The sequence below is a fragment of the Mobula birostris genome, chromosome 11 (assembly GCF_030028105.1).
Source record: "Mobula birostris isolate sMobBir1 chromosome 11, sMobBir1.hap1, whole genome shotgun sequence".
Taxonomy (NCBI): domain Eukaryota; kingdom Metazoa; phylum Chordata; class Chondrichthyes; order Myliobatiformes; family Myliobatidae; genus Mobula; species Mobula birostris.
The window spans coordinates 60517874-60781097 of record NC_092380.1 but is presented as its reverse complement, the minus strand read 5'-3'; the positions used below and the strand labels follow the sequence as shown (position 1 = coordinate 60781097).

General features: G+C 40.6%; 2 protein-coding genes, 1 long non-coding RNA gene and 1 other non-coding gene across 8 annotated transcripts; 1 reads left to right on the top strand and 3 right to left on the bottom strand.

Moving 5' to 3' along the window:
- Nucleotides 1-47785: 47785 nt before the first annotated feature.
- On the bottom strand, nucleotides 47786-169970 carry nap1l4b (nucleosome assembly protein 1-like 4b). 4 transcript variants are annotated; one of them, XM_072272302.1, is made up of 16 exons: nucleotides 169867-169942; nucleotides 167307-167480; nucleotides 142399-142438; nucleotides 137710-137777; nucleotides 132645-132744; nucleotides 126160-126301; nucleotides 122210-122296; nucleotides 116235-116366; nucleotides 105719-105790; nucleotides 92464-92603; nucleotides 89654-89799; nucleotides 76674-76699; nucleotides 75256-75375; nucleotides 70161-70196; nucleotides 68638-68694; nucleotides 47786-48747 (listed from the first exon to the last, which is right to left on the bottom strand). In XM_072272302.1, the coding sequence occupies exons 3-16, from the start codon at nucleotides 142416-142418 to the stop codon at nucleotides 48709-48711; spliced, it is 1185 nt and encodes a 394-aa protein (XP_072128403.1). In that variant the 5' UTR covers nucleotides 142419-142438; nucleotides 167307-167480; nucleotides 169867-169942; the 3' UTR covers nucleotides 47786-48708. The 4 variants fall into 4 exon arrangements, with proteins under 4 accessions (XP_072128403.1, XP_072128402.1, XP_072128401.1 ...); XM_072272301.1 differs by lacking the exon at nucleotides 167307-167480 and adding an exon at nucleotides 156931-157078 and having other exon boundaries at nucleotides 169867-169940; XM_072272300.1 differs by lacking the exon at nucleotides 167307-167480 and having other exon boundaries at nucleotides 169867-169970.
- Nucleotides 91904-92033, bottom strand: LOC140205641 (small nucleolar RNA SNORA54). The gene has a single exon (XR_011887909.1). It is a non-coding gene; the product is annotated as a small nucleolar RNA SNORA54 (small nucleolar RNA).
- LOC140205109 (uncharacterized) lies at nucleotides 161470-200139 on the top strand. Its single transcript, XR_011887758.1, has 3 exons — nucleotides 161470-161589; nucleotides 188992-189138; nucleotides 199698-200139. It is a non-coding gene; the product is annotated as an uncharacterized lncRNA (long non-coding RNA).
- Nucleotides 187794-259687, bottom strand: cars1 (cysteinyl-tRNA synthetase 1). 2 transcript variants are annotated; one of them, XM_072272297.1, is made up of 23 exons: nucleotides 259587-259683; nucleotides 246301-246531; nucleotides 241838-241929; nucleotides 239578-239666; nucleotides 238805-238901; nucleotides 233098-233196; nucleotides 231765-231914; nucleotides 229938-230078; nucleotides 226592-226680; nucleotides 224993-225114; nucleotides 222758-222870; nucleotides 219239-219367; nucleotides 214896-215025; nucleotides 214445-214548; nucleotides 210273-210370; nucleotides 208057-208246; nucleotides 206962-207030; nucleotides 202146-202227; nucleotides 199744-199824; nucleotides 196633-196700; nucleotides 195405-195464; nucleotides 189169-189252; nucleotides 187794-188075 (listed from the first exon to the last, which is right to left on the bottom strand). In XM_072272297.1, exons 1-23 carry the CDS (start codon nucleotides 259600-259602, stop codon nucleotides 187941-187943), a joined length of 2469 nt encoding a protein of 822 aa, XP_072128398.1. In that variant the 5' UTR covers nucleotides 259603-259683; the 3' UTR covers nucleotides 187794-187940. The 2 variants fall into 2 exon arrangements, with proteins under 2 accessions (XP_072128398.1, XP_072128400.1); XM_072272299.1 differs by lacking the exon at nucleotides 246301-246531 and having other exon boundaries at nucleotides 259587-259687.
- Nucleotides 259688-263224: the final 3537 nt, after the last annotated feature.

Genomic DNA, 263224 nt, shown 5'->3' with positions numbered 1-263224 from the left:
CTCCATAACTAGTAACTGAGAAACATGAAATATGGATTTTGTTCCAAATGGGATAGTTTTAGTTTACAGACTCACTACGGATAGTGGTTCCGTGGTGAATTAGTAAAATGTAAGTGCCTGGAGTTACTGCTTCACCAGATTGGAGTAAGGTTAAAGAGGTCGACCACAGTCCCCTCGCTGACACGCGGTCGGTGCTAAGGGAACATTACGCTAATGCGGCCAGACTGGGTACATCGTCTACCGTTTAAAATCATGGTGTTTCCAGACGGTACTGTGTAAGACCTATCGTTTGGCAAGCAAAGGGATTTGAATGAGTTTGAGAGGAGATTGCTGAATGGCAACGATTGCTGTGGAAAAGAACAACATCATACACGGAATAAAAATAAATAGTGGGAATAATATACAAGTTTACAAAACATGAGAAATGAGATCTCTGAGTATTAAAGTCAGCTCCGAGAGACCATCAGCAGAGATAATCAGACCTTCAGATATGTCCCAGAGGAAGAATATGGAGGATCCAGAGTTAAATGGTACAAACTCCAAAACAAAGTCTTTTTGTGCTTGTACCTGGGATATTATATCCAGATCTTGTTGGCCTGAACATAATATTCAGATTTATTGTGTAAGAGAGAAAGGGGAAGCCAAACTGAGAGAGACAGGGAATAGTACAAGACACAGGCCCTTACACCAACGATGCCTATAGCAACCACCATACATACCTATATGATCTATATTCCCAATTCCCTGCTGTTCACATATCTGTCCAAATGCCAAAGTATTGCCCTGGTACCAGCTTCCACCACCTCCCCTGGCTGCATGTTCCAGGCACCTACTATTCCATGCAAACAAAACCTGCTACACAAATCTTAAAACTCTCCCCTCACATGTTAAACCTATCTCCCTAAGTACTTGGTGTTCCCTATCTACACTTTCACACAACCTCCATTGCTCAGGAGAAAATAATCCAAGTTTGTCCAGACACTCCCTTCTCTGTAATCCAAACAACATTCTGGTGAGCCTCTGTAAAGCCTCCATGCAGCAACCAGAACTGCCCAACATGCATTGGATGTGGTTTACCAACATTTAATACAGCTGCAACATGATTTCTGGACTTTTATTCTCAGCACTCTAAATGAAGAAGGTACACCTTCTTTATCATCCTTTCTAATTTCAGGGAGCTATGGACTTGCACCCCAAGGTCCCCCGTGTTTCTAAACGTCTTCCATTATTTTATACTTTCCTCTTCTCACAGTGCAACACCTCACATTTGTCAGGATTAAATTTCTCTGTCTACATTTATAACTGGTCTATATCCTGCTGAAACTTTTGGCAACCTCTCAATATCTGTAGCTCCATCATTTTTTGTGTTGTCTGCAAACTTACTCATGGGTGTACCTACATTTTTGTCCATATCGCAAACAACAGTATGAGACATGAGCCTCTGCATCCAGTGTATCATTCTTTGCAATTTCCACCATCTTCAACAGGATCCAATCACTAATCTTTACCTCACCCAACTCTGTGCTTCCTGCAGGGATTGCTCTATCTATGATACATTTTTTTTCGGTTGACCCTCCCCACCGATCTCCCTCTCGGCACTTATCCCTGCAAGTTGAAGAAGTGCTACAACTGCCCATACGTCTCCATTCAGGGTTGCAAACAGTCCTTCCAGGTGAGGCAACACTTCACCCGCTAGCCTGTCGGGTTCATCTATTGTATCTGGCGCTCCCGTTGCAGCCTAGATTGGTTGTCCTCTCTGTCAAGCACTTTCATTCTGTCTGCAACAAGCAATTATTTTAATTCCACTGCCCATTCCTATAATGACATGTTGGCCCATGGCCTCCTCTACTGCCAATGTAAGGCCACTCTCAGGTTGGAGGAGTAACAAGTCATATTCCATCTGGGTGTTTTCCAAAGTGACAGCATGAACACTGATTTCTCTAACTTCCATTAATTTCACCCTCCTTTCCGCCTCTCTTTTCCAAGACTTACCCAACAATGGTTGCTTCCTTTCTTTTCAAATCTTTTTATTGTTACATTATACAAAAGAAATAACACGAGTACAGTACATTGAAGTAACAACACTTACAATGTCTCAAAAAAGACATCATCTTAAAGATTGAAAAAAAATTGTGATAACAAAAAAACCTACTAAGCAGAAAAAGTGAGATAAAAAGAGAACCCATTAGGTGTACAATCCCAGAGCCATGCGTCATACAAAACCTTCTAAAAGTAAACATCGAACCACCAGCAAGAAAAGAAAATATACCAAAAAATTCACAATTAGATCGTGGAAAAAAATCTGTCAATTAGCTCAAATGATAATAACAAGCAAATGAGCCCCAACTTTTCTCAAAATCAAATAAAGGTTCAAAGGTTCGACTTCTAATTTTCTCCAAACTAAGACATAGCATCACTTGAGAGAACCATTGTGTCAAAGCGGGAGCTGATGTATCCTTCCACTTCAACAAAATGGCCCTCCTAGCTATCAATGTAACAAATGCAATTACATGTTGGTCAGACACAGAAATACAATGGTTGCTTCCAATCTACTCTCACCAACTCCTACCTCATGTTATTGAAATTAGTCTTTCCGCTGAGGTCCTTCTGTATCCTCATCCGCAATGATCTGGAAACTTAGTTATATATCACTCTTCCCTAAATGTTCTCCGATGGAAAAATAGTTCACCTCTCCAGGCTCATTTTCGAATACGATGTCTAATATGACTCCTTTCCTGATCAGATTATAGAACATAGAAAACATAGAAAATAGGTGCAGGAGTAGGCCATTCGGCCCTTCGAGCCTGCACCGCCATTTATTATGATCATGGCTGATCATCCAACTCAGAACCCTGTACCAGACTTCCCTCCATACCCCCTGACCCCCGTAACCACAAGGGCCATATCTAACTCCCTCTTAAATATAGCCAATGAACTGGCCTCAACTGTTTCCTGTGGCAGAGAATTCCACAGATTCACCACTCTCTGTGTGAAGAAGTTTTTCCTAATCTCGGTCCTAAAAGGCTTCCCCTCTATCCTCAAACTGTGACCCCTCGTTCTGGACTTCCCCAACATCGGGAACAATCTTCCTGCATCTAGCCTGTCCAATCCCTTTAGGATCTTATACGTTTCAATCAGATCCCCCCTCAATCTTCTAAATTCCAACGAGTACAAGCCCAGTTCATCCAGTCTTTCTTCATATGAAAGTCCTGCCATCCCAGGAATCAATCTGGTGAACCTTCTTTGTACTCCCTCTATGGCAAGGATGTCTTTCCTCAGATTAGGGGACCAAAACTACACACAATACTCCAGGTGTGGTCTCACCAAGGCCTTGTACAACTGCAGTAGTACCTCCCTGCTCCTGTACTCGAATCCTCTTGATATAAATGCCAGCATACCATTCGCCTTTTTCACCGCCTGCTGTACCTGCATGCCCACTTTCAATGACTGGTGTATAATGACACCCAGGTCTCGTTGCACCTCCCCTTTTCCTAATCGGCCACCATTCAGATAATAATCTGTTTTCCTATTTTTGCCACCAAAGTGGATAACTTCACATTTATCCACATTAAATTGCATCTGCCATGAATTTGCCCACTCACCCAACCTATCCAAGTCACCCTGCATCCTCTTAGCATCCTCCTCACAGCTAACACTGCCACCCAGCTTTGTGTCATCCGCAAACTTGGAGATGCTGCATTTAATTCCCTCATCCAAGTCATTAATATATATTGTAAACAACTGGGGTCCCAGCACTGAGCCTTGCGGTACCCCACTAGTCACCACCTGCCATTCTGAAAAGGTCCCGTTTATTCCCACTCTTTGCTTCCTGTCTGCTAACCAACTCTCCACCCACACCAATACCTTACCCCCAATACCGTGTGCTTTAAGTTTGCACACTAATCTCCTGTGTGGGACCTTGTCAAAAGCCTTCTGAAAATCCAAATATACCACATCCACTGGTTCTCCCCTATCCACTCTACTAGTTACATCCTCAAAAAATTCGATGAGATTCGTCAGACATGATTTTCCTTTCACAAATCCATGCTGACTTTGTCTGATCATTTCACCGCTTTCCAAATGTGCTGTTATCACATCCTTGATAACTGACTCCAGCAGTTTCCCCACCACCAACGTTAGGCTAACCGGTCTATAATTCCCTGGTTTCTCTCTCCCTCCTTTTTTAAAAAGTGGAGTTACATTAGCCACCCTCCAATCCTCAGGAACTAGTCCAGAATCTAACGAGTTTTGAAAAATTATCACTAATGCATCTACATAGAGTGTCAAGAAACCCTCTTGGATATATCTAACAAATTCTGCACCATCTAAATCTCTGGAACTAGGAAGTTTCCAGTCAATACTACGGAATCTTAAAGGCACCTCTACAACTAATCTGTTGCTTTTATGTCCTCCCATGGAGGACATGCCTCAAAAAGGCAGCATCCATCATTAAGTACCCTCATCTCTCAGAATATGCCCTCTTCTCATTGCTGCCACTAAAGAGGAGGTACAGGAGCCTGAAGACACACTCAACATTTTAGGAGCAGCTTCTTCCCCTCTGCCATCAGATTTCTGAATGGACAATGAAGCCATGAACCCTATCTCAGAAATTTTCCCTCTCTTTTTGCACTACTTGTTGTATTTAATTTTCAATGTTATATATACTTCTTTTGTAAATTATAGATTCTTTGTGTGTATTGCAAACTGGAGGGGTGGAGATATGTCTCTACAAAAGGAGGTGTAAGGTGCTCCTTCCTTCCACTAGCCTGCAGGTCACCCTTGGGCAACATGTGGCACCTCCTCAGGCCCCAATCAGGGTCAGGTGAAGCCATGGGAGCAGGTGGTGGGTGGTCGTATAAGCAGCTGGTGCATATCACAGGTTCTGGTTATGCGACCACTGATGCCAGGCAGACAATCTCTGAAGTGTATTGATAATAGCTGGGGTCACCTGCCTTTTAAAGACACTGCCCAGAAGAAGGCAATAGCAAACCACTTCTGTAGAAAAATTTGCCAAAAACAATCATGGTCATAGAAAGGCCATGATCACCTACATCAAAAGCCACAGAACATGATGATGATCTCAATGTACTGCTGCCATATACCCGCCACAATGGTCTGTGCGTACCGGCTGTGTGGTGATAAAGGCACAACAGCACCTTTTTCACCACAGACGGTTGAAGAATTTTGGTGTGAGCCCCCAAATCCTAAGAACTTTCTACAATTGAGAGCATCCTGACTGGCTACATTACTGCTTGGGATGGGAACTGTACTTTCCCCAATTGCAGGACTCTGCAGAGAGTGGTGCAAACAGTCCAGCACATCTGCAGATGTAAACTTCCCACTATTGAGGACATTTACAAAGACAGGTGTGTAAAAAGGACCCGAAGGATCATTGGGGACCCGAGTCACCCCAACCACAAACTGTTCCAGCTGCTACCATCTGGGAAGCGGTACCGCAGCATAAAAGTCAAGACCAACAGGCTCCAGGACAGCTTCCTCCACCAGGCCATCAAACTGATTAATTCATGCTGATGCAACTGTATTTCTAAGTTATATTGACTGTCCAGTTCTACATACTATTCATTATAAATTACTATAAATTGCACATTGCACATTTAGACAGAGATGTAACATAAAGATTTTTATTCCTCATGTATGTGAAGGATGTAAGTAATAAAGGAAATTCAATTCAATTCACAAAACAACAAATTTCATGTCATATGCCAGTGATATGAAACCTTGATTCTTGTTCTGGTTCCATAACTCGGCGACATTTCTTCATCACCCATTGGTTATTGAGAGGCCTTTAGTATAATCCACTTCTCTTGTTCCTGAGTCCTACCCATATTACTCACTCAATGAGCTGTCCAGGAAGTCCTCTCTGAGCTGCTGTGACATTCTCCATGACCTATAGTGCAGCTCCACCACCTCTTTTACATCCCTTTCTGTTGCATCTGAAACAACCTGTTCTCTGGTTGAAGAAATTATGGTGGGCCATTCTAGAAAAGCTTTATTAAAGATTCAGAACAGGATAGATAAATTGAAACAAAAACAAAAATTGCTGGAAGCACTCAACAGATCAGGCAACATTTGAGGAAAATGAAACAGAATTAACAACTCAAACATCTGCAGTGTTTCTGATTCTTGACAGAGAATCTTACTCTGTTGGAGATTACCACAGCTCTTAATCACAGCAAACAGACTCAAGCTTAGAACAAAAAGCAACACACTTAATAGAGAGCCTGATGATATGTAAATATTTGTGAAAAGCAGATATATAACTAATAATTTCTTATAACCTTTAACAGGCATAAAGTGCCTCCTTTGTTTGTAAATGCTGCTTGCTGTTGAATCAGAAAAGAACAAGGAACAAATTTTAAAATATTTTTGTTACAGGCCCCTATATCAGAACATCCAGCATGCATATATTTTCTGGTTATATGTTACTTATACACTGTCATATAATGGGTATTAAAACTTAGAGTGTAAAGTAATCTCTGACTCCCCAACTGATATAGCTAATGCCTTAATTCTTCTCCTTTATAAATGTCCTATAAGATCTGAAATAACTTTCAATGCAAAAATAAAAATTGGGGGTTATTGCAGTTGGGTTCCTACTTAGGCATTTTCACAGGCTGAAGAACTTAAAGCCGTCTGAACTCTCCCAACTCAAAGTGCATTGAGTTTTGATTCCCTTTAGGTACAAAATATACTGGGTGATTAAATACAGTTTCAATAGATACAATGCATAGTTTACTTAAATATTTTGGGTGTGGATAAATTGTTCCAGGCAATTACACACTTACAATGGAAGCACATTTTAACTGAGAAGAACAACTCTGATTATTCAGAAACCTTTACTGAGACTAGATATTTCACTCTGATATTTGGAAAGCTTCAGAGGACATGAAAGCTTAGACATCTTCTTTAATCAGAATTTTGTGAAGTGTTGCTCACTGGATACACAAATAATACAGGTATTAATGAAAAATTAATTGAACAAATGATTTTGTGGTACTGTGGCTAGTTTGGAACCTCTCATGATCTCATTCCAGGGTTGGAGACCCAGTGCCCCTTTAGCTATAATATCTGTCTGTCTGTGTTATAATGGTGCTAAGTTCAGGAAGTTTTATTTCCTCATGCATGAAACTTAATCTGTTGTTACTCAGTGTCTAAAACATTTCTCCAAAGTATCCTCCCTCTGTGAGGACACTTCAGAAAGTACCTGATAATTTCACAACCAATTGCTGCTTGTAGGTTACATTTGAAAATAGTTCGAAGGCTGGTTCTTGCTTGTATTAGAGGTAATTAGACTTTACTATACTATGGCTCCCTGCTTTCTAGTAGTCACGTTGGGTTAATTACATTCATGTTTGGCCAATGAAGTTTTAAGAGCTATTTTGGATGGGTCCTGTTAAAGAAGTTGGGTTTGGAATGAATTGGTGCCTGTTTGACACATGCAGGAAGATTGCAAGAGCAACACTACTGAAGGCTAACCTGTATCTCCAACATATAGCACTTGTGAACATGGAATAAACTACCTCTTTAAAGAGTTTCTGTCCTGTTCCATAGGTTAATTCCCAGCTCATAATCCAGGATTTTGACCCAGCTACAATGATGATAGCGGTTAAGGGTTTGTTAAGGGTTAGCTGCTTAGCTTTGCCAATTTGAATGTGGTAGACAGAGTGGACTCAGAGTGAAGGATGGGTTGCCTTGTCCAGAATGGTGTTGAGTTTCTTGAGCATTGTAGAGGCTAGACCCAGATAGCTTTGTGCATTGTAAACAGTGGAAAGGCTTTGGGAAGTTGGGTGAGTAACTAGTCTCTGGTCTGCTTTTATTATTTACGTTGCTGGTCCAGTGAAGTTTCTAGTCAATGGTGACATTATGGATATTGATGGTGGGAGAAGGAGCAATGCTAATGTTACTGAATCTCAGAAGGTGCTTAGTCATGGAGTCATAGAAAACTACCGCACAGAAACAGGCCCTTCAGCCCATCTAGTCTATGCTAAAACCTTTTAATCTGCCTACACCCATTGACCTGCACCAGGACCATAGCCCTCCATATCCCTGCCATTCATGCACCTACCCAAACTCCTGTTAAACATTGAAATCAAGCTTGCATGCACCATTTGCGCTGGCAGCTTGTTCCACACGCTCAAGTTTCCCCTCATGTTCCCCTTAAACTTTTCACCTTTCACCCTTAACCTATGATCTCTAGTAGTCCCACCCAAAATCAGTGGAAAAAGCCTGCTTGCATTTGCCCAAATTATATCCCTCATAATTTTGTATACCTTTATCAAATCTCCTCTCAATTTTCTACATTCCAAGGCATAAAGTCCTAACTTATTCCATCTTTCCATATAACTCAGGTCCTCCAGACCCAGCAATATCCTCTGTACTCTTTCAACCTTATTTACATCTTTCCTGGAGGTAGAAGACCAAAACCTGACAGAATACCCCGAATTAAGCCTCACCAATATCTTATACAACTTCAACATAACATCCCATCTCCTGTATTCAATATTTTGATTTACGAAGGCCTATGTTCCAAAAGCTGTCTTTACGACCCTATCTACCTGTGACACCACTTTCAAAGAAATATGGACCTGTTTTCCCAGATCCCTTTGTTCTACTGCGCTCCTCTGTTCCCTACTGTGTAGACAGTGGAACTGGAACTGTGTAAGACCTACCCTGGTTGGTGCTACCAAAGTGCAACACCTTGTACTTGTCTGCATTGAATTCCATCTGCCATTTTCCAACCTATTTTTCCCACTGGTTCAGATCCCGCTGCAAATCATGATTTGTCTTCCTCACTGTCCACTACACTCCCAATTTTGGTGTCATCTGCAAATTTGCTGATCCATTTAACCACATTAGCATCTGGATCATTGATATAGATGACAAACAGCTAAGGACCCAGCACCAATCCAAGCGGCACTCTTCTAGTCACAGGCCTTCAGTCAGAGTGGCAACCATTTACTACCGCTCTCTGGCTTCTCTCACAGAGCCAATGTCTAATCCAATTTACTACCTCATCTTGAATGCTGAGCAACTGAACCTTCTTGACCAACCTCCCATAGGGAACCTTGTCAAGTGCCCTGGTAAAGTCCATGTAGACAACATCCACTGCCTTGCCTTCATCAACTTTCCTGGTAACTTCCTTGGAAAACTCTATAGGGTTGGTTACACATGACCTTCCAGGCATGAAGCTATGCTGACTATCCTTAGTCAGTCCATGTCTATCCAAATACTTATAAATCTGAGGTCCCTTAGAATATCTTCCAATTACTTCCCCACTGCTGACGTCAGGCTCACTGGCCTATAATTCTCTGGTTTATTTTTAGAGCCTTTTTTAAACAGTGGAACAGCATTGGCTATCTTCCAATCCTCTGGTACTTCACCTGTCGCCAAGGATGATTTAGCACCTAACTCTCTGAACTCATTTTGCAGAACCTCATCACATCACCTACCCATGTCATTGGTACCTACATGGGCTACGACTTCTGGCTGTTCACCCTCCCACAAGAACGCTGAGGACTCGACCTGAGATGTGCCAGACCCTGACACCCGGGAAGCACACACCTTCCGGGAATCTTGTTCTCATCCAGAGAACCTCATTTCCGTTCCACTAACTAACAAATCCCCTATCACCAAAGTTCGCCTCATTTCCTCTCTTCCCTCTGTGTCACAGTGCCAGAGCTCTGACCCCTGTGACTTCCCTCTGCTAGGTCATTTCCTACCCTCCCCACCCCCCCAGTGGTATACCTGTTGCTGAGGGTTCGGTCAGAGGGAGGCTCTGCACTGGCTCTTACTGGAGACAGTCATTTCCTATACTTGTACCTACTGTATAAAATCATTTGTACTGGAAAGATCACATGAATTGTTTTCAATTGTATAATAGTTCAGAGGAAATTCTTCATTACTACTTATGGAACTGAGTACTAATCTGTTTTTTTTCAACTATCCTAAGATATCACAGGCAGGGTATGATATGGATATATATTATGACATACCCTGAATTATATTTGTCTGGGACAGGGTGGCTGGGTCAGGAAATCTTTACCTATCTGTCAATGTTCATATATTATATTTATTATATCTTACACTTCATATTTTAAATATATTGAGTGCATCTGACAGACTGAGTGTCTGCCGTGGTCTTGACCCGTGTGAGGAATCACCACCCGGGAGAGTGAATCAGAGGATCCCTATGATAGTGGAACTCAGAGGCAGTTTTGCGATATATCAGGAGAGGAAAGGCTGGGCTGGGGAGAAACATGCATTTAGGTATAAAGCAGTTAAAATAAAATCTGTTGCGCGGAGGGAGGTGATCAGAGCATCGAGAGTCAGGAATGATGTGGGAAGGATGATGTGTACACAGTCTGTGAATGTTTCCCTGCCGGGTTCTGCAATCTGTGTGCAAGCTGCGGCACTCCGGAAATAGCAACGAGTAGGAGGAGGAGGCATTGCCTAACTTGTGACTGAATATCTCCAGACCTCCCCACTGCCCCCCCCAAATAATAAAGATAAAGAATATTTCCCACCCACTCACTCAGTTTCTGCCAAACAACTTAAAGAGCGGAGAAAAAAGCATCTGATGGGAAAGTGAGACCAACTGCACCTCTCCCAGCTGCCTGTCTGGCCTCCTGCAGTTTATCAGTGATTGGAGTACACAACAACACTGCTAAAATCTGTAGGAGCCAGATTAACAGACAGACAGATCAGGTCCGCCATTGCATTTGCACCCAAATGTTCCTAATATGCTCTCACGAAGAAGCAATCCTGCCCCCCGCGCCCCCCCCCCGATGTTACCAATGTGTGGTCAGCTCTCCAATTTTCATGGTTTTGACCAATGAAAGGTTGGGACATGAGAAGGTTGAATGGCCTCACTCAGGACTCAACCCGCAGACACACAGGCATGCTAATCCAAACAGAAAACCCACTGGTGAGCCATTGGGATCATCCCCAAAACCTCGTCTAAATAAATGTCTGATTTAAATGAGCAGGAATTTCAGTGGTCAGGAGTTGGTAATGATTGGGTCTCATTGCACAATATAATTTCTTCAATGATTAGATCACCGCAGCAACATACTTTCCATTTGAAGTTCTGAACGAAAGCTCGGAAAGGGTTAGTAAAGGCATTGACCAAACCTTCCTGCAATTCTTTCAAATTGGAGGTTGCAATCTGTAATCCGGCAAAAGGAGATAAGGGTGCAGAAGAAAATAGAAGTCTGTTGGATTGCGGTGAATTTAGCAGCCTGTGTTTTGGAGTGAAATTTACAGAGAACTTGTTGGAATTTGAGCTTTTCAGTGGTCATTGCAATACGAACTGGAAGTGGATGATTGGTCAGTATAACTGATGGAATCCCAAGGGTAAATGAAGGCCATTTGGCCTCCTTAGCGTGCAGTAAATTCCCAGCATTGATGCATATGGCTGAGATAATTATACAAGGAATTAAATGCTGATGCTGATGGGAAAGCTGGAAAGAAACTAGTTCAGACAGCAAATGTGTGATGAAGAGTATTCTTTTGAGATCCATATTGTGTCGCTTCTATTGTTTGCATCATTTGTGTTTTTTCTCTTTCTCTGCTTATTAGAGGTTTGTCTTTTTTTCAGTTGGGTTCTTTCGGGCTTCTTGCTTTGCGGCTGCCTGTAAGCAGACAAATCTCAAGGTTGTATAATTCATACACTCTTTGATAATAAATGTACTTTGAATCTCGAAGAAGCCAATAGCAAAATGGCTGATTCGAATGGCCAAATGTTGTGCAACACGGAGACAATCTTCTGAGTGAGCAAACTGACTCATCATGCCAAAAAAGTGAATGGAAGAATTTGCATATAATTTAATACTTTCCAAGTCTTCAGAATATCCAGTGTTACTTTTCAACCAATCGTCACTTTCCTTTTGTAACAAAGATGCCACCTATATCAAAGGTCTATAAACAGTAAAAAAAACGGTCACGCAATCTATTTGTGCTGGTATTGAGAAGGAAACATAACACAAGAAAACAGTGACATTTTTCTTTCCAAGTCTGTAGTTTTATAGAGATAAAATATAGTTATATGTATCAACGTCGATTTATTCATAAACAAAAGAAAATCTGCAGATGCTGGAAATCCAAGCGACATGTACACAAAATACTGGAGGAACTCAGCAGGCCAAGCAGCGTCTATGGAGAAGGGTACAGTCGATGCTTTGGGCCGAGATCCTTCAGCAGAAATGGAGGAAAAGAGATGAGGAGTAGATTTAAAAGGTGGGGGGAGGGGAGGGAGATTCACATGGCGTCGACTGTACTCTTTTCCTCCAGCATTTTGTGTGTGTTGCTTCTATTTATTCATGACTGGTTGTGAAGCAAACGAGAGTTGTTACAACAGTTGCAGATTTTGGTGAGACTGAACACAGAAAAAAGGAAGGTCTAGAAATTCTGTTTCCTTGAGAAACCAATTGTTATCTCAGTCCAAGATTTTCCACGATGATCTTGAAGTCAAAAATTTGTTTCTTCAATGTGTATGAAGTGTCCATACCTGGAGACAGACAGAGGTGCGAAATGACGCTCAGTAGGGTGAAATGAACAGTGAGGTGGCACTTCTGGGGAGTGAATTTCCTGGAGAGTATTGCAGAACCTGGTCTTCATCTGGAATGCAAGGCCCATGACGATCAGTTGGTATTGGTTTATTATTCGCACAGGTACTGTGACATGTTAGTTTTGCAAGCTGTCCATATACGTCACCATACATGTGCGGTGGCATATGGGTACTTTGATAAGAAATTTGCATGGATAGCTTGAGATTCTGTTTCTTTTGGGCATTCTCGGTAATTACAAAGAAACACAATAGAACCAGTGAAAAACTGCACACAATAAAGACGGACCAACAACCAATGTGCAAAAGACAACACATTGTTCACCTACAAAACAGTACAATGAATAAATAAATAAATGATATTGAGAACATGAGTTGTAGAGCCCTTGAAAGTGCGCTCATTGGTTATGGAATCAGTTCAGTGAGTGAGGTTATCCAGTCTGGTGGTTCAGGAGCCTGATGGTTGAGGGCTAATAACTGTTTGTGAACCTTGTGGTGTGGGACCTAAGGCTCCTGTACTCCTTTCTGATGGCAGCAGTGAGAAAGGAGCAGGGCCTGGATGGTGCGGGTCCTTGACAACAGATGCTTCTTTCCTGCGACAGCGCTCCTTGTAGCTGTGTTCAATGGTGGGGAGAGCTTTACCTGTGGCCCCTGTGTCCACTAGGCTCTCTTTCTCTTTCCCTCACTTTATCTCACTGGTATCCGAGATCTGGCCCACCACGGTGATGTCAGTTGTAAGGACTAGTTGCTGGCTGGTGCCATTTTAAGTTATTATAAACTTGTTTCTTACTGAAGATTTCCCTTTGGTACCCCAACATCCATTCATAGAAACATAGAAAATAGGTGCAGGAGTAGGCCATTCGGCCCTTCAAGCCTGCACCGCCATTCAGTATGATCATGGCTGATCTTCCAACTCAGAACCCTGTACCAGCCTTCCTTCCATACCCCCTGATCCCTTTAGCCACAAGGGCCATATCTAACTCCCTCTTAAATACAGCCAATGAACTGGCCTCAACTGTTTCCTGTGGCAGAGAATTCCACAGATTCACCTCCCACTGTGTGAAGAAGTTTTTCCTAAGCTCAGTCCTAAAAGGCTTCCCCTTTATCCTCAAACTGTGACCCCTCGTTCTGGACTTCCCCAACATCGGGAACAATCTTCCTGCATCTAGCCTGTCAATCCCTTTTATACATTTTATACATTTCAATAAGATCTCTCCCTCAATCTTCTAAATTCCAACGAGTATAAGCCTAGTTGATCCAGTCTTTCATCATATGAAAGTCCTGCCAGCCCAGGAATCAATCTGGTGAACCTCCTTTGTACTCCCTCTATGGCAAAGATGTCTTTCCTCAGATTAGGGGACCGAAACTGCACGCAATACTCCAGCTGTGGTCTCACCAAGGCTTTGTACAACTGCAGTAGTACCTCCCCGCTCCTGTACTCGAATCCTCTTGCTATAAATGCCAGCATAGCATTCGCCTTTTTCACTGCCTGCTGTACCTGGATGCCCACTTTCAATGACTGGTGTATAATGACACCCAGGTCTCGTTGCACCTCCCCTTTTCCTAATCGGCCACCATTCAGATAATAATCTGTTTTCCTGTTTTTGCCACCAAAGTGGATAACCTTACATTTATCCACATTAAATTGCATCTGCCATGAATTTGGCCACTCACCTAACCTATCCAAGTCACCCTGCATCCTCTTAGCATCCTCCTCACAGCTAACCCTGCCGCCCAGCTTCGTGTCATCCACAAACTTGGAGATGCTGCATTTAATTCCCTCATCCAAGTCATTAATATATATTGTAAACAACTGGGGTCCCAGCACTGAGCCTTGCAGTACCCCACTAGTCACTGCCTGCCATTCTGAAAAGGTCCCATTTATTCCCACTCTTTGCTTCCTGTCTGCCAACTAATTCTCTATCCACATCAATACCTTACCCCCAGTACTGTGTGTTTTAAGTTTGCACACTAATCTCCTGTGTGGGATCTTGTCAAAAGCCTTTTGAAAATCCAAATTTACCACATCCACTGGTTCTCCCCTATCCACTCTACTACTTACATTCTCAAAAAATTCTATGAGATTCGTCAGACATGATTTTCCCTTCACAAATCCATGCTGACTTTGTCGGATGATTTCACTGCTTTCCAAATGTGCTGTTATCATATCTTTGATAACTGACTCTAGCATTTTCCCCACCACCGATGTTAGGCTAACTGGTCTATAATTCCCTGGTTTCTCTCTCCCTCCTTTTTTAAAAAGTGGGGTTACATTAGCCACCCTCCAATCCTCAGGAACTAATCCAGAATCTAAAGAGTTTTGAAAAATTATAACTAATGCATCCACTATTTCTTGGGCTACTTCCTTAAGCACTCTGGGATGCAGACCATCTGGCCCTGGGCATTTATCTGCCTTTAATCCCTTCAATTTACCTAACACCACTTCCCTACTGACATGTATTTCCCTCAGTTCCTCCATCTCACTAGACCCTCTGTCCCCTACTATTTCTGGAAGATTATTTATGTCCTCCTTCGTGAAGACAGAACCAAAGTAATTATTCAATTGGTCTGCCATGTCTTTGCTCCCCATAATCAATTCACCTGTTTCTGTCTGTAGGGGACCTACATTTGTCTTAATGAATCTTTTTCTTTTCACAAGCTTTTACAGTCAGTTTTTATGTTCCCTGCCAGTTTTCTCTCATAATCTTTTTTCCCTTTCCTAATTAAGCCCTTTGTCCTCCTCTGCTGGACTGTGAATTCCTCCCAGTCCTCAGGTGAGCCACTTTTTCTGGCTAATTTGTATGCTTCTTCTTTGGAATTGATACTATCCCTAATTTCCCTTGTCAGCCATGGGTGCACTACCTTTCCTGATGTATTCTTTTGCCAAACTGGGATGAACAATTGTTGTAGTTCATCCAAGCAATCTTTAAATGCTTCCCAATGTATATCCACTGTCAACCCTTTAAGTGTCATTTGCCAGTCTATCTTAGCTAATTCACGTCTCATACCTTCAAAGTTACCCTTCTTTAAGTTCAGAACCTTTGTTTCTGAATTAACTATGTCACTCTCCATCTTAATGAAGAATTCCACCATATTATGGTCTCTCTTACCCAAGGGGCCTCTCACAAGATTGCTAATTAACCCTTCCTCATTGCTCAAAAGCCAGTCTAGAATAGCCTGCTGTCTAGTTGGTTCCTCGACATGTTGGTTCAAAAAACCATCCCGCATACATTCCAAGAAATCCTCTTCCTCAGCACCCTTACCAATTTGGTTCACCCAATCTATATGTAGATTGAAGTCACCCATTATAACTGCTGTTCCTTTATTGCACACATTTCTAATTTCCTGTTTAATACCATCCCCAACCCCACTACTACTGTTAGGTGGCCTGTACACAACTCCCACCAGCGTTTTCTGCCCCTTAATGTTATGCAGCTCTACCCATATCGATTCCACATCCTGCCAGCTAATGTCCTTCCTTTCTATTGTGTTAATCTCCTCTCTAACCAGCAATGCTACCCACCTCCTTTTCTTTCATGTCTATCCCTCCAGAATATTGAATATCCCTGAACGTTGAGCTCCCATCCTTTGTCCAGTTTGCTGGACCAAGTACCGGCATTTCAGAGTGGTTGATCACTTTCCTTGGAAGAGGACTATGTGGGTTCATCTTATCTGTACCCCTGTGAGGTCACCTCTCATTCTTGTACGCTCCAGTTTGCTCCCATTCCAGTTGTGATTACCTCCCCCTTGAATCCCCAAAAACTGAGACTCTCCTGTGCCCCGTCCTCCACCCTTGCTCCACATCCTGAGCCAGCAGACATCTGGTGGCAGAGTGAGGAGGGAAACAGACGTCGCAGGCATTGAAGTGCAAGGCCCATTCTATTGCATACAATGGCCCTGTATCATTTGCACCAGGGTAAAGCAGTGGTGTGTCCTTGCACTGCACATCTACCCTGCCAAGCACCAAAACAATTCTGACTAGTTATTTAAAAACCCAGGTGCTAGAGATGAATACATAAAGGTCCTGGTTATACTAATATTATTATTAATAATAATAATAATAATCCACTTGGAGTGGGCACGTGGCCAAGTGGTTAAGGCATTAGACTAGCTACCTGAAAGACATGAGTTCGAGCCCCAGCCGAGGGAACATGTTGTGTCCTTGAGCAAGGCACTTAATCACACATTGGTCCGTGACGACACTGGTGCCAAGCTGTATGGATCCTCATGCCCTTCCCTTGGACAACATTGGTGTCGTGGAGAGGGGAGACTTGCAGCTTGGGCAACTGCCGGTCTTCCATACAACCTTGCCCAGGCCTGCGCCCTAGAGAGTGAAGACCTTCTAGGCGCAGATCCATGGTCTCGCAAGACTAACGGATGCCTTTAATAATCCACTTATCACCAAGACCACTCAAGAGTTAAGAGAAGAAAGACACACATGAAATGGTCACTTGAAGTAAGCACATTCATAATGTATGTATATCATCGAGTAACAGAACTAGAGACTGACACGGCAGCATACAGGGGCAAACTTCAACAGGAGTTTATCACAGAACATCCCTTCATGGAAGTGAATGTGCATTGAATAGCAGATCAATGGAGAGTGATAGTAAAAAATAACATGTTAAACCAAATAAAACATGATGTTGTACAAGAGCTAGAAAGAAACCAACCTAACGACCACAACAATGTTACACAAGAAAATAATGAAGATGAACACTCCCTCTCACCCTGAAAGGATATGATCAATCTAACTAAAACATTGTAGAATTTATAGATACACTAAAACAAAAGCTTGGTGCATACAAAGCCAGACTAAATAGATACATGAAATGTACCAGACAAAGAAAACAGAATTATCAGTTCAGAAAATGAAAATGGTTTATACAAGACATTGAAGCTAAATCTGAGGCAGCAAAATATCACCAACCCTAGCACAGAATTACCAACAAACTCAGGGATAATAAACTTTTGATCTAATATCTGGTCAGACAAGGTGACACACTATCAAGAAGCAATCTGGATTAAGGAAGAAAAAGAATGCACCACACAATTGAAAAAATGCAAACACCTGAAGTTACAACGGATATGGCTATGAAAAAATCCCACAACTGGGAAAGTACCGGCAGTGATAGTATTCATAATTATTGGTATAAAAATGCACATGCCTTCATCCATACCTAGTAGTATAAATCAACTATTTCCTTAAAAATCATGAAGAGTGCCTGAATTTGACAGAAGGTAAAAATATCTCTTACCTAAAGGAGAAATCACAAATGACCCATCAAAATTTCGTCCTATTGCTTACTTACAAACCATATATAAACTTGTAACATCGTGCATCTTGCAGCTAATCACCAATCACTCAGATAACCACAATATACATACAGACGAGCAGAAAGGATATTGTAAGGGAATGAGAGGATGTAAAGAACAACTGATAATGGATTCTGTAATTCAAAACCAAGCCCAGCAGAGAAGCAGAAATCTTTTGTGTTGTTATATTGACTACCAAAATGCACTGATTCTGTCCCACACTCATGGTTGATAGAAGTTCTTAATACACGATATATAAACTAAAGCCAATACTTTTGAAGTTCCTACATCAGATGAAGCATTGGTGTACTATAACCACCGTACCTATCAACAACCTCTACTATCAAAATCTATTTACTTATTGAGATACAGAGTGGAATAGATCCTTACAGCTCTTCAAGCCACGCCACCCAGCAATGCCCCGATTTAGTCCTAGCCAAATCATGAGACAATTTACAATGACCAACTAACCTGCCTGAACCTCAGGTTTTACCAGTTTGAGCTGAGAGAAAAATAAAAATACAACAATAATAATAATAAATGTTAATTAACTGGAATCTAGACTGATCATGGAGTAATAAATCATGTCATTTCAGAGTGGTTGATCACTTTCCTTGGAAGAGGACTATGTGGGTTCATCTTACCTGTACCCCTGTGAGGTCACCTCTCATTCTCGTATGCTCCAGTGTATCAAGTCCCAGCTTGCTCAGCTTCTCTCCACAGCTCAGCCCCTCGGGTCCTGGCAACATCCCGATAAATCTGCAATCCATCTTTCCAAATGCATGTACATCTTAACCCTCAGGATATCCTCAAATAACTTACAAACCACAAATGTTAGGCCTACTGGTCTATAGTTCCCAGGTTTTTCTTTGCAGCCCTTCTTAAATAAAGGTGCTACATTAGCCACCCTCTAGTCTTCCTGCACTTCACCGTTGCTAATATGATGCATTTACCTCTGTCAAGTGTCCTGCAATTTCTCCTCTAACTTCCCACAGTGTTCTTAGAAATGCCAATCAAGCCCTGGAGGTCTATTTACCTTTGTATATTCTAGGACGTCCAGCACCTCCTCTTTTGTAACATGGACTATCCTCACAACATCTCATTAGCTCTCTCAAGTTTCTATGTCTTCCTACCTTTCTCTATGGTAAAAACAGAGAGAAATGTTCATTAAGGACCTTGCTCATCTTCTATAGCTCCACAAAAAGAAGTCCACTACGGTTTTGAGAGGGCCTTTTCTCTCCTTAGTTGTTCTTTTTCCCTTAATATACATACAGTCTCTCTGGATTCTCCTTACTAGAGATCCTTTGGAAAAATTCTTTACAATGAAGGGAGATTGAAAAGGGAATTCCATGCCGCAAACTGAAGTTGAAGCTAAATTTAGAAAGAGTTGGATAATTGCCTCAGTACTTTGAGGAAAATGAAGTCTTAAATAGAATGGTTGATAAGACCAAATTGACATGGAGGGAAACACCAGCCCACAGTTAACCAAAAAGATTGCACAATTTGTCTTCCATTTTCTTTCCCGGGACAGACTAATGCCACACTCTATACTGGCAGCTGTCTGAATACAAACCCATGTAAAAGGTTTTGTGCTGGAGTTCAAGCCAGATAAGTGGGAAGTGGTTCATTTCAATAGGTCAAATTTGAAGACAGAATATAATATGAACGGTAAGGCTCTTGGCTGTGTGGAAGATCAGCGAAAGCTTGGTGTCTGTGTCCACAGGACATTCAAAGCTGCAGCGCAGGTTGGCAGTGTTGTTAAGAAGGCGTATGCTGTGATGGTCTTCATCAACCATGGGACTGAGTTCAAGAGCTATGAGATAAAGTTACAGCTATATAAGACCTTAGTTAGACCCCACTTGGAGTACTGCGTTCATTTCTGGTCACTTCACTACAGGAAGGATGTGGATACTATAGGGAGAGTACAGAGGAGATTTACAAGGACGTTGCCTGGATTGGAGAATGTACCTTATGAGAATAGGTTGAGTGTACTTGGCCTTTTCTCCTTGGAGCAATAGAGGATGGGGTGACCTGATAGAGGTGTATAAGATGATGAGAGGTATTGATCATGTGGATAGCCAGAGGTTTCTTCCCAGGGCTGAAACATTTCAGGGGGCATAGTTTTAAGGTGCTTGGAAGTAGGTACAAGGGAGATGTCAGAGGTAGGTTTTTCACACAGAGTGGTGGGTGTGTGGAATGCACTGCCAGTGAAGGTGGTACAGGCGATACAACAGGGTCTTTCAAGAGACTCTTGGATAGGTACATGGAGCTTAGTAAAATAGAGGGCAATGTGGTAGGGAAATTCTAGGCAGTTTCTAGAGTGGGTTACATGTTTGGCACAACATTGTGGCTGAGGAGCTGGTAATGTGCTGTAGATTTCTATGTACCAGATCAAATAAGAAAACTACTCACATTAAAACATTAAAAAAAGACACAAAACAGTTGTGAGTATTTCTAGCAGTATCCGTTTTTGATTCAGATTTCTAGCATCTTCATTTCCCACTCTCATGCCTTTAGCATTCATTGTCAGGACATTCCATAGCACTTCATCAGCAGTAAATCGCAGATAAAACATGATTAATACTACAACGCCCTGGTTATAGGAGTAGACGTATTTTAAAGTTCCTTTCTTTCCTCATTGCTTCCTGTCTTGAAAGATCTGGATAGAGAGGATGTAGAAATGATGGTTCCATTTGCAGGAGAGTCCAGGACCTGAGGGCATAGCCTCAGAATGAAGGGATGACTCTTAAAACCAAGATAAGAAGGAATTTCTTCAGCCGGAGGGTGATGAATCTGTAAAATTCATTGCCATAGAGGGCTGTGAAGGCCAAGTCATTGGATGTATTTAAGGCAGAGATTGATAGGTTTTTGATTATGGTTGAAGTATTATGGGGAGAAGGCAGAGTAACAAACAGCCATGGTTGAATAATAGAGTAGATCCGATGGGCCAAATGGCCTAATTCTGTTCCTATTTGTTATGGTCTTCTAAATTCCAGGGATGTGACCATAGTCTGTCCAAACTCTCCTCTTAGGGCAATGCATCCACTCCTGGTATTACTCTATAAGGTTGTACTAAGTTCAGCCCTTTGAATCCACCTCACCATTCATCGACTCTGAACTTCCTCCATAGTGCCGTTTTCAGCTCAGTCCCTGTACTCCCTTTACTCCCTGTACTCCCTTGTTCAGTGGGGACACAAGAGACCAGAGGGAAATGGACAGTTAGCGCTTCGAGTCAGGGCTGTCCACAGAAGCTGCCTGACCCACCGAATTCCTCCAGCAATTTGTTGTTTTTTGTTGCCCCCTTGATTTGGTGTATGTCTTGAAACCTTGAAATGAATATAATATCTGACATCCACAACCATCTAGGGAAGAAATCTGGGTCCCACCCAGATTTGTGCCCTGTAAGGCTTGGGGAGCCTCTGTGCCTAACAACCAGCCAGTATGTGTCTGAATGCCTCAGGGAGAGGAGTTAACGTCTTTGAATGTGGAAAGCCCTTCAACATAGTAATATATTGGGGCTCACTGTCCAGTTGTGATGAAAAGTACTATCGAGATGGGTGACAAAAAGGGTGATTAAGTGAGGTACAGTTGCCATAGAGCCCAAACTGTGTGCAAGGCATGAATCTTCCACAGAAGAAAAGGTGTATAAGAAAAGTAAAATAGTAAAAGGAAGCAAAATTACTCATACGGATATAAGCTTGTCGGCTCCTGATTAATCATAACAGCAGTGGTTGTATAGTGGGTGTGTGCAGCATTTTACTGCGCAATGAGACCAACATCATAACCTGCAATAGATAATTCCAACCACAAACACTTTCAACCCTCTACAATTAAAATTACAATTGGTTGGTGATTAATTGAGTCATTTGGGAGTGGGACCTGGAGTCACAGCCTTTGTTTAATTAAGAATGGTCAGGTAATCCATCCCAATGGAACTGGTCAGAGATGTCCCAGCATGAATTAACAGCTAATAGAAACACATTATGAGAGCAGTAACAAATACTCAAGGCTTGAAGTTAGCTGAACTGTTAAACATTGCCACTGCCACTTCCAAAACCGATCTATGTCCATCTGTTGGCCTCGCATCTATCTGCTCCCATATCCATTTTCCTCTCCTGCTTGTGTCCATTTGTTCTCACATCAGATGTTCACTTTGACTGTTCTGAATTTCCTGACCTTGGGGAACCCAAGCCATTTTTCTCTGTCTGGCAGTCAAGCCAATACTGACCACCAGTCTATCACTGTCCGAACTATGCTGCTTGGAAGTTTAAATTGAATTGGAAACTGCTGGAAATCCTTGAAGATCTGCTGCTGAAGAAGTCTTTGACCTGAAATGTTAACTGTTTTCCTTTCCACAGATGCTGCCGGACCTGCTAAACACTTCCTTCCAACATTTTCAGTTTCTTTTCTAGAGTATGATCATACACAAGGAGTAATCTTTGCCTTCAAAATCACATTAATTCGCAATTGAATCGAAGGATTTGATGGAGCTAATATTGAGAATAATACAGAATTAACCATTCAGATGACATTTTTTGCCAGAATTTTCCCATAAGTAAGTTATTTAAAGCCTTTTGGCTGATAAATTCCAGTGACTCCTACTGGCTGGGCTGACCAGTTGATCATAAGTGTGGTGGTGTGGTACAGAACTGGTGTAGGTATGTGTTGATCACTGACTGTGGCTCCAATAGACCCTGCTTATCTTGTTTTCCATGGTTAGTGGTCGGGAGCTTGGGAGCTGCCTGTCTGCTGGCTAGCTGCAGGTGTCTGCCTGTTGGCCACACATTCAGTAACAGACTGAACTCTTGTCTGCTGGTGAGTCGAGTGCCCATGTGGCAGGTGGCTCTCCATCTGGGCCAGGTCCCTGCTCCAACTCCATCCTTTAGCTTCAACCCCCGATGTCTAAAGAGGAGCTGTAAGCTCATCTTGAATAATTGCTCATCGAATACGCTGACTTTTAAATCTAAAAGTTGATGCTGCTGCATTGTTAATAAATGTGTTGATAGTGGCATAAGACCATAAGACAAAGGAGCAGAAGTCGGCCATTCGGCCCATCGAGTCTCCTCCGCAATTTTATCATGAGCTGATCCATTCTCCCATTTAGTCCGACTCCCCCGATTTCCCACCAAAACCTTTGATGCTCTGGCTACTCAGATACCTATCAATCTCCGCCTTAAATACACCCAATGACTTGGCCTCTACTGCCACCAGTGGCAACAAATTCTATAGATTCACCATCCTCTGGCTAAAGAAATTTCTTCGCATTTCTGTTCTGAATGGGCGCCCTTCAATCCTTAAGTCATGCCCTCTCGTACTACACTCCTCCATCATGGGAAACAACTTTGTCACATCCACTCTGTCCATGCCTTTCAACATTCGAAATGTTTCTATGAGGTCTCCCCTCATTCTTCTAAACTCCAAGGAATACAGTCCAAGAGCGGACAAACGTTCCTCATATGTTAACCCTCTCATTCCCGGAATCATTCTAGTGAATCTTCTCCGTACCCTCTCCAACGTCAGCACATCCTTTCTTAAATAAGGAGACCAAAACTGCCCACAGTACTCCAAGTGATGTCTCACCAGCGCCTTATAGTACCTCAACATCACATCCCTGCTCCTATACTCTATTCCTCTAGAAATGAATGCCAACATTGCATTCGCCTTCTTCACCACCGACTCAACCTGGAGATTAACCTTAAGGGTATCCTGTATGAGGACTCCCAAGTCCCGTTGCATCTCCGAACTTTGAATTCTCTCCCCATTTAAATAATAGTCTGCCCATTTATTTCTTCTGCTAAAATGCATAACCATACACTTTCCAACATTGTATTTCTTTTGCCACTTCTTTGCCCATTCTTCCAATCTATCCAAGTCTCTGTGCAGACTCTCCGTTTCCTCAGCACTGCCGGCCCCTCCACCTATCTTTGTGTTGTCAGCAAACTTAGCCACAAAGCCATCTATTCCATAATCCAAATCTTTGATGTACAATGTAAAAAGAAGTAGTCCCAACATGGACTCCTGTGGAACACCACTGGTAAACGACAGCCAACCAGAATAGGATTCCTTTATTCCCACTCTCTGTTTCCTGCCAATCAGCCAATGCTCTATCCACGTATGTAACTTTCCCGTAATTCCATGGGCTCTTATCTTGTTAAGTGGCCTCATGTGTGGCACCTTGTCAAAGGCCTTCTGAAAATCCAAATATACAACATCCACTGCATCTCCCTTGTCTAGTCTACTTGTAATTTCCTCAAAAAATTGTAATAGGTTTGTCAGGCAGGATTTTCCTTTAAGGAATCCATGCTGAGTTCTGCCTATCTTGTCATATGCCTCCAGGTACTCTGTAACTTCATCCTTGACATTCGACTCCAACAACTTCCCAACCACCAATGTCAAGCTAACAGGTCTATAATTTCCTTTTTGCTTCCTTGCCCCCTTCTTAAATAGCGGAGTGACATTTGTAATCTTCCAGTCCTCCAGAACCATGCCAGAATCTATCAACTTTTGAAAGGTCATCGCTAATGCCTCCGCAATCTCCACAGCTACTTCCTTCAGAACACGAGGGTGCATTCCATCTGGTCCGGGAGATTTATTTACCTTTAGACTATTCAGCTCCCTGAGTACTTTCTCTGTCATAATTGTGACTGCGCACACTTCTCTTCCCTGCCACCCTTGAGTGTCCGGTATACTGCTGATATCTTCCTCAGTGAAGACTGATGCAAAATACTTGTTCAGTTCCTCCACCATCTCCTTCCCTCCCATTACAATTTCTCCAGCATCATTTTCTATCGGTCCTATATCTACTCTCACCTGTCTTTTACTCTTCATATACTTGAAAAAGCTTTTAGTATCCTCTTTGATATTATTTGTTAGCTTCCTTTCATAGTTAATCTTTTCCCTCTTAATGACCTTGGTTTCCTTTTGTAAGGTTTTAAAGAATTCCCAATCCTCTGTCTTCCCACTAATTTTTGCTTCCTTGTATGCCCTCTCCTTTGCTTTAACTTTGGCTTTGACTTCTCTTGTCAACCACGGTTGCTTCCTTTTTCCATTCGAAAATTTCTTCTTTTTTGGAATATACCTGTCTTGCACCTTCCTCACTTCTCGCATAAACTCCAGCCACTGCTGCTCTGCTGTCTTTCCCGCCAGTGTCCCTTTCCAGTCAACTTTGGCCAGTTCCTCTCTCATACCACTGTAATTTCCTTTTCTCCACTGAAATACCGACACATCAGATTTCGGCTTCTCTTTTTCTAATTTCACAGTGAACTCAATCATGTTATGATCACTGTCTCCTAAGGGTTCCTTCACCTCAATCTCTAATCACCTCCGGTTCATTACACAATACTCAATCCAGTACAGCCGATCCCCTAGTGGGCTCAACAACAAGCTGTTCTAAAAAGCCATCTTGCAGACATTCTACAAATTCTCTCTCTTGAGATCCAGTGCCGACCTCATTTTCCCAATCCATTCATATGTTAAAATCCCCCACAATTATCATAACACTGCCCTTTTAACAAGCCTTTTCTATTTCCTGTTGTAATTTGTAGCCCACATCCCTGCAGCTGTTTGGAGGACTATAAATAACTGCCATCGGGGTCCTTTTACCCCTGCGATTTCTTAGATCAACCCATAAAGATTCTGCACCTTCCGATCCTATATCACCTCTTTCTAATGATTTGATATCATTTCTTACCAATAAAGCCACGCCTCCCCCTCTGCCTACTTTCCTATCCTTCCAATACACTGTGTATCCTTGGACGTTCAGCTCCCAGAGACATGCATCCTTTAGCCAGGTCTCAGTGATGGCCACAATATCATACCTGCCAATCTGTAGCTGTACAACAAGATCATCCACTTTATTCCTTATGCTGCGTGCATTTAAGTACAACACCTTAAGACCAGTATTTAGTACTTTTCGCTTTGATTTCACTGCAACTCATCCCAATGGCTACAAATTTGCCCCATCACCTGCCTGTCTTTCCTGACGTCTTTACTGCTCACTATCTTAGATTTATTTCTGTTTTCCCCTTCCTCCGCTCTATCATTCTGGTTCTCATCCCCCTGCCAAATTAGTTTAAACCCTCCCTAACAGCTCTATTAAACCCTCCCGCCAGGATATTTGTCCCCTTCGGGTTCAGGTGTAACCTGTCCTTTTTGAACAGGTCATACTTCCCCCAGAAAAGATTCCAATTATCCAACAATCTGAAGCCTTGCCCCCTGCACCAGTCTCTCAGCCACACATTCATCTGCCTGATCCTACTATTCTTGCCCTCACTAGCATGTGGCACAGGTAGCTATCCCGAGATTACTACCCTGGAGGTCCTGCTTCTCAGCTTCCTTCCTAACTCCCGGAAATCTCTCTTCAGGACCTCCTCCCTTGTCCTATCTATGTCATTGGTACCAACATGTACCAAGACAACTGGCTGCTCGCCCTCCCCCTTCAGAATATTCTGAATGTACCCAAAAGTGCATAAACTTCTCACTGAATTTAGCCAAAAGATCTTTGTATTATTAGAAAATTCTGGAAATTTGCTACTCTACCTCAGTTAGTAACTTTAACGATGAGTTAAGCTGATGTAATTATGTCTCTGTATATGGGCAATACACACCCATGACAGTCATACATTTTATCTGCCCTCAGATTTCATGGTCAGACTTGGCTGTCCTCCCTTTGACGGCGGCAGGAAGATTAACTTTCTGAATGCTAATCAAGCTACTAAATTGTTGGTGAGGTCACATTTGGAGTACAGTACTGTATACAGATTTTTCATCCTGTTATAGGAAAGGTGTGGTTAAACTGGAAAGTGTAAAGAAAATATTTAGGAGGTTGTTGTCAGAGAGCTTGAGTTACAAGGGTGAAACTGGCCGGGAAAGGTTTTTTTCCCTGGAAGGTAGGAGAGTGAGGGGTGACCTGATAGAAACATTTGAGAGGCATAGATCAGGTGTGTGGTAACAGTCTTTTCCCCAGGGTAGGGGAGTCCAAAACTAAAGAGGGAAATGGTTTACAAAGGGCCTGAGGGGCAACTTTCTTCACAGAGAGGCTGGTGTGTATACGGAATGAGTTGCCAAAGGGAGTGGTTGAGGCTGGTACAATAGTTTCATTTAAGAAACGCTTGGACAACTACATGGAGGGGTGTGGCTTAGAGGGAAGTGGGCCAAACACAGGAAATTGGGTCAAACTGGGTGGGCACTGTGGTCGGCATAGACTAGATGGGCTGAAGGACCTGTGGCCCTGATATATTCCTCTATGACGCTATCACTGTAGTGGTCTATGACTCTCGTCTTTGACAATCCAAAGAATATAAAGGAGTAAAGCAGAAAATAATCACAAACAAGAGAAAATCTGCAGTCGCTGGAAATCCGAGCAACACACACACGCAAAATGCTGAAGGAACTCAGCAGGCCATGCGGCATTTTGTGAGTTTAAGCAGAAAATAATAACCAGGTCAGGCAGCTCCTATAGAGACTGAAGTGTTTAGCATTCTTTCCTTCTCCACAGAAATTGCCTGACCTGTTGGGTACTTGTTGTGGTGTATTAATATTGTAAAAATATTAGATGAAAGGCTGAACATTTCCAAGTGACACTTCAACTCTTTGCGAGCTCACAGCATGTAAGGCGTCTGTACAAGTTAAATGCTGCAGGTTTGTTAAACGTTTGCTAATAGCAGTGGAATTCTTCCTGGCTTCAGGCACAGTGACAAGTCAAAAGATCCAATATGTGTGTGTCTTGCTATGCTTGTGGATTGAACCCCTATTTATTCTGTTCTCGATAAATAGGGACTTCACCTAGATCGAGGCATCACGATCAATTGGAGCCTGGGACAGACCCAAGGCGATCTCACAAGTCAGAATTCAGTTCCCCTGACCACAGTGACAATCAAGTCCCCGATGGCAGCAACAATTAAGTAGAGACCAAGGCATCTACCATGCTTTACTTTTTTGGAGTGTAAAGGGAATGCCTTCTGTTCGGCAAAGTTTGTCTCATTTATTGTTTGTACTGATCACAGTGCATTGAGGTAGAATAAGGTAAAGCTATAACAAAGCATAATAAAGTGTAGAAGCTACTGGAAAAAGTGCAGCACAGGTAAACAGTAAAGTGCAAGGTAGATTGTGAGGTCAGAAGTCCATCTTATCATACAAGTGGTCCATTCATAGTCTGATAATAGTGGGATAGAAACTGTCTTCAAGTCTGGTGGAATGTGCTTTCAGGTTTTTGTATCTTTTGCGCCTGAGGGGAGAGGGGAAGAGAGAGAATACCTGAGATGGGTTGGGTCTTTGATTATGCTGGCTGCCTTACTGATGCAGGAAGGAGTCCATGGGTGCTTGTGGTTATGTGCTGAGCAGCGCCGACAACTTTCTTCAGTTTTGTGTGGTCACATCCGGAGCAGCTAACTTAATCAGGCAGAATGCATAACAGCATCAATAAAAACTGGAACGAGTCGACAGGGACATGCAGGAAGCAGACTCTTCCACCTCAGACAAGTAGCATAGCCCTCTTTTGCTGCCTCTTTATCCATCATCGCAACCACTGCTTGGGAAGTTTGGTTGAGATACACAGCCAGAAACTGAAAAGGTCTTGCCATACCCATATTGTAGGTTAATTTTATTTATTAGTGACTAATTGGTTTCTGAGAGTCTAATTCCTGAAAGGATCTAGTTTATGGTTCAAGAGTCGAGTGCACAAACACCTATCGTCTCTGGGAGGGAAGTCACATGCTTCTTCATAAGCTATCATGAAGGGGACCAGGCTGGCAATGCTTGGTTGTTGGTAGGTAGGGTTAATACCTGACTTTCAAGAGCACTTGTGAGTTATGTTCCGGCTGGACTTAGTCCTTAAACTGCTGGAGAACAGTGTGGAATAAACAGGTGCTGTTTTCTCCCAGTAGGGATTAGTTTTTAGTTCCAAGTGCTCCTGCCACATTCTGTCACCCTGCAACCTTATCCTTCAATCTCTTTGAATTACGGAGGACAGCATGTGTATAAATGTCTATCTCCAGCAGACTTCATCATGATCATGACTCCAGTATTTCTACTATTTTTTAATGTCTCTTAATTGTGCCTATGATTTTTTTTGTGTTCTATCACTGAGCAGCAGTGAACCATCTGACTGGCCTGTCAGAGTTCTCTTTGAGAACTAGTTGACTTGATCAGCATTTCTCATCTGGCTATTGTTCACGATTGCACTTAATAAAAGAAATATTAAATTTATTTCTTTTTCATAGCTTGTGCAACTCATATAGTGCAGTGACAGAATTTCAAGAACTGATCTCCTTTTATTTTGCAGATGACAACCTTGTTTCTGTAAGCCTACCTATATCTATCCTTCCACCAATAATAAGTTCTCAGAACCAGCTGTAGGATTTTCTCTGGACTGTTTTCAATTTTGGTAAATAAAATACAGGTAAGGATGGTGGAGAGGTAGACATTGTTGGAGGAGGTTGGTCTGCAGAGTTATTATTCCCCAAAGAACATGGTAAATGGATCATTCATTAGAACCAACTCTAGTGTCAACCTATGTCTAACCAGTGTGAGAGTTATGGCCATCTCTTTCTCCACACCCTAGGGGACTAATATCATGATTTCCTCGTCTTCTCTTCAAATTAGGGCGAATGGACCTTTTTATTCACCAGAATGTTAGCATAGGCCAGGTAATTTAAAGTCCTTTTGCATAAATATGCATTCCTATTACAGTCCCATTCAACTCAACTACCTCAATTCTCTATTATCAGCTGCTATAGAAGAGTACTGCACAGGAACAGGCCATTCGGCCCACAACATTGTGCTGAACCAGCTAAAAATCAGATCAAAAACACCCAAACAGTTATCCCTCCTACCTACAAATGGAAATTCAACTGTGTTGTGGGATTTGAAGAATCAACAGACAAAGGCTGATGCTGTCATTACAGGAATTGAATGCAATTGGACAGGACAACAAATGGGCAATATGCTCTTCCAGTAACAGGCAAGAGAAAGTGGCTCTCTTGATAAGTTGCAATCAAAGCCATTGGGTAAGGTGCTCTTTCATTTCTCTCGCAGTTTAGGTTATTCAGGCTACCAAGTCCTCGCCTACATCTGGAACAATCCCATTTCCCCCACTTAATTTTATTAGCACTCCACTGATCGCCCCACCTGCCTCTTGCACTCGGAATAAATCAGTGGCCAATTAATCTTTGGGATGTGGGAGGAAATGGGAGCATTTGAGGAAAACCCAAGTAGTTATGGGAAGAACGTGCAAACCCCAGATGGACGTCACAGAAGGTTGGGATTAGACCTGGACAGCCATACTAAGTGCAGTGTAACATTGCTGAACCATCTGCAGCTCAACATCAGTAAAACAAAGGAGATTAGATTAGATTATGAGAACACTCAGTCCTCTTTTATTGTCATTTAGAAATGCACACATGCATTAAGAAATGATACAATGTTTCTCCGGAGTGATATCACAGAAAACAGGACAGACCAAAGACTAACACTGACAAAACCACATAATTATAATGTATAGTTACAACAGTGCAAAGCAATACCATAATTTGATAAAGAACAGACCATGGGCACAGTAAAAAAAAGTCTCAAAGTCCCGAGTCGATTGACTCCCGAGTTCCCGATAGCAGGCAGCAAAAGGGAAAAACTCCCTGCCATAAACCTCCAGGCACTGTCAACTTGCCAATACCTTGGAAGCAGCCGACCCCAGCCAACACTGAGTCCATCCGTTCGAAAACTTTGAGCTTCCGACCAGCCTCTCTGATACAGCCTCCCGAGCACCATCCTCTGCCGAGCGCCTTCGACCTCTCCCGGCCGCTGAAACACACAAAGCCAAGGATTTCGGGGCCTTCAGCTCCGGAGATTCCGGTTACCACACAGTAGCAGCGGCAGCAAAGTGGGCATTTCAGAAGTTTTCCAGATGTTCTGCTGTGTTCTCACGTCTGTCTCCATCAAATCAGAATTGTTCACGGTCCCCTACTTGACAGATAACAGATATTCATCACCGAAGTGGCTGCGCACGCTGCCGTCGCGCTGCCATCTTCTCTCCCCTCCCGGGAGGATGGTGATGGACTTTAGGAAGACTAAGCCTGCGCTTCTCCCTGTTACTATTGATGGTGAGGATGTGGATGTGGTGAGGATCTACAGGTCCCTAGGGGATGCACCTGGATGACAGACTTGAGTGGAGCACCAACACAGAGGCTGTGTACAAGGACCAGAGTCACCTCTACATCCTGAGGAGACTGAGGTTCTTTGGAGTTTGCAGGCCTCTGGCATTTCCGGACAATGTTCCTCACCCTCTGCATGCCACCTTGGCTGAACAGAGGAACACTTTCAGTAATAGACTAAGACTCCAAAGAGCATTATATGAGGTCATTCTCTCTCTTGGCCATTAGGCTCTATAATGAGCTAGCCTATAGCCAGGGAAGTGATGACCTCCTCCTGTTAGACCATTTGAGTAATTTGTTTTTTATTCTTTCTTACTTCTCTTTTAATATTTGTATATCTAGGAACTTGTATTTCTACTATGACACTGTAATTTCCTCTGAGATTAATAAAGTATCTATTTCTTCTTGACTCAGTCCTCTTAAACACATCTGTAAACCTCTGATAACTCACCCTGCTGAATATTTGCAGGTAGTAATAGGCAATGGACATAAGACCACAAGACCTAGGAGCAGAATTAGGCCAGCTGGCCCATCAGGTCTGCTCTACCATCCAATCATAGCTGATTGTTTCTTTTCCTTCCTCAGCCCCACTCCCCAGCCTTCTCCCCCTGACCTTCTATTCTACGTCCAACCAAGAACCAGTCAAGCTCTACCTTAAATACACCCAACGACTTGGCCTCCACAGATGCCACAAAATCACCACCCTCTGGTTAAAGAAATTTCTCCTCATCTCTGTTTTAAATGGACACCCCTCTATCCTGAGGCTGTGCCCTCTTGTCCTAGACTCCCACACCATGGGAAATGTCCTTTCCATATCTACTCTGCCTAGGCCTTTCAACATTCAAAAGGTTTGCATGAAATCCCCCGTCATCCTTCTAAATTCCAGTGAGTACAGATCCAGAGCCATCAAAGGTTACTTGTATGATAAACTTTTTATTTCTGGAATCATCCTTGTGAACCTCCTCTGAATCCTTTCCAATGCCAGCACATCTTTTCTTAGATGAGGAGCCCATAACTGTTCACAATACTCAAGGTGAGGTCTCACCAGTGCCTTATAAAGCCTCAGCGTCACATCCCTGCTCTTATATTCTAGACCTCTTAAAATTAATGCTGACATTGCATTTGGTTTCCTCACCACCAACTCTACCTTATAGTTAACCTTTAGGGTGTTTCTGCACAAGAACTCCCAAGTACCTTTGCATCTCAGATTTTTGGATTGTCTCTCCATTTAGAAAATAGTCTACACATTTATTTCTACTACCAAAGTGCATGACCATGCATTTGCAAACATTGTATTTCATTTGCCACTCTCTTGTCCCTTCTCCTAATCTCTCTAAGTCCTTCTGCAGCCAACCTGTTTCCTCAACACTTCCTGCCCCTCCACCTTCCTCCTGATGGCAGCAGCCATAAGACCATCTGACATAGGAGCAGAATTAAGCCATTCAGCCCATCGAGTCTGCTCCACCATTCCATCAAGGTCAATCCTGGATCCCACTCATCCCCTCACACCTGCCTTCTCACCATATCCTTTGATGCCCCGACCAATCAGGAAACTATCAAATTCTGCCTTAAATTTACACACGGACCTGGCCTCCACAGCAGTCTGTGGCAGAGCATACCACAAGTTAACTACTCTCTGGCTAAAAAAATTCCTCCTTACCTCTGTTCTAAAAGATCACCCCTCAATTTTGAGGCTGTGTCCTCTAGTTCTGAATACTCCCACCATAGAAAATATCCTCTCCACATTCACCTTATCTAGTCATTTAGCAGATTTCAATGAGATCACCCCAATATTCTTCTAAATTGCAGTGAGTACAGGCTCAGGCTGCCAAACGCTCCTCATATCTTAACCCCTTCATTCCCAGAATCATCTCATGAACCTGCTCAGGACTCTCTCCAATGACAACATATCCTTTTGGAGCTATGGACCCCAAATCTGTTGACAATACTCCAAGTGCGGCCTGAGTAGTGTCTGTTAAAACTTCAGCATTATCTCCTTGCTTTTATATTCTATTCCCCTTGAAATAAATGTCAACATTACATTTACCACAGACTCAACCTGTAAATTAACCTTCCGGGAGTCCTGTGTGAGGACTCCTAAGTCCCTCTGCACCTCTAATGTTTGAAACTTCTCCCTATTTAGATAATAGTCTGCACTGTTGGCTTTTACCAAAAATGCATTATCATACATTTCCCAACACTGTATTCCATCTGACACTTTTTTGCCCATTCTTCCAATTTGTCCAGGTCCTAATACAACCACATTTCTTCCTCAGCACTACCTACCCCTCTACCTAACTTCGTATCATCCACAAACTTTGCCACAAAGCCAACAATTCCATTATTAAATCATTGACAAACTTTGTGAAAAGCAGTGGTTGCGATACTGACCCCTGAGGAACACCACTAGTTACTGGCAGCCAACCAGAAAAGGCCCCCTTTTTTCCCATTCGCTGCCATCAGCCTGTCAGCCATTCCTCTATCCATGCCAGTGTCTTTCCTGTAATGCTAAAGGATTTTATCTTGTTAAGCAGCCTCATGTGTGGCATTTCATCAAATGCCTTCTGAAAATCCAAGTGAGCGACATCCACTGCCTCTCCTTTGTGCACCCTGCTTGTTACTTCCTTGAAGAACTCCAACAGATTTGTCAGGGAAGATTTCCCTTTACTGAAACCAGGCTGACTTTGACTTATTTTATCATTAGGCTCCAAGTACCCTAAAACCTCATCCTTAATAATAGACTCCAATATTTTCCTAACTGAGGTTAGGCTAACTGGCCTCTAATTTCCTTCCTTTTGCTTTCGTCCCTTCTTAAAGAGTGGAATCTTCCAATCCTCCAGGATCGTGACTGATGAATCCGTTATCTCTTCAGCAACCTCTCTCAGGACTCTGGGATGTAGTCCATCTGGTCCAGGTGACTTATCCACCTTAAGGTCTTTGAGTTTGCCTAGCACTTTGTCTTTTTTAATAGCAATGACACTCAGTCCTGCTCCCTGACGCTCACAGACCTCTGGCACAGTGAAGACTGATGCAAAGTACCTATTACGTTAATCTGTTATTTCTTTGTCCCTCATTACTACATCACCAGCATCATTTCCTAGTGGTCCAATATCAACTCTCGCCTTCCTTTTACCCTTTATATAACTGAAAAAACTTTTAGTATCCTGCTTTATATTATTGGCTAGTTTTCCCTCATATTTCATCTTTTCCCTTCTTACAGCTTTTTAGTTGCCTTTTGTTGGACTTTAAAAGTTTCCCAGTCCTACTTCCCATTCACTTTTGTTACCTTATATGTACTTTCCTTGGCTTTTATGGTAGTCCTTAACTTCCCTTGTCAGCCATGGTTGTCTAGCCCTGCCATTTGAGAACAACTTCTTCTGTGGGAAATATCTATCCTGTGCCTTGTGAATTATTCCCAGAAACGTCAGCCATCTCTGCTCTGCCTTGATCCTCACCAATATCCTCCTCCAACCCACTCGGACAAGCTCCTCTCTCATGCCTCTTCAATTCCCTTTATTCCATTGCGATACTAATGCATATGACTTATGCTTCTCCCTCTCAAATTGCGGTATGAATTAAATTGTATCATGATCACTGCCTCCTAAGGGTTTCTTTACATTAAGTTCCCTAATAAGATCTGGGTTATTACACAACACCCAGTCTAAGAGTTTTGCTGAACACCTACAGATTGTTTGCAGATTGTTTTGCTGAACACCTACGCGCTGTCCGCCAGAGAAAGCAGGATCTCCCAGTGGCCACACATTTTAATTCCACATCCCATTTCCATTCCGACATGTCTATCCACGGCCTCCTCTACTGTAAAGATGAGGCCACACTCAGGTTGGAGGAACAACACCTTATATTCCGTCTGGGTAGCCTCCAACCTGATGGCATGAACATTGACTTCTCTAACTTCCGCTAATGCCCCACCTCCCCCTCGTACCCCATCCGTTATTTATTTATATACACACATTCTTTCTCTCACTCTCCTTTTTCTCCCTCTGTCCCTCTGACTCTACCCCTTGCCCATCCTCTGGGTTTTTCCCCCCCTCCCCCTTTTCCTTCTCCCTGGGCCTCCTGTCCCATGATCCTCTCATATCCCTTTTGCCAATCAACTGTCCAGCTCTTGCCTCCATCCCTCCCCCTCCTGTCTTCTCCTATCATTTTGGATCTCCCCTCCCCCTTTCAAATCTCTTACTAGCTCTTCCTTCAATTAGTCCTGACGAAGGGTCTTGGCCCAAAACGTCGGCTGTACCTCTTCCTCGAGATGCTGCCTGGCCTGCTGCGTTCACCAGCAACTTTGATGTGTGTTACCCAGTCTAAGATAGCCTTTTCCTGAGTAGGCTCAAGCACCAGCTACTCTAAAAAGCCATCTCGTAGGCATTCAACAAATTCCCTCTCTTGTGATCCAACACCAAGCTGTTTTTTCCAATTCCCTTGTATATTGAAGTCTCCCATTACAATTGTGTCAATACCCTTATTACATGCCCTTTCCAGCTCCCTTTGCAATCTCATTGAAGAGAGGAGAGCATTTTCTGGGTGGTGGGGGTTCCTGAGGATGGATGCTGCTTTCCTGCAACAACGTTTCATGTAGATGTGCTTAAGGGCAGGGAGGGCTTTACCTGTGATGAACCAGGCTGCATCCACTACCTTTAGTAGTATTTTCCATTGAAGGCCATTGGTGTTTCCATACCAGTCTCTGATGCTGCCAGTCAATATACTCTCCACTACATATCTATAGGGGTTTGTCAAAGTTTTAGGTGGCGTGCTGAATTTTCGCAAATTCCTCAGGAAGTAGAGCCGCTGCTGTGCTTTCTTCGTAATTACACTTACATGCTGGGCACAGAACAGGTCCTCCGAAATAATAACACCGAGGAATTTAAAGTTGCTGACCCTTTCCACGTCTGGTTCTCTAATGAGGACTAGCCCATGAACCTCTGGTTTCCTTCTCCTGTAATCAATAATCAGCTCTTTGGTCTTGGTGACATTGCGTAGGAGGTTGTTGTTGTGGCACCACTTAGCCAGATTTTCAATCTCCCTCCTGTACACTGATTCATCAGTATGCTTGACTCAGCCTATGGCAATGGTGTCGTCAGCAATCGGAAATATGGCATTGGAACTGTGCTTAGCTGCACAGTCATAAATGTAAAGTGAGTAGAGCAGGTGGCTAAACATACAGCTGGTCTTGTACCTGTGCTGGTGAAGATCGTGGAGGAGATGATGCTGCCAATCTGAACTGACTAAGGTCAGAAAGTGAGGAAACTGAGGATCCAGTTGGACAGGAGGGGAGGTACTGAGGCTAAGGATTGGAGCATATTAATTAGTTTTGAGGGGATGATGGTATTGAATGCTGAGCTGTAGTCAATAAAAAGTATCCTGATGTGTGTACCTTTGCTGTCCAGATGTTCCAGGGTCGAGTGAAGAGCCAGTAAGGTGGTGTCCGCTGTGGACCTGTTGATCCGGGAGGCCACTGGAATGGATCTAGGTCACCTCTCAGGCAGGAGTTGATATGTTTCATCACCAACCTCTCAAAGCACTTCATCACTATGATGCAAGTGCTACTGGACAATAGTCATTGAGGCAGGTCAACATGTTCTTCTTAGGCACTTGTATACTTGAAGCAGGTGGGTACCTCAGACTGCCGAAGTGAGAGGTTAAAGATATCAGTGAATACTCCAATCAGTTGATCAGCACAGGTCTTAAGTACTGCTGTGGATACTCTGTCTGGGTCTGATGCTTTCCGTGGGTCCACCCTCTTGAAGGCTACTCACATGTTGGCCTCAGAGACTGAAATCATAGGATCATCAAGGGATCTGGGAGTTGGTGAAGGTTCCCCCATGTTTTGACGGTCAGATGGCAGAAAAGGCATTGGACTGAGCTGGAAGCAAAGCACTGCTCTTGCCTATGTTGTTAGATTTAACTTTATAAGAGATGATAGTGTTCAAGCCCTGTGACAACTGTCGAGCATCCTTTGTTGAATCAAGTTTAGTCCGGAATTGGCACTTCACTCATGAGATAGCTTTCCAGAGATCGAATCAGGACCCCTTGTAACTTTTTTGGTTACCAGACCTGAATGCCTCTGATCTGGCTCTCAGCAGATTGTGGATCTCATGGTTCATCCAGGGCTTCTAGTTGGGGAAGACTCTGAATTATTTTATGGGGACACACTTGTCTACAACTGTTTTTTAATGAAGTCCGTGCCAGAGAGTGGTGTTTGTCAGATTGGAGGCCGGTGACTAGTGGTGTGCCTCAGGGATCTGTACTAGGTCCAATGTTATTTGTCATATACATTAATGATTTGGATGATGGGGTGGTAAATTGGATAAGTAGGTATGCAGATGATACTAAGATAGGTGGAGTTAAGGATAATGAAGTAGGTTTTCAAAGCTTGCAGAGAGATTTAGGCCAGTTAGAAGAGTGGGCTGAAAGATGGCAGATAGAGTTTAATGCTGATAAATGTGAGGTGCTACACTTTGGTAGGACTAATCAAAATAGGGCATACATGGTAAATGGTAGGGCATTGAAGAATGCAGCAGAACAGAGGGATCTAGGAATAATGATGCACAGTTCCCTGAAGGTGGAATCTCATGTGGATAGGGTGGTGAAGAAAGCTTTTGGAATGCTGGCCTTTATAAATCAGAGCATTGAGTATAGGAGTTGGGATGTAATTTTGAAATTGAACAAGGCATTGGTGAGGCCAAATTTGGAGTATTGTGTACAGTTTTGGTTACCGAATTATAGGAAAGATGTCAACAAAATAGAGAGAGTACAGAAAAGATTTACTAGAATGTTACCTGGGTTTCATCCCTAAGTTAGAGAAAGGTTGAACAAGTTGGGTCTTTATTCTTTGGAGCGTAGATGGTTGAGGGGAGACTTGATAGAGAATTTAAAATTATGAGGAGATAGATAGAGTTGACGTGGATAGGCTTTTTCCATTGAGAATGGGGGAGATTCAAACAAGAGGACATCAGCTGAGAGTTAAAGGGCAAAAGTTTAGGGGTAACATGAGGGAGAACTTCTTTACTCAGAGAGTGGTAGCTGTTTGGAACAAACTTCCAGCAGAAGTGGTTGAGGCAGGTTAGATGTTGTCGTTTAAAGTTAAATTGGACAGCTATATGGACAGGAAAGGAATGGAGGATTATGGGCTGAGTGCAAGTCGCTGGGACTAGTTGAGAGTAAGAGTTCGGCATGGACTAGAAGGGCCGAGATGGCCTGTTTCCGTGCTGTAACTGTTAAATATAGTTATATAACTGTTAGAGTAATTTTTAGGTTTAGGTCATTCACACTTAGCAGATGGCTTTGGCCTCCAGTCTTCTGTAACAATGCATTTCCTAAAAGCTGTGAATATCAGAATCCGAGTCCATTTGTAACAATGCATTTCCCAAAAACTGTGAATACCAGCCCAGATCTGCTGGCGTCTGTTGGATGAATGTAATCAGGTAAACACAAGGAATTCTGCAGATGCTGGAAATTCAAGCAACACACATCAAAGTTGCTGGTGAACGCAGCAGGTCAGGCAGCATCTCTAGGAAGAGGTACAGTCGAAGTTTCAGGCCGAGACCCTTCGTCAGGACTAACTGAAGAAAGAGCTAGTAAGAGATCCCCTCCCCCTCCCACTTTTAAATCTCTTACTAGCTCTTTCTTCAGTTAGTCCTGATGAAGGATCTCGGCCTGAAATGTCGACTGTACCTCTTCCTAGAGATGCTGCCTGACCTGCTGCGTTCACCAGCAACTTTGATGTGTGTTGAATGTAATCAGGTGTTAAGTTTTGTATGTAGCTTCAAAGGAAAGCGTCGTCTATACTTGTAAAATTGTCCTTTGTGTTTAGTAAATAAATATCGAGCCCATGTTGGGCAGCAGACCTTCCACCGAAAGCATCTTCTTCCGTATGATGCCTGCTGAACCTTGTTTTGTCGAATAAAGAAACTGCTTTGTATCTACCAGTAACGCTCTCTCTCTCTGCTGATTTCATACACGCTACAACAACAACCATATTGTATTCATTCAGATCCACAGATGAGTCCTTGAACATGGCCCAGTCCACTGATTTCTGCAATCCTGAATCTGTTTCTCTGCCTGCCCTGACCACCTCATTGTCGTCCTGATCCCTGGATCAAGGCTGTAAAGAAAGGGTAGATGCTAGAATAGAAGGATGGGGGGAGGGGAAGGAGGACTAGCTAGAAGGTGATAGATGAAGCTAAGTGGGAAGGGGAAAAGGCTGGAGAAGAAGGAACCTGATAGGAGAGGAGAGTGGACCATGGTAGAAAGGAAGAAGGAGGGGCATCAGGGAGAGGTGATAGACAGCTGAGGAGAAGCAGTAAGAGGCCAGAGTGGGAAATAGAAGAGGGAAGGAGGAGGAAAATATATTATTGGAAGGGGAAATCAATGTCCATGCCATTAGGGTGGAGATTACCTAGACAGAGTATGTGTGTTGCTCCTCTACCCTGAGAGTGGTTACATATTGGTCATGATGAGGCCACTCTCAGGGTAGAGGAGCAACACCACCCTCCAGCAAGAGAAATTCCTCCTCATCTCTGTTAAACATGGATACCCTGCTACTCTGAGCTTCGGCCCTTTGGTCCTAGACTCGCTTTTTCAACACTTTTATTCCTTCAACCAAAGTGCATGAACGTACACTACCCTACACTATATTCCATCTGCTACTTCTTTCCCCATTTTCCTAATCTGTCTAAGACCTTCTGCAGACTTCCTGCTTCCTCAACAATACCTGCCCCTCCACCTATCTTCATATCATCTACAAAGCCATCAATTCCAAGCTCCAAATCATCGACATATAATGTGAAAAGAAGCGGTCCCAATACCAACCATTGCTGAACACCACTAGTCACCAGTAGCCAAACAGAAAAGGTCCCCTTTATTCTGACTCTTTGTCTCTTGCCAGTCAGCCAATCTTCTTATCCATGCTTATATCTTCCCTGTAATGCCATGGGCTCTTGTTAAGCAGCCTCATGTGCAGCACCTTGTCAAAGCCCGTCTGAAAATCCAAATAAACATTCACTGACTCTCTTTTGTCTATCCTGCCTGTTATTTCCTCAAAGAATTCGAACAGATTTGTCAGGCAAGATTTCCCCTGAAGGAAACCATGTTGACTTTGGCTTATTTTATCAACTACTCTGAAATCTCATACTTAATAATGGACTCCAACATCTTCCCAAGCATTGAAGCTAGGCTAACTGGTCTACAATTTCCTTTTTGTCTGCATCCCTCCCTTTTTAAAGAGTGGAGTGACATCTGCAATTTCCTAGTCCTCCAGAACCATTCCATCATCTAGTGATTGTTGAAAGATCCCTATTAATGCCAACACAATCTCTTCAGCTACTTTTCAGAACCCTGGGGTGTAATCCATTTGGTCCAGGTGACTTTTCAACTTCCCAAGCACCTTCTCCTTAGTAATAGCAATGACAATTACTTCTGCTCCCTGATACTTGCATCTCTGGCATTTTTTTAGTGTCTTCCACAGTGAAGACTGATGCAAAATACTTATCAAGTTCGTCTGCCAATTCTTTGTCCCCCAATATCACCTCCTCAATGGCCTGTTATCCACTCTCGTCTCTTTTACTCTTTATATAGCTGAAAAAACCTGGTATCCTCTTATATTATTGGCTAGCTTACCTTCACATTTCATCTTTTCTTTCTTTGTGGCTTTTATGATTGTCCCCTGTTGGTTTTTTAAAACTTCCCAATCCTCTACTTTCCCGCTCATTTTTGCTATATTATACCCCCTTGTTTTGCTTTTATGCTGTCCTTACTTTGTTTGTCAGCCACGATTGCCTCATCCTCCCTTTAAAATACTTTTTCATCTATGGGCTGTATCTATTCTGTGCCTTCCAATCTGCTCCTAGAAACTCCAGTAATTGCTTTTCTTCCATCATCTCTGCTAGTGTTCCCTCCCAATCAAATTTCGCTAGCTCCTCTCTCATACCTCTGAAACTACCTTTATTCCACTGTAGTACTGATACATCTGACTTCAGCTTCTCCCTCTAAAACTGCAGAGTGAATTCTATCATATTATCATCACTGCCTCCTCATGGTTCTGTTACCTTAAGCTCCCTGATCAAATCTAGTTGATTACACTATACTCAATGCAGAATTACCATTTCCCAAGTGGTCTCATCCACAAGTTGCTTAAAAAGTTATCTTGTAACCATTCTAAAATTCCCTCTTTGGATCCAGCACTGACCTGATTTTACCAATCCACCTGCATATTGAGATCTCCCAAGACGATCATAACATGACATGTCTTTTCTATCTCCCTTTGTAATTTGTACCCCGCATCCTGGCTATGTTCAAAGGCCTGTAATTAACTCCCATCAGAGTACCTTTCAGTTTCTTAACTCTACCCACAAGGATTCTACATCTTCTGATCCATGTCACTTCTTTCTATGGATTTGATTTCATTTCTTACCAACAGGGCCACCCCATCCCCTCTACCTACTTGCCTGTCCTTTTGATGCAATGGATATCATTGGAGGTTAAGCTCTCAGCTATGCTCTTCCAGCCATGACTCAGTGATGCCCACGTCAAACCTACACACTCTAACTGCCCTATAAGATTATCTACCTTATTCGGGATACTGCATATAATGCCTTCAGTCCTATTTTCATCACCCTTTTCAATTTTGTGCCCACGTTACAATTCAACTGATCCTACTGACTGCAATTTTGCTGCATCATCGCCTGTTCTTCCTGACTACACACTGCATCTGCTTGTATACCAACTGCCCATCACTTTGGTTCCCAGTCCCTTGCGAAATTACTTTAAAACCCCAACAGCTATAGCAAACTTACCCTCAAGAATATTGGTGCCCCTTGGGTTCCAGCATACCCCTTTTTGTACAGCTCATAACTTCCCCAGAAGAGATCCCAGTGATCCAGAAATCGGAAACCTTACACCAATTCCTCAGCTGTGCATTCGTCTACCAAATCATGCTATTCTTACACTCAATGGCATGTAGCACAGGCAGCAATCCAGTGATTACTACCCTTGAGTTCCTGTTTTTCAGCTTTCTACCTAACTCGCTATACACTACTCTCTCTTCAGGACTGGATCTCTTTTCCTACCTGTGTCATTGGTACCAATATGAGCTATGTTTTCCAGCTGTCCATGCTTCCCTGTCAGAATGTTGTAGCTGAAGAAGGCATTGATGAGATTGCACTTTGAATATTGTGTACAGTTTTGGTTGCGCTGTTATGAGGCTTACATCATTAAACTAGAAAATATGCAGAGAATATTCATGAGGAAGCTGGCAGGACTCAAGGGATCGAGTAATAAGGAGAGGTTGGGCGTGTTGGAACTTTATTCCTTGGAACACAAGGGACTGAGGGGTAATCATATAGAGGTGTATAAAATCATGAAGGTTATAGACAGGATGAACATATATATTATTTATTCCCAGGGAAGAGGAACTAAAATCAAGAGGACATACTGTAGGTTTCAGGGAGGATTTAAAAGGAACCTGAGGGGCAACTTCTTCACACAGAGGATGGTGTGCATATGGGATAACTGCCAAAGACAGTGGTTGAGGCATAACACAAGAGATTCTGCAGATGCTGTAAATACAGAGCAACACATACAAGATGCTGGAGGAAACTGACATCCACGAAAACAAATAGACAGTCAATGTTTTGGGCTGAGACCCTTCATCAGGACTGGAAAGGAAGGGGGAAGATGCCAGAATAAAAATATGGGGGAAAGGAAGGACAAGCTAGGTGGTGATATGTGAAGCCAGTTGAGTGGGAAGGGTAAAGGACTGGAGACAGTCAGTAGAACATTGATAAGATAATTTGACTAAGTACAGGAATAGGAAGAGTTCAGAGGGATATGGGCCAAAGGGCTTGTTTTCACGCTGTAATACTCTGACTTGGAACGTGAACCTGAATGAGTTGTTACATTTTTTTTTTAGAACAAAATGCTCCCCACCAGGTGTCACATGGAACTAAACTAGCTTCTACCGAGTCACCTTAGTTAGAATATTTGAGCTATCAAATAAATTAGTAATATAAAAAAATCTTCCTTTCACTGTTAAATTTCTCATGCTCAGATTTGTTGCATCTAAGACAGATCCTCGCTGATGTCCAATGCCCAAACTTTTCCCAGTGGTTGCTTGATGTTGATCTGATGGTCAGTTTTACTATCACTCCTGCCAAGTTAATATAATATTGATTAGGAATTGTACATACACTCTCTTTCCAACTATCAGCCCCAGTTTTACACAGGCAGTTAATTTGCAGACTGTCAGCAGAGAGCTGCAGGATGATTTTTTTTAAGCATCAGTCACAGGAATTTTTTCAACAAGTACTCTGTAGTGTTTTGTCTGTTTATGCAAGTTCATTAAGGATCACTGTAGTTCATTATTATACAAAACTCTTGCACATTCCTTTGGTATTGAGTAATGTGTGGGCTTGAAGAAATGTTCCATATTTATGAATGCCTGACCTCAGAAGGAACCTTCTTTGACGTTTGAGATGCATTGTTTCATTGGTTGATTTGTTACCATGTAATTGAGCAAGTATTCTTATAAATTTCATAAATGTTTTTGATAAGGGCTGGCCAACTACATCAGGTTGCAGAGAACACTGTACAGCTTTTTACAAATATGCATGCTGGACCACTAAGGTCCACAGGTGTTTGTAACACAGAATATGGTACTTCCTCCGACTAGCTGCAACAATCCTTTGCTTTTACATTTAATGTTTCATGTCTATGTGCAAAAAATAAACTTGAGTCTCTCAGGTAGTTGACAAGATAACACTTACTACACAAGTTTCTGATTACCTTAGAAAACTGACTGCCTTCAGTTTCATTTCTGGTGTGGACAGTGTTCACACAGCAGGCTGATAACATAGTGACCGCAACAAGGCTGGCATGGAAGTAATATATCAGAATGCAACTTGTAAGCACAGGTGATTCAGCAGATACTGGAAATGAAGAGTAAAACACAGAAAATGCTGGAGGAACTCAGCATGTCAGACAGCATCAATGGAAATGAATAAACAACGTTTCGGGCTGAGACCCTTCTTCAGGATTGTAAAGGAAGGGGAAGACGCCGGGGGAAAAAAAAGGTTAGGGAGAGGGGAATGAGAACCAGTTAGAAGATGATAAGTAAAGTCAGGAGTGTGGGAAAGGTAAAAGACTGGAGAAGAGCAACACTCACAACACACTGGAAGAACTCAGCAGGTTGGGCAGCATCCGTGGAAACGATCAGTCAACGTTTCGGGCTGGAACCCTTCATCAGGACTGTAGAGGGAAGGGGCAGAGGCCCTATAAAGAAGGTGGGGGGAGGGTGGGAAGGAGAAGGCTGGTAGGTTCCAGGTGAAAAACCAGTAAGGGGAAAGATTAAGGGGTGGGTGGGGGGGAGCAGGGAGGTGATAGGCAGGAAAGGTGAAGAAGGAATAGGGGAAAACACAATGGGTAAGTAGAAGGAGGTGGCACCATGAGGGAGGAGATAGGCAGCTGGGGGAGGGGGCAGAGTGACATAGGATTAGAGGAAGGGAATTACCAGAAGTTGGAGAATTCTATGTTCATACCAAGGGGCTGGAGACTACCTAGATGGTATATGAGGTGTTGCTCCTCCAACCTGAGTTTAGCCTCATCATGGCAGTAGAGGAGGCCATGTATGGACATATCTGAATGGGAGTGGGAAGCAGAGTTGAAGTGGGTGGCTACTGGGAGATCCTGTCTGTTGTGGCGGACGAAGCGGAGGTGCTCAACTGGAGAAGAGAATTGGAGGGAGAAACAAACAATCAAACTTAAGTACTTGGGATCCTCGGTGGGCGGGCCCAAACTGAGAGGCCTGAAAACAGCTGGAAGGCATATGAAACAAGATGGTGGTGAAGACCAAGTTCCCAGGGATACGTGGCTGATAGAGTCTGGCTGAGTACATGGTCGAAGAGTTGGAGGGCAGCAGAGATCACAAGGGGGTAGCAGTAAGAGGAAGTCTCAATGAACTCCCATCAAAGAGAAGATTTAAATTTCTTCAGAGTAGGCATCTTTGGAAAAGACTTTGCAGTGGAGCAGCAAATCATAAACACTAGAGATTCGATCGTGATGGTGTTCCTATGTTACTAACATTGATCTTTACCAGTGTTGGAAATGCTAGTCAATTAACTTTAGCCTCTGTACAATTTGTCAAATTAACAAGCACCTATCCTACATAGGGTCAAATAAAATCTGTAAGTAATGATTGCAATTGACAATCAGCAACTACGTGAACCGTGTGGATGGGAGGGGATTGAATGAGTTTGGACATGAACCTTTGAGACTTGTCCCATCAACTACACTTGTGGGCTGATATTCAGCTTCGTCCCAGTTGTTATCAAGGTGCTGATAGGAACATCTTGTGTGGCCAATTGCCATTCTATATTTTATGGATAAAACATACCAAGGCAACTTTCCAGCCAATCACGACTGCATAACCCGGCTAAAGGAGCCCCTTGGCTGTTGGGCAGTCACTTGACAATTTCTTCTAATTTGTTGTCTGGCCCTGATATGGTTGCAGAGCTCTGTGCAATCAAGTCTTTTGGATCAACTTTGTTGGTAGCCCATTTTAAACTATCACATGCAAATATCATTTCAGTTTTTTCACTGGCTGATAGTATTGTGAACAATAAAATGGACATGAAGTCAGGTGGTGGCATATTTACTGCTACACATCAAAACTGAGACACAGTTATGCCATGTCACACCATGGACCCAGTGAACTGGTTCATCCTCCAAGGAAATTTTTCCATCTTCTAGACCATTTCACCTGTACGGGTCTTACTTTCAATTAGTCTCATTCTCACCAAGTATGTCCAATCTTGCTACTTGTCATCCTCAAAACTGCCTCACAGATTGTTCTTTCTTAAACAAAGATCAAACATCAGCCTGGTTGAAATTTTGATATTATTGTTTTTCCTCCTGATAACTGCTGGGACATTAGCCATGACTACCTTTGCTTTAGTTCATTCCTCTGACAGTGAAATTGAATGTAGTCTCCCCACCCAGTCAGTGAACCAGGAAAATAATTTTCGGCTCAACTTCACAAATATCACTCACTCTTCCTCTTTTAACTGTATCAGTTTGATTGTGAGAATGTGGCAAATGTATATGGGGCAAAAAAATTGTACAGTGAATCCATTATCTCCAACACGCTGGGGGCCCATTCTTTTGGGCATGGGCTTTTGAGTGTGCATGTTTTTTTTTAAATCTCAGCAGGCCAGGTTCATAGCTCCCACTCTGCAAGTTGCCCAGTGAGTACTGTTGCCAATGTGACTCAGTAAAAACAATTAATCGTGCTACTCCATTGTAGTTCTTGTTCTGTACATATAAAGCACTTTGCATAGCCTCCATGCCAATTCTGGAGCTAGACCAACATCTTCTACAGGTTAAAGAGTCTCCAGAATCTACAAACTACTAATTCAACACAATGCAATAACCAGGATGCACACACTCATTTGACGCTTTGAAAGAACAGTTTGCTCATGACAGTCTCGTCCTTTCTTAAATTACACCATCACCACCACACAACACTCAATAGTTGAAACAGGAGTACAACCTATACTTTTGATTTCCAACTATCACTAATTCAACTCACTCCTTGGTAACTGGTCCTGTAAACTATCAGAACACAGTTCAACATAACCAAGGAGCAACTTATCTTTCAATCCAAAGATTTCCAATTCTGCTTTTCCCATTTTCACCTCTAAACCTATTGCTTGTTCTTTCCTCTTTTGCCCTTTCCCTTCTCCTAGTTTTCTATGCAAGTTAAAAATTTTCCCCAATTAAGACACAGATACTGAACCAAAACATGAAATCTCACACTAGTATGAGAGAACCTATGGTGAAAAATAATGGTCAAAACCAGGGCACCATACTTTCTCAAAAGCAAATGAGGATGGGCATTAAATGCTGATCTCTGTGAGACAAGCATACTCCACAATCAAAAGAATGCCAGTGGAACTGAGTATTTTTAACCTGTTATGCTTTTATACTGGTGCCCTGTGTTCCCAGGAACAAAAGCTCAAATGGAATCAGAGCTTAAAAGAGAGGGAACCTGGCATAAACCCTCTACTCTCTCTGGCAAGGTCATTGTAACTACTGAGAAATCTTTAGGATGGGGTAGGCTGTGCAGTCAAACAAGGAAAGTGGAAGACAGCAGTTTTCACACCCAGCATCTCAGTGCTAAGGGACAAACCGCCAGACTGGGTGAGCCCAAGTATGCCCTCTCAGTCAGTGAACTACAAGCTATTCATTAGCTCTGCCAGCTTATTACAAGGCAGGGATCTCAGCAAAATGGTGATTAAAAAAATATATATATGGAGGGGGATTGGGGTTACATATTTGTGAATGCTCAGACCAAGAATTCTATAACAAATCAGTACTGTTTAATTGGATTCCAATTCATTAAGAAATTCTAAAGAAGTCCTGACGAATGGTTTCAGCCTGAAATGTTAACTGTTTATGCATTTCCATAGATGCAGCTCAACCTGCTGAGTTCCTCCAGCATATTCTGTGTTGCTCGGGATTTCCAGCAGCTGAAGAATTTCTTATGTTCATCCTTTAGAAATATGAAGTGTTCATGATATTTGGATAGTAATTTCAGTAGTCAGATTCACCAGAGGCTAAGAGAATTTTTTTTAGTGTGTACTTAGAATATCACATTCTAGCTCATTCTGAATCTATATGAAAGTAAATTTTCAACATCCCAAAACTTGCTGAAGAGAATTAAACAGAACCAGCATTGTTTAATGTTGCACAACTTTATTAGAATACTCCGGCTATTCTGTACAAATTGAAAACCGCATATTAAGGTACATTACAACTGTTTGAACAAGGTAAGGCTGGAGCACTCTATGCCTGGACATAGTGCTGTGCACTTGACACAAAAATAAAAATAGATCTGTGTTAAAGATTTTACTTCCACAGGAAAACTGACGATTCTCATTATCATCCTAAATGTGCATCTTTTTAGAAGATGAAGTGGATGCAACTGGAACTAGTATGCCCAGGAAATGGATTTATTTCCCCCCACATGCTGGTTAGTAGTTTCTGTATAACAGTAATAAATAAGTCTGTGATAACAACATTTCAGCACAGCCTTCATGTATATATAGTTTTGTATACCATTACCTCATTTTGGACTAAAACAGCAATGGTGATCATAGCACTGTTGGATTGGGTAGGAAACTAAGCTTTTGTAATGTATTTAAATATAAATATTAATAGATAGAATGCTAAAACTCTATGTAACTGCTCAAATATTGGGCAGCACAGTAAAGATGCACTTCAGAACTTCATGAAAATCACCACTGAGTCACTCAGCAATACTGCCCCTAGTTGCAAGTGACAAGCGTGTAACACTCACTACATTTCAAAATACCAGTGTTTATTAGAGCTGTAGAGTGCATGCTTGCTTTACCTTACAGTCGTGAACCCTTCAGCATTTTTGAAGTAGAATTTTGTATTATTTCCACTGTAAAAGTAAGCACAAAGTAGGAAAAAAACTTAAGTTAAAGAGCAACCCATGCATTTTAAAATAGTGTTTAGCTTATAAGATTGTGCTGCAGTAGGGAGGGGTTGCCTCAACTGCACAAGAGTATTTTAGATACACTTTATCACATGGCGTCAGTCTCCAGGCAGTGGTGTTTCCTTGGTACCACACTCCTATTGCTGCTTGCATTCAGCAGGCTGGTTGGGTTCTTTCTGGAAAAGAAGACAGTACTTCTGATCAGTGGGAGTTCTTACAGGTGTACCATCAGCAACACTTGCATGCATTCTAGCCAATGTCTGGACAGTAATACCACCACTGGAATTGAGGAAGAATTAATGGAAGTAGCTGAGATAATACTAATCATTTGGACTTTAACTTCCTGAAACTTCATTGATGCTAAGTGGAGCAGAGAAAAGAGGGAGGAAAGCATACAATTACTGGAGCTCCTATTACTCACAATGCTTTAAAACAGTTCAGTGAACACAAAACTAAACTTTGGAAGTTTGATTTACTGAACAATGGAATATCCTCAATAATTTCAGATATGACAGAAATGCAAAGTACTTAATTTCCAATATCACTAAATTTTACTTGCTTGTAAAAATAATAATAATGGGAAAAAGATGATTTAAAGGTTTTCAATATTTTTTGGAACAGCAACAGTCGTACTAAGAACTTGTCAGAGTAAGTTCCATTCTTCATCTCTTCTTCCCCACGCTCTTTTCTGAATGGAAAACCAGGATCTACAAAAGTACTTATCCAGCAACATTGGTCTAAAATGACTTTCAAATGTAAACCACAACAGAATGTGACCAGGAGGAACTGTAGCAATTAATGACAATTAAGTAATACTTATAATGAGACATGAGGCCACACTGCTATCCCAATATTCCTCACACCCCCAAAACCCATCCACCAGATGTCCATCAACTGAACTCCCCATCATTAATCTATCAGGAGCAACTGACAGTGGCTAATTAACCTATATACATATATATTTTTGGGTTGAGATGAGGATAGAAAGAACACCCAGAGGAAATCCAGGTGGACACAGAACATGCAGACAACTCAGCTTGAACACGGGTCCCCAAGTTGAGGCAGTAGCACAAACTTCCGTACCTCACTGTTTTCACATGGCTGTATATCCCACTCCCAGCTAACAAATATCTTTTACCTTCAACAAATGTAAAAAAAACAAAGTAATGACATGAGGTGCTTGTTATAGAATATGTACATGAGAAACAGAAAATATTTTAATGTAACTAAAATGTTAGAGGCAAGACAGAGAATACCCATAAAAGAAATTAAAGATGAGAACTTTAAATTGTACATGAAGGGACTGGATGCCCATCTGACATGAATGCTGGAATAATGTAGATCAGAATGGAAAAGAATATAATAAACTTTTGTGGATGAGTTGATGACAAATCTAAGGTAGGTTAGAGAAAACAAACCTATTGTAGAAGACAAGACTGCAGATATTGGAGTCTGGAACAAAACTGCAGTGGAATTGGAATGAGATTAATTTTGTGATAACAAACCAGATTGACACAGATTGGGCAAGAGAGTAATTTGGAGGTTGGGATGCATGGAACTTAAGTTACAAGCATCAAATAGGAATGAAAGCTATTGAGATGTTTTGACTTTGATCAGATAGATGAAACAAAACCAAGCACATCAGCCTCAAGATAAAGGATAGGGAGTAATATATTGCAGTCATGTTATAATACTGCAGAGATTTAAAGACACTGATGTGCAACTTTGATAACACAAGAACTATAACCATTCTTGTGAATCTTCTCTAGACCCTCTCCAACGCCAGCACATTGTTTCATAGATAAACCGCTCACAATACTCCAAACGTTAGACCGTAAGACATCAAAGCAAAATATGGCCATTTGGCCTATTCAGTTTCCTTTGCCATTCCCCATGACTGATTTATTATCCCTCTCAACCCCATTCCTTTGCCTTCCCCCCATAACCTTTGACTCCCTGACTAATCAAGAACCTATCAACCTCTGCTTTAAATTTACCCAATGACTTGGCCCCCACAGCCACATATGGAAATGAATTTCAGATTCAAAACCTTCTGACTGAAGGAATTCCTCCTCACATCTGTTCCAAATGGACGTACCTCTATTCTGAGGCTTTTGTCTGACTACTGCCTTATAAAGACACAGCATTAGATTCTTGGTTTTATATTCCAGCCCTCTCGACAGGAATGCTACGATTGCATTTGCTTTCCTTAATATCAACTTAATCTGCAAGTTAACCTTTATTGAAGCCTGCATGAGGTGCCCCAAATCCCTTTGCACCTATGATTTCTGAATTTTCTCCCTATATACATAGAAAATAGTCTACGCCATTATTCCTTCTACCAAAGTAAATGACTGTACACTTCCCTACATTATATTCCATCTGCCACTTGTTTGTCTATTCTCCTACTCTGTACAAGTCCTTCCTCACCCCTTCCTCAACGTTACCCGCCCCTCTACTTATCTTTGTATCGGCTGCAAATTTGGCCATAAAGCCATCAATTCTGGCAGCCAAATTGTTGACGTATAACGTGAAAAAAAAGCCGTTCCAACACAAGCCCCGGAACACCAATCAAAAGAGGCATATTTATTTCCACTCTGCCTCCTGCAAGTCAGCCAACCTTCTATCCTTACTAGTATCTTTCCTGTAATACAATAGTCTCTAATTCTATTTAGCAGCCTTATGTGTGGCACCTTGTCAAAGGCCTTCTGAAAATCTAAGTAAACAACATCCACTGACTCCCCTTTGTCTATCCTGCCTGTAATTTCCTCAATGAATTTCAACAGATTTGTCAGGCAAGATTTCCCCTTAAGGAAACTTCAGCCTATTTTATCATCTTCATTTTATAATGAATCAGAACCAAAGCACTCTAAAGTTGGGAATTCCACAGAACAACCACCCTCAAAAAATAGCTCATATCAATCTTAAATGAGACTCTTCTAGGTCACCCCTCATTTTTCTGAATTCCAGTGAATACAGTCTCAGAGCCATCAAGCCCTCTTCATGTGACAAGGTCTACCAAATGTCAAGATTTCAAACATTATGAGAAGTACTCACAAATTCTAGATCACCGGCCTAAATTGCTCAACTTTCCTCAAAAATCCTTTCATTCCAATCAATCTAGAAATCCAATCTATCCAGTACAATTAAAACACTGCTAGTATGATCTCAGGTTTTGAACAATAGCCAAGAGATGAGGAGCAAGAGAAATGGTGACTCACACAGGTCTGCGAGTGTGCTTTAAAAACAGTGCTTTGTGAGAGTTGCGGCGTTTGAACATTGGCCAGAGATCAGAATTCATTAGCTAGGGCAAATAAGAATAAGGCAGGGCAAGTGGAGCGCCCTTCACTGGAGTGAACAGTGGGCACATGAGGCTTTAGCTCTATGAGGCTTCAGTGAGAAAAGGCAAAAAGCTCTATGTAGACTTTCAGTTTATTTATTGTTTCTTTCTTTATAATTGCATGGTTAGAGCAGTAGGGATGCCAGGCAGGATAGTTAAATGTTTATTTATTGAGATACAGCACGGAACAGGCCCTTCTGGCCCTTCAAGCCATGCATCCAGCAACCCCCCAATTTAATGCCAGTCTATTGACAATTTACTATGACCAATTAACCCACCAACTGGCACGTCTTTGGGGGAGGAAACTGGAGCACCTGTAGAAAACCCATGCAGTCATGGGGAGAATGTACAAACTCCTTGCAGGCAGTGGTAGAAACTGAACCTGGGTTGCCTGTACATAATATGCTGTGCTAACCACTACACCACTGTGCTTGCAGGATGGGGGATGGCAGGGAGACCAGTGACTGATGACTTCTTCACCTGCAATAAGTGCATCCAGTTGCAGTTTCTAACGCTCTGTGTTATGTAGTTGGAGCTGGAAATGAATGAACTTCAGATTGTTCGGGAGGCTGAAGGAGGTGATAGACAGGACATACAGAGAGGTAGTTGCAACCAAGCTGCAAGACACAGAAAACTGGGTGACAGTCAGGAGGTGAAAGGGGGTTAAGCAACCAGTGCAGAATATCACTGTGGCCACCCCCTCAACAACAGGTATACCACTTTGGATACTGTTGGGGAGAGGGGTGGGGGAAGAGATGACCTAGCAGAGGATAGGGGGGAGAAGAGGCAAGCTGTGGTGATAGAGGATTTATGAGTTAGGGGAACAGAAAGGAGGTTCTGTGGACAAGAACCAGATTCCCAGATGGTACGTTGCCCCCCGGGTGCCAGGGTCCAGGACATCTTGGATCGAGTCCTCAGCATTATTACATGAGAGGGTAGGCAGCCAGAGGTCGTGGTCCATAGAGGTACCAATTACATAGGAAGGAAGAGGGACGATGTTCGGCAAAGTGAGTTCAAGGAGTTAGGTGTTAAGTTAAAGGATAGGACCTCCAAGGTTGTGATCTCAGGATTGCTACCCATGTCACGTACTAGTGAGGACTTCAAGATTTTTTGGATCATTGGGCTCTCTCCCAGGGAAGGTAGGACCTCTACAGAAGGGATAGTATACACCTGAACTGGAGGGGGACAAATATTAAAATTGCAGAGGGATGGGAGCCCGAGTGCCAGAAAAAATATTGGAGTGGTTGTGAAGAAAGATGTTAAGTCTACACACAAAGTCATGAATCAAAAAGTTGAACATGGGGGGGGGGGGGGGGGGACTAATGTTCTGAGCTGCACATACAAACTTTGTACTTCAATGCAAGGAGAATTGCAGGAAAGGCAGATGAGTTAAGGGCATGGATCAACATGTGGAATTATGACAATGTACCTATTCGTGAGACTTGGTTGCAGGAAGGACAGGACTAACAGTTCAATGTTCAGGGTTCTGCTGTTTCAGACATGATAAAGCGGAAGGGATTAAAGGGGAAGTGTTGGTATGAGTCAAGGCAAATGTCATAGCAGTTCTCAGTAAGGACAGATTGGAGAGCTCGTCTAGTGAGGCTTTATGGGGTAGAACTGAGGAATACGATCACATTAATGGAATTTTATTATAGACCGCCCAACAATCCACCGGATTCAGAGGAGCGAATTTGTAGAAATTGCAGACTGTTGCAAGAAACATTATGTTGTGACAGTAGGTGATTTTAATTTTCCATATATTGGCTGGGACTCCATACTGTAAAAGGGCTGGATAGGACAGTATGCTTCGGAAAGTTTCCCTGATCATTATGTAGAGGTCCCAAATGAAAGAGTGTGATAGTAGATCTCCAATTAGGGAATAAGACTGGGCAGATGACATAAGTTTGTGTAGGGGAACAGTTTGCTTCTAGTGGTAATGCCATTAGTTTCAAGGTAATCATGGAAAAGGATGTCTGGTCCTTAGGTACTTGAGAAAGAAATCAGGAGGGCTTAAAAAAAAGCATGAGGCTGCTCTAGCAGACAATGTGAAGGAGAATCCTAAGGGCTTCTACAGATATGATAAGAGCAAAAGGATAGCAAGGGACAGCAGTGGTCCTCTGGAAAATCAAAATGGGAATCTATGTGGAGCCAAATGAGATGGGGGAGATCTTAATTTGAGTTTTTGCATCCGTATTTACTCAAGATGTACACAATCTACAGAGTGAGGCAAAGCAGCTTTGAGGTCATGGACCCTATCCAGATTACAGAGGAGGTGGTGTTTACTATCTTGAGGCAAATTAGGGTGGACAAACCCCCAGGCCCTTGAACCCTATAGGAAGTAAGTGCAGAAATTGCAAGGGCCCTAGCAGAGATATTTAAATCATCCTCAGCAATAGGTGAGGTATTGGAGGATAGCTAAATTTGTTCCGCTGTTTAAGAATGGCTCTGAGAATAAGCCAGAAAATTATAGGCCGATTATCCTGGCATTAGTAGCGGGAGTTATTAGAAGGTATTCTAAGGGACCAGATATATGAGTATTTGGATAGAAAGGAACTGATTCATGATAGTCAGCTTGGCTTTGTGTATGGTAGCTCCTGTCTAACCAATCTGATAAGAGTTTTTCGAGAAAGCTACCAGTGAAGTTGATGAAGGAAAGGCAATGGATATTGTCAATGTAGACTTCAGTAAAGAATTTGACAAGTCCCAGATGGGAGGATGGTCGCTTGGCTTTCAAGATGAGGTAGTAAATTGGATTAGACATTACCTTTGTGGGAGAAGCTAGAGAGTGGTAGTAGACGGTTGCCTCTCTGACTGGAGGCATGTGACTAGTGATGTGCTGCAGGAATTGTTGCTGGGTCCATTGTTGTTTTTCATCTATATCAATGATCTAGATGATAAATATGGTTAACTAGATCAACAAGTTTGCGGTTGACACCAAGATTGGGGGTATAGTGGACAGCAAGGAAGACTATCAAAGCTTGCAGTGGGATCTGAACCAGATGGAATTTAATGCAGACAAGTGTAAGGTGTTGCATATTGGGAGGACCAGGGTCTTACAGAGATAGTGGTAGGTCACCGAGGAGTGTGGCAGAACGAAGGTGTTTGGCAATAGAGGTCTATAATTCATTAAAAGTTGTGTTACAGGTAGAAAGGGTCGTAAAGAAAGTTTTAGGCACATTGACTTTTGTAGATCAACGTACTGAGTACAGTAGTTGGGATGCGTAGTTGTAGCAAGGTTTATTATTGTCCAATTTGCCTTACTAATTGCTTACTGTGTATGCAGGACAAATTATACTTGTGGAAAAGGATACTCAAGACCTCTCTGAATACCAGTCACTTATCTCACATTTAAATATTTTGCTTTTGTTTTTAAAGGTCCCCAAAGTAGTTAACTTCATTTCTACACATTATACTACATCAACCCATTTTAACCTGTTTAAATCTACTTAGGTATTTATTTCTCATACTCGCATCAGCAAAACTTGATTCAATATTACAAGTTCCTTTAAGTGAGACAGCAAGTAGGAATTGCCAGAGAAATCAATGTAGGGGGTCTTGGCTATTAACACTGACATCCAAATGACTGGTTTACTTTTGTCATTTAAAACATCCATGTTGTTTTATTAACCTCAATACAATGAACCCTTAATTTTCATCACAACCTTCATTATAGAAGGTCATAAAAAGCCTGTGGAAATCAAAATACACATCTACTGATTTGCCTGTATCCACTCCATTACATGCATCACAAAGAACCAAATTTATCAAACAGTTCAGTAAATCCCCATAATCTGACACTCTTGGGACTTTGCTGCTGCATGCGAAAATTTGTGGAACTACTGAATATCACCTAACATACCGATTTCAGAAAAACAAAAAAAAATTGAAAGGGAGCAGGAAATTGAACAGCTTGTTCAACTAACAAACAAACACAAAAGCATTCTCAAAGGTGGTGATAAATCAGCATATAGGAGGGAGATTAAAAATCTAGTTGAATTGTGCTATAACAAAAACTTCTCACTCAACATCAGTAAAGCCTATTATTGACTACAGGAGGAAGTCATCGGAGGTCTATGAGCCAGTTCTCTTTAGGGCACCAGCAGTGGAGCCAGTCAGTAACCTAAAATTTCTCGGCATTATCATTTCAGAGACCAGCACAGCCATGCCTCTACTTTATTAAAGTTTGTGTAGATCCCGCATTTCATCTAAAATTTTGACAAGTTTCTATAGATGTAGGGTGAAAAGTATCCTGACTGGTTGTATGATGGCCTGGTACAGAAACATCAATTTCCAAGAAAGAAAAAGTCTAAAAATATGGTGGATATAGCCCATCCATCACAGGCAAATCCTCCCCATCAATGAGCACATTTACAGGAATGATGGGTACTGAACGACTAAAGAATATGCTCAATGTGTTGAAGGAAAAGGAAACCAACGTGAGCATTTCTTTCAAACTAAGCATCTTCAGAATGACAGCATGATACTTAGCATGAGTAGGTGGGTGGGAACTGAAGCTAGAAAGCATGCATCAAGGATCATTTAGTCAGCACTTTATTAGAAATGAAATCAAATATGTGGAAGGGAGGTGAAAGGAACAAAGTAAAAATGTCAAAGAGAAACACAGAAAGGATACACTTTATAAATTGGAACATTGGAGGCAAGCTTAGGTTGAAGGATTAGGTAATGGTAGAAACCTGTAGAATAAACGATTGATCTTTTCAGCAAGACTCTTGGCCTACTCGTATCTCCCAGGTGAAATAAAGAATAAAAACAGTCAGCTGTTCCCTTGTCATACCTTCCTTAAACTTGAAGATACCTTTCCATTCAAAGATAACTGTACAACTATGGGCAGTTTTGGCAGAGAGTAGCAGACCAATGCTCAATTTGGTGTAGTAAGATTAAGTATTGTACATAGCTGTCTCATAAGCACACTTCAGCACTTGTGCTGTCTTGGACTACAGGGAACTCGATATGCATTTGACAGAACAGTGCGCGTCATGGATGATTCCGTAAACCTGCATCACTTTAAAGCCTAAAGCTGACAGTTTTAAGACAATGAATAGAGTCATCTTCATTAAGAGATAAATATTAAACTTTTAATGTTCTGCAGTAATCATTTCATCTGTTGAAGGAATGGTGAAAACACATGGCTTGCATACCACACTCTTGATTGATCTATTCAGTTTACACTCACAATGCCAACAGCCTGCTCTCTCATCTGGTCACACACCACACTTGCCTGCTCTCAGTTGGCTTGCGAGAAGTTCCCAGAACAACCCCAACTGTAACAGAGCAGCCTGTGACAGAGGAAGCATGAGAAAATGTAGAACCTGCAATGGCAGACCCAAGGTAGTTCTCAATTTCTTCCCCAAACCAAGTTTCAGGTCACGTTTCAAGAAATGCCTTTAAAAAGAGTTGTGCCAAAATTGCTCTAGAAGTATTCGATGGATCCCAATTATGAATTACAACTCAGAGGGCAAAACTTTATTCAATACCAGAAATCCTGACAGGGTAATCAGAATAAGTTTTGTGGAGCTTATTTACATTGTTTGCAAGACCTACATGATAGCATGTTTCAAGACAAATTCCCATGTGCCAGGCTTCCTTTGTACTGCTTCCACACTGAATCCCAAAGAAACAAATGTTGGATACCACAAGTTCAATCTCACTAAAAGACAGAATGTCTTAACATTGATCTCACTCCTTTAGCATTCACTTGGAAGGCGAAGGCATGAAATCTTGTGGTAATTTATACCTGATACCTAATAGCTGAGTTCTAATATTCTGAAGGGATATTAAACAGAATTCCATATTGCCCGCCTGCCCTGGAACCCACAATACAACTGGTGTTCACAAAATGGTGAAAATGAAAGCAAACCATATTAATTACAAACCAATTCATTTGGCACTTGTGTAATACTATATCTGGGAAATAGGTGTGTACAGTAGCAGCACTACTGCGTATCAAATTTGAATTTCAAATCTCACTATGGCAAGTTTAAAAAAGAACAGTTGCTTACATGCAGAAAGATTGGAGTACTGTTGTAAAATACCTAACGGACACAACAGTGTATTTCACAGAAGCTTTTTAATTTTTTCTGGTTTAATTTCGACCTAACAGATTCCATATTATCATCTCTAGGAAGAGGTACAGTCGACGTTTCAGGCCGAGACCCTTTGTCCTGACGAAGGGTCTTGGCCTGAAACGTCGACTGTACCTCTTCCTAGAGATGCTGTCTGGCAGCAACTTTGATGTGTGTTGCTTGAATTTCCAGCATCTGCAGAATTCCTCGCGTTGAGATTCCATATTACGACTGATTTGATGCCTTGGACAAGCAACTATGTTGTAGAAAATCAAGGAGTAATGACTAAGTTATCAGATAAAGAAAAAACTGCAAAACCTTTCTAGCACTTGCAGTTTGGTGGTCAAATTAGATCACTCAATCTAATATCAACCAACCAATCTATTAGCCAAAAATACTAAACTCACAACACACATAGGTACGTCTCATTTCATTAGCAACACAGCTAAACAGAAGGGGATGAACAGCATTAAACGTTCAAGTCAGAATGCTTTTAAGATATCTCAGAAGCTTCTGCAACTGGTGAAGACCCTTGGTCAAGGGCAGAAGAAACAACCTGCTAGTTACCACATGTAACATCTCAAGATTGCCGAATCAGTACTGTGCAAGTCTTAGGCATCCTAGATTTTTATGTAAATTTAGCTTTAGATGTTTATTTTTTGTCTTCTGTATTATGTTAGTAAAATAGAGCAAATTTTAGATTTCCATTCATTTTCCAGAAGTTAAATGTTAAGAGAAGTTTTTGTACTTTGTTAAAGAAAGTAACATATTAAGTTACTTTCAAATAAAAACTTGATTACCTTGTGGGTTTACAGCCCAGTGCACGATTAAACAAAGATAAAAACTTGATGCTAATGATCAATGGCATAATAATTTGAAAGAACTAAACTGATTAACTGAAGCAGAAATGGGTGTAGAAGAAATCAACCTGGGCGAAGGACAACTAAACTAAAAGGTGAGGGTGTGGCAGATGTGATAATTTAATCTTCAAATCATCAATTCTTTCAGCATATTAAGAGTGAGCACAGCAACAAGATACAAGGTGTTCATTCTGCATCAGCAAGGTCTCTCCAAAGCAGAAACTTCATGGTATACAGGAGTTTCAAGATCTGCTGTTCAAACTCTTCTAAGAAGCACCAAGAAACAGGCAAGCTTGAAGACCAGAAATGCAGTGGTTGGCCAAAGAAACTGAGAGCAACAGACAAGAGATATATCAAACTGATGTCCCTTCAAAATCAGAAGTCGTCCAGTATTGCAATTAGCTCCAAGCTCTCAGAAACCACTGGAACCCAAGTACACTCCTCTGCAGTCGAAAGTCCTCCTGTCAGATGTGGTCTTTATGAAAAAGTTACTGCCAAATAGGTTCCTTTGAAGTGGAAGCAAAGCCATAGACTTGCCTATGCACAAACACAAGGACTGGGGTGCTGAACATGCAGCAAGTGCTCGGGATTGATGAGACAAAATTTGAAATTTTTGGTTCAAACAGAAGGAAGGTTGTCCGTGGAAGAGCTGGAGAGCTCTACATGGATGAATGCCTGCAGCCAACAGTGAAGCATGGCGGAGGCTCCATGCAGTTTTGAGACTGCACTTCCACAAATGGAGTAATGCCTGCAGCCAACAGTGAAGCATGGCGGAGGCTCCATGCAGTTTTGAGACTGCACTTCCACAAATGGAGTTGGTGATCTGGAATCACCAACTTCATTGGAATAATGGAATCCTCTATGCTGAGAAGTATAAGCAGATTCTCATCCAACATGCATTATCATTAAGGAGGCATCTGATCAGTCCCAACTTCATTCTGCAGCAGGACAATGATCCCAAACACACAGTCAAGGTCATATAGTACTATCTTCAGTGAAAAGAACAACAAATTCTACAACAGATGGTATGGGCAAATGTACATGCATAAATGAGCTTGAGGAACAACATTAGAAATAACAAACCATACATATTACTGCACAAAAGTCTTAAAATAAATGAATGTGAACAATATATGGTAAACTGACCACAGGTAGTCAAGGATGATGGCAGCAAAGAATACTACATTTTCAATAATATACTTAAATACTAGACCACAATACAAGGCTGAAGTACTAAGTAATTTCATATGTCTTAATGAAGTGCACTAAACAGGTATTCCCATTGTATTAACTTACTGGAGTCCCTGAAGATTCCAGGGTCTAACCAGCCTGGTTTAAAAAAAGCCGAATGTTAAATGGCTGCGTGAACTGGATTGATAGTTCCCAACATCATTTGTAATGCTGAATATCTGTACACAGAGGGGTAGTAACCCTAAGTTGCAGGAGGCAGGTACCTGGGACACTGCACTGGCTGCCAATATCTCCTTCCCTCTCCTGACAGAGTATCCATGTGGCTGTTCCCCTCAATAATGAGCATTCCACTTTGTATACTGTTGAGGGGAGGGGGAGGAGGAACTTCTACTAGGGGGAAGTCAGTAGTGACCAGGTTTCTGGCATCGAATCTGGCTCTGTGGCTCAGAAGGGGAGGAGGAAGAAGAGGAGTGCAGTAGTGACAAGAGATTCCATAGTTAGAGGAGCAGACAGGAGATTCTGTAGACCTGAAAGAGACACGTACATGATATGTTACCTCCCATGTGGCCAGGGTCAGGGATGTCTCAGATTGGGTCCACAGCATTCTAAAGGGGTAGGGTGATCAGTCAGAAATCACAATACATATCGGTACCAATGACACAGAGAGGAAAAGCGGTCTTGAGGAGAAAATATAGAGAGTTGGGTAGAAAGCTGAAAAGAACAATCTCTGGGTAGTAATCTGTGGATTGCAGCCTATACTATGTGCCAGTGAGGGTAAGAATAGGATGATCTGGAAGCTGAATGCATGGCTGAGGAATCTGTACCGGGGAGAGGGTTTCAGACTTCAGGTTTCAAAAGGACAGACTACAACTGAATCCAAGGGGTCTGATATCCCTGTGGGCACATTTGCTAAAGATGTTGGGGAGGGTTTAAACTAATTTGGCAGGGGGATGGGAACCAGAGTGTCAAGGCTGAGGATGGGGCAGCTAGTGTACAAGCAGATGCAGTGTGTAATAAGACTGTGAGGAAGGATAGATAGATGATGGGCAAAATTGCAGTCAGTTGGACGAGTTGAAGAGTAACATCAAGTTTAACTGTCATTCAACCATACATGAATAAAGTCAAACAAAACAGCACACATAAAATATCAGAGGAAACATGGGGTCAAAATCGAAAAGGGTAATGAAAATAGAACTGAAGGTGTTATATTTGAATGCACGCAGTAATCGAAATAATGTAGATGGTCTTGTAGCACAATTACAGATTGCAGGTATGATTATCTTGTGCATCACTGAGTAGTGGCTGAAAGGACAAGCAGATAGGTAGAGGGACAAGGTAGTTCTGTTGGTAAAAAAAAAAAATTACATCAAATCCTTAGAAAGTGGTGACATAGGATTGGAAGACGTAGAATCCATGTGGGTAGAGTTAAGAAACTGCAAGGGTAGAAATACCATGATGGAAGTTACATATAGGTCTTCTAACTGTAACTAGGACAGGGGATACAAATTACAACAGAGATAGAAAAGGCATGAAAAAAGGGTAATGTTTCAAAAGTCATGGGAGATTTCAATATGCAGGTAGACTGGGAAAATCAGCTAAGTGCTGAATCCCGAGAAAGGATATTTGTAGAATGCCTACGAGATGGCTTTTTAGAGCAGCTTGTATTGAGCACATTAGGGAAAAGACAATTCTGGACTGGATGTTGTGTAATAAACTAGATTTGATTAGGAAACTTAAGATAAAGGAATCCTTAGGAGGCAATGATCATAATCTGATAGAATCTCACCCTGCAGTTTGAGAAGTAGAAACTAAAGTCAGATGTATTAGTATTACAGTTTAGTAAAGGGAATTACAGAGGCATGAGAGAGGAGCTAGCTAAAATTAATTGGAAGGGGACACTAGCAAGACAGAACAGTTTCTGGGGCCAATTTGGCAGGTGCAGGATAGTTACATCCTTAAGACAATAATGTATTCAAAAGGGAAGGCATATAATATAGCAAAAAATAATGGGAAGTTTGAGGATTGGGAAGATGTTTGAGAATTGAGAAGCTTTTAAAAATCACCAGAAGGCAACTAAAAAGGCCGTAAGGAGAGAGAAGATAAAATATGAAGGTAAGTAAGCCAATAATATAAAAGAGGATACCAAAATTTTTTTCCCCAGATATATAAAGAGTAAAAGAGAGGCAAGAGTGGATATCGGACTTCTGTAAATGGGGGACAGAGAAATAGCAGATGAACTTAATAAGTCTGTGGAAGACACCAGCAGTATGCCAGAGATTCAAGTGTCGGGGCCAGAAGTGAGTGCAGTTTCTATTACTGAGGAGAAGGGTGCTTGGAAAGCTCAAATGTCTGCAGGTAGATAAGTCAAATAGACCAGATGAATTACATTGCAGGGTTCTAAAAGAGGTATCTGAAGAGATTGTGCAAGCTTTAGTGATGATCTTTCAAGAATCACTAGATTCTGGTTTCAGAGGACTCCACTCTTTAAGGGAGGGAGGCAAGAAATAAGTTATAGGCCAGTTAGCCTGACTTCAGACGTTGGAGTCCCTTATTAAGGACAAGTTTTTGGGCTACTCAGAGGAACATGATAAAAATAGGCCAAAGTAAGCACGGCTTCCTTAAGAGGAAATCTTGCCTGACAAAACTGTTGGAATTATTTGAGGGAATAACAGACAGGATACACAAAGGTGAGTCAGTGGATGTCGTTTACTTAGATTTTCAGAAGCTTTTCACATGTTGCACATGAGGCTGTTTAACAAGGTAAGAGTCCATGTTATTATAGAAAAGACAGCTGCATGGATAGAAGACTGGCTGAGTGGCAGGAGGCAAAGGGTGGGAATATGGAGGCCTTTTCTAGTTAGCTGCTGGTGACTAGTGATGTTTGACAGCAGTTGATGCTGGGAATGCTTCTTTTCACATTATGTGTTAATGATTTAGATGATGGGATTGATGGCTTTATGGCCAAGTTTATGGACGATACAAAGATAGGTGGAGGGGCAGGTAGTGATAAAGAAGCAGGGTGTCTGCAGAAGGACTTAGAAAAATGGGCAAAGTAGCAGAAGAAATATAGTGTATGGAAGTGGATGATCACGTACTTTGGTAGAAAGGAAAAGGTGTAGTCTTTTTTTCTAAATGGGGAGAAAAAATTAAAAAAAAATCAGAGGTCAAAGGGACTTAGGAGTCCTCATGCAAGATTCCCTAAAGGCTAACTTGTAAGCAAGGAATTCAGTGGTAAGGAAGGCAAATGCAATGTTAGCACTCATTTTACAAGGAATAGAATATAAGAGCAAGGATGTAACGCTGAGGCTTTATAAGTCCTCAATGGTGTTTAGAAGAATGGGGGGGGTGGGGGGACTCAGTGAAACCTATCGAATATTGAAAGGCTTAGAGTGGATGTGGAAAGGACATTTCCTATAGTGAGCAAGAGGGTACAGCCCCAGAGTAGAGGGATTCCCATTTAGAACAGAGATAAGGAGGAATTTCTTTAGACAGAGGGGAATTCACTCCTACAGACATCTGTGGAGGCCAAGCTAGTCAGTATATTTAATATCGATAGGTTCTTCGTTAGTCAGGGCATCAAAGATTACAGGCAGAAAGCAGGAGAATTGCAGACATGATGAAATGGCAGAGCAGACTTGTTGGGCTGAATGGCCCAATTCTGCTCCTATGTCTTATGGTCTTATTACCAATATTAAGAACTGGTGTCAAACTACTGCAGTGCTTTGTTGCATCAGCATCTATGATGACAAAAATGCTGCTTAAAGATTAAATGTACTTCAGGTCTTCAGACTGGACCAAGATGATTTTTAAATATTTCTGTTTTAGAAAGGCCATTTAAAACATTTGAATACCAATCACCGGTGATTTTAAAGCCTTTCTCCAATTTATTTAAGCATCTTCAAGCATTAAAATTCAGTTTACAATGTCAGTTTAAACACCAAAATGTTTAACTTAAAACTAATTACACTTTTAGATATATACTTTTAATATGAAAGGGATAATTTCCACAAAACAAACCAGAAGATGAAATTATATGAAACAATTACAGAGCTAACTCAAAACAGCCTTAAATTATTGTTGAGACAAACATTAAAATAGTAAAAGAATTCCAAACTGGATCAGCCTTAATGAGTTCAACTGTGATTAAAGATACAGAGCAAATGTTAAGCAAATGGTGATCAGAGAAATAAGGCAGAAAATTCCCTTACCTAGGAACGTACAATTGTTTTACTGAGACATGAATTACACCTAAGCAGGGGAAAATTCAGAACAAAATAAGTCAGTATCAATCAGGGCTAGGTAAACTCTAAAAGGTTTTCAAACCTACCAGATACTGAGCCCAAACAGCATAGCAACACAGAAGATATGTTAGGGAGAGTCAGCAATTACTGAGACTTGGTCAGATTGGATACCAATATTCATAATCCAAGTCTACACAATTACACTTACTTGTATTAAAAATACATAAAAGTAAATGACTGTTTGGAACAGAGGCACATTTTGCTAGTCACCTAAACTTTGCTCTAAATGTATTTAAAATATGTTTCAGTCTTTGCTCAATAATGCAGAGGTAAAATTCTTGAACACAGTGTATTTTATTAAAACATGCCCATAATCACTTATGATTTCAATTTAAAGGTACAATAGCCCCAGTCCCTTATCCAATCTGACAGAAAATACAGACCAGTTTCTACATACCAAAACAATGGCAACGTGGCGATTAAAAACTGAGCCATTTCTTCTCACAATACCATAAATACTTAAAAAATTTAAGTTGTATACATTACTGTTTTCCATGATTTCTTAATCTGTACAACAATCCAGTGAATTTACAAATAGAAAATAACTTGTTAAAATAATTCAATTGTTCAGTATTAATGTGAATTTTATTCAAAACATTTAAGATAAAACTAGCGATGAATGGTAAATCGCATTTCTATTTGTACTGTTTCAATAAGGAAAAGGTAGCTATGCAACTCCACATATCAAACAAGGCGAAAAAAGTTCTAGTAGAATTGCTTACACAATTGTAACTACTCTAACTGGGCTGCAAGTTCAATGAAGCATAGAAAAACAGGATAAATGTACCGGCACTTTATTCATTTCTACTGCACATTAGCATAGCCACCTCAAATATCTGCCTTGTAATAACTATTTAAATGTAGTTGTTTATCCTCTTTCAAAAAGTCTATTAAAAAGGTGTTAGATATACACCACTGTAACTGTAGATAGACCAAAATGTAATATAGCCAAACCACAAATTGTGAGGAACACAGCACGTTATGCAGAGTATACCGCCTATGGAAATGTATTCTGTGCACCACAGTTTCTGAGGAGACGTTGGATTGCGTAGTGGGAGAGTGTTCAACGGGGGCTGTTAGGAAATTCTGCACACCACAGTTCTTAAGGAGATGTTGGATGTACATAATTAGGCATTTAGCAAGGGCCAATAAAAAAGTTAGGTTAAGTGGAGTGGCTATTGAAGGGGTGAGCTAATGGGTCCTTAAGGTTGTTATAGCCGGAGGGGGTGGGGAGGGGGGTGGGTAAGGTCCCACTACCTACTAAATGCTCCCAATGGCTTGCATCTCCAATAGCCTCTGACAGAAGAAGGGGGCAAAAGCAGGTTACAAGCACCTTAAGCCAGTCAATTTGGACAGATGGGGGCTCGTCAGCCAAGGTTGGCAGCTTATCTAGGAGAAGGAAAACTCTGATTTCAAATCTACACTGCCTTGTGGCTATACCACTCACAGGGAAGGCTTCGAAAGTAAGTGCCTGAGGAAAATTCCGGAGCCGGAGCCACTAAGGCAGTTTTACTGTGACTTTACCCGTGACGCCACTGGTGCCAAACTGTATTGGTCTCTGCCATTCCTTTGCATTCAACAGCTGTAGGGAGGGGGTGAGCCTAATACATGGGCAACACTTTGCTCTCCTATCTTACTGTTATGGCTTGTGTGTCACAGACAGCTAGGACACAGTTTCTATGGTTGACCCTGACCAATGGAGGGCCTCATGATTCTATATTAAATAAGAAGATTCCCACATTTTCTGAGATAAAAGAGTTAGCACTAGAAAATCTGCAAGCAGATAAATCATTCGCTTCAGATGTGCATCCTAGATAGTGAGAAAATTAAAGATAGTTATTACAGAGGCATTAAGAACAGAGTTGATCATTTTAAACATATTATTAGTTTAATATCAATGGCCTGACTGCTGCACAAAACCTTGATGCCAAATATGGAATCCAATTCTGAGAACTACAATTTGGAAAGGGTATAAAGATTTGTATGAAAGGATGCAGCTGAGGAAATACAAGTGTTTAGATGTGCCTTTTTGTAATGTTTCTTTTGATTCTTTGGTAAATTATCTCAGATCTAGGGCCTATACTTAATGACGCCTTAAGTCACTGGAAAACTGTCTATTCTATCTGAAGTGATTTAACCAACTCATGAATTCTTCAGTTTTCTTTGCTGCTGGAACTGAAAACTATTAGTGCCCTAGGCAAGATTACAAATATCATTGTGCCATTTTACTTAGGGAAGACTAAAGCAACTTCAAAAGAACTGAAAAATAAAATTCCAAACAAGTTTAAAAGTCTAAATTGCTCATCGAAAGGATGATATTTAACTGGGTTCCCTTTTAGCATCTTTAAACAATGAAATTCGAACTTAACTGAAACATCTGGAGCATGCACTGCACTATTTTTATCTAATAGAAGTTACTTAGTTGTTTGATTAATAGTGGTTTGATGGATTAAGTCTTGTATTAGTGGAATCAGTGAAAATGTCATAATTGAAACATAAAAGATGGACTGAAGATTCCAAATCAAAAGTTGAAAAAGCTGGGTTAAAGTAATCAAATCATAACAAAGTTACCCAGCTGCTGATAGTTCTTCAATCCCAATGGTTAAAATATACTCACCCCCTCAAAAAACTGCATTGCAGTTTGTCATTTTAAAACAGTTCAGGTTCAGTCTGGGGTATCAGGGACAGGAAGGTGAAACTCCTTTCCAACTGCAGAAATGAACACTGAATAGTTGATTTGAAAGACAAGTTCAGCAGGACTTGTACTGAAGGAGCAGGGTTGCAAAAATAAAACAGGACTGTTCTTACTAAACACAAGGTTTGCCCTAAAGTATTGACTGCCCAGAAAAGAATAAGAATCTCAATTTTGAGGTCAATGTTTCATCATTAATGGTTTGATCTGATTTTTGTAAAGATCAGAGTTTTATGCGGAATAAACCTGTTAAGGTTTAAAAAAAAATGAGAACAGCATTTAAAGCTCCTGAAACTTTCTGAACAATGTTCCACAGTCACTGCAATTAATGACCACAATAGCATTGGGGAAGTGAAGCAACAGGTTATTCAGGGTTTGGTTAAGGTTGTTTTATATGAAGTTCCCTCGGAAGCTCAAGGCAACAAAACGGAAACTATAAAAGGATAACGATTTAACTCATATCAGTATGTGCTGTTATTTACCTGTATGGCTTTTTGTTATTTAGAAATATACATACTACACCAGTACACAAGAACAAGCCAGCACAAAAACAATCAAAGGTCTACAGTGGTCTAAATAATGAATTATGGTGACATTAATATCAACATCTAACTGATTTCATTCACAAGCTGACAATGAGCTCTACGTACACCAGTAAAGCATTCTAATAACGTTAGAGAAAATCTTTTCATTTGATGTATGGTAACCTGAACTTTAAAGCATTGGAATTAAAAACAAAAAAATCTCAAACTTGCAAAGTGTGAAATTAATTTCAATAAATGCAACTTCCAAAATCATTTAAATTAATCAAACAACTTAAAATTAAAATCTCCCAGATTTACCACTGAGCCTAGCTTTCACCAAACTTTAGTCCAATTCGAAAGAATCTTAATGGAATCAGTGTAATTAGGCGATCAGCAAAAAGTAGTAACACAAAATGTTGATATGATTCCATTTGCCTTAGAATAATGACCAGTGATGGAAGTGAAAGGTAGTTTTCTAGGTAAAGGTCAACATCCCCACCACCCCCCCACAGCCAAAATTTATACATATACAAATTTAGAATAGTTTCAATATTATATAAACTAGATAAACCGAAGACCAACTGACCAAATCTATTGTTTTAATCAATTGATCTTCAGTTTATTGACATTATATAAACTAAATAATGTATTTTCAAGACAGTCTCCTTCTCATTTTTGCCAAATCTTGAATTTAATAAGGAAAGATGTGATATCTATTATTGCATTACTGACAACTCCGAAACATAATTAGAAGGATATCCAAAGCAGCACACGTGAATGAATGTTTTTGAGCAACTCTGAAATTCAATGGTTTGAGGAAAATTTTATGACTTAACGTACTAGAAATTTAAGCATTTTAAAATGTCGGAATACATGCCCAAGAGAAAGTAGATAAAAGCAAAATTGAATGCTAACATAACAATATGCTAATAGCAACAGGTGAATTGAAATCCTTTAGCTGTGTAACCTGCAACATTGCCAACATTCTCTGTTTAGTTTCAGATTTTCACCCCCTAGTGTTGTTTAAATTAAAACCAAGATGATCACACTTTTAATCTGAAGCTTAAAAACTCACTTTAGGATCTATCTCAGCATCATCATCTTCATCTCCATCTTCTTCTTCATCATCATCCTATTAAAAAGAATGCTTCAGATTATTAAAAATATACATGACATTAAACAGATCTTGATATCACAAATTGAAGTGAATAAAACAAATTCTTAAGGGATCATCATAGCATTGTAACAAAAAAATCATAAATTATGACAGCTTCCAACCCCCCCACCCATACCCCACAATTTAAGGCATGGCTTTATCAGAATTTTCACCTACTCAGAAGGAAAATTGCCATTATTGATGTCTTTTCATGCAAAAAATGTACATTACACATCATGACTCTCCCACTAAAAAAAAATTGCCATTTCAACATATGAAGGCAATCCAATTATCAATACAGTAATTTAAATGATTGAGATTTTAAATGTTGCATAAAGGTAATAAAGTCTTTCAAAATAGCAATGAAGTGCAGACTCCTGAATACCTAAATACTTAACTATTCAAGTGTCTGCACCTTATTGCCATCTTAACCCTGAAATATTTAATTTTCTGTACTTCCAGTCTTAATCTCAAATTCCTCACATTATACTGTGTACCATTCTGTTGGGAATCACTTAAGCAATCTATATCCCTCTACACCCTCTTCAGGTCATAAAAATTTCCCACCCAGTTTAGTATCTCCTGAAAATTTTAAAATATGACACCCAATTTGCAAATAAATTTTTAGAAATTATCAACTGAAACACAAACAATGATCCTTATAGAACTCAACTAGTCATTCTGAGAATGATGCTTTCCCTCACTGTCAGTGCACGATTTTTGCACATAATTTGGTCCAGTTCTTTCAGCCCAAATAGTGCACAATAATCTCATGCATTGCATTTAATCAAATGCCTTCAAGATATCAGTATATTAAACCTGCTGGATCAGGCCCTGGTTTTCCAGTCTCATCACAAAAGAGGTAGAATGTTTTGTACAAGTTTGGCACAATATGAAAATAATAATTATATCTTCGGGCTTGGATTGGTTTTAATGGGCCATGACTAGCTTTGGTGTTTATTCCTGGATTTCCCTCATCTAATTTTGATTGCATTATCAAATAACGATCTATCAAATGCTATGTTCCTTTCATAAAACTGTCTGGACTCTGCTGTCACAATTTTAGTTTCATCAAGATCAGTAACACAATGCGAGGCAGCAAATATTTTAAGTGCAAAGTTATACAGTGTCTGACACCACTGGCTTACTTAGGAGAATCAATTAGGCCCATTCACACCAACTTGAAGTAAAGAAAGCATTATCTGTATTGTTTCTAATGAAATAAAATTAAAGGAAACATGCAATTTTTATAAATGAATCAGATCATTTAAGGTAATCTAATTTAAGAAAACACTTCAAATTAAGGAAATCAAGGCAATTCAAATTCTTACTTTCCAGAGGAAGGATTCAAAGAACAAAAATAATGAAGATTAAAGGAAGTTTTAAAATTCAAAGGTTGATATATTGGCCAAAGAATCTAAACTTTTTGTCTAATTACTTACCTCCTCTTCGCCTTCTTCTCCCTCCTCAACTTCATACTGGGGAAGGAAAAAAAACACGTTGCCTATGAAATCCTTTAAGTTTATTAAAAGGTCTTGTGCTTTCAGAGATATCATTTTAAAACTTAACAATAAATCTTCAATAATAACAAAAGAAATTCTGGAAAAAGAATGTGAACCGTGCTTCACATGCTCTATAGCTGCTCATTGGGATCCTCAACATTGAGAAACTAAATTTTTCTAGGCATTAGCATTAACTCTGCATAACTTGCTTCCAAAGAATTTTGCATTAAATCAAAGGGCTTATTTGATTTGACACTACAGAATTCTGGATGCATCTTCATTCAGCTTCTTTGTTAAAATCAGAGTCCAGAAACTGAGCTCAGTCATACAGGAACTCCACAACTTAAGTATCGGAAATGTGCCTCTTTAATCCTGCACCAATTAGATATGATTCAGGCTGGAATCCCTATTAACTGGGGGTCCAAACACTTAAGATTAGGGAGAAAAATGAGTTTTCTTTTTGATCAACTCATGACAATGCTTTATTAAAAAATATAGAAAAAATTTAGTTTACTGGGCAATTTACAACTCTCTATGCAATTAGCTCATTAGCAATCACTGCAACAGTTGCAAGAAGTGAGCATAAATTAAACCCAACATCATCTAGTACTGTAAAATTGACCCTGACAATTTACAATGAATGTGTTAAATGCATTGCTAGTAAATGCCCCTGTATTTTCAAAAATCAAACTCAGAAGAACTAGTATCAGGGTACAATTCAGTGACAATAAGGAGATTCTTCCTTAACATTTCATCAAAAAATTTGTGTTAGGGGAATTATTTTCATGATAAAAAATTAAATTTCCTTTTGGATGGAAGAATTATAACTGCATGTACAATTAACCTAACAAAATAATCCACTGTTTTGGATTGATGACTTAGAAACATGTTAACAGCAACAAAAAGTGTGCCAGATACTAATAAGACCAACAACACCATTCAAAGTGTAAACTTCCAGTTAAAAGTCTCACAAATATATTGCTTTACTAGTGCAAGAAATAATAAATTGACATCAAACTGTACTCAACTAATACAAACAGCCCACAAAGGAAAATAATTCAACCTAGCAGCTGCAATATAGGTAGGATCAAATTACAAATGTCCTTTAACAGGTGGCAAAGTGACAGAATTATAATTTTGTCCTAAGCAATTATTATTTGCATTTAAAACCAACAGTCAAGTTTGACAAGAACAGGATAATCATTTGTCAAATACTGGTCAAAAAGATCTCAATATCCTTGGATGAATTAGTGTAACTAGAGCTCTAAGGAACTATCAAAGCTCTTCTGCTTTATACTCTCCTTGTTCACCACCTCCAAGCATTGGTTCCTATAGATCTGATATTGTTACCAAGCATTTATACCATAAAAAAGCATTTAGTATTTTACAAGTAATCTGTCCTCACAACCTGCTGCCAATAGTGGCACATATTGCAGCATCATATTCTCTGGATTTTTAATACAAAACTCACACTCATCCATGTTCAAGCTATCTGAAAATTAACCATAAATGTTGGTGCTTTTTCTTTCTCTTGAAATACTTGGCTTTGTGTTGTGTTAAAAACATTTGAAGAGCACTGCATCCAAGATAATCCAAGATAACAAAATTTCTTATTAAAGTATACTTTTTGCGAAAATTAAGTCTGTCCATTTAAATAACAAAGTGAATTAAAAAAGAGCATGTGTAAATGGCAGAGTTCTGGTTCACCAAACCTACTTAATGAGTTTCAAAACCTGAAATTTGGCAGATCCATTTATCTGTCAACTGTTTTCCCAAATGAACATTTTTTTTTACGAGTGTCCAGTCTGCAAAAAGCAAAAAGATCTGTCCAATTTGATTCCAGATCTGTTGCAAGCTTTTGATTTAAATGTGACCCACCACATAAAAGAACATCTGGCCAATTTCACTGCAGAACCTAAAATCACATTTTGTTTCAATGCCCATGCAAATATTAATTATGGCAATACAGTGGATTCAGGTTAATTGGGACACATAAGGACCAGTACATTTTGGCCCAATTAGCCAAAGTTTCATGGAAATAGTTAAAAATGTATAAAAAAGAAACTGCAATTTAATAACAATTTAAATTAAATGCAGAACAAATTAGCTCACTACCAATGTTATTGCAGTATCATAAAACTGTGCATTAGTTCCTAATTATTATCGGAGGAGTGTACACCGCCATATTCTTTTGATCAACTGTTAATGAACAAAATCAGCAAAGACATCTAGTGCAGATAATGGACTGCCTTCTTATAATGCTTTAGACAACTGCATCCTCCAAACATTCAAGACTATTTTTAATACCTTCAAATTCTTTGTAGCTCCTAATGTTGAAGTACTGAAATAGTTTCTTTTTCACTCCTGGCAGTTCTGGCACCTCCAAACCTGAATACTTGAAACCGCAGTGCGCAAAACAGTTCTGAGTTGTCTTGCTGCTTATTTCTTGTGCATATCAGTGACAAGATTCACTGCTTTTTGAACACAAACACAACTGTGCCATTTAAAAACTGTTTGGTGTAAGCACGGTGTAGTGTCTAATGGTTACGCAAATGCACACGACTGTCACTAGATGGAAACTTTTCAGCAGTCTCCTGTCCCAATTAAGCAGCACAGTGTTCCAAATAAGCAGCTGACCTGATTTAGGAAGGCTAAGCCTGCACTGCTACTACTGATGTTGAGGACGTGGATGTGGTGAGGACCTACAAGTACCTGGGGATGCACTTGGATGTCAGGCTTGAGTGAAGCACTAACACAGAGGCTGTGTACAGGAAGGGCCAGAGTCGCCTCTACTTCCTGAGGAGACTGAGGTTTTTTTGGAGTATGCAGACCTCTCCTTCATATGTTCTACCAGTCAGTTGTCGTCAGTACAATCTTCTATGCAGTGGTATGCTGGGGCAATGGGATCAACATGGGTGATAGCAACAGGGTCAATAACCTAATTAGAAAGGCTCCTTTGGAATCAATAAAGTATGTCTAATAATCATTGGCTCAATTTACCAAAATCCACTGTATTATATTAAAGTATTCTTCTACATTGTTATCTCATTCTGTTGCCCTTTCAACTCCTTGCTTATTGACCTTGGCCTTAAGAAATTCGAAGATACTGCTACCCCAAGAAAAGTCAGTAGGGCAAAATATTTTCAATCAGTAATGTCAACAGAGAAAACATCTTTTCCACATTCAGCCCAAGATCTTGTATGTTCCAGTCAAGTTGCCTCTTTCATCAATATTCTGATTATCACCCATGCATTACCAATGTTCCATCACAAGATAATCCACGTGTTCCAGATATCATTCTATTGAACTTCTACAAACTTATTCTTCAGGAAACCAATACCGTATATAGTACTCCAGATGTGATCTCACCAAAGCCTTAACTGAAGCATAACATCCTTATTTTTTGTATTCAACTTCCCTCACAATGATTTCCTTATTTTTAACTGTACCTGCCTATTCGCCTTTTGTGATTAAAACACCCTGATCCCTCAAAATTTCAACAGCTCTGCAGTGTTTTATTTTTCCTGCTAACGACCATTTCATATTTCTGCACACTGAACTCCAATTGCCAGATCTCTGCCCACTTCACAACTGACACATTTTCTGTGTTAAAATTAGCAAACTGTTTCAGTGCCTTCATTCATGTTTATCTACTAGAAACTGTATACAGTTGAGGCCCCAGTATTAGTCCAGGATGAATCTTCTGCCTATATTTTTTAAGTGTTTCCCTATGCACCTTCCAAATATGCATGCTGTGCACTGAAAAAGGTAGATCAGGATCAGAGCACCAAATTCTGTGGATTTCCATTTAGCATTCTGACTACATTTCACCAACCTTTAAGGCATTGTTATTTGTTTTGGCAATGCTTTTTCATGTCAAATTTTATCAAAGGCATTTTTGGAAACAAGTGGAATATTCAGAACAGCACAGGAGGTACAGCTGAAAAAGCCCTTGCCCCACAGCTTCAGTGCTCGGGCTTGACTCTGATCTTCAGTGATGCCTATGGCGAATTTGCACACAATAATAAGGGCCACTTGCATTTCTTCTGACTATTTGAGATTCTTTTCACATCCCAAAGATGTGTAGGTTGGTAGTTAATTGGCCATCAAAGTACCAAGAGTGTGTTAGTGTGAGGTAGAATCTGGGGGAGTTGATGGCAGTAAGAGGAGAAATAAAATGTATTAGTGTAAATATAGTCATTACAAAAGGGCTTGTTTTCATACTGTACAACTCTAACATCCAACTTCATATTCTAAGTATTGAGGCAGTTTGTCAGATAGTTTTTTCTAATTCAAATCCACCGTGGTTCATTTAGATTCTTAAGAGATTTTCACGTCTTCCCTTTATAACCATCACATTATTTTAATGAGGGCTTACCTTTGATCAGTCTGCAAATACATGGATAACATATGACCTCATTTGTAACATGAAGAACTTAGCTAGCTTCCAGTCTAGCTCCCATGTTCAGTTTATTCATACTGACTAAATAATTTGTTTAATGTTCTGAAATAGACACCAGTTGCTCCAACTGATTAATTTTCTTCAGCCCTAAAGGTTACTGAGGAACTGAATCTTTGCATTGGTTTATCACTAATGGTTGCAAATTTATCATGAACACTTCAAATATTAGAACAAAGAACGCAGAAAACCACAGCACAATACAGGCCCCTCGGCCGACAATGCTGTGCCGAACATGTACTTACTTTAGAAATTACCAAGGGCTACCCATAGCCCTCTATTTTTCCAAGCTCCACGTACCTATCCAAAAGTCTCTTAAAAGACCCTATTGTATCCACAGAACTCTAAAGTTATATGTTGGTACAATTAAAGAACTTCCAATAATAATGTCTTAACAAATACAAATGTTTGTACATCTATATTGTTGATTTAAAATACCACGAATACTTTAAAAATCTCAATGACATAGTTTGTATGCAACCTTAGCTTCACCTCAGTGGAACTCAAGGCTAAATTATTTTGATCATTTCATATTTTAAAAATTCTTTAATGATTACATGTCAGAAATAAACTCACATCTTCATCATCATCTATGGCTTCGCCAGTGAAATACAGAACGGCTCTAGGTACTATTCTCTCACGGAAAAAGTGCCCAATTTCAAAATCTGTGGCTAAGTTAAATTCTGAATCTTCATCCTGGGGCGGAAAAAAAATAAAACTCAGTTAGCAATTACCCTTAGTTAGCATGCCATGCAATATAGAGTAGATGATCTATCTGCACCAATATTAATATTAGGATTCAAGTAAGCTCTCGACTTGATGGTAAAAATCACAAGGGATATCAGTATGCAGGCTGAGCTACAACTGATAATCCACAAATGGGAATATCAGTCTATTCAATTAGTTTCACCAAATGGCTAGAATTCATTAATCATATTAACAGTAGAAATAGTTATTTGCACAGAAACTCCCATTACTACTCAGGTAATGAAATAAAATTTAACACTAAATATGTCAGTTCCATTAAAAGTAATGTAACACATTGGATTGTTAATAAATATTTAAAAACACAAGTTAATTCTTAAGATGTTGGAAAAGATTTGTAGCTCGGGTTGAGGATGTTGTTGTTGAATGGCTTGCCAAGCTGGCTTGTTAGCTTGCATACGTTTCGTTACCCAACTAGACAACGTCATCAGTGCAACTTCGAATTAAATGTTGATGATCTACATTATTCATCTTTTGTGTGTCCTGTGATGTGTGTGAGAGAGAGAGCGCGAGAGAGAGAGAGAGAGTGAGAGAGAGCAAGAGCGAGAGAGAGCGAGAGCGTGTGTGTGTGTGTACACGTACGTGCCATTTCTATTGTTTACCCATTATGTAATCCTCAATTGGTTAGTTAATTGGTTATTGATTTTAACTAACCAACTGAGGATTACATAATCAGTAACCAATGGAAATGGCACATATAGACACAGACAAATCACAGGACACATAAAAGATGAACAAAGTAGATCACTAACATTTCATTTGAAGTTGCACTGATGATGTTGCCCAGCTGGATAATGAAACATCTGCAAGCGAATAAGCCAGCTCAGCAAGCCACTCAACAACAATTCAATCCTCCTTATGGTGTTTAGTCGGTAGCACTATTACAAGACTCCAAAAGATTGTAAGAAACATTAACTATATAATGTTCATTATTCCATTTTATTAACATGTCAATAGCATTGATTGTTATTTAAGGACAAGAAATAAGTGCATTATTTTTATTTTAGTTTTTTTTCCAAGATCTGAGTATCAATCACAAGCTTAGCATTTGTTGCCCATCCTGAGCTGTTCCTTTAGAAAGAGGTGACAAAACCTATCAGAATCTTTCAGAGTCAACCACTGAAGTCTACAAAAGGAATAATGAATAGGCTGGCATAATATCTTAAGAATTCAAATGAGGATCTATGTACCAATTCTCCTCTTCTCATGAACCCCATAACAACACTTACCATTTCTGCCTCACCATGTCCGGAAACTGAAATGTCAAAGATTAAAATAAAATTAGTTTGTTGTTTGAAAAGCAGAATTTTTTTTGGGGGGGGGGGGGCAAGGAAGAGATGTCCGAAGCAATAATAAAAAAATAAAAATGACAGTAGTGATATTGTCCTGATAAGATCTAAAGATCAGGTAGGAATTGTATTCAAAGACTTTTAGCATGTTTACAACACACTCAGTTCCCTCATCTCCTTTAACCGCAAGCCCCCATCCCAAAAACACCATGCAAATCATGTAGTCCGCTGCACGGTTGCAAATGTAAAACCATTTAATTCAAGACAAAAATATTCAATGTACTGAAGTGATTCCAGCACACAACTGCCAAAATATTACACAGCTTGGACACGGATATCACTGTCTACACTAACCAATTAGGTCTTTAAAAATAACATGGAGAAAGTTTAAAAAAAATACAAAATTTGTGCTGAATACATTAACATGTTCATGTCTACCCAAGTGAAAGAAAAGGGTGAGCCCAACAGTTACAACTATTCAAAACTGCCAGTATGCAAATAATCGGGATCAATAAAGTATGACTATGTCTATGACTATTATTAATACCATTTCAAATCCACTGCTAGATGCAACTCTGCCTGGCAGTCTGGATGGAGCATGTATATTCCCATTTTTTAAAAATTCCATTTTCCTTATTTATTTCTATCATTTAGTTAATGCATGACAATTTTAAACAGAATACAGTAGATTTCAGTTAATTGGGCCATTGGTTAATCAGGACAGCCGCCTATTTGAGACAACTTTTAATGAACAAAAACAAATCGAGACAAAAGCTGGAATTCCCTTAGTTTATTTGGGATACTATGTTGCTTAATTGCGATAGGAGACCGCTGCCAAACCGTTTTAACAGTAGCATCAGATGCATGCATTTGTGTTTAAAAAGCAATGATTTTTGTCACTGACAGTTGACGAGAAGTAAGCAGCAAGACTTACTGTGGTTTCACGCATTCAGGCTGGGAGTGAAAATGAAATAATTTCATTACTTCAGCTAGTTAGGAACTATGAGGAACTTGAAGGTATCGACAATCTTAAACGTTACAATGAAACTGAAGATTTGGAGAATATAATCATTGAAAGCATTGTTTGAAAACAGTCCATTATCTGCAGTAGGTGTCTGCACTAATTTTATTTACAATCATTCAATAGATCAGCAGCGTATTCTGGATTAATTTCTCCATTAATCTATATGCTACTAAAACTCTCATGCTCTGTCTGTCTGTTTGTGACCTCCAAGTAGTGCGAATGGTGCATTACAGCGTCACTTTTTTTTGGCTAAATCGAATTAAAATGCGCTAACTTACAAAATGCAGGCAAAGTTCCGGGTTATAGATTTGTATAAAATTGCTCATTTGCAAAAATCAACAGGCTCCCTTTTAACCCGACAGCCGATCCGCCATCATGGAAATCGGGACGCGACAGCCCCGGCGCATGCGCACAGCCAGCCTCAGCAGCGACACCTACCGGAGCAAAAGGGCAGGGCAGCTCTATTTCATGGGGTCACATTCTGCTAATCACCATCAGCATGTGCAGGATTGGGACAAATCTAACTGCCACCCATCAATAAGAGATAATTAAATTTTATTGTAATGATGTACTTCGAGACACCCATAAAACCCTTTGCTGCAGCCAAAGGACAGTAGTGACTATATCACATCCATTTAGGAGGGCACCAACCACATCATCAAGAATAATCAGCATCCTTTGGTATTACTGCTTCGTATCTATCCAGCATTAGGGTAAAAAAAATGGTCAGCCTAATTATGCCGCGTGGAGAGGGAAGGGGGACATTATGGTCAAGAGATGATACCAAACGTCGTCGAGAAGCAGCAAGGAGAGGGAGAGAACAAGAATCGGATGAGGCCAGGGCCACATGACTCCAGGATCAAAGAGTCAGGACAAAAAAGATGAGAGAAGAAGAGACAGTGAAGGAGAGGCATGCACGTCTCCAGGGTCAGAGACAAACAACAAACAGCAGAAGAGATGAAAAGACGGGGGATGAAAGGACTGCACATCTCCAGATTGACAAAGAGAGGCACAAGGGTGGCAGATAAACCAGAAATGATGCCATCAAAAGTGTCCTTCGTTAAACGAGGAGCTATATTTGCTTTGCTATGCGTCGTTCTTCTTTAATAAACTGAGGTTTTCTACTTCAGTTTCCAAAGCAAAGCGATACCAATAGCATTCAGGAATATAACGTTCATTCTGGCCACATCAGATTGCATTACCCTTCTCTCAAAGGGTGCCCCAACGGGTCACCCCATAGTCTAGTAACTATTAGGAACTAATACAGTTTTATTGTACTATAGTAGTTTTAGCAGTGTTCTTTTTTGTTCTGTATTTAAATAATTTATAAATCTGTTAAACAGTAGTTCGTTGTTTCTATACCTTTAACCTCAGCTATTTGGGGCAACCACTTAAAAGCATCATGGAAGTGTAGTGGCTAACGCAACACTATTACGGCTCAGGGCATCAGAGTTCTGAGATCAATTCCGACATCATCTGTAAGGAATCTGTACCCCTCCCCATGGAATGTGTGGGTTTTCTCCAGGTCCTCCGGTTTCTTCCCAGAATCCAAAGACGTATGAGTTAATGGGATAATTGGTCATTGTAAATTGTCCTGTGTTTAGGCTAGGGTTAAATTGAGGGTTGCTGGGAGGCGCAGCTCGAAGGGCTGGAAGGGCCTATTCCATGCTGTACTAAATAAAGTAAATAAAAAATGTGCACCCGATGTGACCCAATTAACTGGAATCCATTGTATTTTAATCTCATTGCCTACACATACATTAGACACTTAGTCTAAGCTTGAAAGTTGTGGCAAAAATCTTTAATGCAAATAGGGAACAGAGGACTATGACATAATGGCTCAGTTGCAGTGAGGATTAGTATTCAAACTGAAGATGTTACCTTTAAATTAAATGTTCACTTCATTCTTATGATGAAATACATCATGACTGTTTAGGATCTTAACTAAGCTTTGAATCTGTGAGCACATTTAATTTTTGATGCTTCAAAGTTAAGCTTATAGGCGATGAGCTTTTGCAATGGAGCTTTTAATAATGTTGGCAAGATCCTTCTTTTAGAAGCAATAGTGAAACTGATTCATTCAATTTGCACGGGCATATTCTTTGATCAGAATCGGTTCCTTAATGAATTACCCTAGCACTGAAACATGCTCAGTTGTCTGTTCCATCTAAATAGTCATGGTTATCACCAAGTCAATTAGTAGTAAAGCACTGATACTTCCTGTTGTAATAAGAGGTATGTTAAAAACCCCTGATACCTATTTCTCATATGCACTTTGAGATGATTAAATTCCTTTCTATCAGTTCAAAGGAAGGCTTGGCTGATCAAATTCCACATACCTCAAATTACTCTCCTTGTTGCTAGGAGAATGCCTTATTCATTCTTAAACTCTCAACATTCCTTCATGGGCGTGAAAGCTAACAAGACTCTAGGAAACGTGTTATTAAGAGGAGGGCTAATTGACATGTAAACTGGCAAGATTATATTTTTTGGGGACTAAAAGTTTTGTGAAGGTTGCCTTTAATACTTAAAATATTACATTGTATGGAGATTGAATACCCAGAATTATTGTACAGTCAAACAGATTTTATTTCCTCAATCTGAATGCATCCATCGTTTTAAATTAGTGTAAAATAAGAACATTCCTTTGCTCTAATTAACAAAATGAAGAAGTCACAAATAAGAGAAAATCTGCAGATGCTGGAGATCCGAGCAACACACACAAAACGCTGCAGGAACTCAGCAGGCCAAGCAGCACCTATGGAAAATCCATGAAGAATTCAGTTGTTTGCACATAACCACTTTATCAATAATGCTACTGGTTCTTGAAAAGTTTCCATTTTTGCTCATAGAGCTTTGCAATATTGCTTTCAGATTAATGTTTTAATTAAAAAAATTATAGGGAAACACCTGATGGTGAGTGTATCAATAAGGCAACAGATCAACAAATAAAAAACAAGCAACATTCCATCAGACTTCTCTCTATCTCATTCAGTCATCAGTTCTTGGTCTGGAAATAACTAAACCCTATTGCTTCACTTAAGATGTATCACATTTTATCAAGTGCCAAAGCTACATTGAGTTACCATTTCAGTAGATGTTAAATTAATAGCTGTAATGATAAGAATTAAGGTGAGGTCATCTTTAAAATTTGTGTCTTTAAAAATAGCTTAGAATTTTGTAGGTGTAGATAGGTGCCTTATTTAAATACCTTCCAAAAGGAACTTACTGTAGATTACGCTGGGTTAAAAAAATTACATAGGATTTCACGTCAGGTTAACTAGTTCATTGCTGGTCCAAGGAAAAACGTTTTTCCCCTCCCCTCCAAAATATATTTGAATTAATTGAGTTGAACATATATGAAAAAATACACTTGGTTTTGGCTGCCATTCATTTTAACTGTACTTTGAAAATTGGTATATTAAATCATAAAGGAAGTCCTCTTGCAAACAGAAATATTCCATTTAAACTGAATTAAAGTTCAAAGTACAATTAATATCAAAGTATGTATATTATATATAACATTGAGTTTCGCCTCCTTACAGGCAGCTACAAAACAAAGAAACCCAAGTGTTCTGCAAGTTCTCCAAATCCATTTTACAGTACTGCATTAGTTCAGACAATCTACCTTTGAAAATTTATCGTTAGGTAACTATTTAATAGATCAGTGGGAGAACACACGGGCAAATGGGGTTTTCCCACTAATGAGTCACTGCAGACAAATCCAGAAAATGCACATTTTAGAATCCAACAAAATATGCCATATTGCCCTGTACCCGGCATTTCATTTGCTTTTAAAGAGACCTTACAGGGAATGTCCTTTTAACAGTCAATTCCTAATCAAGGAATCAACTGCTAGTATTAGTAAACAGAAAAGAGCTTTTCTGGAGAGAAACTGTGTCTCAATATTAATTACTCCAAGTGAAGGATGAAATTTTTCAGTGGAAAGCACCTTCTACGTATTTTTTAAGTGACACAGTGTAGTGTAGGCCCTTCCAGCTGCGCCACCCTAGCAATCCACAACCCCGAATTATTTTTTTTAAACTGAACCTAATTGCAGGACAATTTACAATGACCAGTTAACCGAATTGGATGTGGGAGGAAACCAGAGCAACCATGTACAGAGGACACTAGAATTGGACTCCAAAACACCTTGAGCTATAATAGCATCGCACTAACGGCTACACTACTGTGGCGCCCTCTGTGAGAAGTTACACATATCATATTGTTAACAGAATTTCAGATGGTGACAAAAAGGCATACAGGAGCAAAATAGATCAGCAACAACCTCACAGTCAACGCAAGACCAAAGAACTGATTGGGGACTTCAGAAAGGGTAAGATGAGGGAATACACCTCCCCCCCCCAATCGAGGGATCAGAAATGTAAAGGGTGAGTAATTTCAAGTTCCCAGGTGTTAACACCTCTGAGGATCATATTGAGGCAGCTGCAAAGAAGGCACAACAGCAGCTATATTTTATTAGGAGTTTGAGGGTACTTGAAATGTCACCAAAGAAACTTGCAAACTTCTACAGATGTACTGTGAAGACCATTCTAACTGGTTGCATCACCATCTGGGATGGGGGTGTGGGGGTCACTGCACAGGATCAAAATAAGCTGCAGAAGGCTGTGACCTCAGTCAGCTCCATCACAGGCACTAGACGCCCCGGCATCCAGGACATCTTCAAAGAGTGATGCCTCAAAAAGGCATCCATCATTCAGGAGCCCCATCACCAAGGACATGGCCTCATCTCATTGCTACCATGGGGAGGAGATACAGGAGCCTGAAGGCACACATTCAATGATTCAGGAATAGCTACTTCTCCTCTGCCATCAGATGTCTGAATGGATATTGAACAAATAAACACTACCTCACTACCTTTTCCTCTCTTTTTTTACTACTTGCTTAACTCTAAGTAAAAAAAAAATAAAAACACATCTTATTGTAATTTAACAGTTTTTATTATGCAATGCAATGTACTGCTGCCACATAACAATGAATTTCATGAAGTTCTCAGGGAATGTACGGCAGAAATGTGGCAAATGTTCAGGGGATATTTGCATGGCGTTCTGCATAGGTACGGTCCAATGAGACAGGGAAAGGATGGTAGAGTACAGGAACTGTGGTGTACAAAGGCTGTTGAAAACCTAATCAAGAAGAAAAGCTTACGAAAGGTTAAGAAAAAACTAGGTAATGATAGAGATCTAGAAAATTGTACGGCTAGCAGAAAGTTTAAGAATGAAATTAGGAGAGCCAGAAGGGGCCATGAGAAGGCCTTGGCAAGGAGGATTAAGGAAAACCCCAAGGCATTCTACAAGTGCGTGAAGAGCAAGAGGATAAGGCGTGAGAGAATTGGGCCAATCAAGTGTGATAGTGGAAAAGTGTGTATGGAACCAGGAGATAGCAGAGATACTTAATGAATATTTTGCTTCAGTATTCACTACGGAAATGTATCTTGGCAATTGTAGGGATGACTTACAGCGGGTTGAAAAGATTGAGCATATAGATATTATGAGGATGCGCTGGAGCTTTAGGAAAATATCAAGTTGCACAAGTCTGCAGGAAATGATTAGATGTACACCAGGCTACTATGGGAGGCAAGGGAGGAGATTGCTGAGCCTCTGGCAATGATCTTTGCACCATCAAAGGGCACAGGAGAGGTTCTGGAGGATCGTAGATGTTGTTCCCTTATTCAAGAAAGTGAGTAGAGATAGCCCAGGAAATTAGAGATCAGTGAGTCTTACTTCAGTGGTTGGTAAATTGATGGAAAAGATCCTGAGAGGCAGGATTTATGAACATTGGGAGAGGCAATAATACCATTAGGAATAGTCAGCATAGCTTTGTCAAGGGCAGGTCGTGCCTTACCAGCCTGATTGAATTTTTTGAGGATGCAACTAAACACATTGATAAAGGCAGAGCAGTAGACATAGTGTATATGGATTTCAGCAAGGCATTTGACAAGATACCCCATGCAAGGCTTATTGAGAAAGTAAGGAGGCATGGGATCCAAGGGAACATTGCTTTGTGGATCCACAATTGGCTTGCCTACAGAAGGCAAACAGTGGTTGTAGATGGGTCATATTCTGCATGGAGGTCCGTGTGCCTCAGGGATCTGTTCTGGGACCCCTTCTCTTCGTGATTTTTATTAATGACTTGGATGAGAAAGTGGAGAGATGGGTTAGTAAATTTGCTGATGACACAAAGATTGGGGGTGTTGTGGATAGTGTGGAGGGCTGTCAGAGGTTACAGCGGGACATTGATTAGATGCAAAAAAAATGGGCTGAGGAGTGGCAAATGGAGTTCAACCCAGATAGGTGTGAGGTGGTTCACTTTGGTCGGTCAAATATAATGGCAGAATATAGTATTAATGGTAAGACTCTTGGCAGTGTGGAGGATCAGAGGGATCTTCAGGTCCGAGTCCATAGCACACTCAAAGCTGCTGCACAGGTTGACTCTGGTTAAGAAGGCATACGGTGCATTGGCCTTCATCAACTGTGGGATTGAGTTCAAGAGCCAAGGGACCTTTTCAGAATGGCAGGCGGTGACTAGTGGGGTACCGCAAGGCTCAGTGCTGGGACCCCAGTTGTTTACAATATATATTAATGACTTGGATGAGGGAATTAAATGCAGCATCTCCAAGTTTGCGGATGACACAAAGCTGGGTGGCAGTGTTAGCTGTGAGGAGGATGCTAAGAGGATGCAGGGTGACTTGGATAGGTTGGGTGAGTGGGCAAATTCATGGCAGATGCAATTTAATGTGGATAAATGTGAAGTTATCCACTTTGGTGGCAAAAACAGGAAAACAGATTATTATCTGAATGGTGGCCGATTAGGAAAAGGGGAGGTGCAACGAGACCTGGGTGTCATTATACACCAGTCATTGAAAGTGGGCATGCAGGTACAGCAGGCGGTGAAAAAGGCGAATGGTATGCTGGCATTTATAGCGAAAGGATTCGAGTACAGGAGCAGGGAGGTACTACTGCAGTTGTACAAGGCCTTGGTGAGACCACACCTGGAGTACTGTGTGCAGTTTTGGTCCCCTAATCTGAGGAAAGACATCCTTGCCATAGAGGGAGTACAAAGAAGGTTCACCAGATTGATTCCTGGGATGGCAGGACTTTCATATGAAGAAAGACTGGATGAACTGGGCTTGTACTCGTTGGAATTTAGAAGATTGAGGGGGGATCTGATTGAAACGTATAAGATCCTAAAGGGATTGGACAGGCTAGATGCAGGAAGATTGTTCCCGATGTTGGGGAAGTCCAGAACGAGGGGTCACAGTTTGAGGATAGAGGGGAAGCCTTTTAGGACCGAGATTAGGAAAAACTTCTTCACACAGAGAGTGGTGAATCTGTGGAATTCTCTGCCACAGGAAACAGTTGAGGTCAGTTCATTGGCTATATTTAAGAGGGAGTTAGATATGGCCCTTGTGGCTACGGGGGTCAGGGGGTATGGAGGGAAGGCTGGGGCGGGGTTCTGAGTTGGATGATCAGCCATGATCATAATAAATGGCGGTGCAGGCTCGAAGGGCCGAATGGCCTACTCCTGCACCTATTTTCTATGTTTCTATAATGTTACAGCTATATAGGACCCTGGTCAGACCTCACAACAGGAAGGATGTGGAAACTAAAGAAAGGGTGCAGAGGAGATTTACAAAGATGTTGCCTGGATCGGGGAGCCTGCCTTATGAGAATAGGTTGAGTGAACTCAGCTTTTTCTCCTTGGAGCAGGTACAGAGGAGATGTCATGGGTAAGTTTGTTTTTTTTTAAAAGCAGAGAGTGATGAGTGTGTGGAATGGGCTGCCGGCGACGATGGTGGAGCTGGATATGATAGGGTCTTTTAAGAGACTCCTGGATGGGTACAAGGAGCTTAGAAAAAGAGAGGGCTATGGATAGCCTTAGGTAATTTCTAAGTAGGTACATGTTTGGCACAGCATTGTGGGCCTAAGGGCCTGTACTGTGCTGTAGGTTTTCTATGTTTCTATTTGATAATAAACCTGATTCTGAGTCATTAGCTTAATTTCATACTTATAAGGCTACCAACGTTAGGAGCAATGTTGAATGAGAGACCTCGACTTCTGATGCTCACGCACCATAAACAGTTAAGATTTCAGGTCTAGGACATTTTGTACACTCATTCCATCCAAAACCACTCCCTATGACAACCTATCTCAAACTGCTTCCCCATAGCTCATTTCGACATCCAAGTGTGAGGGGCTCATGGATTTCTTTTTGTCCCAAAAATTTTGACCAGTTAGTCGTCTCCACTCAATGTTGTTATTTCTTCATTTATTTCATCCACATTTAACCCCCAACTACAATCACCGCGAATCATAATTGATCCAGAATGCATTGTTTAAATATTAATGACTGCCATTCTAATTTCTCCTTTCCACCTTTCATTCATTTTTCTTATTCAACATTTTGTAGTTAAGTTTTAATACATGTCATTGGAACCAGTGTTCATCACTTGAATATCTTTGTCCAGGATATGACCTATGAGAACCTGACTACATCAGTAATGCCCTCCATAACAAAGACTAGATACTTGTGCTATCTGTCCTCTCCTCTCCCATCCCCAACCAAAATCTCTCGGAGCTGCTTCGGCTTCTGCTTACCTCATACAGAAAGCACATCTGTTTTGGTAGCTTCTTTCCCTGACCCAGTGCATTTCTTATCCACAGTAATTTTTGGCTTTATTCCTTGCCCATGCCATTCTTGCATTTATCATTCATGTGCTGGGAACAATTATTGCACATATGCTGTGACTTGTCACTCTACTTGCATTTTATAGACTTATAAAGTACTACATAATGCAAAAAATAATCTTTTTGATGGATAAATATGCATAAGGCAAACAGTTGCACTTAAGTGACAAATCTCTTTTCCTTTTTTCTCCATAAAGATTTCAACTGTGAAATTGAACTCCATTTATAAATCAATTCAGAATCAGAATTTGCTGTCTTTTATAAACTTCTTTTAAAAAATAAAAACAATTTGCCTTCTCAACCAAGTCATAGGTGAAAATTTGCAGAGGATCAGACAACTGAAGAAATACTTGCATCAATGACCGTCAGGCTACTGGACACATAGTGTGACCCAATTCATACCAGTCACAAGACAGCTTAACTGTCAAACTGAATGAAATAACAATGTTGACAGGTCATGACTATCTGACATAAGATATAAAAGCAGAATTAGGCCATTCAGCCCAGAGTGTCTGCACCGCCACAGCTGATTTATTATCCCTCTCAACCCTATTCTCCAGCTTTCTTCCTGTAACCTTTGACATACTTACTAATCAAAAACCTATCAACATCAACTTTAAATATATCCAATTACTTGACCTCTGCAGCTGTCTGTGGCAATGAATTCCATAGATTCACGCCTTCTGCAGTCATCCCCCCTCTCCCGGAACTTTCGGGAGTCTCCCGCATATTAATGGTGGCTCCCTGATGCCCGCAAATTATATACAGTATCACGGAAATCAACTTTTCTGAGAGCGCGAGAGCAACCACGAGAGAGAGCACACGGGCGAGCGAGGGAGAAACCAAGAGCGTGCGAGCGAGGGAGAGCGCGAGAGCAAGAGAGAGAGAGAACGCCATTGTAGAGTGTTCCAAAAAAAAATGTACGTCACTGCAGACTAAAGTGCACTCCTGCCAATAGGGGCCAAAATAATGACAGTGTTGCTCGCTGCACTGTTTGCAACAATGACTTTTCTATTGCCCATGGTGGGTTAAGACGGTAAAAGACATGTTGAGGTGAGTTTAACAGGTGTCATTCGTTCATTAGCATAGCTAACGTTACTTAAACTAGCTGGCCAGTTGCTAAGGAGCTGCTCTATTGCAGACATTCCACCTCTCCCAGAAGTCTCCCGCAAATTGATGGTGCTACCTCCCTGAAATGAGTTTTTACAGGGTGGGATGTCTGCTTCTGGATAAAGAAATTCCTTGTTTTGTTCTAAAGGGCATCCTTTATTGAGCTGTACTCTCTAGGTCTAGACTCCCCAAGTATAGGAAATATCTTCTTCACATTTACTCTATTTAGGCCTTCGAATATTCGATAGTTTCAATGAGATTCCCCCCACATTCTTCTAAAATCCAAATGAGTACAGGCCCCAAGCCATCAAATATACATCATACTTTAACTATTTCATTCCTGGAATCATTCTCATGAACCTCCTCTGGACCCTCTTCAATGCCTGCATAACTGCTCACAATACTCCAAGTGTGACTGGCCACAGCTTTATAAAGCTTCAGGCATTACATCCTTGCTTTTAGATTCTAATCCTCTAATTGTATTTGCCTTTCTTATCACTGACTCAACTAGCAAGTTAACCTTTAGGAAAACCTGCCAAGGATTCCCAAGACCCGTGCACCCCTGATATTTGAATTTGCTTCCCACTTAGAAATCAGTCCACGCCTTTATCCCTTCTACCAAAGTCAATCACTGTACATTTCCCTACACTATATTCAATGTGCCACTTCTTTGCCCATTCTCCTAATCTAAATTTTTTTGTACTCACTGTTTCCTTAATACTATCTGCCCCTCCACTTACCTTTGTATCATCTGCAAACTTGGCCACAAAGCCTTCAATTCCATTATCCAAATCACTGACATATAATGTGAAAAGAAGTGGTCCCAACACTGACTCCTGAGAAACACCACTAGTCACCAACAGCCAGCCAGAGAGGACCCTTTTATCCCCACTCTTTGCTACTTGCCAGTCAGCCAATTTTCTATCCATGCTAGTATCTTTCCTGTAATACCATGGGCTTTTGACAATCCAAATAAACAATATCCACTGACTCTTTGTCTATCCTGCTATTTCCGCAAAGAATTTCAACAGATTTGTCAGGAAAGATTTCTCCTTTCAGAAACCATGCTGACTCTGGCTTATTTTATCATGTGCCTCCAAGTACCCCAAACACCTCATCCCCAATAATGGACTCCATCTTAATCAATTATTAAAGTCAGGCTAACTGGCCTATAATTTTCTGACTTTTCCCTCCCTCTCTTTTTAAAGAGTGAAGTGACATTTGCAATTTTCCAGTCTTCTGGAACCTTTGCAGAATCTAGTGGTTTTTGAAAGATGTCAACTTCAACTGCTATTTTTCCAACAACCCCAAATAAAACAGATTTCTTAATTTCCAATTCTGTATACTGCATTATGTATAACGGTAATTTATCCAATTTAATTTCCCATCATCAAAACTTTCCAAGGATTTCCAAGGGCATCAAATGTAACTGCTTAAAAGAGGTTTAACTGAATACCAAAGTAAATCTACATTGCTATGCTGCGGATTCAATACTGAATCCATACCTTCAAGCAGGTCACCCACTTGTGATATTGCCTCTCTCCCTATTACCGCAGCCTGATATGCAGGCAATATCCTAAAGCTCTGCATTTTACAACTGTTACATTCCTAAGATAGTTATTTTCTAACTGTCCTCATTTCAGAACTATTTTTATGTCTGTCTCTCCAGAAATCTATCAGCCAGATGACAGTGCCTACAGTGTACCTCCAAAGCAATCCCTGCCTCATCCTATTTGAGACAATTTTCTCTGCTCTACCCAACACTTCGCCATCATCTCAGCAACTTAAAACTAGTTTTTACTCTTTCCTAGTTGAAGTGAAATAACTCTAGTTTCTCCTTCCATAAATGCTCTCTGGCCTGCTGAATATTTCCAGCACTTAATTTTGATTTCAGATTTCCAGTATTTGTAGTTTTTTTTGATTTTCATTTACTGCAAAAATGTTTTTGTTTTGTTACTGGTGCACTTGCACATGCAGGAACTGTTTTGGTTCTATTTAAATTTAAAAACTTGACTTTCTCTGTTTCTACTCAGGTTTTAGGAGTGGTATTTTGCCTTAGAATAGTCACAAAAACTCACCTTTTACTGGATTAAAGAAGTTGAAGAAAGAATCATTGGGTACTTGTTTGGTGATGGTTCGGACGGTCCCTCTCCCTTTATGCTTCTGTTTCTTTTTAATAGTTTTCACAGTTATATTCCTTCCTTTCTTCCAGTCAATAGTACATCTGTTAAAGAAGCTAATGATTAGCCTTATTGTACACTAAAGCAGAATTACCAGCAACACAACTTAGCATTAGTGCATCACCGGATACCTTATTCAAATTTAGCTATTATTCACTATTTTAACATTTGAAATCAATGTATTGATGGCATATAATAAAATATAGAATTAATTTGTATAGACCTTTGCCAAACAGATTTGATCCTGTCTTCATGATTATAGTAATTCAATAGATAATGTAATTGAAAGGAATTTAGTCTTTATATTGTGACAATACAATATAAATACACAATCTTGCATTAAAAATAGAATCATAGAGCACAAGATAAAAAAAAAATCGCTACAAGACCAGACCTGCAGAGATTTATTTACCTTGCAGGGTTTGCTCAGTAGTGCCAAGTACACTTAGCAAATGCAACATTATTTTCCCATATTCCCATTTTTGTTTTATTCCAAATGGCTCAGATTAATTCCAACTTAAAGCATTATGATTATAATATGCTCAAAGGTAATGGTTGCTAAAAAGTATCCTTAAATTTGAGCTCCTGATCTTGAGTTCAAGAAACAGTGAAAAATTGATGTTAAGAAAGAGATATGCCGGAATTTTTGGAAAACATTAGGATAGTAAGTCTCCAGGGACAGACAGGATATACCCCATGATACTACAGGAAGCGAGGGAAGAGACTGTGTGAAGGATCTTTGCATTCTCACTGGCCACAGGAGTTAATACCAGATGATTGAAGGCTGGCAAACGTTATACCTTTGTTCAAGAAAGGTAGTAGGGATAACCCTGGGAAATATAAACCAGTGAGTCTTACTTTAGTAGTGGGCAATTATTGTAGAAGATTCTTCAGAGACAGTTTACAAGTATTTGGAGACGCATAGTCTGATTAGGGATAGTCAGCATGTCTTTGTGAGCGGCAGGTCATGTTTCATGAGCCTGACTGAATTCTTTGAGGATGTGACAAAGCACACTGATGAACGTAGAGTAGTGGATGAGGTGAATATGGATTTTAGTAAGGCGCTTGATAAGGTTCCCCAAGGTTGGCTGATTTAGAAAGTCAGTAGGCACAGGATCCAGGGAAACGTTGCTGAGTGGATACAGAACTGGCATGCTGATAGGAGGCAGAAAGTGGTAGCATATGGAGCATATTCTGCTTGGAGGTCACTGACCAGTGGTGTTCCGTAGGGATCTGTTCTGAAACCCCTGCTCTTTGTGATTTTTGTAAATGACTTGGATGATGAAGTGGAAGGATGGATTACTAAATTTGCGGATGATGGATTACTAAATTTGCGGATGACATAACAGTTGGTGGAGTTGTGGATAGTGTGAAGGACTGTTGTAGGTTGCAGCAGGACATTGATAAGATGCAGAGATAGGCTAAGGCGTTCAAACAGGAAAAGCATGAAATTTGGAAGGTTGAACTTGAAAGCAGAATACAATGCTAATGACAGGATACTTGGCAGTGTGGAGGAACAGAGTAATCTTGGGGTCCACATCCATAGGTCCCTCAAAGTTGCCACTTAAGTTGGTAGGGCTGATAAGGCAGCATATGGTGTGTTGGCCTTCATTAGTCAGGGGATTAAGTTCAAGAGCCTTGAGTTAATTGTTGCAGCTCTATAAAACCCTGGCTTGACCACACTTGGACTATTGTGTTCAGTTCTTGTCACATTATGGGAACGATATGGAAACTTTAGAGAGGGTGCAGAGATTTACCAGGATGCTGCCTGGATTAGGGATCACGTCATCAAGCTGAGCGAGTTAGGGCATTTCCTTTTGGAGAAGAGGAGGATGAGGAATGTATTGACAGACATATACAAGATTAAGAGATATAGATGAGTGAATAGCCAGAGATTTTTCCCCAGGGTGGAAATGGCTGATACAAGGGGACACAATTTTAAGGTGATCTGAGGAAAATATAAGGGGGAGGGGTGTCTGAGGCGGTGGTGGTGGTGGTGGGACATTTAAGAAACACTTAGATAGGCACATGGATGATTGAAAGAAACAGAGGGCTATGTACGATGGAAGGGTTAGAGTGATCCTAGAATAGGTTAAAAGGTTGGCACAACATTTTGGGCTGAAAGGCCTGTAATATACTATAATGTGTTTGTGTTCCCAACTCTGAAGAGGTTAGAAGTAGCATAAACATCCAACCTACATAGTGCCAGGATTAATCTAGCACTGGAATGGAACCTGATACACGACAAGAGACAAGTAACAGGTTACGAACAGTGCAAGGCCAAGAAATTACTTGGAAAAGTACATATGAGGATATAAAGATGTTATATTGCACATTACTACTGCAGTAGTACTGATTTCATATTGAGGCTATAAATATATTAACATTTAAACAGCATTGAAATATTTTCTATCCAACTAGTACAGGAAAGAAGATACTTGTTAATTAACTGGCCAGTTCCTTGGAGAATACCAGAGTACAAGCTTAAGCAAACTGATTGAATAAAAAAACAGAAATTGGTTAGATTTTGCCATTTTGATTACAGCTATAGGAAGATGAAGTAGAAATTCACAGCTTGCTCTAGGATTGATTTTTAAAAATTATTCTACTATATGGACTGTATTTCAAGTTAGTCATAGTAAATTACTGTCCAATGTCAAATTTGAAGTGGTGATAAAATGTCAAGTCAATAATGACTTTTCACTCACCCTACAAAGTCAACTATCTCTGGGCCTTCAAAGGAGAAAGGATCAGTCTCATCAGGTTCCGACCTCATCTTATAGGTTTTGGTTAATACTGAATTTGTGAAGTAATCGTTTGGTTCAAAGTGAAATTCTAGCGTAAAACTCTGTGGGAGAAATGAAAACAAAAATTATCTTAAAAAGCAAAATTTTTCACTCCCATTTTCATCCTTCATTGACCCAGTGTACTTAAAACATTAAATAGGTGACCTTTTTACTAAGTTAAAGGAATTTTAAAAAATGCTGATCACGTGGAAATATGACACCCATTTCCTTTGCTGATATGTATTCACTAACTAGAGATCCACCACAACTTGACTTTTAATTGAAATTGTGAAATACTCAAATTTGAAGTCAGCCATACTGGTCTCAGTTGATAATTTACTAAGTCAAAACCTAAATGTTCTCTTCTACAATTTTTACCCAATGTCAGTTTATGCTAATTTCACAACACATGCTAGTGATAATAAACCTGATTCTGGTAACACTGAGATGTCAAAGGCTATATTAACACCAATGAAAAGAACAATCAAAAAATGTAAGTTTACTGCAGCCTTTATATGAATATTTGATACTTCAAACTTGGGCCATTAATACCTCCCTAGTAATAGCAATTACAGTCACTTCTGCTCCCTGACACTCCTGCATTTTTGGCACACTGCTAGAGTTTTCCCACAGTGAAGACTAATGCAAAATACTTAAGTTCATCTGCCATTTCCTTGTCCTCAATTACTACCTTCCCAGCGTCACTTTCCAGTAGTCCAACATCTACTCGTATCTCTCTTTTACTCTATATAATTGAAAACACTTTGGTACATTCTTTTGTATTATTAGCTAGTTTACCTTCCTTTTAATCTTCTCTCCTTTTGGCTTTTTAAAGTTGCCTTAAGTTGGCTTTTAAAAGCTTCCCAATCCTCGAATTTCCCACTAATCTTGGCTTTATCATACTGCTTCTCTTATCTTGACTCTGACTTCCCTATCAGCCACGGGTGACTCCCTTTAGAATACTTCTTCATCTTTGGGATGCATCTATACCGCACCTTCCAAACCTCACCCACACACTCCAGCCATCATTTCTGCTAGTATCCCCTTCTAATCACCTCTGACCACCTCCTCTCTCATGCCTCTGTAATTCCCTTTACTCTAATGTAATGCTGATGCACCTGACTTTAGCTTCCACTCTAACTGCAGGGTGAATTCTATCATGTTATGATAACTGCCTCCTAAAGATTACTTTACCTTAAGCATCCTAATCAAATCTGGATCATTACACAACACTCCAATCCAGAATTGCCTTTTCCCTAGTAGGTTCAACCACAAGCTGCTCTAAAAAGCCATCTTGCAGGTATTCTACAAGTTCTCTCTTGGGATCCAGTACCACCCTGATATTCCAAACCCATCTGTATATTGAAATCCCCCATGACTATCGTAATATTGCTCTTTTATCATGCTTCTATCTCCCATTGTAATTTATACCCCACATGCAGTCTATTGTTTGGAGGCCTGTATATACAGTAACTCCCAGAGTCTTTTTAATCTTGCAGTTTCTTCACTCTAACTACAAGGATTCTACCCCTCCAACCTGATGTCACCCTTTTTTTTTAAGGATTTGATTTCATTTTTTACCACAGAGCCACACTACCACCTCTGCCTACCAGTCTCTCTTTCTGAAACAAAGTGTATCCTTGGATGTTAAGCTCCCAATAATGATCTTCTTTCAGCCATGGCTCAGTGATGCCATACCCACCAGCCTCTAATTGTGCAACTAGATCAACTACCTTATTCCATGCATTCAAATATAACACCATTCCTGTATTTATCACTCTTTTTCCATTTTGCTCCCATAATATCCTTCAAATCATCCCAGCCTGCAAATCTGCCCTATCAGCTGCCCGTCCTTCCTCACAGTGCTACTGCACACTGCACCTACTTATATACCAACTGCACAATCCTCAGCCCTATTACTCTGGTTCCCAGTTCCTCCCAATTAATTTAAATCCTTTGCAATCCCTCTGGCAAACCTGCCCACAAAAGGATATCAGTCCCTCTTGGGTTTAACTGTAGCCCATTCTTTTTGTACAGGTCTATACTTTCCCCAGAAGAGAACCGCATGATCAGAAATCTGAAATCCTCCCCTCTGTACCAGTTCCTCAGTCACTCATTCATCTGTCCTCTCATCCTTTTTCTGTCCTGACTAGCATGTGGCACTGGGAGTAAATCCAAAGATTACTACCTTGGAGGTCCAGTTCTTCAGCCTCTTCCCTAACTCCCTATACTCATTGTGCAGGACTTCTTCCTTTCTACCTATGTAGTTGGTGCCTCCGTGTGCCACGACCCCTGGCTGATCACAATCCCTTGAAAATATTCTGCAGCTGCTCTGAGATGTCCCTGATCCTAACACCTGGGAGGCAGCACATCATCCTGGCTTCTTCTCTCATCCTCCTAACTACTGTCTGTCCCCCTAACTAGCAAGTATCCTATTACTAATCACTCTACCTGATGTTACCCTTCCCTGCTGAGCTCTAATAGGTCATCTCTCCCAGCAGTATCCAAAGAGGTATATTTGCTGTGAGGGGAATGGCCACAGTGGAATCCTGCACTAAATGCCTACTTCGCTTAGTTCTCCTGGTGGTCACCCATCTACCATCCGAAGCCTACTCTCTGGGTGTGACCACCTCAGTAAAAGTCTCATCTATGAGCTTTTCGGCCACCCGGATGGTCCTGAGTGATTCAGCTCCTGTTCGCTGACTTTGTCAGTTGACAGCTGAAGTTGGGTGTACTTCCTGTAGATGCCATCAGGGAGACTTTTAGGTAGCGTGAAACCCCACATCTCACAGGAGCCTTAACTACCACCCTACCTACACTTCTTTTAACTTTGGTTCTGAGTTATTAAGGTTAAGTTTTACAATTAGTGGAATAATTCCAAATGACTCAGTATCCTTAGCCTGCACCTATTCTCACAGATGCTTGACTGCTCCAACAGTGGCCCGTTCCGCTTACACCTCGCTATTTTTTATTGGGCCTTGTTAAGTTACTAATAGCCCAAGCAATCTCCCAATCGGCAGACAAATCCCGACAGGCCCTGGCTGTTTTTTTAAAACCTGGCCCATTAAGTATCTCCAACTCAGTTTGCAATCTCCAGCTCAGCAGACAGTCCATACCAACAACAGCTCACATGAATTTTATAGTTGGCTAATGTTCAGGTATATTGGTCAATATCAGCTTTATTCTCCCTAAGTGCCATGAGACAAATAACATCCATGAGTCAAATGAACAAGGGCCACATTTTAAAACCTCAACTAAAAAGCAACATTGCCACCTGTGTATCATTCATCATATAGAATAGTAAACTCAGATTAAGAGTTCAAAAGTAAATCCATAATATTTGGATGTAGAAATGACAGTATCATCTCAGATACACTGGCAGTAATGCCACCATAGCAAATAATAATTTTGTTAAACCCCTGTAACACAGATATAATGGGGCAAAGAAACCTGTTCTGTACAAACCTTTTGCAAGTCTGATAAGAATGCATCTCAAAAGAGCTGGAAGTTTGCTGGTGTTATTGGCATTAGTTTAAAATAGCTAGATGGGATATGGGAAGCTGAGTGTGGATTTGGAAAAGAGAAAAGCAGAGCCTAAAACCTAAGTTAGTAAAGTAATAAACAGTTTAGAAGTCTGCAAATATTGGGTGAAAGATTAAAATGCTTATTTACTGAATATGACTGAATGCAAGGAGTAGTGAAAAAAGCACTCAAGCAGAGGGCACAATGAACAAAATATATCTTTATAGTATTAACTGAAACAGAGTTGAAAGGGACAGGAATACAGCATTCTAGTTATAGGGTTTTCATATAGAGCAAGGGGTTTAAAAAAAAGGCACTATTTTGTTTGTTTAAAATAATCATTGACATATGTTAATTTATTACTTTGCAACAGCAGTACAGTGCAATAGATGAAATGAGGTAGTATTCATGGACTGTTCAGACATCTGATACAAGAAAGGAAGAAGTTTTTTTTTAAAAAAGTGTTGAGGGTGGGTGTTCAATGGTAGTAACGTGAAGAGAGCATGTCCTTGGTGGAAAGGGTCTGTAACAATAGATGCAGCTTTTTTGAGACACTGCCTCAATGGTGGAGAGGGTTGTGCCCACGATGGAAAGTCTAAAACCCTCTGCAGCCTCTTGCAATCCTGTGCTTTGGAGGCTCCATACCAGCCTGTGATCCAACTAGACAGAATGCTCTCCACTGTACACCTACAGCTTTGGTGACATACCAAATCTTCTTAAACTTCGAAGTAGAAGAGCTGCTGGTGTGCCTTCGATGTGAATGCATCAACATTTTGGCAAACATGTTGCTAAAGAAACAGTCACAGCTGTGAGAATGGTTGATACATTAGTATGATCAAAAGAAGGTGAATTGAAGAACAAAAGAAGTCGGGGGAGGGGAGAAATCACACAGCTAGGAGTATACTACAGATCACTAAGAGGGAAACTGAAGAGAAATTGTGAACAGAAATTTTTTGGTAGAAAAGCAGCAATAGTGGGAGAATTTCAATACACACTTACTTCCATTTTTTTCCTTGCAACATCAGAATAAGCCATTCAGTCCTTGAGTGCATGCTGGCTTTCTCTCAACCCCAACTACTCCCCACCTAACTGGGTGCATAAAGGGCAATACAAGAAACAGATGCTATGAAAGATAGGTCTGGGTAGTTGTTAACATTGGTTTTCACAGAGATGGGAGGAAAACAATGCTGACGTAGTTAAGGCTAAAAGAACTTGAGCTACTGGATGAGATATATATGGTAGAAAAGGAAGAATTGGTGGATTTAATATGCTTGAAAGTCAACTGCAGGCTCAGATGAAACATTTCAGGTTGTGAACATGAGGAAATTTAACTGGGCCTTTGATATTCATTTCCAATCCTCTACAATAGTAGAAGAATATTGAAGAATTGGTAATGTTGTACCATTGTTTACAGCAAAAAGGATTAATTAACCTGTTAAATTCAGAGGTGGAAAAAAATACTACAATCAATTCTGAGGAAAAGTGAAAAAACAGGTTGTGTCGAATCAATGATCTCAGTTTCTGGAGACAAACTGGCAAGAGACATCTTTTATAAACCTACCAATTTCCACGGCCACCTTGATTATACCTGCCTCTTCCCACCAATTCTCCTGTAAAAAATGCTATTCCCCTTTCTTAGTTCCTTTGTCTCTGCTGCATCTGTTTCCAGGATGAGGTTTTCCTTTTCAGGACATCAGAGATGTCTTTCTCCTTCAAAAAAGGATTTTCCTTCCTCCACTATTGATGCTGCCCTCACCCACATCTCCTCCATCTTCTCACCACATTGACAGTGATAGAATTCCTCTTGTTCTTACCTATCACCCCATGAGCCTCTGCATCCAAAGCACCACTCTGCAACTTCTGCCACCTCCAAACGGATCCTATTACCAAACATACCTTCAGAACCCCCCCCCCCCAACAACTCTCTACTTTCTGCAGGAATCCCTCCACAATTCCCTTGTCCATTCGTCCCTCCCCCCAGTCTCCTTCCCGGCACTCATCCCTGCAAGCTGTTAAAGTGCTACACCTGATCATTCACCTCCTTCCTCAACTCCATTCAGGGCCCCAAACAGTCCTTCCAGGTGAGGAACACTTCACCCGTGAATCTGCTGGGATCATTAATTGTATCCAGTGCTCCTGATACATTGGTAAGACCCACTGCAAATTGGGAGACTGCTTCATCGAGCACCTCCGTTCTATCCAACAAAAGTGGAACTTTCTGGTGACCAAACATTTTTAATTCTGATTGGCATTCCAATTCCGACATACCAGTCCATGGCCTCATCTTGTGCCACGATGAGGCCACCCTCAGGGTGGAGGAGCAACACCTTGTAGTTTGTCTGGGTAGCCTCCAACCTGACGGTATGAATATTGATCTCTCCCTTCTGGTATATAAAAAAAAAGTTTCCCTTCCCCTCCCCTCTTCTATTCCCTACTCTGGCCTCTTACCGCACCTATCACCTCCCTCTTTTTCTGATATGCTCCGTCCTCCTCTCCTATCAAATTCCTTCCTCTGCAGTCCTTCACAGTTCCCACCTGCCTGGCTTCACCCATCACCTTCTAGCAATCCTCCTTCGCCTCTCCCCCACCTTTTTGATTCTGTCGTCTTCCCCCTTCCTTTCCAGTCCTGAAGAAGGGTCACTGCATGAAACATTGAATGTTCATTTCCATGGATGCTGCCCTACCTGCCATGCTCTTCTGGCATTTTGTGTGTTACAGTGGCAGGCAAATGAAGTGATTTAGTAGGTGTATAAAATCACAAGAAATCTAGGTAGCATAAAGGAGCTATTGCCAGGCCAAAAACCAGAGAAGGCAACTGTTTAGGTTAAGGGGCAAGAGGATCAAGAGGAAAGCCAAGGAAGATTCTTTTTCATCAAAAGGATATTCGGAATCTGTAAAGCCAGGGAACAAATGGTGGTAAATGGAATTAGTATAGGCCAAGGACTCTTGACTCTTAAATGTACAGAACAAGATGATGTCATACAGACATTACAAAAAAAGTTATGTGATTGATAGCAAGAAGGAATACTACTTAGAAGGCAACACCAAGACTGGTCAGTTAGGCAGAAAAACAGCAAATCAAACTCAATCCTCAGAATTGAGAGGTAATGTGCTTGAAAAAGTGGACAAGACATGGATATTCAGTAACTGGAAGGACACAGATGTGCAGGAAGAGGCAGTTGTGTACATATCAGGAAGGACAGAATGATAAGGTACGAAACATGCAAGACTTTCTTTTACTGAGGTACAGAATACAAGAGCAGCAAGATTGTTAGAAAAGTATACATAGTACTAGTTAGGTACCAGTTTAACCACTGCAGATTGTTCAGACTACCAAACAGCAAAGACATGATAGGAAAGATTTACAAGGATGTTACCTGCATTGGAAAATTATAGCTAAGAGGAAAGTTCAGATAAGCTGAATTGTTCCCTGGAACAGAGACATGTACATAAACTAAGACATGATGTTCAAATATAGAACAGCTCAGTCTTTTAAAGATAGAGGCAGAGTATGCCTTATGATTAACTCATCATGATGTACAGATGTTCCTGTCTCACTCCTGCTCACCTGACCTAACACACCTAGTGGTCAAATGTCATCCATTTTAATCTGCCAAGGGAGCTTTCCGCCATAATCATAGTAGCAATGTACCTTCCACCTCAGGCAGGCACTGGAGGAGCTGAGCACCATGATCAGTAGTCATGAAACAGTGCACCGGATGCCTTCCCTACCATTTTGGGGGATTTCAACCAGGCCAGCTTGAAGAAGTATCTGAAAAACCACCATTAACATCTCACTAATGGAACCAGAGGAGCCAACAGATTTGACTACTCCTCTACCACCATCAAGAACATGCCATCCCATGACATACTTTGGAAAGTCCAATCACCTGGCTGCACTTTTACTCATGGCATAAATGGCACAGAATAAAGATTGAATGAAGCACCAGTGGTGAGGACCAAGAAGGTATGGCCAAGGAAGGCGGAAGAGCATTTACAGGACTACTTTGAGTCCATGGACAGGATGACAATCAGTATTCATCTTCGAATCTGAATGAATACACCATAGTTGTCACTGACTTCATCAACACCTGTATGGATGAATGTGTGATTTTAAGAACATACTGGACATAAGCAAACTAAAAGCTGTGGATGAACCAGGAGATTCATAGTTTGCTGAGGGCTGTGGCGATGACCGGTGATGCAGGGTCCAGGTACAACCTACAGAAGGCTACTTGAAGAGCAAAAGAACTATTCCGATTGAAGCTAGAGACAAAATCGGGTGCACCATCTACTCTGGCAGGGTTTGCAGATCATTACTTCCTACAAGGAAGGACTTAACATCATGAAGGGCTGTGATGCTTTACTCCCAGATGAGCTCAATACCTTTTATGCACACTTTGAATAAAAACTGCACCGGTGCAAATCCTTGCAGCACCTGGTGTCTCTAATCTCCATCTCAGAGGCCAACATCAGAACATCTTTCAAGAGGGAGAATCCTCACAAGGCATCAGGCCCTGATAGGGCATTGAAACCCTGTGCCAACCAGTGAGATGTTCAAGCATCTTCAATCTCTCACTGCTGCAGTTGGAGATTCTGACTTGCATCAAAAGGGCGATATTCATAACAGTGCCCAAGAGGAGCTGGGTGAGCTGCCTCAACAACTACTGCCCAGTTGCACTCATATCTACTGTGATGAAGTGCTTTGAGAGGTTGGTCATGGTCAGAATGAACTCCTGCTGAAGGACCCTGGACACGCCGCAGTTTGGTCTTCAGTGGATGTAATCTCTCTGGCTCTCCACTCAGCCTTGGATCACCTGGACAACAGCATACCTACTGCTGAATTTGGAAACTCTTACCACATTTCAAAAGAATCCTGAAGTGAACATAGAGATGTTCTGATGCAAGACAGTGTATCAAAAAGCTTGAGAACACACAGCAGCAAGTTCAAGGACAACTTATAATCTGCTGTTAAGATTCTTTAATGAACCTTGTATAATGATCTCTCAGTCTACTTCATCATGGTCCTTGCACTCATCTATCTGCAAGTTTTTCTTAGTAGCTGCAAGACTATATTCTGCACCCAGATATTGTTTTCTTTTTGTACTTTAGAATGATCTATCTGGGTAATATTCTGAATTTTTCCACTATAAATGTGACAGTAACAAAACCAATTATCAATGGAGCTGCCATATAAACAGAGACGGAAGTTGCATTGGTCTAACCAACCCTGTGAGGACATGATGACCTGCTTCTTCTGTGTTGTAAATTTCTTTAATTACACTGCACAATTAAAGGCTTAAGTTTACAAGATTCAATTAGCAGTTTCTTATCCTGAAGGGTCTGGAAACCCCTCATAGGTTCTCCAGGGATTGAGACTCTCTGAAACCTGTGTAACAATTAACATTCCTATTTGACCTCAAACAAGCAAATTAATTCCTCGCAATGATTTAAATTATGCTCATTGGAGAACATGCACAGCCTTTCATGAAGTGTACTGTAATGCCACCTAGAGGATTTTTATGAAAATTCTAACCTTAGATTGAGATGATTTGAGCATGCAAGAAAAAGAAACAATGTGATGCAGATGACAGGGAATACGGAGAATGAGAGAAATAGTGGAGAGGGTATCGATGGGGTGAAAGGGGAGATGACAAGGCCAATGAGGTATATTTGAAGGACAGAAAAATACAAAGGCTTGCAGAAAAATGTGGCATGTAGTGAAGTGGGGAAGGGTCAGAATGACCTTAGAGAGGGAAGCAGAGTGCACAGATGTACAAAATACAACATGTCACACAGGTTCAGACAAATGAAATGTTGATTCATGATGAGGAATATGTAATGTTATGCTAGTTTCATGATTATGTATTATGATTTGCAATATTACCTTATGAAGAGTTCCATTACAAATTACTATCAATGGAAATATCTTAACACTTTCTTTAAAAATTTCTAAATAGATTTGTCCTTTTTATTGTTGTTCAGAGCTAGCTGACTTACAAATAGTAAAAGAACAGTTAAATGCCTTTGTATACAGACTGCAGCCTTGAAATTAAATTTTGAGAGTGTGCTTAACGAAAAAGAAAAGCACAACCTTGTTATAAATATAGTAATAACTGAAAAACTAATGTGAACTGGGTCACCAAGTAATATGAACTTTGGCTCCAGTCAAAGCAGGCTAGAACAATGCCACAATAGCAATGTGGGAATACATTAATCATTCACTTCTCATAACTGATAATTGGTTCCAATCAGCAATGTTTGTGAGCTAATTGGGAGGGTTCCATTCTAATACAAGTCATTGAAAACTTGAATCAAATCAATTCATTACAGACTGAACTTTTCTAGAATCCATTTTATGGCAGTCCCCAAGGTTTTGCTTATCTGCTTGGTCACTACAGACCCAGATGAGCTATCATGCGGACAGCAGAGTTCTTTCTTGCTAAGTCCATCAAAAATCTCAAAGCAATGGCTTTCACTATAGCGGCAGTGATAGAACAGAAGTTGAAGCCAAGCAGCAGACAGCCCTCATCCCCAAATATGTATCCATAATTTCAGTGATATTTTTGGAATATGCTTAATACAGTAAATTGACAAAGAATCAAGATGATGTTGGAACTCCAAAGACATCAGGTACTGACCTTGACCAAAAAAACAAAGAGAAAATCTGCAGATGCGGGAAATTCAAGCCACACACTAAGTGCTGGAGGAACTCAGCAGGCCAGGAAGCACCTATGGAAAAGAGTACAGTCGATGTTTTGGTCTGAAACATCCACTGTACATTTATCCACAGATGTTGCCTGGCCTGTTGAGTACCGACCATGACCAAGATTCTTTCTCAGTCAACCATGACTTGGGTTTTTTGGGGAAGACCAAGTGAAATCTCACTGAATAAAGGTTAGTGAATCCCATAGTGTTGTCAGATCTGCAAATCCATTCAACTCACACTCACTGCTAAAAGGAAGAGAGAAAATCAGTTACCTTCCTAATGCCACAGTGAATAGTCAACTGCAGGACATCATGCAGTTTAGCCATGGCCGCCTGGAATGATCCAAAGGCCAAGAATTTCATGTGTGACAGCAACCTTAAGCTCAACATGCAAATTATGGTTTGCAGCCTGGGGATCCACTCACAGAAGATCACGTTTTCTAACAATGGACATTTTTTTAAGCTAACAGAAAACGACCCTCGACAGGTTGAGATAACAGTGTTTTTGTAGCCTCACAGGTGAATGCAAAAATTTCTATACTCCCTCCAAAGATCTCATTCTGTTTGTAATTCTTCCAGAAAAGCCAGAAGCACAACAGAAAAAGATATTTTACAAAGAGTGCAACCGTTCAAATGCCAGTATAATTTAATGCAGTTTCTTAGTGATCATTTTGAATGCTTTTCAAATAGCACCTTATGAAGATTACAGAAATTAGAAAAAGACACAGAAATAGTACTTAAAACAGGTAGCAGAAGAGTTATCAGTATTACCAAAACAACCTTCAAGAGCACCTAAGAACTGAGAATATTGAGAGAAATGTCAGCTGGCAAAACTTTAAAACTGCATTGTAGGAGGAAAAGCATTACTGCATGTTTAATTTCAAAATGACATCATCCTTTCTGGAAGAATTTCCAACAAGAACTGGATGAATTTCTGGAGTGACACACATCCAATCAGAAATTATTACAAGTTCAAGATTAATTATTGTTTAACCATACCTGAATACAGCCACATGAAACAGTGTTCTTCCAGGGCCAAAGAGCAAATCACAATACCAAGTCACATGCAGTAAAGGGCACATATAGCAGATATAAGGAAGCAGCAAACGTAGAGGCACACACAACAAAATATAGCCCAAGTCCCTAAGTGACATGACCCGTAGATTGACTGGGCATGAATGTTGTTGGCAAAAACAAACCCTCAGCAGTCCGCAGACAAATATATGCAATCCAGCTTGTCTTCCACCAAGTGAATACAGGAAGGCAATACTGACAGAAGAGGCCTACCCCTAATTCAGCATGGACGTCTTGCCACATCTCCCCTCCTGGTGGCTCCAACAGGCGACACCAAGGCACGAGGCCACACCCTAGCTACAACTGATGCCACCCAGCTCCCTGCCGTCACTCTCACCAATAAACCTGTGAACCAGACTTCTAGTATTCTATGTTACCAATAACCAAAAGGGTCTTGCAATCACAAGAAAAATACCCAAGGCCTATTGCCTTCACAGACAGACTCCAATGTCTTTCTGCAGCAGGCAACAACACAGTCCCCACCAAGACCAGCTCTTCTGCTGATAAGCAACTCACTGATAGGATAGGCCTGCAGTACTTGAAGTGTTTAATGTCCTGCAGGGTTTTGTGATTGTAAAATAGACATTTAAAAAAAATATCAAAAATACCTTTTGTTAGCCCTGGAGAGGCCACTGCACCCGAGTGCGCTGCCATCTTACATTTTTACCACCATTCCATCTGGAAATTATTTATTCACAGTGCCAAATTAGATACTACTTGTTTAAATTTCTACACTACTGTCTGTAAAAGCCAAGGGTGAAGATGAACATAATTTCATCACAATATGGTTCACCCACTTAAATTGTGAAAAGTCATTTTATATTTTGTGGAATTACATGTGAAAACAATGGTGTGTGCAAGGGACCTTCCAGGAACAAAGATACCTATTAGTGCCAGAATCTGCAAAAAAAAATAAAAATCAGCCCCGTTTGTAAAAAATTATCCAATTTAGGGTTAACCCGTAAAGAAATATACAGTAGAGGTTATTCAGCACATCATACATATGGCAGATTCTTGAAAAAAATGCATTATTAAATAGAGATTTCTCCATATTGCATCCTCAACTATTTTGTCCCTTTCCCACCTGTGTTACATACAGGCTTTTAAATCTGGAAGTCTATTGAAAAATTCAAGCATTATTTTAAAGTTACCATGATAACAGCACTAATAATGCTTTTGTCAATTTTAAAACTCTTAAATCCCTAGTTATCTATTGGTCATTAGTTTTACTTTGAAGATGAGACAAAAATTATGCCTAATATTCAACATTTAATTTGTAAAACTGGAGAATACAGTCAGATCATGCTATATTTTTGAAATTTGACAACTGACAATATTGGCTTTAATAGAGGCAGCAAAAGGACAAGTAGACAAGATATAATCAATTGAAATATTTCACTCAAACCCAAGTTAACACCTAATTTTACACATTTTGTTTTGGTTAGACATTTCCACTGCAGAAACAACTAATAAATAGGTGTATTTGTAGAAGTGCTTTACAAGACCAATAAACCACAAAGAATGCTCCACCACCCTCATATGAAAAACCAGAGTAAAAAGTCCCACTTTACTTTTAGCGAACCAAGCATCACACATTATCCTGCTCTTGCACCCTTCTCCCTGCTTTGTTCTTCCATATCTAACAAAGCCTAGACTATCACTTTAGTCAACAACCATGAAATTACTGAACTTCACACCAAGTTAAACTGCACTGCATATTGAGAAGCCAAGTTTCCAATCTAAAATGGCACTTTAAAGTAATTAACAATCCAAAATTCCTGCATTTGTGTAAATTGGATTATGAGCAGGTCCAAGTCCAAATTAGTTTTAATATCCAAAAACCTTATATCAGCATTAAACAAACATTACTCACCATTGGCTCATTTGGCTCTGAGAACTTCACTCGGACGTCCTCCAAGTGTTTCAAGATTGGCTCATCGTGCTCCTGGTGAGAACACATTTAAATGCACTCAGATGCTGACAAGTTACACACTCGGTCCCTATAAAACAACATTTTACACGCCAGACTCCCTTCTATCTTGTTTACTGCTATGCAGCTGCATAGCAAATGATCAATATCATTATTAGTTCCTTGAGCCTCCCCCACCCAATTACAAATACAAAGATTATGGAAAATTAAATTGCTGAATGGTTAGCTGTTCCACAAGGGTCAATGCTTGTACACAAATTGGATCTGATCATAAGCGTAGTTAGTTGAAAATTTGCAGGTGACCCCAAATGAGTGATGTAACTAACCAAGATACAAGATATCAAAATACAGGAAACCATATCAAATGTATGAAATTAAATTTCAATCTAGCATTAAATTTCAATTGGCATATTGAACAGGCTATGTTCACTTTAGAAATGACTATATGGGATTCAGCAAAGAGATAGTTACACAAATCAGAAAACTGACACAAGATCATAGGCAATTAAAGACCAAAAAACACAAGAAGACCCCTTTAAATCAGAATAGGAATTCAGGAGAAATCTCTTTTTGAGCAATATCACAAAAAAGGATTAGAATTGAAGGATTTCATTTAAGAGAATGCTTGTTGACATATCAATGGGATTACATGAAGTCATTAGGCGCAATATGGAGCAATTATCTAGGGGTGTTACATGAAGCAAAAGCTGTAAAGATCAAATGGACGAGCAAGATTATACTGACGCTTACATTTCATAGGTTAACACAAGTCTCAGAATGCACCAAGACATGCAAAATATTTCACAAAAATTAACAGTATGTACTTCAAAGCTGGAAAATACACTATGCTTCACATACCATGCCACCCTGCCATGGATTCCTGATATAGAAAACAGCTGAAAAGCCAGATCAGAATCATCATTTTGTCAGATAGACCAGCTAATATAAGAGATTGAAGATAAATGATGCACTTAGTGACAGGATAGCAATACTGACAGGAGACTCAATAATGAGCTGGCCCGACAGAAACTTTGTAGCCACAGAAGAGATGCCAGGATGGTTTATTACCTCCTGAGTGTCAGGGTTAAGGATACTTGAGGGGCTGAGAAAAGTAGAGGGGAGGGTGAACAGTCAGTACATGTTGTTAAACAAGGGATGAGGTTCTGTAGAACAGCGGTCCCCAACCACCGGGCTGCGAACTGGTACCGGGCCACAAAGCATGTGCTACCGGGCCGCGAGGAAACGATATGAGTCAGCTACACCTTTCCTCATTCCCTGTCACGCACTGTTGAACTTGAACATAGGGTTGCCAACTGTCCTGTATTTGCCGGGACATCCCGTATTTCCCCTGGGAAGGTAGAGTGTTCCTTTGAAACCTTTTGTGCCGAAATGGCGGGAAACGAAGAAGTAATTACCATTAATTTATATGGGGAAAAATTTTGAGCGTTCCCAAACCCAAAAATAACCTAACAAATCATACCAAATAACACATAAAACTGAAAATAAATAACACTAACATATAGTAACAAAGTTGGCAACCCTAACTGTAAAAGACATATTGAGGTGAGTTTAACCCTACTTGAACACCGCCCCCCCCCCGCCCCTCAGTTGGCCGGTCCGCGGTGCAAAAAAGGTTGGGGACCCCTGCTGTAGAATGAGCATAGAGAATTAGCAAAGTTAAAAAAAAAAGTAGCGATATCCAAATTATTCCTGGCGCCAAATGCTAGCAAGGTCAGAAACATGGCTGAAAAGAGGGCATACAGGATACAGATGTCACAGGTATGACAAAAGGTACAAAGGGGAGGGAAGGTGAACCTTTTTGCTAAGGAAGGATGTAACAGCAGTATTTAGGGGTGACATTTTTTGGGGGATTGCTGAGTGCGGCCATATAGAATTTAGGAGGGTCATTCTGGTGGCGCTGTGTTATAAATCATAATAGTCAGCAGGAACATAATAGAACAGTAGGATCAGGTGTGTAGAAGATAGTTGTAAGAATAATAGGGCTGTATTAAAATTTAATATTTTAAAATTCCCCAGTATTAACTGGGTCATCCAGCCTTCAGGGCTTGGATGGGATGGAATTTGCGAAAATGTGCCCAGGACCTCTCCAAATCAATATATAGAAGGCCCAACTCAAGAGCAATAACTCCTCTTACGGAATGAGGCAAGCTAAGTCACTGAAGTGGCAGCCAGTGAGCACTTCCGTTCCAGTGGCCATAATTCTAGCTTTAAGATAATGATGGAAAAGTACAGGACTAGCCCTATCCTGCAAAAGGATAAACTGGAGTAAAGCCAGTTTTGGGGGAGTAGACAGGATCTAGTAGTGTGAAATTGGGTGAGCCTGTTTGAAAAGAAAAGAATGAATGGGAAGTGTGAGGCTTTTAAGAGTGCGATAGCAACTGGTCAGAGCAGTATGTTTCTGTTAAGGTGAAGGGTAAACATAGCAAGTTTTGGGAATCATGGGAGATGAGAGACAATGAGGTTCTGGTGAAGAAAAATAAAACAAACATTCAGGGTTTGGGTACAAGTGAATCCCTTGATAACTATAAAAAGTTTAAGTACGCTCAAGAGGGAAATCAGAGGGCAAAGAGAAGCAATAAAATGGATTTAACATGCAAGGTTAAGGAAAATTCCAAGAAGATCAACAGCTATATTAAAAGGCTAAGGAGAGAACAAATCCCAGAGGAGATCAGCAGGGTTACCCATGTCTTAGTCACAAAGATGGACGAGACTTGTTTCCCTTATCACATATGCAAGCATAGAGGAGAAATATTCATCAAGGGCAACAAGTGGATATGTTTTGGAGGGCATTGATAATACCAAGGAAGAGGTACTGGGAGGCTTATAGTGCATTAAAGTGAATGAATTCAAGGCACTAAAAGGGTGGATTCTTGGACTTTGCGTGAGGCTAAAGACGAAATTGCAGAGGCCCTTTCAGAGATATTTGCTTCACCAAATACTGGTGAAGCTTCCAAATACTGGAAAGATGGCTCATGTTCTACTGTCTACGAAGGGTAGCAAGGACAAGCCATGGTACCATGACCCGGTTAGCCTGACATCAGTGGTGCGGAAGCTACTGGAGGGAAATTTGAGGGACAGGATCCCAGTGAATCAAAGAAGAACTAGTTATAATGGCGCTAGAAAGTTTGAAAACTCTAGAGTTACCTCTATTTCTTGTTCTGGATGCTGTTGAGGGGGTGACCTGACAGGGGACGCCCACGGTGACCGGGTCTCTGGCACTGAGCCTGGCGCTGTTGTGCAGGAGAGAAGGAGGGAGAAGAGAAATGTGGTAGCCGTAGGGGATTCTATAGTCAGGGGAACGGACAAGAGATTCTGTGAGCCTGATAGAGATACCTGCATGGTGTGTTGCCTCCCAGGTGCCAGGGTACGGGATGTCTCGGATTAGGTCCTGGATATTCTGAAGGGGGAGGGTGAGCAGCCAGTTGTCTTGGTACATGTTGGTACCAATGACATAGATAGGACAAAGGAGGAGGTCCTGAAGAGAGATCTTCAGGAGTTAGGAAGAAAGCTGAGAAGCAGGACCTCCAGGGTAGTAATCTCGGGATTGTTACCTGTGCCACGTGCTAGCGAGGGCAGGAATAGTAGGATCAGGCAGATGAATGCGTGGCTGAGAGACTGGTGCAGGGGGCAGGGCTTCAGATTCTTGGATCATTGGGATCTCTTCTGGGGGAAGTATGACGTGTTCAAAAAGGACAGGCTACACCTGAACCCGAAGGGGACCAATATCCTGGTGGGAAAGTTTAATAGAGCTGTTAGGGAGGGTTTAAACTAATTTGGCAGGGGGATGGGAACCAGAATGACAGAGGGGAGGAAGGGAAAAACAGAAATAAATCTAAGATAGTGAGCAGTAAAGATGTCAGGAAAGACAGGCAGGTGATGGGGCAAATTTGTAGCCATTGGAATGAGTTGCAGTGCAATAAAGTTGCAGTGAAATCAAAGCGAAAAGTATCAAATACTGGTCTTAAGGTGTTATACTTAAATGCCCGCAGCATAAGGAATAAGGTGGATGATCTTGTCGTACAGATACAGATTGGCAGGTATGATATTGTGGCCATCACTGAGACCTGGCTAAAGGATGCATGTCTCTGGGAGCTGAACGTCCAAGGATACATGGTGTATTGGAAGGATAGGAAAGTAGGCAGAGGGGGAGGCGTGGCTTTATTGGTAAGAAATGATATTAAATCATTAGAAAGAGATGATATAGGATCGGAAGGTGCAGAATCTTTATGGGTTGAGCTAAGAAATAGCAGGGGTAAAAGGACCCTGATGGCAGTTATTTATAGGCCTCCAAACAGCTGCAGGGATGTGGACTACAAATTACAACTGGAAATAGAAAAGGATTGTCAGAAGGGCAGTGTTATGACAATTGTGGGGGATTTTAACATGCGAGTGGATTGGGAAAATCAGGTCGGCACTGGATCTCAAGAGAGAGAATTTGTAGAATGTCTGCGAGATGGGCTTTTTAGAACAGCTTGTTGTTAAGCCCACTAGGGGATCGGCTGTACTGGACTGGGTATTGTGTAATGAACCGGAGGTGATTAGAGAGATTGAGGTGAAGGAACCCTTAGGAGGCAGTGATCATAATATGATTGAGTTCACTGTGAAATTTGAAAAAGAGAAGCCGAAATCTGATGTGTCGGTATTTCAGTGGAGTAAAGGAAATTACAGTGGCATGAGAGAGGAACTGGCCAAAGTTGACTGGAAAGGAACACTGGCGGGAAATACAGCAGAGCAGCAGTGGCTGGAGTTTATGCGAGAAGTGAGGAAGGTGCAAGACAGGTATATTCCAAAAAAGAAGAAATTTTCGAGTGGAAAAAGGATGCAACCGTGGTTGACAAGAGAAGTCAAAGCCAAAGTTAAAGCAAAGGAGAGGGCATACAAGGAAGCAAAAATTAGTGGGAAGACAGAGGATTGGGAAGTTTTTAAAACCTTACAAAAGGAAACCAAGAAAGCCATTAAGAGGGAAAAGATTAACTATGAAAGGAAGCTAGCAAATAATATCAAAGAGGATACTAAAAGCTTTTTCAAGTATATGAAGAGTAAAAGACAGGTGAGAGTAGATATAGGACCGATAGAAAGTGATGCTAGAGAAATTGTGATGGGAGAAAAGGAGATGGCAGAGGAACTGAACGAGTATTTTGCATCAGTCTTCACTGAGGAAGACATCAGCAGTATACCGGACACTCAAGGGTGGCAGGGAAGAGAATTGTGCGCAGTCACAATTACGACAGAGAAAGTATTTAGGGAGCTGAATAGTCTAAAGGTAGATAAATCTCCTGGACCAGATGGAATTCACCCGCATGTTCTGAAGGAAGTAGCTGTGGAGATTGCGGAGGCATTAGCGATAATCTTTCAAAAGTCAATAGATTCTGGCATGGTTCCGGAGGACTGGAAGATTGCAAATGTCACTCCGCTATTTAAGAAGGAGGCAAGGAAGCAAAAAGGAAATTATAGACTTGTTAGCTTGACATTGGTGGTTGGGAAGTTGTTGGGAGTCGATTGTCAAGGATGAGGTTACAGAGTACCTGGAGGCATATGACAAGATAGGCAGAACTCAGCATGGATTCCTTAAAGGAAAATCCTGCCTGACAAACCTACTACAATTTTTTGAGGAAATTACCAGTAGGCTAGACAAGGGAGATGCAGTGGATGTTGTATATTTGGATTTTCAGAAGGCTTTTGACAAGGTGCCACACATGAGGCTACTTAACAAGATAAGAGCCCATGGAATTACGGGAAAGTTACATACGTGGATAGAGCGTTGGCTGATTGGCAGGAAACAGAGAGTGGGAATAAAGGGATCCTATTCTGGCTGGTTGCACTTTACCAGTGGTGTTCCACAGGGGTTCGTGTTGGGGCCACTTCTATTTACATTCTACATCAACGATTTGGATTATGGAATAGATGGCTTTGTGACTAAGTTTGCTGACGATACGAAGATAGGTGGAGGGGCCGGTAGTGCTGAGGAAACGGAGTGTCTGCAGAGAGACTTGGATAGATTGGAAGAATGGGCAGAGAAGTGGCAAATGAAGTGCAATGTTGGAAAGTGTATGGTTATGTACTTTGGCAGAAAAAATAAACAGGCAGACTATTATTTAAATGGGGAAAGAATTCAAAGTTCGGAGATGCAACGGGACTTGGGAGTCCTTATACAGGATACACTTAAAGTTAACTTCCAGGTTGAGTCAGTAGTGAAGAAGGCGAATGCAATGTTGGCATTCATTTCTGGAGGAATAGAGTATAGGAGCAGGGATGTGATGTTGAGGCTCTATAAGGTGCTGGTGAGACCTCATTTGGAGTACTGTGGGCAGTTTTGGTCTCCTTATTTAAGAAAGGATGTGCTGACGTTGGAGAGGGTACAGAGAAGATTCACTAGAATGATTCCGGGAATGAGAGGGTTAACATATGAGGAACATTTGTCTGCTCTTGGACTGTATTTCTTGGAGTTTAGAAGAATGAGGGGAGACCTCATAGAAACATTTCGAATGTTGAAAGGCATGGACAGAGTGGATGTGGCAAAGTTGTTTCCCATGATGGGAGGAGTCTAGTAAGTACGAGAGGGCATGACTTAAGGATTGAAGGGCGCCCATTCAGAACAGAAATGCGAAGAAATTTTTTTAGTCAGAGTGTGGTGAATCTATGGAATTTGTTGCCAAGGGCAGCAGTGGAGGCCAAGTCATTGGGTGTATTTAAGGCAGAGATTGATAGGTATCTGAGTAGCCAGGGCATCAAAGCTTATTGTGAGAAGGTGGGGGAGTGGGACTAAACGGGAGAATGGATCAGCTCATGATAAAATGGCGAAGCAGACTCGATGGGCCAAATGGCCGACTTCTGCTCCTTTGTCTTATGGTCTTATAATATGACCTAAAATGTGATCAGATCTTCACACAAATCCTAAAACTAGATGAAGAGAACCCAATTAAATAACTAATATAAAAAAAATATTATATTTGTTCATTTACAAACAAGAGAAAATCTGCAGATGCTGGAAATCCCAGCAACACACACAAAATGCTGGAGGAACTCAGCAGGCCAGGCAGCATCTATGGAAGAGTACAGTCAATGTCCAGCTGTTCAAATGAATTCCTAAATTGGCTGATACTTCTCTTCTAGTTAAGCACCTGCACGGGGTCTCTTCTTTGTATGTTATATTTTAAATGGCTTCTTTGTTATATTAATCTTTTAAACTGCTGTGTATGTGGATTAAAATGGCTTCTATGTTATGTTAAATGCTGAGAAAATCTCTAGCTAGAATTTTGCTTGGGTTGATACAGATAGCAGGGTGCTATTAGCCAATGGGTGTTCATGTTATTATTTCTTGGGGTGATAATGCTGTCTCATATGACTGGGAACGAAGGTTTTTGGCGGGGAGTCGGACGAGAGACAGGGAGGACGACAGACGTGCGGGAAGGCTCCGGTCGGTCACTCTGGGTGGTCCCGAGCCGTGAGCCAACAGGACGCGGGTGGTCCCGAAGAACTTCCTGAGCTCTGACTGTGCACGAAGAACTTGAACTTTGATAAGTCTGGTGCCTTTTTTTTTCCCCATTCCTTCATCGAACTTATATTAATTTCACAGACTTAGTAATATCTATAAAGTGTACTTGGTAAAACGTACTGTGTGTGCTGGCTGATGATTGATGGTTGAGATTGATTTGGGTGGCAGTGGTACAGCAACCGACCCAACTGGAGGCGTCCAGGCGGGCCCTGAGCAGGACTTCCCCTAGATACATACGAGCCAATATAGCGGAGTTTTACACACCTCTTAAAAGTAACTTTTGCAAGTTCATATGAGATCCACATAATATATTTGGATCGACCCTGTCAATTCGATCATCTGCTCAACATTGTCAGGGATGAGTGATCATTCAAATGAACCATTTGAGAAAAATAGATGTGGTAAGATGTAATATTGCATGTAATATAGTAGGTGATAAATCAGCAATAGAGTAGTTTAAAATGTTTAAAGGATCTATGTATTATCCTAAAAACTAAATCATCTTCTAGAACAGTTCAACTGAGTTTAACAGGTGACGTCAAAAGCTAACAATGAAACACAAGACTTGATAATGTTGCGAAACAAACTTCTTAACCTAGGCAAAAATTCTAGATTGGGATGTAATTCTGGATGTAATGACCCAGATTTGATTAGGGAGCTAAGGTAAAGGAATCCTTAGGAGACAGTGATCATAATACGAAAGAATCCACCCTGCAGTTTGAGCGGGAGAAGATAAAAGTCAAATATCATTATTACAGCAGAATAAAGGGAATTACAGAAGCTGGAGAGAGGAGCTCAACAAAGTTGATTGGAAGAGGACACTAGCAGGGACGATGGCAGAACAGCAATAGCTGGAATTTCTGGGAGCAATTCAGAAGATGCAGGAAAGATACATCCCAAAGATGAAGAAGTTTTCTAGAGGATGAGGCAACTGCAGCTGACAAGGCGACATAAAAGCAAAAGAGAAGACTTATAATACAGCAAAAATTAATGGGAAGGTAGATGATTGGGAAGCTTTTAAAAACCTAACAAAAGGCAACTAAAAAATCCAAAGAGAGAAAACATGAAATATGAAGGTAAACTAGCTATAAATATATAGAAAGGTTTTGTGATGTACAAAGAGTAAAAGCGCCACAATTGGATATTGGACCACTGGAAAATGACATTGCGGAGGTAGCAATGGGGGACAAAGAAATGGCAGAGAAACTTACTAAGTATTTTGCATCAGTCTTCACTGTGACGACACTAGCAGTATGCCGGAAATGCGAAAGTGTTAGGGGGCAGAAGTGAATGTCTTTGCTATAACTAAGAAGGTGCAGGGAAGCTGAAAAGTCTGAAGGTAGATAACTCATCTGGACCAGAGGGTCTACATGAGTGTTCTGAAAGAGGTAACTTATGAGATTGTAGAGGCTTTAATTATGATCTTTCAAGAATCACTAGATTCTGGAATGGTTACAGAATGAACTAGAAATTTGCAAATGACACTCCACTCTGGCTTTCTTAAGGGGAAATCTTGCTTGACAAATCTGTTGAATTCTTTGAAGAAGTAACATGCAGGATAGTCAAAGGATACTCAGTGGATGTTGTTTATTTGGACTTTCAGAGGCCTTTGACAAGGTGCCACACATAAGGCTGCTTAACAAGATAAAGGAAAGATACAAGCATGAATAGAAAATTGGCTGACTGGCAGGAGGTAAAGAGTGGGAATAAAGGGGGCCTCTTCTTATTGGCTGCCAGTGACAAGTGGTGTTTCACAGGTCAGTGTTGGGACTGCTTCTTTTCACATCACACGTCAATTATTTGAATGAAGGAATTAACGGTTTGTGGCCAACATGGATGATACAAAGATAGGTGGAGGAGCAAGTAGTGTTGAGGAAGTAGGGAGTCTGCAGAAAGAATTGGACAGATTGGGAGAATGGGCAAAGAAGTGGCAGATGGAATATAGTTTAGGGAAGTACATGGTTAATACAGGTCGACCTTCACTAATCCGATTACCTGTAATCTGGTTCCTTCGATAATCCAGCACCTATAATGCTGAATGTGATCCTTCTGTAATTCGGCATTTTCACTAATCTGGCACTCCTCAGGTCCCAATGGTGCCAGATCAGTGAAGGTCGACCTGTATTTTGGTAGAAGGAATAAATGTGTAGACTATTTTCTAGAAGGGGAGAAAACTCAAAAAGCAGAGGGGCAAAGGCACTTGGGAGAACTCGTGCAGGATTCCATAAAGGTTGACTTGCAGATTGAGTCAGTGGTAAGGAAGGCAATGCAATGTTAGCATTCATTTTGAGAGAACTAGAATACAAGAATAAGGATGCAATATGGCTTTACAAGACTTTGGTCAGACTGCATTTGAAGGATTGTGAGCGGTTTTAGGTCCCTTAGGTAAGAAACAATGTGCTGGATTTGAAGAGGGCTCAGAAGTGGTTCACAAAAATGATCCCAGGAATGAAAGGGTAAACATACGAGCAGTGTGATAGCTCTGGGCCTGTACTTGCTGGAGTTTAGATCTCATTGAAACCTATCGAATTATGAAAGACCCAGATAGAGTGGGTTTAGAGATGATTTTCCTAGTGTCAGAATGTAGGACTAGAGTACACAGCCTTAGAATAGAGGGACATCCATTTACAACAGAAATGAGGAAAAATTTCTTTAGCCAGAGGGTAGTGAATCTATAGAATTCACTGCCACAGGCAGCTGCCAAGTTATTGGGTATATTTAAGATGGAGGTTGATAGGTTCTAGATTAATTAGGACGTCAAAGGTTACAGGGAGATGACAGGAGAATGGGGTTGAAAGGGATAATAAATCAACCATGATGGAATGGCGGAGCAGACCTGAATGGCCTAATTCTGCTCCTATGTCTTATGGTCAAAAATATAGCAACAACAGAATTGAGAGAGATTTATATTCAAAGTGATAATTATGTCGTTCGCTCCCTCACCTCAACAATTTCACTTATCATATCTACATTCCTGAATATCGTGACCCAGAAATCAGGGATTCCTTTGGGATTTTCGTCTTGTTCTGATTCTTCTTTCTTCTCTTCTATTGCTGCTTTCTTTTTCAATTCTTCCTATTAAGACAAAAGCCAAAACAGAAGTATTAATCAATGCACTGTAAAGCTCAGAAAGCAAATTTGGCCACAAGTTCTTTACACTTGACCACAAAAATGCAAACCAACAAAAAGTGCTTTGTTCCATTATTCTAATTCAAAATGTCAAATCCACTTTCCTTAACATGGATTTTTTTCAGTCCATTTGCTGGAGACTGCCCGGTTAATTATGTTAACTACTTAGCTTTTCAGTTCTGGGGGCCAAATGTACATTTAGAAACATGTCTCCACAGACTTAAAACTCCTAGAAATATTAAGTCCATGAGATTCCAGTCAGTATCTGCTGATGACACTAAATCACATTTAAAGCAAAACTAGCAGTAAACATAACCAGTGAAAGCCACTGAATAGCTGACATGAGAAATTAAAGATACTTAGCAATGAGACACACTAATTTGAAGTTGGGCTCAAATGTAATTTATTTCTCTGTGAAGAAAATCTTCCTTTGTGCTGCTTCAAAGACAGGCAAACTGCAAAGGTGGATGTTGAAGAAAGTACTTATTTCAGACTGCAGTGCACATAGAACATAAAACAGTACAGGATCTTTGGCCCTCAATTACTATGCCAGTTAAATAAACTTATTCCTTGACCAATCTAATTCTTCCCTCTTAAACAGCCAATAACCCTCTGTTTTTCTTACTTTCTTGTATATATAATCTCAGCGTTTCTTAAATGCTCTAATTGCATCAGCCTCTACAAACATCTCTGGTAGTCCATTATAGGCATGTACTACTATGGAAAAAAAACACTTCCCTTTGACACCTCCCTTAAACTTCCCTCCATTGGCTGCCCACTCTACCTATGTCTCTCATCAAGTTATTTCTCGACGTCCTTTGCTTCAAAGGCAAAAACCCTAAACTGTTCAACTTTTTCTCATAAACCATATAATCTAATCCAGGCAGCATCTTGGTAAATCTACTCTGCACCCTCTAAAGCTCCCACATCCTTCCTATAATTAGGCAACCAGAATTGAACACTATTTCAAGAGTGGTTTAACCAGAGTTTTATAAAGTCAAACATTACTCTATGGCTCTTGAACTCAATGAAGGCTAAAACACCACACGCCCTCTTGATAGCTATCAACTAACACAGTAGTTGATAGGATGGTTAAGGTAGCTAAGTGAATGTCAGGAGAGGGAAGAGGAATAGACTTGTCAGAGCAGGGCACTCCTGCGGCTGTCCCCCTCAATGACAAATACCAGATTCCAGTTAATTGGGCACATTTTGGCCCAATTCAGCAGCTGCTCCAATTAGCTGGTTTCATGGAAAGTTAAAAAAGTATAAAAAGACAAAATGTCGCTCAACTCAGTAACAATTTATATATCTAAATGAAATACAGAAAAATTTGGAACATTACCAATACCTCTACAGTGCTATAACTGTGTTCCTAATATTAACTGATATATAATCTCAGGATATAATGGAGGAATTCATCTGCCATGTTCTTTTGATCGACTGTAAATGAAAAAAATCAGCATAGACACTAGTGCAGATAATGGACTGTCCTCATACAACTCTTCCAACGATTGCATCCTCCAAATCTTCATTTTCATTGTAACATTCAAGATGATTATCGATGCCTCACAATTCCTAACTTGAAGTAGTGAAATGTTTCATTTTCACTCCTGGCCATTTCTGGCATTGCCAAGCCTGAATGCTTGAAACTTTGGTGAGCAAAACAGTTCCAAGTTGTTTTACTGATTATTTCTCACCAGCTATCAGTGACAAAAAAAGACCACAGTTTTTTGAACACGAACACCCATAACTCACACTATTTAAAAACTGACTGTTTGAAGCACGGTATAGTGTCTAATGGCCACACAAGTGTACACGACCTGTGCTAGTTTGAAACTGATCGGCAACAGTCTCCCGTCCCAAACTAACGGCAGTCCTGATTAACCGATGGCCTAATTAACCGGAATCCACTGTAGTTAAAAGGTATATAAAAAAAGACACACTATCATTTAACTGAACAATAAATTATGTATTTAAATAAAATACAGAATAAATTAGAACTCTATTAATATTAGTGCAGTACTATAAAACTGTATTAGTTCCTAATAGTTATCAATGGAGGAATTCATTCAGTGTATGCTACCATATATTCGTTTGATGGACTGTAAATGAACAAAATCAGCGCAGACATCTAGTGCAGATAATGGCTGCTTCCATACAATGCTTTTGATGATTGCATCCTCTAAACCTTCACTTTCATTTTAACATTCAAGATAAGTATCAATACCTTCAAATTCTTCATAGTTCCTAACCTGTTGTGAAATCGCTTCATTTTCACTCCCGGCTTTCTAGCACATCCAAGCCTGAATGCTTGGAACTGCAGAGTAAAACACTTCTGAACTGCCTTGCCAACTTATTTCTCGCCCACTATCAGTGACAAGAATCACTGCTTTTTGAACACAAACACACACAACTGAAGCTATTTAAGCACTGTTCGCTCGAAGCATGGTGTAGTATCCAAGGGCCACATGACATGATGCAACTGATGCTAGTTAGAAACTGTTCAGCAAGTCTCCCGTCCCAATTAAGTAGCATAGTATCCCAAACAAATGACTGCCCCCGTTTAAACAATGACTCAATTAATTGGAATCCATTGTGTATCAGTGTGAATACTGCTCAGGGAGGGAGGAGGAAGGAACAACTTATCCAGGGAAAGCTGCAATGGCCAGGTACCTGCCACTGAGGCTGGTTCTGCGGCTCAGAAAGGAAGAGAGGGGAGAAGGGCAGAGTGATAGTGATAGCAGATCCTTTGGTTTGGAACAAATAGGTGATTCTGAAAACAAGAATGCAACTCCCAAATGGTATGTTGCCTCCAGGTGTCAGGGTTAAAGATGTCTCGGATCGAATACACAGCATTCTTAAGGGAGAGGGTGAGCAGCCATTGGTACATATGGAGTTAAGGAGTAGTTAAGAAGTTAGTTAGGAAGCTAAAAAGCAGCACCACAGTGGTAGCAATGTCTAGATTGCTGCCTGTGCTATGCACCTTTGGGGGTAAGAACAGGATGATATGGCAGATAAATGCGTGGCTGAAGAGTTGGTGCAAGTGGCAAGGTTTCAGATTTGTGGATGATTGGGTTTTCTCCTGGGTAAGTTATGCCTTTAGAAAAGGGACAGGTCATACCTTCCCTGAAAAGGAGCAATGTCCTTGCAGGCAGGTTTGCTGTAGCTATTCGGGAAGGTTCAACTAGGCGGTTGGGGGATGGGAACCTGAGTGTTAGGTCAGGTGATGGAGCAGTTGGTATTCAGGTAGATGTAAATGTGGTGAGAGACTGTGAGGTAAGAAAGGCACTGGATAGGGCATAAATGCAGTCATTAGCATGGGTTAAAATGTATTTACTCTAAAGCAAGAGGTACCTGGGTGATGAACTTGGAGCATACATTAGTAATGGAGCTGTGGCCATTACAGAGACTTTGCTTGATGTTCTGAAACTTAGCCACTTCAAAAGGGGTAGGTAGGGAGGGAGGTAAGGTAGTGACATTGCCAATCAGGAATAATTTCACAGCTGCAGAAAGGAAAGATGTTGTGGATGGATTGTCTACTGAGTGAGTGTGGGTGGAAATCAAAATCAGAAAGGCAGCAATCACTCTACTGGAATATTCTAAGGACCTCCCCCCCCCCCCCCCCCATAACAACACTGAGGAACAGACTGAATTGACTTTATTTCAAGTGTGATTTTATTAATTAAAACTGAATTGAATTTGACTTTATTTCTTACATCCTTCACATATATGAGTAAAAATCTTTACATCTCCGTCTAAATGTGCAATCATAGTAATTTATAATAAATAGAATAGTCAATGTAACATAGAAATACATTCAAATCAGCGTGAGCTAATCAGTCTGATGGCCTGGTGGAAGCAGCTGTCCCAGAGCCTGTTGGTCCTAATGCTGCGGTACCGTTTCCAGATGATAGCAGCTGGAATAGATTGTGACTGGGGTGACTCTGGGCCCTACTGATCCTTCGGGTCCTTTTTACACACCTGTCTTTGTAAATGTCCTGAATCATCGGAAGTTCACAACTATATGTGTGCTGGGCTGTCCGCACCACTCTCTGCAGAATCCTGCGATTAAGGGAGGTACAGTTCCCATATCAGGCAGCGATGCAGCCAGTCAGGATGCTCTCAATTGTGCCCCTGTAGAAAGTTCTTAGGATTTGGGGGCCCCATATCAAACTTCCTCAAGGTGAAAGAGATGCTGTTGTGCCTTTTTCACCACACTGCTGGTGTGTACAGACCATGTGAGGTCCTCGGTGATGTGGATACTGAGGAATTTAAAGCTGTTTACCCTCTCAACCCCAGATCCATTGATGTCAATAGGAGTTAGGCTGTCTCCATTCCTCATGTAATCCACAACCAGCTCCTTTGTTTTTGCAACATTGAGGGAGAGGTTGTTTTCTTGACACCGCTGGGTCAGAGAGATGACTTCTTCCCCGTAGGCCACCTCGTTATTGTTTGAGATTAGGCCAATCAATGTAGTATTGCCAGCAAATTTAATTAGCAGATTAGAGCTGTGGGTGGGAACACACACATGGGTATACAGGAAGTAAAGGAGGGGACTTAGTACACAGCCCTGAGGGGCTCCTGTATTGAGGGTCACAGGGGTGGAGGTGAGGGAGCCCACTCTTACCACCTGCTGGCGATCTAACAGGAAGTCCAGGATCCAGCTGCACAAGGCAGGGTCAAGGCCAAGGTGTCTGAGCTTCCTGTCGAGCCTGGATGGAATTAGTGTTGAATGCTGAACTGTAGTCCAAGAACAGCATTCTCACAGAAGCATCCCTCTTCTCCAGATGTGCAAGGACAGTATGTAGGAGGCAAATTTGGAAAAATATTGTTTGCAACTCCTTAGTGCAAAAGGCTTAGATGGGTGGAATTTATTAGGTGTGCCCTGAAAGGATTCCTGACTCAAAGTGCTGAGAGGCCGACTAGAGGAGACGCCATACTGAACTTGGTCAGGTGACAGATCTCTCAGTGGGTGAGCACTTCAGAGACCCCCCAACCTTTAGCATAGCCATGGTCAAGTATCAGAGCAGGCAATAAGAGAAATTACTTCGTTGGAGGAAGGCTAATTACAATCGTATAAGGCAAGAACTTGGGAGCATAACTTGTGACCTAATGTTCAGGAAGCCTAAATTGAACAGGGTTCGAGAGTTATAAGGTAGCCAGGAAGATTTGATGAGAGTATTCTGACACTGTCTGTATGGGATGGAAAACAGAGTTCGTGGGTTAGAGATGGCAAAGTCAGGGTAGGAAGTTCTGGAAGGTTTGGTGTGGGACTGAGGGGTAGTCATGGGACAGATGGGGTAACAGTGCAACAGAAGAGAGAGACAAAAGGTTAGGGTATGTGATAGTGGTGCATCAGCTTTGCCTTGGCTCCAACCGCTCCACAATTCACACACTCAAACTTCCAGCAGACTCAACCACTTGGCTCTTTTAAAAAAAATCAATGAAAAATTCTCCAGGTAACATTGAATCTTGTTTTTTTGATAGTGAAAACCTACAGTATTTATGTAATGTGTACTATTTGCAGTGAGCAGTTTTTAAACTTGTGGACAATGAAAAGATGTTGGTATACTAAAAAATGCATTTTCATAAAATTATAATTCCCAAATAAATGGAGAACAACTTATACATAGGCATATTTTATACATCATATTTTGCAATCTACATTTTGACAAGAAATTCTACTTTCAGAAAGGTCACAGGTTTGATCAGATTTATAATCTATATTGATCTAAATTGGAGAAATTCCACCTCCCACTCCCTCTCTCCCCCACAAAAGTGCAACTTACTGCTAATTCTTCCTCTTCTTCCTTGTCGCTATGCCATTCACATTCTGCATCTGTGGGCTCTACGTTGCCTGACGTTATGTCTCGTCTCTGGAAGAGGGAAAACAACTAAGCAACAAACGGGTTGCCACACTGATAATTAGCAGTAATATTCCACATCATTGAACACAAAGAATGAAGCTATATTGTTGGTGTGCTGCATTCTTGCTAAAATACGTAACATATAACCCATCATTTTAAGGCTTACTAATGAAGTAGCAACTTCATCATGCACAGGATGAATGGGTCTTTAACCTTCCATGTTGAGCATGAAGCTCGTTATGTCAAACTTTGATTTTTCTCATTCTGTGAATTCAACCTTGGTCAGGATAATATTATTTAAGCAGTCACACACTGAGAGGGTCGAGAGCAGAACCAGCTGGATTGTTCTTCCACAGCGATTTGCCAGCCTCTTCCAGGCTGTAAACATTGTGATTCTGCAGACACGAAGGTGCTGGTATCACAATAGCTCTCGTCTCACCAATAGCAGAGAAATTTAAGAGAGCAACTTGCAAGGCCATTGTGAAATAAGTCAAGAACAAATTGCTCTAGTGTATCCATCCAAACTATGTTGAATTACAAAGGATCACAGAGAATGAACAAATTTGGAAGCAAGAGACAGACGTGGCAATGAAGTTCAGCTAATCTGTGCCTTTTTTTTATAGCTCCTATCAAACAAGTGGCTTCTGCCAGCCGGAGGAAAAGATAAAAAGCTCAGAAACCACTGAATAAAATTCACTCAAGTCACAGACCGTACAGCAACATTGTGAAACTGCCTCCATTACAAAGGCAGCAGTACTCAAACGGCAGTTGATCACCTTCTCTAAGACAAATAGAGATCAACATTAAATACTGACCCTGTCAGTGATACCAAATTCTCGTGTAAATAAATTGCTAACAAGATTAGTTGTATAGTGTCAATCATAGGACTATTAAGACCAGTTTGAAGACTCCAGGAGGAAAGAAAACAGCACCTCAAACCAATAATTGGGTAAGTGATTGAATGTTTAAAAAAATTAAAAGGTAAAAAGTTCAAAAGACAAAGATACCAGAGGAATAAGGGAACAGACAGGAGGTGAGATTCAGTGAAAAGTTGACAATATTCAGTGAGGTGTTAGGTACAAGTGGTCAGTGAAATGACTCAATGAGTTATAAATGGAAGTGGTAAAAGAAGGTTTAAATGCTGAGCAACTGAAAATAAGGCAGATGGAGATGCTCAAACAGAAGTCTTGGATGTGCATGAGGCAGGGAAAGATGATGATTTATTTGACTTTCTATGAGGAGCCCAGCTGCAGAATTTAGTCTTGTATGAGGAAATATTGGATTCCAGACCTGGACAAATCTCATTCCAAATCAGAAATAGAAATGAATTACCTAAGAATTGGTCAGTGGAGACCTATAAGAAAATGGAGATAGAATAATTGATTTGCCTTGTTTTGGTAATTATATTTTAAAATTATAAAATTTATTTTTAATTGATTTATTATATTTTGTAAAATGTCTCTGAAGGCTAGTCATGTGAAACCTATCAAAATTATTTATAACTTCTAAGTTTGTACTCAGCTTTCCCCGTAGTCAAGACCATTTCAGAAGTAGGACCCGATTGCTACACCACAGAAGGCCATGTTGCTGTCCATTCGATGATATTGAATTTCAAAATAAAGAGGGAGAAAGATCAGCCACCTGTATCTAGACAGGCAAGTGTATGAGTACTGAAGGACTGTAGTACAGCATTTCTGGACAAATAAATTATACCAGATATCTAACTATGCACATGTAGGTTGGTTATGACAAAAAGGTTCCTAGGATTGAATTCAACCCCCCACGTTTCAATTAAAGCATCTGAAATGATAGATAACAGTTAGTGTCAGAGACTAACGATCAATCTTGACCTCCAGTGTTATGCCGTGAATTTTCCTCATTTTCCTTTATGACTGCGTGGGCTTCCTTCAGTGTTAGAAATTCCTCCCAATTCCTAAAATGCGTACTGTGCAGAAGTCTTAGGCACCCTAGACTTTTGATATAAATTTTGTTTCAGATGTTTATTTTTTGTCTTAGTGTCTCAGTAGAAAAGAACAAACTTCAGAGAAATTTTTCTATTTTGTTAAAGAAAATAACATATTAAGTAATAGACCACTTTTCAGTATATTGCCCAGTGTACAATTAAAACAAAGATAACAAACAAGATGCCAATGATCAATAACATATTAAGCTGAATGAACTAAAATGATTAATCGAAACAGAAACGGGTGTAGAAGGTATCAAACTGAACGAAGGACAGCCAAACTAAAAGGTGAGGGTGTAACAGATATGACAGTTTAATCTTAAAATCATCAATTCTTATACCATGGCAAGAGTGAGTATAGCAACAAGACACAATGCATCAGCAAGGTCTCTTCCAAGCAGAAATTTCACGGCAGACAGGAGTTTCAAGCTCTTCTAAAGAATCACAAAGAAACGGGCAAGGTTGAGGACCAGAAACGCAGTGGTCAGCCATGGAAACTGAGTACAGCAGACGAGTTTAAGATAGCATTACTAAAGACGTGTGACAACTTACTGCTGATTCAAATGGCAAGAAATGCGACTAAAATATTAATAACACCTTTTCTGAAGTAAATTGTGGTCAACTATCAACACAAACAATGAAAAAGCAAGCGGAGGCGAAGCTGATCTGTAGGATGAGCCACGACAGTGTATTGCAAAGCCAAAACACAACATGTTCAAGATGCAGATGTAGTTCGTATCGCTGTTGCTGTTGGAGTACATGATTTGGAGTCATTGATGAAGAAGAGTTTGGATTCCCATCCACCTAACCCAGGTGTGAGCTTGGATCACTCCGAGCACTGAGCTGATCTGGTGAGATTGAGAACGGCTTCAGGCTGTGCTGCCCAAGGGTATCACTGCACCGGAATCCAGGTCCGAAAGTGCAGCTCTAGCGTGGACAATTTAAACACTGGCCCAGATAGACTGGAAGGCTTGAATGTTGGGACTAGAGGTGAAAGTGGGGCTGATTTTGCTTGCTCCCCCGTGATGTTCAATTCTCTAAGGTACACTGTTGTGCAGTTTTATAAGAAAATGGGCTGGTAGGTTGTTCCAAGCACCTTGGAGAACTTGTCACAGTTCTTCTGCAGACTTTGGCCTAGGAGAATTGATATAGTTTTAAAGGCATGATTTGATTATTTTTTTCCTGTTTACTGATCTTTTTGTAATTTTTTGATATTTAGAAACTTTTTATTTCATTATTTTAGAAAGCATCTTCACTTCAGAGTTTTTTTTCATATGTGCCTAAGAATTTTAGATGATCATAGGACTGAACTGACCCCAATTCAATGAAAGCATCTGAATGATAGGTAATAGTAGACCGTCGCCTCACAGCTCCAGTGGCTGACGATCAGTCTTGACCTCCAGTGTTGTGCTGTGAACTTTGCACATTTTCCTTATGACTGTGTGGGTTTTCGTTGCTGTTGTAAATTCCTCCCACTTCCTCAAAATGCAAGAATAAAAGGGGTTGAAGTTTAAAGTGGGCTCTCGATGGTTGGTGCTGAGCTGGGCGGGTCGAAGTGCACATTTCCACAGTTAATAACCATGAATCTGTAACTCAATAAAGCAACCTCAGAAGAGACTGTTCATCTGTGTTCATATCTGAGGAATTATTTTAAACATTCCAGGCTTTAAAATCATATTCAAAATAATACTCTTATCTCAATGTCAGACAAGGTAACTATTCAAGCTGCAATATTCCTCACATAATAAGCAAAATTGGGCATTTTAATACAATAATTTAGAGCATTTCAGCAAAAGGAAGTTAATAATTCTACCAAATGCCAACTTTTTGGACTGAACAAATTACACTTATTAGGTTAAGCATTGCTTTCATACAAATATACACAAGACATTTTTAAAAATACTCTTACCTTTTCAAAGTATGGCTGGTAAAGAGCTGCATATTTCCGCTCCAGTTCATGAATTTCCTCATAAAATTTGGCTTCTATGTGGGCACATTTAACCTGGAGCCGCTTCAAGGCGTTTATTCTTCTCTTTACAGCTTTAGGTAAACTGCAAATAATCAATTATTAATTTAAGAAACAAAGAAAACACAAAGAGTAACTTATAAGCTACTCTCTTTGCCTGAGCTTTTTTAAAGAAAAGAAAATCTATGATAAAGATAAATCCATACTCTCCTTGCTTGAAATTTTTCATAGTTTTTCAGTCTGAGGCTGGACCAAACGTTAACAACCAGGCTCTGTGCAGCAGAAGACATAACACTACTGCACAAACAGGCCAGAATAAGTCTAACCACAAAGAAGTTGTAAACATGATAGCGAGCCAGGTCACAATCCTAATTTTATTAGTGTCAAGCCATTATAGCCCCTGAAGGTTGCTATTTGACCTGGACATTCCAGAACTTAATCAAACAATTAAAAACATTCATTAAAAAACGAAAACAACTATTTTTTCTGTAGCCTTTCCTTTCCACTGAATTGTATGGACTTGCTCTGGCTAGCTCTGACTTGACACAGATTCAACATACAGAAATAAACTACCAACATTTGTCAGCCCTACTCACCCACGACTCCCCCAGCTACCCAGAATCTTAATTCAATTCTTTCATAGTTCTGTGTTTAATGACTGCAATTGAAGTTGATGACAGTAAGCAATATGACATAATCCTTAAATGTCTATAAATACTTAAAATTTTTCCTTGGAAATAAATTCTACTTTCACTTTTGTGTAGAATGATCCTATTGCTGGAAGATCAGCACCCTAAAAAGCATTTGCAATTGATCTAATGTTAATGAAGAACAAATGTTCAGGGCTCAATTCTCAGCAATCAACATGTATAGTTCTGCATGATCGACCATAAGCTACAAGGTCCTCCTACAGCAGCTTTCAGTTCTCAACTAATGAGTATCAAAGGATATGGGCCATAGTCTATCATGTTGTCAAAGTACTGAAAGGAACTTAGTGGATAAAGAAGCATATTATCTACTTTATAGTCTTCACACTTTAAAGTTCAGATTGGCAACAACATCTCCTCCACAATCTCCATCAGCACAGGTGCACTACAAGGCTGTGTGCTTAACCCCGTGCTCTACTCACTTTATACTTACTGAGGCTTAACGCAACTCCAATGTCATATTTGTTTGCTGATGACACCACTGTTGATGGTCAAATTAAAGGTGGCGACGAATCAGAATATAGGAGGAAGACTGAAAATCTGGCTGAGTGGAGCCACAGCAACATTAGCAAGACCAAGGAGGAAATCTGAGGTCCTTGAGCTAGTCCTCATGGGGGCATTAGAGGTGGAGAGGGTCAGCAACTTTAAACTACTTGGTGTTATCATTCCAGAAAATCTGCCCTGGGCATAGCACACAAGTGCAATTACGGTAAAAGCATGGCAGTGCCTCTATTTCCTTAGAAGCTTGCAAGATTTGGCAGGTCACCTAAATTTTTGACAAACTTCAATAGATGTGTGGTGAAGAATATATTGACTGGTTGCATCACAGCCTGATATGGAAACACCAATACCTTTGAATAAAAAAGCCTACAAACAAGTAGTGGATATGGCCCACCATCACAGTAAATGCTGCCATCTGGAAGGTGGCACAGGAGCCTCAGGACCAAAATCACCAGGTTCAGGAACAGTTATTACCTCTCAACCAACCAGGCTCTTGGAACCAGAGGGATAACTTCATTCGCCCCATCACTGAAACGTTTCTACAACCTATGGACTCACTTTCAAGGACTCCATCTCACTTTCAATATTTATTGCTTATTTATTATTTGTTTTTCTTTTTGTATTTGCAGTTTGTTGTCTATTGCACATTGGTTGTTTATCATTGGGTGTGATTGTTCATTGATTCTAATTTTTCTCTTGTATCTACTGTGAATGACTGCAAGAAAATGAATCTCAGATTGTACAAGATGACGTATGTAGTACTTTCCAAAAGACATAGGCACATATATAGAGCCAGCATGCCTAAGGTTTGTGCAAGAGTACAATTTTTGTCAACGGGGAGCGGAGAGCGAGTTTGTAAATCTGGCAGGAGTTAAGGATGTTGAGAATGGCAAGCGTGGAGTGCCGTGAGAGAGATGTGGGACAGGTGGCAGAGAAGGAGTTCTGGGGTAGGAAATGGCACGTGTGCAGACACACTCAGCCCTGAGACACCAGGCAAAGTCATCTGATTCCACACAACTAGTTTACTAATCATTACAGAATGTGTCTCTGGTGCTTCCCCCTCCCTTCCCCTTTCCCCAACCACCACTCTCCTCTCCTTGCCCCCTTCCCACTCTCACTGCATAACAGACACACATATCAGAATCAGTTTATTATTGCTCACATATGTCATTAATTTTTTTTTCATGGCAGCAGTACAGTGCCATACATAAAATTACTACAGGACCGTGCAAAAGTCTCAAGTACCCGAACTATATACATGTGCCTAAGGCTTTTGCACAGTACTATATATATTTTGATAAGAAATCTATTTTGAATTTATAGAATACCTTGGATTATGTGTCTATGGATTACTGTGTTTATTTAAAAGAACCTGCCGTAACCAGCTTGCAATAAATAGACTAGGAATTTCTAAGATTCTTCTACCTGTTGAATGAACAAAAAGAACCTGAACAGCTTACTTGGCCTGATGATATCAGCAATCAACAATACCAATTTTCTCTCTACCCCAATCATCACGACCTCACAATGACTTACTCTCTTCTCTGTAGAGTAATGTACAAGTGAACATGTCATCTTTCCACCAGGATAAGCTACAGATGAGATTTCAATCAACAATTTTGCTGCATTGATATACCGCTAGATACATTCCTGAAGTATTAGAATAATTCCTCTTCTACATTTTAAAAAGGTGTAGATTTCATATCAAGTACATTATGGTTAGAAGGCCAAAAATTGTAGTAAACCAATTATTAACAATAACTAGTTTTCTCCTTTTTCTGAGTGAGTCATGCTGGTATACATTTTGATGAAACATTCCAGTGAGAAAGAAAAATTGTAAGGAGTGGAGGACATGCCACAAATGGTTATTTACAAGAGTCAAAAGTTATAAGGCAAAAAGCAGAACATGGGTGACAGTTCAGGAGTTGGAAAGAATGCAAAAAATGAATACAAAGTTTGTAAGGAAGAAAAATTAGTGTAGATATTGAAGTTCTCAAAGTGAAAAACAAATAGTAAGCATCTATAGATATTTTAAAAAGTAACTAAAAATGAGATTGGATCCTTTCAATAACTGAGTAATTAAAATCAACAGTGTGACAAGAATACACATAGATTAAGATGTAGCTGGCCTGGGCTGGCACCAGTGGAATCAGCAGTTGGTCTGCCATCTGTCATCAGGAGAGAGAGGGGGATAAGGAAAACAATGGAGCAGCATTTGGAGATGTTAATGAAGGGACGGGAGAGAGTAATGGAAGGAGAGCTGTCAAGATCGGCTCCCCCTTTGAACCCTGAACTGTTTGAAGTGATGGACAGGCGATACCCCAGCAGGGGGATAAAAAGGGACAGGTTCGCTAAGGCAGGACACACACGACACCCGAGGTAACAAGACCCTGGAAGCGGTGTGTCTCTCATAAGTCGGTGGGAAGTACCAGGTCATAAACGCACAGGGTGGAAAGGCACGATCGGCGGGAACCTGCTGTGTGTCCACCCTTGCCTGGATGCCAGGTTCACCGCAGGGAAACGATCATATTTGGAAACGGAGGGGACACGGTCGGTGACCTTAGATGACATCACAAAGGACTCGTCCGGAAGCTGACTGCGAACGTCTGTGTGGGAGCTTTGAACATTCATTCATTTTGCTCTCTCTCTCCTTCCCCCCACTGTCCATCTCCCACGGCAGCGATTACTGCGAACTGAACTGAACTAAATTGAACTGAACTTTGCGTCACTTTGAAACTGGTCTTTAACCCCTAGACAACGATAGAGCTTGATTGATCCTGTTATCTTAATTCTGCATACATGTGTGTTTATCATTGCTGAACTGTTGCATTTATTATCCTTTTGATTAGAGTACTGTGTTGCTTGTTTCTTTAATAAAACTTTCTTAGTTCTAGTAATCCAGACTCCAACTGAGTGATCCATTTCTGCTGGTTTGGCAACCCAGTTACGGGGTACGTAACAACAGAAAAACAGATGAATTAAACAAGCTACTTTGCCTCCACAATAAAGAATGTAAGTGACACTATGTTTGTGTGTGTGTGTGTGTGTATATATATATATATATATATATATATATATTAAAAAAAAGTTAATTCTAGAATTGGAAGAGGAGGAATTATACCATTGTACATGAAATACAAGATTAATATACAAATAATTGGGAAATCTAACAAAGTGATTGTTTCTTCCCCTCTGCCATCTGATTCCTAAATGGACATTGAACCCTTGGATGCCACCTCACTTTTTTTAATATACAGTATTTGTTTTTTTTTGCATGTTTTAAAATCTATTCAATATACATATACTGCAATTGATTTGTTTATTTTATTTATTTATTTTATTTTTCCTCTTCTATATTATGCATTGCATTGAACTGCTGCTGCTAAGTTAACAAATTTCACGTCACATGCCGGTGATAATAAACCTGACATCAGACCCAGGCAATGAACAAACGATGATGAGGAAGCAGTGTGCACGTGGCAAAATCTGCAAGAACGATTGCGGCTTGAAGATCTAACAAGCGAGGATGAAGTGTTTGGCGGGAGCAGGAGCAGCACAACGTGCAGGTGTCCAACCTGGTGAGACAAAGGAGGGGCCAGGCCCAGAGTCGCCCCATAGTGCCCGGAACCTCCAAGTGTTGCAAACTAATCCCTCTAACATGAAGTCTAACAGGAGGCGGATCAAATGGCCTGCAGCTAACATGACTTCACTGTGGAAGCAGCTTGATAAAGATGTTAACCAAATTCTGGAGGCAACAGCAAGCCATGATAACAATTATTATTCATAGCCCATTCTTTAGTTAGAGCCTTCAGCATTTTGGGCATCGAGGGAGAGAGGAAGAGGAGAGCCATCCGCAGTACCACCGATGTGGCAGAGAGGGCCTCAAGATGGTTGTGGTTCAAAAGAGGGGAGCCATGGAGTCATAAGTAGCTAGCCATCTGGACACAAGCTGGGGTCTGATTAGCCCTGGCTGGGTCACCTGGAGGAGGTTGTATGATGTTGAAAGACCCGAAACACCCGATGATTCCAGGAACATCACTGAAGATGTGTCCAGAAGCATCAATAGATGTATGTACACAGCATTCTGATTCATCGCCGGAGGAAATGAATATAAAAAAGGGTTAGATTTAAGTTGGACATGGCAATGACAAGACTATATCCAGAGTACTGTATACAGTACCAGTTCTCTCATTTAAGAAAGGATTTAATGAATTGAAAACAGTTTGGCAACTGTTTTCTACCGGACAGCTACTTGGAATGAGCAGGTTGTCTTATGAACAGAGGCTGGACAGGCTAGTTAAATTCAAATAACCACCTCAATTTAAAAGAAAGGTGTCCAAACCGAAATGCGAAATGTGAGAAGTCTTGAATAGGTGAATATGGAGAGAATGTTTTCAATTGTGGTAGAATCCAGAATTAGGCTACTATTTAAAAAGAACAAAGCAACATTTCTTTGAGGCAGAGGTATTTTCCCCCTCCTAGCAGGTATGAGTGCCTCAAAGTGTATTGAAAGAGACTTTGAATAATTTAAGGCAGAGATCAATAGATTCTTAGTAAGGATGTGAAATATTAACAGGGAAGGCAAGACTGCTGAGTTGAGGTTTGAAGATCAGTCACAATCTCAATGAACAGCAAAGCAATTTTGTGGAACCAATTAACTTACTGTTGCTCCTAATATATTTACAAACTTTACCTGAACCATGCGAACTTATTGTTGGGAAGATGGGAATTCAGTGGGTGAGCATCAAGAAGGTCTATCAATCCACAGATAAGGATTTCAGCAGCTGAGGGAGATGATGTTAATGGCAGAAACACCACACGGGGTAAAAAAAAACAACCAATCTGCCTCATCCTAGTAAATGGGGGTGTGGTGGGAGGGGAAAGAGGTGAAAATCTGTGACAGTTACTCTCTATTACTTCAATTCTGGTTCTTGCTCAGGCAGTCTGACAATCCAGCTTGTGCAGAGAGATAGAGCTTTTTCTTTCATTATATTTGTGGAAGCTTCCTGAACAGCTATTACTCTTAGGCTGTAACAGGACCACTCCAAAAAAAGATGAAGGACAAACTAGTATCAAAAACCACCCATATGAAATCCCCGAAGGTAACAATTAAAAATCAAAAGGCAACAAAGCACCATGATTGCATTATGGTGTTGCAAATAATTGATGCACTGCTTCTGGAAATTAATGCCCAAACCAACTTGTAAACATTCTACTCACGTTTCAATGTAGCTTGATGGAGTGTGTGAAATACTGTCAAGTTTTTCCTGCAAAGCTGCTAATACCTGTGGATTCGGCATGACCTGAGCTGTCAATTTTGCTGTAAAGGAGGGAATAATTGTGAACACACATTCCATCAGCACAGTCAACATATGACCAAAAAAAACATTAATTCCTATTTCATTATTCACTCCCAAACTTGAGGGTAAACATCAGTAGAGATCTCATATATTCAATATCACCATTTCTCTCATCTTAAAATCACATGGTCTACTTTCAAATGCAATGACATTTCAGGCAATGGCTCAATGCAATCAGAAGATAGCTTTGAGCCTACATGTAATTTAAATTACAAAAGTAGTTATTAAAAGATGACCAATTATAGTGGACATGGCATGTGGCTACAGAACTTGGCAGTTGCTGGAGGCCACCGTGATCCACTGCAATCTTATTTGCAGTTCAGAGAAGTTCAGCTTCATTGATGAGCTGGAATCAGCGCTCTGGAAACTGCAAAGTGCGTAAGAGAGCATTCTTTGCATATTTTCAAATATACAGTCATCCTCTAAAAGCTATACAATACAAACAGGAGCACAGATATACAATTTTGCTATTGTGTCCAAGTTCGGAAAGAAATACTGCTTCCTTTGTGCCAGGGGTTAAGCATATCTCTTTAGAAGCTTGAAGGACAACTGAGGCAAAAATCTTGAGAGTAACAGAGCACTAAAATAGGCTCTTCAGCCTAATCCATCTATGCCAATCAATGTGCCTGTCTCATCTAGACTCACTTGCTTGTATTTGGCCTACATGCCTCTAAACCTTTTCTTTCCGTTTATATGTCCAATGTCTTTTATGTAAGTGCACCCACCTCTACCACTTATACTGGCAGCTTCTTTCACATATCCACCATACTTCACAAAAAAAAACTTGCCTTTTATATCTATTCCTTTTGTATCTTTCCCTTCTAGTCTCCTTGAAATCTTTCTCCTCTTACTTTAACCTATAGTTGCTAGCTTCAGACTGTCCTATTCAGGGAAACAGGCATGCCTATTTAGTTCAGCTGGTTTTAAATGCTGCACTGTGGACCAAAACAAATGGGTGTAATCTGATGGCCACTACAAGGATGTCATTGCAAGGGAACTGACATTTTATAATTTGGAAGCATAAGAGGAATTGGAGGGAGGAACTGGTGGTTGCTTGTGAGGAATGGCATTGGATCAAAAGCTTAACGTGTAGAAACAATTTGGGTACAGATTGGGCTGGTGGGAGACTACAAAGACCTTTGACATCAAGAAATAACAGGACATTTACGAAAGATACAGCAATAGTTGCAAATTAGTTTAATTTTTGCAGAGATCGGGCAAATTGGAGAGTACATTGACTGGCTGCATCACAGCCTGGCATGGAAACCCCAATGCTCTTGAATGGAAAATTATACAAAAAGTCGTGGATACAGCCCATTCCATCATGGGTAAAACCCTCCCCAACCATTGAGCACATCTACATGAAACACTGTTGCATGAAGGCAGCATCTATCATCAGAGATTTCTGCCAGAGGACACACTCTCTTCCTGCCGCTACCATCAAGAAAAAGGTACAAGAGCCCCAGGACTCCTATCACCAGACTCAGGAACAGTTATTGTCCCCCAAGCATCAGGCTCTTGAACCGGGGCGATAACATCACCCAATTTCACCTGTCCCCTCACTGAAATGCTCCTCCAACCAATGGACTTACTTTTAAGGACTCCATCTCATGTTCTCAATATTTATTGTTTGCTTGCTTATTTATGATTTCTTTTTATATTTGCACTGTTTGTTGTCTTTTGCACTCTGGTTGAACACCTAGCTAGGCAATCTTTCATTGATTCTGTTATGGTTAATATTCTGTAGATTTATTCAGTATGCCAAAAAAAAAAGAATCTCAGGGTTTTATATGGTGAAATATATGTACTTTCATAATAAAATTTACTTTGAACTTTGAAATCATACTAGCCAGAGGGAATATTCAAGGGAACAGGTTATTTTAGATCTAGTAATGGGTAATGAGAAGGAATTAATTAATAAATTTGTAGTAATGGATCCTTTGGGAAAGAGCAATTATAACATGACAGGCTTTCATATGTTGCAGATAGAAATATAGGTCTCAACTGATTATATTAAATCATGTAAATTATATAGGTGAAAAAGCTAGTGACCAGATCCAAAAAAAAGATTGAAAGACAAGGCTATTAACAAATGATGGCAGATATGCAAAAAAATATTTTAACTTGCAAAGGCAGATAGTTTTTCGCACTGGAATAGAAGGATGTCCTGTGGCTAACAAAAGAAAATTAGGGAGAGAAACAAATTGAAAAAGTTGTGGTTCATGGTCAGCATGGACTTGGTAAATTGAAGTATTTTCATGACGTTAAAAGGAAATAAAATTACTTTAGATTTTCACGATGTGTGGTACGACAACTTTAAAAAAAAATGACCAAAGGATGTTAAAACAAAAGGAAGAAGAGGAACCTTGAGATTAAACCAAAAACTAACAAGACCGAAGGAAGAAATTCTGTAAGGAGAGAATACAAAATTAACATGAAACAGGAAATGGTTTCAGCAAATGAGTTGCATCTTTTCTTACAGTAAAGACATATAGAGCTCGGAAACAGGCTGAGTGGAGGGGAAGCAAATCCTGATGCAGTGTTTTGACCTGAAACATCAAAAAATCCTTTCCCCTGATCAATGCTGCTGAACCCACTGAGCTCCTCCAGCAGATTGTTTGTTTGTCTGGAAACAGGCCTGTGTGCCCAATTTGTCCCTGCTGACCAGTTAACTACTTAAATTCAACTTTCTCCTTATCCCTCTAATCTTTCCCACCCATGTACTTGATGTCTTTTAAACATTACAATTTTATCTACCTTGCATGCTTCCTCTGACAGCTGCTCTATATGCCCCCAACAATCAGTGTGCGGGAAAAAAATTGCCTCCCTGCTCCCTTTCAAATATCATCTTAAGCTCATGCACTCTAGTTTACCCTCAGATTTTGCCTCCTTCACCCTTACAGAATTTTTTTAGTTGTCCTCTGTTGGTTAGTTTAGTTACCCTTGTAAATTTAGACAATCGTCTTCACTGCCCACTATACCAACAATTTTAGCGTTGCCTGCAAACTTACTAAATTAACAACGTTGTTGTCCAAAACACAAATACAGATGAACAATAATAGTGGATCCAGTACCAATCCTTGCAGCTCGTCACTGCTGACAGGCTTCCAATCTGATAAACAACCCTCTTACCAAGCCAATTTTGTATCCAATGGTTAGCTTACCCCTACATTTCAACCCAAATCATGAAATGTGGTCACTGGCATGTTTTCTAAGCAGCTGGTGATTATTCTGCACCCTCCCTACTGCGACACTACATCTTCAACATTATGAAATTATGTAAGAGCTGCAGATTCAGTGGAAGAAATTTGTACTATACCTCCACAGAAGTGCATACAAATAATTATGTCAGCAGCTATCTCAAGCAGTTCACAAACAAGAGAAAATCTACAGATGCTGGAAATCCAAGCAACACACACAAGATGCTGGAAGAACTCAGTAGGCCAGGCAGCATCTATGGGAAAAAGTGCAGTCGACGTATCCAGCCAAGACATTTCGGCAGGACTGGAGAAAAAAAGATGAGGAGTTTATTTAAGTTGTGGGGGAGGGGAGAGAAAAACACAAAGTGATAGGTGAAATCAGGAGCAGGAGGGATGAAGTAAAGAGCTGGGAAGTTGATTGGTGAAAGAAATACAGGGCTGGAAAGGGGGGAATCCAGTAGGAGAGACTGCATATTAAAGCCAGAGGCTGACACCATCAATATAGAACCCAAATAATAATCCTCAATCAAATTCCTAAATGTAAAAGATTTCAAAGTCCACTGACTTAACCGAGTTATTTTTATAACATGGATTTCTTATAAGACAAGCTTATTAAAAGAAGTTACTCTTGCTAATACATGAACCTCTTATTCAGATTAATAAGATCAAAATCATGTATGAACCACTCAAATTATTTTAATAAAATAGTGTTTATTCTTCTAATACAAATTGGAGCTGGTGGTAGACCTGAGGAGAGCTAAGGTACCGGTGACCGCTGTTTCCATCCAGGGTGTCAGTGTGGACATGGTAGAGGATTACAAATACCTGGGGATACGAATTGACAATAAACTGGACTGGTCTAAGAACACTGAGGCTGTCTACAAGAAGGGTCAGAGCCGTTTCTATTTCCTGAGGAGACTGAGGTCCTTTAACATCTGCCAGATGATGCTGAGAATGTTCTACGAGTTTGTGGTGGCCAGTGCTATCATGTTTGCTGTTGTGTGCTGGGGCAGCAGGCTGACGGTAGCAGACACCAACAGAATCAACAAACTCATTCATTAGGCCAGTGACATTGTGGGGATGGAACTGGACTCTCTCACGGTGGTGTCTGAAAAGAGGATGCTGTCCAAGTTGCATGCCATCTTGGTCAATGTCTCCCATCCACTACATAATGTACTGGGTGGGCACAGGGGTACATTCAGCCAGAGACTCATTCCACCGAGATGCAGCACAGAGCATCATAGGAAGTCATTCCTGCCTGTGACCATCAAACTTTACAACTCCTCCCTTGGAGGGTCAGACACCCTGAGCCGATAGGCTGGTCCTGGACTTATTTCATAATTTACTGGCATAATTTACATATTACTATTTAACTATTTATGGTTCTATTACTATTTATTATTTATGGTGCAACTGTAATGAAAACCAATTTCCCCCGGGATCAATAAAGTATGACTATGAAATACTGTTACATAATGTTGCAGACAAGTTTGCTTGTCTCAATGGCATTTATGGAGAATTGGCATATTATCTAGATTTGATATAGCACCAGAATGGAACCCCATGTCTGTGGAATAACAGGTTATGTACAGTGCAATTGATTGTAATGAAAAGGGTAAGTTATTAAAGAAAATACTAAAAATGTACATTGTTTTCCAATTCAACTAAAATAACAGCTTAACTATCATTAAAATTAATGAACATGGATACTTGTAATAACTGTACCTTTTCCTTTGCTCTCAGTTGGCTGTTTGTCGATTCCCAAAGGTTCTACAGAAGCATCATCCCCTTTACTAAAACACAAAACAGCATTGTCACAAAGAGTATATGAACTAGCACAGGTCTGTTGCTAAAAAAAGGGAAATTAATTTAACTAAGTCTCCCCTTATGCATACTCTGAAGAGGAACATATGAATTGCAATATAAGGACGAGGTTATGAAATACCTTGAGGTGCATGACAAGATAGGCCGAAGCCAGCATGGTTTCATGAAGGGAAGATCCTGCCTTACCAACTTATTGGAATTTTTTGAGGTAATCTCGAATAAGATTGACAAGGGAGAGGCTGTGGATGTTGTGTATTTGGATTTCAAAAGGCCTTCGCTAAGGTGCCGCATATGAGGCTGCTTAATAAGATGAGAGCCCATGGAATTACAGGAAAGATATTGGAATGGGTGGAGCATTCGCTAATAGGCAGAAAGCAAAGGGTAGGAATAAAGGGATCCTATTCTGATTGGTTGCCGGTTACTAGTGGTGTTCCGCAGGGGTCGGTGTTGTGGCTGCTTCTTTTTACGATGTATATCGATGATTTGGATTATGGATTAAATGGTTTTGTGGCCAAGTTTGCGGATGACACCAAGATAGGTGGAGGAGCAGGAAATGTTGATGAAACGGAAAGGTTGCAGAGAGACTTAGTCAGTTTAGGAGAGTGGGCAAAGAAATGGCAGATGAGATACAACGTTGACAAATGTACGGTTATACATTTCAGAAGAAGAAATAATCAGGCAGATTATTATTTAGATGGGGAGAAAATTCAAAAATCGGAAGTGCAAAGGGACTTGGGGGTCCTCGTGCAGGATACCCTAAAGGTTAACCACCAAGTTGGATTGGCCGTAAGGAAAGCGAATGCTATGTTGGCATTCATTTCAAGAGGAATAGTGTATAAGAGTAAGGAGGTGTTGATGAGGCTCTATGGGGCATTAGTGAGACCTCATTTGGAATACTGTGTGCAGTTTTGGGCCCCCTATCTTAGAAAGGATATACTGATGTAGGAGAGAGTTCAGAGAAGATGTACGAGGATGATACCTGGAATGCAGGGGCTAACATATGAGGAGCGTCTGTCGGCTCTTGGATTGTATTCATTAAAGTATAGAAGAATGAGAGGGGATCTCAATGAAACGTTTCCAATGTTGAAAGGGTTGGACAGAGTAGATGTGGAAAGGTTGTTTCCCTTGGTGGTTGAGTCCAGGACAAGAGGCCATAGTCTTAGAATTAGAGGGTACCCAGTTAAAACAGAGATCAGGAGAAATTTTTTTAGCCAGGGGGTTGTGGATTTGTGGAATTCGTTGCCACATATGGCTGTGGAGGCCCGATCATTGAGGGTGTTTAAGGAGGAGATTGACAGGTATCTAATTAGTCAGGGTATCATGGGATATGGGGAAAAAGCCAGAAATTGGAACTAGATGGGTGAATAGTTTAGCTCATGGGGGAGCTGCGGAGCAGACTCCATGGGCCGAATGGCCTACTTCAGCTCCTTTGTCTTGTGATAATATTCATATGCAGCTATATCACAATCACTGGTCAGTTGGGATAATCAAAATTAAACAATTCCTAACTGCGAGTTTAAACTCAACTGCTATCTTTCCCTATGCATCCTTCCTCCTGAATAGCCACATTAATTATTTTCTTGAGTTCATGTATAATTGCAAAGAACAATCTTCTTGGACCTCAGCCAATCTTCTATCTACACGAGTTATCAGAAAGCACTCCACAGGACATCTGTGAAAATCTGCTAATCTTTGGTAATGTATTAAATCTCCTCAAGCTCCTAAATGAAATATAGCTGCTGGCATACCTTCTTAGTAATTGCATCCAATATGTTGGGCTCAGTAGCTCTTCAGATATTGACACCCAGGAATTTGAAGCTGCTCACCCTTGCCATTACTGGCCCCTCTGAGAACTGCTATGCATTCTCCCAATTTCCTCATGCTGAAGTCAACAATCAATTCCTTGGTCTTACTGACATTGAATTCAAGGTTGTTGTCATTGTTGTTACACCACTCCTGTATGCTTCCTCGTCACCACCTGAGATTCTGTCAACAACACGTGTGTTATCGGCAAATGCGTAGATGGCATTGGAGCTATCCCTAGCCACACAGTCATGAGTGTTGACAGTACAGTAGTGGGCTAAGCATACATCCCTGAGTTATTCCGGTGTTGATTAACAGCAAGGAGGACATGTTATTTCTGATCTGACTCAACTATGGCCTCTTGATGAAGTCAAGGAAATTATGCAGAGTGCGGTACAGAGGTCCAGGTTTTGCGTACTTGTTGACTAGTAGGGACGGGATGATTGCATTAGGACGCTGAGCTATACTGACATAGGTATTGCTATTGACCAAATATTCCAAGGCCAAGTGGAGAGACAGTGAGATTGTATCCGCTGTAGACCTACTTGCGATGGTATGCAAATTGCAGCGAATCCAGGTCCTTGTTCAGGGAGGAGTCAATTCTAGCCATAATCAAACTCTCAGAGCACTTCATCACAGTAGATGTGAGTGCTTTGTGGTTGAGGCAGCTCACCCTGCTCTTCCTGGACACTAATATGATTGGGCATATTTAAAGAGGAAGTTGACAGGTTGTTGATTAGTAAGGGTGTCAAAGATTACTGGAAACAGGCAGAAGAACAGGGCTGAGACTGATTAATAAATCAGCCATGATGTAATGGCAGAGCAGATTCAATGGGCCGAACAGCCTAATTCTGCTCCTATGTCTTAGTGACGCAACCAGTCCATGTCTGGTACGGAGGCTCTAATCCACAGTACCAGAAAAAGCTGCAGCTAGTTCTATCATGGGCACTAGCCTCCCACCATTGAGGACATTTTAAAAAAAACAATGCCACAAGAAGGCAGCATCCATCGTGAAGGACCATCAACAGGGAACCAGGGACCTTTTGCTGTCCCAGGGACTAAATGAATCTTATCAGTAATAGCCACAGATAGCCACAAATGCTTTAGATTTTAGCAGAAAGCCATTTTTATTCTCCTTTGTCATGTATTTAGATTTATATATCCAAATGAGGGCTGGCTTTTTAAATTCATTGCAGAAGGGAATTTGGTTGTTTACAATGAAATCAGAAAACATACTTCGAATGATCCGATAATATTCTGCAACTATCCAGACCATGCAATGCTTCTTACAGATACCCCACCCAGAAATATGGAAGTGCAGAGGTGAAATCTACTTTTGGAATTGCGAACCTTTAGAATTCCATTCTGGAAGGCTGCGGATACAGAGTTATCAACTGACTTCAAAGCCAAGATGGACTTCAATTTAGGACCAAAATTCTAATCAACCATGATTATACTGAGATAATGCATTACATAATCTTAATTTTATCATGCTCTTATGGATACTTAACATGGATGCCAAATGCCAAGAATAGTTAAAATGGATCAGGGTGGATAAATCCCAGGTAAAGATCAAAATTATGTCAGCATATTGTGACATTTCTCACAGTAATGCTCCGATTTAATACTGATTAAAATTTTGCCTTCAAAGATCAAGTATTCTGCACAATACCTGAACCTCAACAAAATCATTAAGTACATCAGGCTGCTTTTTATTGTTTACAGCTCAACATTCAAAACAATCATACCCTCAGTTCTAGCCAACACGTCCAAAACCAGGGCCCCTATACTTCACTCTGCAACTAGATCCTTGACTTCCTCGTAGGGAGACAACAGTCAGTGGGGATCGGAAATATCATCATCTTCTCGCTTTCAATCAAGACTGGTGCACCTCAAGGACATGTGCTTAGCCCACTGCATTACTCTCTCTACACCCACGACTGTGTGGCTAGGCACAGCTCAAACACCATCTATAAATTTGCTGAGGACATGACTACTGTTGGCAGAATTTCAGATGGTGACAAGGAGATGCACAGGAGTGAGATAGATCAATTGGTTGAGTGGTGTCGCAACAACAACCTTGCACAACGTTAGTAAGACCAAGGAATTGATTGTGGACTTCAGGAAAGGGAAGCCCAAGGAACACACACCAGTAGTCAGAGGGATCAGCAGTGGAAAAGCTGAACAGTTCCAAGTTCCTGGGTGCTAACAGTTCTGAAGACCTATCCTAGGCCCAACATATTGATACAATTACAAAGAAGGTATGACAACAGCCAAGTTTCATTAGTTTGAGGAGACATGGTATGTCACCAAAAACTCTCACAAATTTCTACAGATGTACCATGGACAGCATTCTAACTGGTTGCATCACTATTTGGTATGGAGGAGGCCACTGCACAGGATCAGAACAAAAAGTTGTAAGCTCAGCCAGCTCCATCATGGGCAACAGCTTCCCCAGCATTGAGAACAACTTCAAAGTATGATGCTTCAAAAAGGAAGCTTCGATCATTAAGGACATGCCTTCTTCTCATTGTTACTATCAAGGAAGTGGTACAGGAGCCTGAAGAGACACACTCAATGTTTCAGGAACACCTTCTTCCCCTCTGCCATCAGATTTCTGAATGGACAATGAACCCATGTACACTATCTCACTATTTTATGGCTCTCTTTTGCACTACATAATTTTATAGCAGTTGTATCATTTTCAGCAATATTACTCTTTTGATCTTCCTAAACCAAACTACCATTTAAATGAATGCAAGTGACCAATAGCTTAATGCGTCTTACCTATTCTTATCAGCCATCATTCACGATGATGATGGTCCAACTAGAAAAAGAAATAAATAGCAAAATTAACTGGAAATAGTATGAAATGGAACCAATACCATTCAATAAACAGCCTCAGGACAAATAACATTAAAAGAAAAACAAAACACTGCCATACAGGACATTTACATAAATATTCTGAGGCAATGTGTATTACTTCAACAACATAATTTTTTAACCAAATGAAAACTTGTGTGTAGGAATACTATGACAAAATCCAGAATCTTTAACCTTCTGTTAATAAAAGTATCATGGCAGCTCAGTGTGTCAATAACATCCTGAATTCTTTAATTATGAAGAGATTTCAGTATTGACAGAAACAAATAAATAACAGGAGAGCTAAAACTGAGATGCTTAATTTAAAATTAAAAGTGAAATGATGTGTTACATTGCACTAAACTATGCAAGCACTGACCATTGAGATTTTTGCTTAAATGTCTGATAATTTAAAGTGTAATATATGCCCCATTTTAGTTTTTGTTAACCTTTTATAATTACAAAAGTAATCCATAAATTGTTTATTTACATAATGCAAGGCCCAGTTAATCTACAGGTGATATGCATCAAAGGTTTCTTAGGAACTGAGATGTGTAATAAATACTCACCTTGCCAGTGAAGCTGATGGATTGGACTGTACAATTGTTAGTTTCCTTGTAGTTTAACTTTTTATGCTTGTTTATATAAATATCCATATACAAGTAATTGTTCAACGGGTTTTCTAATGGTTAGTTTCCTCATTTCCTCACTTGCAGACCCTAGTCAATTTGAATTGACAACACCTCCTCCACAATCTTCAACAGCACAGGTGCACCACAAGGCTGTGTGATTAGTCCCGTTTTATTTGCTTTATTCCATATGCCTAAGCGGAGCTCCAATGCCATATTCTACTTTACTCACGGCACCACTGCCGTAGGCCGAATCAGTATATAGGAGGGAGATCGAAAACCTGGCTGAGTGGTGTCATAACAACAACTTCTTACTCAATGTCATCAAGACCTTGGAGCTGATTATGGATTTCAGGAAAAGGAAACCAGAACTCCATGAGCCAGCCCTCATCGGGCAGAGAGGCAGAGAGGCTCCACAACTTTAAATTGATCAGTTATTATTTTGGAAGACCTGTCCTGGGCCCAGCACTCAAATACAATTATAGAAAGCATGGCATTAGTTTGTGAAGATTTCGCATGACATCTAAAAATTTTACAAAATTCTGTAGATATGTTTTGGAGAGTAAGTTGACTGACTGCATCATAGCACATGGTTGAACGTCCAAGTTGCTGTGGTCTTTCATTGATTCTATTATGATTATGGATTATTTAGCCTGTCTAAAAAAACTGAATCTCGGTTGTTTATGGTGACATGTATGTGCTTTGATAATAAATTTAGTCTGAACAGCTCCTCTGTACTTTCTGGAAGCCCCTTGGTTTCAGTGGCAAGTATCGCATTCCTTGAATGAGGGCTATCTGGTGGCTGAACTGTTATCTATGGAAATTCAATGAAATGTGTGTTATCAGCAGATTGGTATAAGAGGACCAGACTAAATAGGACTGGGTTCTATGCTTTTATTTTCCCCTGCTGCAAAGGTCTCTTTATATTTATATCTACATCCTCCTTTCTCCCTCTCTCACACATGCTTCATTTTCTTTCTCCTCCTCTTTTCATTCTTGTAATGTTTAGTAAATGAGTATGTAACAAGTTTTATGCCTCATTCTTGATTTCTGAAGAACCTTGGACCAAAAACATCATGATCCAGCAAAGCCCATGCCCAGTCAATGAACACATGTGATTTTGGTGTGTTTTCTGGATTGAGCTGGGCAAAACTGAATTCCGTCATATATGTTTTCATAATTCTGTAACCTGTTCAATGTTACCTACATAAATAAAACAAGTGGCATATAATACTACTGCAATGGAATCATCAGCTTACTATAGATTGCCAACTGATTATAAATTACAAATAATTGACCATAAAAAGCCTCTGGTACATCTTCAGCAACTTAGTGAACAAAGACATAGTAAGCTGCTGTTCCTATAGAATTAATAATCTTGTGTTTTGAACTGCATAGGCATGAGTGTCATAGCTTGTTAACAAAACTTTGATACAGCATAGGTTTGATTTTATTCTAGCGACTAATATACAAATACACTCAGGTAGTTTAAATCAACTGGGAATTTAAATAAATCAGAATAGATCCCAAGGTAGATTTGAAAAACACAAAAATGCAGTTTAGTGATGTTTTTAAACTTTGGCCAACATACATAAATGCTGTACATTTCTCAAGAGTTAAAAATCAAAATGAAAGCAAGGGGGAAAAAAATCTCAGTTCCAAAGCATTTCAGATCACATAGGATTTTGAAGTGCTCAGGCAACCAGTTTTCAACTTAAGAAATTTGTATGCCATATGAAATGCTGTTGTTAAACTTAACTAGAAACTTATTAATTCAGGGAAAGCTGCCCAATTTAGTGTCAGTTTACTCCCTACAGTGCAGCTGAAAATTTTCCACCAATACTGTTTCTTTTAAGGCAATCTTGTGTAACAACAAATTAGCAACTACAACATACAGCTACTGCGTGAAATAAATTAAAAACAAAAGATGACTTTTGAGTCACCATGCATCAGTATAGATTGACAACCAATGTCAAAAGCCCAATTATTCAAACCTCATTCCACTAAACCAAGTTTTACACTGGGATTAACATGCACACTAGGCAAGTCAAAAATGAATTCTCATAAGGAAGCATAAACCACAACATTGAAACAAGTCATTCAGCTCAAATAATCCAAGCCACTGATCAAATGATTTCAGAATCTTCCCATACTCCTCTATCCCCGCTTCTGTGTCAAAGAACTTCATCTTAATTTGTTTTTGGAGGGTTCTTCTTCTCTCGGTATTTTTAAATTGTTGCAGACAGTACTCATTATTATTGAATGCACATACTACCATTGATATCCTTAGTAATAACCCCCACCCTCCCAATGGAGCTAAGATCAAGATTAGCCGCATCATATCGTGTGACAGAACAGGTTGAAGGGACCATACAGGCTACTCCTGACCCTATTATATATTCTTTTCTGCATTGTCCATAATGCCTCCCCCAGTAAAAACCTACACAACCACTTCTCCCTACTATTCCAATGCAACTGCCATCCAACTGCTTTCTTGCTTTCACCAACCCATCCTCCTTCATCCCACTCAAACCTCTTCCTCCAATCACAAAAAAGAGAAAATATACAGATGCCGGAAATCCAAGCAACACACACAAAATGTGGGAGGAACTCAGCAGGCCAGGCAGCATCTATGGAAAAAAGTACAGTCGACGTTTCGGGCTGAGACCCTTCGGCAGGACTGGAGGGAAAAAAAGCTGAAGAGTAGATTTAAAAGGTGAGGGTAGTGGAGAAAAACGCAAGGTATTAGGTGAAACCTGAAGGCGGGAGGGCTGAAGTAAAGAGCTGGGAAACTGATTGGTGAAAGAGATACAGGAGTGGAGACGGGAGAGTCTGATAGAAGAGAACAGAAGGCTATGGAAGAAAGAAAGGGGGTGGTAAGGGGAACACTACTGGAAGTTCAGAAATTGATGCTTACGCCATCAGGTTGGAGAGTACCCAGACGGAATATAAGGTGCTGTTCCTCCAGAGTGTGGCCTCATCACGACAGTGAAGGAGGCTATGGACAGACATATCAGAACGGGAATAGGAAGTGGAATTAAAATAAGTGGCCGCTGGCAGACGGAGTGTGCAATCTTCACAATGGAAGACTACTATGATGCAGCCAGCAAAACATCCTTTTGGTAATCCACACTGCTACCTTTAAGAATCAAGTGGAAATACACCACAAAGATCATGCTTTCCTCCACATCCTTCAATATTCTCTCAACTTTATTTGATTTCATGCCTACAAGCTTCCTTCCTCAAATTTCTGGATTCAGTCACATTTGTTTTTTTCTACCCAGATGACCAAATTATTTATACCTTTCTACAGTGTAAACATTTCTTCCTCATTGTACCATCATATCCTCTACATTTAGGTTTAGAACCTTAATATCCTGTAAAATATAAGGGATCGACTAGCCAGTCCTATTGAATTTCATTGGCAAGAGCTTCCTGATCCCAAAACATTAAGCTATTACACAGTAAAATTAAATTATTCTGGTACTAGATGAGATTTTAATGTATTATTGATTATTCTTTCTTTTTATTATTGATTATTCTATTAACATCCCAACACTTAATTTACTTTTGTTTTTAAGACATTATTCAGTGGAATAATTCGTTTCCCACGTTGAAGAGACACGCTGAGTGGAAAGGGAGCACAGGACCCAGCACATGGTAAACCAGATGCTGGACCATGGGGATTTCCAAATAGCCAAAGTGCAGATTATAAGTGTTTTACTGTACCATGTTTCCTGCTACTGAGCTTTTATTTCATCAGTTAGCATCATGCAATGTTATCAACAAGTTTTCTATGTCCATGTAGACTACATAAAATGTTAGTTTTATTAACCCTTATTCTAACTTCTTTTATCAATGTTGCTTGTTACCTCAAACAAAATTAGACAGACATGGATTTCCTTTAACGAGGTACAGTCGACGTTTCAGGCCGAGACCCTTCGTCAGGACTAACTGAAGGAAGAGCTAGTAAGAGATTTGAAAGTGGGAGGGGGAGGGGGAGATCCAAAATGATAGGAGGGGGAGGGATGGAGCCAAGAGCTGGACAGGTGATTGGCAAAAGGGATATGAGAGGATCGTGGGACAGGAGGCCCAGGGAGAAGGAAAAGGGGGAGGGGGGAAAAACCCAGAGTCCTAACGATCCTGACGAACAGTCCTGACGAAGGGTCTCGGCCTGAAACTTCGACTGCACCTCTTCCTACAGATGCTGCCTGGCCTGCTGCGTTCACCAGCAACTTTGACGTGTGTTGTCCCAACATATCGATGCAGTTATAAAGGTGACAAGACAGCACCTATACTTCATTAGGAGTTTGAAGAGATTTGGTATGTCAACAAATACACTCAAAAACTTCTATGGAGGTACCGTGGAGAGCACTCTGACAGGGTGCATCACTGGCTGGTATGGAAGGGCTACTGCACAGGACTGGAAGAAGTTGCAGAGGGTTGTAAACTTAGTCAGCTCCATCTTAAGTACTAGCCTACAAAGTTCCCAGGACATCTTCAAGGAGTGATGTCTCACAAAGGCAGTGTCCATTATTAAGGTCCTCCAGCACCCAGGGCATGCCCTTTTCTCACTGTTACCATCAGGTAGGAGATACAGAAATTTGAAGGCACACACTCAATGATTCAGGAACAGCTTTTTCTCCTTTGCCATCTGATTCCTAAATGGACATTGAACCTGTGAACACTTCCTCACTTTTTAAATATATATTATTTGGTTTTTTTGCACGATTTTTAATCTATTCAAGTAACTTATTTACTTAGTTATATTTTTTCTTCTTCTACTATATTATGTATTGCTGCTAAATTAACAAATTTCACGACACATGCCGATGATAATAAATCTGATTCAGATTCCACTTGAACATACTACTGACCGCAATCATACAGAAGTGATAAGAACACCTCACAGATTTTTTAAGCACCATTTGCTGCAGATTACATAATCCAAACTAATGGACTATTCTTTTCTTCCAAAATTTTTAAAAAAAGAAAAAAATGACACAATAATAAAGAACCAGTGGAGGGTTACCTAGAGAATCAATCATTAGAATATAAATTTAACTGAAAGTGGTAGGATGCTAGGGTTCCTACAGCATTTGGTCACCAAACATATGAACAAAATTAAAACACTTGGCACATTAAGTCTGCTCTGCCATTCTATCATAGCTGATTTATTATCCCCCTGAAACTCATTCTCCTGCCTTGTCCCAGACCTTTGATGCCCTAATCAAGAACCTATCAACGTCTGCTTTAATGTACTGAGTGACTTGGCCTCCACAGCCGTACGTGGCAATGAAACACACAGAATCACCACCCTCTCGCTAACAAAATTCCTGCTCGTCTCTGTTCTAAATGGACCTCCTTCTATTGTGAAGCTGTGCCCTTATTCCCTAAACTCACTCACTATAGGAAACATTCTCCCCCACATCCACTCTATCTTGGCCTTTCAATATTCAACAGGTTACAATGAAATGCCACTCCCCCATTCTTCTGAACTCCAGCGAGTACAGGCCCACAGGCCCGGAGCCAAACACTCATACATTAACCCCTTTATTCCTGGAATCATTCTCATGAACCTCTCCAACACCAGCACATTTTTTTCTTGGATAAGGGGCTCAAAACTGCTCACAATAACCTAAGTGCGGTCTGCTCAATATATTATAAAGTCACAGCATTACATTACTGCTCTTACATTCTAGTCCTCTCAAAATGAATGCTTTTGCCTTCATTACTACCAACCGAACCTGCAAGTTCATCTTTCGAGAATCCTGCACAAGGACTCTCAAATCCTTTTGCACCTCTGAATTTTGAATTTTATCTCCACCTAGAAAATAATCTATGCATTTATTCCTTCTATCAAAGTGTATGACCATACACTTCCAAACACTACAGAGCCGTGTAAAAATATTCAGTCCTAACCCTTTGTTCAGACTGATTTTGATCAATTTAACTGGGAATTTTTATTTGTGAAACACATGTTTCCCCCCCACAACAGTAGAACCCAGTAACAGGAATATTGTAAAGCATGGAAAACAAAAAAAAAATCAAAAATTAAACAGTCAGCAGTTCAAATATACTAATCACATTTGCTCAGTAGTTCGTTGAACCACATCTCGCAGCTTTAACAGCCAGTAGTCTTTTTGAAGTATGAGCTTTGCACAACATAATGGAGACATATTTGCCCATTCCTCCATGTAAAATTGCCCAAGCCATGCCATGTTAGTTGGGGAGCAGTAACTGACAGCAACCTTGAGATCTTGCCAGAGATGTTGGATCCCGTTAAGGTCAGAACTTTGACTGGGCCACTCAAGGACATCAATTTTCTTCATTTGAAGCCACTCCATGGTTGCTCTGGCAGTGCTTTGGGTTGTTATCCTGCTGAAAGATTAACTTCCTCCCCAGGTTAAACTTTCTGGCAGAGGCTAGCACGCCTTTACTCAGGATCTCTCTGTATTCAATCCAGCTGGTGGTGTAGTGGCATCCGCACCAGATTTTGTGGCGAGTGGTCCCAGGTTTGAATCTGATCAGCTCCTTGCACGCTGGGCTGAGCGTCGAGCTAGCAACTCGACTCGCAAAAACCAGACAGATGCTAAAGAAACAGCAAGGTTGCCGCACAATGCGAGGTGAACAATTCTTCCCCCCACCCCCATGTATTTAGCAGCATTCATCTTCCCATAATCCCGACCAGATTTTCAGTCCCTGCTGCTGAAAAGCATCCCATCGCATGGTGCTACCTCCATACTTTATAGTAGGGATGGTGTTACCTTGCTGATGTGCAGTATTAGATTTATGTCACACATACTTCGTGTTGAGACCAAAATGTTCCACTTTAGTCTCATCCGACCTCAAGAACTTCTCTTCCATGCCTTTACAGCATCTTCTGAGTGACGCTTTGCAGAGTCTTGATGGGCAAGGACTTGCATTTTTTTTTTTTTGGCCAGGGCTTCTTTCTTGCGACTCTCTCCATAAATACTCTTTTTGTGCAAGGCCTTAAAAAATTGTGGAGCCATGAACATTATCTCTAGTTGCAGCTATTGACTTCTGAAGTTCCCAACAGTGATTGTTGGCATCACAGTAGCCTGTCTTACAAGTGCCATCCTTTATTTTCCCCAACGGCTAAATTTAGAGGGGCAGCCTGACCTGGGCAGTGTAGCTGTAGTTTCTTAATTTTCCCACTTTCTCACGATGGAATGCTTCGAGGTATGTTCAGTGCCTCTGAGGTGGTCTTGTACCCTTCCGCAGATTTGTGCTTCTCTATTATCATTTTACTGACTTGTCTCGAATGTGCATTTGTCTTCATTTTGGTTTGGTCTGTTGAAAATCTACCATACTGTTGGACCTTACAAGGAGAGGGATATTTATTCTTGGGCATTCATTGAAAACAGGAAATCCTTCAATTTTCTACAACAACAAATTAGGTGAGTTGGTAAGTATATTGTACGTGAGTAAAGAGTGTAGTAATTACAAAGGGGATGAATACTTTTACAGCCTCAGAATTTTGGTTTATAATTTTTAGTAATTTGTGGACAGGTTATGGATTTTTCTTTTGATTTGCCATAATGCACAATGATTAGCTCAAAATCCTACTTCAATACATTTAAAATTTAGAAAATGGTTCAGTAAAATGTGAAGAGTTGTGGGTCTTTGCCCATTCTCCAAATCTATTCAAGTCCTTCGGCAGATTCTCTGCTTCCAACACTACCCACTCCTCTTTGCCACTCTCCCATAAAGCTGCAACAGGTAAAGCACCCGGATAAACAGTTCTGGTATGCGCAGTCTCTCCCATCACAGCCACTGAAGGTTGTAACTGCTTTGGAGTTGTCATAGATCTCTTCGTGGACTCCCTCACAAGTCCCCTTCTTGCATGGTCACTCAGTTTTTGAGGACGCCCTGCTCTAGGCAGATTTACAGCTGTGCCATATTTTTCCATTTCTTGATGACTGACCTAACTGTACTTCAAGGGATATTCAATGATTTGGAAATTTTCTTGTATCCATCTTCTGACTTGTGCTTTTCAATAACCAGAGTTGCTTTGTATTTTCTTTTGTCTTCATGGTGTGTTTTTTTTGCCAGGATACTGACTCACCTATAGTTGGACCTTCCATATACAGGTGTATTTTTACTACAATCAGTTGAAACACCATGACTATACACAGGTGAACTCAATTTAACTAATTAGGGTGACTTCCAAAGCCAATTGGCTCCACCAGTGATAATTTGGTGTGTCATATTAAAGGGGGTAATCAATTATTTTATGCTTTATATTTGTAATTAATTTAGATCACTTTGTAGAGATCTGTTTTCACTTTGACAGGAAGGAGTCTCCTTCTGTTGATCAGTGTCAAAAAAGAACAATCCAATTAAATCCACCATGATTCAATGTTGTAAAACATTAAAAGATGAAAACTTACAGGAAGGGGAAACTTTTTATAGGCACTGTACATCCCACTGTTCAGAAAAAGGTAGTTGAAGAGGTTGTACTGGCATTAGTAATTATCTTTTAAGAATCACTACATTCTGGAATGGTTCTGGAAGTCTGAAAAATTGCAAATGTCACTCCACTCTCTAAGTAGAAAGAAGAAAGGTAATTATAGGCCATTTAACCTGACTTCAGTGATTGGGAAGATGTTGGAGCCAATTTTTAAGGATAATGTTTTAGTACTTTGAGGTGCATGATAAAGTAGGCCAAAGTCAGCACAATTTCCTTAAGGAGAAATCTTGCCTGACAAATCTGTTGGAAATTTTTGAGGAAAAAACAGATAGAACAGATGAAGAAGATCAGTGGACGCTATTTATTTGGATTTTCAGAAGGCTTTTGACAAGGTACCGTACATGAGGCTGATTAACAAGATAAGAGCTCATGGTGTTACACAAAAGATACTAGAATGGATAATAGATTGGCTGATTGGCAGGAGGTAAAGAGTCAGAGTAAAGAGGGGCTCTTCTGGTTGGCTACCAGTGACTAGTGATGTTCAACAGGGGTCAGTGTTGGACTGCTTCTTTTCACATTACATGTCAAGAATGAAGGAATTGATGACTCTGTGGCCAAGTCTGCAGATGATACAAAGAGAGGTACTGTTCAACAGTTAGAAAAAAAACACTCACATGAAATCTCGGCCATGTGGAAATCTCTGAAGTCAGCTGGAAGGTTCTATGGTCTGATGAAACCAAATTTGAGCTTTTTCGCTATCAGACTAAATGCACATCATCAAAAACACACCACCCCTACTATAAAGCATGGTGGTGGCTGCATCATGCTGTGGGAATGCTTTACTGCAGCAGACCCTGGAAGGCTTGTGAAGGTAGAGGGTAAAATGAATGCAGTAAAATACAGGGAAATCATGGAGGAAACTCTGATGCAGTCTGCAAGGGAACTGTAACTTGGGAGAAGATTGGTCTTCCAGCAAGACAATGACCCCAAGCATAAAGCCGAAGATACACAGCAATGGCTTAAAAACAGCAAAGTTAATGTTCTGGAGGACCAAGTCAGAGTCCAGACCTCAATCCAATTGAGAACTTGTGACCGGACTTGAAAAGGGCTGTTCACTCACAATCCCCATGCAGTCTGACAGAGCTTGAGCAGTTTTGTAAAGAAGAATGGGGGATAAAAATGCAGTGTCCAGAGACCTATCCACAGAGACACTTTTCTTTCTTTTATACTTTATTGTCACCAAACAATTGATACTAGAATGTACAATCATCACAGCGATATTTGATTCTGCGCTTCGCGCTCCCTGGAGTACAAATCGATAGTAAATATTAAAAATTTAAATTATAAATCATAAATAGAAAATAGAAAAGGGAAAGTAAGGTAGTGCAAAAAAAAAACAAGAGGCAGGTCCAGATATTTGGAGGGTATGGCCCAGATCCGGGTCAGGATCCGTTCAGCAGTCTTCCTACAGTTGGAAAGAAGCTGTTCCCAAATCTGGCCGTACGAGTCTTCAAGCTCCTGAGCCTTCTCCTGGAGGGAAGAGGGACGAAAAGTGTGTTGGCTGGGTGGGTCATGTCCTTGATTATCCTGGCGGCACTGCTCCGATAGCGTACGGTGTAAAGTGAGTCCAAGGACAGAAGAGTGGTTTGTGTGATGTGCTGGGCTGTGTTCACCATCTTCTGCAGCTTACTCTGGTGTTGGACAGGACAACTTCCATACCAGGTTGTGATACACTCTAGAAGAATGCTTTCTATGGTGCATCTATAAAAATTAGTGAGGGTTTTAGGGGACAGGCCAAATTTCTTTAGCTTTCTCAGGAAGTAAAGGCGCTGGTGGGCCTTCTTGGCAGTGGACTCTGCTTGGTTGGACCAAGTCAGGTCATTTGTGATATTGACCCCGAGGAACTTGAAGCTTTTGACCTGTTCCACTTGCGCACCACCGACGTAAATGGGGTTGTGCGGTCTGCTACTCCTTCTGAAGTCAACAACCAATTCTTTCGTCTTGCTTATGTTGAAGTGACGGATAGGTTATTGTCTTCGCACCTTGCCACCAAGTTCTTAATTTCCTCTCTGTACTCAAACTCATTATTACCCGAGATACAGCCTACAATTGTGGTGTCATCAGCCAAACTTATATATTGAGTTCGATGGAAACTTGGCTACACAATCATAGGTGAACAGTGAGTACAGCAAGGGGTTGAGTACACAGCCTCAAGGCTGTACTCCAGGCTGTTGCTGCCAAAGGTGCATCTACTAAATACTGACTTGAAGGAGATGAGTAATTACGTAATCAAATATTTTGTGTTTAATAAATGTAATAAATTTAGACCAATTTGTAGAAATTGTTTTCAGTATGACACAAAGTCTTTTCTGTTGATCAGTGTTAAAAAAGCCAAATTAAATCCATTATGATTCAATGTTGTAACATGAAATTTCCGGGGGGTGCAGAAGATACCTTTTTTAGGCACTGGAGTCCATCCAGTCCAGGTGAGTTATCTAACTTCAGACCTTTTAGCTTCCTAAGCACCTTCTCCTTAACTACACTCACTTCTATCCTGAAGCCCTCGAACTTCTGGTATACTGCTAGTGTTCCTGCACAGTGAAGGCCGAATCTAAATACTTATTAAATTCATCCGCCATTTCTACCTCTCCAGAGTCACCCTCAAGCGGCCCAATATCCACTCTCGCCCCACCCACACTTCAAATATCTGGGAAAAAAAATGACACCATTAGCTAGCTTACCTTCACATTCCACTTTCACTCTCTCCATTTTTTTGTCACTCTGCTGATCCTCAAAAGCCTTCCAATCCTCTTAACTTCCCATTCATCTCCACCATATTATATCCCTCTCCCCTGCTGCCCATGAACCACCACCCCACCAGCCACAGATGCCCCACCCTCCCTCCAGAATACATCTTCATCTTTGGTATACATCTATCCTGCACCTTCTGAATTGCCCCCATAAACCACAGCCACCGCCATCCTGCCAGTGTCCCCATCCAATCAATCCCGGCCAGCACCTCTCTCATGCCCCTGCAATTCCCTTTACTCCACTGTAATAATAATACATCTCACTTTTATATCTTCTCCTTCTCAAACTGCAAGGCGAATTCTATTGTATTATGATCACTGCCCTCCTGAAGCTTCCTTTACTTTGAGCTCCCTAATGAAATCTGATTCATTACACAACAGAAAACCCAGAATCGCCTTTCCCCTAGAGAGATCACCACAAGCTGCTCAAAAAAAGCTATCTTGTAGGCATTCTACAAATTCCCACTCTTGGGATCCAGCAACAATCTGATTTTCCCCAATCTACCTGCACATTGAAATACCCCCAACTGACGGAACATCGCCCTTTTTACATCCCTTTTCTGTCTCCTGTTGTACTTTGTAGCACACATCCTAGCTATTGTTCAGTATGTAACTCCCACCAGTCTTTATTACCTTGCAGTTTCTTAACTTCACCCACAAGGATTCTTCCAATTCTATGTCAAGGATTTGGTTACTTTTTTTTTAAACCAACAGAGCACCCCACCTCCTCTGCATATCTGCCTGTCCTTTCGATACGTTCCTAACTGCAATCATCTTTCTGCCACAACTCAGTGATGCTCACGTGAAATCTGCCAACCTCTAAGTGCACTACAAATCATCTATCTTATTCAGTATACAGGGTGCATTCAAATATAACACCTTTTTTTTTCACCCTTCTCAATTTTGCCCCTATTTTACACTTCAGCTCATCCCACTGGCTGCAATTTTGTCTTACTATCCTGCCTGTTCTTCCTCACAGTCTCATGACACACTGCATTTAGTTGTATACCAACTGCCCAATCCTCAGCCCTTTCACTCCAGTTACCATCTCTCTGCCAATTTAGTTTAAACTCTCCTCAACATCTCTAGCAAACCTGCTGAAAGGACACTGGTCCCCTTGGGTTCAGGGGTAACTCATCCTTTTTCTAAAGGTTGTAACCTCCTCAGAAAAGACCCCAATGATCCAGAAATCTGAAACCCTAGCCCCTGCACCACTTCCCCAGCTACCCATTCGTCTGTACTATCATCCTATTCCTGTCCTGACTAGCACCTGGCTCTTGCAGTAATCCAGAGATGACTACCTCAAAGGTCCTGCTTTTCAATACTCACTTTGAAGGACCTCTTCCCCTTTCTACCCATGTCAGAATGGACAATTGATGTTTTTGGCCAAGACCATTCATCAGAACTGACAAGGAAAGGGGCAGAAGACCAGGAAGGAGTACAGGCTGGCAAATGATAGGTGAAACGAGATGAGGGGAAAGTTGGGTGAGTAGGGTGGGGAGGGGGAGATGAAGGGAGAAACAGGGAGGTGATAGGTGGAAAAGGTAAAGGGCCAAAGAAGAAACGTGATAGGAGAGGATAGTAGACCATGGGAGAAGGGAAAGGAGAAGGGGCAGCAGAGGAAGGGATAGATAGGTAAAAAGAAAAGGGGTAAGAGGGGAGCCAGAATGGGGAATGGTGAAAGAGGGAAGGGGAAGAAATTGTTTGAAGTTAGAGAAATTAATGATCATGCCTTTAGATTGGAGGCTACCCAGATCAAACACGAGGTGTTGCTCCTCCAACTTGAGGGTGATGTCATTGTGACCATAGAGGTGGCCATGAAGCGACATTTCGGAATGGGAAGTAGAATTAAAATGGATGGCCATGGGGAAATCCCACCTTTGGTGGCAAATTGAGCAAAATTGCACAATGATGTGGTCCTCCAATCTACATTGAGTCTCAGCATTTAGGAGGCTGCACCAGGAGCACCGGACACAGTAAATGATACCAACAGACTCACAGGTGAAGTATCCCCTTACCTGGAAGAACTATTTGGGGCTTTCAATGGTGCTGAAGGATGAAGTGTAGGGGTAGGTTTAGCACTTGTCCCACTTGCAGGGATAAGTGCCAGGAGGGAGATCAGTGGAGAGGGACACGTGGACAAAGGAGTCACATAGAGTGTGGAGGATGGTGGGGGGGGGGGGGGGGGAGAGAAGAGATGGCGTGCTATTGTTAGGATCCCGTTGAAGTTACAAGTTGTACGAATAATTTAAAGAAGTGTCACCATGATCTTATTTGGGGTTATTGGTTAAAGGGACAGAGGCTGTCTCACAAAATTCTGCACTCGTGGTCAAACTCACAGCTCCTGGATGAATCTCCTCTTCAGATGGAAGATATTTGCTTCCAGCTGGATGGTGGGAAGCTTCATTTTCCCAACTCCAAGTGCCACATGCTCTGATACAAGAACTTCCACCTCAACCTCACAATGATCCTGACTTTCCTATATCTCACCCCCAGGTGAACAGGGATTTCCAAGCTTGCTTTCCATCGGTTGAATTAACTTCTCATGATGCAATAAATATATAATCCATGTTGATACACTCACCTCACAACAGTGAAGGGCCATGGTCAAGCTTCTACTTATATTCTGATGATAATCCTCTGGGTAGCTCTCCAGTGGTTCTTTGATATTTAGTGATTCTGGTTAGAAACATCACATACAAAATGCTGGAGAAACTCAGCAGGCCAGGCATCTAAGGAAATGAGTACATTTGACATTTCAGACCGAGATCCTTCGGTGGGACTGGGGCGGTGGGGGGCTGAGGAGTAGATTTAAAAGGTGGGGGTAGGAGAGAGGGAAACACAAGGTGATGGGTAAAACCTGAAGGGGGTGGGGGATGAAGTAAAGAGCTGAGAAGTTGATTGGTGAAAGTGATACAAGGTTGGAGAAGGGGGAGTCTGACAGAAGAGGACAGAAGTCCATGGAAGAAAGAAACAAAGGGGGGGAGGAGCACCAGTGGGAGGTGATGGGCAGGCAAGAACAAAGTGAGAGAGCGAAGGATGGGGAATGGTGGGGGGATTACCAAACGTTCAAGAAAACAATGTTCACGCCATCAGGTTGGAGGCTATCCAGACGGAGTACAAGGTATTGTTCCTCCAACCTGAGTGGGCCTCATCACGACAGTGGAGAAGGCCATGGATAGACATATCGGAATGGGAATGGGAAGTGGAATCTCTCACCTTACCTCCTTGTGTTTCTCTACCCTCTGCCCACCTTTAAAATCTACTCCTCAGCCTTTTTTTCTCCAGTTGTGTCCAAGTGGCCTGAAACCTCGACTATGCTCTTTTTCATAGATGTTGCCTGGCCTGCTAGGTTCCTCCAGGATTTTGTGTGTGTTGCTTGGATTTCCAGCATTTTCTCTTGTTGTGACTGGATAGAAACATCCCCATTTTTCTCACCATATTTAACCTCCTAAATGATATTTATTGTGTCATTGTTGTCACTCAATTAGTACCCATTCATTCCATGACACTAAATTCATTCAATGTGACTAAGTTTCCATGTAACATCAAAACTGGTCACGTCAGAAAAGTTCTGGGTCTGCAATCTCTTTTACAAACTTTTGAATTTTCTAATTTCCAAGTAAAATCTGGTATACTTTTCTCTACCTTCTCTTTGCTCCATTACAATACTATTCCTAAATGATTCCACTGCTAACCATCTGAATATAGTCAACACATTTTCATAAAATAGTTAATGAAACCAACTCTTCTGCAATCTACTATAGATAAATCCTTCACCGACCAAAACTGCTGTTGGATCAGTTGGTTTAATTGTTATTTTCTTTTCGGGCCAAAATGTGGACTGTTTATTCACTTCCACAGACGCTACCTGATCCACTGAGTTCCTTCAGTAATTGTGTGTGTTCCTTTGGACTTCCAGGATCTGCAAACTTCCTAGTGTTTATTACTAACAGCTAACACACACAAAAATTGCTGGTGAACGCAGCAGGCCAGGGAGCATCTATAGGAAAAGGTACAGTCAACGTTTCTGGCTGAGACCCTTCGTCAGGACTAACTGAAAGAAGAGATAGTAAGTGGGGGGGGGGAGGAGGAGATCCAAAATGATAGGAGAAGACAGGAGGGGGAGGGATGGAGCTAAGAGCTGGAAAGTTGATTGGCAAAAGGGATATGAGAGGATCATGGGACAGGAGGCCAATGGAGAAAGAAAGGGGGAGGGGGAGGGGCGATGGGCAAGAAGTATAGTGAGAGGGACAGAGGGAGAAAAAGGAGAGAGAGAGAAAATATATAATAAATAAGTGACGGATGGGGTACGAAGGGGAGATGGGGCAATGCTCTCCCTTCTCCAGCCTCATATCCCTTTTGCCAATCAACTTTCCAGGTCTTAGCTCCATCCCTCCCCCTCCTGTCTTCTCCTATCATTTTGGATCTCCCCCTCTCAAATCACTTACCATCTCTTCTTTCAGTTAGTCCTGACGAAGGGTCTCGGCCCGAAACGTCGACTGTACCTCTTCTTAGAGATGCTGTCTGGCCTGCTGCGTTCACCAGCAATTTTTGTGTGTGTTGCTTGAAATTCCAGCACCTGCAGATTTCCTCGTGTTTGCATTACCAACAACTAATTGCTTGTGTTTCCTGTAACTACTTATTAACAAGTAATTGATTAGTATGCTTCCCAGAGGCCACAGAATGTAGATTTAGATGTTCAGTATGCCCCCAAGTGGTTACACTTGCATGATTCTGGACAGCTTCGTGTGGGGCATTTGAATTGGGGCTTTCTGATTGGCTGACTCTCATCTGCAAATTTAAATAGAATGCTTCTTATCTATGGGTATAAAAATAGCTGACCACAAGGGAGAACCATCTTTTATCTTCTGTCTTCTGCTACTAGCTTCTGCTCTTCATGCTGTGTTTCTCAATTTTTTTCTTCTAACACTTTAGTAAAACAATCGTGGAACAATAATTGTGCCTTTCCTGACTTCTGAAAGAACCTTAGATTTAAAACATCAGAATCACAAACAGCTTTCACTATTAAAGCTGTTTATCTGCTTCAAATGAACATTTCAGAAAATTTAACACCCTTTTGACCATAAAATTTGCTTTCAGCAACCCATCCAATAGTTTCCCTTGACCGTACAAACATCACAAAATCTTGGCATCTGCTCAACTCACTGTTGAATTTCAACCTTTATTTTGCTGCCCATCTTCAAGGCACTTCCATCTCCATCACAACTCTCCAATATCCTTCTTGCAGTTCGCCATCCCAAATACATACCCCTGCCAAGTTCCAGTCCCTATATTTTGCCCTGTATGGTCCCACTTTCCAAAAACATATTATTGACTTGTATTCGTCCACCTTCTGTCCTTCAATACATTCAAGTTAAAGTTTAATCTTTAAATTTTCTATTGCCTTTCCTCATCCTGGCTTTACAATTTTTTTCCTTCCTGCTTCGGGTCCTCTGGCCCCTTTCCTCAAAACACAGATGTTCTAATGAAGGTCTGCTAACCCTGCATACATATGATCAATTCATAGCAGCACATACTGCCAATGAAAACTAGCTTTTGCTTTTAATACTCTAGATCGGAGAGTAGGCTGGGTTATGTATTTTTACCGTTTTTAAAATCACGAAAGGCATGCATGAGTATACATCATTATACAATTTATTTTGTATAAGCATGGAATGTAGATACCAGAAAAGCATATTATTGCTCTTATTACTAATTTTAGTTACCTTCTAAACTGAATGGCCTGATAGGTCATTTAACAGAATAACCATATTGCTGGGTCAGAGAATCAAGACAGACCAGGCAAAGCTGGTAGGACAGTGATGAATCTGACAAGATTTTACAACAATACAGCACTTCCATTCAACCATTACAGAAGCTTGTTATCCCAGATTTGTTTGTTTAAAATGCCTTGCTACATTGTTGAGATGAAAACCAGCATCTGAATCAATTACCTAGGTCTTTGGGAGCTATCTACAACTGAGAAAATTCAATCATGAAGTTTAACCTTCCTGATTTACTTCTACATGTATTTAGTTCAATAACATAATTGCACTGTCTAGCAAGGAGGATGTATTCCCAGTGCTAAAATGGACAATTCTAGCATGTTATAAGAGCACATGAATCTGCAGAGAATGGAGGGGGTATGGATATTGAGTAGGCAAAAGGAATTAATTAGTTCAGCATTTAATTATTAGTTTAGCACAACATTGTGGGCTGAGGGGTCTGCTCCTGTGCTGTACTGTTCAATATTCTAGTAACAATGCTTTCAAAACCACAATTCAAACCATTAATTGGCATCTTCACTTCAGAGGAGTTCCTGTTTCAATTTCCACTACGGAGTCTTGCTACACAAATTCAGCTACATACAGCAAGGCACTGAATGGTGTGACGCTGCCGCTGCAGGTCCCATCCTTCAGGTGAAACTGTCGTGCTATGTTCCATCCTCTCATGTAGGCAGTCGATAAAGTTATCCTTACTTAAAAACTAACTTTGGTCATTTCCAAATTACTGCTCCTGGGAGTTTGCTGCACACAATTTGGCTGCTACATTGCCTACATTCAAACAGCGTTGACATCCAAGGAAGATATTACTGGCTGTAAAACTTCCTGCTTGAGCAGTTTTACTCCAAAAAAAACCGCAAAAGCGCCAGGTAAATAAATCAATCGTTTCCATTCCAAAAGATCCCTAAATTGAAACCACAAATCAAAGTTTACAAAGATTTAAATAAAAACAATAGTTCATCACAAAATTCTGTGCAAATGCAGGATGAAAGTTCTACCCAACACATTGAATTTTTAAAAAATTCGTAAGGCTGGAAATGGGGACATCAGTCTTGAAATGGGAGCATCAAAAGGGAATGACAGTTAATTGGATGGGAACAAGTGGTTAGCTTGTGGCAGTAGCCACATTCCTATATTGTGAATCCCTTGAGGAACAGCTATTGAATGTGATGTTTCCTGTCACAAGATAACTTGTCATACTTGTTGCATACCAGGCGGAAGTCTAACATGTCACCCGACAACTTGTCATGCTAAGAAAACTTGTCATGTTTAGTTGATTGGTTTAGCCTGTAAGAGCCCTGCTACATAAACCCCATGAGTAAGTCCTTCGACTCTGCACTCGACTAGCATCTCTTGAACGGACAACCGACTTGAAAGAAGCTCTTCAACTGATCGACCTTGACGACGTTCATCTCAGCTAGATCTACAATCAAGACATCTTTGACTTACTCGTGGTGGTAAGTTTAACCTTTATTCTGTATGTAATCATATAGAAGTAGAGGCTCAGGGACTCATCTCAGATATACCTTCTTGCTTGTCTGCCTGGTATTTTATTTAATCAATAAACCGCTTTATTGAGAACTATAAATACAGTGTTACAAACTACTTAATTATTAACATAGAATTATCTCAGTGTCTGGGACCCGCTGAGGGAGACCTGACCCACTGACCTGAGGTAAGAGGAAGTTATATTACTGTAGTTGCTTAGGTGGATCTCACCTCAGTCAATTAAGGAATCGCCCAGTGACCACAGTGGTTGACAGAATACTGTCTGAAAAGACCGGTGCCTGATCAACCAAATAGAGGGACAAGTCTGCCAATCGGGTAAGGACCTAAACTGCAACAAGCTCAAGTTAAAAATGACAGGAGATATTAATGAGAAGTAAATGTTCAGTGATCGCCAGACATCAGGGTGGCTTGGTGCTGAGAGGAAAGCAGAGAGGCAACTAATCTTAAGGTCATTGATTTCCAGTGATCAAGCTGGACACTTACTGGGGATAAGGAGGGCAGAAAAGGCAGAAGAGCTTGTAAAAATTGTGCTCTCCGAAATGATGGCCCAAAACATTCTATGTCAAATGAAACAGCACTACACTAGCCAGAATCATTCCTTCCACTTTGAAAGTATCCCCAAAGTGGACTGACCAGTTTCTAACTAACATAATTGAAACTATACACATCAGAAAAGGATGATAGCCATGACCTCCACCCACTCTTCCTTTAAATAATCTGACAAAATGACGCCAGTGATCATTACCCACAAAATCATAGTACAAAACAGAATTAACTTTTTGGAAAGGTAATTGGAATGGAGAATATATGCTGTAAGTAGATTACAGTACTTCACAATGGATTTTTTTTTAAATTAGGACTTAAATCCAAATAACAAATCTGAACAAAGGAATTTTACATTAATATTTCTAGTAATAATTAAAATAGTCAGAGAAATGCAGCACAGATACAGGCTCCTTAAATGATAACACTATACCTGCTTTAACCACTTTTTCTAGCAGCTCATTCCATAGAAATCAAAGACAGCACCTTGAAGGCCTCTCTAAAATGTAACTTTTTTTGTTGTTTATCTCAGGCAGGGGAGATCAATTTATTGACCTGGCTCCTTTTGCATATTACATAAAAAAAAATGTGCCTGCTTATAGATACAAGATTCCATATGACTAAGGCACTTTCCATAAAAGATGGCTCTTCTCTTCTCTCAGTCACCAACAACAAAAAAAAACAAGCAGCTGTCCATTTTCTTTCTGAGTTGCAGCAAGTAGCTTGGATGCAGCAAAGTATTGCACTCAAATATAATTTATTGGTTTAAGAAGCTTTGACAAAATGGAAGTGTCTAAAAACAAGGACAATACTGTAAAAATACAAAGCAAGTGCGATACCATAGCATGCAAATTTAACAGTCAATCCGTGCCTCGGATGGCCACAACATCAACATATGAATTTTTGAAAGGTTAATTTTGATGCCCACTGAAAAAAAATATACACCAAGAAATTCCAGTTTGGCTTAAATTGTGCAACAAATCTGAAGGCAAAAACAAAGGGACCCTATTCTGTTTTTGGTAGGAAAGAAGAGAAGAGTCAAATCACTTTTTATTGTCATTTTGACCATAACTGCTGGTACAGTACACAGTAAAAATGAGACAACATTTTTCAGGACCATGGTGCTACATGAACAATACAAAAACTACACTGAACTACGTAAAACAAAGCTACACTAGACTACAGACCTACCCAGGACTGCATAATGTGCAGAACATAAGCAAAACATGCAAGACAGAACTATAACATAAACCATTCTGTATGTAATAAGGAGTAACAACAAAATACATTCATAGAATTGAGAACAAAATGTGACATTTAAGTTAAGCTAACGTCCTTTCATAGGAACTTGGAAAAGTTTAACTGGCAAGTTCTACAGCATCTTTTTCCACAGCAAAATGTGTGAAGACACTATAGATATTATCAAATAAAATCCAACCATTAAAGATATTGGACAATAACATTTTCATAGGTAAGATTTCTAAGAATAGTATTCACAAACTGATCATCTACCCTGATTTTACTGCTTCTAATGCAACACCTCCACCTAACACTCCTTCACTACCACACCTTCCCCCATTCACCATATTGAAGAGTGAGCAGCAGGAGGGGTGTCAATCTACATCAATACTCACACTCTTCCCACAAGATTATTCAAAACAAGTATAGATTATTCAGTTTTCACTTCCTCCCCTATATTCCAAGCTGCAAACATTCTTTCTAGATACAACCACAATCTACATAGCAGCATCCATTTATTGTTTCATGTCACTATTCAGGATTTGGGCTCCACTTTGCTCAGTCTAGACATGTGACCGAAGATTTTGGCCAACTATCATTTCAATACTCATTGCAATATGAATGAAGTACAGCACCCCAACTTCTGACTAGTCATCTATTATTTCAGATTCTTACTAACTATGGTTTTGTTTCTCCCACTTCTACATTCTTCACAACCACTCGTTTTCTAACTTGTTTCATCGCCAACTTTGTCTTGCAGCATCATTCCCAAACTGATTCTCTCCATGGTATCACACACTATCTTTAATTCTCTAATGCATTCCCAATACCTTCTCAATAAATGTCACCAGTAGCTCAAATATTCTCTTTTTTATTTCAGCTTTCAGCTTTCTTTGTTGCACAAAATGTATATTGCCAGTTCCAACCTAGAACATTCCCTCATTCAAAATGTAATTCTACTAACCAGCTTAAACCTGGGACTTCAAAACAGGACGACAGCTATACATGCACTAAGTAACATCAAGTAAACATGTACTTATTTCTTAACTGTAATAAACATCAGAACGCAAATTAAAACAAGCAGGATATATCTGTCAGCCCCCGGACTGCGAATCATCCAATGCTGATACAACTTTGGCCAAACACGTCACATTCCCATTCTCTCATTCCCAGTATCTGTCTTGCAGTTAAAACAGCTTTTATTCTCCCTTTCAATTTATCCAATAACTCCACTGCCAAAGGTCTCCTGGGTGGAAAATTCCAAAAATTCACACTCCTTAAGAAATTTCACCTCATCTCTATATAAATTTGACTAAAGAATGAGGTTTTGCCCTTCTCCCTACTGAGATACCTCACTAGGGGAAACTTTCTTTCAGCATTCACCCAGTCAAAACTTCTCAGCATTTTGTTTCATTAAGATTACCTCAATCTTCTATCCTTTGAAGCATAGGCTCAATCAGATGGTTAAATATATAATTGCATTTAGAATGAGAGAATGTTGCGAAGTGCATTTTGTATAAAACAAAATTGCAAGTGCTTAAATGAAAATAGAAAATGTTTAACAACATCTGAAAAGGATAGCAGCTTATACTTCAAAAACTAACAAAAGACTGTAGACAGTATGGATCAATGACATTTTCTCGTCAATGACAAGCAACACAGGCACACCTCCAGGTTATGTGCTTAGCACTTGCTCTACTCTACACTCATGACAGTGTGGTTAAGCACAGAACAAACACCATCTTATAAGTTAACAAATAATTCCGTGGTTGTTGGTACAGTCTCAGATAGCAATGTGGTGAGATAGATCAACTGGATGAGTGGTGCCCCAACAACGACTTCACATTCAATGTCACCAAGACCCAGAAATTGATTGTGGACCCCAGGAAAGGGAAACTTGGAGAACATGCATCAGTCCTCATTGAGGGGTCAGCAGTGGAAGGGGTGAGCAACTTTGAGTTGCTGTGTGTCAGCACTGTAGAGGATCTGTCCTGTGGCCAACACAATTGGATGCAATCCAAAGAACGCATGCCAGAACAGCTTTAATTCATCAGCAATTTGACGAGATTTGTTGTGTCACCAAAGACTCTTACGTGGTGGAAAGCATTCTGACTGGTTACATCAGAGCTTGGTATGGAGGCTTTATTGTACAAAATCACAAAAGGTTGCTCAAGGTTATGGACTCAGCCAGCTCCACCATTGTAGACATTTCAAAAAGGCAGCATCACTTAGGGCCTCATCATCTGGGAACATGCATCAGGGAGGAAATACAGGAGCTTGCATGCACACACTCAATGATTCTTCCCTTTCGCCATCAGATTTCTGAACAGTCCATAACCACGACCACATTACTTTCCGTTGCACTGTTTAGATCATATTGATTTTTATGTCTTTGCACTGTACACTGTTGAAAAACAAATTTTACATCATAGAGGACAGTGAAAACAAATCTGATGATTTTTCCTCGTAAACTCCATCTCACAACTCAACTTCATGAATCCTCTCAGCATTACCTCCGGAGCACACACCCACTTCCTTAAAAATGCAAGCCAAACCAGAAGCAGAACTTCACTCATGATGTCACAAGCATCTACAAGTGTGCATTAAAGCTTCCCTATTTTTACACTGTTTACTGCTTGCTATAAAGTATAATATTTCATTGGTGTACCTGCATATTTTTCCTCTTTACACACTAGGACCCTCAGATTCTTGTACTGCAACATTTTATCAATTCACTCCATTTTAATAATTTGTATTTTCTTCTTTCTTTCCAAAGTGGATACCCTCACAAGCCAAACCCAAACTGCTGGAAGAACTCAGTGTGTAAAACATTGCTAGAAGGGACAGAGAAACTTTCTTAATGAGGTCCTGGATCAAGCCCCCAGTTATCTAGTTTGGATCAGAATCAGATTTATTGTCACTGACATATGTCATGAATATGTTGTTTCAGCAGTGCAGTCCAAGATATACAAAACTACCTTAAGATACAATAAATAAACAAAGAGCACAAAAGAGGAAAGCAAGGTAGTATTCATGGACCAAACAGAAATCTGATGGTGGAGGGGAAGAAGCTGCTTCTAAAACGCTGAGTGATTCTGCAGATGCTGGAAATTTTGAGCAACATGCAGAAAATGAACTCTGCAAGACAGGAGGCATCTCTGGACGAGAATAAATAGTTGACATGTCAAGCTCAGACCCTTCATCAGGACTGGACAGAAAAGGGCAGAAACCAAACCAAGAAAGTGTGGGGGAAGTACAAGTTGACAGGTGATAGGTGAAACTAGGTGAGGGGAATGAAGGTAGGTGGGAGGGGTGATGAAGAGGTTGGGAGATCATAGGTGAAAGAAGTAAGGGGCTGATAAAGGAACCAAATAGAAGAGGACAGTCAACCATGGAAGGAAAGAAAGGGCACCAGGGAGAGGTGAGGAGTGAGGCAAACCAGAATGGGGAATGAAAAAAGAGAAAAGGAGGAAGTGGGAGAAATTACCAGAAGTTAGAGAAATCAATGTTCAGTCTCCTGAACTTTTGTTCCAATGATAGTCATGTCCAAGCTGGTGAGTACACTTAGTAATGGATGACAGATTCTTGAGGAACCACCCTTTGAAGATGTCCTCAATGGTGGGGAGGGTAGTGCCCATGATAGAGCTGGCTGAGTTGAGAACCCTCTGCAGCCTCTTATGATCCTGTGCATTGGAAGGTCCATACCAGGCTGAGATGCAACCAGTCAGAACGTTCTCCACGATATACCTGTAGAGATTTTCTAGGTCTTTAGTGACATACCAAATCTCCACTTCTAATGAGGTATAGACACTGGTGTGCCTTTGTGATTGTGTGTTCAGGGTAGATCCTTGGAGATGTTGACAACCAGGAACGTGAAGCTCACCTTTTCCACTGCTGTGCTCTCAATAAGAACTGGTGCATGTTCTCCCATCTTCCCTTCCTGAAGTCCACAATCAATTCCTTGGTCTTGTTGACGTTGAGTGCAAGGTTGTTGCAATACCACTCAACCAGCCTATCTACCTCACGCGTGTACACTTCTTCATTACCATCTGAGATTCTGTTGACAAGTAAAATCTTTGTCATACTTATAGATAGCATTTGAGCTGTGCCCAGCCACAACAGTGTGAGTATAGGATAGAGTAATGAGGTAAGCAAATACCTTTGAGGTGCGACTGTTCTGACTATCAGCGAGGAGATGTTATTACCAATCTACACTTACTGTCATCTCCTGATGATCAGTCAATAATCCAAAGCAAGGGGAGGTACAGCAGCCCAGGTTTTGAAGTTTGTTGATTAGTACGGAGGGGATGATACCGTCAAACGCCAAGATGCAGTCTCTAAACAGCAGCATGACATGGGTATTGCTGTTGTTCAGAGGCTCCAAAGCCAAAAAGAGCTAGTAAGATTTCATCCACTGTAGATCTGCTGTGGTGGTAGGCAAATTACAGCAAAGTCAGAGTCCAAAGCGTCAACTATCCTTTGGTCTCCACAAATGCTGTTTTACTGACTGAATTTTTCCAATAAATTGTTTTTGGCTCCAGATTCGAGCATTTGCGGTCTCATGTCTCCTGGATAACCCAACAGCTCTGAACATAATACTCCAGCTGGCAATTTCTTGCTTGCTTATTTAACCCATCTATATCCCTTTGCAAGTTCCACACAATTTTCTAATCAACTCATTTTTGGGTCATCAGCAAATATGCCTACTGTAAACTCAGTCCCTTATATCAAGTAACTAGCGTAGATTACAGCTGAGGCCAGAACAATAATTCCTTCTGCACTCTTTAATTATTGTTAAGTAAAAGATTATCCCCATTTATCTAAATTCTTTGATAACGTAGTCATTTCCCTTTCCTTTCCAATATATTACTCCCAATACTTTCTACGTAGTTACCTTTTGAGGGGCACATCATTAAACGCACTCATATTTACTGGTTCCCATTTTTACATCTTCAAAAAACTCAGCAAAACAGTCAAATACAGGTCTTGAGGTAAATATGGGAATAGGTTTTAAGAATAAGTTTTGTTTCAAGTTCAATTTTGTCATCTGACTATACATATATACAAACAAATGAAACAACTTTCCTCTGGACTACATGCACAAAAACTAAATATTGCCACAAATAAGTCAATAAGGTACAATTCAAAATGCACATCACGTGTGCAGAACAGGTAGAGAGCAAACAGCTCACTGTCCCAGTGACAAGACCTCAGTGGCAGCAGGGTATTTATTAGTCTCACAGCCTGGGAAAAGAAGCTGGTATCCAATCTGGCAGTCCCTAGTCCTGATGCTCCTGTACCTCTTTCCTGATAGTAGTGGATCAAAGAGTTTGTGGGATGGGTGGTAGGGAGTGTCAACAATGTTTTGGGCCCTTCATACACAATGCTCCTGGTAAACATCACAAATGGGGTGAGAAGTATGATTGTCTCAGTGGTTTTTACTGTCCTCTGTATAGTCGAGTGTTTTTTATTTCATCATCAGTTCTTTTAATTCAGAGTTCAGAAATCCACATTGACACTGCTCAACTGCCTAATGATTTAAAACAAAGTCCCACTATCACTTCCTTATAGTGCCACCATTACATTATGATCCCACCATTTACCAGAGGATAGACTAATATCGATAGTTTATTATTTTAGGTCTCCAACATTTCCCAAATAATGCACTTAGTTTTGCAATCCACTGGGACCCCTCCAAAACCCCGGATTTAGAGCAGATTATACCCTTCTCATCATTCCAGTAGTTGGCTTGTAAATTTCTGGTGACAAAGACTGCTTAAATTGCTCCTTCCCGGTTATTTTCTAACATTAAAACGTTTCTAATATAGTCTGCTATGTGGAGCTATCTTAGACAATATTCAAATCTTCCAATTTTACTTAGTAAAGACAAGGGCGACTTCAATTGCTGTATTACTTCGGGATAACTTACAACTAAAGATAACACACATTTCAAAACAGGTTAAAGATATTCAATGAAAATGGACTGGATGAGAATGGAACATTACTTTTCAATGACGAACAACACTTACTGCAAGTTAACAAAATCTGTATCTGATAAAATTGTTATTTTAAAAAAATCATTGGATGTCGAGGACGTCGTCTTTGCAACTTCAAATTGCAGAGCGAGAAACTACAGACTGGAGTGAAATAGAACCCTATTGCAGCGATAGTGTCCGAACTCACGGATTTAAAACCCCGGACAAGTCACCCCGTTTCACAACCCGCCTTCCAACTGGTGCTCCGCCGAGTGTCGCGTGGCCCGCAGTTTAACGCAACCCGCAGCGCGCTGAGAGCAGCTGCAGAGGAAGCCTGAAGCCCAGGCCCTTAGAAACCAGCTCGACTTGCTCGTCTCCCAACAGCCCCAACCCGCCCGCACACACAACTCCTCCGTCAACACTCCTAGCATTCACTCACTCCGCCACCGACGCCAATCGCCACCTCACCTGCTCCCCGCCGCTGGTGTTGCCCGCTGCCTCTCAGTCACCTCCGCGCGTTAATGGCGGACACCAAAGAGACCACGTCCCATTGGACGCCGCCCAGTCCGGCTCGCACTGACATCAGAATACGTAACGAAAGCCAATTAGAAACGGCGATTGGCTTCGGTGTTGGCGTGTTTGGGCTCTTAAAGGGGTTGTTTCTCAATTACCGATTGAAAGTAAGAACTCTTAAAGGGGCAAGCCTTTGAGGGAACGTTCGCTGGGTCTACACTCTCTGAATGATATAGCTTTCGAAAATTGTCGACCAAGTTCTCCCAGTACAGGCGCTGATATAAATGCTAATGACGAATATTTAATATAAATAAACTTTACTAAAATCTAATTATCTGCCCATTATCACATTTCTGCCCATGGGAATTGCTATGCAGGATTTTAACAATTGCAGTCCGGTCTTCTACCAATGGCTACAGTCGAATGTACTTCTTTAGTTGTAAAGGCCTTTTAACTCTTCCGAGGCTTTCAAAGACACTGTACAAAGTCTAAGACATTGTCCTTTGATTCCGTCGTTTTTTCTTGTATTTCTCTGCAGGTACATTGAGTAATGAGAAGAGGTTAGTTAGTTTGATTACCTTGAGTGCCGTCTTGGGGGAAAAGAGATCATAACAAAATTCCTCATTAAGACTGAAAGTAAATTTGCCTGATCTGAAATTAATGTACTAAATCTACAAAAACTTTGTGGGTATAAAGGAGTGAGATAGATATGATAGCTCAAGGAGCTTGATTGAAAGATGGTGAGCAAGCAGTAAATATTTAAGGAATAAATGCAGGAACTGCTGTAGTTAAACATCCCATTCAAGTGAAAAAGCACAAAAATAAAAGTGATTGGACCGTGGCTAAAAAAAAAGCAACACTCTCCAAATGCTGGAGGAACTCAGCAGGCCAGGGAGCGTAGATGGAAAAGAGTAAATAGTCGATGTTTCAGGCTGAGACCCTTCATCAGAACTGCAGAAAAAAAGGACATATCAACCTACTAACTGTTAGGATGATTTGTTGTGATCAATTAACCCCACAAACAGTATAACTTTTGCATGTGGGAGAAAACCAAAAATTTGGGGGAAACCTTGCACGCTGTCACGGGGAGAACATGCAAAATCCACAGAAACAGGAACACAGGTCTCAATACCACCCCAGGTGCTGGAGCTTTGAGACTGCACTGCCTTTGTACACAGGTAGAATAATGGGACAGTATGCTGTATTCTTTGAATAGATGTTTAGTTATCCATTTTGGAAAGAGCAGAAGGGCAGGGTGTTGTTTAAGTGATAATAGACAGGAAAATATTGATGTACAAAAGGATGAAGATATCCAAGTACAACAGGGGCAGCAAGCAGTTAAGGAGGCAAACAGCAAGTTAATCTTTAGTGTAGGTTTTGAGTACAGCAGCAAGAATATCTTACTACAATCATATAGGCCTTTGGCGAAGTCACATATAGAGCTTTGTGCGCAGCTTTGATTTCTACTAGAGGAGGAACACACCTGCCATGTAAGAAGTGCAGCAAAGACTCAGCAGACTGATGGTACTACAGAAGCTAAAATCTAAAACAGAAGCGAATTGCTTCAATTCTTGGGCTCAAAACATCCACTGATTTTCCTTTCCACAGATGCAGCTTAAATGAGTTCTTCCAGCATTTCTGCTTTCATTTCACAAGAATGATTCCTGGGATGGGAGCACTCCAACTTGAGGAGACAATGGATTGGTTGAGCCTGTTAAGGGAAACTCTTATAATCTAGTGTCCAATTGCTCAGAAATCCTGACAGTTCGTCATCTGGTTCACCCATTAGTAAACCATCTCCTCATTAATATCTTACTCATGTGTTGGGTGTTCATCTGTGGAGTCCTCTCCAATAGAAAACTGCAGAGGCAAGTGTTTGAATATACTCAACAAGGTGGATAGATTTCTCAACACAAAAGGCATCAAACGATATGAGAAAGTGGCAATGTTTTTGAGATAGAAGAGGCATGATCATACTAAATAGTGAAGCAGGCCCAAAGGGCTGAATAACCATACTTCTGGTCTAAATTTTCTATCTTTGAATTGAACCAGGTTGTCACATTTGACAGTATGAGCGTTGCAATGCATGTCCACCACGATGATTGCCTGCACACATTTTCTTAACGCAAGACATCGCTGCTCCGACCTCAGGCCATCTGTTACTGAGGCCATTGGCTGGTCATGGGGCACAATCTCTCACATTCAATTACCATAATTGTAAATGTGAAGACAACCAAAATGACATCCATGTCATAACTAAGAGGTTGTCCTTTCACCAGTTGTCTTTTCCTGTAGCCTTACCTGTTCCTACCACTGTAATCTCCTTCATAACCATAATCCTCAAAGATACCTGTGCCATTGCAATTCTAGGTTCTTGATCATTGCTGAAACTAACAATTTTACTATTGTCAATGTACTGTCAGTTACCATCATCTTATTTTCTGAATTCTTTTTCTCTAAAACATGCGTCTATATCTCTTTCTTCCCATGATTGCTTCTTAATATGAGATCCTCAGGTGGCCCACATATTGTTTGGTAACATTCTCATTAGTTGTCTTAGGACATTTTGTTATCTTGCAAATACTGAAATATTTCAGTGCCTATTGTATTTATGAAGTATTTATGAGATGTGAAGGATGCTGTTTGAGTTACTGAAGTGTTTAAAGACAGATGGCCATTTGATGAAATGCTCAAACCACAAAAACAAATAATTCATTTGAAGTGAGGTCAATTTTTGCCTTGAGCAATGCTATGTGAACAGCAGGATCTATTGCAATTTTTTTCTTTTAGAAACATAGAAAACCTACAGCACAATACAGGCCTTTCGGCCCGCGATGCCATGCCAGACATGTATTTATTTTAGAAATTACCTAGGGTTACCCATAGCCCTCTATTTTTCTGAGCTCCATGTACCTATCCAGGAGTCTCTTAAAAAGAGCCTATCATATCCACCTCTACCACCATTGCTGGCAGCCCATTCCACGCACTCACCACCCTCTGGGTAAAAAAACTTGCTCTTGCCATCTCCTCTGTACCTACTTCCAAGCACCTTAAAACTGTGCCCTCGTGTGTTAGCCATTTCAGCCCTGGAAAAAAGCCTCTGACCATCCACACGATCAATGCCTCTCATCATCTTATATACCTCTATCAGGTCACCTCTCCATCCTCTGTCACTCGAAGGAGAAAAGGCCAAGTTCACTCAACCTATTCTCATAGGGCATGCTCCCCAATCCAGGCAACATGCTTGTAAATCTGCTCTGCACCCTTTCTATAGATTCCACATCCTTCCTGTAGTGAGGTGACTAGAACTGAGCACAGTACTCCAAGTGGGGTCTGACTAGGGTCCTATAAGGCTGTAACATTACCTCTCAGCTCTTAAACTCAATCCCACAGTTGATGAAGGCCAATGCACCGTATGCCTTCTTAACCACAGAGTCAACCTGCGCAGCAGCTTTGAATGTCCTATGGACTTAGACCTCAAGATCCCTCTGATCTTCTACACTGCCAAGAGTCTTACCATTAGTACTATATTTTGGTTAAAGAATACCAAAAACAACAGAAACATTGTTTACCTGAGGGTTGCCATGTATTGAAGACTGAGATTCGTGCGCAGCCAAACACCTAAGTGATTACATTGTCAAGTTCGCCGATGACACAACCATGGTGGGGCTCATCACCAGCAACAGTGAGATAGCCTGGAGAGAGGAGGTGGGAGAGCTCGTGGCCTGGTGCCAAGCAAATGACCTCTTCCTCAATGTCAACAAGACAATGAAGAGAGTTCTCAACTTCATGAGAATTCACACCATTCACACCGCTCTTTCTGTCAGTAGCACAGCAGTGGAAACCAAGCAGTTTCAAACTCCTGGGAGTGTACATCTTGCACGACCTGTCATGGTCCCAGAACATTGGTCCTCCAGATGATCAGAATGGTAATCCATGTGTAGAACCAAAAGAGATGGGACGGGAGGAAATTTTTATTGAATTTTTTACTTCTGTATTTACTCAGGAGACAGACATAGAATCTATAGAAGTGAGACAAAGTCCCACATGTAAGGTTGGTCAAGAAGGTTCATTCGCTTGGCTTTGAAGATGAGGTAGTAAATTGGATTAGACATTTGCTTTGTGGGGGAAGCCAGTGAGTGGAATTAGATGTTTACCTCGCTGAGTGGAGGCCTGTGAACTAGTGGAGTGTCGCAGGGACTGATGCTGGGTCCATTGTTGTTTGTCATCTTTTTCAGCTACATTGATGATAATATAGTTAATGGATCAGCAAATTTGTGGGTGACACCAAAATTAGCGGTGTAGTGGACATTGAGGATGGCTATCATGATTTTCAGCGGGGTCTGGACCAGCTGGAAGAATGGGCTGAAAAATGGCAGATGGAATTCAATGCACCCAAGTGTGAGGTGTTGCACTTCAGTAGGACCAACCAGTGTAGGTCTTACACAGTGAACAGAAGAGCGCTGAGGAGTGTGGTAAATCAAAGGGATTTGGGAATACAGTTCCATAATTCATTGACAGTTGTGTCACAGGTAGATGGGGTCATAAAGAAAGCTTTTGGCACATTGGCCTTCATAAATCAAAGTATTAAGTACAGGAGTTGGGATGTTACCTTGAAGCAGTATAAAATGTTGGTATAAGACATTCCCCACCACCAGCACCACTTTATCATTTCCTGTACCTTATATACAGACAGTTTTATGCTTTGAATCATGCTAATGGACATACAATCAATCTATAGAAGCCATCTTATATATTTATTGTGTTCTTTATCTTTGTGTTTTTTTTCTTGTGTTGCATCAGATCTGGAATAACAATTATTTCATTCTCCTTTACACTTGTGCACTGTAAATTGTTGAGATTGGCAAAATGGCCAAGGAGGGAAGCACTAGTTGTGAATGTGTAACAGGCACAAAGCTTTAACTAGCCCGTACAAGCAACAAATGTAAAGGAAATGTGCATGAAATTATAGTGGATATGAAAACATTATTGATACTCATTTAGGCACTATTTAGAAAGATTGCAATTGCTTAGCCCCAATGACTTGGGTTCGATCCTGACTTCTGATGTTATCTTTGTTCTCCTCACGACTGTATGCGTTTCCTGCAGGTATTCCAAATCCCCCCACTGCCCAAAGATGTATGTTTTAGTAGGTTAATTGGTCACCATAAATTGCCCCTTTTATGGGGATAAGTGCTAGAATCTTGGGGGGAGGGGTGGAGTTGATGAAAATGTGGAGAGAATAAATGGGATGAATATACAATGCGTCCTTACAAAAGGCGACATTTCAGTAAAAAGTTACTTTACCTGAAGACTAATTTCAATGTATAAAATCGGATAGCAATCCAGAATTCAAGAGTTTCCGGCAAAACAACTGAACACTTACAAATATGTCAATTCAATAATCTGAAATAAAATAGTTTTATGAATAATTAGATTTTCATAACAGATAAAAACAAAGTACCTATGATGCTCCTTCTTACAGTTCTCTTCACCACATACTCCATGTTCTTTTACTCTCATTTTGCCTACACTTTCCCACCCCGATCCCCTTTTCCCCATCCTACTTCCTTTCTCACTTCTGTCCCAGCCCTATTATTTTACCATTCTACCCACCTTTGCCCACTCCAGACTACTTTCCTGTTCCCTTCAGTCCACTTTTCTCCCCAAGCCCTCTTTCACATTTTCACCATCCATTTGTCCCCCCTCTTCCTGCTCATTATATTCACTATTCCGTACACCTGACCACATCCCAATTTTCCTCATCCTACCTTTTTCCAAACATTCCAACTCTTTACTCCAGCCCTACTACTCTTCTATAACTTCACTCCCCACTTCCTACTCTTCCCCCCTTCTTTACCCCACCCCATGCCTCTTTACCCTGGTCCCCCAGTGTCACCTCTTTTTCTGATCCTCACATCCATTAACCTATTCCCTTTCTCATGTCTACTTCCTCATCTCTCATGCTCCCCCCCCCCCACAACTCCTTTGCTTATTCCACTTGCTTATTCCAGCTCCCCACTCTCATTTACTTTATCTGAACCACTTTCCCACCTTGTAAGTTAGCACTCTCCAACTCAGCTAGGATTTCAACCTCTGCTTATGCTAACCTTAACCATTACTTGTTATAGTGTGGAAAGCCCTTCATAAATCAAGAATATGCACCAACACAATCAGGTGTTGTTGTAACATTTCCTAAGAGGAACGTTTATTTCCAAGAACACCAATGTGCAGGCTTGGACTGGTCATCAAAAGAGCTGGCAAGTGGTCTGCACTTTGTTTGGAGAAACTGATGTGCAAATTATTAACCACCTTAAAAAGACCCATGGTAAAAGCCTTGATTCTAACTCTAGTTACTGACTCATCTAATTCAGTCCAAACCATCAGTTCCACAGAGTTATGTTTGCCTTTTACTGATAGTTCGCTTTTCTCATTAGCTTCCATGAAATTACAGATAAGATGATGAGAGGCATCAATCGTGTGGATAGTCAGAGGCTTTTTCCCCAGGGCTGAAATGGCCAGCACGAGAGGGCACAGTCTTAAGGTGCTTGGAAGTAGGTACAAAGGAGAAGTCAGGGGCAAGTTTTTTTTTTTAAAAAACACAGAGAGTGGTGAGTGCGTGGGATGGGTTGCTGGCAACAGTGGTGGAGGCGGATGCGACAGGGTCTTTTTAGAGAATCCTGGACAGGCACATGGATCTCAGAAAAATAGAGGGCTATGGGTAGCCCTAGGTAATTTCTAAGGTAAGGACATGTTCGGTACAGCTTTGTGGGCCGAAGGGCCTGTTTTGTGCCATAGGTTTTCTATGTTTTAACTGTTTTTGCTGGCTTAACTAATTGTTTTCAGGATCCCTTACATTTATCCTCTGCAGCAGTAAAACATTGGAAAGTTGTATGGAATGATCAACATATTATCCTCATTGTGTCAAGAGACAAACCAACACCATGTTGACAGGTCAGGGGTTTCAAATGCACAAATTAGAGAGGCAAGGTAAATAAGTAAAACAAATAAATAGCTACTTTTTTGAAAAAAAAATCTCTAACAATTCTTGGTCCTTTTAAAAAAATATTTTTCCAAGGGTATTTTAATTCATGAAGACAATATGGACAATTAACTCAGAGTTCAATCGTAGCATATTGATAGTTTAAACAAACAGCTTAAACATGAGGAAAATTTGGATATAACTAATCCAATCAGTTTACACCACAAAACAAAACTATTTATTGTGAAATTCTGATTAAGTATCTGAGGAAAGTCCAAACTCCCTTTTAAGAATCTCATTAAGCAATACAAATTGAACAAAAAGTCCTGAGCTGCAGGAAGTTGTAAATCTCGTCAGCTCCATCTTGGGCACTAGCCCACAAAGTACCCAGGACATCTTTAGGGAGCGGTGTCTCAGAAAGGCAGTGTCCATTATTAAGGTCCTCCAGCACCCAGGGCATGCCCTCTTCTCACTGTTACCATCAAGTAGGAGATACAGAAGCCTGAAGGTACACACTCAGCGACTCAGGAACAGCTTCTTCCCCTCTGACATCTGATTCCTAAATGGACTTTGAAGCTTTGGACACTACCTCACTTTTTTAATATGCAGTATTTCTGTTTTTGCACATTTTTTAATGATCTATTCAATATGTGTAATTTACTTATTTATTATGTTTTATTTTATTTATTATTACTCTTTTTTCTCTCTGCTAGATTATGTATTGCATTGAACTGCTGCTGCTAAGTTAACAAATTTCAGTCACCTGCTGGTGATAATGAACCCGATTCTAATTCGGGAACTGTACTTCCCTCAATCACAGGACTCTGCAGAGAGTGATGCGGACAGCCCAGCACATCTGTAGGCGTGGGCTTCCCACTTTTCAGGACATTTACAAAGACAGGTGTGCAAAAAGGGCCCAAAGGAACATTGGGGACCCAGGTGAACCCAACCACAAACTTTTCCAGCTGCTACCATCTGAGAAACAGTACCGCAGCATAAAAGCCAGGTTATCAGTGATTAATTCATGCTGATACAATTGTATTTCTATGTTGTATTCATTGTCCTGTTGTACATACTATTTATAAATTCTTATAAATTGCACATTTAGATGGAGATGTAAAGATTTTTACTCCTCATGTATATGAAGGACTTATGAAATAAAGTCAATTCAATTCAAATTGTTAAAGGAAATTTCAGCAGAGCTAAAGTCAAAAGGTTAAAGGAAATTCTAACAGAATTTGCAGTCCTAACTACTGTTTTAAAATCAGTTGACATGAATTCTAATCAAAAGCCATTAATGTTTTTAGACACCTGATTAAAGACAGAGTTCAAGTAAATCAAGACCCATCATTGTGTTCTAACTTGGAAATTAAATTTTCTAACATTTATTATTGTAAATGTTTACCACCCTAACTTTTCATTCCATCTATAACCTTAAATCACAGTCCTCAAATCACAACTTGAGATTGATGGGGAAGCATTTTCACCCATAATATTCAACTGTGGCGTCTCGAACTTTCAGTGCAGGTGCCTTTGCTTACATTTTCCACAAACACCAAGTTAAGTTTGGCTGTCTCTTACCACAATCGGAGTTGTCAAAGTTCACAGGTGAGTGACAATGCAAGGACATTCATCCTAGTGTCCTGTATTGACAACAATGCTCTACAGACATGCTCTGTCTTGCCCGAGGAAGACTGAGTCCTGTACAATAGGTTGCAGCAGGATGGTGTGGGGAAGGGCAGTGCGGATTAACAAGTCAAGTACTTACGCTCCAGCCCACACTGAACCTCCTGCAATTCACCTATCGACAGAACCGGTCTACTTATGACACCATAGCACAGCACTACACACCGTCCTCACTCACCTGGAGAAGAGGGATGCATACGTTAGAATGCTGTTCTTGGACTGCAGTTCAGCATTCAAAACCATAATTTCCTCCAAACTTGACAGAAAGTTCAGAGACCTCAGCCTGCACCCCACCTTGTGCAGCTAGACCCAAGACTTCCTATCGGACTGCCGACAGGTGGGAAGGATGGGCTCCCTCACCTCTGCTCACTGACCCTCAATACAGGTGCTCCCCAGGGTTGTGTCCTGAGTCCCCTCCTCTACTCCCTTTACACCCACGACTGTACTGCCACACACAGTTCCAATCTGATGATCAAACTCGCAGATGACACGACTTTGATTGGCCTTATTTCTAGCCTACAGAGGAGAGGTTGACACCCTGACACAGTGGTGCCAGGATAACAACCTCTCCCTCAATGTCCAAAGATTAACAGAGCTGATTGTGGATTACAGGAGAGACGGAGACAGGCTTGGCCCGGTCAACGCCAATAGGACTTCAGTTGATAGAGTAAGTAGTTTCAAACTCCTTGGTATGCACATTACCGATGATCTCACCTGGTCTGTACACATCAGCTTTGTGGCAAAAAAAAAAAGCACATCTCTTCCACAACAGGTGACTGAAGAGATTTGGCATGGGCCCCCAAATCCTCAAGACCTTCTACAGGGGCACCATTGAAAGCATCCTGACTGGCTGTATCACCACCTGGTACGGGAACTGCACCAACCTTGATCTCTGGGAACTGCAGAGAGCGGTACGGACAGCCCAGTGCATCAGTGGATGTAAACTTCCCTCCACTGAGGACTTTTATAGCAGCAGGTGCAGAAAGGTGGCCTGGGAGATCATCGGGGACACAAATCGTCAGGCCAACGGTAGCACAACATTAAAGTCAGGACCAACAGGCTATGGGACAGCTTCGTTCTACAAGCCATTACTTCTAAATTCACATGTCTGTACATTGCAACAGAGTCATAATACAAAGATTTTTACTCCCTCACCTTGTGGGATAGATGTAAGATTTAAGTAAATTCTATAATATAACTAAAAGCCTCATATGCACACTTCCAAATTAAAAGGAGCAACTGAGAACTGTGGTATAGAAAGCTCCAACATGCTCAGGGTATCTAAAATAAGGGGGGGGGTGTGCAAACAACAGTTTCTAGAAATATGAAATAAGCATCAATAATTTCTCATTTGTCTCAAAGGCTTATCTGCTTCCCATTGAGGTCCAGTTGACATGCCCTCTTCTCAATGCTATCATCAAGGTGGTGGTATAGAAACACACATAAAAGTTGCTGGTGAACGCAGCAGGCCAGGCAGCATTTCTGGGAAGAGGTGCAGTCGAAGTTTCAGGCCGATACCCTTCGTCAGGACTAACTGAAGGAAGAATGAGTAAGGGGTTTGAAAGTTGGAGGGGGAGGGGGAGATCCAAAATGATAGAAGACAGGAGGGGGAGGGACGGAGCCAAGAGCTGTACAGGTGATAGGCAAAAGGGATACCAGAGGATCATGGGACAGGAGGTCCGGGAAGAAAGACGGGGGCGGGGGACCAGAGGATGGGCAAGGGGTATATTCAGAGGGACAGAGGGAGAAAAAGGAGAGTAAGAGAAAGAATGTGTGTATAAAAGTAAGTAACAGATGGGGTACGAGGGGGAGGTGCGGCATTAGCAGAAGTTAGAGAAGTCGATGTTCATGCCATCAGGTTGGAGGCTACCCAGACGGAATACAAGGTGTTGTTCCTCCAACCTGAGTGTGGCTTCATCTTTACAGTAGAGGAGGCCGTGGATAGACATGTCAGAATGGGAATGGGATGTGGAATTAAAATGTGTGGCCACTGGGAGATCCTGCTTTCTCTGGCGGACAGAGCGTAGATGTTCAGCAAAGCGGTCTCCCAGTCTGCGTCGGGTCTCGCCAATATATAAAAGGCCACATCGGGAGCACCGGACGCAGTATATCACCCCAGCCGACTCACAGGTGAAGTTTTGCCTCACCAGGAAGGACTGTTTGGGGCCCTGAATGGTGGTAAGGGAGGAAGTGTAAGGGCATGTGTAGCACTTGTTCCGCTTACAAGGATAAGTGCCAGGAGGGAGATCAGTGGGGAGGGATGGGTGGGGACGAATGGACAAGGGAGTTGCGTAGGGAGCGATCCCTGCGGAATGCCGGGGGGGGGGGGGGTAGGAAAAGATGTGCTTAGTGGTGGGATCCCGTTGGAGGTGGCAGAAGTTACGGAGAATAATATGTTGGACCCGGAGGCTGGTGGGGTGGTAGGTGAGGACCAGGGGAACCCTATTCCTAGTGGGGTGGCGGGAGGATGGAGTGAGAGCAGATGTATGTGAAATGGGGGAGATGCGTTTAAGAGCAGAGTTGATAGTGGAGGAAGGGAAGCCCCTTTCTTTAAAAAAGGAAGACATCTCCCTCGTCCTAGAATGAAAAGCCTCATCCTGAGAGCAGATGCGGCGGAGACGGAGGAATTGCGAGAAGGGGATGGCGTTTTTGCAAGAGACAGGGTGAGAGGAGGAATAGTCCAGATAGCTGTGAGAGTCAGTAGGCTTATAGTAGACATCAGTGGATAAGCTGTCTCCAGAGACAGAAAGATCAAGAAAGGGGAGGGAGGTGTCAGAAATGGACCAGGTAAACTTGAGGGCAGGGTGAAAGTTGGAGGCAAAGTTAATAAAGTCAACGAGCTCTGCATGCGTGCAGGAAGCAGCGCCAATGCAGTCGTCGATGTAGCGAAGGAAAAGTGGGGGACAGATACCAGAATAGACACGGAACATAGATTGTTCCACAAAGACAACAAAAAGGCAGGCATAGCTAGGACCCATACGGGTGCCCATAGCTACACCTTTAGTTTGGAGGAAGTGGGAGGAGCCAAAGGAGAAATTATTAAGAGTAAGGACTAATTCCGCTAGACGGAGCAGAGTGGTGGTAGAGGGGAACTGATTAGGTCTGGAATCCAAAAAGAAGCGTAGAGCTTTGAGACCTTCCTGATGGGGGATGGAAGTATATAGGGACTGGACATCCACTGAGTATCCACTGATGTCTACTACAAGCCTACTGACTCTCACAGCTATCTGGACTATTCCTCTTCTCACCCTGTCTCTTGCAAAAACGCCATCCCCTTCTCGCAATTCCTCCGTCTCCGCCGCATCTGCTCTCAGGATGAGGTTTTTCATTCTAGGATGAGGGAGATATCTTCCTTTTTTTTTAAAAGAAAGGGGCTTCCCTCCCTCCACTATCAACTCTGCTCTTAAACGCATCTCCCCCATTTCATGTACATCTGCTCTCACTCCATCCTCCCGCCACCCCACTAGGAATAGGGTTCCCTTGGTCCTCACCTACCACCCCACCAGCCTCCGGGTCCAACATATTATTCTCCATAACTTCCGCCACCTCCAACGGGATCCCACCACTAAGCACACCTTTCCCTCCCCCCCTCTCTCTCTGCATTCCGCAGGGATCGCTCCCTACACAACTCCCTTGCCCATTCGTCCCCCCCATCCCTCCCCACTGATCTCCCTCCTGGCACTTATCCTCGTAAGCGGAACAAGTGCTACACATGCCTTTACACTTCCGCCCTTACCACCATTCAGGGCCCCAAACAGTCCTTCCAGGTGAGGCAACACTTCACCTGTGAGTCGGCTGGGGTGATATACTGTGTCCGGTGCTCCCGATGGGGCCTTTTATATATTGGCGAGACCCGACGCAGACTGGGAGACTGCTTTGCTGAACATCTACGCTCTGTCCGCCAGAGAAAGCAGATTTTAATTCCACATCCCATTCCCATTCTGACATGTCTATCCACAGCCTCCTCTACTATAAAGATGAAGCCACACTCAGGTTGGAGGAACAACATCTTACATTCCATCTGGGTAGCCTCCAACCTGATGGCATGAACATCGACTTCTCTAACTTCCGCTAATGCCCCACCTCCCCCTCGTACCCCATCTGTTACTTACTTTTATACACACATTCTTTCTCTTACCCTCCTTTTTCTCCCTCTGTCCCTCTGAATATACCTCTTGCCCATCCTCTGGGTTCCCCCGCCCCTTGTCTTTCTTCCTGGACCTCCTGTCCCATGATCCTCTCGTATCCCCTTTTGCCAATCACCTGTCCAGCTCTTGGCTCTATCCCTCCCCCTCCTGTCTTCTCCTATCATTTTGGATCTCCCCCTCCCCCTCCAACTTTCAAATCCCTTACTCACTCTTCCTTCAGTTAGTCCTGACGAAGGGTCTCGGCCTGAAACGTCGACTGTACCTCTTCCTAGAGATGCTGCCTGGCCTGCTGCGTTCACCAGCAACTTTTATGTGTGTTGCTTGAATTTCCAGCATCTGCAGAATTCCTGTTGTTTGGTGGTATAGGAGCCTGAAAACACACACTCACTTTAATTAACAGCTTCTTCCCCACCCACTGCCATCAGATTTCTGAATCAACAATGAACTCATGAACACTGCCTCAGTGCCTTTTCCCCTTGCTTTTTGCATTTAATTTGTATTTATATACATATACTCAATTTAGTTTTATTGTAATGTATTGCAATGTACTGCTGCCGCCAAATAACAAGTTCCACACATATGTTAGTGATATTAAACCTCTTTCTCATATTCTAAAACTGAACTTTGTGCATGGACTGGTTCTTACCTCTTCTCAAGTCACCTGCTCAACAACTCCTACTCTTTAATTTCCAGCGCTGTGGATGCCATAGCAGTGCAGTGGATAGCATGACACTATTATAGCTTGGGGCATGCAGTTCCAGAACAGTCTATAAGGAGTTTATATGTTCTTCCCATGTTTGTGTGGGTTTCCTCCAGGTGCTCGGGTTTCCTCCCACATTCCAAAGATGTAGGAATTGGTAGATTAACCATTTAGTAAGTTAATTGGCCATTGTAAATTGTCTTGTCCTTAGGTGAGGGTTAAATAGGTGAGTTGCTGGGCAGTGTGGCTTATTGGGGTGGGATGCCCTGTCTGTGCTGTATCTCCAAATAAATAAAATTCTGAAACATGGGCCACCATCAGACATGTTTTCTACTCTCCTTGTGTTGTCACCTGCAGAATGCTCTGGCTTAGTGAACCACCTTCAATATCCTTTCCTCCTCATCCACATTCCCTGTGCCCTACAGATGCAAGATCTTCCCTTTGACCTCCTTGCTTGCCATTTTCTAGGACTCCAAACATATCACTTTGGTGAAGCAGTGAATTTTTTTTTGTCACTTCTTCCAATTCACTATAATGCTTTTGGTGGTAATAGTGAAGGAAAACCCGACTCGCATTGAGCAATCACTTTGCAAAATAGCTTTGTCTGCAAATACAACTCAAAGTTTCCTGTTTCTGCCATTTTAATACTTCCTCCTGTCTATATTTAATTTAATGATATCTGCACTACTGTCTTGCACTCTAAACAGCTCCATAAACACTCATCATTTAATTTCTCCTGATACCTAGTTTGCCACAGATATTTTATTCTCTCTATTCTTGCATCCCTGTGCAACTTATAAACCTAGATTTCAAACTCTTTCTATTTTTGATAAAGGTCATTTACCATTTATCCAAAATATTAACTTTGTTTCTCCCTGCACAGATGTTCTCTTACCCATTGTGCATTTCTAGAATTTTGTTTTCATTTCAGTTTTTGAGCAGTTTTTCATTTTAAATTTCCCTCTGCTGTCTCTCTGCTTTAGCTTGAGATATTGGAAAGCTTCCTGCTTTCAAGGAACTCCAGCCAGCGTGATTAAAAATGTCTCATGGGGAAACTTGGAGCACTTGGCTGTGAATTTGTCAGAATTAAAATAAAGATTTATGAAAGACTAACATAGTATCCTTCTGGAAACAGCAAACTCTTTTATTGCAATTTAAATAGTTAATTTATGCACTTAACTGATTTTCCTCTCCCTATCAGTGAAGAATGGACAACATTGCTAATGTTAGAATTATGATCACTTGTATTAGGTAAGTTTGCGTGAATGTATGAGCAGTGAGAACCAGTTGCTTGAAGATGTACAAAATATAAATGGTCTTACCTGCTCAATATCTTTCTCCCTCTGTCACTTTGTGCAACCCTGAGGTTGACATTAAACAACCCACCTGGCCCATTAGACCAGTAATCATCTGCAGTAAGTTCTACACTGATTTGGTCCTGAAGGCAGGCTCTGAGCTGATGGACAATGCCTTGTGTAGACCAAGGTCTGATGATAAATTCCAACAGATATTTTGATGGCCAGTTGTCGATCAGTTTTAATGTGTGACTATCTGGCATTCATAAATACTAAAACCAAAAAAGATTATCCACACCATTAAAATAACACAGAAACATGAGAAAACCTTAAACAATGAAATATTTAAGAATTAAATTTTAGGAGAGGATAAAACTTTAGATTTAGCTCTTTGCCAAGTTACAATTCCTCTCACTTGAAATGAATGGGTGACTGACTTGGTCTAAATTGGTACAGGTTCAGTGGACAGTTTTCTAAACTGCAGTAAGTTAGCATTCTGCCACTAGACTCTGTGGGGAGCCCAACATTAAAGTGCAGTCAGCAATTGCTGCTGAGGACATCTGAAGTAGTTCAGGACTCCTGCTTTCCTGGTGTGCTTTTGCTGTCAAAATGAGCTTGTTTGGCATTTCAGTGACGATGCTTTGTGAGATGTGTGAACATCTCAAGACTCTGGCAGCTTAATGCAGAGTTAGCATACTACAGTCATTCATAGAATTGCCCCAACTCTGGGAGCTGCAGACAAGGTTAAGGCCTTTTATGCCAATTTTGTTAAAAGCTTGACCTGCATCCCTTAACAGCACAAATACAGTAGATCCTTTGGAGCCTTTTCAGTGCTAGGATTTGGAAGCACAGAAAACCACAAAGCCTGTCAGCATTTCTCAGAAAATCCAAGCCATAAAGAAAGCAAAACATATTTATTTGTCTTTCCGTATTGTGCCAAGTAACAGAATTTTGTCATGAAAGTCTTTGAATTGCACCGCAAAAATTAATAATCCTTTCAGTGAATGGTTCAATTAATATTTCTGAAGAGTCATATGCTTAGATTTCAGAAAATGCTTTTTTTGTGGAAGAGGCTTATGGAGGAAATTAGCAAGAATAGCTGAAGTCAATCCTGTAGTAATTCAGTTTATTTAGATTCATTTATTTATCACATGTAGATCAAAACAAACTGTGAAATAAGCTGTTTGCATTAACAACCAACACAACCCAAGGATGTGCTGGGGGTAGCTCACAAGTATCACACAGTTCAGCACCAACATAACATGTCTGCTCTATTCAGAGGTACAACACAGCAACAAGAAGCCCTTTCCTACTCACCCACACAGACAGGCTGTCTCCAGGGCTCCGACCACCAGTCCTTGTGCTCAGACTCTCAAACTTGCAGATATCAGGTCTCCAACTGTCCATTGCCAGACTTGCAGACATGCTGACCCAGGGGCCTTGACCTCCAGACTTGCCAACTTCAGTCTTCCACCTCTGATCCCACCGATCCTGGGATTTCATCTCTGGGCTTTGATGCCCTCTGATTATCAACCCTCGGAGTTGCTGATTATGCAACTTGACTTTGACTTCTAGGGCTTGAGCCCAGGACTTGCTGACCATGGGGGTGGGTCACCAGCACTAGTGCTGTCTGTAGGTACATTTCAGCTTGGGAAAATGTATTGTTGTTATATCTACCTGGGATAATAAGTTAGGATGAGTTGTGAAGGACTACAAGAACAGAAGTGATCAGTGGAATGTGAATCTGCAGTCAGTGGGGTGGGGGTGGGGGGGGGGGGAGGATGGAAAGGGGAGCATAATAGTCAGTTAATGAGCAATTGGGCACTTGCAGTTCAACACTAGAGCAAAGGTTGGTACATTAGAAGGGCTTAAGAAAATAGATAAAAACGAATTTATAGATAGAAAGATTTGTAAACACTTAATATTTGACTATATATGGAAGACTCTCCAAATCAGCAGATTAGGAGCTTGCTAAGAGAGCTGCATTTAAATCTCCTTTTCTAATTTCTGCAATTCCATACATAGTGTTCAAGACCAGAAAGGGAAAATGAAGTTTTACTTTCCTCTAGAGGTAAAAGCAGTGATCAAACTATTCAAAGCAGACCAATTTGTATGCATAACTCATTCTATGCATTATTTAAAAAGCTGCCAAGACATGTTTTTCTTATTGTTTGCTGCTCATTTTTCCAATGCAGACTAAAGATGCTGTGTTTAAGAAATATTGATGAAGTATCAAAACATCTTTTTAAATCTGGTGATTGTTGTTTGCCCCAGTTATAAAACTATGACAGTTGAAGTAATACTTAATTCTAAGGAAGGTTGCAACTGTGACGAATGATACCCACACCCATGTGAAATAATAGAAATCCTACATATATTCTGCTTTTGGACCATGGCCCACTGTTCACAGAAGTCTAAGTACAAAGTTAAGCAACAGAAGATGTTTGAGTCAGATGTAAGAAAATTATGAAGGGAAGTTTGATCGAGGGCTCTCCTGGTCCATGTCAATCTTGTGTTCTCAAAACAACATACAATTTCAATCTCTATCAATCCATAATTCTTAAATCATAAAGCATGAATAAAAATGACAACAATGTACACCATTAGTGGACGGAAAGTGATCTTATTTATTGAGACAATAGCAAGCAATTAGCATGTTAATCCTCCAAAGGTTTACTCAATGATCAGACTTCTGCAATGTTAGTGAATTTTATACTGACTAAATTGAAAAATATTGCCCAAAATTAAATCCTTTGCTTTTCAGGATTATAATCTGAATTATGTATTCATAGATTATCTGCAGCATGGTGAGATGCATCAGTGATCCCTTTTTAGTTGGAATATTTGAGATACGAGCCAGCCTCAAGCTTAAATGATGTAAACAATTTAATGAAGATCTGCTAATAGGGATTGAAGTCAACAGAATGTGGATTGTCAAAAAATTATTGAATTTAATAAGCCAGAATGGATCAAAGTCTGTACTGAATGTAAGCAGCATTGTGTAACACATTATGCTATGTTCTTCAGTCTCTCATCCTTTTCACTTAAATCTTCATTGAATAAAAACAAAATTAACCATTCACAATTTCTGATTTATTTGCATCTCTGAATTGGTTCCTTATGGCACCTTTTTTTGACCAAAGGTAAAAAATAATCTTTATTCATTCCCTTCATTTCTTGTGCTCCTTGTTCTTGGAAACACAGTCATGGCAATGCAGTTAGTTTGTACTGTCATTCTGCAGCATTTGCACATATTCATTATACAACTTTTCTTGAGTTTCGTAGATTTTTCTAAGTTTCTTGGTCTGTCCCTTGCTGAGTTCCTTACCCTCATTATCATGAGTTGGAAATCCCTTTTAAAAAAAATGAAACAAAACCAATTTTAAGTACAGTGTTAAGCATAGAATAAAACAAAAATGTTACCAAAGATGTCATTTATAATTTTAAAAAGTCATTATCACTGACTAAATATCAACACAATCTCTTTATAGGAGTTTTGCATTTTCTGTCCTGTACCATGTCAAAAATATCCTGTAATTATGAAGTAGACCTGTAGACCCAGTAAACCATCTGTATCATCTCATCTTAAGCAGGTTTGCAGTTGTACTTCTATACTTTGCTTCAATCCCTCTCAACTGAGAAACAGTCAGTCAGTTCTAGGTTCAATGTTGCCTACCAGCAAATACAATATACTTTTTAAAATATCAAGCCATAGCACTTTAAAATCTGATCACTAGGTGAATGACTGACATTATAAATGCATTGCATTTTGCCTATATACTATCCAACAAAAATTAAAAGCAATTTTCTGCTTTTCTAAAAGTTAAACGGTTTAGATTTTAGATCTCTGCAACATTAATGATGGAGCGAGTACATTTTCATCTCTACACTCTGCAATCTCGCTTAGATATGTGAAAATGAACAGTTAGGAGGAATGGATAATTAATGCAAGGCAGAATAGCTGTTTGTTTTCTCCTGAAAACTGCACACCCAGTATTCTGGAAGGATCTCAAATTGCAATCAATATACAACCCATGGCTTATTTTTGTTTGGCTGGTTACTACACAAAAACAAATTGTATGAGCTGTCACTTTCTTCAGATGAGACTGACTAACCTGCATAGATTAAAGCCGCAGTGCACAGGAATATTATAGTGCTTCCCTACTTAACATGCTTTATCAGCAAGTCCCATTGTTAAAATATTTGCAGTAATTATGTAAGGTATTTCAGCTATTTCTGTTAATGTTCTCAAATTTATTTTTCATCAAGGGCCTCTGAATGAATACGAAGACCTTCCCATATAGCCTTATGGATGTTACAAAAAACAGTATTTCTGATTGAGATCAGTAAAGACTGAATTGGTGTCTTTATGGTCTGTATGCCTCTTTAAAAAGCTGTCTCTAACAAAGAAAATAGGTAAGCAAAAGTCATTCGTTTAATACTTACATTTTCATCAAACTTTGAATACTTGTCTTTTTCTAATTGGAACAACTCTTTGGGAGGGATTTTCATCTTTGCTAGTTTCACCTCCTGTAAGGAGATAATTAGTATGTTAGTATTCTCGTCCCTTGCATTCAAGGTCTATTGTTTGTTTTGGCAGATCAGATTTAAGTGTTCTGTTGCTTTGTACAGCTGCATCACACCATAACCACCACCACACCCATTCCCACCCATGATCTGGAGTAAGATCAAGTATCTGCTGAGCATCACCTGTTCCATCATTGATGGCCAATGCTTACAGTACTATTTTTAAACCATCCGTCATGGCAATTGCAGAAAAAGGAATAATGCTGTTTAGCTGACCAAAACATTTCCTCCTAGAACTGCTGAGCCCTTCCCGACCTACCACAAAACTACAAATGGAATAGGTATCCTCAAGATTGCAGAAGAATGGTCCCAAATTGTCATTTCAGCCTTCCACTCCTACAAAAAGTAATGGATACAGCCCAGTCCAACACTGGTAAAGTCCTCTTTCCACCTCCCCCACAACCCCATTTGAGCAAATCTACACGATCGTTGTTTCAGGAAAGCAGCATCCATCATCAGGGACCCCCACCACCCAGGTCATGCTCTTTTCTCATTGCTGCTATCAAGGTGGTGGTACAAGAGCGTCAAGACTCATACCAACAAATTCAGCAATAGTTATTACTCCTCAACCATCAGGCTCTGGAATCAAAGGAGACAACTTCACTCAACTTTGCTCATTCCATCACTGAACCCTCCTTCTCCCGTCTGCGTGAGATGTGGGACTTTCGAGAGACTTTGAACTATTTTACGGTGCCATGGCCTGTTCTTCATCAAGTTATGGTATTGTTGCACTGTTGTAACTATATGTTATAATTATGTGGTTTTTGTTAGTTTTTCAGTCTTGGTCTGTCCTGTGTTTCTGTGATATCACACTGGAGGAATATTGTATCATTTCTTAATGCATGCATTACTAAATGACAATAAAAGAGGACTGTGTGTCCTCATAATCTAATCTTAAAAACTGTTCCCATAACCTATGGACTCACTTTCAAGGACTCTTCATCTCACGTTCTCAATATTTATTGCTTGTTTATTATTTAAATTTTTCTATTGTATTTGCACAAGGTTGTTATATTTAGCACATTGGTTGTTTATCTGTCCTGTTGGGTGTGGTCTTTCATTGATTCTTTTATGGTTCTTGGATTTACTGAGAATGCCTGCAAAAAACAAATCTCAGGGTTGTATATGGTAATATACAATTGCAAGTAAAGGTTTGTCAACTCTTTGCAATTACTTGGTTTTCTGCATTAAATGTGGTCTGATCTTCATTCAAGTCACAATAATAGACAATCTGGCTGAACTAATAACACAAACAATTGTACTTCTCATCAATACTGAGTACACCATTTAAACAATCATAGGCTAGATTCAAAAAAGTAAGTGAACCTTCTACAAAAGTCCTTTGGAATTAAGTGTTTCAATCAGCAAAAGGAATTTGGAGATGTGGGTTGTAGAGGTGCCCTGCCCTATGAAAAAGACACACAAAGTCAGGTTACTTCTCAAGAAAGATCTGTTTATGAGCACTATGCTGCAATCAAAATAAGAGGACCATAGAAGAATTACAGATTCATGAAGCTGTAAAAGACTACAAAAGCATTTCTAAAGATCTGAGTGTTCATCAGTCCACAGTAAGAGAAATTGTCTCTAAATGAAAAAAAATTCAATACTGTTGCTACTCTCCCTAGGAGTGAGTGTCCTGCAAAGATCACACGAAGAGCACAACGTGCAATGTGGAAGGAGGTGAAAAAGAGCCCAAGGGTAACAGCAAAAGACCTGCAGAAATATCTAGAACTTGCTAAAGTCTTTATTCATGAGTTCACTAAAAGAAAAATACTGAACAAGAATGGTGTTCATGGAAGGACATCACGGAGGAAAACACTGCTCTGCAAAAAATAAATATATCAATAAATAAATTGCTGCACATCTGAAGTTTGCAAAAGACCACCTGGATGTTCGGCAACACTTCTGGCAAAACGTTCTGTTGTTTTGTGGACAGAATAGGCAAAAGTTGAAGTTCTTGCAGAAATGCACACTGCTATGTTTGTAGGAAAAAAGGCACTGCACACCAACACCAAAACCTCATCCTAACTGTGAAGCATGGTGGAAGGAGCATCATGGTTTGGGACTGCTTTGTTGCTTTAGGGACTGGACAGCTTGCAATTGTTGAGGAAACAATTATTTCAAAATTGTTTCAAGACATTTTATAGGAGAATGTCAGGGTAACAGGCAGTCACCGTAAGCTTAATAGAAGTTGGATGATGCAACAAGACAATGATCTGAAAGACAAGAGTAAATCAACTACAGAGTGGTTTAAAAAGAAGAAAAATAATGCTTTGGAATGGCCAAGTTAGAGTCCAGACCTTAACCCAATTGAGATGCTGTAGCATGATCTGAAGAGGGCTGTTCATGAAAGGTATCCCAGAAATATTGAGGAACTAAGCCAGTTTTGTACGGAGGAATGGTCTAAAATTCCTCCGTGCTGTTGTGCAAGTCTGATCAGCAGCTACAGGAAATGTTAGGTGCAGGTTATTGCTGCCAAAGGAGGTTCTACCAGTTATTAAGTACAAGGGTTCACATCCTTTTTCCAGCCTGAACTGTGAAAGTTTAAACAATGTGCTCAATAAAGACATGAAAAGGGTTACTAGTTCAGGCAGATTGTGTTTGTCTATTATTGTGACTTAAATTAAGATCAAGCCACATTTTATTAATGCAGAAAGTTGGTGTCAAAATGGTTGTTGTGACAGATCTATTGTGGTGTAGTGGGTAGTGCTTGTTGCTCTCACTTACAGCTTCCACCACTGGCTGGCAGTCTTGTGAAAAAGAGCTGAATGTGCCAGTACATAGCCTCTCCAACAGAAGAAATGCTTTTGACTTACTTATTATTCATCCATTCACATCGTATATTTCTAAAATAATGTAGGGTGTTTGACCATAAGACATAGCAGAATTAGGCCATCTGGCCCATTGAGTCTGCTCCGTCATTCAATTGTGGCTGATCCTTCCTTTCCCCCCTCCTCCTCAACCCCAGTTCCCGGCTTTCTCCCTGTAACCTTTGATGCCATGTCCAATCAAGAACCTATCAATCTCTGCCTTAAATACACCCAACGACCTGGCCTCCACAGCTGCATGTCGCAACAAATTCACCACCCTTTGGCTAAAGAAATCTCAGACTCAGAATCAATGTTTTAATCTCTGTCATTACTTCCTGATAACTTGAAATGCATCTTTTGTTAGTTTTAATATGTTTAGGTATAGCACAAGGCAACAATTAAGTGAATTAAATACTAAATGTATTTCCAGATGAACACTGAAAGAGAACTGTATCAGAACACTCTGCATTTTAATGCCATTTTATCTTTAATTTTGAAATTTATTAAAAATATAAAATTAAACTGAAATCAAAGGTAATTTAAGATGCTCCAGATTTGGAACATTGAAGTTTTCTGCTGAGTAGTAGTATGCAATGAAACATTGCTGTTATTGAAGAAAGAATGTTATCATGATATTTGGTATCAAAAGATTCTATTAACGAAGGCACAAAGGAACATATTTGGAATGTAAACATATAAGATGTGTTATGAACTGTGCAATAAGACTTTGCAGAGATGAAGTACACATAGCACAAAGTATGTTATGGATCCAGTTTTCAGCTTTTTAATACATCAGATACATTGCCACAACTTTAGATTAGATTTACTATATACACTTAACAGAACAGAAGACTGGCACAGCTTTTAGTTGCTGAGTAAATGTACGTGAGAGTTTATAATTATGTACTTATAAATGATAATTGCCCTTCAGTGTATTTTAATGATACACTGGCACTTGAAAAACATGAACAGAGTGGTTCTCAATCAAGCAACCTTGGAGTCACCCTTTACATTGAACTTAAGGTCATACAATTATGAAGGAAATACAAAATATTCCTTGACAATGATTCAAATGAAGAGCATGACCTAGTCAAGCACAAATCACTTATGAAGGAGTTTTCTTAAGTCCCAATTAACTCTTAATCCACTGAAGGCCTGAATTAAAGCAAATCTATAACATTTTTGGGAGGGTGGTCAGTGATAATGCAGATGGAATCTGAATATTAAGCTGCCATCCTTCAATAGTTCAGTTCCATATCTAACAATGCAATAAGTTAATCACAATCAACCACAATTGACACATCTGACACTGAAACTCACATATGCATGTGTCTTTTGGGAAGGATCACTGAATTGGAATGTGTAGTCTCTCGGCCAATATTCGATGCCCAGCCTAGACACACTCAATGGTGAAATTGTAGTTCACCATAGTTGTTAAAGCTTCTGCCTTAGAAGTCCAGCAGCCTGGGTTTAATCTCGATTTATGGCCCTGTGTACATTTTGTATATTGTGTCCAGATGGGTTTCCTCTGGTTGCCCCTCACAGTGAGACACGTCTTGGTAGTCTAATTGCCAATAATAATTGCCCCTGGGGTGTAGGTGGATGATGGTACCTGGAGGGGAATGTTTGGTGAGAATGTGGGGGAAATAAAGGGATTAGTGCCAGATTTTGGTAACCTATTTCCATATTTCCAATTGGCGGCCTATTTCCATGCCAAGACTAAGAAAGTCAAGCTTTGGGAAATCACTGGCCTGGCTGCTTACTGAGAATCCAACACTCAATTCTGTTTTAATGTATGTCTCAGTTTGCTGACTTGCACTGCAGGACATATAAATAAATATAAAGGAGATATAAACATATATGATTGAGGCATGATTTTGTCCATCTACTTGTTTATTTTTAAGGCCATAAGACATATGAGAATATGACATATGAGAATGCTCCCAAATGGGCCAAAAGGCCCAATTCTGCTCCGCCATTTAATCATGACTAACCTTTTTTTTTTCCTCCTCCTCCTCAACCCTGCTTCCCAGCCTTCTCCCTGTAAACTTCGATACCATGTCCAATCAAGAACCCATCAATCTCTGCCTTAAGTACACCCAACGACTTGGCCTCCGCAGCTGCACGTAGCAACAAATTCCACGAATTCACCAACCTCTGGCTAAAGAAATTTCTCTGCATCAGTTTTGAATGGACATTCCTCTATCCGGAGGCTGTGCCCTCTTGACCTGGACTCTCCCACATGGGAAACATCCTTCCCACATCTACTCTGTCTAGGCCTTTCAACATTCAAAAGCTTTTAAATAAGATCCTCCCTCATCCTTCTAAATTCCAGTGAGTACAGACCCATCAAATGTTCCTCATACAATAACCATTTCATTCTTGGAATCATCTTCCTGAACCTCCTCTGGACCCTCTCCAATGCCAGCACATCTCTTCTAAGATGAGGAGCCCAAAACTGTTCACAATACTCAAGGTGAGGCCTCACCAGTGCCTTTTAAAGCCTCAGCATCACATCCCTGTATTCTAGACCTCATGAAATGAATGCTAACACAGCATTTGCCTTCCTCACCACTGATGCAACCTGCGTTAACCTTCAGTGTGTTCTGCACAAGGACTCTCAAGTCCCTTTGCATCTCAGATTTTTGGATGTTCTCCCCATTTAGAATATAGTTTGCACATTTATTTCTACTACCAAAGTGCATGACCATGCATTTTCCAACATTGTATTTCATTTGCCACTTTCTTAGCCCTGCTCCTAATCTGTCCAAGTCCTTCTGCATCTTACCAGTTTCCTCAACACTACTTGCCCCTCATCTGCAAACTTGGCAACAAAGCCAACTATTTCATCATCGAAATCATTTAAATACAGCGTAAAAAGAAGTGGTCCCTATACCGACCCCTGTGGACCACCACTAGTCACTGGCAACCAACCAGACAAGGATTCCTTTATTCTCACTCGCTGCCTTCTTCCAAGCAGCCAATGTTCTAACCATGTTAGTAACTTTCCTGTAATACCATAAACTCTTAACTTGGTAAGCAGCATGTGTGGCAACTTGTCAAACACCTTCTGAAAGCCCAAATATACAACATCCACTGCATCCCCTTTATCTATCCTACTTGTAATCTCCTCAAAGAATTACAACAGGTTCATCAGGCAAGATTTTCCCCTTAAGGAAACCATCCATCATTATTTAAAATACTTAATTTCCATCACGACAAATTACATGAAGCCTGCTGGGTATAATGGTATGGTGACCCTGGCAGTACAAGGTAAATTCTCACCTCTTGTTCCTTTTTCTTCTGGGCTGCTTCTTCCTTCTTCTTGTTCTTTGTTTCTTCAAGCTGTTGAAGAAACAGCAGAGTTAGAAGGATAAACAAAATATAGACTTGATTGCCTTTAACTTAGCTACATCTTGAATTCATACTGCACATAATCCCTGCAGCTGCACAAGCCTACGGCAGCCCTTTCAATCCAATAGAACTTGACATCTTGCTGTTATGGGCTATTCCCCTACAAGGGACATTTGAAAATAGTCAAAACAGAATGCAGAAAGTAATAAAAACAATTGAAAGAGGAAACAGATTTAAATAATTAAGGATGATTTAAAGGCCCTGAAAAACTAAATTTAAAGAATTTAAAAACATATTAAAACATTAATGGGGAAAAAAAGACAAATCTCTTCCATTCACCTAAATTTGTAACCCAAAAGGTGTTGAATAGGTACTATCACAATGTGCTGACCAGATTCAAATGTGTTAGATACACCATCCATGGTTGTATAAAGTTGGCTGGAGTGGGTGGGGCAGATATAAAGAGTGCTTGCCTTTCATCTCAGTACAACTGACATACATCCCGGTGATGAGTTGAATGGTAGATGGCCTGTGTATAGCAGAAGGTAGGAGGATTGCACCAACATCTTATCACTTGCCTCTTCTTCACTTGTGTTGCAAAGTACAGGCGAAGACAACTCAACACTGCACCAATCTATGAAGATGACTTGGCTATGTGGATTTAGAATTGGCTTGCCTGATGAAAGCAGAGGGTAGTAATAAATGGGGCATGTTCTGTCTGGAGGTTGGTGACTCAGTGTTCTGCAGGGATCTGTTCTGGGACCTTTACTCTGATTTTTTCAAAGATTTGGATGAGGAAATGGAAGGGTGCATTGGTAAATTTGTAGATGACACAAAGGTTGGTGGTGTTATGAAAAGTGTGAATGATTGTCATAGGTTACAATGGGATACAGATAGGATGCAGAGATAGATGGACAAGTGACAGATGTAGCTCAATCTGGAAAGTGTACATTTCCAGATTGAATACTTTGGAAGATCGAACTTGAAGGCAGAGTACAAGGTCAACGGCAGGATTCTTAGCTGTGTTGTGACTTTGTGGAACAGTTTGCTCAGAACTTAGTCCTATAATTGTGCACTTTGCTCATTACAATTTGTTCCACAATGTCCTTTTATCTCTCTTAATAGATACAATTCTGCAAACTATGGTGTTGTAATTTACCCTTTTCTTGTCTTCTCGCTCTCTCAGCAATGTCTCGCTGTCCACCAACTTTATCACAGTGGGTAGTCCTGCAATTGCAAAGCAAGCCATCAGCTACTCAGCTTGACCATTTAGACACAGAGTAGGAGATTTTCTACTTCCTTCCTCTAACTGGGTGCAACAGCATTGGAATGGAAAGTATTCAAAAAACCTTGCATGGGTGGGCATTGCTTAACAGAAGTACACAAGAGAGCATTAACATACAATACAGCTGCTCCCAATTCTAAATTGCAAACCAATAACACATGCATTTCCAAGCCAGCATGAAATTCAGAGTGTATTTTTTGCCCCCCATCAATGTGAAGGAAACTGAAAACACATCAACTGTTCACCTGTAATTTTCGTGCAGCGTGACTCATGCATATACCAGAGAAGCTAAAACATTTTGTCAAAAAGACAGTACTCAAAACAAATAAAAACAAGCAATATCCCATATTAACCAGATCATATTTACCAGTGAGATTCACTCACCGTACATGTTCATTTTCTAAAAATTGGACAAGCTAAAGCTGATTTTCCTCTCAGCCTAGTCAGCAACCCTGAAGCCAAGTGTAAAGCTCTGATTTAACTGACTGGAGATTAGAAACATAGAAAACCTACATCACGATACAGGCCCTTCAGCCCACAAAGCTGTGTCGGACATGTCCTTACCTTAGAAATTACCTAGGGTTACTCATAGCCCTCTATTTTTCTAAGCTCCATGTACCTATCCAGGAGTCTCTTAAAAGACCCCATCGTTTCTGCCTCCACCACCGTCGCCGGCAGCCCATTCCACACACTCACCACTCTCTGCATTAAAAAAACCCCTGACATCTCCTCTGTACCTACTTCCAAGCACCTTAAACCTGTGCCCTCTCATGCTAGCCATTTCAGCCCTGGGAAAATGCCTCTGACTATCCACATGGTCAATGCCTCTCATCATCTTACATACCTCTATCAGGTCACCTCTCATCCTCCGCCGCTCCAAGGAGAAAAGGCCGAGTTCATTCAGCCTATTCTCATAAGGCATGCTCCCCAATCCAGGAAACATCCTTGCAAATCTCATCTGCACCCTTTCTATGGTTTCCACATCCTTCCTATAGTGAGGCAACCAGAACTGAGCACAGTACTCCAAGTGGAGTCTGACCAGGGTCCTATATACCTGCAACATTACCTCTCAGCTCTTAAACTCAATCCCACGGTAGATGAAGGCCAATGCGCCTTCTTAACCACAGAGTCAACCTGAGCAGCTGCTTTGAGTGTCCTATGGATTTGGACCCCAAGATCCCTCTGAACCTCCACAATGCCAGAAGTCTTACCATTAATACTATATTTTGCCATTATATTTGACCTACCAAAATGAACCACCTCACTCTTATCTGGGTTGAACTCCATCTGCCACTTCTCAGCCCAGTTTTGCATCCTATCAACGTCCCGCTGTAACCTCTGACAGCCTTCCTCGCTACCCACAACACCCTCAACCCCTTTAACCTGGTATTCTTGAGAGGGTGCTCTGATCATCCAGTATTAAGTTCCAGAATTTTTCTCTTTTGTAAACTAATCACTAGTGTTGTAAACTACTCCATTAGTGTTGAATATAATCACTGAAGCAATACAAGCCCCAAGATACTGTACAAATTCAATCTCATGAATATTGAACTAACTGATCCCACCAAAGGCAACATTTACAATCAGCTTCAAGATTGAACACCAGAGGAGACATTAATCAGAAAGTTTTATTGCAACTGTGTTCACTTAGTGCAAGTGACTGGCATTAAAGCACTCGGTGAAGGAATCTTCACTGAAATTGCTGCCAAGTAAGATGGCACCAAGGTTCAATGCAATTAATAAATTGATAAGTGCAGTAAAATAGAGAAGAAAATTTGTAGTTCTATTCAAGTGGGAGAAAGGGTGGGGAGCAGTGCAACCAATATATTGTGTTATATATTGATTATTGACACATCACCAAATTTCTACTGATGTACTGTGGAGAGCATTCCAACTCCATCATTGTCTGGTATGGAGAGGCCATCGCAGAGGGCTTGAGACTCAGTCTCCCAACCATCAAGGACCTCTTCGAAAGGTGATGCCTCAAAAAGGCTGCGTCCATCAGTACGGACCCCCATCACCCAGGACATGTCCTCTTCTCATTACTATCAGAGGGAAGGTTCAAGCGCCTGAAGGGACACACTCTACATGTTAGGAACAACAGTTTCTCCGTAATCAGATTTCTGAATTGACAATGAACACTACCTCACTATTTCTGCATTACTTATTTTTATTTATAATATAGGGCAATAAAAGTTAAATTTTTTTAAGCTGGTGTCAAATCTTTTTGTAGCGTTTTGACAAGGGTCTGAATTTTAAAAAAATAATCAAAAATAAATGTCTCTCGGTCCAGATGGTTATGTAACACAAACACACACATCTGGCGCTATTAGAAACTGTTCACTCAAAGCACGGTGTGGTGTCTAACAGCCACACAAGTGCATACAACTGACACAAGTTAGCAACCGTTTGGCTACAATCTCCTGTCCCAATTAAATGAAGGAAATCCTGGCCTTTTATCAATTAGTTCTGTTCTTTAAGAGTTGCCCCAAATAAGCAGCTGCCTCGATGAACCAATGGCCCAATTAACCAGAGTCCAGTGTATATACATTTCTTATTATAACTTACAGTTTATGTACTACACTGTACTTCTGATGCAAAACAGCAAATTTCAGAACATATGTCAGAGACAATAAGCCTGATTCTGATCTGGCTGATAAAAAGGGATAAATAGACTCTTGTAATCAGGCATTGCTGGGTTGAATTTCAAAATTATTTAAGATAGAAAAAATTAGGAAGTAACTTCCCACTGGCAATACACTGAAATGTGTTATTCCAGAATTCAATACCAACTGTGTTATTGTGTGACATTCTCAAAATATTCATCAAATTAGTGTTACCAAAATCCGACTGGTAGTAAAATAGAAAATGGTGATGCTGCAGAGAGAAACAGTTTCAGGTTGGCAAATATTTCCAATAATTTTTTGTTTGTATTCTAGATTTACAGCATCTGCAGTTTTTAAGACCGACCAGTTTCACACATACCTTCATGGTCCTCAAAGCGGACGCCGAGCTCTGGAAGGATGTCATCTCGAAGACCATCGCAGAGTTGCAAAACCTCATCGACTGTAAGAAGAAACTTCATCAACATTCGCAGTTCAGACAATGCCACATTCAGAGAGCAATTACCTCCAAATTACTGTTCATATTGAAGAGATCTTTGTCCCAGGAATAGAAGATTAAATAGAGATATTAAACAGTAAAACAACCTGCTCTCTGGGTTGTGAAGCTCAGTCAGATGAGGTACATTAAACAGAATAAAGTTTTGTTAATTATGTAGCAACTTATTTACCTACAATCATCCTTCTTGTCCATGATTGTGGCAAGGCCACGTTAATCATGCTGGTTTTATTTCTACCTGGACCTGCATTGATGATACTCTAACTGAATAACAATTAAACACAGAAAAATCTCACTCAATCAGTAATTACATCACAGGTTCCAAAGGACTGTAATGAATTCTCCCTTACAATCACTCCCGAGTCAGGAGACAAGTTTTTCAGCTTGTATAGCATGGTAGTGTAGGGTTAGTGTGACGCTATCATCCCAGATTCCTCTGTAAGGATTCTCTCTACATCCTCCCTGTGGAATACATGCATTTTATTTTCAGCTCCTCCAGTTTCCTCCCACAGTCCAAAGCTGTACTGGGTAGGTTAACTTGTCATTGTTAATTGTCCATGAAGGGTTAAATCGGGGTTGTGTGGCTTGAAGGGCCTATTCCATGTGGCATTTCTAATAATCAATTCCACAAAGTTATAACACCTTAAGAAATTTAAAACAAACCCCTACAATTCCATGGCCTTCTGTCCTCTCCTATCAGATTCCCCCTTCTAAAACCCTTTATTTCTTTCACCAATCAACTTCCCAGTTCACCTCTTCCCATCCTAGTTTCACCTGTCACCTACTACCTTGTACTTCTTCCTCTCTTCCCCTCCTTGCTCTGACCTCCCATCTTCTTTCTCCAGTTCTGACGAAGGGTCTCGGCCCAAACCGTCGACCGTTTACCCTTTTCCATAGACGCCGCCTGGCCCGCTGAGCTCCTCCAGCATTGTGTGCATTGCTTGGATCTCCACCATCTGCAGATTTTCTCTTGTTTGTGACTGGCCTACAATGTGTCATCTGTGTTTCAGTATGGATTGGTGATTCAGGTTCCAATTACTCAAAGGAAGTAGAGGTGCAGTATTGTGGGGAATTTGATGTTGTTACATTCCCTCTATAGCACTGCAATACTGGCTGCAGAAGCATTTCATAAATGCAATAACTGCTTCAGAAGTATTTGATTCAATACACTCTCCCTCAATCTTCCTCCCTCCTTAGCCAGATTAATATCAAAATTTACTTTAAAAACTCTAATCTCTTGTACAATCAACAGTGCTGTTGGCACTTGGAATAATGATGTGCAGCACCATTAGATTGCCAACTATCTTGTTGGTGTGTCACAACCTCACTATATTTAGTGACATTGACTCTAGCAAGTTTGCAAGAAGTTACGACCGGTTGGAAGTTCATGATTTCAACACACTTCATTTAGCTTGTTATGGCTAATTTGCACTGACATAATCTCCTTGCCCTTAGAGGGTACTGAACAAAGTTTTGGTGGAACAGCAGAAAGAGGCCTTGGTACATAATACATCAGTTTGAAAAGAGTTGGAGCTGACACTGCTTGTTGTCCTCCAGAAATGAGTCAGATACTTAAGTATGGAGCTAAATTTTGTGAGGCAAGTACCTGAGCTAAAGTTTACCTTGTCAGCTGGTTCCCAATAACTATGAGAGACGTAGTGTTGGCGGTTCAATTGATAACTAAGGCTACGTCTAACTTCATGACTGCAGAAGTAAATAGCCCAGATGGTGGGGGGGGGGGGGGGGAGAGGAAGAGAAGAGGGCGTGTATGTGGGTGTCAGGCTTCCTGGGCAAGTGTGATGGAATAACTTCTTCACCAACTTCCTTAAAAAGTACAGTGGTGGAGATTGCACGTTATCCAGCAAATGAAAAAGAATGGGTGAATTGTAGGTTGAAGAAAGAAGTGTTAAGTGGGATGGTCAGTCGAATTAGAATGGTGCTTTATTGGATTTGCCATTCTGTACTACAGATTATCAAATACATAAAGGAAATAAAGTGGTGGCCTGATCTTATCTACATGGCCGATAAAGGCAAGATGACAAGTTTAGGAAGTCCTGCCCAAACTAATTTTCTGATCAGTAAAGCATCGCAAAGCTGTATTTAACATTTAAGTGCAGCTTCTTCCTTCCCCCACCCCCTGACTTTCATTATACATGCTATTTGTCATATTAAGGCAAGTTAAAAGAAACATTTTGATCACAGAATGTTAGTTATTAGAAGGACACACATGGATAAAGGCATATTAGGTTCATTCATCATCTTCTTACCTTTCTTCTCGCGGGCAATTTGTCGTACATTTTCACGAAAATCTGACAATACTTTCAGATACGGCAACACTGTAGCTTCCAGCTGCATAAAGAACACAAAGTCACAGGTAGATGTGACAGAAATTGACTGATTGTTTTGTCATAGTAACAGCTTCCTCCTAGTTTTAATACACATCCTAACAATACAGAAAAACAGACCTTCCTAGGGTTTTTATATACTATATAGTGGTGGGGTTCAAAAGATTGGAAAGCATGGACAAAGTGAAAAAGGAGAACAGAAGAGAGGTTACCTTAGTTTCAAGAATACCAAAAAGATAAAGTTTAGAGGAATAAGAATTTAACAAAGAATGGTAGTGAATACCGAACTGAAGGTGTTATATTTGAATACACATGGCGTACAAACAAGGTAGATGGCTTATAACAGTTAGAAATTGGCAGGTAGGAATATTGTGGGCATTAAGAGTTGTGGCTGAAAACGAATTACAGCTGGTAGCTAAACATCCAACGACCAACATAAAAAGACAGGCAGGTGGGCAGAACCAAGTAACTGCAAGGGTAAAAAGACACTGTTAGTTGTTATATACAGGCCTCTGAACAGTAGTCAGGATGTGGGGTATAAATTTTAACAAGAGACAGAAAAGACATGCAAGAAAGGCAATGCTATGGTGGTCCTGGGCACTTAAGTTATATACAGTTGCAAGAAAGAGTTTGTGAACCCTTATTAAAATGGAAAGAAGCTTTGCGTTTCAATAATTCAGGGTTGAAATGTAAAATTTTCAAATGCTAAGTGCTGGTGATTGGCAAAATGTGTAAAGTAAATTTATTATGTACATATACAGTTGCAAGAAAAGTTCATGACCCCTTTGCAATTACCTAGTTTTCTGCATTACTCAAAACATGGCCTGATCCAAGTCATAATAATAGACAAACTCAATTTGAGTAAACTAATAACACACAAGCAATTGTACTTGACATATTTTTATTGAACACATTGTTTAATCCTTCAGTCCAGGCCAGAAAAGGACGTGAAACCTTGTATTTAATAACTGGTAGAATCTCCTTTATCAGTAATAACCTCCAAACATTTCCTGTAGCTGCTGATCAGATTTGCACAACAGTGAGGAGGAATTTTAGACCAGTCCTCCAGGCAAAAATGTTTCAGTTCATCATTGGATTAAGGTCTGGACTTTGACTTGGCCATTCCAAAAACACAAATTATCTGTTTTTTTAAAAAAAAACATTCTGTTGTTGGTTTACTCTTGTCTTTCCGATCATTGTCTTGTTGCATCATCCAACTTCTACTAAGCTTCAGGTGATGGACCACTACCCTGACATTTTTCTGTAAAATGCCTTGATACAATTCTGAATTCATTGTTTCCTCAACAATTGGAAGCTGACCTGGTCCTGAGGCAGCAAAGCAGCCCCAAGCCATGAGGCCACTTCCACCGTGCTTCACAGTTGGAATGAGGTTTTGATGTTGTGTGCAGTTTTCTTTCCCCTCCAAACACAGCAGTGTGCATTTCTGCCAAGTAGTTCAATTTTTGTCTCATCTGTCCACAGAACATTGTCCCAGAGGTGTTGGGGAACATCCAGGTGGTCTTTGGTGGTTTCTTCTGTGGTGTCCTTCCATGAACACCATTCTTGTTCAGTGTTTTTCTTAGAATGGGCATATGCACAGATACTTTAGCAAGTTCTAGGAATTTCTATAGGTCTTTTGCTGTTACTCTTGGGTTCTTTTACAACTACTTCAATATTGTGCTCTTGGTGTAATCTTTGCAGGACACTCACTCCCAGAGAGAGTAGCAATACTGAATTTCCTCCATTTGAGGACAATTTCTCTTACTGTGGACTGATGAACCCTCAGATCTTTAGAAATGCTTTTGTAACTTTTTCCAGCTTCATGCATCTCTATAATTCTAAGGTTTTTGAACCTGAACTGCGATTGTTTGAATGGTGTACTCAGTATCGACAAGTAATACAAGTGTTTTTGTGTTATTAGTTTAGGCAGATTGCATTTGTCTATTATTGTGACTTAGATTAAGATCAGCCCACATTTTATGAGTAATTAATGCAGAAAACCAGGCAAAGAGTTCACAAACTTTTTCTTGCAACTGCAGGTAGACTGGCACTGGATCCCAAGAGAAGGAATGTGTAGAATACCCACTCAATGAGTTTTTAAATAGTTGCTTGTGGTCAAGCCCAGTGGGGAAAAATGCAAGGATTGGGTCCTGTGCAATGTACCAGAGGTGATTAGGGAATTTAAGGTAAAGGAACACTTAGAAAGGCAGTGATCATAATAATATAGAATTCACTCTGCAGTTTGAGAGGGAGAAGTTAAAATGAGATGCATCACTATTAGTTGTAACTACAAAGGACGTCCAGAATCTGCAGACTTTCTCGCATTTACAAAGACACAAGAAAGGACCTGACCAAAGCTGATTGGAAGGGGACACTAGCAGGAATGACAGCAAAGCAGCAATAGCTGGAATTTCTGGGAGCAATTCAGAAGTTGCTGAATCATTTCATCCCAAAGAGGAGCCAACATTCTAAAGGGAGGATGAGACACTTGCGGCTGTCAAGGGAAGTCAAAGACAGCATAAAGGCAAAAGAAAGAGGGCATATAATACTACTAAAAATTAGCAGGAAGCTAGATGTTTGGGAATCTTTTAAAAACAGACAGTACTGAAAAAGCAGTAAGGGGAGACAAGAGGGCAACATAAAAGATGATACCAAACATTGTCAGATATAAAGATTAAAAGACAGACAAGAGTGCGCAATGAATTATTGGAAAATAATGCCAGAGAAGTGGTAATGGTGAACAATGAAATATGGACAAACTGTATAGGTATTTTGCATCAGACTGTTGAAGACACGAGCAACATGCCAAAAATTCAAGAAAGTCGGGGGCAGAAGTGAGTGTAGATACTATCACTAAGCAGAAGATTGCTTGGAAAGCTTAAAGATCTGAAGGTTGATAAATCACTTGGACAGGATGGACTACACCCCAGGGTTCTGACTGACAGCTGAAGATATTTAGAGCCATTAGAGCCAGGAATCACTAGAAATCAGGAGTGGTTCCAAAGGACTGGAAAATTGTAAATATTACTCCACTCTTTAATAGAGGGAGACAAATGACAGGAAAGGATAGGCTGGTGAGCCTCACCTCAGTGGTTGGTAAGATTTTAAGAGTCTATTATTAACAATGGGGTTTCTGGGTGTTGGGAGACAAATGATAAAGTAGACTAAAGTCAGCATGGTTTCCACTAGGGGGAAATCTTGCCTGATAAAGCTGTTCGAATTCTGAGGAAAGAACTGGCAGGATTGATGAAGGGGAGTCAGTGGATGTTATTTATTTGGATTTTTGGAAGGCCTTTGATAAGGTGCTGCACATCAGGCTGTTGAACAAGAGAAGAGCCCATGGTATTACAGTGAAGGTACTATCATGGACAGAGGATTGGCAAGAGGCAAAGAGTGGGAATAAGCTGCTGGCACCTAGTGGTGTTCTGTAGGGTCGGTGTTGGGCTTGCTACTTTTCACATTATACGTTGACGATCTGGTTGACTTTGTGGCCAAGTTTGCAGATGATTAAAAAGATAGGTGGAGAGGCAGATAATGTTGAGGAAGTAGAGAGTTTGCAGATGAACTTGGACCGGTGGGGCAAACAAGTGCAGATGGAACACAATGGAGAGGTTTATTGTCATGTACTTTGGCAGAAGAAATAAAGGTGTAGTTTATTCTCTAAATGGGGCCAAAAACTCAGAAATCAGAGGGGCAAGAAGACTTGGAAGTCCTAGTGCAGGATTCTCTAGAGGTTTACATGCAGGTTGAGTCAGTAGTATGGAAAGCAAATGCAATCTCAGTATTTATTTCAACTAGAATAAAAAAAACAAGAATGTACTGCTGAGGCTTTATAAAGCACTAGTCAGATCACACTTGGAGTATTGTGAGCAGTTTTAAGTCCTGTAACCAAGGAGAAATACACTGGCATTGGAGAAAGTCCAGAGGCTTACGAGAATGATCCCGGGAATGAAAGGATTAACACATGAGAAATGCTTGACTGAGCCTGTACTCACTGCAGTTTAGAATGATTTGGGGGGGGGGGGGGGGGGAGATAAGAGAGGAATCTCTTATTGAACCCTACCAAATATTGGATAGGTCGTCTGTATAGACTGGACTCGGAGAGAACGTTTCCAATAGTAGGAGAGTCTAGGGCCAGAGAGCACAGCCTCAGAATACAAAGAGTCCTTTTAGAAGGGAGATGAGAATTGTTTTTAGCCAGAGGATGGTGAACTTGTGGAATTCATTGCCACAGATGGCTGTGGAGGCCAAGTCTTTTGGCATATTTAAAGCAAAGTTTAAAGGTTATGATTAGTAAAGGAGTCAAAGGTTACAGGCAGAAAACAGGAGAATGGGCTTGAGAGGGTACAGAGCAGACTCATTGAGCTGAATGGCAATTCAGCTACTCTATCTTATAGTCTTATGGACAGTTATTTAGCCAGTTTCTGTCAATTACACACTGATTCCCATGGTCATTGTACATTTGTTGGGAAGCATTAATTTTGAGTCAAATTTAACTGAGTGGTAACCTATAATTCATAAAACTGAGATATCACACTTCAGAACCTGGGCACAGATTCAGGGGTGACAGTGTGAAACCGCAGGATAATGCTACCTGCTAAATGAAATGTGAAATCAAGGTTCTCTCAAGAAGATGAAAAAAAAACCAGGATTAAAAAAAAAAATCAAGCTTTTTGTTGTATACAGAATTCTTCAGTGTTGAAACAACATTTTTTGGAAGAGAATGAAAAATACTTACATTAAAAATCTTAGCATCTCCTCCAACAGGGAACCCAAGGGTCTCTTCGCCCTCTATTGCTCCAAAAATCTGATGATAAGTGGAAACATGAATAACAATTTTGTCTCCCACTGCCAGGCTTACAAGGCTTGACAACTGATATTCTTTACCATCCACACCTCAAATACGAAGTTTTTTGCAATGCATCCAAGTCTTTCACCTGTTATCAAACCTCTGTATCCTAGCATTTATTAGCTTCTCCTCACTGTTTGAATTTTTTTCTTAAACTGTGTAACACCACATTTTCCTGAAATACATTTCACTATTCCACTTAATTTGTTCACCTTGCTTTAAAAAAAAGCATTTTTTTTTCTTCACACTGGTTTTGCATCAGACTATTTTCATTAATATAAACTGTGAATAATTGGACCTACTATTGGTGATCAATGTGGCATTCTATAAGTATGGCAATCTGCAAAATATTTATTCCTACTCTTCCTTTGTTAGACTGATACTTTAATCTTAACATCATGAGACTTATTTTACACACAATTTTGTGTAGTATATTAGAAATATTTTAAATATCCACATATATGACACACTGGTTCTCTTATCTACCCTGCTTGTTATTTACTCAAAAAACTATGATTTATCAAACTTTTTTTTTTACCTAATATGACTACACTTCTGTTTTATGGTTTTCTGCATGTTCTATTATCACTTTTCATACTTCCATAACTGTCTTTATTCAAATTCCAGATTCTGGTTTCTGAATACCCAAGACATTATGGGCCACACAACCAATGTTGAGGGTCACCTTCCTCCCATCTTCATACAGGCATGCCCACCCTCTAATGGGTCTGTCCTGCTGATACATCAGGGGGTAACCAACGACTGAATGGAGAACCTGACCATTTCATGACACAAATGAAGACTAACACACTGTTACCAGTTTGGAGCTAGAAGGGCAAGAATGGCAAATTTGGTCCCCTAAATGACACACTTCTTTGTGTATTTAAAAGTAAATTACAATTGTATGATTAGGTGTCAATGGCTTTGGAAATCTTGGCATGTTGGAAGTTATGACCCACTCTGCATCATCTACCCTCGCCTTACCTTCAGCATCTCTGTGAGGTATGTTGCAATGGTTCTCAGCAGCATGCGATTTGGCAACTCCTTGTTGCTCTTCTTCACTGCAATGTATGTGTTACACTGGCTCACAAGGGCACGCAGATCCTCCATCACCGTGCGTGTGTCTATGTTGTCACAGAGTGCTCTGTGCACATCTGCTTTTTTCTCAAAAAACCTAATTGAAAAGGGTAAAATATTAATTGTAAAACTACTTCTATTTTGGGGAGATAACATCATTGTCCTTCATCTCCAACATAAATTGTTCCTCTTCCTAATCAGTCTTAAGCTGGACTAGTATTACAAATTCATCAGACTCTGAGAGCAGAGTTTCCATAAGGAAACAGAACAGAATTAGTCCATTTGGTCCATTGAGTCTGCTCTGCCATTCCATTATAGCGGATTTACTATTGCTCTCGAACCCATTCTCCTGCCTTCTCCCCATAACCTTTAACACCTTTACTAATCAAGAACATCATATCTGGAGGGGAGGAGAAGATGGTGACGCAGCGCGTGCGGCTGCTCTGAAATGATATCATATTTGTGAAGTAGGATGCCGTGCACAATCCTGATTTGATGGAGATGGACCCGAGGAGCATGGAGGAACATCTGGAGAAACTTCTGAAATGCCTGCTTTGCTGCCGCTGCTACTGTGCGATCGAGAATCTCTGGAGGGGAAGGCCCCAAATCCTTGGCTTTGCCTATTGTCTGTTGCCAGGGTTGAAGTGCTCGGCAGAGATAGTGCTCGGTGTCAGGGGCTCAAAGTTTTCGGACGGACTCAAGAATCAGCTGTGGTCAGGTGCTTCCAGGGTGCTGCATTGGCAAGTTTGCGGCGCCGGAAGCTCATGGCAGGGAGTGTTTTTTTTTCTTCCTTCTACCGTCTGTGTGAGATAATAGGACTTTCGAGACAGAGTTGTTTTTTTTTATTAAAAAAAACCGTGCCCATGGTCTGTTCTTCATCAAATTACAGTATTGCTTTGCACTGTGGTAACTATATGTTACAATTATGTGGTTTTTATCTTTTTTTTAGTCTTGGTTTGTCTTATCTTTCTGTGACATCTTTCTGGAGGAACATTGTATCATTTCTTAATGCATGTATTACTAAATGACAATATAAGAGTACTGTGTGTCCTCATAATCTAATATCCTTTCCATCACAAAATAAAAAGAGAAAGTGCTCTAAACTTTAAGCAGGTCAGACAGCATCTCTAAAGACAGAACATGTGTCAATGCTTTGGGTTGGTTCATAAGCTCTCTAGCAAGGCCACTGACTTGAAATATTAATCCTGCTTCTCCAGAGACGTGCTGAGTATTAAGAACATTTTGTTTTTAATCTTAGATTCCCATTACTTGCAGTTTTCTTATTTTGTTATTCTTTTCATTATCTTCCACCTCCTTGACCTCATTTATGGCATCAGACCATCTGCTACTGAAACAGTCAGCCACAGCCACACCAGACTAAACTATTGTGATTTCTTTTCCACCTTCAAGATGTTTAATTTGTTTTAAATATAATGCCCATATCTCACCACGAGTTATAGTCACCTGTCATGAGTTCCTTTATCATTTAATGTAGCTGCAAAGTAACCTTTGGCAATTATTCTGTCATAATGAAACTCTCAGCACCTCTTCCCTTTGTGACAAGGTCCTTCCTAAACCAATTTTTTTTTGGACTACGTTGTTGGCAACATCCAAAAGTTTTTTCATTGACTTGTTTGGCAATTATTTACCTATAATCATTTGTTGTCACTTATAGGCAAGGCCACCAGTGGTGCCATCATGAATGATGCTGAGATGAATGGCTCATTGACTCTTGACAAAACAATGAATCAGCTGGGGTTTCACAGGTACCATTACCAATACTAGAGTCAGTTCTCTGATGCAACACATGACAGATAAAGGACAAGAGCATAGATGCTATTTGTGGATAGTTTTGCTTTTTGTCTTGTTTAGAAGCAAATCACATTAGTTTAGTAGACAATGTTAATGAGCCAACTAATTACACCAAAGCTGTTCTTCTAAATGAGATCTGCAAACTTGAGACACTGAAAATCTAAATTATTTTCAAAAAGATCATTCAGCTGCAAACAATACATAACCCAATGATCAATAAACAGAATTATAATGTATAACCTTCCAGTAATAATTAATTACAAGAAGATTTATGGTCTACACCCACCCCGGATGAGTAAGTTGACACTGACCGTTCATTAAGTGCCACCTCCTTCTCTTCCCACTTCTCAAACTGTCCTGTGATATCTGTTGGGGTTCTCAAAATATCTTTGACATTCAAGAAGAACTCCTGTAAAACAAATAGTACTAGTCTCAAAAGGACACTCGAGTGACCTGGAAGACATCTGCCATCAAGGCTCCATGTTTGCACAATGAATTCAACCAAGTCAATTTCACTATTAACCTTTCTCACCACTCTTTATCAAGCATAGTCACACAAAATTATACAAGTTACAGAAAGGAATGGATGGCATGAAAGACTACAAACCAGAATTTTTTTTTGCACGAACATTTGTAGGTGTCAATAGTGTGTAAGATGTTAGAAATGGGATGTCAATTAGAAAGTGAAAAAGTCACTGTTTCTAGGGAGTATGGTACAGACAGTAAAGATATCGATCAAGCACCTTGTCTCATTTTATCATGGGATGTTGAACATTAACTGTGTAAAATACCAGTTGACACCCTTCGCGCACGATACTAATCGGAGACTTCACCTTTCCCACCAACATCCCCTTTCACATGACATTCCTTTTTGGCTGACATTCTTCATGAATATTGGCTTGCATAATGCCAGAAAATTAATCAGAAAAGCCTACTCCTGCACTCCAAAATAACAGTTTCCACTTTAGAGGCCGTCCCTGCAAAAGGACTAACCAAATCAAGCTATGGACGGTGGATCATATTCTGGGTGTAACTGGCATAGTCACAGATTGTTCATTCATAACACTTTGGATATACACTGAGTAAAGGACACAAAAAAAAACTTCTTCCCTTTCAATCACTGAATACGATGAAAGCAACTGCTTTTTCTGGAAATCTGAACAAAAATAAAGCACTAGTAGTTTTGGTGGTTTATGGGACAAAAAAATCCTTCAAGGGGGGGAGAAAAAACACCTCCTGTTTGAGAAATTATCAAGACTAACTTTACAGAAATTTTGAATTCATTATGCCTTATTCAAATTTTACTGTCAGCCAAAGCTAAAATAAACAAAGTATGATCCAATTGAACTAAAAGTGGATATATTATTTTACTTGGAAAGGTAAAAATTGGAATCGCAAAAAAAATGTGGGCCCATGCACATAGAAAGCCGCAGATAATTAAAAACCATTTTAAAATGCTAAAGGAAAGCTGGTTTTTAAATTTAAAGCAATATGTGTGGTTAGTTGCCATAGAGATATTCCAAGTCCTGGTTAGGCAACAGCTGGAATGGTTCCAGGTGTCACAACTTTGGAAGCTTATATTATTGTTGGAGGGAGAGCACTGTAGACTCACCAGAATTAATGTGGAACCCAAAGGCTAAATTACAAGGAGAGATTACACTAACAAGGGTTGAATTCATTAGGTTGGTTACTGTTGCCAAGATAGTAAGGACAGCAATTAGGATAGACAGGTGAGACATAGTCAAAATATTAATTAAGCTTTTCAGAAGTGCAAGGAGGTAGAAATGTGTTCTCTGCAATGGAAGTGGAACAAATTTAAACTCTCCATTTATGTATTTTTATTAACCAGAAGAACTACATTGTCAACCTATTGATCTCGATCTTCTACCTAATACATTGTGGACCAATAGAGCTGGTTAGATTGTCAAGCCACCAATGATTAAACCGACATACCACCTGGCTTGTTGTGAAGTTCTGTGGTCACCACAGAGACTGAAAATACAAGATTTCTTAAAGGTCAATTTCTTGGCAAGCCAGCAGCCACCCACATCAGAAATGGAGATTTGTTCCCCCAGGTCACTCTTTGAAGAATCATTGATAATGCAGAGCAAAACCAATGCACACCAGATCGGATGAGGTGTGGGTCAATAACAGCAGTGCGGCGGACAGGAAAGCTCGACAAAGGGTAGTCAAAGCTGCTCAATGCATCTCCGGCACCAGCCTACGCGGCATCAAGGACATGTCCCCCACTCCCATCAGGGAGGGGGGACTATGTAGCATCCACGTCAGGACCACCAGACTGAAAAAACGGCTACTTTCCCCAAGCAGCAAGGTTGATCAACACTTCTAACACTAGCTCAGCCCTCCATGCTCTCCACCACCACTACTTTATCATTTCCTGTCAGTCACCTTATGTGCAGACAGTCTTGTGCCTACTGTTGCTTTATGGACATACCAATGTACAGAAGCTATGTACTGTAATTGGGTGTTTTTGTTTTAATTATAGTGATCTTCATCTTATGTTTTTTTTGCTGCATTGGATCTGGAGTAGCAATTAATATGTTCTCCTTTATACTTGTCTACTGGAAATATTAATCTTGAATGAGGGTATAGTAAGTCTCTTACTATCTCAAATCTCTTCTTTCAGTTAGTCTTGACGAAGGGTCTCGGCCCAGAACGTCAACTGTACCTCTTCCTATAGATGCTGCCTGGCCTGCTGTGTTCACCAGATTTTTTTGGGTGTTTACTGAAAATGAAGTGGTGGTATTAAATATACCAATAATGCCACCCACTGGAATTCAGTGGTACTTCAACCAAACCATAGGAGACGCCGAATAAGAGGCACAATATGCTGGAGGAACTCAGCAGGTTAGGTAGTATCTATGCAGAGAAATAAACAGCCTGCATTTCAGGCTGAGACCCTTCAACAGGAGAAGTCAAAACTGATTTTACACTCATTTAGACACTCAATCATTCCCACTTGTTGATGGTGGAAAATCAATGAGTTATTTCCCCAAAGAAACTCCATCTTCAGAATTGCTGTTTTAGGCGCAGTAATTATGTGACTGGCCCAAATATATTCCTAATAGATGAACACTTGTGCTATTGGTGGAGGATTTAGTAACATTAATGCCACTTGATACTATTATTATCCAAAGAGAAGGTGTTTCTACCTCCTTGGAAATAGAGGCTGTTTGACATGTGTACGACTCCCTACTTAGCTGAATATGGTCTTGGTTTGGTTGCAGGTGTGGACAAAGTTCTTTATTATTTGAGGAAATGACAATTGTAATGAACACTTTGCAATTTTCAGTACACATTCCATTTCTAATCATTCAAAAGGAACATACCAATCCTCAGAGGGATCAGAAGTGGAGGGAGTGAGCAGCTTCAAGTTTCTGGGTGTCAAGATCTCTGAGGATCTAACCTGGTCCCAGCATATCGATGTAGTTATAAAGACGGCAAGACAGCGGCTATACTTTATTAGCAGCTTGAAAAGATTTGGCATGTCAACCAATACACTCAAAAGCTTCTATTGATGTACTGTGGAGAGCATTCTGACAGGCTGCATCACTGTCTGGTATGGAGGGGCTACTGCACAGGACCGAAAGAAGCTGCAGAAGGTTGTAAATCTAGTCAGCTCCATTTTGGGCACTAGTCTACAAAGTACCCAGGATATCTTTCAGGAGTGGTGTCTCAGAAAGGCAGTGTCCATTATTAAGGACCTCCAGCACCCAGGGCATGCCCTTTCCTCACAGTTACCATCAGTAGGAGATACAGAAGCCTGAAGGCGCACACTCAGCAATTCAGAAACAGCTTCTTCCCCTCTGCCATACGATTCCTAAATAGACATTGAAGCTTTGGACACTACCTCACTTTCTAAAAAAAAAAAAAAAAAAAAAAAAAAAAAAAAAAAAAGTATTTCTGTTTTTGCTTATTTAAAAATAATCTATTCAATACACAATGATTTACTTGTTTATTTATTGTTCTATTTTATTTTTTTTTTTTTCTGCTAGATTATGTATTGCATTGAACTGCTGCTGCTAAGTTAACAAATTTCACGTCACATGCCAGTGATAATAAACCCGATTCTGAAATGGGCTTCAGACAATGCTCTGGGGAATCCTACAGCAATATCTTGGGATCAGATAGCTGGGATACAAGCTTCTATATTTGTGGTAGTCTTATGCATGGTTAAGATGGTGTCTCAAACCAAGTCAAGGTTCACAAATCAGACCATCGGCTTTTCAGAAAGGAAATTTCTCTTAATAAGATTTATCAAATTTGTACCAAGGCCAAGAAATGTGGTTGATTTTTAAAATCCTAATTACTGAATTCACACACATACATATACACACACATTCACTTTGTATATAAATACCTCTGCGCAAAATGATTTAATTCCCTGTGACGCTTTGATATAACATGTTATTTCAATCGTAAAGATATACATTTATAATAAAGGAGCATGAAATAGACTTACATTCAAGAACTTTTCATATTGAACTGCAGATTCCATGGTATTGCTGGAATAATCCAATGTGTCCTTCCAGGAATGCATGAGGAATGCCAAACGCAATTGTCGACCTGCAATCACGTGACATTAACACAATGTTAAAACAGAGCACTGAAGCAATTAGGTCTGAATTAAAAAACTTAAAAACCATCTATATGATAAAAGTAATAACTAGGCATTCTGATGACTTGAGTATAGTTCCAGAGTGTCAGATTCTCTGATCTACTTACATTCACATCTAAGAAAAATATGGTATTATAAAATTTCCATTGAACACAAGTTTAAAGAGTGTATGGGAATCAGGGCTCTTGGTGGGTTTCAGGGAAATGCAGGAAACAGAGAACCTATCATGATTTCTGAATAGTTGGGTAGCAGATTACTGGAGTTTTACTTTAATAATAGTGAAAATGTTAGTTACTTGTATTTGCATTCAGTGCTTCCTTGATGGTTATAAAATTTTTTAAAGATTTTGACATTTTGCAGCCTGCAATAGTAAGATGCCCAGTGTGGAGAAAGTAGCGAACCCAGTAGTTGTTGTCAAAATAGGCCTGTGGACAAAAAGAAATAACTTTAACAACACAACGACAATTGAGTACTATGATTTCATCCAGTCATCCTGCAGAACTGGAACATTTGAACTACCTTGCATCATGGAAAAAGATGCTGCAACAAGATCAGTTCCACTCTACACATTTTATTTCCTTGTTAAAATGCAAAATTTAAAACTTTTTAAGGCAAAGAATTTTGGTTCTAAATAATGGACCACTCTCTTTATTGGACACCAACATGAGAAATTCCAGTAGTACATGGAAGTACATTCAGAATAAAGATCCCTGATACCCTGTATAAGCAGCGTCAAATCAGGTCATGTGTGCATAGGAAATCAACAGCTGATTTGCCACAGTACTTACAAGAGATTCTAGCCATGGTTCAATTGGTAGCGCTCATGTCTGAATCAGAAGGCCATGAGCTCAAGTCTCATTCCAGAGTCTACTCAACTCTAAACCTCCTTCCAGTGGAACACTGAAGGAGTTCTACACTAACAGCAGGCATTTTCCAGATGCAGTATTTGACATGGGCTTCCACAGCTCTTATTAGGTAAATAATAATTCACAGCAGAATTTTAAAGAAGCTTGTTCTTAAATCAAGATGACTAAAAACTGTTTCAGCATTATCAGAATGTTGTTTGTGGAATCTTCCCTTGTATAAACCAGTGGCGCATGCCCTTTGTTACATCAGAATACAAATTTACGGCTCAGTAAGAGCCCTTTGGCCCACAATGTTGCACCATCCTTTTAACCAGCTCCTCAAATCAATCAATCTAACCCTACACAGTCCATAAACCTTTATTTCCCTTTCATATCTGTCTATTTAAGAGCCTCTTAAAGACCCCTAATGTATCAGCTCCACCCCTAGTAGTGCATTCCAGACACCTACCACTCTGGAGATGAAACCTCTTTCTTCCCTAAACTTTCCTCTATTTACCTTAAAAGGATGTCCTCTGGTTATTCATTGCTGTCCTAAGAAAATGCTGCTGGCTGTCAACTCTATCTATGCCTCTTATGATCTCAAACACCTCTACCAAGTCACTCCTAATCCCCCTTCACTCCAAAGAGAAAAGCCCTCAAAGTTCACAGCAAGTACATACACATCACCACAGATCCATTTTCTTGTGGGCATTCACAGTAAATACAAGAAACCAGACAGTACCAATGAAAAAACACTCTCAACAGGTTGGACAACAATGTATAAAAGGCAAATACAAAAAAAAAAAAAAAAAAAAAAAACAGTAAATATCAAGGACATGCAGTGAAGAGTCTGAGAGTGAATCCATAGGTTGTGGCAACAGTTCAATAGTAGGGTAAGTGAATCTGAATGAAGTTAACATCTCTGGTTCAAGAGCCTGGTGATTAAGGGGTAACAAATGTTCTGGAACCTGGTGATGTGGATCCCAAATCTCCTGTACCTTCTTCCAGATGGCAGCACTGAAAAGAGCATGGCTGAGGTGGTGGGGGTCTTTAATGATGGATGCTGCTTTTTAGTGATAGTGCTCCAAGTAGATGTGCTCAATGATGGGGAGGGCTTTACTTGCGATGGAGTGGGCTGTACCCACTATCTTCTGTAGGCTTTTCCTGTTCAAGGGCATTGGCATTTCCACACCAGGCTGTGATGCAACTTCAATATACTCTACACCACACATCTGTAGAAGTTTGTCAAAGTTTTAGATGACATGCCGTATCTTCGCAAACTTCCAAGGAAGTAGAGGTGCTGCTGTTTTCTTTGTAATGGCACTTACTTGCTAAACCTAGGACAGATCCTATGAAATAATAACACCAAGGAATTTCAAGTTGATGATGCCCTCCACCTCTGAAAATTGGCTCATGGACCTCTGGATTCAGGTCAATAATAATCAACTTCTTGGTCTTGCTGACATTGAGTAAGTGGTTGTTGTAGCACCACTCAGCCAGATTTTCAATCTCCCTCCTATGCTGATTCGTCACCACCTTTGATTTGGCCTGGGACAGCAAATTTAGATATATACAGGAGATGTGTTGAGCCTCACTCAACCTCTTCTCATAAGGCATTTTATCTAAACCAGGCTGTATCCTAGTAAATCTCCACTCCATGAAACCTTCCCATTCTTCCTATAATGATGTGACCTCAACACAATACTCCAAGTGTGGTCTGACCAGGGTTTTATAGTGCTACAATATTACCTCACGGCTCTTGAACTCAATCTCCCAAAATGAAGGCCACATACCATGCACCTTCTCAACCACCCTAGTGTGTGCAGCAACTTTGCGGGATCTATAGATCTGATGCATTTGTTCATCTATGAATCCTGCTGTTAACCATGTATTCTACCTTCCAGTTCAATGTTTCAAAGTGCATCAATTCACACTTTTCTGGATTGAACTCCACCTGCCACTTCTCAGCCCAGCTCCACAATCTGCTTATGTCCACAACAACCTTCTACACAATCCACAACATCACCAACCTTTGTGTCATCCGCAACCCTACTGACCTACCTTTGACATCCTCAACCAAGTCCTTTATAAAAACTATAAAGAACTGGTGTTGCAGAACAGATCCTGAGGAACACCACTCGTCATTTACCTCCAGGCAAGATGTGCTCCATCCACTACCACCCTCTGTCTCCTGTGGGCAGCAATTCTGAACCTATGCTGCCAAGCTTCCATGCATCCCACAACTCGTGACGTTCTGGATGAGTCTTCCATGGGGAACCTTGTCAAACGCCTTACTAAAATCCACATCCAGCGCTCTACCTTGTAGCTTCCCAGGGGTTGTATTTCTTGGGTCATTACCTACACAATGACAGCCAAGGGTGTCATGCAGGTATTCTTTACAGGTCATACCAGTCTACCATCAAATTGACTGAAGGAGAGGGAATATTTCGCTTATACAAATGCTTTGCTGTTTGTTCCTTTCCATGTCTAGTGGTGCATTGGGCAGCAGCCTGGCCATTTCTTTGGCATTTGTCTGTTTATCTTTTAAATATATAAACCAGTTCAGTTGCTAGTTCAACCCTCAACCTAGCACAGATGGAAAGCATGCAAGGAGCTGACTGGATTCGAACCCAGGACCACTTGCCTCGAAGTCTAGTGCAGATGCCACTATAGCACCAGCCGGCTATACAAATGCTTTATGCACTTATAAAGCTGAAGTATTCAACTTAGAGTCCTTTCATGGCTTCTTACACTTATATGGGCATAACCAAGTTCCATCTAATGAATGTAATTTAGAATTATGGCTGAAGGTATTCAAAAGCCCATAATAAATGTATTTAATGCCCCAAAGTGGATGTACTTTCTGGAGTAAACGAACAACTATAATCTATACCATGCCTACCAACATTGAATTAAATAGAATGATCTTTATTGTCATTATACATAGGTACAATGAAACTCTGTCTGGCTTCCTCTCAGGCAATTAAATAAAATGGTAGACTGAAAACAAGACTAATAGAAAAAACAGTTTTAAATAGATAAGTAGCAGAAAATAAGTTACAGCAGCACCAGAATATCACAGTAATGCACAAAGTGCCATTAGTGCAAGTATTTCGAGTCCTTGTGTATGCATGTATGTGCTCACAGTTTCAGTCATTGTTCTGTGGGAATGGTGTGATGGAGGCCACAGTTCTAGGATAGAAGCTGTTCCTCAGTTTATTTGTTCTGGCTTTTAGTGTCCTGAACCTTTTGCTGGATGGCAGTGGGTCAAACGGAGTGGCCGGGGTGTGTGGTGTCTCCGATTATGCTGATTGTTTTCCTCCTGAGTCTGCTGGAGTAGATGGTGTCCAGTCCTGGGAGCTCCAGCCAAGTAGCAGAAATTTAAGGTCTTTTTTGCATACCTGAAGCAAAGCTATTGGAATTTTATCTGGCCTGATATACCAAGCCTTTTCTGCTTTTTTTCTAGCTATCTACTTAGAATTTCAAGAGGAAACAAGATACATTATTCAGAGCTTCATTTTGCATTTCCAGTGTTCTGGCTATGCTGCACTTTGTGAATGAGATAAAATGTAAGATTATTTTACAAAACATGGAATCTTAAAGTCTTAATTCATCGCAACACATTTTCTGTAGTGCTAATAGGTAATACAGGACTAAATATCCACAGGAGCTCATGTGCAATATATCCTTTCAGTCAAATCATATTCAGCTTTTTATAGTTTCACAACATTATGAAGGTTGTACCTTAAAATTGCAGAAAAGATTTCAACAACCAGCCCCTGATGTTAATTACCTCAGACTGGGCCAATTCATTGTCATGGTGAGGAAACCTCAGGTCAAACCCTCCTCCGTGGATGTCCATGGATTCTCCAAGAATCGTACCCGCCATTGCTGAGCATTCAATATGCCACCCGGGACGTCCCTGCCAGGGTAGAGGGAAACAAGAGAATGGGATTAGATGACAAGGCTCTGTCGAAAATTGCACTTGATACAAAATATCAAGTACTGTACATGAAAAAGGCTAACAGAGGGAATGGTAACTGATGTAGTGGTGAAAACTAAAAACATGCTGCAGCCACAATTGTCACTAGATACAGGAGTTATCGGAAGTCTGGTGGGTTTGAACTGGTTCAAAACAAATAGGAGACGGAGATTTTGCAAATGCTGGAAATTTGAGCAACACACACCAAATGAGAGTCAATTGTTTCAAAGTTCAAACTGAATTTTTTTTTTTTTTATATATATATATATATATAAATATATAAATCAAAGTACTTGTGTTACCATACACTTCCCTGAGGTTCATTTTGTTGCAGGCACTTACAGGAGGGAAAAATAGAATTTTAAGAAACTATACATAAAGACTGAAACACCAATTGCAAAAAGACAACTGTTCCTGAATCTGATGGTGTGGGGCCAAAGGCTCCTGTACCTCCTGTCCGATGGTACTAATGAGAAGGGGGCATGGCCTAGGTGGTAGGGGGTCTTTAATGATAGATGTTGCTTTCTTGAAGCAGCGCTGCATGTAAGTGTACTCAATGGTGGGGAAGGCTTTGCCTATGATGGACTGGCTGTATCCACCACTTTCCACGACCTTTCCTGTTGCAGGGCATTAGTGACCATACCAGTCCATGACGCAACAAGTTAGGATACTCTCCACTGTGCATACATAGAGGTGTCAAAGATTTTGGTGACTTGCCAAATCAATGCAAACTTAAGAAATTAGAGGTGGTGGTGTACTTTCTGTGTGATGATCTCTCACTCAATGTCAATAAGACCAAGGAACTGATTGTAGACTTCAGGAGAAGGAAACCAGAGGTCCATGAGCCAGTAATCATTGGAAGACTAGTGATGGGAAGGATCAGTAACTTTAAATTCCTGTGTGTCACTATCTCAGAGGATCTGTCCAGGATCCATCATATAAATATAATTGCAAAGAAAGCTCAACAGCATCTCTACTTCCTCAGGAGTCTGTGGAGATTCACCACGTGATCAAAAACCTTGACAAACCTCTACAGATGTGTAGTGGAAAGTGTATTAACTGGCTGCATTACAGCCGGGTATGGGTACATCAATGCTTTTAAGTGAAAAATCCTACAAAAGGGAGTGGATTCAGCCCAGTACATCACGGGTAAAATCCTCCCAACCATTGAGGACATCTACAAGAAACATTGCCGTAGAAAAGCAGCGTCCACAAATCCTCACCAGCCAAGCTGTGCTATTTTCTCACTGCTACTTTCAGGTGGAAGGTACAAGTACCTCAGGACTCTCACCATCAGGTTCAAGAACAGTTACTACCCCTCAACCATCAGGATCTTGAACAAAAGGGGTTAACTACACTCATTTAAGGACTCTCATCTTGTTATTTCATGCTCGTTATTTATTGATATTTACTTATATCTGCATTTCCACAGTTTGCTGTCTATTGATCCTGTTTACAGTTACTGTTCTATAGATTTGCTAAGTATGCTCATAGAAAAAGAATTGCAGGGTTGTATGTGATGGAATATATACACTCTGATAATAAGCTTTACTTTACTTTGTTTGACGCTTAAGTGCTGGTCCCAGGACACATTCTCTGATATGATGATGCCATTTTATTTGAGTCAATAATAGTCAGCGCTTTGAATGTTCCAGGTTAATGAATGAAAATCAATATTAAGATAAATTGTGTTCAACTAATTTAATAGGATTCTTTGAAAAAGAGTGAATGCTGATGAGCGTAGTGCAATTGATATTATTTTGTTTTTGACAAGGTTTTAGAAAATGCAGTTGCAAACAAAGGAAAAGCCCATGAAACTATGAAATTAAGCCTGAAAAAGCTGTACATAATTAGCACATCGGGTGATATCAGGAAAGAGGTACCATTTAAGGTCAATGATCCTTCATCTGAACAAAAAATCAGAATGGAAATATGACTCTTGCTGAATACCAGTAATAAGTGGCAAACAATCAGTGGCAGCTTTATTAGGAACACCTGCTCATTAATGTAAATATCTAATCAGCCAATCACCTGGCAGCAACTCAATGCACAAAGGCATGCAGACATGGTCAGAAGATTCAGTCATTGTTCAGACTATACAACAGAGTGGGGAAGAAATGCGATCCAAGTGGAAAGTTAAATAATTGTTGGTGTCAGATGGGGTGGTTTGAGTATCTCAGAAACTGCTGATCTCCTGGGATTTTCATGCACAACAGTCTCTGGAGTTTACAGAGAATGGTGTAAAAGCAACTTGTTGATGGGAGAGATCAGAAGAGAACAGCTAGAGGAATGCAACAGTAACTCAAAAAAACACGTATTACAACAGTGGTGTGCTAACAAAAAGGCCTGCACATACCATATAAAAAACCTCTTTAAAAGTGGCAAAACAAGTTTAAAAGTCTATTGGAAAATTAAAAGGATTTTTGGATTAACAGAAGTAAGAGTACAAAAGCAAGGAAATTAAGCAGAATTATTAATTTCCCATTGGGTCTCAGGAGAAAACTGCATTCTCTTTGAAGCATCACAATTCAGAAGGATATTGAAGTACAGAAAGTAAGCACATGATGCAAGTATGGATGTGGGTCTTATGGATAAACTGGAAAATTAATGTTTTTATTACAAAGATTACAGTATTCAGTATCACAAGGGTTTGAAAAACTTCCAGTAGAAAAAAAGTTGATACCAGAAAAGACAGCAGGAATTGTTATTTCTCAACACAATGCTTCAGCAGTTGTACAAGCTGAGTCAACATGGGTATTCCTCAGTTTAAGAATGCTTAATTGATGGAATTTTCACTACAATTGACACTTTGAAGTTGGTATCTTCAACTTCTGAACCTAGTTTTGCTGTAACAAATAGCAAAACACTCTGCCATAGGAACAAATCGTATCAAAAAGCACATAATATTTTTTGGCCAGCTTTTACAATTTACAGACATTTTCCAAGAATATGTTCCTTTCACAAGTGGAAAAATAATGATTAGTAACAGTCAATAATGAGGATAAATAACTGAAGGGAAAATATTTAATGCTAAAGGGGTTGCTGAAGAGGACAGAACTGTGAATGACTTCCTGTGCTGCATTGTTACAACATCGATGCTACACTGCATAACCACACCCAAAAAGTTGAGGCGTGGAACGGTTAATATTACATTTCAAGGAGCTGATGACAGACCTGTGCCTGTCTGCAGTTAGACTGAAATCGACACTGAATTGTTCTCTACCAGTTTCAATTCCTTCATTAAACGACCTACATTCAAAAGCATGCTTAGCCTCAGCTCCAGCTTAACCATATGTATGATCTACGACAGATGTAGGACGTAGTTCTTACCTTTCCCCAGGGTGAATCCCAGGATGGTTCTCCAGGCTTTGAGGCCTTCCACAGTGCAAAGTCATTGGGAGAACGCTTCTCACTAAGCCGCTCAGCCGAAATACTCAGATCACCTAAAAAAAATAAATAAATAAATTTAAGAACATTTTTCCCATATCCATGAAATTGAAATTAATGATTTCTTTTGCATTATGTAGTCTCCCTGTCACATGTAAATTAGAATCAAGAGGTCATCACGTGGCCTCATAAGCATGATCCAACATGTCATGAAATATAGGTTGATCTCATACAGCCATTGAATTATACAGCACAGAAAAAGGCCTTTGGGAAAAATTCCACATGGATGTGATGGACCATTCTACACTAACGCCATTTATCATATCGGAATTGTGACTACATACATCTCACTGTGCTCCCGTATCCACAATCTGTTCAACTCTTTGCTAAGACAATATTTGTCCAATACCTCACTATTCTGATTATGCACTATTTATTGTAACTCATAGTAATTTTTTACATCTTGCACAGTACCACCGCCACAAAAAATAAAGCAAATTTCATGACACCCTATATGTCAGTGATAAGAAATTTGATTTGGACTCTTCCCTTAAACATTCTCAAAGACTGCTTTCACAACCCTTTGAGGAAGAGAACTGAAACGACCTTCAAAAGTAACAGAAATTAGACTACATTTCCTATTCTAAGCACATTTCTAGATTCTTCTGCATCCACCCTCCAAGTTTGCCCCAAGATTTTATATCTTAAAAAAATCCCCTCTTAATCTTCTAAACTCTAACAGGTACAAGCCTAGCATGTCCATCCTCTATTGCGATCCCTGCAACTCCCTTGTCCATTCGTCCCCCCCCATCCCTCCCCACTGATCTCCCTCCTGGCACCTATCCGTGTAAGCGGAACAAGTGCTACACATGCCCTTATACTTCCTCCCTTACCACCATTCAGGGCCCCAAACAGTCCTTCCAGGTGAGGCAACACTTCACCTGTGAGTCGACTGGGGTGATATACTGCATCCGGTGCTCCCGATGTGGCCTTTTATATATTGGCGAGACCCGACGCAGACTGGGAGACCGCTTTGCTGAACATCTACGCTCTGTCCGCCAGAGAAAGCAGGATCTCCCAGTGGCCACAGATTTTAATTCCACACCCCATTCCCATTCTGACATATCTATCCACGGCCTCCTCTACTGTAAAGATGAAGCCACACTCAGGTTGGAGGAATAACACCTTATATTCCGTCTGGGTAGCCTCCAACCTGATGGCATGAACATCGACTTCTCTAACTTCCGCTAAGGCCCCACCTCCCCCTCGTACCCCATCTGTTACTTATTTTTATGCACACATTCTTTCTCTCACTCTCTTTTTTCTCCCTCTGTCCCTCTGAATATACCTCTTGCTCATCCTCTGGGTCTCCCCCCCTCCCCACCTTGTCTTTCTTCCCAGACCTCCTGTCCCATGATCCTCTCGTATCCCCTTTTGCTTATCACCTGTCCAGCTCTTGGCTCTATCCCTCCCCCTCCTGTCTTCTCCTATCATTTTGGATCTCCCCCTCCCCCTCCAACTTTCAAATCCCTTACTCACTCTTCCTTCTGTTAGTCCTGACCAAGGGTCTCGGCCTGAAACGTCGACTGCACCTCTTCCTACAGATGCTGCCTGGCCTGCTGCGTTCACCAGCAACTTTGATGTGTGTTGCTTGAATTTCCAGCATCTGCAGAATTCCTGTTGTTTGCCCAACTATTATCTTCCATTTTCTTATGATGTTAAAGGAGTCAGTTTTCCCAGCAAGTTTATGCAGGCTCCTAGAGCACTCCCTCACTTACTTCCTTGTGCTCCATTTCTCCACATGGCCATTCACTCTCCCCGATTCACTTACCGTGTAATATCTTCTCTACCCTAGTAGCAACTTATAGTAGCCACAGCATATAGGCAAGGAAACCTACCCAAGTCACAGTGAGAATGTGCAAGCTCTCCACAAAGGCAGCACCTGAGGTCAGGATAAACTTGGATCGCTGGAGCCACGCAGCCACAGCTCCACTATTTCTACTAGATACAAGAGACCATCGACGGTTCAACTTGTCCTCCTGTTGAGCGCGTGTAAGCTATGCAATGTGAGCCCTCCCAGGGAACCTGTAAACTTACCCTTTTTCCTCAAAGGGATTGTACGCACACATACACACGTGCGCAAACATATACAGATGTACTTGCTGCTTGAATTCTTACCTTCTCCTTCATGTAGTGCTTGCTGGTCTCCAACTGCCTCAGGCACCAGTTTGGCATACGAATGCTTTTCACTACCGTCAAATTTCACTGTGTCAAAGTACACAGAACCATTGGAGACATACCTGGTGGGATATAACCAAGAGACATTTACTGAATATAAACCACAAGCTACCTCCCAAAAATAATGGAGATACAATAGACGGCAGATGCAGGAATCTGGAGCAACAAATGTGCTGGAGGAACTCAGCAGGTTATGTGGCATCCATGGAAGAAAAGAGACTGTCGACGTTAAGTTAAAACTCTGCATCAGGACTCTCCAAGATCAAGCTCTCCCAAGATTTATTAACAAATTTCCCCAGTGTAATCCAGTCAAACATACTTTCTATTCTATGCTGATATTTTGTCTTCATGTCTGCATTCAAATATCACACACAAATTCTTTTGTCCATAACCAGAACCATTTGTTCAATCTAGCATTATTATTTCACAAGCCAGTTCAGGTCTCTAACAAATCAGTCCATTTTTAAAAAAAAAATTTTCAACTTTGGGGAAAATCCCCCCCCCCCCCGGAGCAAATTCCATTGTTTACAAATCATCTTAGATATTCAAGAGCAAATTGTTCCTCCAGGGTGGTACCTCTGAAATCATCTTTTCTGCTTCCATCAACTTTAAATATGAATCTAGTTCCCAGAAGTTCATTGATCTCTGAAACTGAAGATCCCAACTCCAGTCTCTTCCATCCCCTTATGCCTGCTCCATCATTCAGTGAGATCATCATTGATCAGTGCCACTTTCCTGAATTGACCCACATTTTATTTTGTTGACATCTAAAAATTTATATATTTATACAGTATTTTTCAGTCTTGAATGCACTCAGCATTGAGCCAAGGATTCACTGCTCTCCAAGAGAAGACATTTCTTTTCATCTCTACCCTAAATGGCTGACTGCTTATCTGGAGACAATAACTGATTTTGGACATCCCAGCCAGGAGAAACAGTTTCCTTATCTACCATGTTAAAATAGGTTTCAGTATGATTGTGCTTTGATGTTGCACTCCATGTAGAGCATGAGCATATCGCAAATCCCACTGCTCTACCCACACAGGTCATCTAGCCCATTTTTTTGTATGGAGAAGAATGGCTGTGAGGAACAGCTTTCTGAATCAACTTGAGTTTTCCTTACTGTTCAAAAGTGCTTTTAATAGTTTTGTATTAACTAGTAACTGATTGTTAATGCATTTCTGAATGGTAGAGGCATTGTGCTGATGTGATCCCACTATATGCAAGGCCATGTTGCTCACAAGTGTAGAAAGGTTAAGGTCGATAATTGAATTAAATGTCAGCAGTATCTGCAAGTAACTCCATGCTGGCAAGCTCCAGTCCTTTACATTTGCTTAATCTGCCTCCCTGATCTGGTTCCTCAATCATCTTGCTCATGTAAAATTGCAATTGGAATTCATTATGAATCAGATGAAGTATGCAATCCAAAAGGTTACAGTTATTCTCTGGTTATATCTTCACTACAATAGTTCCACATTTAATCCCATTAAAACAAAAACTATTCTGTTAGAACAACCTTCCACAGAAACAAACACTTACCCATAGTGATTATCTACCACTTTCTGGACGAATTGTACAATCTCTGGAATATACTCACTCACTCGAGTTAAAACATCGGGAGGCAGAACCTGTAGAAAAACACATTTAGAACATGCTGTATTCAGAAAAGTTTTAAAACACACCATGGAGAAAAAAATAGACTATACTTAAAAATAGCAGCGCAGCTCTCACACATTGCTGCAGTGGTCTCATGATCTTTCAGAATAATATACAAAAGAATTGCACAATAGATTCTCTCCCTAGGAGGCACTTATGTATTTCATCTGTTTTATTGGTTTCACAATTTTTTATACCAGTGAAAGACTTAATAGCATTTCAAACTGGAAAAGCATCATCGTATTAATTACTGTTTTTCATATAACAGGCTTGTACTTCCAACTTGTTTAATTTATCTGCAAATGTATTACTTTTAAATGTGAAATTTGCAACAGTAACTTATGTTGCTCAACTCAAATATTATTAGTGGAATGGACTGCAAAGAGTAAATTATTTTTCTCTTAGGACACTGCTTTGTTTGTAAGTTGACCACTAAATCACAGAACAGAGACACTGAGTCCTGTTATAGCAGTTCACTAAATGTGTTATGAACTGCCTGCTGTGGTACTGCATTTATTGAATGAACCTATGAATTAGGAGCAAGGAGGAGCAACTTGGCTTCGAGCCTGAACTGCTATTTATTAAGCTATCTGCTGATCTGACTATGACTCAACTCCACTTTCCTGCATACTTACACTCAGTGGCACTTTACAGGTGCACTGCTTGCTAATACAAATATCTAATCAGCCAATCATCTGGCAGCAGCTCAATGCACAACAGCATGGAGACATGGTCAAGATGTTCCGTTGTTGTTCAGACCAAACATCAGAATGGGGAAGAAATGTGATCTAATTGACTTTGAATGTGGAATGATTGTTGGTGCCAGCTGGGTAGTTTGAGTATTTCAGAAACTGCTGATCTCCTGGGATTTTCATGCACAACAGTCTCTAGAGTCTACAGAGAATGGTACAAAAAACAAAACATCCAGTGAATGGCAGTTCTGTGGGTAAAAATGCCTCATCAGTGAGAGAGATCAGAGGAGAATGGCCAGACTAGTTCAAGCTGGCAGGAAAGTGACAGTAACTCAAATAACCACGCATTTCAATGGTGGTGTGCAGAAAAGCATCTGAATGCACAAGGTAAAGGAGGTAGCTAATAAAGTGGTCACCAAGTGTACGGCAACCTTTCTTTACTTATCAAAAGACTACCTGTCTGTGCCATATATATATAAAATTCAAAGCACCTAATGAGTTCCAAAGACTTCCAACTCAGGAAAAATGAGCCTTACCTTTTATCTTAAGTGATTTTATCTTACGCCTTTTTTTATAATTTAAATTATTTATTCTTATTTTACAAAGCAGCACAGCAGATCACAGAGCAGATACAGTACAGCATATTTACACAGCCATCCCATGACAGGAAAGCAAATAAAACTTAGACAGAAAAGATCTAATTTAAGTTTAAATTAACATACAACCAAAATTGATCCCACGCGTCTTGTGCTTTCCCCTCACTGTTAATTCTTCCCAACGTGTTCATATGATGAAATCTTAATCATTTCCTCAGTCCATTCCTTCACAGTGGGACATCTGGGTTCTTTATTTCCCCCCAGTTTTGTACCTTTGCATCTTACACCTTTCATTATTATGCAGTGAATCCAATCCTAGACTTGCTCACCTACTAAACATCTCTGCTATCAAGGCTACTCAGAATTACAATTTTTCATCAAATCCTCCATCTTTACACTTTAGTACCCAATATCATGCTTCTTTACATAGGAGACCATTACAGTATATGGTTCTGCAGACGTGGTCTCAGTGCCCTATGTAGTTGGAGCATACCGTGTAGATTTGTATTCAATTCATCTTATAATAAACAAGTAACAGTTCTGCCGAAGGGTCTCAGCCCGAAACGTCGACTGTACTTGTTTCTTTTCCCCCCATAGATGCTGCCTGGCCTGCTGAGTTCCTCCAGCATTTTGTGTGTGTTGCTCAGACTTCCAGCATCTGCAGGATTTTCTCGTTTGTGAATTAATAATTATGGCGGTTTTCCCAGTTACTTCCTACACCTGTATACTAACGTTTGGTGAATTATGCACTGGGATACCGGGATCATTCTGCAATACACCCTGTAATTTCTTACCATTTATGTCAATGCTCCAGATCTTTGCCCACTCAGTTAATCCAGCTATACATTTTTGTGGGCTCATTACACATGATCCATTACCCAATTTCAATATATTGTAAAAATGTGGGGAAAAAAATGGAGGAGCAATTTAAAAAAAAAATTGAGCAACAACTCGGGTGACACACCATTCACTACATCATGCCAACCAGAAAGTAGTCTCATTCATACCCATTCTGTTTCTTGTCAGCCTGCCAATCAATGATCGATCAACGTTAACTTCTACACCATGGACATTTTGAAACAGCACAATCAAATACTTTCTGGAAACCTTGGGAGTGTACATCCACTAGTTCCCCTTCATCCATCTGCTCATTTTACCACAGTACTGGATTATTTGTTATTTGCCTATTGTATAATGGCACTGGTTTGTTTGTGACCTATAACTAGGCATTGAATAAGACATTGGAGCAGAAATAATCCATTTGGCCCATCGAATCTGCTCTGCCAGTCAATCATAGCTGATTCATTATTCCTCTCATTTCCATTCTCCTGCAACCTTAATAATCAATTTATCAACCTCCGCTTTTTATATCCCCAATGTCTTGGCTCCATTGCCGTCTGTGGCAATGAATTGCACAGATCCACCACCCTCTGGTTAAAGAAATTCCTCATCTGTTCTTCTATTCTGAGGTGTGTCCTCAGGTCCTGGACTCCTCCACTATTGGAAGCCTCTCCACGCCTATTCTATCTAGGCCTCTCAACATGCTCCCCCCCCCGCCCCCATTTCTTCTAAACTCCAGTGATTACAGGCCCCGAGCCACCAAATGCTCCACATACATTAACTCTCTCATTCCTGGACTCATTCCTGTGAACCTCCTCTGGACCTTCCCAATGCTAGCACTTCTGCCTCTGATAAGGAGCCCAAATCTGCTCACAATACTCCCAGTGTGGTCTGACCAAAGCCTTTTAAAACCCGACCATTACATCCCTGCTATTTTGTGATCAGGGCATCAGATGTATGCAACTTGCCCCATTATATCATGGTGCTGAGAGGATTCTCAATTGTACAATAATTGTTCCGAATGCACCATGGTTGTTGGGATTAACAACATTATCTTAATGTGTTAAATAAACTGCAGCAAACATTGCTACGAAAACTTACGTTGAGTGCATCCATATCTTTGTGATATTCTCCTTCCCAGTACTTAGGAAGCTTCGTAAAGATGGAGTTATCAGTCACTTGACTTCCAAACTGAGCATCCAACCAATCAGATATTATATCCTTTGCTTCAACCAATAAGGCCTATTAATAACAAGAATTGTAAATGGCCCATTAGATAAAATTAGTATCGTATTCAAGCCTTGGAGAAGACAGTCCACCAGAGGCACAAACCCATGAACTCCTAGGATCAACAGCTGCCTACTTACTAATTTGTAGAATGCAGCTTTTAAACATTTGTACCATTTAGTTATCCACCTGTACCCTCCTATTCTTTTGGCACATGTTTATATGCTGTGGACCTTCGCCGTAATAGAAACACGTGTTTAAATGCAGTTTATGAAAATTTGTCAAATACATCCAAACAGTGCGAAGTACTGTACATACAGCATAACACTCAAGGAACCGGCTGGGCTAATGTTGCGTGCAGTTTCAGTCACTACACCATTGAAAAGACAGTGCAGTGACTGAGCACGAATAAGAATGCAGAAGAGATTCACCAGGATGTTGCCCGATATGGAGCGCTTTAATTGCAAGGAGAGATTGGATAGGATTGCTCGAGCGCAAGAGGCTGAGGGGTGATCTCACACCTGTTTAGCATAGGTAGTCAAAGAATGTAGGGGAGTGTAAAACTAGAAGACAGTTTTAATGTGAGAAGGAAAATGCTTAATGGAGATCTGAGTGGGAGGGATCTCGAGGGCAGTGGCTATACACATCAAGCTGCCAGAGGAGTTAGTAAAGGTAGGTGCAATAAAGGTGTTCATAAGAAACGTTTGGATAGGTATACAAACAGGAATAGACAGAAATAGGCGAAATGTGAGAAAATAAGATCAGAAAAGACTGGCATCTTGGTCAGCATGGAGGATCTGGGCCAAAGGGTGCCACGGTAGTGCAGTGGTTAGTGCAACTCTACTACAGCTCGAGGCATTGGAGGTCAGAGTTCAATCCCAGCATCCTCTGCAAGGAGATTGCACATCCTCCCCATGGAATGCATGGGTATCTTCCAGGTGCTCCAGTTCCCTCCCACAGTCCAAAGACACAACAGTTGGGTTAATCGGTCATTGTAAATTGTCCCGTGATTAGGCTAGGGTTTAATAAATAAATAAAAAAATCTGTGGGTTGCTGGTTTCACAGTCCTAAGGGCTGGAAGGGCTGATTCCACATTGCATCTCTCAATAAAATAAAAAGGGCCTGTTTCTGTGCTGTATAACTCAATACCGAACATTTCAAAACATTTTGCTGAGATAGTGGTTGAACAGTGGAATGACTTTTCAATAATGACAATAATGACTTCATTATATCAACCAATTTATTAAGTGTGATATATTTATTGAAAATATGGAACACTTGGGGAAAACACCAGCAAATTGAAAGGTAATTGTGGATAGAAATTATCATCTGTAAACATAGCAACAGCATCTGCTAAGGTGAGTGGTGTTCAAAAATTAACTAGAATTAAGAGATAACAGTACCTACGAAGATTATTTACAGTTAAAGGAAATGTGAATTCAAGGGCATAGCAGAGGAGTGTTTATTTTGTATATGCAAGCATAACAGATTATTGAAGAAATGTGTTATACTGTTTTATGAGCCTTAACCCAGTTTTACCCCACCCTAATGGGTGAAAGTTGAATGATAGATTAATACCAGAGGGGGAATGAGGTGACCCCCCCCCCCCCCCCCACAGCAGTAAGAACTTACAACTCTACTCAAGTCCTCTTAGATCCCAGTCAAAGTAACTGGCAAGCCATCGGCTTGGTTGAGTCATACCTGGGCTTGCTTGTCAAGCTCCTCATTTGGAATTGCCTGTTCCATTGATTCCTCCAATAATTTAACAGATGACAAAACTGCACTATTTATCTTCTCCAGCATCTGTTTCTTGTCTGGATCTGTAGTTTCATTGAATTTCACAGTAAAAGGCTAAGAGACAAATGAAGATAAAAACAATTCATAAAAGAATATTATAATAGTATTCTAATGACATTCTATGTTCTACTATGTCAATAAAGTTATAGGAAATTACCAATTTTAAATGTTTCTATAAGTCAACAGAAGAGAAAATAAACAATTCATTTCTGATCTATCAAATTATGCAAACTCAGGGAACTATAGAATACTATATACTTGCCAAAGTATAAAACATACATCGGATATTGAAAGGCAAATAAGAACACAATTTCTTTTCACCATATATAACCATATAACAATTACAGCCCAGAAACAGGCCATCTCAGCCCTTCCAGTCTGTGCTGAACCCTTACCCTATCCTAGTCCCACCTACCTGCACTCAGCCCATAACCCTCCATTCCTTTCCTGTCCATATATCTATCCAATTTAACTTTAAACGATGACATAGAACCTGCCTCAACCACTTTTGCTGGAAGCTCATTCTACACAGCTACCACTCTGAGTAAAGAAGTTCCCCCTCATGTTACCCCTAAACTTCTGTCCTCTAATTCTCAACCCATGTCCTGTTTAAATCTTCCCCACTCCCAATGGAAAAAGTCTAACCATGTCAACTCTATCAATCCCCCTCAATCTTAAACACCTCTATCAAGTCCCCCCTCAACCTTCTACACTCCAAAGAATAAAGACCTAACTTGTTCGACCTTTCTTGTAACTTAGGAGATAAAACCCAGGCAACATTTTAGTAAACCTCCTCTGTACTCTCTCAATTTTACTGACATCTTTCCTATAATTTGGTGACCAGAACTGTACACAATACTCCAGATATGGCCTTACCAATGCCTTATACAATTTCAACATTTGTCATTAGATCTTCCTTTCCTTTCAAGCAATCATCTCCAGACTAAATCCAGTTGGCACATAGCAATAATGAAAGGATTGGGTTGAGAGGGAAAATGGTAGACAGCATCTTCCTACTATCTGACACTTAGAGGACACTGAGGATCAGCTTTATGTTGCCTCAATCGTTTATCTTAGTTTATATTAACAATAGTTACAATGGGAGAATCTGTACATGTGTACTTTTAATCCCTTCCACATAGACCACGAAGTGCATACAAATAAAGCAACAACCTGTAGTAAAAACTATGTTTCAGATGAGGAGTTAAGAGGCAACTTCCATATTCCATCACTTTACCTTCAGTGAAGTTTTGACATCTTGTAGAAGCTGTGTAGGTTCCACATTTTTCTCCACGTACTGATCAAATAGGTAATTCTGCCGGGCTCGTTTTATAATCTATGCAAATGTTACAGAGGTCACATTAGAATAAGCAGTGTTATTTAATATAGCACAGCATACACTCATTTACCATGGAAAAACCAAACAATTATTTGTTGTATTGTTACAACTCTGATACTCAAAAGAATCTTTTAAGCCACTTCATTACATTCCATTCGTTCATTATGTGTGTGTTGCACGATGTAGGTGATCATGGTCTTTCCATGGCTGGGATCACCTGTCTTGTAAGGACACTGCCTAGAAGGCAGCAATGGCAAACCATTTCTATGGGGAAAAAATTGCCAAGATTGATCATAAACATGACCATGATTGTTCTTGTTAATTCCCCCCCCCCCCACAGAAATGGTGTGCCATAGCTTTCTTCTAGGCAGTGTCTTTACAAGACAGGTAACCCCAGCCATTATCAATACTCTTCAGGGATTGTCTGCATGGCGTCAGTGGTCGCATAACCAGGACTTGTGATATGCACCAGCTGCTCATCCGACCAGTCACCACCTGCTCCCATGGCTCCATGTGACCCTGATTGGGGGGCCTAAGCAGGTGCTACACCTTGCCCAAGGGCCACCTGCAGGCTAGTGGGGGGAAGGAGTGCCTTCCTCTTCCTTTGGTAGAGACTTATCTCCACCCCACCATCAATGTTCCTTCCAAGGTGTGCACGCACACGTGCTTTGCTACTAGTGCACAAAGGAAGTTAAAATGCGCACAAAAGGTTGTCAACCTCTACCTCGCGACACACACAAAATGCCGGAGGAACTCAGCAGGCCAGGCAGCATCTATGGAAAAAAAAAAAAGTACAAACAATGTTTCAGGCAGCCCTGCCAAAGCGTCTTGGCCTGAAGTGTCGACTGTACTCTTTTCCATAGATACTACCTGGACTGTTGAGTTCCTCCAGCATTTTGTGCGTGTTGCTTGGATTTCCAACATCTGCAGATTTTCCATTGTTTGTGATTGGATCACCCTCTATCTCGTTGGCATAAGTATATTTCACGATCATACATAATCACATTTTCTTTTCAGGTTTCTGATGCGGACAGTGTTGACAATGTGGAGTTTGTGATGATTTCTCTGCAGAGTTTAGAACTGGCTTATTTATACTGTTTTTATTGAAGAAGTTATTCAGAATGCACATGTTGTCGTCACTGGGCAAAAAGTTGCACAGCACAAGATTTTCCGCAAACACTGGTCATTACAAATTAGAGGGAACATTGTCTGCCACCCTTTACTCACATTACATTAGCTGTAATAGTTGGGTATATATTTGAAAGGAAGTAAAATGTGAAGAAAGTGGAAGAGAGATTTATCTGACCTTCATGGAATCTTGCAACTTTTGGCTCATTGATTAAAGTAAATTTATTATCAAAATGTGTGCATATATACACTGTATATACAGTACACTATGTACAGTATACATGCACATGTTATATACTACCTTGACATTCATTTTCTTGCAGGCACTTAAGAAAAATAAAATATAATAGAATTTGCAAAAAATTATAAATGAACAAAGACTGACCAATGTGCAAAAGACAAATTACGTAATTAAAAAAAATACTGAAAATACATGTTGTGAAGAGCCCTTGAAAGTGAATCTGTAGGTTGTACAACACCTTGCCCAGGGGGTTGTGGTAGAGGCAGCTTACTTCCAGTAAATGGCAGCACACTCAGATGCAGTGACTTCTATATGGATAGGCTTTTTTTTAAAAAAATGTATTTTTTATGATCCCAAGACCCTGATAGACATTAACTGTAGGCCTACCCCATCAGCGAATTCCTTGATGGCGGTGAAACTGACGGAGCTGGATTTGGTGCAGACCGTGATACTGATTGTGACGGACAGTCGTTGGTATGTGAAGATGGTGTGCCAGTGATTGTCCTAATCACTTTTCTTGCAATCGCAAGATCCCTTCGGACAATGGTGGTGTGGAATGCTGCAAGTCCAGTTCATTCATTGGTTTATTGGCAAACGGCATGGTCAGATGTGGGAGCTACATGGTCTCGTAGCTAGGACTAGGCTTCAATCCCCAGTGTTGCTCATTTGCAGCAGCCCAGGGGAGGTATCAGAATCAGGTGCTCCAGAGGGCCAGAGTTGGTGTGGAGTGGTGCTCATGCAGAGTTGGTGCTGCCACCCAGTGTTCACTCAGCAGAAGACAAGCTGCATTGCACTGACTGCAGACTGCTGCACCATTCATGGACTCGGGACTTGGATTTTTTTTGTGTGACGGTATTTTACTGCCATCTTATATGTGCTCTATGTGCCTTGTGCTGTGTATGACTGTTGGCACTGCGTTTTGCAGCTTGGCTCCGGAGTATTGCAGTTTAGTTTAGGATTCATGGGTATTCATGCATGGTTGAATGACAATTTAAACTGGAACTGGAGTCAGTTCAGAGTTGTGGTGAGTAAAATTGTTCATGCTTGTGGATAATCTTGCAAATTTTGGTTTAGCCTTTAGAACTGTACACAAATTGCTATCTCAGTGATGCATGAACACAAACATTATTGAAACACACTGCCATTAACAAATGGATCATGAATATATTCACTGGATTCTCACTCTGACAAGTGTTTTAAATACAGTGGATTCCGGTTAAATGGTCCATCGGTTAATCAGGGCAGCTGCTTATTTGGGATAACTGAGAACAAAAGCTAATTGTTGCTGAACAGTTTCTAACTAGTATCAGTCACCTGAGTTTTTGTGGCTTTAAGGCACTACACCATGCTTAGAGTGAAGGGCATCAGTTGCATGTGTTTGTGTTCAAAGGTCAACAATTTTGATCACTGATAGTTGGTGAGAAATAAGCAGCAAGCCAATTTAGAATTGTTTTGCTCACTGTGATTTCAAGCACTCAGGCTTTTGAGATGCCCGAAACACCATTGAGTGAAAATGAAATTGTTTCACTACTTCAAGTCAGGAACTACAAATAAATAAGGTATCGAAAATCATCTTAAATGTTACAATGAAAATGAAGATTGGGAGGATGCAATTATCGAAAGCATTGTATGAAGGCAGTCTATTATCTGCACTAGTTTTGTTCATTTGGTCAATTAAAAGAACATGGCAATGTGGTGGTTGTCTGTTGTATCTGATGATGACAGTAAAACTTGTTCAAGAGAGTTTTCAAAGTGGAAAAGATGTTCAATGGGACAATACCACTCTCTTGGCCTCAGAAGTTCCATTCCAGTGGTATGAGCAGTCATCACAATCTGGTGTCTTCCTCAGTTACAGTAGATAACCATGTGCCTTGTCATGCCCTTCACTCTCACTGACATTGTAGAACACCTTCTTGACCATTGGATCTCACCGTTGATCTCATTCAGTACGCTGGAGCTGACTTCACATGCTAGGATAGGCATGTCCCTATTTCACCAGGGTACGAGGCACGTAGCACACTGGCTACTCTCACCTGGGTTTAGCCTGCCTGTCGAAGTGGGGTATGGGGGAGTGGCCACTGCTGCATACATACAGCTACTTAAAGTCACAGGTGAGAACTGAATTTCTGGTGGGCTCCAAAAGGTGAATGAGCTGTCCCTGAATGGACACAACAAGCCCCTTCACTAGCAGTGCCAGGTCTCCCGGGATACCCCATACATGGCAGTTTACACTGGATGAATTCCTCTGTCTATAACTATTAGGAACTAATAAACAATATATAGTACTGCGGTAATATTGGTAGTGTTCTCACTTTTTCTGTATTTCATTTAAATACACAATTTCTTAGTTAAACGGTAGTGTTTTTTTTTTAAAAACAAACATACCCTCTTAAACTTTATCCATGAAATTTTGGCTAATTGGGGCATTCACTTAATTTGGCCAAAATGTACTGGTCCTAATGTGTCCCAATTAACTGAAATCCACTGTAAATGGATGGACACTGGCAATTTAATTTGTAAAATTAAAGCAGAGATCCCCAACCTTTTTTGCACCGCGGACTGGTTTAATATTGACAACATTCTTGCGGACTGGTCGACTGGTTGGGGTGGGGGGGGGGTGGGGGTGGTGGGTGTTCAAGTAGGGTCAAACTCACCTCAATAATGTCCTTTACAGTTAGGGTTGCCAACTTTGTCACTCCCAAATAAGGGACAAAAGTAGCAGTCAAATACGGGACACTTGTGTTTACTCCGAGAAAGACTACCATGACCATAAAGCTTTGCACGGGCACCTGTGTGCGTATGCGTGACGTGCGTATGCATGTACGTGCCGATTCTTTTCCCCCAGAAATTGGTTTTGGCTTAATCTTCCCGACTGCACTGTACATACATTATTTCTACTTTATATAGGCTGTGTATTTATCATATCATTCCTGCTTTTAATATATGTTAGTGTTATTTTAGGTTTTATATGTTATTTGGTATGACTTGGTAGGTTATTTTTTAGGTCTGGGAATGCTCAAAAATTTTTCCCATATAAATTAATGGTAATTGCTTCACGCCACTTCGGCACGAAACGTTTCATAGGAACGCTCTACCTTAGCGGGGGGAAATACGGGACAAGGGCGGTCCTGTATGGGACAAACCAATTTAGCCCAATATATGGGATGTCCCGGCAAATACGGGACAGTTGGCAACGCTAAGTTCAAGTTCAACAGTGCGTGACAGGGAATGAGGAAAGGTGCAGCTGACTCATTGTTTCCATGCGGCCCGGTAGCACGTGCTTTGCGGCCTGGTGGTTGGGGACCACTGGATTAAAGAATGTTCACCCACAGGTTTAAATTCATTGTGCATGCATCTCAAAGCAACACTTGGAAAACTGACACTATCAATGTGGTTAACATTAAACCAGTTTTTAAAAAAAAAAAAAAAAATCCCAGACTAAAATTATACACAACTGTGGATCTCAAAGAGCCCACCTTCTGAAGGCAAGAGTGATATTTCATGAACTGTCACTCCTGCATTTGGAACTACATCAGATGCTGTTGTTCCTCAAGCTCTGTTAGATTGCTGTTGATACAGAACTGCTAATGTGCACAGGTTACTGATTGCCAATCAGACTGGCAGATTTTCAACCTTGGGTAACAGGAAACCTGCAATTTGTTCTAATGCCTTATCTCCAAACCTTCAGCTCCCTTTTCTCACTAAAAGTTTGAAGGAACATGACCACTTTCTCCAATGCAACAAGGTTAGATCAGTTTCAATTCCAATCGCCCAACTTGATTTTGCAAACTACAAGTATAAAAGTATATCTTGCATGATTGTCCATAAATCATATGAACTGCAGGATTATAATGAACCAATGGTTCATTGCAATAACTAAATTTTAAATGTACTTAAGGATTTTTCTTTGTGCTTTGGAGATCAGATTTCATGAATCAATACATTGCATGAAAGTAATTAATCAAGTATACTACATGCCCTTTTAATTCTCGATTTTTAATATTTAAGATACTTTGAGTGGGAATGTATTGTACAAATTTAATATATACAGCTAGTGCTGGCAGACCTGAGCTAAGACAGCCCTGCATTTTGTTACCAGAGTGGAGAGGAGAATTGGACTAGAGTAAGATGGTTGAGGCAGAACCCAATTATAAAACCCCAGTCATTGATGAAATGTAAAGAAAGATTTAGTTATTGTCTGCTTTTTAACAATGTGTGATGATGACATGGCCTTACCTTGTCATCCACATCAGTGATATTCATACAGTAAAATACATCATATTGGAAATAGTTCATTAGAATCCTTCGGAGGATGTCAAAGGAGATATAGGACCTGAGAAAAGGAATAATTTAAGTTATTGCATTACTGTCTACACTAGTGGCACACATTGCATGGACTAGGAAATTTGCAACAAGCTTAGGTGAAGTAATACACTAAAGAATCACAGATGGTTGTCAATTTTCTTAAAATACTGCTTGTCCATAGCAGAAATCACAATCACGCTTCTTTTTAAAGGCTTGGAATCACAATTATCAGAGAACAAACCAGAGCAAAATCTCTGCCTAACTTTGCATTACCATGTCTGATGATATCAAAAAAAAAATCAGTGAAATTAGCAAGGTCACAGTAATTAAACACGATTTTTATTATTTCAGGTCTGAGGCCTGTTAGGCCAAGCATTTACCATTGGACATCTTATAAAATGACCAACAGATCACAATGCACCATGCTGGTGACACCAAGCTTTCAATGTTGTCTGATGACATAAAAATGAAATTCTGCCACTCAGATTGCTCTCCAGAATTATTAGAAAAAAAAAGGCAATATTGAATTTTTTTTTGCTTTGAGTGGCATCTCTCCATACACGTTTGTATTTTACAGTACCAGCTGTTCAAATGTGCATTCTATTTGCATATACATGGAAGATTTATCAAGGATTTATTCAGGGATAAAGTTTAACTGAAAAGTTTCCAGAGGAAGCACGGTAATAAATTACATAGCAGGTTACCTTGCATGTCCCATGTGGGAAGCATCATAAACAGTGGGGCCACAACAATACCATAACACCTTCTTTCCATTCTGAGGACGGAAGATCTCCTGGGGAAAAAAAACACACACGGCTGATTTAGACCAAAAATATCAAGAACAAAATCAAGTTCCCACATACTCAGCAACGCCATTAAAAAAAGTTTCCTATCTTGTGACTAAAATACGTGAAGTGAGACTCAGAACATTGTGTAATATGCCTTTTTGCCTAGAACGGGGGGGAGGAGCTAGCAGGGCAAAGAGCGAAAAGAAACAAGGAGACACTGGGAAGAAAGGAACAGGAAAAGCCCAGTGGTCGAAAATCTTCAACAACACATTTAGCTTTCAGCTAGGAGCATGTGTGTTTCCAAAACTGAGCAACAGTACCTATTAATCAAGGGCTTCCAGTGCTAACAAACTTAATTCTGATTTCAGTGGCTGGAGTGTTACAGTATATGGTATAATCTCAGTCAGCATCAAGTACTCTACATACGTCACATCTGCAGTGATGAACACTGCCTTGAAACAATTTACATCCATCCACTGATATGCACAAAGTCCACAAGTAACATGTATTTGTATCATTTATAGAAACTGGTAATAAAGGGCAATTGATTCTTGGATCACACTTGCAAACCGAATGCTCAGAGTAACCTAGTAACCACGCTTATCAAGTAGTGTTGAGTGTAATAAGTCTTACAAGGTGTGGAGTGGAACCAGAAACTTGTATTGAAAGGAGGCAGGACTTTGGAGTACTATTACAAGAAATGCAATTCCATTAATTTCTTTCCAAAAAGTAACAGGAACAGGGTGTCACCACCTGGAAAAAAAAAACCCATATGGTTGACTCTCAATACTGTCAGGACAACAGCCGTTGGACATTAAATACCCTAATGGTAGAGGCTCAGTTTTGGAACAAGTTAAAAAGCAAACTAAAATAGTAATCATTCTTAAAACAGCCAAGAGTAAGAATTCCTTTCAATTGTATTCATCTTTTTTTTTATTATTGGGTCACAGTAAACTACACAGAATGTCCTAGACAGTGAGCAACTGACAATGAGTATAAAAAGCCTTGTATGAATGTTCATCTCAGCATGTTTGCAGTATGTTTAATCCATGCTTTTAACAATAAGCAGAGCGCTATTATTAATATTGGAAAAATAATAATTGGATTTAGAAAACCAGCTGTTTGCTGAAGGTGGGAGTTAAAACAAAAAAATCTTATTACTGTTTCCCAAAGACCAAGTGACATAGTGCAGTTCTGAGCCTTTTGGATTATAGGCCTGAGATTTCCTCAGGTTTGGAGATTGAAAAGCAGAAATGAAAATGGAGTCAGATTTGCTCGTTAGCCCTCATTCATCTATTCCTCAAAAAATTTGATTACAGTTGCAAGAACTCACATGCATATCAATTTTGACACTAAACAGGTGAAAAATAGTAACTTGCATAAGGACCTATTGCTGTGTAATTCTGCTGTGGCCTAATGGAACAGCATCTTCAGGAAGAGGGTGAACAAGATCGCTTAAAACCATGTCACAATAACGACCCTGTAGAGGAAGTTACTAGGATAAGACACCTTGTGAATTATTTTTACTGTAAACCTTCAATGTTCTTCAGTCACAAGACAGCTTTCAGTCTTCACTGGAACTGCTTCAACTGTATTAGGATGCTGGTTCCACCAAAATTTGAATGTGCTGTTTATTTTTAATTTATTAAGCAATTTTCATTCACTGATTGCTACATACAGTTGCAAAAAGACAATAAAAACAATGTTATTGTAGCTGGAAATAAATGAAAGATAACCATAAGAAAATAAGGATCCCTCTTCTGTAATGCGTGGGCTGCCTGCGCTACACATATTAATCTTTATAATTTTTTGTACAATGTTAATACACTCTATAAAAGTGGTATTTTTCTCACATACTCCTCAGTCATAATTATACTTCAATGAGACACACTGCTGGATAGCATTAGCGCAGATTGCTTGATTAAAATATCTACTGGGCTTCATTAACGCAGACTGTCGTTGATATCTGCTACAGAATTAAGCAGAGGCAAACATTATTCATGAGTAGACGAAGTAGTTAATGGATTGCACAGGTCCAGTACTACCTCATTTCAGGGCATGCAAACCAACAGGAATGAGATGGATGTTACTGCATGACAAATTGTTTTAAAGCTCTTCACCAGAACTTTATATTGTTTTTTCCTACAATACTACTCTACTCTTAAGCGATACTGACCTTGTTACGTGTCAAACTGTTGTACAGCCGGAGCTCAGGCTGTTTTACTTCCGTTGGCGGCGACCAAGGTGGTTGGATTCTCTTCTCTTTAGCTGGAAAAGAATAGCCACAAGTCAAATCTTCCACACCATGGTGCTCAGTCATCAATGTGACCGTACTAGCATGGACCAGACTCGAGTTTAGTTGTTCCCAACCTTTATTATGCCATGGATCCCAGGTTGGCAACATCTGGTCTAATTCTTCAGCAATTGCTTGCAGGAATGAAGTCTGTGGGTGGTCAGAAAGTTCCTCATAGACAAGGATGAGAAATTGTAAGAGTAGAACAATACAATGTTTGACAAATAAGCTCAAATTTGAAGAAATTAAGGTACAGAAAAGCTCAAGTCATTTCCATCAGTTGAAAGGGATGGTGACCAACAGAAGTCTTTTTAAAACACGCATGTAAAAGTACTTTTCTGTTTATTGGCAAACTAGTACCAATGACATTTTAAAGACAATCCGGCCATCAATTGCATTTCACAGGAGGAAGACCAAATTGTAAATGTTTCAATTAAGAGTTTGCATAATGAATACTGCAAACAACTGGTGCCTCTGCATATTTGCAGGATACCACAGTGACTTGGGGGGGATAATGTATACCCAAAAACAGAATTTAACTAGGTAGAATAAAGCAAATCCTCTGCTGAATCTCTGATCCATAACGAATAACCTGATCTCTGATTTACTCATTGAGGACTTCAGGTGTCGATTTTGAGACATGGAGGCAGTTTGTGGCATTCCTGCCTCTATTCTCTATCCACTGGTTTCAGCCAGGGAGAACATACAAACTCCTTACGGACAGCAGCGGGAATTGAATGCCAATCGGTGATCACAGGCACTGTAAAGCAACGCCCTAACTGCTACTCTACCATCAAATTCCTAGAAGAGCAGCAGATGTTGTTCAAATGCGGAGACCTGTGTTAAGGATTAGCTTTGTTAGTCACATGAACATCAACACATTGAAACATAATGAAATGCATTGTTTCGCATCAGTTACCGACATAGTCCGAGGACGTGCTAGGGAGCCGCCCACAAGCGTAGCCATGCTTCCAGCACCAACAATGCATGCATATGTCTCTGGGACGTGGGAGCAATCTGGAGTATGCGGAGGAAACCCACAAAGTCACAGGGAGAATGTACAAATTCCTTACAGGCCAGTGGTGGGAATTGAACCCCAAGCGGTGGGCGCTAGACCTGTAAAGTGATCCCCTAACCGTCAAGCTTCCGTCAAGTTCTTTCATGAACCACAGGTACTGAAGTAGGGTGCCCAGAAATAATTGCTTGCAAGGGAACTGTGCCAATAGATCAGTGGATTCAGGATTGCAGGGAAGAGAATTATGCAACAACACATTAAGCAGTGGACGAAGCATTTTAATCTTGATCAACTGGAGAACGTTGCGCAATTTTGAACTAAATTTAATTCAGTTTTCTATTTTCATGTGCCTTTTGCAGTTTTCCAAATAGCTGAAAACAAAGTGCCTTTCTGTAAGTGATGTAACTGAAGCCAAATTTATTTTATTTGGAAAATTTCACCTATCTGCCACATTGAACACCTCACATAAGCAACGTGATTAGGGAGCTTAAGGAAAAGGAACTCTTAGGTAGCAGTGATCAGCAACACACATCAAAGTTGCTGGTGAACGCAGCAGGCCAGGCAGCATCTCCTGACGAAGGGCCTCGGCCTGAAACGTCAACTGTACCTCTTCCTAGAGATGCTACCTGGCCTGCTGTGTTCACCAGCAACTTTGATGTGTGTTGCTTGAATTTCCAGCATCTGCAGAATTCCTCGTGTTTACGGTAGCAGTGATCAACTGTTTTCCGGTTGGCTGCCAGTGACTAAAGGTGTTCTGCAGGGTTTACTGTTGGGACTGCTTCTTTTCACGTTGTACGTCAGTGATTTGGATGAAGGAATTGATGTCTTTGCGGCCAAGTCTGTAGATGATACAAAGGTAGGTGGAGGAGAAGGTAGTGTGGAGGAAGCAGGTGTCTGGAGATTGGGAGATGGATGAAGTGGCAGATGGAACATGGTGTAGGGAAGAGCACGGTCATGCCCATTGACAGAATTTAGCAAATCTGTAGAACAGCAACTGTAAGTTTGCCCGCAGAAAAAGAATCCTCGGGTTGTATGTGGTGACATGCGTGTACCCTGATAACAAATGCTACTTCTAACTTTTAGAAGGAATAAAGGCTTGGACTATTTTCCAAGTGAGGAGACAATTCAAAAACCAGAGGTACAAAGGTACTTGGGAGTTCTTGTGTAGGATTTCTTAAAGGTCAACTTACAGGTTGAGTCAGTGTTAAGGAAGGCAAAAGCAATGTATCACCTTCATTTTGAAAGGACTAGAATACAAAAGCAAGGATGTAATGCTAAGGCATTACAAGACATTGCTCAGACCACACTTGGGAGTATTGGGAGCAGTTCCAGGCCACTTACCTAAGAAAAGGTGTGCTTGAATTGGAGCGGGTCCACAGGAGGTCCACGAGAATGATCCCAGGAATGAATGGGTTAACACAGGAGAAGCATTTGATGGCTCTCAGCCTGTACTTGCCGGAGTTCAGAAGCATGGGGATGGGGAGGGTGATCTCACTGATTGTAAGGCCTAGATAGAGTCGATGTGGAGCAGGTGTTTCCTTTAGTGGGGAAGTCTAGGGCCAGAGGGCACAGCCTCAGAATAGGGGGACATTCAGAGATGTGAACAATGTCTTTAGCCAGAGTGTGGAAACTCTGTGGACTTCCATTCCACAGTCCACTGTGCAGGACAAGTCACTGGGTATATTTAAGGCAGAAGTTGATAGGTTCTTGATTAATCAGAACATCAAGGGATATGGGGAGAAGGAGAAGTAGATTGAGTGGGATCATAAATCAGCCATGATGGAAACGTGGAGTAGACTGAATAGTCAAATTGCCCAATTCTGCTCTATTGTCTAATGATCTAAAATGATGGACACACTCAGATCAGGCCATGTGTGTGGGAAGAGAAACACAGGAAAGAGACCCTGAATCTGTTTCTCTTCCCATTGATGCAGCTTGACCTATTGACCATTTCCAGTATTTTCTGCCACAAAAGAAACACAACAGAGCCCATCAAAAAAAACACGCAAGACCATCAAACACCCAATGTGCAAAAAAAAAGAACAAATCATGCAAACAATAAAAAAAGTAAACAAATAACACCCGGAGCATGCACTGCAGAGTCCCTGAAAGTGAGCCCACAGCCAAGGAGCCAGTTCAGTGCTGAGGCAAAAGCTGACGCTTGCAGGCCACAGCCAGTTCAGCTCTGAAGCTAATAAATCTCACAGAATAGTGAGCTGAACACCAGTTCATCTTTTGCCCTTGGCTTTGACACCTTGATCTTTTTAAATCTATCTTGTCCTTAAATCGAGCAAACATCAGTTCTTTTCTCACTCTCAGGTCCGGGCCTTGCTGCGCCAATCTGGCCTGGATTCCGCTCCGGCCATACTTGCATTCTGGAGAATGCACTTCATTGAAACCTTCAGGAAATTGCAAAAATGACAGATCATACAGCACAACTTCCAAAGGGAAACTGTAGGCTGTGGCCTGCAGTGACCATAGTCCAAAAGAGTATTATTAAATGGAATAGTCAGCAGTTTCACTTGCTTCCTTGTAAAGCGTTCCTGTGCCTTGCCAGCACCATCTTTAGTGTGGGTGTGTTGATCCAGATTTTCAGCTTCTGGAGTCTCATGTCAATTGTTACTCAAGACGTGCAAAGCAATGATCAGCCCCATAGGGGAGGATTTAACTACTTATTCAACATTCCACAGATTTACCACTATTAGATCCCTCACCAAGTCAGAATTGACTCGACTTCCCAAAGAAACATACTGACCTCAAAACCTGATTTATTGTATTTTTGGGGGGGGGGGGGGAGAAAGAGAAGAGAACTTTCCAACTCCTCAAACCTTTTAACATTTTAAAATGTGTAATGGAACATTCTCCTCTACATCCAGCTCCAACAACATGCAAGTGGATTAACATCTTCTGTGTTAATCCAATCTTATTGATGGGCATCCAAAGCACATTCATTTTTTCGACCGCTGGTGGACAGTGTATAAAGGAACCAAGGTTTCTTCAACACCATCTTCCAAATAAACAATTTTCCTAAGGATCATAGGAGTACTGGAGCCCTATCAACTCCAACTTCTCACCCAAGTTGCACTTCACTGGTTATATCAGTGTTTCTTCAAATCCCTGACACATGGACTGCAAGTTGCTGTCTTGAATTCTTACTACCTCACTCTTAAAGGTATCTTGGAGAGTGCAATAGAAACCTCTTTACCATTTTCAAAAAACAAAAATAAAAGCAAGATGAGATGAATTACAAAATGATGCCATAAGCCCCAAGCATTACCATGGTTGGACAGATGCCCCAAATGAATCATCGCACAGATGTTCAATTACTCACATATGTGGACACTATCTCTGGTGCACTCCCAAATTGCTGCAATGTGCCTGTACCACCGCACCACGTGCAAGTATTGATCGAGAGGTGGCTTTCGCATTGACTGGAATACTTCCACGTCAGCTTGTGAAAATACAAAGCCATCGATGTAACTTCGTGTAGCAAGATAATCATTTAGAGCCTCCATCCCATTCCTGCCAGGTTTTATATTAAGAAGCTCGCCATGGCAGAAAGCTGCAAGACACAATGTAGGGAATGGACGCATCTTCAGAACCAATGTTTCTGCTTTTCTTCAACAAAAAGTCATGCACCATTCACCATTCTAGTTCTTCAGTTACCAAAGTGAGAACTAATACAGCTGCTCATGTCAGGCAACTAGAGAAACATTACGTAATTCAGGACTGTCCACAAGCAGGATAACCTAGACCATCAATCTGTTCTCAATCAGCAGCATAATGGTTAAATATTGTAGGCACTGCAGTTGTGTAACACAATCATCTGCTCCCCAACACTCAGATCTTGTATGATTATTCCCAAAGGCTTTGCTACTGCTCTGGTCCAAAATACCACATAGAACTAAATTCTAGAAGTTAGGTGAGAATGAATGTGTTTGGTTGAACCCTGGTGACGATCAAAATTAGTGGGACTCTCAGAAAACACTTCACTGGGTACAGTCATACATGACACACAGGAAGTGTTTAAGGCTGTTGGAAGTCAATCAGTTCAGCTTCAGGGGTTCATCAGGATAGTAGCTTAGGCCCAATTTAGCATCAACAATTTTGGCAATGACTTCGCCATCACAAGATCAGAAGTGGGAATACTTGCTGATGATTGCATGTAGTTAATTACATTCACACATCCTTGGATAACAAAGAAATCCTGCCTGTACACAGCAAGACCCGAACAGTATTCTTGGACTGATAAGTAGTGAACGAGTCATGCCACACAAGGTTAAAACAATAACCAACTTTAGAAATTAAGTACAAGCTTTTAAAAAAGTTGGAGAGACTTTGCTGATATATCCCAAAGACCTAAAGATCTATATCCTAGATTTATTACGACACAAAAGGCTCAGGTTCCTATCATGGGAAATTGTATAGTTTCTGTAATTGTTCTCGTGGTTTTCAAGGCAGCGAATATGCTTGCACTATTTAAGACAGCAGAGACAGGAAAAACAAGAACTAATGACCTGTTAGCCTACCATCAGGAGCAGGGAAAATGCTAAGATTGATGATGAAGGAACAGGAGATGTTATGGGTGCTGAGTATTTCAAAAGAACAACCCTGAGCATTTTGAAGATGGTGACCACCTGCTTAGAAGTAAAATGAAAGGAGGAATGGGAAAGAGCATGTCGCTCAGGATACACAAGGTATGACGTTATCAGCACAAAGTACAATATGGTGAATTGTTCGTGGCTGCAAAAAGTGACACATTGTTGGAAATTCATGTTCTCAATAACAGAACTGTCATTTCATCACTTCACCAGTGTATGTGACGTATCAGGATAAAAATGAAGACAACCTTACGGAATTAAAGGGATTGAATGAGTTGCCAATTATACCTTACTTAAAAGTAAAGGCCGAATTTATAGGATAACAGTGTATTGAGTTTCAAGGAGACGTAGACTGGAGTATGACAGATGCAATACAATTTCTCCACGTTAAAGCAGAAAGGAACAAATTTAAAAAAAATCTATCAGATTCCTTCTTCTCCAGCCCTTCACCTTTCCTACCCACCTGGCTTCACCCATCAGCTTCTAGCTAAACTCCTTCCAAATCACCGTCTCCCCATCTTTTTATTCCGGCACCTTCGCCCTTCTTTTCTAGTCCTAAAGAAGGGTCTTAGCCTGAAACGTCGACTGTTCATTTCCATAGATGCTGCCACACCTGTCAGGTTCCTCCAGCATTGTGTATGTGCGTGCTGCTTTGGATTTCCAGTATCTGCAGACTTTCTCCCATGTACAATTTTAAAAATGGTAAAGAAGGGTGATACTGTTGATGTTGTTAAAAGCAGCTGAAGGCCTTAGACATGACAATGAAAGTCAACATGCAGCTGCAGCAAACAATTAGGAAGACAAATGAACATAGAACAGTACAGCACAGTACAGGCCCTTCAGCCCACAATGTTGTGCCAACCCTTAAACCCGGCCTCCCATATAACTCCCCGACCTTAAATTCCTCCATATACCTGTCTAGTAGTCTCTTAAATTTCCCTAGTGGTATTTGCTTCCTTTACTATAAAGATTTGAATACAGATATAAGATTATATAGGATATACAAAAATATTTATATAGCATATTTATTATATAGGATCTTGATAAGACTGAACTTGAGTATGGTTCACTCCTATCAAAACCACGCTGTATTTGCTCTACTTAGCCAAGAAAGAATGTATATGTGTATTTGAGGTGATGATTTACACAGAAGATTCTAGGAATGAGAGTTGTACCGTACAAGGCCAGATCAAGTAGACTGAAACAATATTCTCTAGAATTCAGAAAAATGAAAGGAAATCTCATCTTATAATTTTTTTAAAAAACAGATCTCCAGGCTTAACTAAAAGTAAAGGTCATGACATGGAAAGGTCTTTAATTAAAAAGCTGAGAGATTGGCTTCAGTAAAGGATATACGTGGTTAATAGGTTTGTATCCACAATAGGTGGCGTTCCACAATAACCCTTTGTTGATGGTTTCACTATCAACTTCTTAAGGTTTCAATAGGACTATAGTGGTCTCAATTTTCTGATGCAACACCACAAGCTGATAACACCATTAAGTTGAGAACAGGATGCTAATGTAGAACATTAATGGATAAAGTGAATGAACAAAACCTTGTATTTGATGGATTTCATTGAAGTTCACTTTAAATGAAAGGAAAGATAGGTCAGTTTGTGGGAATTGTGAAAGAAATATTGGACTTTATAATAGGAGGGTAACAACAATAAAAGCTTCTCTCCATGGCTATCTAATTTTTTGGATGGGCTACACTGGGTGAATGGTGTACAATTTTGTTACCACACCACAAAGAAGCTAACTACATTTACTCAAATTTAAGTTACAAAGAACCCAGAAGTTCCTAAGTACTTTTTGAACATGTGGAAAGTTCACAAAAAAGATGTCAAGGGTGATCAGTCGCAGTAGCATAATGAAGCCAGGATCCTACAACCGACAGCAATTTTGGCAAATTAGAGCAGGGCATATTTGTGCTTGGCATCTACCAGCCACCTTAGTACTGGAAAGGCTCTCTACAACTGCTCCAGTGCCTTGACGTTTTGGAATGTGAAGCAACCAGAACGAGAGAAGGCACTGCAGCTGCTTGGCAGATCGGCAGTTGCAGAAATGTCACCAGAAACAGTGTACCAAAGGCTAGACGGAGATGTTCTGGAAATGTAAACTGCTTTCAGTTGAAAAGTGGATTTTTGCTAGAGCGCAACTGATAGAAAAGTCAGGGATATTGTTGCGCTTACTTGAGATGGGAAAAGCACGGGCATACAAGATGGCAAGCCGAAGGCTGGACTTCAATTACGGTTGAGGTTACATGGAATGAGATGCTTAACGACTGGAAGATGATGAATTCAGTGAGCATGATGAACTGAGAAAGAAGATATAATTACAGGGGGTAAAGTAGTAGTGCAATGGCTGAGTGTGAAAAACGATAACTGTATCCCAAAAAACAAGTTTTATTAATACAAAATGAGGATTTCACTTGAGGGGCAAAGTGGCTTGAATAAGGCATGATACTCAGAGAAAGTGCCAAGGTGAGTTTCATCACCAACAAAGGGTCTCAGCCCAAAACATCGACTGTACCTCGAGATGCTGCCTGTACCTAGAGATGCTGCCTGGCCTGCTGCGTTCACCCTTCAACTTTGATGTGTGTTGCTTGAATTTCCAGCATCTGCAGAATTCCTCGTGTTTGCTAATTTTAAACAAGAAGTTTTAATATCAGATCAAAAAACACTTTCATTTTCACCTTTTAAACAAAGTGAGGATACTGATGTGAGTTCCCGGAACTTCTTGTGCTCAGTTTCAGTTTAGAGGAAAGCGAAAGAGGTTGGGCATATTTGTTGCTTACAGTCATTCATTTTCACCCAACTTGCCTTCAGCTTGTAGACAGCCTCAATCCAGACTCACAACAGAGATGAGACTGTTTATGAAGCTATATACGACTGACCATTAGTTAATTATGACCAGTCTCTGGCAACAGTATTGCCATTACGAACAGGTCACACACCAACACAACTCACACTTGCAAAGAGTCTGACAGAGGGTGAAAGGAGCACAATGAACTTCTGCTGGGCTCAAACATTCATGTTATCAAGAACAGAACTGTCGTTTCATCACTTCACCAGTATATGTGACACATCAGGATAAAAATGAAGACAACCTTACAGAATTAAAACAGGGATTGAACGAGTTGCCAATTATACCTTACTTTAAAGGCTGAATTTATAGGAGAATAATGTATTGAGCTTCAAGGAGATGTAGACTGGAGTATGACAGATGCAATACAGTTTCTCCACGTTAAAGCAAAAAGGAACAAATTTTTTAAAAAATCTATCAGATTCCTTCTTCTCCAGCCCTTCACCTTTCCTACCCACCTGGCTTCACCCATCAGCTTCTAGCTAAACTCCTTCCAAATCACTGTCTCCCCACCTTTTTATTCCGGCATCTTCGCCCTTCTTTTCTAGTCCTAAAGAAGGGTCTTAGCCTGAAACGTCGACTGTTCATTTCCATAGATGCTGCCACACCTGTCAGGTTCCTCCAGCATTGTGTATGTGCGTGCTGCTTTGGATTTCCAGTATCTGCAGACTTTCTCCCATGTACAATTTTAAAAATGGTAAAGAAGGGTGATACTGTTGATGTTGTTAAAAGCAGCTGAAGGCCTTAGACATGACAATGAAAGTCAACATGCAGCTGCAGCAAACAATTAGGAAGACAAATGAACATAGAACAGTACAGCACAGTACAGGCCCTTCAGCCCACAATGTTGTGCCAACCCTTAAACCCGGCCTCCCATATAACTCCCCGACCTTAAATTCCTCCATATACCTGTCTAGTAGTCTCTTAAATTTCCCTAGTGGTATTTGCTTCCTTTACTATAAAGATTTGAATACAGATATAAGATTATATAGGATATACAAAAATATTTATATAGCATATTTATTATATAGGATCTTGATAAGACTGAACTTGAGTATGGTTCACTCCTATCAAAACCACGCTGTATTTGCTCTACTTAGCCAAGAAAGAATGTATATGTGTATTTGAGGTGATGATTTACACAGAAGATTCTAGGAATGAGAGTTGTACCGTACAAGGCCAGATCAAGTAGACTGAAACAATATTCTCTAGAATTCAGAAAAATGAAAGGAAATCTCATCTTATAATTTTTTTAAAAAACAGATCTCCAGGCTTAACTAAAAGTAAAGGTCATGACATGGAAAGGTCTTTAATTAAAAAGCTGAGAGATTGGCTTCAGTAAAGGATATACGTGGTTAATAGGTTTGTATCCACAATAGGTGGCGTTCCACAATAACCCTTTGTTGATGGTTTCACTATCAACTTCTTAAGGTTTCAATAGGACTATAGTGGTCTCAATTTTCTGATGCAACACCACAAGCTGATAACACCATTAAGTTGAGAACAGGATGCTAATGTAGAACATTAATGGATAAAGTGAATGAACAAAACCTTGTATTTGATGGATTTCATTGAAGTTCACTTTAAATGAAAGGAAAGATAGGTCAGTTTGTGGGAATTGTGAAAGAAATATTGGACTTTATAATAGGAGGGTAACAACAATAAAAGCTTCTCTCCATGGCTATCTAATTTTTTGGATGGGCTACACTGGGTGAATGGTGTACAATTTTGTTACCACACCACAAAGAAGCTAACTACATTTACTCAAATTTAAGTTACAAAGAACCCAGAAGTTCCTAAGTACTTTTTGAACATGTGGAAAGTTCACAAAAAAGATGTCAAGGGTGATCAGTCGCAGTAGCATAATGAAGCCAGGATCCTACAACCGACAGCAATTTTGGCAAATTAGAGCAGGGCATATTTGTGCTTGGCATCTACCAGCCACCTTAGTACTGGAAAGGCTCTCTACAACTGCTCCAGTGCCTTGACGTTTTGGAATGTGAAGCAACCAGAACGAGAGAAGGCACTGCAGCTGCTTGGCAGATCGGCAGTTGCAGAAATGTCACCAGAAACAGTGTACCAAAGGCTAGACGGAGATGTTCTGGAAATGTAAACTGCTTTCAGTTGAAAAGTGGATTTTTGCTAGAGCGCAACTGATAGAAAAGTCAGGGATATTGTTGCGCTTACTTGAGATGGGAAAAGCACGGGCATACAAGATGGCAAGCCGAAGGCTGGACTTCAATTACGGTTGAGGTTACATGGAATGAGATGCTTAACGACTGGAAGATGATGAATTCAGTGAGCATGATGAACTGAGAAAGAAGATATAATTACAGGGGGTAAAGTAGTAGTGCAATGGCTGAGTGTGAAAAACGATAACTGTATCCCAAAAAACAAGTTTTATTAATACAAAATGAGGATTTCACTTGAGGGGCAAAGTGGCTTGAATAAGGCATGATACTCAGAGAAAGTGCCAAGGTGAGTTTCATCACCAACAAAGGGTCTCAGCCCAAAACATCGACTGTACCTCGAGATGCTGCCTGTACCTAGAGATGCTGCCTGGCCTGCTGCGTTCACCCTTCAACTTTGATGTGTGTTGCTTGAATTTCCAGCATCTGCAGAATTCCTCGTGTTTGCTAATTTTAAACAAGAAGTTTTAATATCAGATCAAAAAACACTTTCATTTTCACCTTTTAAACAAAGTGAGGATACTGATGTGAGTTCCCGGAACTTCTTGTGCTCAGTTTCAGTTTAGAGGAAAGCGAAAGAGGTTGGGCATATTTGTTGCTTACAGTCATTCATTTTCACCCAACTTGCCTTCAGCTTGTAGACAGCCTCAATCCAGACTCACAACAGAGATGAGACTGTTTATGAAGCTATATACGACTGACCATTAGTTAATTATGACCAGTCTCTGGCAACAGTATTGCCATTACGAACAGGTCACACACCAACACAACTCACACTTGCAAAGAGTCTGACAGAGGGTGAAAGGAGCACAATGAACTTCTGCTGGGCTCAAACATTCATGTTATCAAGAACAGAACTGTCGTTTCATCACTTCACCAGTATATGTGACACATCAGGATAAAAATGAAGACAACCTTACAGAATTAAAACAGGGATTGAACGAGTTGCCAATTATACCTTACTTTAAAGGCTGAATTTATAGGAGAATAATGTATTGAGCTTCAAGGAGATGTAGACTGGAGTATGACAGATGCAATACAGTTTCTCCACGTTAAAGCAAAAAGGAACAAATTTTTTAAAAAATCTATCAGATTCCTTCTTCTCCAGCCCTTCACCTTTCCTACCCACCTGGCTTCACCCATCAGCTTCTAGCTAAACTCCTTCCAAATCACTGTCTCCCCACCTTTTTATTCCGGCATCTTCGCCCTTCTTTTCTAGTCCTAAAGAAGGGTCTTAGCCTGAAACGTCGACTGTTCATTTCCATAGATGCTGCCACACCTGTCAGGTTCCTCCAGCATTGTGTATGTGCGTGCTGCTTTGGATTTCCAGTATCTGCAGACTTTCTCCCATGTACAATTTTAAAAATGGTAAAGAAGGGTGATACTGTTGATGTTGTTAAAAGCAGCTGAAGGCCTTAGACATGACAATGAAAGTCAACATGCAGCTGCAGCAAACAATTAGGAAGACAAATGAACATAGAACAGTACAGCACAGTACAGGCCCTTCAGCCCACAATGTTGTGCCAACCCTTAAACCCGGCCTCCCATATAACTCCCCGACCTTAAATTCCTCCATATACCTGTCTAGTAGTCTCTTAAATTTCCCTAGTGGTATTTGCTTCCTTTACTATAAAGATTTGAATACAGATATAAGATTATATAGGATATACAAAAATATTTATATAGCATATTTATTATATAGGATCTTGATAAGACTGAACTTGAGTATGGTTCACTCCTATCAAAACCACGCTGTATTTGCTCTACTTAGCCAAGAAAGAATGTATATGTGTATTTGAGGTGATGATTTACACAGAAGATTCTAGGAATGAGAGTTGTACCGTACAAGGCCAGATCAAGTAGACTGAAACAATATTCTCTAGAATTCAGAAAAATGAAAGGAAATCTCATCTTATAATTTTTTTAAAAAACAGATCTCCAGGCTTAACTAAAAGTAAAGGTCATGACATGGAAAGGTCTTTAATTAAAAAGCTGAGAGATTGGCTTCAGTAAAGGATATACGTGGTTAATAGGTTTGTATCCACAATAGGTGGCGTTCCACAATAACCCTTTGTTGATGGTTTCACTATCAACTTCTTAAGGTTTCAATAGGACTATAGTGGTCTCAATTTTCTGATGCAACACCACAAGCTGATAACACCATTAAGTTGAGAACAGGATGCTAATGTAGAACATTAATGGATAAAGTGAATGAACAAAACCTTGTATTTGATGGATTTCATTGAAGTTCACTTTAAATGAAAGGAAAGATAGGTCAGTTTGTGGGAATTGTGAAAGAAATATTGGACTTTATAATAGGAGGGTAACAACAATAAAAGCTTCTCTCCATGGCTATCTAATTTTTTGGATGGGCTACACTGGGTGAATGGTGTACAATTTTGTTACCACACCACAAAGAAGCTAACTACATTTACTCAAATTTAAGTTACAAAGAACCCAGAAGTTCCTAAGCACTTTTTGAACATGTGGAAAGTTCACAAAAAAGATGTCAAGGGTGATCAGTCGCAGTAGCATAATGAAGCCAGGATCCTACAACCGACAGCAATTTTGGCAAATTAGAGCAGGGCATATTTGTGCTTGGCATCTACCAGCCACCTTAGTACTGGAAAGGCTCTCTACAACTGCTCCAGTGCCTTGACGTTTTGGAATGTGAAGCAACCAGAACGAGAGAAGGCACTGCAGCTGCTTGGCAGATCGGCAGTTGCAGAAATGTCACCAGAAACAGTGTACCAAAGGCTAGACGGAGATGTTCTGGAAATGTAAACTGCTTTCAGTTGAAAAGTGGATTTTTGCTAGAGCGCAACTGATAGAAAAGTCAGGGATATTGTTGCGCTTACTTGAGATGGGAAAAGCACGGGCATACAAGATGGCAAGCCGAAGGCTGGACTTCAATTACGGTTGAGGTTACATGGAATGAGATGCTTAACGACTGGAAGATGATGAATTCAGTGAGCATGATGAACTGAGAAAGAAGATATAATTACAGGGGGTAAAGTAGTAGTGCAATGGCTGAGTGTGAAAAACGATAACTGTATCCCAAAAAACAAGTTTTATTAATACAAAATGAGGATTTCACTTGAGGGGCAAAGTGGCTTGAATAAGGCATGATACTCAGAGAAAGTGCCAAGGTGAGTTTCATCACCAACAAAGGGTCTCAGCCCAAAACATCGACTGTACCTCGAGATGCTGCCTGTACCTAGAGATGCTGCCTGGCCTGCTGCGTTCACCCTTCAACTTTGATGTGTGTTGCTTGAATTTCCAGCATCTGCAGAATTCCTCGTGTTTGCTAATTTTAAACAAGAAGTTTTAATATCAGATCAAAAAACACTTTCATTTTCACCTTTTAAACAAAGTGAGGATACTGATGTGAGTTCCCGGAACTTCTTGTGCTCAGTTTCAGTTTAGAGGAAAGCGAAAGAGGTTGGGCATATTTGTTGCTTACAGTCATTCATTTTCACCCAACTTGCCTTCAGCTTGTAGACAGCCTCAATCCAGACTCACAACAGAGATGAGACTGTTTATGAAGCTATATACGACTGACCATTAGTTAATTATGACCAGTCTCTGGCAACAGTATTGCCATTACGAACAGGTCACACACCAACACAACTCACACTTGCAAAGAGTCTGACAGAGGGTGAAAGGAGCACAATGAACTTCTGCTGGGCTCAAACATTCATGTTATCAAGAACAGAACTGTCGTTTCATCACTTCACCAGTATATGTGACACATCAGGATAAAAATGAAGACAACCTTACAGAATTAAAACAGGGATTGAACGAGTTGCCAATTATACCTTACTTTAAAGGCTGAATTTATAGGAGAATAATGTATTGAGCTTCAAGGAGATGTAGACTGGAGTATGACAGATGCAATACAGTTTCTCCACGTTAAAGCAAAAAGGAACAAATTTTTTAAAAAATCTATCAGATTCCTTCTTCTCCAGCCCTTCACCTTTCCTACCCACCTGGCTTCACCCATCAGCTTCTAGCTAAACTCCTTCCAAATCACTGTCTCCCCACCTTTTTATTCCGGCATCTTCGCCCTTCTTTTCTAGTCCTAAAGAAGGGTCTTAGCCTGAAACGTCGACTGTTCATTTCCATAGATGCTGCCACACCTGTCAGGTTCCTCCAGCATTGTGTATGTGCGTGCTGCTTTGGATTTCCAGTATCTGCAGACTTTCTCCCATGTACAATTTTAAAAATGGTAAAGAAGGGTGATACTGTTGATGTTGTTAAAAGCAGCTGAAGGCCTTAGACATGACAATGAAAGTCAACATGCAGCTGCAGCAAACAATTAGGAAGACAAATGAACATAGAACAGTACAGCACAGTACAGGCCCTTCAGCCCACAATGTTGTGCCAACCCTTAAACCCGGCCTCCCATATAACTCCCCGACCTTAAATTCCTCCATATACCTGTCTAGTAGTCTCTTAAATTTCCCTAGTGGTATTTGCTTCCTTTACTATAAAGATTTGAATACAGATATAAGATTATATAGGATATACAAAAATATTTATATAGCATATTTATTATATAGGATCTTGATAAGACTGAACTTGAGTATGGTTCACTCCTATCAAAACCACGCTGTATTTGCTCTACTTAGCCAAGAAAGAATGTATATGTGTATTTGAGGTGATGATTTACACAGAAGATTCTAGGAATGAGAGTTGTACCGTACAAGGCCAGATCAAGTAGACTGAAACAATATTCTCTAGAATTCAGAAAAATGAAAGGAAATCTCATCTTATAATTTTTTTAAAAAACAGATCTCCAGGCTTAACTAAAAGTAAAGGTCATGACATGGAAAGGTCTTTAATTAAAAAGCTGAGAGATTGGCTTCAGTAAAGGATATATGTGGTTAATAGGTTTGTATCCACAATAGGTGGCGTTCCACAATAACCCTTTGTTGATGGTTTCACTATCAACTTCTTAAGGTTTCAATAGGACTATAGTGGTCTCAATTTTCTGATGCAACACCACAGGCTGATAACACCATTAAGTTGAGAACAGGATGTTAATGTCGAACATTAATGGATAAAGTGAATGAACAAAACCTTGTATTTGATAGATTTCATTGAAGTTCACTTTAAATGAAAGGAAAGATAGGTCAGTTTGTGGGAATTGTGAAAGAAATATTGGACTTTATAATAGGAGGGTAACAACAATAAAAGCTTCTCTCCATGGCTATCTAATTTTTTGGATGGGCTACACTGGGTGAATGGTGTACAATTTTGTTACCACACCACAAAGCAGCTAACTACATTTACTCAAATTTAAGTTACAAAGAACCCAGAAGTTCCTAAGCACTTTTTGAACATGTGGAAAGTTCACAAAAAAGATGTCAAGGGTGATCAGTCGCAGTAGCATAATGAAGCCAGGGTCCTACAACCGACAGCAATTTTGGCAAGTTAGGGCAGGGCATATTTGTGCTTGGCATCTACCAGCCACCTTAGTACTGGAAAGGCTCTCTACAACTGCTCCAGTGCCTTGACGTTTTAGAATGTGAAGCAACCAGAACGAGAGAAGGCACTGCAGCTGCTTGGCAGATCGGCAGTTGCAGAAATGTCACCAGAAACAGTGTACCAAAGGCTAGACGGAGATGTTCTGGAAATGTAAACTGCTTTCAGATGAAAAGTGGATTTTTGCTAGAGCGCAACTGATAGAAAAGTCAGGGATATTATTGCGCTTAATTGAGATGGGAAAAGCACGGGCGTACAAGATGGCAAGCCGAAGGTTGGTCTTCAATTACGGTTGAGGTTACATGGAATGAGATGCTTAATGACTGGAAGATGATGAATTCAGAGAGCATGATGAACTGAGGAAGAAGTTGTAATTACAGTGGGTGGGAAGTAGTAGTGCAATGGTTGAGTGTGAAAAATGACAACCATACTCCAAAAAACAAGTTTTATTAATATAAAAATGAGGATTTCACTTGAGAGGCAAAGTGGTTTGAATAAGGCATGATACTCAGAGAAAGTGACAGAGGAATAGACCAAGGCGAGTTTCATCATCATGTTCCAACAGGCTAAATGGTTGAAGATATAATCAGGTGGATGGACTAATTTAAAAGGGATATCTTATTATTATGGAAGATTTGATGTGGTCAATCTACATCAACTCATGAATGGAAAAGGGAGTTAGCATCTACTCAGAGTAATAAAAAATTAGTGACAGAGAACCAGGACCAGAGAAGAAACACAGAATGGCTATCTATTTTTTGCCATTTCTCTCTGACAGTGGGTGAACGCCCCTTTTTAAAGCTTTTCCTAACTCAGTAGTACTTTCCAGCCAGTATTGAAGGAACATAACTACTTTGAACTCCCAGCATATTGCCTTCGAATGGTTCTTATTATCCTGGCACTCCAAGTTATTATTTCGTGACTAATTTTGCTATTTCAGATTTGTTCAAAATAGCTCTTCAACATAATACAGGATCTAGCAGAATCATTATCAGTACTTATATATTAAATCACTGGTAAATTTAGAAAACATACTAATTTTATACAATAAGTTTTAACATCACATCAAAAAACACTCTTTCATTTTCAACTTTTAAACAAAAGATCGCTATACTGTACTGATGAGAATTCGCGGTACTTCCTGTGCTGTTTCGGTTTCCTTCAAATGAATGAGGTTAGGCATGATCGCTGCTTACAGTCATTCAGTTTTGCCCAGCTTGTCTTCAGCTTGCACAGAGCCTCAAACCAGACTCACAACAGAGATGAGACCGTTTATGAAGCTGTACAAGACTGACCATTAGTTAATTATGACCAGTCTCTGGCAACAGTATTGCAGTTACGACCAGGACACACACAACACGACTCACACCTGCAAAGAGTCTGACAGAGGGTGAAAGGAGCACAATGAACTTCTGCTGGGCTCAAATATCCACACACTTTAGCTGGAGGACATCACATCATTTGAAGCCACTTACCTTCAACGTTTTCCATTCTATTCTATTCTTTCCTGTTCCGTTCCGTTCCGTTCTGTTCAGCTCGGTCTCTGGTGCAGATGATGCAAGAACGTAGCAGGACCGGAACTTGCGTTCTATTTATGCTAAACAGCCGAGGTTGCTCTTCCCATTGGCTCGCATCGGTGTACGTAAAGTTCCGTTTCAGGAAGGGGGCGGGATTCATGGAGTTCGAGGCAGCGCGAAGTTGATGCTGGTGAGTTTTTTTTAAATTGCATTATTGCATGAAAGGATTTGAATTTCCAGATGTCGCTACACACTACTGCAGAAAGTTAATGCGGTGGATGTTTTTCATCAATGCTAATATCCGGAACTTGACTTAAGTAAATAACTTCGCAAGATTATTTGTACGACTTCTGATTTAGGGTATAAAAAGCAAGGTATGATTTCAAAGGTGCAAAAGTTGGAAGTGTGAAAATGATAATTCTGGAGGAAAATATTTTGAAGAACATAGTTTGTGAAAAGACAAAATATTTGGTAGGTTTTGGTAGTCGAAAGCAGAGTAAAATAAATTAAATTGCAGTTTTAATACTATCCCAGTACAGAGACTCTGACGAGGTGAAGGTGATAGGGAAAGTCGAGCAGTATAAAGCAAACAGGTAAACTTGGTTTATTAACAACTAAGTAAAGTATAAAGTATGAGGGTAGCCGGCGGGCCTCAAACCCCTGGTGAGATGGGGATGTGCCTGTCCTGGAAAATGAAGCAAATTCCGGTGGACTGGGCGGATGAGACCCCAACGGCCGGGAAGGCAGGTCTGCACAGCTCGGTAGAGAGTGGAGGGCGTGACGAGGCACAGAAGTCATGTCATCCCAAACCCTGCATCCAAGGAAGACCCCAACTTTGACAACCACTCCCACCACTGGACTCGGATTTCCGATGTCGAGAGAGTGGAACTGCCCCAGAGCAATGGCTTTTCCGATTTTTAAAAGGTCTCCCGCCCAGATGTCCTGCCATTGTCAGATACGATGGACAGCCAGCTAGGTAGAAAAGCAAGGAGTCCATTTTCGGCCTTTATAAAACGCTGATTAATTAACCTTCCGTATTTAGTTCTGGTCACTTTGCTTTATGGGGTGGGTTGTGAATGAGTTAGGAGAAGTGAATAATGCAAGTTAAGATGGATATGAGTTTGGCTTTTGTATCTTGGAAAAAAAATATAACATTGAGTTGTTAGCTAGCTAAACAGAATATAATTACGTTATTCTGCCAATTTGTGTCCAGTTTCTGTATAGTAATGCAGAAGGTTGAGGACAGACAAGTCAGGTGTGGGAGCAGGAAGGAAAGTTTAAAACGACGGCAACCAGAGTTCAAGATGGCCATTGTGGAAAGAGCACAAACTGCTCCACACAATGATGCAGGAGGTGGAGTGGTAACACAGGAAACTACCAGTGGACATGGAAAGGGGACGAGAAGGGAGGAGCAGACCAGGGAATAATGAGGATGGAAGACCTTGTAGACCATAAGGATAGGAGCAGAATTAGGGCATTTGGCCCATCAAGATGTCTTCATCATTCCATCATGGCTGATTTATTATTCCTCTCAACCCCATCTCCTGCCTTCTCTCCATAAAGTTTGAGGCCCTGACTAATCAAGAACCTATTACCTCCACTTTAAATATGCTCAATGACTTGGCCTCCACAGCTGTCAATGGAAATGAATTCCACAGCTTTATCACATTCTGGAAAAAGAAATTCTTCCTCATCTCTGTTTTAAATGGACATTCATCTATTATGAGGCCATGTCCTCTGGTCCTAGACTCGCCCACTGTTGGAAATATCCCCTCCATGTCCACTTGATCTAGGCCTTTCAATATTCACTAGGTTTCAACAATAGACATACACCATTCATTCTTCTAAACTCCAGTGAGTACAGGCACAGAGGCATCAAATGCTCCTCATACATTAACCCTTTCATTCCTGGAATCATTCTTGTGAACCTCCTCTGGACCCTCTCTAATGCCAACACATTTTTTTAAGGTAAGGGGCTCAAAACTGCTCACAATATTCCAAGTGTGGTCTGACTAATGCCTTATAAAGCCTCAGCATTACATCCTTGTTCTTGTATTCTAATCCTCTTGAAATGAATATTAACATTGCATTTGCCTTCCTTGCCACCAACTCAACCTGCAAATTAACCTTTCAGGAATCCTGCATGTGGACTCCCAACTGCCTTTACACCTCTGATTTTTGAATTTTCTCTCCATTTAGAAAATAGTCTTCACATTTATTCCTTCTAACAAAGTACATGCTATCTATGCAAGTATTTTTCCTGTACCATGGTCTTAATATCTTATTAAGCAGTCTCATGTGTGGCACCTTCTCAAAGGCTTTCCGAGAATCCAAGTTAACAACGAACCCTGAATATTCTTTGTCTATTCCCGTCTATTTCCTCAAAGAATTCCAACAGATTTGCCAGGCAAGATTTCCTCTTAAGGAAACTACTTAATTTGGCCTATTTTATCATGTGCCTCATGTACCCTGAAATCTTGTCCTTAATAATAGACTCCAATATCTCCCAACCACTGAAGTCAGGCTAACTGGGATATAATTTTCTTTCTTCTGCCTCCCTCCCTTCTTAAAGAGTGTGGTGACATTTGCAATCTTCCAGTTGCCCGGAACCATTCCAGAAAGATCATATTAATGCCTCCACAATCTCTTCAGCTACCTCTTTCAGAATACTGGGGTGTTGTCCATGTGGTGTAGGTGACTTATCTATCTTGAGACCTTTCAGCTTCCCAAGCACCTTCTCCTTAGTAATATCTACTACACTCACCTCTGTTCCCTGTCACACTTGAATTTCTGGCATACGGCTAGTGTTTTCCACACTGAAGACTGATGCAAAATACTTATTAGTTTCGTCTGCCATTTTTTTTGACCCCAGTTACTAACTCTCCAGCATCATTTTCCAGCTGTCCGATATCCACTCTCGCCTCTCTTTTAATCTTTGTACATCTGAAATATCTTTTGGTGTTCTCTTTTATAGTGGCCAGATTACCTTCATATTTCCTCCCTTCTCACCGTATGGCTTTTTCAGTTACTTTCTGTTGGCTTTTAAAAGCCTCCAAATCCTCTAACCTCCCACTAATTTTTGTTATATTATATGCCCTTTTTTTTTTAGATTTTATGATGCCTTTGACTTCCCTTGTAGTCCAGGTTGCCTCATCCTCCCTTTAGAATACAGTACTTCTTCACCTTTGGGATGTAGCTTTCCTGCACCTTCCGAATTGCCCCCAGAAAATCCAGCCATTGCTGTTCTGCCATCATCCCTTCTGGTGTCCCCTTCCAATTAACTGGTCAGTTCTTCTCACATGCTTCTGTAATGCCCTTTGTAATACCGATATATCTGACTTTATCTTCTCCCCCTCAAACTGCAGGGTGAATTCTATCATATTATGATCACTGCCTCCTAACAGTCCTTTGACATTAAGTTCCCTAATCAAATCTGGTTTGTTACACAATTCAATACAGAATGGCTGACCCCCTAGTGGGCTTAACCACAAAAAGCCATCTCATAGACATTCTACAAATCCTCTCTTTTGTGATTCAGCACCAAGCTGAATTTCCCAAACTGTTTACATATTGAAATTTCTGTGACTATCGTAACA

Excerpts from the sequence above, each read along its gene's own strand:
- cars1 (XM_072272297.1), bottom strand. Across the intron at positions 189,253-195,404 it reads AGAAGAAAAAGGAACAAGAG|GAGGTGAAACTAGCAAAGAT; the intron begins GTGAGAATTTAC and ends ATCTCCTTACAG. Across the intron at positions 188,076-189,168 it reads ATTCAAAGTTTGATGAAAAT|GGATTTCCAACTCATGATAA; the intron begins GTAAGTATTAAA and ends TTTTTTTAAAAG.
- nap1l4b (XM_072272300.1), bottom strand. The coding sequence starts at position 142,418 with ATGATGGCTGATAAGAATAG. Across the intron at positions 137,778-142,398 it reads ATGATGGCTGATAAGAATAG|TAAAGGGGATGATGCTTCTG; the intron begins GTAAGACGCATT and ends TTTGTGTTTTAG. Across the intron at positions 89,800-92,463 it reads GAGATAGTTGACTTTGTAGG|ATGTACTATTGACTGGAAGA; the intron begins GTGAGTGAAAAG and ends CTTCTTTAACAG.